Source organism: Lygodium microphyllum, chromosome 18 (assembly GCF_053477565.2).
Source record: "Lygodium microphyllum isolate KBCC chromosome 18, Lygodium_microphyllum_v1.1.10, whole genome shotgun sequence".
NCBI classification, from domain to species: domain Eukaryota; kingdom Viridiplantae; phylum Streptophyta; class Polypodiopsida; order Schizaeales; family Lygodiaceae; genus Lygodium; species Lygodium microphyllum.
In genome coordinates this window covers 117,207,144-117,495,501 of record NC_141152.1, presented here as the reverse complement: position 1 = coordinate 117,495,501, position 288,358 = coordinate 117,207,144, and the positions used below count along the sequence as shown (strand labels likewise).

General features: G+C 42.7%; 1 protein-coding gene across 6 annotated transcripts; it reads right to left on the bottom strand.

The window, feature by feature from the left end:
* Positions 1-61,118: 61,118 nt before the first annotated feature.
* On the bottom strand, positions 61,119-224,998 carry LOC148021291 (hydrolase family protein / HAD-superfamily protein). Of its 6 annotated transcripts, none has more exons than XM_087699148.1 (12): positions 224,797-224,998; positions 224,250-224,356; positions 190,388-190,423; positions 187,322-187,395; positions 160,773-160,813; positions 139,788-139,859; positions 139,495-139,669; positions 103,668-103,763; positions 80,055-80,125; positions 62,085-62,289; positions 61,773-61,856; positions 61,119-61,691 (listed from the first exon to the last, which is right to left on the bottom strand). In XM_087699148.1, exons 1-12 carry the CDS (start codon positions 224,868-224,870, stop codon positions 61,626-61,628), a joined length of 1,101 nt encoding a protein of 366 aa, XP_087555274.1. In that variant the 5' UTR covers positions 224,871-224,998; the 3' UTR covers positions 61,119-61,625. The 6 variants fall into 6 exon arrangements, with proteins under 6 accessions (XP_087555274.1, XP_087555278.1, XP_087555277.1 ...); XM_087699150.1 differs by having other exon boundaries at positions 61,120-61,691; positions 80,055-80,122; XM_087699152.1 differs by lacking the exon at positions 139,788-139,859.
* Positions 224,999-288,358: the final 63,360 nt, after the last annotated feature.

Sequence of the window (288,358 nt, the reverse complement as noted above, 5' to 3'; positions counted from 1 at the left end):
CATCACTACTCGCAGGATTAGGAGCGAACCAAGGCTCAAAGAGCCAGTCTAAAATCCCTATTGTTGCCAAGAAACTCGACAAATACCAACCCCATGACGATCCATACAGCTTTTAAAGCAGTTCGAGCAAGTCTGCGAAGCCAACGGCCTCAACGACCTGACTCAACGCTCTCAAGTGTTTGGGCTCTGCTTAGGTGACAAGGGAAGGACTTGGTATACAAGCCTAGATACCGCAGAATGAGCCAACTTCAGTGGCCTCAAGGATCTCTTCATTAAGAGATTTGCCAAGCCTGGATACTTCGATAATCTGCTAGTACGCTTGATGAACGTCAAGCAGAAAGAGAAGGATGACATTTGCGACTACGTAACCCACGTGAGGAGTCTCTTCAAGAGAATCCCTATGGGCGAGCGACCGACTGAAAGAGCAGTTTCGACTGTATTCATCAACGAAATTCGAGACGAGGATTTATATAAGGCTTTGGCAGGCAATTCAATCTTGCAGCAAGACATGCTGGCTAGAGTGTTTGAGGAAGTCATCAGAGTCGATGATCGACTGAAAGAGCGGAGCTCCAGGAGCTCAAACCTAGAAGAGACCAACTCGCGAGGCTCAAAGAGAGCATCAGCCTCTAGTGAGTGATTAGTCCCATCATCCCAAGATAAGGGGAAGGGCACCAAGATGAACCAAGACTTGGCTGATGTAAAAATGGAGTTAGCCAAGTTGCAAGACATGTTGAGACGACCAACGCACCCACACATCCAATGCGTGTACTATGGCGAAAACCACTTACCAGCCGAGTGTCAAGACCCTAGGTCAAAACCTTGTGCTAACTGCGGTAGGTTCGGTCATGACATCACGCATTGTAGATTACCAAGAAGATTTCCATACTCGCAACCCTACGGCCAGCCTTACCTAGCGAATAGGCCGCAGCCATTCTTCTAAAGGGGAGCCCCATTGGCCCTTCATGCGCCTAACGACATTAAGCCAGCTGTTCCTAGGATGGACATAAACCCTACTGGCATACCCAGACCACCTGGTCCTTACGTGACCCATCCACTGAGCGATGCTCCTGTCCACTACGTGGAAGAACCAAATGAGGAAGAAACTTACATATGCCCTTACATCTCGCATGACGATGAGGGCAACACTGTCCTCATGGATTATCGCCCCGTGCCGATGATGGCGTTAGGAAGAGGATGAGGTAGAGGCCTAGGAGGGCAGACGTAGGATCCAATCACCTGTTGGACTTGTGGTCACCTAGGTCATGTCTCATCACGTTGCGCTGAAAGGGAGCAGCAAAACAGAGACAAGGCTGACCAAAGGTGTGTTGAGTGCGGAATCACTCATCTCTTCGTCGATTGCCCAAAGCGAAAGCCGTCTTCTAGCTCAGGCAACGTACCATCTGTCCCATTGGGGCTGTTTGGTGTCGAGAACCTCGATGGGGAGGCTATACCTATCCCATTGCGGGTCATGACCCGTGCCCAGACAAAGCAGGCCGGCATATCACTGCCAGGACCTAGCAACCTTAACGCAGCTTCGATAGGGAAGAAAAGTCGCAGGCGGAAGAAGAAGAGGTCGGAAGCTAAAATCACACTAAAAACGGAGAGTGCTACAACTCTGCCTGCTAGAAAGAAGGTCTCTGACGCAAAGGCAGAGACTTCAGCCCCTAAGACGACTGAAAAGGGAAGTGCTAAGGTAGGGGAATACCCGCATCCGAAGCGACAGTTAGAGGCCATAGAAAAAGTGAAGGAATGGGTGAAGGAGGCTCAAGAGCATCTAAAAGACGCTGAGCCCATCATAGAGGACGAGATCGATGATCTCTCCAGCGTAAGCACGCCAATATCACCTCCTCAACCAAGGTCGGGAGAAGCAACTGCACCACAAGCAGTGCCGCTAAGGCCAAGCCTTGATGCTACAAGATCGCAGATCAGTCACGGCCATTGGCCAGGACAATCTAGGCTAGGAGAAAGACGAGCACCCAATGATCTCCTGACCACATTGGTAACTACCCCTATAACACTTAGCCTGGGAGATCTGCTTAGGCAGCATCCCACCCTATGGCAAGATCTTAAGCAGTGGGTTGAAGGGTCACGAGAGCAGGTCACGGCAGACCCTCATGACCATGATGCAGAGACACAAATACCGAGTTTGACACTGCACTCAATGCCTAAATCCTTACATGTCAATGCCTTCTGGGAAGGTTTCGAGATGCATGCGGTCTTACTGGTTCTAGCCCTAGGCGATACAATGAGAAAGGGAATCGTGGACACGGGAGCTGAGGTTAGTGTGCTTAGCCATGCGGTGCTTCAAACTTGGGGAAACCCACCTGTCGAAACTACTAGGTTTAATGTCACATTAGCAAACGGTATGAGAGTCAAGCCATTCGGGGTGCTTAAGAATTGACCAGTGAAGATCGTAGGTGTCCAATTCTCTGTGGACTTTATAGTCATGAAGGGAGTGGACTACGATATCCTATTAGGCCGACCCTAGATGCGCAATGCTAGAGTCATCGAAGATTGGGGTAACGGCTTGATCTTCCTTGGCAATAGAACGGATGCCGTAAGAATAGAGATGGACACTTGGAAGACCTCACCAGTCGACTTAGATGCCATCTCTGCTATGCTCAAGTGTAACACCCAGGTCAAGAAGTCCTATGGGCCCTTGACCAAGTATATCCCATGCCTAGAGGACGAGTGGGATTGGATGCACGTCCTTGCTACAATCGACCTGCCGTTCTTAGATCATGAGGCGTATGAGCAAGCCATCAAAATAATCGGCAAGTTTAACGACACACCCTCCGTACGAGTCTGTATGATGGCAGGAACCCTTTGTGGGAAACCTAAGCCTGTCAACTTCCAAGTCGCAACCAACAAAAGGGAACTCCAGGAGATATTGGAATACTTAACGGACAAGCTAGCTAGCAATCCAGCTACAAACTTCAAACCACTCCAGGATCTCTTAGATGAATCCAAGTGGCAATGGACTAGAATGCATGACTTAAACCTCATGTATAACTGGGCCCTAGTTCTTGACCAATGACAAGAGATATACCAAGCCCTAGGAGATGATAAGCAGTCTGACAAAGAGGATTCTAACGACGAATATGAAGACTGCCAATCCTTCAGTGACAAAAGTGAGGGTGAGGTAAATACCGTGGAATACGACACTGAAGGACAAGAAATAGAGCAAATACGAGCAGACTCCAAGTCGCAGAAAAAGAGTATCTTCAGGATAGAGCGAGGAGTCATGCGCATGGAATGTGATCGCCTGGTTGGAACATGTAGGAGCCATAGACCTTGAGCAAGCAGGCCTAGCCCAGCCAGGAACGACATCAGTGCTTAGGACAGAGTCGCCGTCCGAATTGCGCCCACCAGGGGAGACCACCTCTTCTAGCGAGGACGGGGAGTTTGACTCTGAGTCGGAGGTTAGTTCGGATAGTGATCTAGAAATCCCTAGGCTGCCCATGGCCAGATGCACCAAGGGGGACCTGCCCGTCCACCTGAGGCGCATACGACTAAGGTAGAAAAGGGCAAAACAACCCAGGGATACACGAACGGAAGAACAACGAAAACCACAGGACCTCCCTAAACGATTTACGAAATTCAAAAAAGGGGATAGGGTAGTAGTTCTATTAGGTGCCAAGCGTCAAGGGCAAATCAGTGAACCGATCGAGGGACTAGCCAAGGCCAAGGAGGTGAACCTAGCCCAGAAAGGGAAAACATCCCGACCAGTCTGCATTGCCGATGACTTGATTGAGGAAGAAGAAACGAGTCTTGCTGCTCTCTTGCAAGAGTACATAGACATGCTCGCCTGGTCCTTAGAAGAGCTTAAGGGGATAGATCCAAGTGTCGTGACTCACAACATACCCATGATGCCAGACGCAAGGCCGGTCAAGCAGCGAACGCACCCTATGAATCCAAAACACACTCATGCTGTCAAAGAGGATATTGATAAGCTGATGAGAGCGGGATTCATTTACGAAATTGAACACACAGACTGGGTATTGCCCATAGTCATCGTGATGAAGAAGAATGGAAAAATCCAAGTGTGCATCAATTACAAGAAGGTGAACGCTGCTACTAAGAGGGACAACTATCCATTGCCATACACCGAGCACATGCTTGAGAGAGTGGCAGGCAAGGAAGCCTATAGTTTTCTGGATGGCTTCTCAGGATACAACTAGGTGCAAGTGCATCCTGCGGGACAGGCACAAGACTGCCTTCACCACTGAGTGGGGCGTCTTTGCTTACATAGTCATGCCCTTCAGGTTGACTAATGCCCCTGCCACCTTCCAATGCCTCATGTGCACCATCTTTAAAGACATGCTTTACAATAGGCTGGGGCAAGACGAATTGCTGCGCAGATGCGTATGCGAACATGAGATGCACGATGTGCTCTCAGAGGCGCACAACGGCATCGCTGGAGGGCACTTTAGCGGAGATACGATAGCACGAAAGGTGTTGCAATATCAACTATGGTGGCCCACGATTTTTCGCAATGCAGCGCGATTCGTCAAGCATTGTGACGAGTGCCAACGGACAAAAGTCCCGATTCGCAAGGATCAGATAGAATTGACCCCAGTTATTGCACGATAACCCTTCGAAAAATGGGGAATTGACTTCATAGGACCCATCAGTCCTACGGCATAGTATTCACAAGCCAAATACATCATTGTGGCCACAGACTACCTCACAAAATGGGCAGAGGCAAGAGCGACACGAAAAAATGACGCTAAGACGACTGCCAAGTTCTTATGGGAGCAAGTGATCTCGCGATTCGGCTGCCCCATCGAATTGGTCAGTGATCAAGGCACGCACTTCATCAACGAAGTGATAGCGCATCTCCTGTCCACCTTTCTCATCATCCATCGCAAATCCTCACCATACTACCCTCATGCAAACGGTCAGGCAGAATCCACAAATAAGATTCTTGTCAATGTCCTGACCAAGGTGGTCTCAACCTCACGCAATGACTGGGACAACAAGCTGATGGCAGCTTTATGGGCTTACTGCACAGCTTATAAAATGGCTATCGGTCAAACCCCCTTCAGGCACTTCAAGAACGATGGGAAGGGAAGGAGGCATGGATGCAATGCCTGGTCAAACTCGAATGCCTCTCAGAGACTCGCCTTCTAGCCACCCATGCGCTTATATGTGAGAAGGCTTGACGCAAGAGTTGGTTTGACAAGCATGTCAAGCAGCACAACTTTGAACAGGGTGATTTAGTGCTCCTCTACTCAGTTAAGGGACATAAGAAGAAAATGAAATTTAGAGGTCTTAAACCTTTCAAAGTTCGTGCGATCAGCCGCACAGGCAATGTCGAGCTCGAGACCTTAGACGGTGAGGGCATAGGCTTCTTCAATGGCAGTCATGTCAAAAAGTACTACCCTCCCACTCATCCTTTGCACGAGCCCCCGATGCTAGAACCGCCTGTCAAGATATGAGTGGCCACAATCATTGAGATTGATGATGAGGATGAGGAAGCCGTGGAGCCCGCATACCTCCATATCACGGTCACTACAAAACAAACACGTGCTTTCAATGCTTTGATCGACGAGGGAGCAGACTTCAATGTCTTAACTCACGATCATTGGACTCAACTTGGCAGACCACCAATTCAACCCACTAATGCGAAATTAAGCCCATATGGGGCCCATTCCTATGCACTTCTTGGTAAGTGTAGAGCCGCCGTTTCTATCGAGTTTGAGACTGTCCCAATGATTTTTTACGTGTTTCCAAATGCTAAAAACGCAGGCACGGAGTCGCTGCTGGGGCGAACTTTCAAAAAGCAGAGTCATTGCAATGTTGATTATGAGTCACAGCGCATCCACCTCGCAATAGGCAACGTTCGCATTGTCACAGCTTTCAGCAAGCGCTGCGCGACCTCATCACTGTCTGCAATGCCACCGGTAGAAATATCCGTAACCAAGTCCAAGAATGGGGGTAGTGCGCAGCCGCCACCTCCAAGATTTCATGAATCATAGCCCACAACAACAAAACCTAAGGCCTAATAGCCTAGATTTCAATGGTAGCCTAAGCAGCCGCAACCGCCGCCTAGGAATCGACGCTTCTATCCTCATAAAACCATAAACTCTAAACCTAGGAGGTCAAGACGCAGTCACAGAAAGCGCCGCATGATCAAGCAAAGATGGGTCCCTAAAGCCCTCTTGCATTGCGCAAGGCTACTACGTGGGCAACACCTGGCTGTGGATCCCTAAGGCCTGCACGGCCAAAGGCACTACTCATACACCGCCCTCAAGCTTGATCAACCCAAGTCCCATAAACCCTCCAAACCATAAGCCGCAGTACTCTCCAAAACCGCAGCCATCCGACTCATCCATGTCTAAACCCAAGAGAGTCACACAAGCCTATTGGCCCAAACAACAGACTCCGTCACAAGAGTCATCACCCGACCAAGTCAATCTGACTCCCCAAATCCAACCTGAATGTAGCAGTCCGTCCGTCGTGGCTGCTCCTAATCCACCCATAATCCAAGCAGCCCAATCACAGACTTAAGAACACTCCCAACCGCAACTCTTCGTTGTCACAGGCTCTAGTTCTAGCAAACCTTGACCACCCGTCGGCCTTACGCCCTCATATGAATGCAGATCCTTTTTAGCGTTGGCCGCCGACCTCGCTGAGGACACCGGGGATGACGTGGTGGAATGCATTAAATGACTAGACACCACCTTCATGTCGCTAGCACTAAGCTACGACTGGTTGGACTTAGGACTATTGGAGGAACCCTTTGCAACAGAAGTTAAAACGATGCCATGCTCCTAGGAGACCTTTGAATTCGCATTCGCAAAAGCTTCTTGCTTCGCTGCTGAATTGCTCAACAGCGAGATCTCCAAGGAGCAAGCCGTCAAACAGCGCCTCATCACATCATACGATCAGCGAACCACTTCTGCTATCATTGATCAAGAAATCACAGTGTTATCAAAGCTCGCTGATACTAACTCCCCGTTCTTGAGGCATTGGTACACTCTTAGGCTGCAATGGGAAGTTGAAGGGTGCCGCATAATGACCAATGCTGAGCAGTGCCACGCTATCAAAATAGCGGAATACGACCCCACATATGTCGCGCCAACCTCGTATAGAGTGTTAACCACTCTTCGGGGCCGATCCATGGAAGAACACATCAAAGGACACCCCTACCTCGATCGCTTGTTGACTGAGGAAGAGTTACACATTGCTAGCCATGTCAACTCTGGTGACTTCCTAACAGATGTTCTCACATACATTACGCAAGTGGGGATTCAACCCTTTGATTTGGACTGCAAAGCTCATCTAGAATACAACCCCCAGTTCTATGATTGGCTCCTTCACAAGTAACTCCTACACCACCATGCCGAACGCCCTTGCCCTTCTGACCCTAAATCCTAGGAAGGATTCTTCTCAAGCTGGAAGGGGAGGGGGTAAGGTGAATCAAATCAGGCTAATCAAATCAAAATTAGTGAAACACATAAACATATATTATGAAAAACGGATGGGGTAGGAAAAAGGGCATGGAAACTTTGAAGTAAAGGGAAAAAAGTCAAAGTCTGAAAAGGAAAATCTACATTGGTTCTTAATGAATTCATTAAAAAAGCATAGAGTTTTTCTTTTTCAGCAATCAGCAAATTACTACGTGGAAAGCACTAATGAAAATTACGGTTTATGACAGGAATGAAAAATGTCGCAACAAGACCGTGCCCACCGGCTTCCATTCACGAAAGAGGAGAGAGCGCAGTATAGCATCACCCTGGAGAGCCGCGCCTACAACCAACTAAAATTCCAAACTATTCACAACATAGAAGGATTGGTGGCCAAGGAAGAGGTGGCTAGGAGAGTCGTTGAAAACTGCAACTTCACCAAGTACCTGGAAAGATTCGCACAAGAACCCGACCACACAAGGTGCGTGGAATTTCTTAGGTCTTACGACCCCGACAACGAATGTGGCACCGTCACAATAGGAAGGGGACAAAATGCCAAGCAAGTGTTGGTTCGCTTAACCCCCGCCTTGGTGGAAAAGGCGCTGGGACTAGAACTGAAAATAGAAAAGAAGCAGAAGAGAGATGTGTACGCCATGCTGGGGATGAGAAAGGAGGATGTACTGACAAACGACGGCATCAACATTCAAGATATCCCTGATGCAGAAACCAGATTGCAGGCAAAACTGGTACACGCGCTCTTTTCCAGCCAGCGCTACAATGCATTGATGCACCGAATCAGTGTGCTGGTACTGGAGAATGTGGCAGCTCATACCCTGCATGAAGTCGATTGGAACGGCTATCTGCGCAAAACCATCGACCAGGCGGCTAAAGCACTGGCTTTGGGAAGTACGCTAGCAGGTGGAGGGTCTCCAGCTTCCAAGGCCACAAAAAGGAAGAAGGCCTCGTCCAAGGCCTCATTTATCGGCTACGGAAGCATTTTGACTGCACTCATCCAGGAGGCAGTAAATGAGACACAGAATGCAGAAGAAGGAGAAGGAGAAACACCGGATAGGTCGCCTCCTCACCAGGACAAAGAAGGGTCCATCGCGACAGAACCGAGACCAAGGAAGAAGGGGAAGAACAGAAAAGCAAGAAGACAACCAAGAAACCCAAGAAGAAAACAGCCCAAAGGAAGAAAAAGGATGACGAAGGCCGCAAGAAGGAGAAAAAGGACTTGGAAAGGTCTAAAAAATAATCCCTTAACGAGGCCAGGGAGAGGGAGAAGAAGAAGAAAAGGAAAAGGAGGAATTACAGAAGGCAAAGAAGGCGTCAAAACAGGAGGCTGAGGAGAGAAAAAAGAAGGAAAAGGGCGAAAAAGACAAAAAGGAGGAAGAACGCTGAAAAACAGAAGCGGAAAAGCAAAGAAAAGCCGCGGAGGAAGACGAGGAACTAAGAAGAAGGGAGGAAGAAGACTTGGCTGAGGCTACACGCCGGTCTATCGAACAACAAAGCAGGGCAGATGAATTGGGAAATCTGAGCCCGCAAAGAGAAGAAGGGCCTGGTTCTAGCACACAGGCGCCGGAAATCATGCCGCCCGCTATCATTGAGAGCAAGGGCAAAGCCCCAATTCACCCGATTCCGCCCCTCATAGTGCCTCCCACCGAACCAACCACCATCACCCCCAGCATCCCGATCAGTGCCGATGTTTCAAATTTCGTGGCATGGATGCAATACTTCATCAACAAAGAAATGGGCCAGGGACAAAGCATCGAAACTACGGCCACAGGGCAAAAGAGGCCAGCCACTGACGCAGAATCAAGGCAAGACCCTAAACAATAGAAGGTGGAAGCCTTGATATCACCACCCCACACAACAATGACGCCATCAACTAACTACGACGAGTACGTCGCCAAGCTACTCTCCCAATTGGAGAAAGCTAAGGAGGAACGAAAGATAGCTGTGGTTGAGTTGGCAGCTGAAAAGGAGTCAGTAGTTGCCTTCCAACTCGACAAAACTAGAATGATAGCCATGCAGCAAAGGGAGATCTCGGATCTCAAGCAAGAAGTGAAGGCTAAGGATGATAGGGAAGAGCACTGGAGGTAGCTACTAGACAATGAAACACAGGAACTTGTGAAAATGCAGAGAGAACACAAGCTCCTGATCATGCAGTATGAGGAGCTCATTGCAAAAACCGCCAAAGTCGAAATGCTTATGGCTGAGCTCAATGCCAGGGATGAGGAAAGAAAACAGAACATGGAGCAGCAGTAGAACGAGATCGAGTCCCTGACCGATCAGTTAAACTCCCAAAAAGAAGAACAAGAGAAACTGGTCAGAGAACGGGAAGACCAAGAACAAAGGCTCACGGCCCTGGCTCTAAGGCAAGGAGAGAGCCTAGAAGAGATGAACAAGAAAGCAGAGGAGTGAGCCACACAGAATGAAAGAAGGGTGAAGACACTGGCACAATGCCTTGCTCGGGTGGAAAAAGAGAAGATCATCACAGAGAGCAAGGCAGAAGCCGCCCAGGTGGCCTTCCGTGCCCAACAAAAGGCCTTCCTCAACACAATCATGGACACCACCCGCCCAGAGGAGGGAGAATCATTGGAGGTGGCACAAAAGAAGCTTAACATTGCACGCAGGGCCCTGCATGCAGGACTATAGATGCCACCCCAACTTGCGGAGGTTAGGCTGAGCCTGGAAGAGCAAAGGAAATACCTACTGCTGGCCGGCCTCACCCCCCAGTAAATAGATGCCATAGGGTTTGAAGAGGGAGCACCATAGGGAGACCGGCAGGGGGAGGAAGCAGAACTCGAATTCGACATGGGCAGATTCAGAGAGGATGTGATCCCACAACCCCCCTTGCCACAGTCTCAAGAGCAACAACAGGAGGACCCATCTGCGGAGAGACAAGCTGCACTTAAAGAGAGACGCAGGAAGCTAGTCAAAGAAGCCAAGAAGCAGTTAAGGGCCAAGCCAGCCGTGCAGCCATCCACACCCCTCCCACCTTGCCCTAATGACATCCCAGCTGGATTCCACGCAGAGCTAGTGGTTTGGGAAAGACAAGAAAAAGAAAAGGATCCATTCACCTTTAGCTTTCTCCTGCCCAACAGCCTACGGAGGGTCTTGCTGCTTAAGGTGATGGAGGAGGTGATCGCGATTGGAGGCCGACTAGGGCAAAAGTGGCTGGAAGAGAGAGAGAAGACCCCCACCTCTTGGGGAGCTGAAGAGGTCGACTATTAGCAAAACAAAGTTTTTGAAGTTCCACATACAGTACATGGCTATAAAAGCCAACCCCTGTGAAGGAGGCGAGTATGCGATATTAGCATGCTCGCCTGGATGGCGTTTTGTAACACGCTGCCCTTCGAGAGGAACAACCCCACATACATGGCATATCCTCGAAGGGTAGGTGTGGATTTTGATGCCACCCTCCACGGGCGTTACGACTTTCCCATTACCTATAACTCCAATGTAGTATCCTTCGAACATGCCCTCCTCTTTAACCCAGAAAGCCTAGATGACTCTATGACGTGCTTCCTTGCAGATTTCTCTTCATGCCCCGACCCAGCTTTTGTAACTACATGTAACTACCTTAGATTACTTAAGCTATTACTTAAGTAGGACCCGACTCCACAAGAGTGCGGCCTGCCTCCCCTCTTCTTCGACCCTAACACCATTGACAGCTGCGTCATGGCTCATCTCATGATGAGGGCTAGTCTCCTCCCCTCCTTTTGCCTAGCTCTCCTAGAAGACATGAATGACAGCCAGTTTACTAGGTGCAATCACCCTTTCCTCTCCACCACCTCTCTCCACGTCTACATGAATCTGAAACAATACATGCAAAGCTACCAATTTTTGAGCAAATCCATCCACCCCCTTTCCCTCCTTATTCAGATGAAGAGAATTAGGCCCTGGCTGTCATTCCACTACTGTAACTTCAAAAAAAAAGAAGAAAAAGAAAAAGAAAAAAAGTAAAGTAAAGTAAAAGCGAAAAAAAGAACAGCATGAGAGGAAAAGCATGAAAAACACTCTCCACTGTGACTGGACAACATAGCCCACTTGCAGAAGCACTTACCACCACATAAAGCGCAATCATTGTACCCAGGGGTTCTCAAGTTAGGCGTGCCCGGTGGCTTCGGTCGGCCGGCTCCATTCCTAAACCCCTAGCCCTTTTGCTCCCCCACTCCACGCTTAGGGCACATCAAGGGTAGGACATACCTAGGGAGGTAACACTCGCCTATGGTTAGAACTGTCACCCTAAGCCACTTGCACTGCGCCTCCCTTGGCACAAATGGGGTCCTCAAGTGTGGGACATCACCCAGGCTTGCCTGTGGTTAGACCTACCTCTCCATTCCACTAGCACGAGCACAATGCACTGACACAATGAGGTAGGCACTCCCCTTAGAAACAGCACCGCACCTTCTCCTTTCAGGCATCACAAAAAGCAACAAACCACCAACTTCGGAGGCCCCCATCAACCACGCAATACCCATTTGGCTTCTCCGACAAAAATAATTTCACAGCTTCCACAAGCACCTGAGTCTCCAAGTGGCCCTCACCTTTACACCACTTGGCCAATTGCCTGCCTACCTAAAACAACACAAAAGTGCCATGGGACTGGCACCCATCTAGGAGGGGGGTAATGTTAACCCCAAGTCGAGATGGCGGAAAAAGGAAGGAAAAAGCAGAAAAAAAACATGGAAAAAGAGCAAAGACACATAGGCGACCTCCAAAGCTAAGCCGGGGCAAAAAGCGCAATTTTAAATGGAAGGCACCTCAAAAAACTTGGAAAACTCTTGTAAAAGAGTGCCAGGCTCCCTCCTGTGCCAATTGTAAAATATTAGACGGGTGTAGGCTAGAGACATAAGGCTAGAAGAGGGAAATGGAAAAAGGACCTTGCCACAATGGCCGGTCATGTAAAAAAGGGATGGGTGCCCATGGGATTTTAGGGTTTGTATATATAAATTTCAAAAAGTGAATGAGAGCTCATTCTTGTATGTGGCCAAAAGTAGCTCTCTTCTTATTCTTCTTCTTCTTCTTCTTCTTCTTCTTCTTCTTCTTGCTTGCTTGAGCTTGTGCTTGAGAGAGGGAGTGTGAGAGTGTGAGGGTGTGAGTGTGTGAGGGTGAGGGACCGTGGGGTGGAGAAGCTCTCCATCTTCTCCTCTCTTCTTCTCTTCTCTTCTCTTCTCTTATCTTGCTCGTGGCGATGGAGCTTGGAGCTTGGAGCGGCAGGATCGAGCTTGCTTGAAGCTTGCACTTGGATCGTGGAGCTACCGAAGTGTGCGAGAGAGGAGGCAACTCGTATCGGTATCAATGTAAGCTCACTACACTCATAGGATCGATGGCGTGTCGGCTAGGTGAGAGATAGCCATTAGAGCTCCCTTGAAACACTTGAAGCAATAAGCGGTCCGTGGGTCTTGGCAGTTGAGTGTGAGCTCCCACTACAGATGGTGACGGGCACCCGCCACCTGCAGTGTGCAATGGTGGTGACTGTCAATGTAGTAATACACGGGCGGCTAGGCAGAGGCGCCTTTACCCCCAACAAATCCTAAAGATTTTGGAAAAGGAATTGTGGGACAACCCTACCATGAATTTGAAAAACTTAGATGAACTCTTGGATCCTTTAAAATGGAAGTGGACCAATGTACAAATCTAAACCTCCTACATGTGAAAATACATGGATCTAGAGCATGGCTATGGTGGTTCAAAGATGGGAAGAAGACTCATGTAGACATAGACTTAGACACTGACTGTCACACAAGTGAATTAGGTTTCAAGATTGAGACTTGAACTCATAAACACAATCTTTTGTGTGGACAATGACACAGACACTTTACTAGAAAGAAAAGAGTACTATCATTGCATTAAGAAAAGGAAGCAAGTACAATGCTTTATAGGAAAGTAGGAAACTGCAGTAGGCACCACTGTGCATATGGGATAGGTAAGCCTGCATGTCCTTGGCCCTGAAGCTCCATACAAAGAGGCTGTCAGTGAGAGTGTGATTGCTGAATCTCAACACCCCTCCTCAATCACAACTAGAAAGGCACAAAGTGTGTAGAGGCTGTAATGAGAACCACCTGCAAAGTGTGGGCACACCACAAACATGGTAGACACCAGAGGCTGTTGCAGAAAAGGCTAAGTGTGGGCACCAAAACATGATGGACATCCAGAGGCTGTAACAGGGGCCTCACAAAGTGTACAGGGACTGTAGTACCAAGTTACATGAGGAGTTTACAAAGCTTATGGCAAGAAGTGTTAGGGCTAGGAAATACAAGGCTTTTAAAACAGTCTATCAGAGTAATGAGAGTAGAAGGACGGATGAGGCTTGTCCTTCCGATCCTGGTGGTCTTCATCTTCATCTTCATCTTCATCTTTTGGTCCATGGTCTTCTTCTTCTTTCACAGCTGCAAGATAGGGCTTTTGGGACCTCTTCCTAGCATGACAGAACTTCTTAGTGCATCCGGTCCTTTTGCAGAAGTCACAGAAGAGCGGTTCCTTTTTACCTTTGTATCTGTTGTTTACATATAACATTTGTTCATCCTTTGAAGTGCTAGGCTCTTCTTTGCTTTTAAGTTTCTTTTCTTCCTCTAGCAGAGAGGCTTTAATATCAACAAGTTGAGGATCAGGCATATTGGTTAGAGTGGTTGATACATTATCATAGGCAGGAGGCAGACTTTTTAACAAGACACCAATACAAACATCTTCATCCATTTTTAGCTTTATCCTTGCAAGCTGGGTTAGGAGACTTTCCATGTAATTTAGATGGGATACCAGGGATGTATGAGGCTTCATATCAAGTCAGAAAAATTCAATCAATAGACCATACTTAGACGACTTTGACTGTGCACCAAATAAGGTATCCAATTTGTCCCAAGTGTCATGGGACGTGTCACAGGCATCCACATGATGGATGTAGCTATCATCCAATTCCATCTTAATGATGGCTTGTGCCTTGTCATCATTCTTCTGCCAAGGAACTGCAAGGTACGCATCCCGAGATTTCTTCTCTTTGCCATTGGTAATAGCCCAAAGACCCTTCTTCATCAGAATGAGCTTGATGCAGGTTTGCCAGGTGTGAAACTCGACTCCCTTGAACCGAGCATTTGGAGAGTCTTTTCCCATGTTGGATGGCTGAAGCGGCAGCAAATCAGCACCAATTTCTCAGATTTCAGCAGCAGAAGAGTGGGTTGTGTCACAAGACACAAGTGCTAAGAGCACTAGATGAGTGTCAATGGACACTATGTTTGTATCTTCTTCCTTGAGTCTTCCAAATCTGCAAAATTCTTCAAGATCTTCAAAATCCAAATCTTCCCCTCCTTGATTTGATACTAGGAACTTCAGATTTTGTAGGCTTTAGCTTGGTTTAGTGGCAGGAGTGAGAAACTGAGAGAAAAATGAGCTTGGGAGATTTTGGCTATGGTGGATTAGGGTTTCTGAGACAGGGGCCTGGTTTTTCAGCTGCTGTGAACTCAATACTTGATTATTTTCAAAAGTTTTTTTATGAAAATGAAGCTTACTTCAAGGGCTATCAAAGTCCAATAGCAATCGACCAGATCGCGGGCAATACGGGGCGCGCAGAGAGCTTAATTAGAAACGGCGCAGATCAGGACAGGCGCAGCCAATTTCTCCAATGCCGGGGCCAGAGAGCAACAATGTGATCGATTGATGTGCCAGGGTGGAGCGCATTGAGCAGGAGAACAATCCCCTAGAAGGAAGCAGGAGCTGAAGTGGCCTGGTTGAGGAGTTATGGAAGCTCCAAGTGAGGTAGGTCATGTCTGGCTATGGCAGACATAGGGCAGAGATTGAGAATTTTCACAATCCTGAGCTCTAGACAGCCAAATGTCACGGACTGATGTGATACAAGGAAGCTTTGTGAGTTGGGGAACACTTTTCCAGAAGGAAGTTCCAAGAGATTTTACCTATGGAGAGAGATCCAGGAGCTTGAAGCAGGCTGGCTATGGCTGCCAAGGAAGGTCAAGTAGAGATGGAGGTGAGAAATGGAACCATAAACTTGACTTGAGCTGACCTGAGATGGAGAGAGAGAGTAGAGGAGAGCTAAGCCATGCTCAGCTGAGCTCTGATACCATGTGAAAATACATGGATCTAGAGCATGGCTATGGTGATTCAAAGACGGGAAGAAGACTCATGTAGACATAGACTTAGACACTGACTGTCACACAAGTGAATTAGGTTTCAAGATTGAGACTTGAACTCATAAACACAATCTTGTGTGTGGACAATGACACAGACACTTTACTAGAAAGAAAAGAGTACTATCAAAGAAAAGGAAGCAAGTACAATGCTTTATAGGAAAGTAGGAAACTGCAGTAGGCACCACTGTGCATATGGGATAGGTAAGCCTACATGTCCTTGGCCTTGAAGCTCCATACAAAGAGGCTGTCAGTGAGTGTGATTGCTGAATCTCAACACTACATAATTGGGCCCTTTTGGATGAACATGATACTCTTGACCACAATGCACTTTTTGATTATGAATATTTTGATGAAGCAAATATTGAAAGTGTTTACACCAATTGCAAATCCAAGGGAGAAGGCTTAGACAATGAAATAAACATAATCAATTACTACATTGATGTGCACATAATAGAGCAAACCATTGTGGACTCAAGCCTAGAGAAGCACCTATGATGCCCATTGATGGAATATCCAAGAGGGACTATAACCAAACTTGGCTTGAGTAACTCTACTAGCATGCTCAACATCAGTCTTGTATGTGAGCCTAAAGGGGATTTGTCACGTTGCTATCTTAAAGGTGGTTTGATAGGCTCGTAATGCTACCATGAGCTTATGATTCTAGTCTATTCTCGAGGGAAAACTAGTTTTGATCAATACATTGATGATGACTTTATTGGTTCATTCCGTTTTGCCATTAGCTTCATGATAGTAAGGAATAGATTCCTTGTGCAAGACCAAGAACATGACCAAAAGATATTCAATGATGCAAACTCACACCATCTCTTCACTAAGGTGTAAACAATACTTTTGGGTTAGTAAATATCAAGGATGATGTCATGATGCAAAAATATGTGCATAAGGTCATACATTTAACCTATGAGTACAATTTTCATAGTACACAATGTTAGAATATCAAGCTCATTTTGTGTGTGTTGACCGACATGAGCTGGACACAGCTAGTCTAGCCATAGTAGTTAGATACATTAAATAAGTCGATGCCTTTGGTGTGAATGGTCTTATGACCGTAGGTTGTATCTTTCACTATTGAGTGTGGTATGAATAATAGAGTGTGAGAGAGGAAGCTTGTTGCTTCACTCTGTCTGTCATCAATCTGCCTCTTTGAATTTGAACATGGTATCAGAGCCATGAATGGGCTCACTGATGGAATGCACTCAATAAGAAGACTTGAAGAGTGAACTGAAGAGCTAGAAAAAGAAGAGGACTGACTGTCATTTCCATCAAAGGTCACACTAGAGGTATGTACTGTGAAGCATTGGAGTCTCATGGCTTGAAGCAGGGTTGTGGCTTGCTCAAAAGTCTTCCAAGGACTGATTGAGCATCAGTGAGTGTATCATTATCATAGTAATGAGCAAGATGTGCAGCAGAACAGATCTGCCCAGCCAGCGTGTTTGCGCCTGTTTCCAGGCTGAACTCCATGGCTGAGATTCAGCACATGGACTGCTTACCAAGGCTCTATTGAGCATCACCAGGAGTGTGGCTTGTTTGGAGATTCACCAAAGCTTCTTTCAGCATCAACAAGTGGGTAAATCTGATCTGAATGTACTCTGAACAGTCTGTGTGGACTGTGCCTATGAAGAGGCTGCTCTCTTTGGCTAAGATTCAAGAAGTATAGCACTTGTCAGGTGGCATAGAGCTTGGATGCATATCAAGGAAGGTTCTTGAAGGGTATACCTTACTATTGCTCTTGTGGGAGCTCATGTGGGAGCTATAATAGAGGTGTACAGATCTGAATACATAGGCCTGAACTGTCATTGAACTTACAGTGACATTATACACTTGGGAAGTCTGCATTTTTGGATGCTCTTTGGCATGTACATTGAACTTGGATGTAGCACTTGATGCTTGGTAGAAGACATGTCATATTTCTTGGGTATTTTGACATAAACTTGGAGCTTGAAATGGCCTGATCTGAGAGCCTGTGATAGGCTGAAAACTGAAAAAAAAATAAATAAATTTGCAGACATAAAGCACAAATTGGGTATTTCTGAAGAACTAGTTGGCTGGGTTTGTTCCACAGGTACTTGAAGACTTGGTCTATGACTGTTGAATGCTTGAGCATTGGAAACGGAAGTGATGCAAATGGTTTATGGTTTTTTGGGACTGAAATTAATCCCTGTTGCCAGTGCATTGGCTGTTTGAAATCTGGGAATTTATTTACAATGTTCATATATGCTGGTTATATACTGTTTTGAGGTTCTATGCCTATGCATGGCTTGACACATGTACTAGCAGCAATCTATGGAAGTTTGGGACATATATGACATGTATACTACTCATTTTGGGTTTGAGATCACTGCTGGTCACTCACAGAAGTACAGTTTTCAGACTGCATATATGTACCCTGGCAGTGAGGTTGCAGGAGTTCAAACCGAAGTGGATACATAGTATTTGCATTGACTGCTTTACTCACAGGTTAAGCCACTTGGTTGAGCTGTTTTGGACTGTTAGTGGGCTGAAATACCCTGGTTTTTTACTGTAATTAATTGCAGAAAACTGTCATAAACAGTTCCGGGCTGAAGTTGAACTGTTAAGAAGATCTTGGTTTGCAGGTAGTCAGGCAAGGTCTGCAACATGGCAAATGCTGATAGAACTGATAATGTAACCCAGATTGTGGGAGAAAAGCTTGATAGCAACAATTATGCAATATGGAAGTTCTGCATGGAGAACTTTCTGATAGGCAAAGGATACTGGGACTTAGTGACAGGTGTTGAGGCTGAACCTGAAGTTCCAGATAGGAATCCTACAGCTGATCAAAGATGAGCACATCGAGCTTAGATGGAAAGAGCTCGCAGAGTTTTACATTGGTTGTCATTATGTATCTCGGATGCTATGGTGATGCAGATCATGAACTGTAAATCCCCAGCAGATGTATGGAATATATTGGTCAAATACTATGGCACAACTACAAGTGCAAGGAAGATACAACTGAAGCAGAAATTCAATAACATGGAGAGGAAGAATAGATCCATACAAGATTATGTCACAGAGGTTAAGACTATAGCAGATCAGCTGGCATCTGTTGGCTCACAGGTAGAAGATGAGGATATGGTTGCAGTGACCTTAAATGGCTTGGGTCCGGAGTATAAGTCTTTTGACACTTCAGTATCTGTGCGGGCTGAGATGCCTGATTTTAATGAGCTGGTTGCATTATTGATTCATGAAGAGGTAAAGCTTGGCTTAGCTACAGGGTCAAGCAGCTCAAAGAATAAGGATGCAGTTTTTTATTCGAATCAGCGTGGTCGTGGTAGCCGTGGTAGAGGCTATGGATCTGGCAGAGGAGGCCAGCAGAATGCATCCTATAGTAATAGCAATCAGCAGTCATCAAATGCAAGAGGTAGTGGCAACTTTCGAGGCAGGGGGAGATCAAACTCCCGTGGCAGAGGCTCATGGCAGCAGCAGCGTCAGTCAGACAATCCAAATAAGGACAAGGATTGTCACTACTGTGGAAAGTATGGGCATATTGCAAAGGATTGCTGGAAGAAGCAGGGAAATCAGAAGGGCAAGCAGCATGGACATTATGCTTCGTCCAGTCAGGCAGATGACTCTGGTGATAGACTGTTTGCCATGCAATATGTCAAAGATAAGGCTGCTGAAAAATCATCTGATGATGTAGTGTGGTACATTGACTCGGGGGCGTCGAATCACATGACCTCTCATGGTGATTGGTTCACGAATATGGTGGCTGAAAAGCATGGCTATGTATGCACAGGTGATGACACGCAACATAGCATTGAGCATAAAGGCAAAGTGCCTCTGGTTGTACATGATGGCAGGAAGAAGAATCTTCATGATGTTTTGCATGTTCCTTCGATTACGAAGAACCTATTGTCTGTGGGCCAAATGACAGAGCAGAACTTGCAGGTTCGCTTCAATAAGCATGGCTGCTTTATTGAAGAGTTTGGCAATGGATGCAAGTTGATCGCGAAAGGCCACAGAAATGGAAGAATGTTCACTCTTGATGCTACACTGCCAGAGCTGAATTCCGCTATGTTTGCCCAGGGTTCTGGCACTATCAAGGACTTAGAGATTTGGCACAAGAGAGTGGGGCATGTCAATTTGCAGAGGCTGCAGACCATGCAGAAGAAGCAGCTAGTAATAGGGTTACCTAGATTCCAATATTCAGATATTGGTCATGTATGCGAGGCTTGCCAGTTTGGTAAGCAGTCACGATTGCCGTTTGTCAGGCATGTAAGACAGAGTACACGACCACTGCAGTTAGTGCACTCTGATGTTTGGGGACCAGCTCATAATGCATCTATGGGGGGTTCCAGATACTATGTATCTTTCATTGATGATTACAGTCGATATACCTGGCTTTACATATTGAAAACAAAAGATGAGGTCTTTGCTGTTTTTCAGAAATTTAAGGCACAGGTTGAGAAGGAATTTGAGTGTTACATCTCTTGCTTGAGATCTGATAGCGGTGGGGAGTATGTCTCCAATGAATTTGCTGATTTTTTGGCTGAAAATGGCATTCGTATGCAGCTAACTTGCAGCTACACTCCGCAGCAAAACGGAGTAGCTGAAAGGAAGAACAGGGTTCTGATGGAAGCTGCTAGGGCCATAATGAATGAGAAGCATATGCCGCTTTACTATTGGGCAGAGGCTGTTGTGACAGCCGCATATATTCTGAACAGGACTCCCACTGCAGGCATTCATGACATGGCACCGTTTGAGAGGCTCTATGGCTATAAGCCGGATGTAAGACACATGAAGGTCTTTGGCTATCTTGCTTATGTGCACATTCCAGATGAGAAAAGGAAAAAGCTGGATCCCAAAGCGCATAAGAGTGTGTTCATTGGATACTCGCAGGAGAAGAAGGCATACAAATGTTATGATCCCTCTACCAGGGAGACTTTGGTAAGCAGGGATGTCATCTTTGATGAGCTGGGCTCTTGGTATGTCTCACCAGTTGCAGTGCCATCCGATCTGCCTTCCACTCATGTCTCTACAGTTGATATGCAGCAAAGCACTGCTATGACAGGACCTATCAATCAGACAGTATCCCCATGGACAGGGAGATTGAGGAGCTCACCGTCCACTGACACGGGTATGTCAGTGAGGGGGAGACATGATGTCTTGGACAGCAAAGGAAAAGAGAAAGTTATTGAGGATGGTATGATGACACCTGGCAGAATGACTTCGGGCTATGAGTCTAGTGATACTTTAGACAGCGAACTTGGTATTCCGACTGTCTATACGCCTGGCACGAGGCAGAACAGGTACATTCCGCCTCATGAGAGAGGTGAATCGAGTAGTGCACCACAGCCTAGACGATCGCAGAGGGTCAGATACCCTGTTGACAGGTTGACGTACTCTGGTTATTCTGCAAAGCATTATGCATACATGACAAAAGTGATGGAGATCAAAGAACCAGGTACTTATGCTGAAGTAGCAAAGGATGAAAATTGGTGCATGGCTATGGACGAAGAGATGAAAGCCTTGGCTGAAAATCAGACTTGGGATTTGGTACCACTGCCTGAAGGGAAAAAGCCTCTTGGCTGCAAATGGGTTTATAAAATCAAATGTAAGTCTGATGGCAGTGTGGAAAGGTACAAAGCAAGGCTGGTCGCTAAAGAATATGCTCAGCAGTATGGCTTGGATTATGATGAAACATTCAGCCCGATTGCAAAAATGGCAACCATACGAACTGTCATTGCCTTGGCTGCTGCAAAAGGCTGGAAATTGCAGCAGATGGATGTTAAGAATGCATTCCTCAATGGTGATTGTATCAGATAAGGATGGAAGATTCATGAGCGACATGTGGAAGGAACTTTTCAAGTCCCTGGAGACACAATTGAGATTCTCATCATCCTTCCACCCGGAGACAGATGGACAGACTGAACGAGTCAACCAAGGCATCGAAGACTATCTCCGGAGCTATGCCCGAGTGGACCAGAAAGATTGGGCCCTGTACCTTGATGTCTTGGAATTCCACTACAATAGCTCTATCCATTCGGCAACGGGGTACACCCCCTTTGAGTTAGCCACATGAAAAGAAGTCATCACACCACTAGCCTTAGCATCCGGAGCAGCCAAAGCGGAAGATCAAGATGCAGAAGAGTTCATGAAGAAATGGAGAGACCGCAGTGCAGCAACTAAGCAAAGCCTCGAGCAGAGCAAGATCACCATGACAGAGCAAGCCAACAAGAAAAGAAAGGCCGTATTATTTGCCAAAGGAGACATGGTCCTAGATAGCTCTAAGAATATGTCACTTCCCAAGAATATGACTCCCAAGTTCAATCACCGTTACTATGGACCCTACCGAATCACTCAGTGATGAACGAAGTCACCTACAAATTTGACCTGCCAGACAGTGTTTATGTTCATAATGCGTTTCATGCTCGTCTTCTACGTAGGTTCTATCCAGACAACCAATGGGGACGGCGCGTACCAATGCTCCATTCCAACGGTCCCTTCGAAGTAGAAGCATTCCTCCGATGCCGCGAACAAAGAGGCTTCCCCGAATACCTCACCAAGTGGCGCGGGCGTCCACTCAAGGAGGCCACTTGGATCTCAGAAGTGGAGGCTTGCGAACGCGGCAAAGATGACTTCGCCCTTTGGCTCGAGGAGAACCCCCTCCCCCTTCCAACGACCCTTGAGCCTCTCCAAAAAACCAAAACAAAGTGGTTCTCAATCATAGACCCCGACGTGCCTCCACTCCTCAAATGTAATTGAGTCGAGGGTGGACCCGCATGGTGATAATCATCAATAACTCCAAACACAAAGCCCCAATAATCTAGTCTAGATGGGCAGACACTGACCAGCTTGCTAGAAAATGCTATGTTAAGACCCCCAAGTCCTAGTGCGGCAGACACTGACCAGTCTGATAGTATAGACTGTGTTAAGACCCCGCGGTCCCTTAGACTGGCAGACACTGACCAGCTTGATAGGAAAAGCTGTGTTAAGACCCCGGATGAGTCAATAACAAATGCTACCCTTAGATTGCTGAGGACAGCAATCCAGTAAAAACCGGGGGTGAGTGTAAGGGCTTTGTAGCTATACCATGCCGTTGCTACCGAATGCACCTATATAGGGAGTAGTAGTGACTCAAAGCACTGCCTTATTTCCACACTATGTGTGATTCCCTATACCCAGTGGTGAACCCTCTTATGTGCGGCGTCACGAGGGTGTAGTCCTGGGATGTGTCTATGTTGTTCCGCTTTTTGGATTGAATAATACAAGAGTATACCTTGAGCCCATATATCGTGTTACCTTTCTGTGTCGTGTTGAGTGTGTAACGAGTGCAGGTTTATCACGGGGGGGTTAAGTGTGGTTAATAATTGTTATCAAATACTACAGGCATGTGCTCTATATTGTTAGCATACTAGGAATGACCCTCTTAAACAACCATTGAAGTGTGAGATAGTATAAAAAATGTTAGAAGTAATTAGGCATATTAAAAATGGTGTGGCTATCTAATGACCATTGAAGTGTGAGCTATAGTGCTTAAGAAGGCATGACTCTCTCTGAAAGTGAGAGATGATAGAAATGTTGGGGGTAAAGGTGCACGTGTCTAGTTGCTCATGTATTACTACACTAATAGTACCCACAAGCCTATACACTACAAGTGGCAAACACCTATCACTATCACTTCATTATTTATTATTTCAGCGATATTTGAACAAAGGGAAGGCTGACTGCTATTGGAGTTCCCACATCTTATGTGTGCCTCTCTTGCTCTTGCTCCTTCCACCATAGCTCTTGCTTCCGCTCGTGTGCTTCCACTCCAAGCTCACTCCCTTCAACGAGTATCAAAGCCAGCCATTCGAGGAGCTTCTTCATCCTTTATTTCAACCTAGATTCAAAGCTTCAACTCAAGCTTTCATGGTAGCCATTGTTTCTTTCTCTCGAGGTATGCATTGAGTATTTCCTTCTTTCAACTTGCTCCGCTCTTGTTGAGGAGCTTTCCAAGGCTTAGCTGAGTCGTGGTGAGTAATTATTAAGCTGAGAAGCTACCATTCTATCCATTTTGAGTGGATATAAAGCATGATGTAGAAGTCATGGATAGTTATAGCAACTTGATAGCACTATCGTATTTTGGCCATAACTTTTGCATATAGTACCGGATTGAGGCATTCTATAGCTGAAAACGAAGAGCAAGATGAGACCTACAAATATGGATACTCATAAAGTTGATTCTATGCAATTTTTTTTTCTTTGTTTCACACAGAACATGACTATTCTAGTTTGGACAGTAAACAATAAATTCCATAATGCATATTTGGTACTTTCGGGATACTATTTTGATGCCTAGATGGTATGGTTATGCTTTTTGACTGATTTGAGCACACATTTGGCTCAATTTTCTCATATGTTTCATTATTGTAATAACAAGATTGAATGTCATTTATTTGGCAAAAGCATTTGCCTCTTGTCATTTAATTCTTTTAAGGCTTGGTATTGATGCCGAATGTTAGTTTGACACTTGGCATACTCGACACATGTCTGGAAATGCTTTTGGGCTTCAATTGAGCTTGCATTAGCTTGGTTTTAGTAGAGATTTCATTGCTCTTCATAGTAGATAGTAAAACGTTGTCTGATAAAGATTATGCTCTATCCTCTGAAGCTACTTGGGTACCACATATTGGATGTACCGACTCTTCGATTGTCATATATGCCTATGGATATATTTATGACATGCTCCTAAGCTAAGATTGGAGCTTGGATGCTTCGACATTGGTTGTCATTCTTGTACTTGGATACTACTTGGACACTACAATCAGAGTCTTGTAGACTACTTGGGTTTAATGCTTCCGAATGTATACTTTATGGATCTTGGATGTCTGGATGTCATTCACATGATGTTTTGAGCTTTGCTTACTCTTTTCGCATTCAAATTTTGCTTTAGTGGAAGCTACTCGACTTTGCGTATTGAGCCACATTGGTACTTAGATGTACTGCAAAACATTTGATTTATGCAGTTGAGCTTGAGCTTATTATAGTGAGACAGTGGGACTCATTATGACATGTACATGCTCTCTCAATATTTATAAGATGTAATTATCATATCATGAGCTTATTTGATCTCTTAGCTTGGACTTTGTACTTATGTCTATCACGGTATTGTCAGTGGTATTTACATGCTTTTGGTTTATGTATCGAGCTTTGCTCAATGGATTATGCATCTAGCAGTTTTCTTCATTTACCCTTGAGACCTACCCTATGCATGATGTTTATGCCTATTACACGTATGGTTTATGACTCATTGTAGTTGTGATTATCTTTAGTGCTAGTCTTTCATGGATTCTTCCATCTTGGTTACCCACAATTGGTTGTTGGAATATGACTATAGTTTATTACAGCAGCCTGTCATTTTTATTTTATGCATTTTATTTAAGAGCTGTCACTTGGACTTGACAGTCTTTTCCTTATAGTTTGCGAAAAACTCATTACTTTGGTAGTATCTCTTATCTTTTGCTTGAGTTAGCAATGGTTTTAGGATTGATTTGCAGGGTATTATAACAACACGTCTTGCCCTTCTGTGTGCTTGCTTGGTCTCATTATGGCCAGTGGTTCTCACGATAGTGCTATCTTCAATATTGAGAAACTGGATGGGACGAATTACAATTATTGGAAGACCCAGATGTAGTATGTTTTAGTGCAAAAATTATAAGTTGGATCACTCAAAAATGGGAGTGACAAATCCAAAAATATTGCATCCGAGGATTGGGATGAAATGAATGAGCTATGCAAGTCCACAATCATTTTGTCACTCTCTAAGCAAATTCACTACATTGTTGACTAGAAATTAGATTGCATATGGCTTTGGATACATATTAAGAATCTTTATGACAAGCAAAATCATGCATCTTAAATGTATCGGTTGTAACAATTGATGGACCTTCACATGAAGGAAGGGACTTCTATGTTTGCACGCTTGAATAAGTTTCACTCCATCATCAACCATTCAACTTTGTAGGAGATTGAGTTCAAGGATACTTTACATCATTTATTTCTGGTTGGTACTCTACCCAAGTTGTGGGATACTTTTTGTACGGCTCTTTGTGCTAAGGATGGGTTGAAATTGCAAGATGTTGAGAGTACCCTCAACACATAATAGGTGAATAAAAAGAATGTGGATGCTTTCCATACGTCACATGCATTGACTATGAGAGGCCGACAATATGAAAATGGCCATGGTGGCAGAGACTCTAATAGATCTTAGTTTAAGACACATGGATAGTCTCGTAGTAAGTCCCATGGCCGTTAAGTCCAATCTTACTTGTCATTATTGTGGAAAAGTAGGTCATATTTGACCATAGTGTCATAAAGTGCATGAAGACAAGAGAAAGGAAAAGGAAAAGAGTAAAGTGTAGGACAAGAATGATGATTGCAAGATTGTGCCTAGCAAGTCTAGTAAAGTGCAAAACAAGAATGATGATTGTAGCATTGTGCTTAGCAAGTCCAGTTTCAAGACTAAGGAGATTAAAGTACTGTAGCCCGATATATTTGATGATCTTATATTGGCAACTTCTTCTTTGGATGCTTCATAGCTGACTGATGCTTTGTCAGGATATACTTAGTGTTGGTTGGTAGATTTAAGGGCTTCCTTTCATGTGACCCCTCATAGAGAGTGGTTTCACTCCTATCACAATATGATTGGATCTGTCCATTTGGGTAATAATCTGTTGGTATTAAAGATAGTTGGTATTGGTGATATCCAATTGCATTTTGGTTTAGATAGCATGTTTGTAGGACAACTTTGCTTACATTTTGGATCTAGACAAAATGATGCATATCAATCATGTGTTCCCTCAAGTCAAGCTCACTCATGGTCTCTCACCCCACAAGGTTTCCTACCATCTTGTCTCACTCTCTCAACTTGCTATGAATATAGTTTCATAGCTCATCAAGCAAGAAGACAACTCGACAATATTGGCCAGTGCAAGAGAACTCACCTTGTGTAGTCTAGAAATCTGCGTGAGCTCCCAAGCTCCGATGACTCCATCAATGCACGTTGTGATAAGCTCTGCACTTCTCGCCCTTTGTCCTTCACACACAAGGATACGACCTCTGTCACTTATTCCTCCAAGCTCTCACGAGTTCTACTTCTCTCTCTGTTTCTCTGTCTCTATATCTGTCTCTGTCTTTGTCTCTCTCTCTCTCTCTCTCTCAAACCCCCTCTAGCTCTTTGTCTCTACAACACAGTCTCTACCTTTTCACCCTACAAATTGGAAAGATCCCAAGAAGAAGAAGGGAAGCAATGGAGTAATGCAACAAAGACCGAGAGTAAGCTTACAAGCTATCTTGTCTCTTAGAACTTCTGTAAGCATGAGATGGCTACACAGAGATGGAAGCAAAGATAGTAGAGAAGAAAGAGATAAGCTTGCTTTGCATTGGTCATAGGAATGACTTACAAAAAGGTTTCCCACCATATATATGTGGCCTTTGAAGTTAAACTTGGACCTCTTATCTCAAGATGCCCACTGCCCATAATCTCTTGATGCTTGCTCTTCTAGCCTAGTGTTGCATCTAATTGTCCAAACTCACTCAGTCATGCACCACTAAATGTGCATTAATGACAATTTGCACGAAAGTGAGCCTGGCGCTTGAAAATAATTTTACAAAAATTTATTTGGCCCTCTTTCTTAATTCTTATTTTTTCTAGAGTGCCTAATGCTTTTATGTGATTTTCATTCCTTTTTTCAACTTGATGAGTGCTCTTCTTCCAGGCTATGACATTTTGGTAATTGGATGCAATCATTATTCCTTCATGCCATAACTCTTGAATGCTCCTTGACGTTTGCACCTCTTCTATTTTTAATCTTTGGGTTCCCTCGGTGTACTTTAGTAGCTTTCTATTTCTTGCTTCTTATGCCTTCTTTGCAAAAAGGTTAACATTACCCCTCTCCTAGATAAGTGCCACTCCCTTGGAAATGGTGAAGGTGCTTGGAACTTGCATCGAGAGGTAAGAGGTTACTTGCTACTGAAGGAAAGGGTGGTTGTTGATTGTGCTTCTAGGTCTTCAAGTTACCTATTGGGAAAAGTTGTGTAGTGGCGGGGTGTTAGTGGGTGGATGTGGATTGAGAGATGGGTATGTGCTAGAAAAACCAAGATTCCCTAGGTCAGTCCCACACTTGAGGACCCAATTGGTGAGAAGTTTTGATACAATGAGGTGATATTAAGAGAGGCAAGTCTACCAATTTATTGGGATGTCCTACCCTTGAGGACCCTGAATCAATATGAGGGGCGGTGGGGAGAAGTGGGGGAAGTGAAGGTTCTCTTTTGTTTTCTTTTCTTTTTTTGGGATAATAATAAATAACTATTCCCTACTCATCCTTTGATCTTGGCCTGATGGGAGTAGGGATCTCATGGAATTTTCCAGGAAAGCTTTACTCATCATGCATCCCTTAACAGATCACTAGTGTAGGTATTCACCGTTATTGAAGCAAAGAAGGGTTGGTTACAACTAGTGAATTGGCTCTCATTCATATCCTCTAGAAGATTCAAGTAGAAGGTGGGTCGCATAGTAGTTCTGAGTATGAGCCTAGCCATGACATACCCATCTATGTCCACATTTATATTAAAAAACAAGGGATATAGACCCTCTTCCTCTGCTGCTCTCTTTTGACTTAGCAACATCATCAAGAGCTTCAAATAATTACAAGTTGCCACAAAGGCTAGGCCTGGGCAATTTTAGAACTTGTCTACAAACTTTTTGAATGAGGGAGCTAGATCTCGCTCTTGGAACTTGAGGCTGTCCTCAAGGTTTATGGCTTTTACATTGAGTATCAAGGAAAAGTGGTATTTCCCATGTAGTTCAAGGTTGTAGTTAGCTCCATGTCTTCATGGGTAGGGTAGGTACACAAGATCTTGTCACTCTTTAGGCAATGCTCCATAGAAGGCCATCCAAGCCTCATCACTTTCCTCCAATATAGCCTCAAGCTGGGTGTGAATCAAAACGAAGCACTAGTCTAAATACCTTCTTCTGCCAATATTTAGCTTATTCTCCTCTAAGATAGTTTGGGTTGTCTTGCAACCTTTGGTCCAGCCATCTTTGGCCTAGAACAACCCCAATCTCAATCACTTGCCTCATGACATTCATTGGGATTATCTGCTTGAGCGTGGATGTCCTATTGAAGATGTAGATTATCGATGCATCCCAAGGCTCCAATCTTTCTAGGGATGAAAGCTCTTCCTCCTAGTGTATGCTGACCTCTTGGGGCTCCCTTAGAAAGGTCACCTCAAGCACTTGTTGTGGTTCAACCCTCAGCTTTAGTTCTACCTCAGTCAACTATTTTTGCCTTTGTTGCTTTGGGTCTCTGTGAGCACCTGAAGAGGATGATTCCTTAGGTGAGTGCTTGGGCTCTTGTTGTGTTTGGGATAGTTCAAGAATATACTTCACATCCCAATCCACTAGCAACAATGGGGGAGTAGGCTCCTCATGAATCACAAAGTCCAGTCTTACTAGTTGCTCCATTGTGAGGTCTTCCTACTCAAGTTGTTGAACCACTTTGTTCCGAGTGGGCTCGTATTTTGGTAGTTGTGGAAGTGGTGCTAAGGTGTTCTGCAGGCCTTCCCTGGTCAATTGGAGCTTTCTCTTTAGTTCCTCCATCGAGTCCTCCTTTCTTGGGTTGGTGACCTCAATGAGGGTCTTCACAAAGCTCTTATGCTGGATTTTCACCATTTTCTCAGCTAGCTAGGCTCTAACATTTGGCATATTTCTATCATGCTTTGCCTTTGCCAATTTGTGAGCAAGTTCCTACATGGGTCCTAAGCTTTTTGCCTCCTAACAATCAATATTTTTCTACAAAGCTCTTATGCTGGATTTTCATCATTTTCTTAGCTAGCTGGGCTCTATCCTTTGGCATATTTCTATCATGCTTTGCCTTTGCCAATTTGTGAGCAAGTTCCTACATGGGTCCTAAGCTTTCTGTCTCCTAACAATCAATATTTTTCCTAGCTTGCTCTAGCCCTTGCTCTTGCCACTTTGTTGGAGATTTTATAATGGAAACATGCTCTTCTTGAATTGAACTAATTGATGGCGTGTGGAGCTTCAATGGATACAATGATACAGGGAGAGAGGGAGAGAGACAATACATAGTTTGCGGGTACGAAAAAGATAGTACCACTCAGGTTTTTCCAGATAGGTATATCAATAAAGGTACAACCTCGAAGGGTGTTTAGACACTGGGCATGGGCACGGTGTCCCTTTATTCCCAACAGCCTCCCCCCTAAAGGCAATGTGCCCAAAGGTAGAAGAAAATAATCAGCTAAGTCTAAGTATGTACAAAGCTGAAAACCTATCCTATCCAATCCCACTCATCTGCGGACGACAATGGGCAAACCGCTTTATTGGAAGACCCTTCATGAGAAGGTCTGTGAGGTTATCATTAGTATGTACCTTAACTAGCTCAATGCTCTTGTTGTCAAGTACTTCCTTGACGAAATGATACTTCACTTGTATGTGCTTTGTCTTTGCATGAAATACAGGATTCCATGCTAACATGATAACACTCAGACTATCACACTAGAGGACAAGAACCTCTATAATACCAAGCTCTCCAACTAGATGTGAAAGCCATAAGGCCTCTTTGCATGCCTTAAATGGCAGCCACATACTTTGCCTCTGTAGTAGACAAGGCAACACACTTCTGCAGCCTGGATATCCAAGAGACTGATCCGCTCATGAAGGTAAATACATAACCTAAAGTAGACTTCATGCAATCCAAATGTCTAGCATAGTTTGCATCAATAAAAACAATGACAAATGCCTTCTGCTTTCCAAAGAAAATGCACAAATCCATTGTGCCCTTGAGGTATCTCATGATACCTTTCATTGCTTCCCAATGCTTCTTGCCAGGATTTGTCATGTACCACACCCACTGCAAAGGCAATGTCAGGCTGTGTAGCAACCATAGCATACATCAAGCTACCAACAACTGAAGCATACAAAATATTGGCCATTTCAACCTTCTCATCATCAAATGTAGGGTTGTCCTCTACACTAAGTTTCACATATGGAGGTAATGGAACCCCAATCACTTTCCCCCCCTCCATATTGAAACGCTACAAAACCTTGGATACATACTCCTACTGGGATAGATAGAGAAGCCCTTTTGGTCTATCCTTGAGTATCTACATCCCAAAAATATGATTTGCATCACTAAGATCCTTCATGTCAAATCTGCCATGTAGATTTTGCTTTAGAGAGTCCAATGCATGAACATCCCTATGGATTAAGTACCCTTCCTTTTGGTTTTTCTCCTCCCCTATTTTGATTGACATTTTTGGGCCTTAGTTTTTGGAGCATGAGATTGAGGAACATACATGCCACTTGAGAGTTTAGGCAGCCACACCAAGGTGTTAATTTCATAGTAACCTTGTGCTCACAATAGGGATTTTGGGGCCTAGTGCAGCATAGTCACATGTGAATTATATGAGTGCCAACTCCTCTATCTAGGTCTAGAGCATGAGGCATGAAAAACCTATGAGTTCCAATTGATTGGCATTTGTGAGATTGTGGTCTCTGCTTGGGGATCCACTTGAGTATTTGGAACTTAGCTTTGATTGTGGTCTCTAGATGTTGGTGTGACTTTAATATGGGGATACATTTGTGGTACACGAGCCCCCTTCTTAGGATTGACACTAGATTTAACTACTAGTGGCACTACAAGCTCTTGGATGGTTGTGGTGCCCTTTCTGAAAGCCTTACTATTCTAACATTATCGATGGCAAGGTGGATGTGTTGTGAGTCATGGTCAACATTACAGTGAACTTATTTTTTGAACATGCGACCCAACAATGATTCCTTAACAACACTTTACTTGTTAGGTAGCATATAAAAGATGATGGGTAGGCTCTCAATCTCGATAAAAACCATTAGTTTGCATTTCCCTAAGAGTGGATAGGACTACCCCCCAAATAGGTTGAGTTTTGCATGGGTTGGTTGCAATTGGGGTTGACCCATGGTGGTTCAATGATCATACATTAAGATGTTTGAGTCAGCTCCCTCATCAATTAGTGCATCAAAGATATATGCCTTTTGAGCAGTCAACGGTTATTCGCAAGTAGGCTGGTGCCACTGCTTCCTCGTCCTCCTCCTCTAGTTCTGTGATGGTTTCAACTCTCATATTCTTTGGTGGTCCTCTATATCTAGGTCTCTTTCTCTTTCCCTTGGATTTTGATGGAACATGGGTTGTCGTTTGTGGAGGTGGCTATGCATGCGGTTTTGACAACCAAATCCAATGACTTCCCACATAAAACCCTTAAGCACGAAGCAACACTTTGGCAACCCATCGGGACTTTGTGCTAGATCTTCATCAATGCTTTCGATTATATGCCCTACATCCCATCTTTCATCTGGATGAATTTTCCTTCCCAACAGCTAGAGAAGTTGTGTTGTTCCTACTAGCTTGGATCTTCTCTTTGATTCAAGGAAATTATCTACTTATTAGTTCCCTCTTATCCTCTTGTGCCTTGAGTTCCTTTAGAACTCTATAGCTATGGTTCTTATCTGATCTTAAAGCAAGCTACTTGCCCTTCCTAGGAGAAGAGACAAGGTTTCCTTTGCTAAAAACAATGATCAACTTGACACTTGGCAAGATCAAATGTATCTGATGTGCTACATTGTCCACTTTTGCATTGGGTTGCATGCTTGAAAAGCCTTCTAAGCAAGAATTCATTGTCCATATCCTCCCAATTTAAAAGCACATAGAACATGATGGGTACGCTCTCAGTCTCTACAATCATGAGAATCTTACATCTTTCTAAGAGAGAATATAGTGATCTTCATATGGTTTGATAGTTGCATTTGTTGGGAAGAGTTCAAGTGGTCTCTAATCCCAGTCCATACATGATAAGTTAGGATGTTGTAATATGAACCTTTGTCAATGAGAGTGCTGGTGATAAGCTCCTGGTTGGAAGTTAGTTTGACCCTAAGATGCACTATACCATGTGGCATGCAAAATGCAGAAGTGTATGACCATTGTGTGAAAACATTCTATGATTAGAAATCAGTCACGTGGTGTGCAAAACAATCCCTTGATGATTTTCAATCTACTCATTGTTGCTGCGTTGCTAGAGACTAGCACTAAGTTTCCTCGTGCTACTAGTCTCCTTAAATTTACATTTTTATCGGTCTATATGCTATACATAAACCAAATGAATCAAAATTTTATATATTTCCAGCAATCTCTCACTTTTACAATCTCTTTTTCCCCTAACCGGCTAGGTTTTGCCACGTTTCATAGGTTCAAGGTTCATTCGTATGTCATTTTTTCATATGGAAAGCAATAAGAACACACTAAAACATCAAAACAAGGATGAGTCGAGGCTTAATCCTCATGCCTCAACCTTGCTAAACATCCACAAACATTAATCATATTTATTCCTAATTATTTATCGTAAAAAATCTAAAATTTTCCATTTTTCTCTATTTATTTCTTCAATTTTTTAATGAAAAATCAAAATTGTGAACTCTCATTGATCAAAAGCAATAAGCCCCATATCTTGTTTGATAATCTTGATTTGATCATCCATTTTTTCTACATTTTTCGCGAAGCTTCCACCCTTAGAGTAGGATCGTAAAAATTAAGTGGCATATGACAATCTTGGCCATATAGTGCTTGAAATAGAGTCATCTGAATACTTTGATGATAAGAGGCATTATAAGCAAATTCCACTAAGGGTAGATATTGAATCCACCTTTTAGGTTCCTTGCTACAATATGCATGCAAAATATCCTCAACTACTTGATTAACTCGTTTTGTCTACCCATAAGTTTGTGGATGATAAGCAGTGCTAAAACAAAGTTGGGTCCCAATGGCTTCAAATAAACTCTTCTAGAAATGTGATGTGAAAAGAGAACCACGATTACTAATGATCTAATAATCTCTTTTACAAAAATTCTTGCAATATCTGAAGCTTTGTAATTAGTTTTTGTTGGAATAAGATGAGCGACCTTTGTTAGCATATCTACTATTATCATTCTTGAGTTATATCCTCCTTGTACAAAAGGTAGCCCAACTACAAAGTCCACGGTAATAAACTCCCATTTCATTTGGGGAATGTCAAGTGGTTGGAGTTTTCTTGGTAACTTGACATGTTTAGATTTTACCCTTTGGTAATTTAGGCATTCAGTGACATACTTAAGTACATCACCCTTGAGTCTTTGCCAGTAATAGCTTTTCCTGATAGCATTAAGGGTTTTTGCATACCCCAAGTGTCCTAAAAAAGGAGAGTCATGTGCTTCCCAAAGTATCCTTCTCTTGAGAGTCTGACTTAAAGGAATGCATAGTCTCATTCTAAAATAAACAAGTCCTTCATCTTCGTCTGTAGAGAATTCTTGATACTTAGTCTTGAGTTTGGGATCTTGTTCTTTATTCTAAACTTCCCAAAATAATTATTGATAGTCTGGGTCCTTATTTGCTTCATCCTTAGTCAACTCGATGATAGGATTAGTTGGCATTGATACCATTGTAGCCAGAGTTTCCACCCTAGATGGTTCTTCAACAACAATAAGAGCATTAAGGAAGGCTTTACGACTAAGGGCATTTGCTACTACATTTTCTTTACTAGGTTTGAACTTAATTTCAAAGTCATACTTCTACAGAATTTTGATCCACCGTCATTGCCTCATAGCTAACAACTCCAAGTTGTGAGTAGCATATCTCTTTTCATGGGCTTTCAATTTTCTTGAAGAGTAAGCTACAGGACAACCTTCTTGCATTAGTATACGTCCCAATGTAAGAGAGCTAGCATCTGTGACAACTTCAAATTCCTTGCTTAAGTCAAGTATAGCCTTAAAATAGGAGCAGTTATCAAACTATGCTTTAGTTTCTCAAAGCTAGATTGTTCAATTGGCGTCCAGATAATGGCAACTTGCTTTTTAAGTAGGTCTGTAAGAGGTGCTGCAATTTGAGGATAGTTTCTGATGAATATTCTATACCATCCTGTTAGACCTAGAAAACTTCTCACTTCCTTGATTGTGACTGGGGGTGGCAAATATTCAACATCTTTGGTCAATCTTGAACATCTTTGACCTTGGCAGGATCTACCGATATACCTTCAGCAGACACTATGAGTCCCAAGTACTCAATCTTCCTTTTGAAGAAGCCACACTTTTTCTTCTTGGCATACAACTTGAATATTCTCATTGTCTCTAGGACAATGCAAAGATGTGGTTCATGATGTTCTTCCTTCTTAGAATAAGTTAGGACGTCATCAAAGAATACAAGAACAAAGTCATCGAGATGAGGTCTGAAAATGTCATGCATTAACCTATTGAAGATAGCTGGGGCATTTGTCAACCCAAATGACATCATGATGAATTCAAAATGACTGTATCTTGTGTTGAAGGCGGTTTTAGGAATATCTTCGTCCTTGATTCTGATCTAATAATATCCTGACCGAATATCGATCTTAGAAAATATCCTTGCTCCTTATAGATGATCAAGAAGCTCATCTATCCTCGGGATCGGGTACTTATTCTTTACTGTTACTTGGTTTAGCCCTCGATAGTCGATATAAAGATGGAGACTTCCATCTTTCTTCTTTTGGAATAATATTGGGGCTTCCCATGGTGAACTACTTGGCCGAATATACCCTTGTTCTAGTAGTTGTTTGAGTTGCTCTTTTAGTTCTATGGCTTCAGGAATAGACATTTTGTAATGTCTTTTTGCCATTAGAATAGCTCCTGGAACAAGTTTGATCTCATGATCGACTTCTCTTTCCGAAGGTAACTCAGTTAGCTCTTCAGGAAATATGTCGGCGTACTCTCTTAACCAAGATGATTCTTCTTCTGTATGACCATCTTGATTTACCTTATTAAGCTTGATCAAGTAAATAGGTAATTCTTTCTTCAAGCCTTTCACAATTCGAGAAGCTTTTGCTAATTGAACTTTAGGTTTCCCTGTTTCACATTATGTAGTTGCTATTTCACCGTTCAAGGCTTGAAATGTGACGACCTTTTCCACAATGGATATGAGCATCATTGGAAATTAGCCAATTCATTCCCAGTAAACATTCATAAGCTCCCATAAGTTCATTACTCTAAACCTCATACTCGAAAGGTTTTCTCCTAGGTTAAACTCTATCTTGGCGGTTTGCTATGTAGAAAGTACTTCATTTCCATTTGCTAATTCCATAAGCAGTTTTGATGCATTTAGTGTATTTATTCCTAACTTCTTAGCACACTTAGGTGAAATAAATGAGTGTGTACTTCCAGAGTCAATCAAAACTTTAAATGATTTACTTCGATGACTAGGTGGTGTCTGTATTACCGAATATTGATGATTTGGACCCTTCCTGTGGAATGCAGCATGAACAATTGCTATTTCAATATCTTCTTCCATAGTAGAGTCTTCCTCATTAATCTCATTTGGGGTAATATTTGACATTCTTCCTCTTGCCATAGCTACTTGACCACAGCCTTGGGCAGCTCTGCCTTGACCTCAAAATTGGACTTAGCAGTGGGATCCACCAAGCTTTGGACAATCTCTCCTGAAATGTCCTTGCTCATTGTAGTGAAAGCACCTAAGACCATCCTTGTTTCCTTGGGTAGGAACAAAATTTCCAATTGCATTGGATTTCACCTTTTTCTTCTGACCTTGTTAAAATTGGCCTTGGGTTCTTTTTGCTTGACCTTTGAATCCTCCTTTGCTCTCGTTATTGTAGCTCTAGAACTTATTATTTCTAGGCTCTGATTGTACTTCCCACACAATAGAAGCTGCTCGAATCAAAGAATCTTGGAGGTCTATTGGGCGCATTGATTCCAAACGAGTTTTCAAAGGAGAATTTAGCCCATTGCAGAACTTGGACACTTGTTGAGCACTATCCATGGAGGGTGCATATTTAAGAAGTGAAACAAACTTGGAGTAATACGCCTCTAGGTTCAGTCCCATTTGCTTCAAATTAAAGAACTCATTCATCTTTTGGGTGCGATAAGCTAGAGGTAAATATCTTTCTCTTATAACTTCTTTCAGCAACTCCCAAGTAATGGTACTTTTGGGGACACCTTGATCTCGACACCATTGCTTCCACTAGAGTCGAGCTTTGCCAATTAATTTTAGCTTAGCTATCATGGCTTGGTTGGCTGGGACACTTCTAATAGCAGTGAAATAATATTCCATGGATTCAATCCAAATTTCTGCATCGGCTTCACATTCTCACATTTTCCGTTAAAATTTGGATGTTTGACTTGCTTCAAAAGATTCCTTTCCTCTTAGGCTTCGTCGGGAATTATTATGGGTGCAAAATTCTAGGAAAATTTCAACAATTCCCAAGTCAAACTTTAGGAAATTTATATAGCGTTAATATTAGAGTTCAATACTCAAATTATTTATTGCTTAATTTATTGAAACAATTTTCAAATAAAGCTCTTTTCCCTTTGCTAAAGTTAAACTCCAATTTCAGAGGTTCCAAGGAAAATAAGGTTCCATCATTTATCTGATTGATAAAGTATCAATCAATCTTTATTACAATAGATGTACAAGGTAATCAAATAGCTCACAAGTTTATCTTTTTTTTCTTTAGAAAAGGATTCCCTACTACAATCTAAGCATGACACTCTGATACATCCTTTATGAAGTAACTTGGATTCTGATAGTAGATATCTAGGAATCTATATTTTTGAGGGAGTTCAGGAAATTTATCCTTTTTGTAGTTGCAATGGCTAGTGACCTACGACTTTTATTCTATCTGGAAGAATCTTCGTAACTTCCTCATAGATATACTGGTTTAGTTTGACCTTCTTGCCTCTAGTATATAGGGTTGAGTTTACATTGGCCTCATAAAATAGATAGATCTCGACAACTTTAAGATCTTCCATCCCTTTTACTCTTTTCAAATTATTCTGAAGATAAGCTAGACAGCTTGCATTGATGTAGCAGTATCCTCTGCTAATCATCCACCGTCTTTCACAATATAAAGGTGAGGGGTTGTATAACTGATCTAATATTCGTATCATTTGATTTCTCTAGGCAAAACTGGATGAATGCATAGATGGCATAAATATTACTCGAAAGATCAAGAATCATTTCCAAGATTCATTATTCTGCCATAATTCAAAAACATACATTAACAAAGAGAAGAAAACATATCCTAGGTTGTATTTTTTAAATAAATATTTTTCTTAAGCTTACGTTGTATTCTATACTAATGTGCGCTCTGATACCAATTGTGGGGTGTTCGCCAGGCTCAATCCAAGGCGCACCTTTTAGTAGTCCATCAGTAGGTTTTCCAAAATGACACCGCCCGGTGCTCCCTTGGAGTATCACGGGGTTTGTCACTTAGGCCCTACTGAGTCTACATCGTAACGGAAGAGTTCCGACCGAACCCACTAGGATTGACTTGAATTTTTGAGTTCCTAAAATCCTCCTAACAACTAGTTAGCATCAGTAATTTTGAGTTCCCACTTCCTACAGGATTCCTCGAACTAAAGCGGACTTGCCATTGCACTTGGTTCAAAGAGAATGGGAGACGAAGGGGAGTGTGGTATGTCAACCCTCCCACCCATAAGGCAAAATCCTATTCTGGCCCTCTAAAACAATGCAAGTTGGTTATACCTAACTATTAGTTGGTCAATTTAACATCTTCCCGCTGATTGAGAAAAGCTCCCAGCTAACCGGGACCACCCTACCATTGGACAGACCCGTCGAGGGTTACGGCCACTCGTTTTCCTTTAATGACGGAATCATCTTTAGTTTTTTAATTACCTATAGCATATTTATTGGAACATATACAACCAGCTTCCTTAATTAGTCTGTTAAATCACAGGTTCCTTCACGTAGTTTATCTCATGGACATGTATATAATTCAAACAACCCTTGAGTAAAATAAAATTCTTTATTATATTAGAAGTTTATTACAATTTCCATCTTTTCGACCTTGCGAAAGATATACAAAATGCCACGAGGGTATTCTGCCCACCAAGGTTCCACCCTTGTTATTAGTATTTAGGATTCCAAGATCCCATCCTAGGTCATGAAGGGGCTCGTTAGATTCTAGAAGTAATGCGAAATTTATGGCCAGAGCTCCCCCTAGCACCCACATCTTCTACTGCTCGAGGCTATCCCTGTGGATAGACCTTTCGCTCTACAAAGCATGTCTAAGCCTCTCAAAGTGATAACCATGACCCCCTTGGAGTAGAGTCTTGCACAGCTAGCTTAGGGGTAGCCTAGTGCGACCTTTCCTTTTATTTTGTTTGTCAATATTTTTAACCAAAGATCTAGATTCTAGCAAACACAAATAGTCCTTTCAAATGTATATCAAATGATGTAATGACAATCACACCTTCGTACAACTCACAGCTTCCATAGCCAAGGTAGACCTTATTCTAAGGTAACCTTACATTCTAATGAGGATTCTCCTCCCCATAAAGAAGTGAGGAGTACATCTCTTACAATATGTTAAGAAATATATGAATTTTCCGTTTGGGGTTAACTTACCCAACATAAGCGAATTCCCTTTAGAAAAAATATTGCAACAATAATTTAACGAGATGATTTACAAGACCTTGAAATAGACATTCACTTTTCATAATAAGCGTTAATCAACCTTAAGCTTATTATGTTGACAATATATCGAGTTATTTTATTAATCTCAAGTGCGCATATAGTCTTTTACTCATTTCATGCAATATCCTCCTACAATTATTTCCATCATGATCTTACGAATTAATCCAACTACAAATAATAGGTAGTAGTTAACCATTTATGCGTATATTAATATGCTCTCTAGATAAAATTGTCAATTAGTGTAAGTGAAAAATATGAAAGCTAATATTTTATGTAAAAATTTGGCATAAACCTTATTATTTTATGTGGCAAAATAAAAACCTAGTAGTGAATAACCTGGTTTGGCACAACGACATTGGGAATTTTGTATTTGCTTGAACTCGTATTCATCAAACTCGATGTTCTATTGGTAGTGGCAACTTCAACAACCTTGGGCACTCCCGTATCTCTGGCAATACCCGGTTCCTTGATCGGTTGTGGTGGTTCCCACAGTCTTTCCACCTCATCGCTTTGGATCCATTGTTTGCAAGTGGATTCGAGAGATAAAGAATGAGGAATGAATTTAGGATGGGAGAGCATAAGAGAAGATGGCTTAGTCAAAGACCGAGACATAGGGGTTTGAGCTAACTCTCTCCCTTGCACCTCCTCTCTCTCTCTCTCTCTCTCTCTCTCTCTCTCTCTCTCTCTCTCTCTCTCTCTCTCTCTCTCTCTCTCTCTCTCTCTCTCTCTCTCTAGCTCTGTCTCGTAGCCTCTTAGAGGGGTATCCTTCTACCTCCCTCTCGCAGCCTCTCGGGGTCTCGTTGTGCTTGTCTAGATTGCTCCCCATGCCTCATATTTATAGCTGTAAAAAGAAGAGCTCTTTATGGAGGGGATCTTGGCAAAATCAGCAATTTGAAAATTCCAAAATGCAATTTGATGCTCAAATCACAAATCTGATGGTCTCATTAGCTCCAAAAGGGGGGGTGAAATGCTAGGACACCTAATCAGATATCTTCAAGATCACTCCTTCTTCTTCTCCCTGTTCGGAGTGCTATTTGTTGCTTGTAAACTACGATCCTGATGTGCATGATTCGCCAATCCTTGTTTTTTGTATTAAATCTCCAAAATTTACTGAAAAAACCACTTGGTTTTTTTACATGATACCCTTTTTTAGAAGTTTCCATAGCTTTTTAGGGTATTTACAATAAATAATATAAAAAATTTGCTACTTTTGTCCAAAAATCTAGTATTTTTGGACCATCCATACTATACACACTAACACTAATGACTAATATGGCTCATAACTCTCGTTCACGTGGTAACTTCCATGGTGGGTGGCTGCAGTCCTTGTCAATTCGGAAAAAATGTCCGGTTATGATTCTCATTTTTTCTTAAATTGTTAGTTAGTTAGTTATTAACATTAGTTAGTAACTTTACTAACTTACTAATTGACTAACTTTTGAACTAACCAACTAACTTTTATTGCATGGAAGTATTACAACTCTACAAAGCAGAAATTTTCAGGTTTTTATATGGGACTTCTCTATCCAAGAGGAATTGATCAAGTTTTGAAAAGATGCATTCAAGAGAATGAACAACTGTTGTTTTCGATAAGGATCATGCATGTTTGTTTTAGGAGGACACTTTTCTAGTGAGATAATGGAAAAAAAGATTCTTTAGCCAAGTTTATGGCGGCCTATAGTGCTTAAGGATGGTCATCAATATGCCAAAGAGTGTGTGGTATGTGTGCAAGAGGGGCAACCATAGCCAAGGGATAGGATGCAAGATCATCCCATGTTACCCCTAGAACTGTTCCAAAAGTGGGGCATAGATTTTGTGGGTTCCAAAGCAAGAATAAATACATATTGTTTTGAATAAATTATTATACTAAGAATGAATACATATTGGTTTGTATAGACTAATGTACTAAGTGGGTAGAGGCCAAAGCTTTGAGAGGACAACATAGCAGCTAGTGTGGCACAATTTTCCTAGTCTAATATCATGGCAAGATTTGGATGCCCAATTACATAAGAAATCTATGTTGTATTAGCCACAAGCCAATGGCCAAGCAGAATGCTCAAACAAAATCTTGATGCATATTTTGAAGAAGATTGTGAACGACAATTGTAAGGACTAGGATACCAAGTTAGATTTGGCTTTATCATCCTTTAGGACAGCTTACAAGGTCACAAAAGGCTTAACTCCAATCGAGTTGGTGTATGGTATGGAAAGATAGTACCTATGGAATTCATAGTACCCGCCTTGAGAGTTGCTATTACTCACAGATTATCTCCTAAAGAGTCAATGCATAGCAGATTATATCATTTGATGCAATTGAAAGAGGATATAATTATAACTCATTACTTTTCTGCAATAGTGCACTTAAGAAAACGTGGGTCAATCGACATGTTAAGAAAAAGATTTTCAAAGAACAAGATTTTGGTAGTGGTCTATAATTCAAAACTGCGAAAATATTTAGGTAAGCTAAAACTTTGCTACACATGACCTTATGAGATTGTTAAAGATGTTGGTCAAGGCACTTTCATTCTAGACACAATGTATGGAGATGTTATTTAACCTATAGCTAATGGCTTTAGGATTAAAAGACTAATTCAACCTGATTATGATAAGCTAAAGAAGGATATATAGGTTCAATGAGTAGTTGATTCGAGTCATGCTGCAATTCTCAAAGAGGTAGTGCAGGACTCTTTGGGCATTTATGTCATTTGCAAGTCTATTTGAAGGAATAGGCCTCAAGGCTCCTCAATATTTAATTACATTTTGATGTTGGATACATTGGTATTGGAAGTTTGGTTCACTAACTTGGAATTGTCAAACCAAATCTCTATTCAACTACTGGAAGTGTAGAATTTGTATGACTTTACCATAGTCCTATTGTTACTAGTGATATAGGTTTTCTTTATGGTATGCAAAGAAGGGTCTTTCATATAAAGTGGGGCCAAGGTCAAGGTTACTTCAAAGAAATTTTTAAAGACTTTGTGACATATTAAACATTTTATTTTATGGGTTTTTTACTCAAGGTTACTCTAAAGACTTTTTTAAAGTCTTTGTGACATATTAAACATTTTATTTTATGGGTTTTTTACCCTTTAACCAAAGTGTACTTTGTGACATGACTCATGAGAAGTGAATGTAACTATAATATCTCATGATGAGAAATTGCAATGGTTTAATTTAAACTTTTAGTTGGAGGGAAGATATTTCATACATGTGAAGTCAAATCTTCTAGGATTCCCAAGGACAAGTGCTCATCATTAGAGATAGAAATGGAAGTATCTATGTGAATCTATTGATTGTTTGAGCTAAAGTATGGTCAAAGGGAGAAAGAGAATGGTAAGTAAAGCAAAAATAAAATGGCACCCCAATTTTTGTCTTCTTCGTGTCATCATGTGCTACCATTGAATCAAATTCTTCAACCTATTGATTCTCATATCTCTTTCTCACATCCTATCATGGCCAAAATAATATCTTGTAAAGCCCATAAGCTACTTGTAAAGTGCTTACGACAATAGATTCATGATGTGGATGAGGAGGATGAAGACTAGCCTAATAGTCCATTCGATTGCACACCATGTAAGAGGGATGAATCGATACCAAAATCAACCATTGAACCTTCACTGGGGGCAAGTGAGTAGTTGACTCCATTCATGGACTCTATCTTATATTTGGACATTTCAAATGCCAACTAAAAGGTATAGCCGGAGTGGAAGCAAGAGCTATGGTAGATGGAGCAAGAGAGAAAGAGAGAGAGAGAGAGACACTGTATGTGGAAACTCCAATAGTCATAATGTGTGACCTATTCAAATGTCACTGAAAGAATAAAAAATAAAGTGACAATGATGGGCATCCACTACCTGTAGTGTATATGTGTCATTGAAAGAATAAAGAATGAAGTGACAATGATGGGTACCCATCACTTGCAATGTATATGTGACTGGCCTTCCCTTATTCAAATATCACTGAAAGAATAAAGAATAAAGTGACAATGATGGGCACTCACCACCTGCAATGTATATGTGTGCGGATATTGTTAGTGTAATGAATACACAAGCTATTAGACACAGGTGCCTTTAGCCCCAATAACCTCCCACTTAAAGGTGAATGTGTCCCAAGTGCAGAAAGCATGAGAAAAAAGTAAAAATATAAATGTACATAAAGTACAACAGGATGAGGAATAGACATCATCTCATCCTACGCCCATCATCTTCATAAGGAAGGTAAAATGTTTTGCTGAGAGACTTTTAGTGAGTAGATCTGCAGGATTTTGGTATGTTGAGATCTTGACAAGCTCAATAGACTTTTCCTCAACGACCTCTTGGATAAAGTGGTGATGCACCTCAATGTGTTGTGTCTTTGCATGGAAGACCGAATTCTTGGCCAACTGAATAGAACTCATAAAATTCGAATAAAGTGTAGGGACCACATTAGTAATACTAAGGTCTGCCACCAAGTGGCCTAACTGGAGAGCCTCCTTGCAAGCCTTAGTGGCTACAATATACTATGTCTCTATTGTAAATAGGGCTGTGCATTTTCACACCTTGGACATCCAAGAAACAACACCTCCATCAAAGGTAAAGACATAGCCTAAGGTGGACTTTCTACCGTTTTCACGTCCTACCATAATCAAAGTCAATGTACCCCATGACTCTTGTATCTTGGCCACCATAACATATGCACATATTTGCAATGCCCTTAAGGTACCTCATGATACCCTTCATGGCATCTCAATGATGCGTGCTAGGTATAGCCATATAGCATGCCACAACTCCCACTACAAATGCTATATCAAGAGATGAGTGGCTATTATGGTATGTATCAAACTACCCATTGTGAATGCATAAGGAAGCTTGGCTATCTCGGCCTTCTGGTCCTTTATTCAAACTGTCACTAAAAGAATAAAGAATAAGTGATTGTGACGGGCGCCCACCACTTGCAATATGCAGTGTGTTGGGGGTAAAGGCGCCTCCGCCTAGGCACCCGTGTATTACTATACTGACAGTACCCGCCACTACACACTGTAGGTGGAGAGCGCCTGTCACAGTTACTTATTCTTTGTTCTCTTAGTGACAGTTTGAATAAAGGAAGGCCCGGGCACACATTGTGGTTGTTGGAGTTCCCATTTCTTGTCTCTCTCTTTCTTGCTCTTGCTCTCCCGCCATAGCTCTTGCGTGCAAGCTTCGATCCTTCTCACCTTTCAACTGATATCAGAGCAGGTTCTTTGCAAGTGCTTCCCGACTTTCTTCAACATCTACACGAGGTATGAGAGCTTGCTTCTCACTCAGTTCTCAGCCATTCTTTGACATAAACAACAGGGTTTCAAGAAGAGGCAGCCATAGCTTCCATCATTGAAGCTTGTTCTCTTCACCTATTGCTTGGACTTGTCCTAGGCTTGTGTAGGCCTATTGTAGGCCTTTATTGGGCTCTTGCTTATCCCCTACCCACCTTGATTTGGCCCCTCAAGTATAGCATCATGCTCACGTTTTATTTGCGCATGTTTGCAAAAATGGCTCAAAAATCACTCTTTTTGTCATATCTCGGGCATTCGAAACCCGATTCAGGCAAGGTAAGAGTCTAAGTTGGGGTTTTGGCACGCTTCAGACGCGATGGTGATGTCAGATTTTCCAAATTCTAATGACAAAATATTTTACAATAGATTTCAGGTCTGAGACTGACACCTACTTGTGTCAAGTCTTGGTAGTGGCAGGCACACTTTGCTTTGTTGATTGGGAGGTTTGCCTACTCACTGGCATATATTTCATGACATGTTCGGGTGTTGGATTCATGCTCATCGACTGTCATATGCCTATGTTATGCCTGCATGATGCTGGTTATGGTCTTGGCAATATATGATTGACTTGGGATGCGCTTCTGGCACAGTTAGCTCTCGTTTATTGAAATCTGTCATTTATTATAACAAGCTGAAATCTGTAGATTTTGAGCACTTCTCTGGGGTTATTGCTTACTATTTGATGTTATCTTGGTCATATTTGGTGGACAGGTGCTTCTCTTGGTAAAATCCACTCTTTTAGTCAGTTTTAGCAGTGGTTTTAGCGCCATTTCTACTAATTACAGCAACATGCAATTTTACTGTTTTGCATTGATTTGGGACAATATGGCTGGTCATTTGAAAGATACAGCTCTCTTTAGCATAGCAAGTTGGATCATACCAACTATGGGTATTGGAAGTCCCAAATATGGCAGGTTTTGGTACAGAAATTGCAGATTAAACCCTTACATTTTAAGGGTGTCAAACCTGAGGATATGGATGATGATGTTTGGATGGAAGTTGATGAGCTATGTAAGTCTACCATTATTTTGTCACTCTTAGAAGAGGTCCATCATATTGTTGTTGAAGATGAGAATTAGAGTGCATGGGACTTACGGGAGAAAATTCAAGAGCTTTATGTGCCGTAGAGTCCTGTGTCACAGATGTATTGGCTGAAGCAGTTAATAGACCTTCACATGAAGGAGGGGCCATCCCTATCATCTCATTTCAGTCAATTTCATGCTATCATGAAGAATCTGTTGTCACAAGGTATTGAGTTCAATGATAACTTGCACCCGTTATTTTTGCTTGGCACCCTTCCTGAATCATGGGATGTATTCCGTATTACCATGTGCATGAACAAGCTTGATGGGCTGAAAATCAAAGATGTTGAGAGTGATTTATTGATTGAGAAAATCAATAGGAGAAACAATGATGCTTCCCGCTCTTCACATGCATTAACAATTAGAGGTGGCAGACATGGCAGGAATGATAATGATCATAAGGGTAGGGACTCTCATAAGTCCAGGTCCAAGTCACGTGGTCGTAGTAAGTCCTGTGGACAGAAGTCTAATCTTACCTGTCATTATTGTGGGAAAGTAGGACATATTAGGCGGCAGTGCCATAAAATGCGTGATGATAAGCACAAGGAAAAGAAAAAAGATAAAGTGCAGGAAAAGTCTTTTGAGCACAACATAGTACCTGCAAAGTCTAGTGTGAAGATAGAAGAGGTTAATGCCACACATGCCACTGATTCAGATGATGATTATATACTTGCAGCTTCTTCATACGATGCCTTATAGTCTTTTGAGATATATTCTATGCATGTGCAGTGCTGGCTCTTGGATTTGGGTGTGTCCTTTCATGTGACACCCTGTCGAGATTGGTTTCATACCTATCGTACCATGTCTAGTTCTGTGCGTCTTGGTGATGACAGGTCTCTTGACATTGTGGGCATTGGAGATGTTAGGCTGCAGTTTCCTTCTAGCAGCTCTTTTGTTTTGCATGATGTACGCCATGTATCTGCATTGACTGGCAGCCTTATGCTAGCTGGATAGCTTGATGATGTAGGGTATTTTGTGTCTTTTGGAGACCGCATGGAATATTACTTGTGGCAGGCTTGTGCTTGCAAGAGGTGCCAAGTCTGGTAGCCTCTATCCCTTACTTGTATCAGGACATTGGATCATGTTTTGTCCGTGGGTTCTATTCCCCATGTATCCCTTTGGCATGCTTGTTTGGGGCATATGTCTCTTAAAGGAATGAAAATGCTCCGTGCTTTGTAGTATCTTCCGCCTTTTAACTCTTCGCATTTCGATTCTTATGATCATTGTTTGTATGGCAGGCAGACCAGAAATACACATAAAAAGTCTAATAAGAAATGCATGGGTGAGCCTTTGGCTCTTGTGCACTCAGATGTATGTGGGTCCAAGCCTAGATTGAGGCGTTCTACTAGAGATAGACGATCTCTTAACCGTTTTGCACCCTCCATGGATTATGTACTGGTTACAGATGCAAGAGAGCCTCTCACTTATGATGAGGCTATGCTCCGAGGTGACTGTCACTCTTGGGAGAGGGCTATGCAGTCTGAGCTTGACTCATTGCATAAGAATCCGACTTGGGATTTGGTTTCCTTGCCTCAAGGTAAAAAGTCTTTGACATGCAAGTGGGTGTACAAGTTGAAAAGTACCCGTGGAAGATCTGGGACATGCCTCTCATATACTTGGTATGCGTATCATGCGCAAGAGATATCAGGGACTCCTCTATTTGTCAGAGAGGGAGTACATACATAAAGTCCTTGAGCACTTCCACATGTAGGATGCTAAGCCTATTGGTTGTCCATTACCTTCTCATATGAAGGTTTCACAAGCCGATTGTCCGTAGACAGTTGATCAGAGGGCTGAGATGGCCAAGATTCCCTATGCATCAGCCATGGGCAGTCTTATGTATGCCATGATAGCCACTCGTCCAGATATTACTTTTGTAGTTGGGGTTGTGGCATGTTATATGGCTACACCTGGCAAGAAACATTGGGATGCCGTGAAGAGTATCATGAGGTACTTGAAAGGCACAACAGATATGTGTCTTTGTTATGGCAGCGAGGATACAGGAGTCATGGGGTACACTGACTCTGATTATGCAAGACATATAGATAGTAGGAAGTCCACTTTTGGCTATGTGTTCACTTATGCTAGAGGGGCTATCTCTTGGATGTCCAGGGCACAAAAGTGTACGGCCCTTTCTACTATAGAGGCCGAGTATATTGCAGCCACAGAGGCTTGCAAAGAGGCTTTCTGGTTAGGTCATTTGATTGCATGCCTTGATATGACAGATGCTATGCCTACACTACATTCAGATTCTATGAGTGCCATTCAGTTGGCCAAGAATCCGGTCTTCCATAAAAGAAGACGAAACATATTGAGGTGAGGTATCACTTTATTCGTGAGGTCATTGAGGATAGGTCTGTTGACCTTGTCAAGATTCCGACTGAGGAGAATCCTGCAGACTTGCTCACGAAGAGCCTCACTATTGAGCGTTTTGCCTTCCTCTGGAGATTGATAGACATTGGATGAGATGACGTCTTTTTTCTCATCCTGCTTTACATGTGTACATGTTGTACTGTCTTTCCTTTTTTCTCTCTCTCACTGGGGCAGATTTGCCTTTAAGTGGGAGGTTGTTGGGGGTAAAGGCGCCTCCGCCTAGCCTTTCGTGTATTACTACACTGGCAGTACCTGCCTCTGCATACTGCAGGTGGCGGGCGCCCATCACAGTCACTTATTCTTTATTCTTTTAGTGATAGTTTGAATAAAGGAAGGCCCGGCCATACATTGTGGTTGTTGGAGTTCCCATTTCTTGTTTCTCTCTTTCTTGCTCTTGCTCTCCCGCCATAGCTCTCACGTGCAAGCTTCGATCCTTCTGACATTTCACAGTGGCGGGTACTGTCAGTGTAGTAATACACATGCGGTTAGACGGAGGCACCTTTACCCCCAAGACTATGTATCCTAAGATCCATGAAAAACCAAAAGCCAAGTCTATGTATCCTAAGATCAATGCCATGTATGTCAAAGAAAGCCTAACAAGACAAGGCCATGTACCCATCAGTGTATCCATTTGTAAAAGCATGAAGCAGAAATAATGTGTTAAGAAGACTGGAGTAAAAAGCAAATACCACACATTGACAAAAGGGATAAGGAGCACAACAAAAGCCAAGGAGCATGAAGATAAAGAAGTTTAAGAAGACAAAGAAGATCAAAGATTGGAGCAAAAGACCAAGAAGAAGATCAAAGGTTGCCAAAGAAGCAACAAAAATATGATGAAAATATTTTTCGCTACTACAAACCAACAAAATGACTTCCCATAGCGGATCTTGTCTTCCCTTAGTGGATCCTTATTCCCATAGTGGGTGTAAAAACCCTTACCAAGATGTAAATTTTCAAGCCTTAACTTGACTAAGCTGTCAAAGAGCTAGTCTCCCAGTCCATGTTTACATGCAGAGGGGGCAAAAGCCAGCAAGGATAGATACGCGTCATTTGAGGAGGGGTGTTGAGAAATCAAATAATGTATGCCCATAGAGGCTGGCCCATAAGTGGCTTTGTATTGAAGATATGAGAAAAGATGTATGCTCTAGAAGCTCTATGAGAGTTGCCCAGAATCCCACAAGCACAGTAAGGAAGAGTGGTACTATCCAAAAAGCTATATAAGCATGTACTTGACACTCATTTCAATAAGCAATAGAACTATCAGTTTGTGTTATTATCCATGTCATCATGAATAGTGTTTTCATCTTTCATCCACCATAGCCAACTAGCTATAGATCCGTGTTTATCAACACATATGAAATTGCTCAAGGACCTTTTGGATGTACTCCTTCTCTGATAAGTAAAGGAGCCCCTTAGATCAATTACGCGTGATGCACATCCCAAGAAGATGCAAGGCTTATCCCATATCCTTCATCTCAAAGCTCTTCTTGAGATGACCTTTCAAGGCATCCAACTCATCATGAGCTCTCCCAACAATTAGCATATTATCCATATAGAGTACCAAAAACATAAGGTTGCCATCCATTCTTCATGTATAAACATGGATCCATATCACTACGAGTATATTCCTATGAGTGCATGAAGGTATCAAACTTATGGTATCATTTCCTAGGTGTATGCTTAAGGTCATAAAGAATCTTTCTCAACTTGCATACTAGGTGTTCCCTATCTTTTCCCTCAAAGCCCTTACACTGTTGTATATAAATCTCATCATGCAAGTCCCCATGTAAGAAAGTTGTCTTGATATCCTTTTGATAGAGGTCCAGATCGAGCTATGTAACCAAAGCAAAAACCAAGTGTAGGATAGTCATTTTGATGACAAGAGAAAAGACTTCATCGAAGTCAATACCATGTTTTTGATTAAAATCCTTAGCAATTAATCAGGCCTTATAGGCTAGCTTGGGGCATCCAGGGGTACTCTTCAACTTGTACACCCACTTACATGGCAAAGCACATTTTTCAATAAGAAAAGGAACCAAATTCCACGTTTGTTTTTTTCACAGTGAGGCATACTCTGATTTTGTGGCCCTCTCCCAAGAGTGATTATCATCTCTATGCATGGCCTCATCATAGGTAAGAGGCTCACCAATATTTGTCACCATAACATAATCCATAGAGGGCGCAAATCGATTTATCTCTAGTAGACCATCGCAAAATAAGCTCTGTGACATGTACCTCCTACCTAGCATTATGGTCTTAGGCCACTAGAGCATCAGTTGCTACAAATTGTCTAGCTGGTTGTATAGTAACAAGAGCCTCCTCTTGAAAGATTACCTTGCATACCTCCAACAACCTGCTCAACAAGGTGCTTATGCATTTTCTCCTCATGGAAAACAACATTATGGTTGCAGATGACCTTCTGAGCCTGTGGATCCCATAGGTGATAGCCCATCTCACCTACATCCCCATAACCAAGAAAGATGCATTTCACAGACTTAGGATCTAACTTATTGCACTTGTCCTTGGGAACATGGCAAAAGGCCTCATAACCAAAGACACGCAAATGAGCAAATGATCGAGGTTTTCTAGACCATGCCTCCTCTCCAACCTAATAATCAAGAGCAGTGCATGGGGATTGATTAATCAAATGTACAGTTGTACTAAGAACCACCTCAGTCCAAAAGTGTTGTAGTAAGCCTGCCTAGCTAATCATACTACGAACTTGCTCCTGAATTGTCATATTCATGTGCTCAACCATGCCATTTTGGGAGTTGGGGTGTATGGGGCAGTGAATTGATGCTTAATACTCCTCTCATCACAAAACTGATCAAAGGCTTTAGAGACATTCTCTCCCCCATGGTCAAAACATAGGCATTTCAACCTACACCTAGAGTGGTTCTCAACGAAAGCAAGCCAATGTTGAAAGGTAGCCCACACTTTTGATTTCTACTTTATGGGATATGTCCAAATCTTATGTGAGTAATCATCAATGAAAGTAACAAAGTACTTTGCACCACCTAATGATATGCGGGCACAGGTCCACAAATATTAGAACGAACAAGAGCCAGAGGCTCGCCCATGCATATAATGTCAAACTTCTTATGCAAACTATGGGTCTACCTGCCATAAAGACAATTATCACAAGAATCAAAACACTTATAGTCAAGGAGCAAAAGATATTGTAAACGAGTAATCATTTTCATTCCCTTTAATGATATATACGATCTTGCTACAATGATACATGTGATACTACAGTTGCTACTGCCAAAACATAGTCGATAGACCCATATACAAGTAAGGGGTAAAGAGTGCTAGACTTGGAATCTCGTGCCAGGATAATATTTTCACATATAAGCTTCCATAAAGAATCATAAAAAATAGACAGCATAGCCTATATCATCCAATTGTCAAGTAGACTTTTGGTCAAAGTTTGAACATGGTGTACATCATGCAAAGTGAACATACTATCCGAAGAAAACTACCGCTAGACATCTCAAGTACCAACAATATCTAATGCCAAGTCATTACCCAATCAAACAGATCCTATCATGCTGCAATATGAGTGGAACCATTCTCGATGAGGGATGGCATAAAATGAAGCCCTTGAATCAAGTAATCAACATTGAGCATAGGTAGACAAGGTATTAGTCAACTACAAAACATCAAGAGAAGAAGCTCAAGTATGTAGTCATCATCAAAATCAGTCAGCATGACATTAATCTTGCCAATCTTGACATTAGACTTGCTAAGAACAATGCTGCAATCATTCTTATTTTCCTACACTTTATTCTTTCCCTTTTCTTTGTGCTTATCAATCATTACACATTTTATGGCACTATGGCTGAATATGACCCTAATTTCCACAATACTAACAAATCAATGTGGAATTATAGCCATGGAACTTACTGCACAATTGTCCATGTGACTGAGAATGAGACTTCTGAGAGTCTCTCCCACAGTGGTGATTATCGCTCCTACCATTGTTGCCTCTGACCTTCAAAGCATGAGAGGTACAAGAAGCATCTACATTTTTTCGATTAACCTCTTCATTCAAGAGAGCACCCTCTACATCATGTAATTTATGCCCATTAGTAGGCATATTTGTACGCACATAACTATACAGAATGTGTCCCATGACTTAAGTAATGTAACCAACAAGAACAAGGAAGGAAGATCATTCTTAAATTCAATTCCTTGCGAAGACAAGTGGTTAAAAATAGAATGAAAGTCATTTAAGTGGCTAGACATGGAAATCCCCTCCTTCATACAAAGGTCCATGAGTTTCTTCAACCAATACATGTGAGAGGCAGGGCTCCACTTGTCATAAACATTGTGAATCTTATCCCATAACTCCCATGCAATTTGCCCATCAGATACAACATTATAGTAGATTTACTTAGAAAGTGATAAAATGATTGTAGATTTATATAGCTCATCATTTCAACCTAATCCTCTGCATCAAAGCATTCAGGTTTTATATCCTCATATGCCAATGGCTTAATCTGTAATTTTTGCACTAGAACCTCTTAGATTTGTCCCTTCCAATAGTTGTAATTTGTGTCATCCAACTTCTTAATGTTAAAGAGTATTCTCATTCGATCTGCCAGCCATAATGCAAGAGATGAAAGCACAACCCAAGACCAATAGGATACTATAAATGATAGCAAAGCATCCCCAAAATCACAACCAAATCAAAGGCTAAGTAAGAGAAACCACCAAAATAGTGAGCTATCCAATCAAGCAACTATCAAATCCAAGTGACTGCCATATAGAATGTATAAAATTGTAATGATAGGCTATTGTAATAAACTGTGGCAGTATGTTAACAACCAACTATGAGCAAACAAGAAAGAAGACCAAGAATAGCTAGCATTGAAAGCTGTCACAACTACAGGTGTCAGTATAACTACACATGCGATAGGCATAGATATCATGCACATAGAAGATCTCAAGGTAAAGAGAAGAGATCTGCCAAATGCATAACCAACTAAGTAAAGCTCAATACATAACCTAGAAGCATATAAATATCTTGAAAAAGGGTTTTTCCCGAACTAGTGCTTGAGGTAGATAAGTAGGAAGCGAGGGAGTTTGGAGAGGTATTCGATCTCCTTAGCAAGTAGGTTTTTGGTTTTTGGACTTGGAAAAGCATGTTGGAGTAGTGTAGGTATTTCCCTTATGATTTTTTCTTGCATTTAGGAAGGATAGGAGCAAAACATTGGAGCATGCAGTAGGGCTTTCTGTTGTTGTATAATAGGCTGAAACATGGAAAAGAAGGGCAAAAAATCAATTTTTGGGTTAAATATTGGTGAGGGGAGTAAGACTAAGGTGAGTACAGGCATGGGCAGGGTGATAAGAGGCTAGGAGTGGTAAGGAAGACCATATTTTGCATTGCAAGGTTTCAGGAGAGCTAGAGAGAGGGAGAGAAAGCTTCATTGTGTGGACTTGCTTTGATCTTGCCATCGAGGAGTTCTTTGCCCACCATAGGTAATTCCACACCTTCCCCTGCATGAGTAGCTTGGATTTGGAGGTGCTCGACCAGTAGGAAGGCCTTGATTGCTTGGCGCGATGAATTTTGTGGACTCCGACGAAAAATGCATCGTACTCGACTTGGCCGTTTGAGTGACGACGATTCTAGGTCGAGTCCCAGAATCGGCCCTTGGCCCCATCCTGTATTCGGCCCTTGACCCACTCGACTCAGACACCCACCGCTCGGCCTATCTGAATCAACCACTCGGACGAACTTAATATTTGGCCCAACTTGGCACTTGGCCCTTGGCCCTTAACCCACTTGGCTCTCAGACCATTCGGTCCACTTGGTCCTCAAATCGATCGAATTCACCCTTCGAACAGCTTGCATTTGGCCCACCTAACTCGACCCTCGAACGGGCCGAATCAGGCATTGGGCCCTTGCAATTCAGATTTTGTCAAATTTTTAACTTGTATACCTTGAAACCAACCTAGAGACCACATCAAGCAGAAAGCACATCATAGATCTATCATTGGGCTGAAATCTAGAGCAAGTAGTTCAAAATTTGGCTACAAACGGTCCTTGAAATTGCGTATGGTATTCAGCCTAACGGCCCTGTGGGCCGGAGGGGACTATCCCCCCTAGACCCCTGTAGAGGGGGCTCTGCCCCCTTTACACCTCCCCCAAGTAGGTTGGAGAGAAAACACGCACCGTGACATGTTCTCCAAATTAGAACCTAGTGTAGTGATGGCTCTACACAAGCATGGATTCTCACTTGCAAAATAGCAACCAAAAGCCCATACCGAAATAAAGACAAACAGAGACTCTAGGATCTCAATGGGCTAATCTAGCCAACAAGGGCAAAAAGGCCATACCACAAAAACATGTATAGATTGCATCCGGACTATATCTAGTCAAAGAGGAATGCAATAATCTCAAGCTACAACTGTGAGGATGACTAGACATGACAGTCATGAAGATAGATGCACCTTGAACGGCATTGCACAAATGACCCAAGATATCAGTAGAGAAACCAAATCTAATTGTGTAGTTGGGGACTCAAGAGTGTGTATCAGGAGGCTTAAATTTATTAGCCAAGACTTGGAAGAGGAAGACATAGTGCCACCAGCTTATCTCACTGCAAAAAGAGAGCATATTGTCGATGCTCTCATCGATGAAGGGGTAGATTTTAATATCTTGACCTATGAAGCATGGACTCTGCTAGGCCAACCAAAGCTCACACTGACTAATGCAATATTACTCCATACGGGGGACACCCACAAGCACTCATAGGAAAGTGTAAAATCCTTGTAACTATTGAAACTAAAAGCTTGCATATCATATTCCATGTTCCTTCAAATAGTGCTAGTTGTGGAAAGGAAACCCTCCTTGGACGACCCTTCAAAAGGGCGACCAAGTGTGAGGCCGACTATGTAGCACAGAGGATACACTTGACACTACCAGGTGTGAGGATAATCACAACCTTTAGTAAGCGTGACCTCATTAAACCTCGAGGGAAAGATAAGGAACATTCTGACATACCAGACAAGCCTAGTAACAAGAGCACGGACCTGTTGAAAGAGTTGAAACAAGCATAGGTTGAACAACGAGAACCAATGAGTGAGGTCATGCTTGAAACAAGAAGGTCAGGAGACAATGCCAAGGACGGGCTTTGGACTTACAAATATCATTGAAGACCCCAAAAGAAGCACAAGCCTTATAGATGAAGTTATCGATGGAGAGCCAGCACAACGCCGAGATGGATATCCAAAGCGTTGCTACGTGCTTAAGAGTATTATACAGGTAACTGATGGATTTGGATACCAAAACCCCTTGCTAAACCTCCTTTATCAACTAAAGGCCGGATTACATCAAAAGCAAAGAAGCGCAGGAGGAAATCTAAACGAAAATCCAAGTCTCAAGGCAAGAAACCAAACATGACTATTCGAAAGGTAAATCCTCAGCCTAGCATGCTTAATAAGCAGACATCAGATATAACCGTTGACTGTGCACAAAAGCCACTAGTATCCAAGGAGCCTTTGATTTTCCAAGAGGATAATGAGCATCATAGGCACAATATTGCTCATGGTAAGGCTAATTGCTCAACAAAGCAAATGGCAAAATCATCTAACAGTCACGAGAAAGTCGTCCAGCTAGTGTCAAAGCCACTTTTCACATATCTAATCAATATAACTATTTTATCTAAATTACATAGTATGCAAAAAAATCCTTTATTGTTATGTGCAAAAAGGAGTAGCAACATTTTCTATTTTTATTGGTTGCAAATTGTAATTTTAAATATGCTTTGTAGTTACTTAATAGATTATAATTACAGTAATGCCCTCTAATGTGATCTCACTTATCATTTGCTTGTTCACTCCATAATTTTTGCTCACCATTTGGTAACCCTTGATTACAATGATTCCTACTTTTTTTGGAATTTGGTTTCTCCATATTCATGTGAAAGGAAAAGTAACATTTTATGGTCAATCATATGTCACACATAACAAGTGGCAAGAAGGTTGATGATAATCTTCCTAATGTCCACAACTTTAGCATAGAAGGTTTAACTTTTTAAGTGTTTGATGCCTTACTAAGAAAATAACATAGGATATATCTTAGAAAATATGTTACAATATGATCTATTGAAAAAGCATGGCTCATCGATCTTCTAAGTAAGACACAACCATATCAATCAAGAAGTTAATGTGAGCAAAAGATAGAGAAAGTGCTACAAGAAGCACAAAGGGGACTACATGTTGTCACTTTGACACAAATGCTACACTCTCATCTCTAGTGACCAAAATTATTTAAATATGTGGTAGTCTTTGTCAAACACTACAATGAGTGCCAATGAAAAAAATTAACAATTAAAAAGAGCAAGGTAGAATTCTCTCTAATGACTATATGTTAGTCCTTTAAAAAGTGGAGAATAGATTTCATGAAACTCATTAGCCCCATTGCTAGTGCTCACAAGTACACGGTATCATTATAGCCATAAACTACATTACAAAATTGTAGAGGCTATAGAAATTTGCAAGAAGAACACCTAAATAACATCAAAGTTCTTATGGAAGTAATTCATTTATCTATTTGGTTACTCCATCTAGATAGTGAGTAACCAAGGGACTTATTTCATAAATGAAATGAGACAAAATGTAGTGGCTAAGAGATTCAATTTAGCAAAATAATAGGAGTACTTCTATATAGCTTTTTTACTACTTTTTTATTACTTTTAAGAGTTCTTAAAAAGTGCTTGAACAATGCCTTTACAGTGCTTGAATAGGGCTAGTTGATGCTCCATTAAGTGAGAAACAAATCTTCACACTCTAACATGAGATCATGGTTGTAACTCTAGATATTCAACTCACCAAGTAGACCTGTAGGTGCAGTCTTGAAGTTGGTAGTTAATAACCCCTACTATGTAGTTAGGTGCAATCTTGAATTTTTGTAGTTAGGTAAGCATCCAATTTTGTGGCTACATAAAATGATCAAAAGATCAAATTTGGAAAATCCTAACATTCAAGTTGTAGTATGCAAAAGATGAATAATCTTTTTACTCCTCCAAAAAGATGATAGCTTGATTTAGACATATCAACTCTCCAAAAGTGATTTCTACGAAAGTGGTAAACCAAAATTTTCTCCTTGATTGAATGAGACTTTATTACTATCCATGAAATCTAAATACCTACGTAATGGTAGGAAGACTTTGATGCCTTCCATGATAAGCATTCCCTTACTCCTCAAATTCCTTCCCTTAAGGGAAGCTTCATCATGCTAAGTCTTGCTCTATGTCTATAGAAGAGCTCTTTGCCTAGAGCTTTAGTAAAGATGTCAGCCACATTCTCCTTAGTATTGGAATGATGCAATACTACACAACTATTAGGCACTTTTTCCCTCCTAATGTGCCCTGTAACTTCAATATGCTTGGTCCTTTGATGCATGACTATATTCTTTGCTAAAGATTTAGCTAAGATGTTATCCCAAATGATAGAAGTTGAATCAAATGATCCATAGAATCTTGCAAGAATCTCTTTAACCATATAGCTTCACAAGCTACTATAGTTAAGGCCTTGTATTCAACCTCTATAGATGAGAGACTAAAATATTTTGCTTCTAGAGTACGAAGAGATTGCTCCACTTCCAAGGACGAAAGCATTACCACTAATGTTTTTTCTATTAAATAGATATATTTCATAGTTAGAGTCATTGAATCCCGTGTCCAAAAAACAACATGAGCATTAAGCATGAATATCATTAATATATAAACAAGGGGTGGGTAAACCGGGGGGTTAATTATTTTCTTTAAACAAAAGAGAGTAACCAGGAGATCAAAGTTAGTATTGATAATAATAATGTTTGTATGTTTCTGTTGAGAAATAAGTCATAGGTTTTTAAAGTGACCTTAAGTCAAAGGAGTATCTATCCGCTTTATGAGTTATTGTAGAGAACATGAAAAATGGAAGAAGAGAATAAAGAAAGATGGATTGAGCCTCTGTATTTAATGTCTATTTGCCTTTCATTGAGCATCTATCTCTTTCAATTGATATCAGAGTTGGGAGAATCAATTTAAGGAACACATCAAGTAAGGTCTACATCAATATGCCAGCTTGCTCTCGTAACTAAATTAGATACAAATCATCCTCTAATCGACTTATAATAGGTGTACGAATTGAAAGAGCCATTGTAGCTCAAATTTAGGGTTCTATTGCCTACTTTAAATGCATTTGGGAATCCATTGAGAGTTATAAATTATGTATGACACCAATGTTTCTCTTTGTTTTTTGATATGAATCAAGTCATGTATGGATTTCGAAAGCAAGGGGATTGCTTAAGCTCAAGGCCTGCTCGAGCTAGGGGACTTGGTTGGGCTAAGCATAGAGGCAACTGGTGGAAGAAGCATAAGGCTTGCTTGAAAAAAAGAAGCAAGGTTCTATTGAATAGAGATAAAGAAAAGAGCTTGAAGTTTTTGGCTAGTCTTAGAGCTTGAAGCTTTGGTTATCACAATCAAGTAGGACAAGAGAATGTTGACATTTGATTCAACCATGGCAACTACACCTTAAAACTCCACGTGCTAGGCTCCATTGAAAAACAATGTAGATTGATGTAATTAGCATTGCTAAAAGGTTTATAATTAAACATTAGCTTAAAACGCTCCCCTAATTAACCCCTTTTCACAATACATGAGATGAATTGTATTATATACTATGCTCACATTGAAATTTTCTAAATTGATTGTGAAACTTCACTCATAGCTTGAACTAGTTAGATCTAAATTGGTTCATACATTTGAGTGTTCACACTATAGAAAAAGAGAACTAGTTCTTAAGAGAAAATAACCAATTTCTATGCAATTTCGGAGTGCCATTTTGAAAAGGCAAAAATTGTACTTTTTTTCCAAAAAAACTAGTGTAAGAACTTTGTATAGGCTTCATTTTTAGCACGAAAATTTTACAAAAACACATGAAAATTTATGAAGTTTAGATTTATATTTTGATGCATTTGGGATTGTAAAGGGCACCATTTAAGCTCCATATTCAATATTTCTTGTTGGATAATAGATATACACCATCTAGATATTTTGTATTAATACTTTTTACTACAATTAAACACGTGTGATAACCTACTTCATTGAATTTTGATTTACATGTAATTTTTTGGGCCAATTTAATGGGTTTTTACCTTGAAACTTATGCAAATGATGCTTGGTTAATATACTCTTCTTGACCATTGATTTGACACATCGTTAACTTTCTAAAATTGCAATAGTCATAATGTCAAAGACCACATAAATAATACAGATTATTGGAAACAAGCTAACAAAAGACAACTATAGTATTTGGTCCTATTGTATGAAGAATATTCTTATGAGAAGAGCTATTTGGGATCTCATTACAAGTGGGGACGCATGTCTTGAGCTTCTTAAGAAACCAATAAAGAAAGAAAAGAAGGCTTATAAAGATTAAATAGGTGAAAACATGAAGATACTGCATTAGATATCTATATGCGTTTTAAAAACTTTTATTTCACATATAAAAAAGCACGTATATGTAAAGATGGATGCATGGGAGATAATTAAAAAGATGTACGACATTATATAGAGGTAAGAAAGACATGTCATGGCATGAAATGACTATTGTAGAGATCAAGTAAATTGCAAAAAAATCTTGCTTTGATTAATGCACTTGATATCTATTTTTTGAGAGGTGATTCTATACTTGACTTGGTAAAAAAACACTAGCAATAATAGTGTGTTTTATAATCAAAGAGGATGTCGTTGTCCTTTGATGGACAAAGGATCTTATGGTTGTAGCTCCTTCGGATGTAAAGATTTCATACCTAGAGATAAGGAAATATTCTTCTCTAGAGATAAGAGGACTATCTAGTCAACATAAAGATGGTGCATGCCATGATTTTGGACAGTTTGGTAATTAGGAGAAAGAATGCTATCATAAGCAAAATGCTATATCTAGAGGTCGTTCAAGAGCTCAATATGGTCATTATGCAAGTGGTTATAGAGGTACAAGTTGTCTCTAGAGGTGGATAAGCTAAATAACATTTGTGTAATGATGGTTGAGAGGAGAGAGAATGAGCAAAAGAAAGAAAATAAGAGACTAGCAGAAGAGAGGAAGACAAGAAAAAGAGAGAGAATGCCAAGAGGAGGAAAGAGAAGGTAGGGGAAGTTGTGAAAGCTAAATGAGAGGAAGATTAAAAAGGGATTTGCATTATAAAAAGCGGGCTGAATGAGAAAGCCCCCATAAATTGAGGGAACCTTGATAGTCCAAGGAAGGAAGTGTATACAATCTATGGGTTCTATCAATGAATTGTTATGTGGAACTTCCGAGAGTGCATTGACAAAAGTCCTATGCCTCTGTATGATAGGGCCGAAAGCACTTCCAATCTAGAGAAGGCATGGTGTGAAGTACTCATTAAGGCCAAGAAAAGAGATGATGATGGCAATGCCATCTCCAAGCGACTAGTATCATCTATTAAAGCATGCCAAAGTGGTCTTGCGTGAAGTGGGTTGGTAGCAAGCGTTGCCTCCATATGCTCGAGTGAGCTAAATTGGGGTATGAAGCACCCCTTTCCCAAGGGCACTACTCGCATGATCCAGGTCTCGGGCTGGGGTGGCCGAGGGTGAGGTGGAGGTTGTAGTGGCGGACGACGTGGCACTGAGGTGCACAGGGAAGTGGCAGGGCGGGGACAGGGCTGCGGTGGTGGCAGGGCAGGCTAGGCTATGATGGCAAAGTGCAGACTATCGACATGCGTGCGGGCAAGGCTGTGTTGGCGCGGGTAGTAGTGTTGATTGTTAACATATGTCATGATCAATTGAGTTCAGTTGGCAGTTGATCGTTGAAGACTTGACTGATGCACTTGCCCGTATTATTTGCTTCACAAACGGCTTTTGCTATATCGGGATGTTTGCAATACTCTATCCATCTCAGAAATGTTTTCAAAGGCGAGCAACTCTCACTAGGTAAGCTTGTTCTGATGATATAATATTTACTAACTGCAAAAGATGGAATCTGAATATGTATGAACTTGGAAATGCAAAGGAAAAGGAAAATTTTAAGCGAAGCATTACAAGCCGTGTCTTATGCACACACCCCCCCCCCCCCCCCCCCCACCACCACCACCACCACATGCCCCTGGTGGCGTGTTGAAGCGTTCAAGGAGACTTTAGAACTGGAGAAATGATGAATGCACCGGTTCTTAGTTAAGCTTAGCTTCTGATTAGCATACAATTGAGGATAGAGGCATGTCAATGACCAGTATATGGAGCTCTTGACCAGTTTGGAATATTAAGAACAGCTCTACAGGTCTGCAATGTAACTTTAGATGCAAAATGATATATTAATTAAGAAGTAATTATTGCGTACATTAGTGTGGCATTTGCCAGTTCAAAAGCGAAGTCAACTTAGCCAAGCCCTATCATTTCTAGCTACCATACTAGCAATACACCAATAATTCCATCCTCTGTACTTGATTCCCCCATGACTTTACATAAAATAAGAAGAGGTTTTCCTATAACGACCATTTTCTTATATTTTTATTTTCTCTTACGCAGTGTGTCTATTGAGCTTGTGATATAATTAATCAACAGTGAAGTTTCTACTGAGTCACGACTTTGGGATCCTTAATGCCAATAAAGTTGGTTCATAATTTTTTTGAGAGATCCCCTCAAAGAATTGGTGTTGTTTCAGCAATTTCACGAAGAATAAATGCCTTGTTTAAAGACATTCTTTTCTGGGTAATAGTACTTAAAAGAATGAAGCACGAACTTCACTTCTTACCCACACAATGTGGGTGAAGTAGAATGTGAATGAAGCTTTCCTTAGTACACCTCCAGGCTGTGTTTTGTCATGATATACTGTACCGCATCTTGAACACTATCCACAACCTACATACAAGAATCAGAAAATGTCATCCATTTTGCAAAAATCACTGATCCCAAAGATTAGATAAGATTATTTAAAAATACCAGATCTGCTGGGTGTTCTTTATGATTGCCCTTATCTTTGAAGCAACCTGTTCTTGTGAGAATGCTAAACCAGGGTTTACCAGCCTATCAAGTCAATAAGCAAACTAGTAAGCTGGGCAGTAAAGAAATGAGAATTGCTCAGTTGAGTATTACACATTCGCAGTAATTTCAAAAAGAAAATGTGCTGATAAACCTTTTAGTCTGAGTCTAATTGTGATTAGCTCCTGATTAAAAGGTTTTACCACTTATATGCAATGTCAAGAACAAAAAGCACAATGAGTGGCAGTGATCAATCACAATATTAGTGCAAACCTGTCTAGCTCCTTGAATATCTGTAGCTGGATTATCCCCTATCATGTAAATAGTTTCAAACTCCACAAAATCGGAGAGAGGGGGCTGCGATTCATGGTCTGTGTCCATTGCTGCCGCAATTCTCTGCAACTGCAGTTCTGCTGCTCTAAAAACAGCCACTTTTGGTTTTCCAAAGGATGTATATGCTAAACAGTGCTCTCCAATCCTGTATTTTTAATCGATATCAACCGTTGAACAACAAAACACCTTCATAGTTGGAAAAGGAGCAGAAATCTAACAGCAAAGATTGTGCGGTCAAACTTGTACATACTCTTTAAAATACCATAATCAGTTTTTATTTCATGCCAATGACACCTCAAATTGAAATTGTACCTAAAATCTTGAGGTATGTTTTTGGTCCCTATGCACTGTAAAGGCTTTAGTGGTAGGCATTGTGTTTTCTTTAGGGTGGGAGCATTGTAGGGGGGGGTGGGAGAGAGAGAGAGAGAGAGAGAGAGAGAGAATGGCAAACGTGGAGCGAGCGATGGCGGTTCAGCTTCCTTCTGACGCGCGGACGTGTTTTCCTGCCCTGCACCCTGCCTGACTTCGCCCCGCAGACTTGTGCTGGATCCGTTCTGCCCCCGCGTTTCACTGCTCCCCGCTCCTGCCTACCTGTACATACCCTGTCCACCCCTGGTGCTTGCTGGTCGTGACCCTCCGTCCATGGGCGCCCTGTTTCGTGCGAGAGACAATCACCTTCACCTGGACGTCTCACCTGCTGCGCCTACTGACGGGACATCACGTCACGACGTCAGCCAATCGCCTGCTGAGTCGCGCTGCGGACGCCCACTGCTTTCGCCCGCCCTGTTGGTCTGGGGTTCACCTGCTCGCGTCCGTTCTGTTCTGCACAGGCGCCCTGTTGCTGTCCTGTGGCTGCAGCCCTGCAGTCACCTGGTTTTGCAGGTCTGCGGAATCTGCGGAGAGAGAGAGAGAGAGAGAGAGAGAGAGAGAGAGAGAGACGCCCAGCTGCTCCAATCATGGTAACCTTTTTAGTGCATTAGTACGGGGATTTCCCACACGTTGGCCTAGGGCCCTCGTGTCTCTTGTAATCATGTAATCATGTAATCTTGTACCTTTTTTCCGTAATTAATACAATTACCTTTTACGGAAAAAAAAAAAAAGACGCCCAGCTGCTGTAAACCCTAAGTCCGACGGTGGTCAGAGAGGCAGCGTCTTGACTCGCCTGCCCACGGATCTGTACAGAAAGAGAGAGAGAGAGAGAGCGAGCGAGAGAGAGAGACAGGCGAGAAGCATGGCTGGTCTGGATATGGCTTTTATCGACCAAACGGTGGCAGCCCTTGGTCCGGATTCTGATACAGAGGAACCAGAGGATATGGTTCCTTGCACAGAGGAGATGCCTCCTGGTCCTGACTTTCAACCTGTGGGCAAACGCTCCAAGCATACTTCAGAAGAGACAATGGGTTATTAGGAACGTTCTTATGCTCAGGTTGCCTCTGATACTGTGGATTCTCAGGATATTGACCGGGAGCATTTGCTGGAGTTTGCCAACACTCTGCTTGGCGATTATGTCCAACATAATCACGAAGCTTTTTCTGACTCTGGAGCTGAAGATGTTCTGGAAGCCACGGTGGACCCGAAAAATGTCTTGCGCTCTTTTTCGGTGTTTTATGACCGTGCTGTTATACTCTTCTTCATTGGCAGGATTCTAGTGCTTTCCCATATTCGCCTGTGGCTGCACCATTTACTACAGGGGGAGTGTGTTGAGGAGATTTTTGTTGGGCCCCGAGGCTTCTATGAGGTGCTGTTGAAATCGGAGAAGCATCAGGCTGATCTCCTGTCTAAGCTGCCATTGTTCTTTGAACGCCGTTTGGTCCATGTTGTGCCATGGCGCCCTATGGCAGACTTTCAGCGCTTGCTTCAACGTGAATGCCCGGTGTGGGTTGAAGTGGAAAATTGCCCAGCTGTATATTGGCCTTTGTTAAAGGATGCCATGGCCGTTGTGGGAACTGTTCTGGTCCCCCCGAGCCTAAGGGCCATGAATCGTAACCGTTTGTGTATGTTATGGGATACTGCTAGGAAAAGGCCTGCATGGCTTCGTATTAATTGCTCTGGCATGCATCCTTTGCACTTTCGTTTGAAGAGGGGCAACTTTGTAGGACACTGCTTTTCGTGTGGAAAATTGGGGTATTTTATGGCCGAATGCCCAGAGAAGCAACCGTCTTTAGATGATGAGCATGTTGTGCTGCCTATGGAAGACATGGTGCTTGATGCTCCGTCACAGGATGCAACCCAGCCACCTAAAGTTCTGGATAAAGGTAAACAACCTGTTTTGGGTTTGGATTCCCGTGGCAATGACTGGGTAGAGGCACGTCCAAAAAAAGGTAAAAAGGTTGATGCTGGCCTGGCAGCTTCTGGGCCTAATGTTTACAAGATTCCATGCGCACGTATATGCGCAGGACAGAAATGTTGTCTTCAGAGCATGCTGCGCGTACTATGGTTCCTTCTGCTCCCCGTAATCAGTCTACTAGGAAAGTATATACAAACGGTCCAAAGGGCCCACCTGCTAAGTTGGCTTTTGATACTCGAGGAAATGTGATTACACCATGGGATCGTTGCTATCCCCGTTCCATCCCCAAGACAGTGGATATTCTGTCTACCTCTAAAGCTGGCCGTCAGAACTCTTTTGCTGTGTTAGCTGATTTTTTGGACAAGGTTGTCCTTGATATTCTAGCAGAAAAGGTTAAATCGAGGCAAGCGGTGCCTCGTTCCTGATTTTCTTTTTTGAAAACACATGAAGATAGCCACGTGGAATGTGCGAGACATTTGTTCTCGCCATAAGCAACATGCCATGTGGACTGTATTGCATGAGAATCAGTTGGATGTCTTGTGTGCGGTAGAGCACAAGAGTCACGGTGAAGCAGGAAAAGTTGTGGATTGCCATGGGTTTCGCTTGTTTTATGCAGGGACACACACCGGCCATTATTTTGGTGTGCTTATGATTGTACATGAGAAATATCAGCCGGTTCTTATTAAAAATGATGTACATGGCCGCTTTGTGGTAGCGGAAGTTTTATTTGAAGGAGAGATCTTATGGTTGCTAGGCCTATATGCTCCGAATGACCCTTTATCCCACCGGGATCTTTGGAACACCTTGAAGACCTCCTTGTCACTTAGCAGACGGGGTTTTTTGATGGGGGATTTTAATATGTGTGTTGATTCTTCACAGTCCACTTCAGGGCATTTGGTGATGGACGCTCCGGAAAGTTAGGTGTGGAATGCGTTTGCTCTTGTTGTACTTAAGCAAGATCTATGGTCTTGGCTACACCCTTCTTCTACAGGGTTTACTTTCCATTCGGCGCAGTATGTAGCTACATGGTCGCAGCTGAAGTAAACCTCTAATCAAGTCCCACTAGTTGGATGCAATGCTCATACTGAGCTTTGCTTAGACTTTTAGTGAGAACATCTGCAGGGTTGTCCTGTGTTTTGATCTTGGTCAATGTGATTTGACCATCTTCCAGAATCTGTCTGATGAAGTGATATTGCACATCTATATACTTTGTGCGTGAATGATACATGGCATTCTTAGCCAAATACACAGCACTCTAGCTATCGCATCCCAAAACTGCAGTACCCATAGACATGCCGAGATCCTCCGCAAGTTTGCTCAACCATATAGCTTCCTTAGAAGCTTCAATAGCTGATATGTATTCAACTTCAGTGGTACTGAGTGCAACAATGTTCTGTAGCGTGGAACACCAAGAAATAGCCCCACCAGCCAACTGTGAAGACATACCTGTTGGTGGACCTACGAGTGTCCAAGTCACCCGCCATGTCTGCATCACAATAACCCTGCAAACTAAGTGCGCCCTGCCCATAGCAAATACACTTTCTTTGTGTACCCTTCAAGTATCGAAGAATACACTTGATAGCCTCCCAATGTGTTTTTCCAGGATTTGACATAAACCTACTAACAACTCCCACTGCACAAGCAATTGTCTGGGGACGAGTAGCAATCATAGCAATACGTAAGAGAGCCACAAGCTGACGCATAAGCGACTCCCTACATAGCATTTGCTTCCATGTCATCTATTGGGCTGTTGGCTTTAGTAAGCTCTAGGTAAGGAGGTAAGGGTACCCCAAAAGGCTTAGCTTCAGCCATGTTAAATCTGTCCGGTATCTTTTCAATGTACTTTTCGTGAGATAAAAACAACAATTTTTGCATTCTATCTCTGCGAATCCTCATGCCCAAAATATGCTCTGCATTCCCCAAATCTTTCATGGAGAAAACTGATTTCAGCTGCTTTTTGAGAGCATCCAAGCTAGTCTTCCTTTTCCTAGCTAGCAACATATCATCCACATATAAAACAAGTATGATGGGACTGCCATCTGTATCCTTTTTCATGTACAAGCAATGATCTGCATGGCTGCGTGTAAACCCATGAGATAGCATAAAAGTGTCAAACTTTTTGTACCACTGCCGTGGTGCTTGCTTCAGCCCATACAGGCTGCGTTTTAGCTTACACACCATCTGCTCTTTTCCAGGAACTACAAAGCCCTTAGATTTCCTCATCAATGTCACCATGCAAGAAAGCTGTTTTTACATCCATTTGATACAGCTCTAAGTCCAATACAACAGTGAGAGCAAAAAGCACATGTAGAGTGGTTATCTTCACAACAGGTGAGAAGACCTCTTGGAAGTCAATCCCTTCTTTTGTGCATATCCTTTGGCAACTAGTTTTGCCTTGTACTTGGGTTTCCCATCAACTGTCTTTACTTTGTACACCAATTTTTTTGGAAGTGGCTTCCTTCCCTTGGGCAATGACACAAGATCCCAAGTATCATTTGCATATAGAGATTTAATCTCTTCCTGCATAGCTAGCTCCCACTTACTGTTGAACTCACATGACTTGGTCTCTTTGTATGTAAGAGACTCACCCTCATCTGTAAGCATCACATAATGCAAGGAGGGGTCAAACCTATGTGGTTGCCTTCTTACGCGTGTAGACCTGCGTACCCAATGATCAACATTTTCAGGAATTGGGTCTACATTTGGAGGTATATTATTTTCAGCATTTATTGGTTGCTGTAAGCCATTTTCAGCATGCTGTTCATGCTGTACAACACCTTCATTTTCATTACCAGCACCTGCATTTTCATAATCAGCAAGCCTATCTTGCTGTCCATGACCTCCTTGTGCTTCTATTTGCTGTCCATCATCATCTGGCTCAAAAATAATCAGCTGATCATCAGTTTCAACCTGTGGTACAACACCATGAGGCTCATTTTCTGAAGTAATAGGTGGCTGCAAACTCTGAAATTTCACATTTTTCATATCTTCATTAGAGGCTAAATTACCTTTCAACAATTTTGCCTCATTAAACACAACATTACGGCTACGAATAATTTTCTTGGACTGAGGTAACCACACTCTATAGCCAAATTTACCCTCATCATCATAGCCAATGAAAATGCCTTCGGTGGATTTTGGGTCAAGTTTGTTCCTTAGCTCATCTCTAACATGCACGGAAGTATCACAGTCAAATATGCGTAAATGGTCATATGAGGCCGATTTGCTAGACCAAACCTCCTCAGGAATGCCATTATGTAAGGATCTGTTTGGAGAGTGGTTGCAAATGTGAACCGCGGTTTTGAGTGCCTCTCCCCAAAATTCATGAGGGAGATTAGCAATGGACAGCATCCACCGCACTCTTTCACATAAAGTCCTATTATATCTTTCAACCATCCCATTTGGAGAAGGGCTGTAAGGAGCTATAAGCTCCCTCTTAATTCCATGCAAGTCACAAAAGGACTTGAATTCAGTTGATGTGAACTCACCCCCATTATCAGTTCTCAAGCATTTCAGCTTTCTACCTGTCTAAGTGGTCACAAATGCATGAAAAGTTTTAAAAACAACACACTTCACTTTTATTTTTCAACAGGTAAACCCAAATCTTTTTGGAACAATCATCTATAAAGGAGATAAAATATGCAGCACCACCCAATGATTTCACGGGCATACTACATACATCAAAATGCACTAAGTCCAAGACATTGGACTTACGAGAGACACCAGAGTAAAATGAATTTCTTATTTGCTTTCCAAACTGACACTCATTACAAAAGTCAAGTTTAGAGCCTTTTCCATCAACCCTCTTTAGAGAGGTAAGGACATCAAGTCCTTTCTGGCTCGTATGGCCTAGTCTCTTATGCCATAACTCCAAGTGACTGCAAATTTCAGCAACTGCAAGAAACTTGCCATTCAAGGCTTTACAGTGCAAACAATACAAAGTGCCCTTCTTGGTTCCTTTTGCAATCAGCATGGAACCCTTTTTCACTTTCCACAAACCACCACCAAACAGTGTAGTATAACCATGCAAGTCAAGCTGACCAACACATAGTAAACTGTTTTTAATGCCAGCCACATATTTGACATCTTTCAACACAAGCTCTTGCCCATTGTCTAAAGACAAGTGTGTAGTGCCAATCCCATCAATGCTGCAAGCATGGTTATTTCCAAGATACACCTTTCCATAACTGCCTGTATTGAACATAGCAAAACACTCCAAGCAAGGAGTTACATGAAAAGAGGCACCAGAGTCTACAATCCAAGTTTGAGTGACACCATCATCCACTGACAAAAGTGCATCAATCACATTAGCCTTGGTAATTTGCATATCCTGCATGTGGCATACAAAGGCATCATAATCAACTGCACATAATACGTCAGCCTCTGTATCTGAAAGCTCCTCTATGACCACACTAGAGGCCACATTGGTCTTTTCCTTGCCTTTGACTGCCTCAAATCCATCTATCTTATTCTCCTTTTTATCTCTTGCATTTTTCTTTCTCTCTTGTTTCTTCTTGTAATACTTGCAATCAGGTTTCTTGTGGCCCTTCCAACCACAATGATAGCAAGTAATGTCACTCTTTTCCTTTTCTTTGCTCTTGCTCATGTTTCTCTGTTCTGCATTTGCATTTTTCTTTTCAGCCCTGCCTCTTACATTATAAGCTGAGTTGCTACCTTCTCCACTAGGCATACGTCTAATTTCTTCATTCAAGATTGAGCCCCTCACCCCATCATACGAGAGATTGGGTTTATTGCTGAGAGAAACCACCAAGGTTTCCCAAGAATCAGGCAGTGGCATGATAAAAAAGATTGCCCTCAACTTATCATCAAAGTCCAAATTTGCATCCTTGAGCTGATTTAAAATGCCTGTAAATGCACTCAAGTGCTCAGCTGCAGGCTTTGACTCATCCAATCGCATTAAATGCACCTGATTAATAGGTGTGGTGATCTCATAGGTAGTTTTCAGCTTCTCCCATATTGCATAACCTGTATAATGTCTATCAAGATGTCATCAGTGACACCCATCCTAATGTAACCCATAGCCTTTTTGTTGACTTTGGCCCAATCTGCATCAGACATTAGTACAGGTTTATCTTCCTGCAAAGCATCCTCACAATCCTTTAGGACCAAAATGCCCCGCATATGGTCTTTCCAAAGGTCAAAGCCATAACCATCAAACCCTTTGATTTCCATCAAACTCTTGATGTCTGAACTGGAAGAATTTGCAGCCAATTTATCACGAACACGAGAGTAAATGCTCCTGAAATGCAAAAGCACAAGCTGAACCAGCAAACACCATGCTATTCTTCCTCAACCAAAAATAAGTCTCTGCTGTTTGTACATGAACTAGCCACCATACGGGTAAAAAAGCAGAAATTTACCAACTCAAATTCTATCCTTTGGTAATTTGAAGTGGCATACATGGTTAATTTTCCTACCCAAGTGGATTGTGCCAAGGCGGCTCCGCCGACAAGCCCATAGGTGGACGCTGATGGCTTTACACGGGTCCAGGAACGACGACAGAGAGGGAGATGGTAGGGGGGGCCTCAGTCATCCCCTTAGTCACAACCACGGCAGCAGAGAGCAAGAGGGCGAGCGAAGACCCCCGTCAGAGCACCTCGTAGCCCTCCCCAACTCGTCTCACTCGGTAGGATCACAGACCTCCATCTCCACCACCCACAGAGGCATCACAAGCTACCTCACCTGAGATCCCACACCTACTGGGAGTACTCCATCAGTGCCCACGGCAAGAGTAAAGGCGTATGCACCTCTATTGGCCCGAGCCTCGCCGCCTATGGAGTACTCCTAGAGGTGGATCCTAGATTGTTGGAGGAGACTTCAACAACATGGAGGCCTTAGAGGACCATAGGGCAGAGGCAAAGATTACCAGGGTATGGTAGGGGAGAAGCAGGAGGCATGGGAGGTCTTCCTCCTTGCAATAGGAGCACCGGATGCTTAGCGAGACCTAGCTTTCCACAGGAGGGAGAGGTTGCTGGACTTTGTTTGGGGATACAGGCGGCTAGGCGGAGCTCTTCTAGAGCGGCTGGACACGTTCTATGTGGGAGAGTGGGGAGCTCTCACGGAGGCCAGGTAGGGCAATTGGCTGGCACCTTGTTTGATCACTGCCCAGTTCTCCTTACCCTTGATGCTCTAGTTTGAACCCTTGACACACGATCTTGTCAGATCCCTGAGACTCGATCTACAGGAGGGAGGAGGTAGATTGAGCAGCTTTGGACTAGGGAGTGGGACAGGAGAGACCAGATCGTAGAGGAGGTTGCAAAGGTTCTAGCCAAGTCGAGCAGCATTTGCCAGGAGGCAGCCCTATAGGTCAGGCAGCATAGTTGAAAGGAGGAGAGAGCACTCCGGCAAGACCTAGCAGCCACACAGAGACTACTCCAGGAGGCACCAGGGGATCCCACTCTCCACGCACAGGAGGTACATACACGGGCAGCCCTCGCCGGTCTTGTGGACAGGTGCTCGGAGTTTTCCTTCCGTACTTCAACAGCCTTTTGGGCGTGGAAGGGGGACACGACGTGCAGGGAGTTTTTTCAAGTGCATCAGCCTTGCACCTCAGGAGATCAGATTCGCAGCCTCTATGATCAGTATGGGAGGATTCACTCTAGCCCAAATGAGATCATGGAGATTGCTACTGACTACTACTGACACCTTTTTCAGCAGGAGGCAATCTCAGCCAGAGGATAGCACTGTAGACAGTAGGTCTCGGAACACATTCCGTCCCTCCTCATAGAGGAGATGTAACGCTCCCTCCTAGACTCCTTCACAGAAAGGAATTAGAGGAGGCTTTTCATGCACAAGACGGGCAGAAATGCCCAGAAGGATGGCATTTCTAAGGCCTTCTTCACTACCTACTAGGAGGTGGTGAAGGACCTCCTACTGTTGGCCTTTCAAGAGACCTTCAGCTCCTCAGGATGGATGCCAAGGAGTCTATTGGTAGGTCTTATAAGTCTCCTCCCCAAAGGGGAAGATACGTTGGAGCTATCCCAGTGGAGATCGATCACCCTGTTGTTAGTGGCCTATAAGGCATTGACCAAGATGATTGGTAGGCGACTCCGCCCTGTGCTTCCTCCTAGACTCCTTCACAGAAAGGAATTAGAGGAGATGTAATGCTCCCTCCTAGACTCCTTCACAGAAAGGAATTAGAGGAGGCTTTTCATGCACAGGACGGGCAAAAATGCCCGGAAGAATGGCATTTCTAAGGCCTTCTTCACTACCTACTAGGAGGTGGTGAAGGACCTCCTACTGTTGGCCTTTCAAGAGATCTTCAGCTCCTCAGGACGGATGCCAAGGAGTCTATTGGTAGGTCTTATAAGTCTCCTCCCCAAAGGGGAAGATGTGTTGGAGCTATCCCAGTGGAGATCGATCACCCTGTTGTCAGTGGCCTGTAAGGCACCGGCCAAGATGATTGGTAGGCGACTCCGCCCTGTGCTTCCAGACATCATTCATGACACAAATACATGTTTTGTCCAGGATAGAAGCATCCTACACAATGTCTTCACCTTCTTTGAGGCAACTGAGTGGGCCCAGCACAGTGTTGGGTGTAAAGTCCCTTCGTCTCCGTGTAAATAGACTTATGGGTGTGAACACACCCTTAATGTACCCTAACATATAAATACATTCTTTTTATTCTTTGTGTATCATCACAAACGGTACACCTATCTTTGCGTTCACTGTCTCGAACTCTTAACTTTGCTCCTCATGCCTCTATCTCGCACTTCATTGCGCACTCTCTCCCCTTCAAATTGGTATCAGAGCACAGAGTGCACGCTTCTCGAGGTTAGAGGAAGGTCCAACGTGACCAGCGTGGACCAACAAGAGTAGGCAGACAGTCGATGGTACTGTTGACTGATGGGTGCCAGGTATAACTGACCAACGCACAGAAACTGCACGCGACGAAGACCAGGGAGATGGGCACTGTGGTGCTCCAGGTCGAGCGAGCAGCTGACAACCAGCGCGGGATAGAACACGCAATCGACGAGATTGAATTGATAGGCGATTGGACAGGTCACAGGCGACAGGCACAGTCGACAGACGGGCGACAGGCAGGTATCCACGAACGCGACTGACGGGTCGCACGTTGGGCACGTGGAGCTGGACGGCGAACTGACGTCGTCTGATGGGCAGGTCAACGAACCTGGTCACTCCTCTTTTTTTTCTAGTCACAAAAATTCGTTTTTTTTCCCTCCAAAAGTCTCCTTGAATTTTCCCTTGGCTTGACGGGGGTTCGCGCGCATAAGCACAAAATTTAGATTTGTGCATATTTATGCCCAGAAATTTGGGGCTTTTCAGATTGAGTGCTGCTCATGCAAAATTGAGGCATTTGCGTCAGATTGACTGACATTGGTGCACATTTGGACTCGAGAAATTTGGAGCTTTTGCAAAATTTTGTGAAATTTTACTAATTTTGCCCATTTTATGCTTTCGGGAACATGTATTAATGCAATCGGGGCAGATTGGTCAGTGAAATTTCAAGGCTTTTGCTGAAATCTGTGGATTTTGGCAAAGTTAATGCGTGAAATGCACTTTGGGAATTTTGTTGAAGCAATCTTGTGGTTATAAGCAGAGTGATTTGAGCATTTTTATCTCCCGCTTGTGCGATTTTGGAGAAATTGCATAGAATTCTTGGTGTTTTGGGGTATCACAAGTTGATACGAGCACATATGTATGCAGTACACATGTTGGCCAGCTCCCATTGAGTTGATGCATTGCTGATTATTCATGTTGCAGCAGTCTTAGTGATCATTTGCATATCTGGGATTGGTGCAGATGTATTTATGGTGATATTGCTGAAGTGGGAGTTATCTAGCAGTGATGCATGCCTTTATTATATGCTGAAATTGCAGTCATACTGCTGAAAGTCATTCATTCTACTGCTGTACATGTACTTGGACTGAATCTTGCTATTATTTGCTGAAAAATTGAGCTGAAATCAGCTGAATATTCAGCTCATTTTTGCTGTCATAAATTGCAGCATTGAATTTCTGGTGTATTACCAAACACATAGATATTCGGTATCACTTTATTCGACAGGTCTTGGATGATGGTCTTGTCACACTGACTAAGATCAAAACCCAAGATAACCCTGCAAATGTTCTCACTAAGTCTCTTGCAAAGGCTCAGCACGAGCATGGCATTCGTTTAGTGGGAGTTGGTTAGCTTAAAGGTACCTCTTCGGGCCTTTAAGTGGGAGGTTGTTGGGTGTAAAGTCCCTTCGTCTCCATGTAAATAGACTTACGGGTGTGAACACACCCTTAATGTACCCTAACATATAAATACATTCTTTTTATTCTTTGTGTACCATCACAAACAGTACACCTATCTTTGCGTTCACTATCTCGAACTCTCAACTCTACTCCTCACGCCTCTGTCTCGCACTTCATTGCGCACACTCTCCCCTTCACACAGTGGTCAGGGATTGGCTGTACTTCTCCTGGACTTCGAGAAAGCCTATGACAGGGTTGACCGGGACTTCTTAGAGGGCACCATGGTGAGGTTGGGCTTCCCCCAGGCATGGATCCATGGGGTTTTTGCACTTTACAAATCGGCTACCAGCAGGGTTCTCATAGGCGGCAAGAGGGGGGAGGAGTTTCGATTGGAGAGATTGATCCGACGGCGCTGCCCGCTTGCCCCGTATCTGTTCTTACTCTTTGCAAAGGCGATGTCCTACTTCCTCTGGTCACATGTGAGCGGGCTATGTGGCCTTTGACTTTCGGTGAGTGAAGAGACGAAGCTGTTAGATTTAGAGTATGCAAATGATACTGTCCTTTATATAGAAGATGATGAGTTGATGATGGAGAAAGTGAGACTAGTTCTGGAGGTGTTTTCCACTATAGCTGGAGTGAAAATCAACTGGCAAAAGTCGGTTGGTTATCTTATGGACCTGAACTCTAGCACAAAGTGGTGGGGCGTCCACTTGGAATTCAAATGGGTGCGCCGAGGGCAAATTGTCCTATCCTTAGGGTTCTAGGTGGGACTCAATATCACTCTTGCCTAGTAGTTCCTTTTAGTTCTCGACTCTATCAGGCGGAAGCTGACCTATTAGAGTACTGCCCACCTTTCCTTAGCGGGTCGAAGCCTTGGTGGTCAACTAGGTCCTCCTAGCGATGGCTTGGTACATTGCCTCATGTTGATGCTTCTCCTCGTCTTGTGTAGTTTAGCTTTGCCACCTAGTGTAGAATTTTCTCTGGGCCGGCTCAGACAGCTCCAGTGATTCTCCGGCCAAGGTGGCACAGGCGACCATCATCCGACATCAGTCTGAGGGAGGGCTTGGGATCATAGACCCAGAGTACCAAAGCCTGGCTCTTATGGGCAACCTAGTTGTCCGTGGGCTCACACCAGGAGGGCAGACCTGGAAGGTCCTTCTGCAGGAAGGTATCTAGGAGTGCAGACCGAGGCATGGTGGTGATTGGAGGCCATCCTTGAGATGGATCTTCACGATGGCCCAGATCACGCCACCCAGATCCTCCTTCCTCCGCAGCCTACTTCGCGTGTGGCAGGGCCTCCGCAAGGCCCTAATTCAGAGCCCCCTAAGATGCCGGGACGAGATAGACTGCTAGCCCATGGTCTGGAATCCCAAGGTTAGAGATCGGGACAGGATACAGATTTGCGAACGCCCACATCCAATGGGCTGGATGGGAGGCTAGCCCTACTCACACTATCAGGACATGGCGGGAGGTGTACAAGATGGTGGATCAAGAGGTGTTGCAGTAGGCATCAAGCTATCAGCAAGAGGAGCTGAGTTCAGGAGAAGGGAGATTGACGCAATGATCCCTCAGGAGTGGCTTGTGTTAGAGTGCAGCGATGCCGAAGCATAGGACAAAGACTGAGAGAGAGTGAACACAGAGAGAAGAGAAAGAGAGAGAGAGAGAAGACGGTGTAAACGCAGAAAATCTGCGGTGTAGTATGTTGTATAAGAGTGGTCCCCTGATCCAAGAGCCAGTGGAGCCTTGGGCGAGGTATGGGCCGCTAGGTTCTCACCAGCAAGTATCCCCCTACAGGTGACAGGTAGAGAGTGCGGCACTCCCTATGGGATTTTCTTTACTGTGCACGATGGGGGGCGTTTGGTCCTTAACAGAGAGCAGTAGGATGAGGAGATCATTGTCCTTCCTTGGAGGGGGATTCGTGTGATTGGTCTCCAGGGGAAGACCTGGTGTCTGGACTCTTATGTGTTCTGGGAAGAGTTCTGTGAGTGGCACCTTTGGATATGGGAGAGCAGGCCACTTGATGAGTTGGAGTGGGACCTTGGAGAGTGGCTATGGCTGGCCACTGCGGTCGCCAAGAAGCCACTGAGGTTCTTGGAGTACATAGCCAGGATTGGTAGACACGTAGTGATGCAGGAGGATATGGACTGGGTGCCTTCGCGTAGCAGATACTGGGCGGAGCATAGCATCACAAATGCCTTCCGTCAGACTTTCTGGCGCGGCCTGTGGGACAGCTGGAGGCCGAGGAGGGTGTCGTATTTCAAATGGCTTTTGGCACATGGAGGTCTAGTGGTTGGGAGATAGCTAGCCCAGATGCAGCAGGATGGAGGGTGTAAATGCTACCCACAGCAGCTTTTGGAAACTCCAAAGCATTGCCTTTAGTCTTGCGAGGCAACATAGCTCGTATGGAGAGAAGCCTGCCGTATTCTCCGTCGTGTGGCACCAAGCCTTGGATGTATCTTGTGGGGAGCTTTCTGCTGGTAGGCGGTCAGCCAGGGCCGTCACCTTTTGTATGAGGCCGGAATACAGGACGCGATTTTCATCGTTGAGACTGGGTCTTGCGCAGTGGTCAGCTTGGAGGCTTTATCCAACCACCAAGTACTGGATCCCACAATAGACCACTCTAATGTATGAGAGGCCGTAGGGAGTCTTACAAGGTGGCACATCTGGAAGGCACGCTGTCAGGAGGTTTTTGGCGGGAAGTGGCTTTCAGTACATGCGACCTTGGCAGAGCTTTGGACTTCCATCATCCACTCCCTCCACAGCCGGTGGAACCAGATGTAGGGAGATTCTTAAGCTCATCATGAGCTCCGTTTTCACTTTCTATGCACCTGGGGTAGCCAGGACCTGTTCTTCACGATGCAAACAGGCAGCCCCAAATGACGATACACCTCTCTCTATGGCTTCTTTCCCCCATCCCCCCAGACCGCCTTGAGAGGCTTTTATACATGATGTATTTGTGATTTTGCATCAGCTCCAGCTAGTCTGTTGAGCATGAGCACTCCGTTGTAATTAGTCTTTTGACCAATATAATAAGTCACATTTTACTTGAAAAAAAAAATGGTCATTCGAGGGTCTTGATCACTGACAATTGACTATGGCATACGATGATACTTAAAATAAAATCCATTGCAATGCTGTGCCAAGGCCTATCTAGAATAGGCAAGGGCTGCAACAAACTCGGCATCTTTTACCTATCATACTTTACCTTCTGATATATGACAAATGTCCTAACAAACTACTCTGCATCATTTCTCAAAGCTAGCCAATAAAAGAAATGCTCCATTGCCTTGACTATGGCATCAATATCTCTGTGTTCTGTATACAAAGGAGTATGAATTTCAGTGATAAATCTACGCCCTAACTACTTTGTGGCACACAGTTATCTATGCATCATAGAAAATCCATCTCTAAGCGTAAAATGCTCATGCCTTTGGCCATTGCAAAGTTGATCATAAACATTCGCAAAGTTTGAATCAATAGCATATTGCGCTTTCATGGCATCCAACTCAATGTGATAAACCATGTTGATGGTTGAAATTTGTGGCTTATGTGATAGTGCATCAACCACCACATTCTTTTTACCATCAATATGTACAATTTGAAAATGAAATATAGAGAGAAAATTCGCCCATGTTATATGTTTCTTTGACAACTTTGTTTGCTCAGAAAGTACCTCAAAGTCTGATGATCTATTTAAATTGTAAAATAAGCCCCTAAAAAATAATGTTTTTACGTAGACAATGCATGAATTACGACAAAGAGCTCTTTCTCATAGACTTGCAAATTCTTCTCTACACCATGGAGAATTCGGCTCTCATAAGCCACAACACGACCATCCTACATAAGAACATCCCCAATATTGTTACCACATACATCACACTGAATGACAAATGACTTTCTTAGATTAAGCAACATAAGCATAAGAACTGAAGTCATTTTTTTAAAAAAAATTTCAAATACTGAAATTTTCACTATCCATCTAAACGACACATTCTGGTTTTATAAAGCATGCAATGAAGATGTAATTTTAACAAACACGCATACATACTTTTAATAAATCCAAGAAGTTATGATTCACAAATCTCATGTACATTTCTAAAAGGTGGCCATAATCGTATCGCCTCAACCTTTGCAAGATCCATGCGAATACCATCACCTAATACAATATGCCCCAAAAAGTGGAGTTTATGCAAAAAGAATTCTTTTTTTTTTGTAATTGATAACCAACCTATGCTTATACAGCTCATTGAACACAATGTCCAAGTGTCTTCTATGACTTGTCTCATTCTTTGAGTAGATAATCATGTCATCAAAGAAAGTGTCCACAAATCCTTTATGTGGCCTGAAAATGTGATCCACCATCTAATTGAAAGTGATAGGAGCATTTGAAAGCCCAAAAGGCATGACAAGAAACTCATATAATCCAAAAGATGTCCTGAAAGTTATCTTCGGTGCATTCTCCGGTCTAATGTGTATTTGATGATACCTACTTTTCAAATCTATACGGCTGAATTGGTTGCCCCTTGCAATCTATCCATAGCATCATCCATTCGAGGAATTAGAAAGTGATTCTTTATTGCGATCTTGTTCAGAGTATGATAATCAATGCGCATATGCCATGAACCATCCTTTTTTTGCACCAAAAGCACTGAAGAACAAAAAGGAGATGAGCTGGGATGAATCAATCCTTTTTCTAATAGCTCATTCTCTTGATCCATAATCTCCTGCTATCGGGCTGCACTGACTCTGTAGGGTAGCTTATTAGGTGGGTTACTTCCAGGGATAAGATCTATGCCATGATCTTCAAGCCGTTTAGGCTATATATGCTCGAGAAGTGACTGAAAGAAGCAATCAACATACATTTTCACAAATGACATGTAATCTTTATCTAACTTAGACATATTCCGAATATTCTCACTATCATCTTTATCATTAGTAAAAACCAAATACGTTGAAAGATGATTTTTTATTACTTTGGAAATGACAACTGTAAATATAATAGGGATAGAGTTCCCTTTTAACTTTATACCAAGTGTGAGTGTCTTTTCCTTATGCTCAATAGTGATCTCTTTTGCACGAGAATCAAGCACCGCATGTAGACAGTGATACTATGACATTTCAAGCAATACATCTCAACCCTCAAGTGGAGCAATAAAGAACTTTTCACTGTCCACATATTAATAAAATTTCAATCACCATACACAATTCTTTACAAGGACTAGCTGAAATTTCTCATGAACAATCATGACTACATTAGAGTAGCATTGACAAACCCTTTGGCATAAAACAAGTGAAACCCACGGCAATCCATAATTTTCCTTGCTTTACCATGACTTTTATGCTTAAGAGCACACAGTACATTCCATCAATTCTCATGCAAAATCTACCACATGTCATGCTACTTGCTATGAGAGCAAATTCATCGAACATTCCAAGTGGCGATCTTCATATGCATCAGGAGAATAAAATCAAGTTCAAGGCTGATTTTGCCTCGATTTAACTTTTTCGATCTAAAATATCATGGACTCCCTCACCAAGGAAATCAATCAATATTGCAAATGAATTTAGACCTTGGTATTCACATTTAGATGTGGAAAGCATATCCCCCATCTTTGAAATAGATCCTTGATAACAACGATCCCAGGGCACAATTTTAGGAACCCCACACCAAGATGTGGCTCTTTGATACACTGGTCATGTCCGCATTACTGTATGGAGTACAAGTATGGGGCCCTAGTATTGATCACAATAGCTTATCAAGTCGCACATATGATGGATGGAGGTTGATCCAACTTTCCCTTCCAAGAAAGTAGACGAGACACAGCTAGAATCTCCATTTGCAATGAATTGGCCGCTTGTCTGTCCTCCGCCACATGCCATTGGGTCTTAGAAAGCACCATTTTCCATGAGCACACCAAATGATTAAGAAAAACCAAGGCAAATGTAGAAAAGTGAACCTCAGCGTTAAGTACATGCCACCACGAACCCTACTGCATCTACAGAATTGGATCTGCCTTTCAGTGCATGTTCCTATTTTGTGTTCCTCTAGTCAAGATGGCATGTAGATTGTACATTTATTTGGTTTCAAGAGTTACAAAATTGGTCCCTTTCAAAGGCATTGAACTGTTTCGCACAAAATCTCAGTTACAAAATTACAAGACACCTTGAGTACTTTATTTTTTTCTATGGAACATGTTTAAAGCTCTGAATTTACAGCCATGCAACTTCAATATGTGAAAATAATACACCCATATATCTTTACTGTGGGAAAGTAAGCCCATACTATAAAAAAGTTGTTAATGATCTAATTCAGCATACAGCCAAATAGCTTCAATGTGTGAAAATAACTCACTCTTGCGCTCACAGTGGGATTGATAATATAGGATGAAACAAGCTACATGCCTGTTGTAGATAGTTTCAAGTGCCATGCGAAATGCACCCATGCCAAGCCGCTCCACAGGAAATGCTGCCTGCTTCACAATCAGAAAACGTAAAAGTGTAATAATCTTCCCATTCTAGTGCAGGAGACTGTCCTTAGATATTGAAACTTGCATATCTTATAAATCGGAATGCTTGCTGAGAAATAAGCATAATTCTATTAAGGAATGCTCTATATCTCTGGAATTTATACCATCTTTGTAGGGGCGTCAATAGTTTGAGACAGTGTAATGGACAGTTTAGGACAGTCAAATTATGCTAACTCAAATATATATATATATATATATATATAGTGAAATGCAGCTTCCTTGAAATGCTTTTAAGAGATCCAAATATATCTACAACAGGAGGAATATAAAAAACTCAAACCATCAAAGATGTTTTTCCCATGCTGCGGATGCAGATTTGGTTGTTACACGCTAGAATTGACCTCAGAAATCAAGACGTTTTGACACTTTCATAAAGCAACCACCCTTTTATTTAATGATTTAGCTGCATTGATCAGGAACTGTTTCAAGAAGAAGAATGATAATCAAGCTGATAAGTTACAACATGGCACCTATGATACTTCCAGCAGAGGCAGTAGCATGCCCTGACAGAGAACCTATATGTGGATACAAGGACTTTCAGTGGAGCATATTCTACAAGATATTAGATCAGCAGCAGAGGGCTCTTCCTAACCTTTCTCAGGCAACATGGACAGGAGGCCATTCCACAAATGGGAGATCATTGGCAGCATCATTGCTTGGTACCTCTAACAACAAGATGTAGGTGTACCACAGCTATAGTTTGGAGAAGCTCTTTCATATTTAGACAAGGATTATTTGTGAGATGGACGGATCGAAGCTCAACTAAGAGTACAGTTGACAGTGATGAGTGTAATAGCATGACACCAATGCAATAATCTGAAGTGTAAGGTGCAAGTACAAAGTACAACCCTTAAACCTTAGGGTTGTATGAGGGTGTTCACACCCGAAGAGTGTAAAACATGATAAGTGCCCAAACTATGTAATTCCGTTTTCCTTCTCATCCTCGTTTCTTGCAAAGGCACATAAAATAAAATAGATAAATATGGGGGAAAAAACCTCTTGTACGAAGAGTAAAAAATGCCCCAGTGTCTTACTAAAGATCACTGACACTCCTCTGTGAGCGTAGGCATGGGTCAAACCCAACAAACCCCCCCTTGAGTGAAGAGTGATCAAGATACAAGGGTCATCCACCAAAGGAGATCAAATTTAAAGCATTGTGAAATGCTTCAAATTTGCCATGAGAAAGAGCTTTGGTGAAGATGTTGAGTATCTTTCCCTTATGCTGAATAGTAATCTTTTTTGCACGAGAATCAATCACTACATGCATATGGTAACACCATGGCATACCAAGCAATACATCACAACCCTCAAGTGGGGAAATGAAGAACTCTTCGTTGTCCACATATCCTTGTATACACAACAAAAGCTTTCCAGTGAGTGGTGTGACGGACTCTGCATAGCCTTTACATGCCATTCCAACTTCCCCCATGGGTCCCATCTCATCCTCTCTGATGCCTAGACGGGCGGCCATGTCAACAGAGATCAAGTTGGCTTGTGCACCATTATCAAAGAAAATCAATGCATACTGATCCCTAATTTTTCCCCATGCTTGGCACAACTCAGTAGTATCATCATTGGGCCATAGTTGTCAGGTACGAAAGGTACACTACGAATATTAGTACGAAAAAAAAAAAACTTGATTATTTTGGACTAAAGATAATAGAACAGATATTTCAAGTCTAAATAGCAATGCTATTAGAGTATATAAGATGAATACTTGAGGGGAGAGAAATAAGAAAGAAAGAAGAAAAAAAAATGAGAAAGAAAAAAAGAAAGCTGTAGGCTTGAAGGAGAGTGCCCAAAAGGTGCCTATTTTTTCGTACTAAATCGTACGGATATCTACCGTACTGTATGGATCAGTTTGTACTACATACAAAGACAACCCTGCATTGGGCTGATCACTAATGACATTGGGTACCAATCCCACTGATGTTTTGGGCTTCTTTCCTTTAGAATCTCCCTGATTTTTTGATTTTTCAGCTTGCTGCCTATTGGAACAGTCCCTTGCAATGTGACCCTCCTGTTCACAAATAAAACATTTATTTGCAGCCATCAATTCCCTACGTTGTGCCAATGTTTTCGAGCCCTTTCTTTGTTGTTTCGGTCTCTTTCCAAGCTGATTTTCAGATCTGCCCCTTTTCTCAGCCTTAAAACAACTTTTTATTCAGCTTCTCCCCACTCTCTAAGAAGCCCGAATTCTTCCCGTGCACCAAACAATGCATTCCAAAACTTCTTATTATATTCCTCCAAGTTCTTACATTCCTTAGAGCCTTTTTCAGCTTGCACACCAAGTGTTCAAATCCCACAACTGCAAAACTAATGGTTTGCTATACATACACTTCTTCTTGAAGTTCCCCATGTAAAAATGCAGTCTTTATATCAAATTGATACACAATCCATCCATAATGGGCAGCCAAAGCAACCATAGACCTAATAGTAGTCATGTGGGATGTAGGAGCAAGTGTCTCCTCATAGTCAATGCCTTTCTTCTATGTGTAGCCCTTGGCCTGTTACTTGATCTGCCAAAAACTCAGCTCCTTCAAATAAGAGATGCCTTGGCACTTTTTCTCTTAGAGATATGAGGATTGAGAGAGACTATTCTTAGAGGTAAAGCACTAATACATCGAGGGCCCATCCAGAGACAGCTGATTGATTTCTTTTATCAAGAGTGCCGATGAGTTCCCTACACAATCTCAGCCTACATCTATCCAAGAGACATTGACTAATTGAGCAGTTGACTATAGTTGTCCTAGATCTCAACAGATACGCTAACAACACACGTCTAGGAGGATATAATAGATTATTACCCGAGTAAGAGGCAAGCCCCCAAATTTCTTCTCTACATAGATTCACATTAAGGCTATCTGTCACAACTGATGGAAGATTTCTTGAGATGATATGTGCCCTCATGGCCTTCATGGGTCCACTTCATATTAATTTGATCTTGATCTAGTGTGTGGAGAGGCAACTAGCACACACAAGACATGGGAACTCATGGCATGCATAGGTCGAGTAGTGGCTCACAAGTTATGGGATTGACATGGACTGCCCTTGAGGCCAAAACCCTGCCCCCTCCTTCCAATATGACCCTGACTCCCATCCATACACCTCTTTCGCACTAAAAGGAACTTAGCCATGTGACAGGATCTCTACTAACTACACATAGAACACACATGGATCTTACCCCAATAGCTCCTTTAATAAAGATGGCATACTATAGGGACCACTTTATAAGGACCACAACACATGATTTCATTGAGAGACTCAGATACCTATGCACATACATATGCCACATCAGATGGGAGCAACCATTGGCCAGCTCAGAGTCTTCTCACATCAACTCCAAATTGAGACAAGGAGAGCAACCTGTGTTCCTAGAGCCAAGAGAATTTGCAAACTATGCCAAGAGGAGGTGGATCGTGACAGTCCACATTGATCAAAGCTTGTTTTCTCTATTTCCACCAAGGTACATCCATGGTGAAGGAAACATTTTTGACGCCACACAGGCATGTCATATGGAGGTAGTAGTGACTCAAAGTGGTGGGAAGGCAACCACTGCCATGTCATATACATAGGGAGCATTACACAAGTAAAGGATTATCTTGCTCATGTTAGGGGTAAGGACATTAATAATTGCCCTATTAGTGTTTTTATGCACATCATTACTCTAGGCAAGAACTCTATAGAGTGGGGATAGACAGTCACAGTTCAATTTTTCCATGCAGTGACCACGCATACTGCACCTACACAAAGAGGAGCGGTAGTCCAAAAGTTTGAGAAGATTAGAGCCGCACGTACATCGAGGGTACAAGGGTGTTAGAATTTGCCAATTCTATGGGTAGTGCTGAATGTTCTATCACTTAGTTTACAGTGTGAACACAACTAAGTTAATAAGTCATGTCACTATATTTAGAGTTAGTACTTTTTTTTTGTTTTGCAAATAAAATGTGGCTAATTATATTACTTCAAAAAAAGCCTGAATACAAAGAAGTGCTCAAGCTCAACAGACCAAGCTGGGGCTGGTGAAAGTCACAGCTACATCATATATACAAGCCTCTCAAGGCGGTCTGGGGGGATAGGGGCAAGAAGCCATTGGGGGGGGAGGAGAGGTGGTGGTTGTATCGCCATCTAGGGCTCCCTGCCTGCATCACGAAGAACAGGTCCTAGCCACCCCAAGTGCGCATGAAATGACCACGGAGCTCCTGACGAGCCCTGGACTCGCCCTGCACTTGATCCCATTGGCCTCGAAGGGAGTGGATGATGGAGGTCCAGAGCTCCATTAGGGTCGCCTGTACTGAAGGTCTCTCTCTGCCGAAAGCCACCTGACACCGCGCCTTCCAGATATGCCAACCAGTAAGACTCCCTATGATTTCCCATACCTCAAAGCAGTCTGTTGTGGGCTCCAGTACCTGGCGGATGGATAGGGCCTCTAAACCCACCACTGCACACGACCCTGCCTCAATCATGAATATCGTGTCCTGCATCCCGGCCTCATACAGAAGGTGACAGCCCTGGCTGACCGCCTGCCAACAGAAAGCACCCCAAGAGATACATCCAAGGCTGGGTGCTATGCGGCGCAGGATGCGGCATACTCCTCTCCACACGAGCTGTGGTGCCTCACATGACCAAAGGCAGTGCTTTGGGGTTTCCATCGACTGCTATGTGCAACACTTACAAACTCCCTCCTTCTACATCTGGGCAAGCCAGCTTCCCACTGCCAAGCCTCCATGTGCCACTAGCCATAAAAAGTACGACACCCTCCTCGGTCTCCAGCTGTCCCATAGGCGGCGCCAAAAGGTCAAAGGGCCGTCGGAATGGCTCCGTGATGCTGTGCTCCGCCCAGTGCCTGCTACGTGACGGCGCCCAATCCATGCCCTCCTGCATCAGTACGTGTTTGCCAATCTTGGCGTTGTACTCCAAGAACCTCGGTGGCTTCTTGGCGACCACAGTGGCCGGCCAAAGCCACTCTCCCGGATTCCACTCCAGCTCATCAAGTGGCCTTTCTTCCCAAGTCCGGAGGTGCCACTCCTTGAGCTCCTGCCAAAAGACCAAAGGGTTCAGCCGCCATATCTTCCCCTAAAGGCCAACCACCCGGATCCTCTTCCATGAGAGGACAGCTATTTCCTCATCTTGCTGCCCTCTGTCAAAAGCCAGACGCCCCCCCTCCTGCACTGTGAAAAATGTCCCAGGTGGAGCGCCACCCACTCTTCCTACCACTTGTAAGGGGATGCCTGCTGGTGAAAACCTGGCGGCCCATACCTCTCGGGGCTCTATCGGCTCTTGGATCGGGGGAGCAAGCCACTCTTGAGGTATCGCTGCGTCTATTTCCCTTCTCCTCAGCTCCACTCCTCGTGCTGGCAGCCTGATGCTTGCTTCAGCACCTCCTCGTCCGCCATCCTATACACCTCCCGCCATGTCTTGATTGTGCGAGTCGGGCCAGCCTCCCAACCAGCCCATTGGATATGGAGGCGCTCGCCGCTCTGTGCCCCTTCCCGGTCCCTGACCTGGGGGTTCCAAATCACTGGCTGACGGTCTATCTCCTCCTGGCAGCTTGGGGGGCTCTGGATAAGGACCTTACGGAGACTTTGCCACACACGGAGCAAGCTGCGTAGGAAGTGTGATCTGGGTGGGGGGGAGGGGGGGGTGGTGATCTGGGCTGTCGTGAAGATCCATCTCAGGGACGGCCTCCACTCACCGCCAAGCCTCGGTCTACAATCCTGAAGACCCTCCTACAATAGGACCTTCCAGGTCTGCCCTCCCGATATGAGGCCGCGGACAACTAGCTTACCCATGAGGGCCATACTCTGATACTCTGGGTCTATGATCCCAAGCCCTCCCTCTGACCAATGTTGTATAATGGTCGCCCACGCCACCTTGGCCCTGGAATCCTTGGAGCCGTTTGACCCGGACCAAAGGAAATTCTGCACTAGGCGGCGAAGTTGTATTACGCAGAGAGAGGCCATGCTCTCCCTAGCATTTCTGCCCGTCCTGTGTATGGAAAGCCTCCTCTAATTCCTTCTCTGTGAAAGGGGCTAGGAGGGAGCATCCCATCTCCTGTGTGATGAGGGACGGGATATTATCCCAGACCTGCTCTCTACATCGTTGTCCTCTAGCTAAGGCTGTCTCCTGCTGGAAGAGGCGACTATAGTAATCGGTAGCAATCTCCATCACCTCGTCTAGGCTAGAACGGGTCCTCCCATACTGATCTTGGAGACTACGTATCTGATCTCCAGAGGTGCGAGGCTGGTGCACCTGAAAAAACTCCCTGCATATCATGTCCCCCTTCCGCGCCCAGAAAGCTGCTGGGGTGCGGAAAGAGAACTCAGAGCACCTATCCTCTAGGCCAGCAATGGCTGCTCGCACACGCACCTCCTGTGCGTGGAGAGTGGGATCCCCTGGTGCCACCTGTAATAATCTCTGCATGGCTACAAGGTCCCGCCAGAGTGCTCTCTCCTCCTCCCAGCCCTGTTGCCTGGCCTGTATGGCTACCTCTTGGGAAATCCTACTTGACTCATCTAGGGCCTCTACAACCTTCTCTGCGATCTGGCCCCTCCTGCCCCACTCTCTGGTCCAAATCTGCTCTATCTGTCTCGTCACCTCCTCCCTCTTGTAGATCTTCTCAGGCATCCGACAAGATCATGAGTCTAGAGCAGATGGTGGGGGATCTAGTGTCAGGAGAACCGAGCAATGATCTGACAATGTGGTGCCGACCAACAGCCCAATCTGGCCTCCTCGAGAGCCACCCCACTCTCCCACATAAAACTTGTCCAACCGCTCCAGCAGGACTCCACCTAGCCGCTTGTACCCCCAAGAGAAGTCCAGCGACCTCTCCCTCCTGTGGAAGGCAGGGTCTCTCTAGGCATCACATGCTCCTACTGCCAGTAGAAACACCTCCCATGCCTCCTGCTCCTCCCCGACCATGCCGTGGTAGTTTCTCCCTCTGCCCTGCTAGTCCTTCAAAGCCTCCAGGTTGTTGAAGTCTCCTCCAACAATCCAGGAGCCCACCTCTGGGAGTCCTTCCGCGGTCTCCACTCAGAACCTGCTGCGTGCCCTAACCTCCGTAGGGGCATAGATATTAAGGACTCCAAGGCACGAGTCCCCAATATCCAATCTGATCCATAGCACCCTCCCTGCCACTATCATCCCGTGGTCTCAAACACAAGCGGTAAGACTCGGATCAATAGAGGTACATACGTCTCCACTCCTACCGTGGGCACCTATGGCGTGCTCCTAGTAAGTGTGCAAGCTGCCTGGGAGTACCTTCCCTCCCCGCTCAGCCTGGGTGGGGGTGAGCTTGTGCTCTTGTAGAAGAAAGAGTCGATCCGTCCGGCAAGGGTAGGCTGCAACTCCTGCTGAACAATCAATTTCCTAGAACCACGTGCCGCATTGTAGTGGAGGCTATTCACATTCCAGGATGCAAGATGTAAGCTCATGGGGAAACCTGTGATTGCCCAAACAGGCATCTATTTGGTGTGGAGGCTACTGATGACGAGGAGGAGCTATGAGGCATGCAAGTACGCTTTGCCGCCCGTCTGGACGGCGAGCTCCATTCCCCCATGGTGGCCCTCGGCCGGACCAACGAGGTGATAGAAGTTCCAGGTGATACTATCAATGCATCTATCAACCATGCTAAGAGTCGAGCCTCTGTGCAATGTTAGTACTAGAGTTAGTTGACTTGAATTGAGTTAGGGGTTAGGTTAGTACTAGAGTTAGTTGACTTCAATTGAGTTAGGGGTTAGGTCTGACCTTAGATCTACGGCTCTACTTTCATTTAATCACTTTCAGTTCAACAAGTATACTCAATCGTTTTCAGCTCACACACACACACACACTCTCTCTCTCTTTCTTTCTTTTTTCGTAAAAGATAATTGTATTAATTACGAAAAAAAGTACAAGTTTACTTGATTACAAGATACACGATGACACTAATCCATCATGTGTAAAGGCTCCAGTACTAAACTACAAAAGTGTTACAAAAGTCATGGCAAAGACGCAGAGGAAATTGCCCGATGCCAGGGAAGTAAGTCCTCCCGAGGGAGTAAGCCCGAGTGCCGAATGAGAACTATCTGCCAATGCAAGAGACCTTTAAGCCTCACAATATGTGCCGGGACATTAGAGGCCGAATCAAAAAGAAAGGCATTTTGAGTGGTCCAATTGTGCCAGCATCCCCAGTATCTAAGAAAGTGAAACAAGATCTTCATATGCGGCTGTGCCGGTGTGGGGTATTTTGGTCGTACAAAAACCCAATCCAAAGGGTTTAGCGAGAAGCCAACCACTATGAGCCAAACCGCTGACAAGAGCGACCAAATATTCTGAGCAAGAGGGCATGAAATAAATCGATGACAGGCCGATTCCACAGTAGTGGTGCAAAAGAAACAATGGCCGTTAGAGATTCGACGCTTGGAAAGGGCTGAAGCAAGCGAAAGACTACCAATCATCACCCTCCAAAGAAAGACCTTGCATTTGAAAGGTGTCTTGTTCAACCAACCCTCCATTACAATTGTCTTCCACCATGCCCGCGATTTCCGCAATCCCCATACAATATTAGCTTTAGTAGCCAGCCATTGATGATCTTTAATCAGAAGATGATACACCTGGTTAGCTGAGGCCTTTCCCAAATTCAACCAACCCGCAAGGTCCCAGTCCTGCCACGGACAATCCAAAGCAAGGGCAGGAAAGGGTTGCCTACTCTGGAGCACTGACAAAAGTTGTTCCCACAAATCACGATATCCACGAGGGATTCTAAAAAGCCTCCTGGCTGTTCGGAAGGATATGAAGACGTTGCGACTGGCAAAGGTGGCATCTGCACAACTGAAGTCAAGCCCAAACGTGCCATCCGGTTAAATTTTGGTCAGAGCTCATGTTTGCCTTCCCAAGAAAGTAATCGCGAAACTGCCAACAATTCCAGTTGAAAAAAGTTAGTATGTAAGCGGTCCTCTGCTAGATGCCAACGCGCCTTCTGGAGAACCAATTTCCAAGAGCAGACTAAATGAACAAGCAAGGATGAGGAAGGGCTAGAAAACCACGAGTCTGCATTAAGAACATGCCACCAGGAGCTCCGAATTTGTGTATTACCATGCAGAAGCCCATGATCCTTAAGAAAATAACGGGCTATAAGGACCCACGGGTGCTGATCCACGCACATGGCACGAAAAAGAGACCAACGAAGTGCCAGCATATGAGTTCAGCATCCAAAATAGCCCCACCACCCATACGTTTGGGGGTACATGTATGCGACCAAGAAATCCATGAAATGCCTGCCTGCAAGGAATCCTTCTTCCATAACATGAAACGAATGTGCCGAGTGAGAGCATTCAAAAAAGTAGTAGTAGTCCAAGGCAGCAATGGCAAGAAATATGTGAACATCGGCAACATAATTGTCTGAGCCACTTTGAGGCGAACATGAAAAGGCCAAGCCTGCGACTTCCAATACAGAAACTTAGCTGCCAGTTTCTATGAAATCCACTCGAGAAGTTGTTTTGACCGAACATCAACACCCAAAGGGTACCCAAGATGCCGTACAATGGAACTACGGGGAACAACCTGTCCCTGCCAACCCAACGACTGTAAATCGGACTCCGTGCAACTAAGAATGGCCGATTTGAAAGCATTGATATGAAGACCAGAAGCATGATCAAAGAGCGTCCAAACATCTAATGCTTTGCGAAGATTATCCCTGTCGGCACGCAGAATCATAAAGCTGTCATTAGCCAAAGATTGAGTAATGAAGTGGTGTCCAAAAGGAAGGGACAATCCAGGCAACTGAGTAGAAGCTGCCATGGAAGATAACATGGAAAGAACCGGATGAGTCGCAAGGACAAAGAAAAGAGAACTCAAAGGGCAACCTTGTCTCACAGAGCGTGCAAGGACAAATGGCTCGGTAACACCACCATTTAGCATAACTCGCGAGGAAGCCGCCGTACTAATGGTGTAGATCAAGCAGGACATCCGAGTACCAAAGCCCATAGTAGACATGAGTTGCGCAATAAAAGACCAGTCCAAATAATCAAAGGCCTTCTCCAGATCCAATTGAATCAAAACCACTTGCTGATTCGAGTGCCTTGCGTAGTCGATAGCCATTTGCACATTTAAGATATTGTGCAGAATGTTTCGGCCCTTAATGAAACCATATTGAAGCGGATGCACAATGGCCGGAAGATGCTTGTGGAGCCGGTTCGCCATCACTTTGGAAAAGATTTTATACATCGAACCAATCAAAGAAATTGGTCTCCAATGTTTCAACATTGACGGCGAAGGGACTTTAGGAAGCAGTTTAATAAGACCTTTCCATGAGGAAGGCATGAACCCCGTTTCCCAAACCCGCTAAAACATAGTCGTTAATGGTTATACCAGTTGGGTAGCAGAAGTCTCAAAGAATTCATTGGTGAGACCATCCCAACCGGGACTTTTATCCTTAGGCAGGTGTAACAGAACATCCATAACCTCTGCCTCACAAATATCTGTCTCCAAAGTAGTTTGTATATCAAGTGGAACTTGATTGCGGATCAACTCATAGAAAACTGAACGTGCATGAGTAACTTGGTCAGAAGGCGAGGGAAAAGAACCAAGAATGTCAAATAAAATAATTCCTGCACATATTTACAATTGTCTGGGGATCTATGACCATTCGACCGTCTGGATCCTGTAGTCTGGTCATATTTTCTCGAGCAGGAGATGCATGGAGAGCTCGAAAGAACTTATGCTTCTGACAAGCACTGTCTTGCAAGTTATCGGTTAAATTTTGCAATTTGGCCCGTTGATAAGATTTCAACTGAAACTCTTTAATAAGATCAGCCAAACGCATCGCCAATGACAACAAGAATACATCATTTGGAGTGTCCCCCAGCAGAGAACGAACCAAAGCTAGTAAGGCCTCCGCTGCATCCCGACGCCGTCCACAAAGAGAGGCATGATGGATCCCATACTGCCAAGCAACCTGCTACACATTAGAGAGCAATCGTTCAAAAGAAGCATTGCCGTCAGCGGCGAAGTCCAATAAAAATCTGTCAATCAATTGCTGCATATAGCCTTGAAAGATTGGATGCTTCAAATAAGAGGAGTTGAAGCGCAAAGGGAGTCTATCTAGGAATTGCTTAAAAGGTGCAATGGGTTGTGCAAGTATCTCAAGCTGTAGAGGGAAATGGTCCGACAAGGCATAGTGCTGCAACACTTTCATTTCCAGCATCTCAAGAAGAAAATCATCATCCTGCATGATGTATATGCGGTCCAACTGCGACCATGTAGTTGCATACTGCGCAGAATGGAAAGTAAACCCTATAGAAGAGGGGTGGAGACAAGACCAGAGATCTTGCTTACGTACAGCAAGAGCAAAAACATTCCACACACGACTTTCCGAAGTGTCCATCACCGAATGTTCTGATGTGGACTGTGAAGAATCAATACACATATTGAAATCCCCCGTCAAAAAACCCCGTCCGCCAAGTGACAAGGAGGTCTGCAACGTATTCCAAAGATCCCGGAGGGATAACGGGTCATTCGGAGCATAGAGGCCCAGCAACCATAAGATCTCTTCTTCAAATAAAACTTCAATCACCACAAAACGGCCATGTACATCATTTTTAATGAGAACAGGCTGATATTTCTCATGTACAATCATAAGCACACCAAAATAATGCATGGCATGTGTCCCTGCGTAAAACAAGCGAAACCCATGGCAATCTACAACTTTTCCTGCTTCACCGTGACTCTTGTGCTCAACAGCACACAAGACATCCCACTGATTCTCATGCAATACAGTCCACATGGCATGTTGCTTATGGCGAGAACAAATGCCTCGCACGTTCCACGTGGCTATCTTCATGTGTAATCAAAAGGGAATCAAGAACGAGGGACAGCTTGCCTCGATTTAACCTTTTCTGCCAGAATGTCAAGGACTCCCTCATCCAAAAAATCAGCTAACATGGCAAAAGAGTTCGGACGGCCTGCTTTAGATTGTTGGGTATCTCACACGCCTTACTTACGCCTACGCTCATATGGGAGTGTGCGGGTGATCACTAGGACACTGGGGCACTTTTTACTCTCGGTAGGAGAGGTTTTTTCCCCCAGATTATGTGTACTATTTTGTATGTGCTTGTGGTGCACACTTACGGGCACTTACTGTGTTCGGGTGTGAACAGCCCCTTATAACTCTAAGGTATAAGGGTTATCATTTGTACTTTCAGCTTACACTCTATTCAGTACTATTGCATTGGGTGTCGTGCTCAACTCTGTCTCTCACTCTCACACTGTCTACTGCACTTCAGCTGCACCTCGATCCTCTCCCATCTGACATTTGGTATCAGAGCTCAGCTCAGAGCAGTCTTCAGTCTGCAGTCTGCAGCCACCGCCAATTCTGCCCCAGCCGCCTGTTCCTGCCCAGTCCTGCCTGCGCCTGTCAGTCCGTCAGCGCGCAGCACCAGACGACTCCTCTGCCCAGCGTGCAGCTCCAACAATCAGAGCGCCACCTGTACCTGCGTGCTGCCACCTCTGCCCAGCGCGCGCCTCCTGTACCTGCGTGCTGCCACCCCTGCCCAGCGAGTCCTCTGCCCTGTGTCTGCCCAGAGTGCCCCTTCGCCTGTCAGTCTGCCTGCGCAGCCTCCCTGCGCTGAGCTAGCCTGTGACGTCAACTCCAGCTGCCAGCGCGCCACCTGTCTCCACCAGCCAGTCCTGGGTGCCGCCTCCTCAGCCCAGCGCGCGCCCAGTCCTGCCTGCGCGTGTCACTGGACCTGCACGCCTGTACCTGTGCGTCAGTCCGACTGTACCCAGCAGTCATTACCTCGGGAATCCTGCCCGTCGTCAACACGCAGAGGTAACATTCTGCACTTTTCTTTTACACAGGAGTTCGTGCAACAGGTTCAGGTTCAGCATTGGGAAACGTGCTGAACAGCAGGTTCAGTTTTCAGCATTGGGAAACGTGCTGTGTCTGTCTGTGACACATTGAATGCACATTTTGGGGCTTTTGTAACAGACATTTGTGACAGAAATTTTGGGCAGAAAATTTTGGGGCTTTTGATGTTTTAGTGCTGCTGAGCACTAATTGCACCTTGGGAAGCGTGCATCAGTGACAGTTTTTTTTGACAGAGTACCCTTTGCACATTAATTGCAGACTTGTGTTTGCTGCAATTTCTGGAAATTTGCAGATTTCCAGCCCGTACTGCATTGACATTGCTCTATTACCTTTTGGGAAATAATGGCAAATCAGGGAGGAGATGTATTCACCTATGTGTCCAAGGAAGACCGATTGGATGGGAACAATTATTCCCTTTGGTCTTTCATGATGAAGAATGTATTAGTGGCCAAAAATTTGTGGGATTATGTCAGTGGAGAGGAAGCACGACCGGGAGTTGTGGCTCCCGCTACTCCTCCTCCAGGAGGACGTGCAAGAGGGCAACCTCAGCCCCCTCCACCTCACCCCGCTCAGCCACTTCCCCCAAGAACTGCAGCTCAGAAAACTTGGGATACACGGGATGCACAAACTATGTCGCTGATTGCATTGGCAGTTCAGCGTTCTATCATTCCTCATATTCGTTCAGCAGCTTCTTCACAAGAAGCTTGGTTGATATTGGAGCAGATGTTTGCAGGAAAGAATGAGACTCGCATCTCTTTCTTGAAGAAAGAGCTAGAGACTCTAAAGATGAATGAGGGTGATTCTATGCAGGATCATCTCAACAAAATTCAGGACTTGCGGGAGCAACTCATGAATGTGGATGAGTACTACTCAGATGCGCAGCTGATTTCTACAACATTGAATTCACTGCCTCCCTCTTACTTGGCTTTTCATACTGCCTTGAACCTCACTATGAGGATTTCGAAAGAGCCCATCACTTTCATTCAGCTTGTCAGTTTGCTTCTAGAGGAGGAACAAACTAGACGGAACAGTGGTGTGGATGGTATAGCCTCTGAGCAGGCTTTTATGTCAAGGCAGAAGGGTAAAAACAGCCAAGGGAAAAATGCTTCGCAGAGTTCTGGTAATAGTAACACTTCACAGACAAGTCAGAAACAGGGGGGCACGCAAGCCAAGAAAGGAAAATGCCATTACTGCAAGAAGCCTGGCCACTACATCACTGAGTGCAAGAAGCGCATCGCCAAAGAGAAGAAGAAGGAGTCAGGGATGTCTGTTTCTGCAGCTCCTTCCACTGCTAGTGAGTCCGCGTCCTTTGTTGCAGACAGGGACTATTGTTTTTACACTTGCAGTTATGATGTCTCTTGGGCTGATAGAGCATTTAGCTCTACAGAAGATGCTGACACTTGGTTCTTTGACAGTGGTGCTTCACGGCATATCACATCTCGTAGAGATTTGTTTGCTTCTCTTGGTGCACCTCCCGTTGGGAAGTCTGTTCAGTGTGCTAATAATGCATCATACCCTGTTCGTGGTATTGGGGAGATTCAGCTTACAGCCATTGATGGCTCTATTCTCCGGCTACAGGATGCTTTGTATGTGCCTGGCATTAAGAAGAATCTGCTTTCCATTTCTTCTATGGCACGTTGTGGTTTGCAGGTCACCTTTGATGATGACCGTTGCATGGTCCGTGACAAGGAACACATGACATTGGTCTTGACAGGTTCTTTGTGTCATGGGTTATATGAGTTGGATGCTCTTTCGGTAGATCAGTCTGCATATTTGACATCCACTCTTACTCCTGCTATGTTAGAGGCAGAGTTATGGCATGCTCGTTTGGGGCATGTAAACTATGGCAGCTTGATGCTATTACAGCGTACTCAGATGTTGGATGGATTACCTCTCTTGGAGAGACCTCCTGAGCATTTATGCGAGGGTTGCATTTTGGGGAAAATGCATCGTTTCTCTTTTCCCCGTGATGTTGCTTTTAGAGCAACAGCCAGATTACAGCTTGTGCATTCGGATGTTTGTGGGCCCATGCAGACACAGTCATTGGGTGGTTGTTACTATTTTGTAACATTTATTGATGACTTTACACGTTTGTGCTGGGTCTACTGCTTGAAAAAGAAGTCAGAAGTGTATGATGCATTTTTGGCTTTCAGTGCACTTGTGGAAACTCAGTCTGGTTGCAAGATTAAGACTCTCCGTTCGGACCGAGGGGGGGAATACATGTCCTCTATGCTGAATTCTTATTTGCAGCAGAAGGGCATTATCCATCAGTACACTACTGCATATACTCCACAGCAGAATGGGGTAGCAGAGAGGAAAAATCGGTCACTCATGGAGATGGCCAGATGTATGCTGAAGGCAAAGAGTTTGCCTCATAGTTTTTGGATGGAAGCCGTCATGTGCGCTTGCCACATTTTGAACAGATGCCCTACCAAGGCCTTGAAAACCGTCACACCTTTTGAGGCTTGGCACAGCCGCAAACCTTCTGTTGGCCACTTCCGTACTTTTGGGTGTCTTGCATATGCCCATATTCCACAGGTACTTCGAAAGAAGTTGGACAACAAGGCTGTAAAATGCATCTTTATGGGATATAGCAGCGAAAGCAAAGGCTACAGACTCTATGATCCCGTGACCAAGAAGGTTTTTGTCAGCAGGGATGTTGTATTTGATGAAAAATCAGAATTATCCTTGGCTGGTTTTGATACATATCAGGCTGCCCGTGATGTCTTTGAAGGGCTGCTGCCCATCACATTTGGTGATTCAGTTGGTACTTCAGCAAATGAACCTAATGTTCAGCCAGCTGCTCCTATGGAACATGCAGTAAATCAGCACATTGCTGAAACTGAAATTCAGCAGGAACTTGTACACAGTCAGGAAGCAAGACAGGTGCCTAGATGGTACACGCATACTATGAGAGATAGTCATTTGGAAACACCCTTGGCTGGTCGTACTCGAAGGCAAACTCGACTGCATGATTCAGCACATTCCATGGAGTTTGTTATGGCAGCATGTACTCATGATAATGAGGAGCCTGAATGTTTTGAGGATGCACGACATAGTGTGCATTGGATGGCAGCCATGCAAGCTGAATTGGATTCTATTCATAAGAATCATACTTGGGATTTGGTGTCTTTGCCAGTTGGCAAGCGTGCCATTGGTACGAAATGGGTCTACAAATTGAAAAGGAATGCAGATGGATCCATAGATAAGTACAAGGCACGGCTGGTAGCTAAAGGCTACGCACAGAAAAAGGGCATTGACTATGAGGAGACCTTTGCTCCTACCTCCCGTATGACGACCATTCGGTCTATGATTGCCTTGGCTGCACATTTTGGTTGGAAAGTGCATCAGCTGGATATAAAGACTGCATTCTTACATGGGGAACTTCAGGAAGAAGTGTATGTACAGCAGCCCATTGGTTTTGCAGTTGAAGGCTCAGAAAATTTAGTATGCAAGCTGAAAAAAGCTCTATATGGTTTGAAACAAGCTCCACGAGCTTGGTACGCAAAGATAGATGCTTTCTTGCTTAGTCAGGGGTTTGTAAACAGCCCATCTGAGTCTACCCTTTATGTACATAAAGAGGGGGGATCCATGCTGATTTTGTGTCTATATGTAGATGACCTTTTGCTCACTGGAACACATGCTGATCAGATTTCAGCATTCAAAAATAATTTACAGCAAACTTTTGACATGTCTGACTTGGGTATTTTGCACTATTACTTGGGCATCCAGTTTGTACATGATGCTAGAGGCATTGGATTATGTCAGTCAAGGTACATTGGGCAACTTCTTGAGAAGTTTGGCTTACAGGATTGCAAGCCAGTTTGTACACCCATGGAACCTGGGCTCAAACTGTCATTACATGATGACAGTGATTTGTTTGATATCCATACTTATGCTCCAGCAGTGGGATGTCTCATCTATCTATGCCACACTCGGCCAGACATACAGTTTGCCGTTTCAGTTTTGAGCAGGTACATGCATCAGCCTCGTATGTCGCATTGGCAAGCTGTGAAGCGTGTGTTTCGTTACTTGCAGGGTACTAGAGCTCTTGGATTGCTTTATGCCAAGGGGGGACCACTGCAGTTACATGCTTACAGTGACTCTGATTGGGCTGGTGATTTTGATACTCGTCACTCCACTAGTGGCAATTGTTTCTTTCTTGGCTCGTCATGCATTTCTTGGCTTAGCAAGAAACAATCCACTGTTGCCACGTCGTCATGTGAAGCTGAGTACAAGGCAGCCTTCACTACTGCAGTTGAGTGCGTATGGCTTAGACGTTTACTTGCTGATTTGGATGTATCTGTTACGGAGCCTACTCCTTTATATACTGACAGTCAGAGTGCCATTGCAGTGGCACGGAACCCTGTGTTTCATGCTCGCACGAAACACATAGAGATTCACTACCACTTTGTCAGAGAGAGGCTACATGCAGGTGATATCAGCCTTGTCTACTGTCCTACCACCAGCAATGTGGCAGACATCTTCACCAAAGCTCTTCCACGAGACAAATTTGAAGCATTTCGCGATGCTTTGAATTTGACGCCCTTTAATGGCGGATGATCCTTGTACACTTGATCACTCTTCACTCCAGGGGGGTTTGTTGGGTATCTCACACGCCTTACTTACGCCTACGCTCATATGGGAGTGTGCGGGTGATCACTAGGACACTGGGGCACTTTTTACTCTCGGTAGGAGAGGTTTTTTCCCCCAGATTATGTGTACTATTTTGTATGTGCTTGTGGTGCACACTTACGGGCACTTACTGTGTTCGGGTGTGAACAGCCCCTTATAACTCTAAGGTATAAGGGTTATCATTTGTACTTTCAGCTTACACTCTATTCAGTACTATTGCATTGGGTGTCGTGCTCAACTCTGTCTCTCACTCTCACACTGTCTACTGCACTTCAGCTGCACCTCGATCCTCTCCCATCTGACATAGATATAGAGGGAATATCCACTGCCTTGGGGGTGGAGCGGGGATAACGACGATCCCATGGGGTAATCACATTACCTTTATTATCAAAAGCCAACTTAGCAAGTGGGCCCTTTGGACCGTCCGAATATACTTTCCTAGTAGACTGATGACGGGGTGCAAAAGAAACCATAGGATGAGCAGGATGCTCTGAAGACAACATCTCTTTCCGGCGCATATAAGTGCGCATGGAATCCTGTGAAGCATTAGGCCCAGTATCCGCCAGGCCAGCATCAAACCTTTTACCTTTTTTTGCACGTACATCCACCCAATCATTGCCGCGGGAATCCAAGCCCGAAGCATACTGTTTACCTTTATCCAGAACTTTAGGTGGCTGGGTGGCATCTTGCGATGGAACATCGCACACCATATCTTCCATGGGCAGCGCAACATACTCAGCATCGGAAGTCTGTTGCTTCTCTGGGCATTCGGCCATAAAATGCCCCAATTTTCCACACGAAAAGCAATGTCCTGCAAAGTTGCCCCATTTCAAACGAAAGTGCAAAGGTTCCATGCCAGAGCAATTGAGACGTAACCACGCAGGCCTTTGCCTAGCAGTGTCCCATAACATACACAAATGGTTGCGATTCATGGCCCTTAGGCTCGGGGGGACCAGCACAGTGCCCACAACGGCCATGGCATCCTTTAACAGTCGCCAATAAAACAATTTTCCACTTCAACCCACACGGGGCATTCACGTTGAAGCAAGCACTGAAAATCTACCATTGGGCGCCATAGCACAACATGGACCAAGTGGCGATCAAAGAACAATGGCAGTTTAGACAAGAGATCAGCACGGTGCTTCTCAGATTTCAACGGCACCTCATAGAAACCTCGAGGCCCAACAAAAATCTCCTCAACACAGTCCCCTTGTAGTAGATTGTGCAGCCACTGGCGAATATGGGAAAGCACTGGGATCCTGCCAGTGAAGAAGAGGATAACAGCCCGGTCATAAAATACCGAAAATGAGCGCAAGACATGTTTCGGGTCCACCGTGGCTTCCAACACATCTTCAGATCCAGAGTCAGAAAAAGCTTCATGATTATGTTGGACATAATCGCCAAGCAGAGTGTTGGCAAATTCCAGCAAATGCTCCCAGTCAACATCCTGAGAATCCCCAGAGTCAGAGGCAACCTGAGCATAAGAACATTCCTGATGATCCATTGTCGCGTCTGAAGTATGCTTGGTGCATTTGCCCGCAGGCTGGAAATCAGGACCAAGGGGCATCTCCTCTGTGCAAGGAACCATCTCCTCTGGTTTCTCCGTATCAGAATCCGGACCAAGGCCTGCCACCGTTTGGTCGATAAAAGCCATATCCAAGCCAGCCATGTTGTATCACCTCTTGTGCAGGTAAGATGCAGAACCAGGAGCACACGGGAGGTAGAAGTGAACACAGTCCACTCACAGGAGGTCACCGCAGGCTAGACGAAACCAGGAAGGCCGGGTGTGGCTGTTAAGGGAGACCGTTTGTCTGCAGGGCAGACAAGCATCGCCAAGCAGAGGCAGACTACTGGCTGTCCGAGTGGCATTGGTCCTCTGTCGATCTCTGCACTTTAGTGCAGAAGCACAGGAGCAACAAGGTAGGTTTACTCTTCAGCGAGTAACACGTCTGGGTGTCAGACAGGGGAGCGGGCTCTCTCTCTCTCTCTCTCTCTCTCTCTCTCTCTGTGAAGCGGCAGAAGACTGGTTACAACCAGGTGTGCAGGTATGGCGAGCGAGACATTAGGCCAGAAACAGTTGCGCGTAGGTGGAACAGGCGAGGGTCTCTCTCTCTCTCTCTCTCTCTCTCTCTCTCTCTCTCTCTCTCTCTCTCTCTCTTTCTGAAGCAGCAGAAGACTGGTTACAACCAGGCGGGCGGGTATCGTGAGTGAGACGTGAGGCCAGAAACAGATGCGCATAGGTGGAACAGGCGAGGGTCTGTGTCACGGCTGCCAGTGGCGACAAGTCACCATCAAACCTGCAGATCGCTCGCCCTTCTCTCTCTCGGCACATTGACACAGCGTAGGACACCGCAGGCTGCAGGCGTTGATGGGTACCACGGAAGGTCAGGTCACCATCGCTCCGTCCTGACGCATCGTTTCTCTCTCTCTCTATTTCCAATAGTTGGTATCAGAGCTAGACATTTGTATTCCATATCGCCACCACTCAGCTACCGCCCATGCCACCCACACAATAGTTGGTATCAGAGCTAGACCTTTGTATTCCATCTCTCTCTCTCTCTCTCTCTCTCTCTCTCTCTCTCTCTCTCTCTATTTCCAATAGTTGGTATCAGAGCTAGACATTTGTATTCCATCTCGCCACCACTCAGCTACCGCCCATGCCACCCACACAAAGTCCACTCAAATGACAAAGAAAAAGGAGTTGTTTTGGATGGAGGAGCTACTGTTTTGGAAGAGAAGTTCTTGTTTCGAAGTTGCTACTGTTTCTTGCTTGCAAATAGTCCTGTACGCAATCTTGGACGCAACCCTATACATGTAGCCTCTCTCAGCCCTACTCATGATATTTTAAGCCTTGCCAACCATTTCTCAGCTCAGTCCCCCCACCATTTTCTCAACCATGCCCACTATTCTCTGCAGATCTGAAAAAAAACTGTAAAGACCCTAATTTGTGAATTTGGGGTTTTCCAAAATTTATACAATTTCTCATCTATCTTGCTCATCTCATCCCCAATTTCAAAGAAACTTTCAATTTCTCACACTTATTGCCAATAAGTTTGGGAGATTTGACTGACATGTCCAATTTTTGAAATTTCTTGGAGGAAATTTGAGGCTTATGCCTTATTCAAGCTCCTATGTGTGAATCTCCACAGAAGTTGACAACATTGCATAATTTCTTCGACATTGGTACAAGAAATTTGGGGCTTTTCTCATTTTTGGGTCCAGGATGTGTCCAAGGTGAAGTTCAATTGCTGATTGCTATCTGCATGCATCGTGAGGTAATGATAACTGAATTCTAAGGCTAGAAGTATAAAATCTGTTCTATTTCTCAAAATTTTGGGGCTTTTGCTTGCTATGCATCCTGAACCAATGAACAGGTGCTGCAACAGCATTATCCTATTGTTCATGTCAGATTGGGCAGAGAAATCTATACAAACTCAATTGATTGGGATTTTCAGCATTAAGTTGCAGAATTTAATATTCGGCATGCATTTCAAGGCACATGTAGTGGTACATCATTGAATTGCTGTAAATTGCAGATTGGGTGCTATTTGTGCAGTGTAGGCACGTTTTTTGAGGAGATTGACAGTTTTGATAAATTTGTACTTGCATTAGCATGTGGTGTTAGGATTTTGACACTTGGAAGAGTACATATCACACTTCAAGCTTGGAAATGTTTGGATACTGAATTTGTGCATTAATTTACACTAATGTCAAATTAGGACACCAGGGATCACAACAACATTTTGGGAGTCCTTACTCAAGAGGATAAGCTAGATGGCACCAACAACCCCTTGTGGAGTTTCATGGTGCACAATCTACTTGTTGCGAAGGATTGTGCATTGGATATAGGCCACACAAGAAGAATTGGATTCTATTGCCATCAATAATACTTGGGATCTTGTTAAGTTGCCACTTGGCAAGAAAGCCATTGGTACCAAATGGGTCTTAAAAAGAGGCATAAGGCTGATTGTACTATAGACAAGTACAAGGCACATTTGGTAGCCAAAGGCTATGCACAAGAGAAGGGCATAGATTATGAGGAGACATTTGCTCCTACATCCTGTATGAGTACAATTAGATGTGTCATTGCTACAGCTACAAATTATGGTTGGAAAGTACATCAGTTGGATATCAAGATAGCATTCTTGAATGGTGACCTACATGAGGATGTTTATGTATCACAACCTCTAGGGTTGGTGGTGAAAGGCAAAGAGCACATGGTCTGCAAATTGTATAGAGCTCCTTAAGGATTAAAACAAGCTCCTCGTGCATGGTATGTTGAGATTAATGCTTATTTGGCAACCACTGGCTTCACAAATCGTCCAAGTGCATCCACTCTCTACATTAAGAATGGAGAGAACAGCTGGTTATCATTCTATATGTAGATGATATGCTGTTCACCGGACCAAAGAACATAAAATTACAAATTTCAAGGCTGAATTCAAGCATGCTTTCGCTATGTTAGATATGGGCTATTTACACTACTATTTGGGGGTTCATTTCACCCAAAATTAACATGGCATCATCATGTCACAATCTTAGTATATGGATGAGCTTTTGCATAGGTTTAATATGCAAGATTGCAAACCTATGTGCACTCCTATAGAACCAAGGTTCAAGCTGTCCATGTATGATAGCGAAGAGATGTCTAATGTTGCAATTTAAAACCACATTGTTGGTTGTCTTATTCACCTTTGCAATACACGTCCTGACATATAGTTTGCAGTATCCTAGGTGAGCAAGTTTAAGCACAACCCACAGACAGTACATTAGCAAGCTGTCAAGCAGATCTCAGATATCTACAAGATACTCAGTCATATGCTTTATTATTTCCCTAGTGGACACTATTTCTTTATACTTAATCATATGCTTTTTACTCACTCAAACATTAGGCAGTCTACTAGTGGACACTTTCTTTTTGGGCTGTTCATGCATTTCATGGCTAAGTAAGAAACAACCTATAGTGGCTACCTCTCCTTGTGAGGTTGAATACAAGGCAGCCTTTATAGCAACAATGTAATCTATATGGCTACCTAGACTGTTGGTTGATCTACAGATTTCATTGGAGGGTCCCACACCCATTCTTTCTCACAGTCAAAGTACTATCGCAGTGGCATGGAATCTTGTGTTTAATGACATTGAGGTACATTAAGTTTAAGGCTTTTCAAAAGTCCTTGAACTTACTACCCTTTGATAATTGATCTTTCTATTCTTCTATCACATTGGCACTACAAGGGGGTGTTAGAATTTGCCAATTCTATAGCCAGTGCTCAATGTTCTAGTCAATCAGTTTTAGTGTCAACTCAATTAAGTTAATAAGTTGTGTCATTAGATTCAGAGTTAGTACTAGAGTTAGTTGACTTTAGTTGAGTTAGTTGTTAGGTCTACCTTAGACCTAAGGTTTTACTTTCATTCTACCACTTTCACTTCAATAGCTCACATTAATTTTTCTACACCTTCCACCTAATCCTTGCTTTTCAACGACTCTTTTACGGAGGATGTAAAAATACTAAGTCTCACTCTTCATTTATGGCCATCAAAAGAAAAGAAAAGAAAATAGTACCACACATTCAATTGGGCTACTTGAAAGAAGATATCCATTGCCTCTACGATCAAGGTAGGTTCTTGTGTAGCCATCAGGTACTCTTCATCAAGACAACATATCAGATTGTATGACATGTTTTTGGCCAAATTTTATTAGCTTTAAAAACTTGTTAAGTGTTGTTCATCTCGTGCATAGTTCAAATGGCACACATTCAATTTTCCCAGGTATCATTAAAAGCAATTTCAATTGGACAAGATTAATATGATTCATACTTTAAATAGTTATAGTGAATGGCATAATATATTGCATCATAAATTATGGATAACAACTGTATTTACTGGCAGGTTTCTATTTATGGCAGCTTTCTTCAAGGATGTTGACGGGACTATACACCCTGCTAAACTTCAAAAAAAATCACTGGATTGACACAAATATATGAAGAAGAATGAAGCTTGCCTCACCTGATATTCAAAGTCATCTGCTGCAAAGAAGAGTGGAGGCTGATTCCCTGTCCTCCTTCCAGGATAACCACCAGAACGCAACACATCACATATCACCTATGATTCCCCCAAGCACAGAAATCAGAATTTAGCTTCAATGGCATTTCAGGGCACAATATTAATCATTATAGATTTATAATCTACAATATCATTCCAATGCAAGACATACAATATCAAGGTAAAAATAATACTATATTTTCCAAATACTGCTAATTAAAAAGACTCCAGATCATCACTTCAAGATCAAAATCCAAGTCTCCAAATCTCATTCAATCACCCCAAATGTTCAAAGTGGCCCTTCTGCTTTGAATGAAACAACTATTTAGAATAGAAATTACAAGGGAACCCTCTACAAAGAAGAATGGGATTTAACCAAATGAGGACAATCTCATGCCAAACTTTCTCCTTAGAGCGATAAGAGAAAAGGTCTTCACACCTAAACACGTGGCAGAAGAGAGAGTTAATGCTAGGTGGTGTATAAGGTCTTCACACCTAAACAAGGATTCTTGCACACAATAATTTGAGTTCATACATGGGGACAGTACAATAACTAACACTCCATGCCAATTGACACCTCAATAGTGAATTTCAACAATGAATTGACTGACTATAGAGCCGATTTCAAGAAAAATTAAGATTTGCATTGCTGTCTTGGAATGTGTGCCAGCAGTGAATTTCAACAATGATTTGACTGACTAATGATTTGCATAGCTTTCTTGGAATGCATGCCAGAAAATCTCAACCATGCGTGAAGGATTGTTGCTACGAATCTGAAGATTAGCAAAAGATTTGAAGAATTCAATTTGGCTCCTTGAGCATTTGGAAACACAAGGGGAAATTGAGGATTAATGATGTTGGTCACTATTTTAGGCTGAAAACAGATTACGATCAATGTTTTCAGGCTGAAAATCAGAGATCTCTCTCCTTCTCACTGTTTCTCTTTCTTCAATGTCAGATGCATTTGCAATCTGCTGAAGGAAATTGGTTATTCCAGCCTCAATTTTGGACCTGAAGTGTTGCTCATTGGGAATTTGCTGATTCAAGTCTGTACAAGTAAGGACTAGGGTTTGCATGGCTGCAATGGGATGCATGCCCCAGAAATTCAGTCAGGGACTGCAGAGTCAGTGAGATCTAGTGGTCTGCATCAGGGTTGATTTGTTTCCAACTAGAGAAGATTCAATTTGGGCTCTCAAGGACGTGGAATCAAAGGGCAAATTGAATTCTAGGGTTGCTGGTTAAAGAGAACAATGGGTGGTTTTAGAATTTTGTGGGATTGTGCTTTGCTGTGGCTTTGGAGCTCGCACATATTCCTAGAGTTCATGTTGTGGCCTACCAATTTCTTGGGAATTCAGCCTATTCCACATGTAACAATTGCTGATTTTAATGTGAAAAGAAATACCACAAGAATTGCCAACATTTTTGGGGCCAATTGATGTTAGCTCGTGTCAAATTGCTTGAGAGCAATATAGGCTAAAGTGCTTGATTCTCAATTTATCATTTATTTTATGTATTAATTGCTCATTGTAATCAGTGTATTTAAGGGTTCCACCGGTTTTTCTTCAAATGAAGGCTGGTTATATGGTTCCATTGCTAGGATACATCAACTCTCTTGAGTAGATGGCTTGCTAATTTGAAGTAGTTAAGAATCTTGTTATGATGATGAGAATCTGAACACAATGAAAATAATGCATTGCCCAATCTTGTAATGGGCTTTCAACATGGGCAACTCTTCAAATTTGTCAATTTTGGGTAGTGCCTAATGTATTTCATGTGATGTGGACACTTATTAAGGTATCAATGTAGGGTGTGTACACCTAGTGTTTTAGAAACTTAAAGTAGTGACACTAAGCTCTAGGGTAAATAAACGTAACTCTAGTTAGTTGGTGGAAGGCTCGTTAGGTCAAGCTATGACCTAAACTAGAGTTGTATTTTCACTCTTTCCAATTCAGCAAGTACACTCTACTCTCTTGCTTCAGCTCACTCACTGTCATTGTCTCTTGTTTCTCTCTCCTCCATAGCTGCCATTTCTCACATTTGGTATCAGATCAGCTTCTATGTGTGAGTTCCGCTCCACCACTGTTAGCCGGTGCCGCTCCATTCTAGGTCCTGCTGCCACTAGGTTCCTTTCATGTGAGGAAGAGGAGCTGTGAGCATTGCATAGCTCAGCTCAGCTGAGTTTCTACTGCTGCCATTGCCTCCATCACCCGTTGCACCACTTGTGTAAAGCGACGCCTTGAGGCTCCTCCACCACAGCAGCACCGCTGCTGTCTGACACCAGCAGCGGCACTACCCAGTCCGCCAAATCCAGCAACTGCTGGTAGTGCCAGTTCCTCCATCTGTTCCAACTCCTAACCCCCCATCTCCCCACTGTTCTATGCACTACACCTCCTACAAGCGCGAGAAGCAGTGCCTTCAACAATCCCTACTAATGCCAATTCCTCTATCTATTCTAGCTCCCTCGGCCCCATCCGCCCTCTATTCTGTGCATTGCACCTCCTATCGGTGCCAGAAGCGCCACTTACACTTGTCCTTGCCCGCCACTCTGCAGGCATTACCACCAAGGCTGTTGCCATCTCTTGTGCCTACCTGAAAAAGTAGCACTGGTCTCTACACTTGCACATGCGCCGCCTCCTATGTGGCCACCTTCCCTTGCTCCTCTTTCAACTGCCTGATCTGCTGACGCCACTGTTTGCAATGCCTCTTGCACTTGCTCCGCCACCTGACGCCACCTCCTATACCCTGCTCAATGTCATCTGAAATCTTCAATGCCTCCTCTACCGCCAACATCTTTGACTGCAACGCCACCTACGTTGCCTGAGCTCCAGCAACCTTTGCCGCCACCCAACTGCCCGCCACCAAGTCTGACTTGCCACATCGAGTCTTTGGCCAACTCCGCTACCTACCTAAAGGTCTCGAACTCTATGCACACATCCTGAGACACCTGGCATTTGGGACTTTTGACCAAATCGGATTTTTGTGCATGGTTCGACACTGTGAACACTGACATTGCACAATTTCCTTAAGATTTGTGCAAGAAATTTAAAGCTTTATGGTCTCAAGACTCTAACATGCATTAGAGGTGGATTACCGCCGTTGCTGGTTCTTGTTGGCACATAGCCTGATGCAATATTTTGATAGAAATTCAAATTGTAAGGTATAAAATTTTTCAATTTCTTTAAAATGTTGGGAAGAAATTAGGGTCTTTGCCTAATAAGCATTCTAGAATAGACAACGAGTCTTACAACAGCATTATCTTTCTACGTCAATCAAATTTGGCAATGAATTTTGGGGATCTAAAATTTGGGAAAATTTAGTATTAAACTGTTGTGAATTGTCTTTTAGGGCACGCATTTCGAGGCAAGTGTGGTATAGTAGTGTATTGTTGTAAATTGCAAGGTAAGTGCTGATTTGAGCAACCTTGGGTGCATCTGTCAAGAATTGTGACAATTGTTACTTTCATTAATCCATGTAGCGATTTTTGGTACTTAGTAGATTACATTCTATACTTCAGCCTGAAGTATTTGACTGCTAATTGTTGTGCATCAATGGCACGTCAGGGGCATAAGGGCCAGAGCAGCATCCTTGGTGTTCTCAATCAAGAGGACAAGCTTAATGAAACCAACTACCCTTTGTGGAGTTTCATGATGCGCAATCTTCTTGTGGCAAAGGATTTGCGGGATTGTGTCACTAGTGATCTACAATGACCAAGAGGCCTTGCACCTCAAACACTTCACCGTAATGCTAGAGGACAAGTTGTTGCTGCTGCTGCACCCCCTCCCCCTACTAAAGAGGATATGTGGAGGTGGAACTTGAAGGATGCACAAGCCCTATCTTTGATTGCCTTTTCAGTAAAGAGAGCTACTATTCTGCATATTTAATCTTGTAGGATCTCAACAGCAACTTGGGATGTACTAGAACATATGTTTGCAACATGTAATGAAGCCAATATATCTTACCTAGGCATAGAGCTAGCTAACGTAAATATGGATGAGCGTGACAATATGAAAAATCACCTCACATACATACACGATTTGTGTGAGCAACTGCTTGGCGTTGATAAGGTTATTCAGGATACAAAAATGGCAAATATCACACTGAACTCACTTCCTAAGTTGTATCTTGGACTCCATACATTGTTGATGTTGTCTTTAAAAAGGGGGTAGCAGCCCCTTACATTTGTGGAATTGGAAAGCCTCTTGCTACAGGAGAAACAAATTTGAAAGAATGTTGCATCACGTTCGGATGATGTAGCCATGCTTTAAAAGTACAGAGACGAGGAAAGTCAAGCGGAATGTGAAATTTTGACAAAAGGCTGATGTGGGATAGCCATCAAATAAGGTTGCCCAAGACACAAAAATTCCAAGAAAAAGGGAAAATGTCATTACTGCAAAAAGCCTGGTCATTATATTGATGAATGCAAAAAACAATTTGCCAAAGAAAATAAGAAATACTCCCGATTGGCTGTCCAGGAGACATCACCCAACAGATCTTTTGATGGTGATACTACAGCCAACTTTGTGGAGGAGGACTATGCAGTTTTGATTCTATGATGGCTGATTCAACATTTAACGTTGCTGAAACACAATGATATTTTGACAATGGGGTGTCCAGGCATATCACTTCTAGAAAGTCTCTTTACATCTTCGTCTTTAACCCTTGTAGGGAAGTGTGTTACATATGCGACCATCAACAGTTATAATATATGTGGCATTGGTTCACTCATGATTACTACTACAGATGGTAGCCATTTCATGCTTCTAGATGTTTTTTTGTGCCTTGCATCACAAAAAATATGTTGTCTATATCTGGTTTCAATAAGCATGGATTTGTTAGAGATCACAGCCTGATCAGGGGCAGCAGGGCAGGTACAGCCAGTGCAGTGGGCAGGTGTGCAGCCGGACAGGCAGTCGGACTGCACAGTCGGCGACAGGATATTTTTCTGCGCCCTATTTTGTCTAGATTCTGGCTATAAATAGCCGACATCCCCAGCAGTCTCCTACACTTCTCTGCTCGCAGATTACAGACCGGTGACACGCGCAGATTCCGTCTCTGTTCGCAGATTTCAGACAGGAGACAGTGCAGACTGCAGCAGACTTCGAGGTGAACAGCAGGTTGCATCGTCGAGGTGGAGACACGCAGTCCAGCGCACTGCGCCCGTGTATATATCTGCATATCTTTGTATTCAGCACACTTTATACAGCAGATCTTCATCTTCCACTGTCTCTTTCTCTCTCTTCTCTCTGCGTTCTCTCTCTCTCAGTCCTACGCTTCCGCACCGCTGCACTCTAACATGGTATCAGAGCAGTGTTAGAGGGCTGACTGAGCGCAGAATCAACCTGAAGAGGAGTTTCTATCGCGACACAAATTTGCGTTTTTTGCGTTTGAGGGCAGACAGAAGGGCTGCGCCTTGAAACAAGGCTGAAGCAAGTGTGGGCGCACAGGAAAGGAGTTCAGGTGGTGGATTTGCTGCTGTTTACTGCTGTTTAACGCGGAGGAAGTTTGAGTTTTCAGCCTACAAGCGCAGGTTTTGCTTTTTCATCGCCTCCGGCGGGTGAAGAAGGTTCAGGACGCGGAAGAGCCTTAGCAGGCTGAGTTTTCCCAGTCAGAGGGGGCTGCTTTTGCATTTGTGAAGGCATTACAGGTGAAGATGTCTACAGAGATTGACTTGGAGTTCCAGGCGATTATGGACCGGAAGGTGCCTGTCTTACCGGCTCTTCCTACAGATCAGAAGCTCGACGGCGACAACTACCGCATTTGGCGCGTCATGATGTTGGCCATCCTTGAGTCCTATGATTTGGCGGAGCTTGTACAGGAGGAGATCGACCGGCCCTCGGTAAGAGATGAGTCCAAACTCTCTTCCGATGCTCGTGCGGAGTTGGCCAAGGCTCAGTCTCATTGGAACAAACTGAATGCCAGGATCCGTTCCTTTCTCTTTCTATCATGTACTACAGCCATGATCGCTCACATCGAGCACTTGACGGTGGCTCAAGAGATATGGCTGGAGCTTGATCAGATGTACAATCGGATGACCCTTATGAAGCGGGTTTCTTTGGAGGTACAGATGCGGACTTTGTCCGTAAACAAGTCTTCTTCGCTGCAGGAGCACATTAACAAGCTAAGGCAGCTTCAGATGCAGGTTCAGAATGCAGGGAAGCCGATTTCCTCCGAAGACATGGCGATCACACTATTGTCCCAGTTGCCGCCACGATTCGGTACACTTTACTCTGCCCTTATTGCTTCGGGGCGAGAGTCTACTCTTCGGTGGGAAGAGTTGGTTCCTATGGTCTTGGACCAAGAGGAACAGTTAAAGGGACAGAATGCTTCCAAGTCGGAGGCGCTGACAGGTCAAGCCTCTCAGAAGAAGGGGAAGGACCAAAAGAAGAAGAAGGGGGATAACAAGTCCAAGAAGGACAAGGACAAGGACAAGGACAAAGAATCCACATGCCATATTTGTGGAAAGACTGGCCATTGGAAGAAGGATTGCCCTGACAAAGACAAGAAGGACACCAAGGATTCTGGAGCAGTGGCTGCACCCTCATCAACTGCATTTCTTCATCTAGCTGTCATTGAGGACGCTTCACCGAATGCTTCTGATGCTGCGATGACGGCTCCCCAGGCTCGAGAGTGGATCGTTGATAGTGGTGCCTCCCGGCACATGACTCCTTCATCAGATGGTATTGCCCAGTTGCGACCCTCGCGTGGGCAGATTCTCATTGGAGACAGCTCTTCAGTATCTATTGCAGGTCGGGGTAAGATGCAGCTTATTCCAGATGGACGAGGTGGTACCCATACCTCAGAGGTTTTGCATGTACCCGGCTTAGGGTACCATCTCCTGTCCGTTCATAAGATTTGCTCCCTTGGCCTTTTGGTGGAGTTTGACAGTACTATGGTGCGAGTCCTCGATCGTGGATCGAGGAAGGTTCTATCATCCGGATATGAGGAGAACGGCATTTATAAATTGAAGTCTTCCACCGCCCTCTCTACTCTTCTTCTTACCTCTCAGTCACAGTCAGAGTTATGGCATGCTCGGTTTGGTCACCTCAACTATGATTATCTTCGGAGGGCGTCACGTGGACAGCTTGTTCGAGGGTTGCCGGATATAGTGGTGAGTCAGCAGCCATGTGTCTCTTGCATTCGGGGGAAGCAGCATAGGGATGCCATTCCCCACACAGCTTCGCGGCGGTCTACTTCACCGATGGAGCTTGTATCTACGGATCTATGTGGCCCTATGAGGAATGAGTCCTTGCGTGGGAGCTCGTACTTCATGCTGATCGTAGATGACTACAGCAGAATGAGATGGGCCTATTTTTTGGCATTAAAGTCAGAAGCTTTCTCACACTTCAAGGATTGGCTTCTCTTTGAGGAGAACCGATCGGGCCGGAAGTTGAAGACCTTGCGCTCCGACAAGGGCGGTGAATTTGTTTCTAATGAGTTTGCTCGGTTTTGTGCAGATAAAGGAATTCACCAGGAGTTTGCCAATACCAACACTCCTCAAGAAAATGGCATTCTTGAACGGAAGAACCGCATTGTGATCGAGATGGCGCGCACCATGATGGAGCACCGACAGACCCCTCAGGTTCTGTGGGCCGAGGCTGTGGCTACTGCAGTCCACATCCTTAATTGATCCCCTACTTCGGCCGTGGAAGGGATGATCCCGTTTGAGGCTTATTTTGGGACGAAGCCAGATGTTTCTTACTTCCGGGTCTTTGGGTGTGATGCCTATATTCACATTCCCAAGGCTCACCGTGATAAATTTGAAGCAGCTTCCCAAAGACAGATATTTGTTGGCTACAGCTCCCAGTCCCAAGGCTATCGATTGTATGATCCCGTCAAGCGGGATGTGTACACTAGCCGCGATGTGCGGTTTGTGGAGGTTCCGGCCATATCAACGGGTGAGGAGCATCCTGTTCTTGGAGATCCAGGGGAGAGTTGGGCTCCTTCTACAGTTCCACTGGAGCCCGTGCCTTTTGATTATGATTCTGTTTCTGACACAGAGTCTACCGTTCCACCGGTCACCCCTGAGGAGTTACCAACGGTGGATATTCCAGAGTCTTCTGCTGATGGAGAAAGATGAGGGGAGGTTCGGCCTCCTCCTCGATGGGCCCGTGACACACTCCGTGATTCAGGGATCGAGGGGGTTCCTGAGGAGTGGGGACCGCAGGTTGGTCCGCGGCGGTCACGGCGGCACCTAAGTCCTTATGATCTTACCAAGGGACGAATCACGTATCGCCTCAAGAATAAGCAAATAAACGATACTTAAATGAAATTTTGACTATTCAATGTTTATTGAGTTTTCAATTAATAGATTTTCTTTTCTGATCGTGAGGAAGCAAAGGGAAGGGTTAGGGCATCCATCAAGGAAGAGAGGCTTGCCTGGTTCATAACACGAACTTACTAAATCAACCTGGAGTTACAGATATGAAAATTCGCGCCTCTATTCGAAAAATGTGTGAAAAGTGTCGATTGATCCGTAGACGGAGACAAATTATGGTGATATGTTTTAATCCGAGACACAAACAGAGGCAGGGGTGACGGTGCACCAGACAAAAATTAGAATAAGCTAGGATAATCAATTCATCATGAATAACCAACTAAATATGACGAAACAGGCACATTCTACGGAGCTTGTTTGCTCTAACTATTGTTTGATGACCCGTGTTATGCAGGATCGAGAACCCACCTCCGTGAAGGAGGCTTTACAGTCCACACCATGGAAGAAAGCTATGGAAGCCGAGTTGGAGGCTATTGAGAGGAATGGCACTTGGTCACTCGTGCCCCGCCCCCCGAATAAGAAGGTGATTGGCGTCAAGTGGGTCTTCAAGACCAAATACCTTAGCGATGGTTCTTTGAATAAGCACAAGGCTCGCCTTGTTGCTAAAGGTTTTGCACAGCGCCCTGGGATTGACATTCATGATACTTTTGCCCCCACAGCTCGTATGGCGACCATTAGAGCTGTTCTTGCCTTGGCTGGCCATAGGAGATGGCCTGTTTACCAGTTGGATGTGAAGTCGGCCTTCCTCAATGGTGATTTGAAGGAGGAGATCTATGTTGAGCAGCCTCCTGGCTTTGGATCTTCAGATGGGAAAGTCTACAGGTTGAAGAAGGCCTTGTATGGCCTCAAGCAGGCTCCGCGTGCATGGAACGAGAAGATTGATTCGTTCCTCCAGTCTCAGCTGGGATATCGGCGTTCTAAGGCCGATCCGCAGCTTTATGTTCACACTTCCGAGGCTGGTTGTGTGCTTTTTGTATTATATGTTGATGATTTGATTGTCACAGGTGATGATGCACAGCAGGTCCAAGAGACGAAGTCAGCTTTACATCGGACGTCGGAGATGACGGACTTGGGTCTACTCCATTTCTTTTTGGGCCATGAGATTTATCAGTCTCAGAGGGGGATCTTCATCTCTCAACAGAGATATATACAGGAGCTCTTGGTGTCTTTTGAGATGGAGGATTGTCGGGCCCTTTCTACTCCTATGGATCCGAACTGGAAGGCCACTTCCCATTCAGTTTCTCCTATGGCGGATGCTTCCCGCTATCGTCAGTTGATTGGGTCCTTGATTTGGCTTCTCAACACTAGGGTCGATCTCTGTTTTGCTGTTGGGCTCTTGGCAGGGTTCATGAGTGAACCTAAGACGGTGCATTGGCAGGCTGCTCAGAGGATACTTCGGTATTTGAGGGGGACGTCTGATTTAGGGATTCATTACCCCGCAGGGACAGATGGTTCAGATCTTGTCCTTGCAGGTTGGAGCGACTCGGATTGGGCCGGTGATGTGGACCACAAGCGGTCTACTACAGGTTACTGTTTTACCTTGGGTGCAGGTGTTATCTCATGGAGTAGCAAGAAGCAGCCCATGGTAGCCCTTTCGTCTATAGAGGCAGAGTATCGGGCCGTGTCTTCCACCACATGTGAGGCTGTGTGGCTTCGGAGATTATTGGAGGAGCTTGGGTGCCCCCAGACTCGTCCTACTTTGCGGATTTGTTTACGAAGGCACTTCCCCAGGCTCTACTTCGGAGACATTCCAGATCCCTCAGGCTTTTACCCTGCCCAGGCTCTGGGAGGGGGTGTTAGAGATCACAGCCTGATCAGGGGCAGCAGGGCAGGTACAGCCAGTGCAGTGGCAGGTGTGCAGTCGGACTGCACAATCGGACTGCCACGTGGCAGTCCGACCAGTGCAGTCAGTAGGCTGCATTTAATGTAGCCGACATGATATTTTTCTGTGCCCTATTTTGTCCAGATTCTGGCTATAAATAGCCGACATCCCTAGCAGTCTCCTACACTTCTCTGCTCGCAGATTACAGACCAGTGACATGCGCAGATTTCGTCTCTGTTCGCAGATTTCAGACAGGAGATAGTGCATACTGCAGCGGACTTCGAGGTGAATAGCAGGTTGCATCGTCGAGGTGGAGACACGCAGTCCAGCGCACTGCGCCCGTGTATATATCTGCATATCTTTGTATTCAGCACACTTTATACAGCAGATTTTCATCTTCCACTGTCTCTTTCTCTCTCTTCTCTCTCTGCGTTCTCTCTCTCTCAGTCCTACGCTTCCGCACCGCTGCACTCTGACAGGATTTCATGTCATCTTTGAAGATGACAAATGCACTATCATAGACAAAGAGATTGATTATGCCTTTGGTTATCTGGCACCCTATATAAGGGCCTCTTCTTGTTGGATACGTATGATAGACGGTCTCATGATACTCTAGTAGTTAGTACTCTTTTGCCTACAATGCAGAATGTGAAGCTATGGCATGCCCACTATGGACATACAAGTTTTGGCAGTCTGATGACCCTTCAGTGGTATTAGATGGTAGATGCATTGCCTTCACTAGAGAACCCACCTCCCCATGCATGTGAGGGATGTATTTTGGACAAAATGCACAAGTTTTCTTTCGTGAAGGATAGTGCAGTGCATGCTATCTGAAAAATGCAACTTATCCACTTCGATGTTTGCGGTCCCATGAGGACACCTGCACTTGGGGGTCATCTTTATTTTGTCACTTTTATTGATGACTACTCTCAATATACATGGGTATATGGGCTGAAAGAAAAATCTGATGTGTTTATGCATTTTAAACATCTTGTAGCAAAGATTGAGGACTGAAACTAGCATAAAAATGCAGACATTTTGTATGGGTAGAGGGGGGGAATACATGTCTCATGCGTTTGAGACATTTTTACTTGACAATGGCATCATGCATCAAGCCATTGTTAGGATGGCACCTCAGCAAAATGGTGTTGTTGAAAGGAAAAAGTAAACATTTATGAAAATAACTCATTGTATGCTTAAAAGCAAGAGGTTGCCACGCAAGTTTTGGCTTGAGGGTCTTCAATGTGCGAATCATGTCTTAAATCATACTCCCACCAAAGTTCTAAAGACGATCACGCTATTTGAAGCTTGGCATGGCAAGAAACCCAAGGTTGTTTACTTTTGGGCGTTTGGATGCACAGCGTATGCACATGTTCTGAAAGAGCTTTGTTGAAAGCTCAATGACAAAGTAGTAAAGTGCATTATTATTGGCTATAGCTCGAAAAGCAAGGGCTATCATTTGTATGATCCACCCACAAAAAGTATCTGTGAGTCAGGATGTTATCTTGGCTGAAAATGTTGCATTTTCACATGATCAATTTGAGATGCCAGCAACCCATGACATTGGTGATGTCTTTGAGGGTATTTTGCCACTTTCTTTGGAGTCCAGACCTGCTGTAAATGGCTGGACAGACATATTACAGCAAGTTGTTGCTGCACCACATCCTGAACAGCAAGCACTTGATCTTGGATTGCCTCGTGCAATGGAAGATGCAGTACATCATGAAAGGGCTATTGTAAATGCAACTAAAACAGTCCCTAGATGGCTATTACAAACTCTCCAGGAATGGATGCTCCCTTACCTTAGTGCACTACAAGGGTTGCTAGACATGTAGCACATAAAGCAAGGGGGGCACATTTAGTTGATTTATGGAAGTAGATGATGTTTGTGATGAGCATGTGTTCATGAGCTCACTGTTAATGATGATGAGCCATAGTAACATGGAACGGGGAGCGGGAAGAGAGATGGGGACGGGGTCAAGGATGGGGGACGGCTAAAAGCAAGGAATGGGGACCAAGGGTGGGACACGGGAGGGAACGGCATATATAAATAGCATTTGAAAATGTATGCATGTGATGTGGTGGATGGATGTGTGGGCATAGTAATAGGGGATGCCCATTTTGTAGCTTCTTGTCCTAGTCCCATCCCCATGTTAGAGCCCCCTCTCATGGTAACAAGGGATGGCAATTTATTATTCTTGTCCCCATGGGCCCGTCCCTATTCCCATCCCTATCCCCAAAATCGGTCCCATGTTACTGTGTGGGTGAATGTATACTACCAAAGAACATACTAAAAAACCACCCCCTAAAAGACACCCACTCCCCCCTCCCAAAAAAAAAAACTGTCAAAAATGTCCCCTAACAAGGGACATGATAAGGGGACGGGGTAGGGGACGGCTGTTGGGGACGGGACAAGGGGACGTCCCCGTCCCATTTTGGCGTCCCCATTCAGCCCATCCGTTCGGGACAACGTTCCCGCGTTCTGAGGCCTTGGGACGGCCATTCCCTGTTACTATGTGATGAGCCTACCTCCTTGGAGGAAGCTCAACAAGATGTACATTGAATGCAAGCCATGCAGGAAGAGTTAGACTCTATTGCCACTAACTCCACATGGGATCTTGTGGAATTACCACCTGGTAAAAGGGCTATTGGGACAAAATGGGTTTTTTAACTCAAACACAAGGCTGATGGCACTATTGACAGGTATAAGATACAATTGATAGCAAAAAGCCATGCACAGAAGTAGGGCATAGATTATGAGGAAACCTTTAGTACAGTGAGATGTGTCATCGCTATAGCTGCAAATTATGGCTTGAAAATACATCAATTGGACATTAAGACAACATTTTTGAATGGGGATCTATATGAGGATATTTATTTTCAAAATCTCAAGGGTTTGTTGTTAATGGAAAAAGAGCATATGATCTACAAATTTCATAAGTCTCTTTATGGTATCAAACAGGATCCTCGTGCATGACACTCAAAAATTGATGCTTATTTGGCCCTTACCCCCTCCTAGTGGAGTGCCAGTCCCATGGCACTTGTGGGCTTTGTTGATGAGGGCCCGCGTGGTTGAAGGGTTGCCATGGAGGTCGATGATGGGACCTTGCAGGGATTGGACGTGGAGATGAAGCATATCAAAATGGTTGAGGTTGTGGAGGGAGAGAGTGGATTGAGTGGGTGATGGGGCCTTCGAAGTCGATGGGTTGTCGAGATTGGTCGAATTCACCTGAAAAGCACTTCTAGCTAAGTAAGAAATAGTGAAATGTGTATGGCTATATAGATTGTTGGCTGTTCTATATATATCATTGGAAGATCCCACGCCCATTCTTTTTGACAACTAGCGTGCTATTGCAATGGCGCGAAATCCTGTGTTTCATGCTCGCACGAAACACATTAAGGTGCATTACCATTATGTCAGAGAGAGATACTATGCAAGAGAGATCAACTTGATGTATGTATCCACACATGAAAATATTGCTGACATTTTCACCAAAGCATTACCACGTGAGAAGTTTGAGGCTTTTCGAAAGTCCTTGAACTTATTATCCTTTGGTGATTGATTATCCTTGTACTTCATCACATTGGCACTACATTGGGGTATTAGAATTTGTCAATTCTGGCAATGCCCAATGTATTTAGTGTGGTGTGGACACTTAATGTAATGTGTGTATACCTAATGTCTTAGAAACTTAAAGTAGCGACACTAGGCTCTAGAGCAAATTAACTTAACTCTAGTTGGTGGAAGGCTAGTTAGGTCAACTTATGACCTAAACAAGAGTCGTACTTTCACTCAAATCTTTTAGTTCAACAAGTACATTCTACTCTCTCGCTTCAACTCACTCACTATCACTGTCTCTCATTTCTCTCTCCACCATAGCTGGTGTCATTTCTCATAGCAACATGGTGTAAATGTTGATATTGGTCATGAACTTGAAACTTCAATGCATCAAGATGCTCACAATCAATAAGTAGAAGACAATTCGGATACACAACTCAAGGCACAACAATTAGGAGCAATACTTTATCACAACTTATTAAAGATCCACATTCCACTAAATTTAATGCAGTCCCCAAAGAAGGCAGCAAGGGTAAAAAGGAAAGGAAGCTTCTAATGCTTTGAGACACCTTGAATCACCCAAGTGGATCCAGCACTGCTTCTAAATCCATCCAATGCATTGAATGAACAAATGCAAATGTTTGCTTTAGGACAAGGACAATAAATGCATGGGAATCTTAGAGGCAAATACTATGCCTTTTGGACAGCAAGATATGCATCCAAATGTGGGACAATCATGGCAAAGGTTTTTTTAAAAATAAATTGTACTAATATAATACCATACCATACCTTATGAGATCTTAGGGTATCATTTACTGTATTGTATCTCTTGTTCCTAACAACAATGCGTGGTACTTTGATGGTGGATTGATGTCATGCTATGGCTCATCATGGCACTACTTATTTTGGTTTGGATGGCACGACCGTATTTGGTACACATCCAAGAATGCATGTAGTAAATATATCTTGAAGCAGCTGCACTTCTCCCACCAAGACACAAGCTAAAGCTATGTTTCACACAACTCTATAGTGTGGTGTGCAAATGAGAGAGTATGATTATGAAACTTGAGGAGATCATCTCAAGAGGCATAATGATGAAAATATCTCCATTAGACCACTTATTGAATAATCTTACAATCCCTCTTCAAGCTCATTTACATACAGAACCTCACTATACCAAAAGGGGATGCAAGCAATGTGCAACACGGATTGGCTTGTGAACCCAAACCCTCTCTTGTTCCATGCAGCATGTATGTTCTACACCCTACAGCATTTATGAAAGGTAACCCACATATTGATATAATTATCACAAGCCATAGGAGTTCTACCATTGATGATGGGGCATCCTAAGACTATGAATTGGTCATAGGCAAAGTATGAGTTCCAGTTGGATGTTTAATATAGTCCAAAGTACCATTGATGTGATGCAAGGTTGCCCCCTCACCCACACTCTCTGACCTCTACATTGATGAGATTGCTGATTTGAAGGAGGAGAAGAACGACTTCCAAGATTTCTAACCCTAACTTACCATATCCAGATAATGTAGTGGAGATCAATGATGGATATTGGATAATGAGAGTGGGAGGGTAGGCCGCCTATATATAGGCAAACAATGTAAAAACCCTAAATATGGTTAAACACTAAAAAATAGCCAAAAGTGCACAAAAAGAAATGCACTAACGTGCCCTCCATCTAAAGTGTCTAAAATACATAAAATGACAGTCAAATACAATGTTAGAGCTTCTAATGTCCTCGTCTAACTTAGACTGAGGCTCACAGGCAGGAGATGACCACACACGATACGACTGCTAACACCCCCTCTTAGATCCTGGATATGGTAGAAAGCCAAAGGAGATGCAGATCGGAGGTTGGCAAGAAGAGTACCAGTGTTGATGAGGTCCATTAATGAAGAAAGTCAACAAAGGATGAAGACCCTCTCTCCATAGAAAAATCCAATCAAATGGAAGGCCACCAAAGAGCAAGGGAAACAGAGAGGCCTTAAACGGATTACTCTTGAAAACTCTAGTTGGGGATATGTGAGACAAGCCTCTAACCCAACTATGAGACGATAGCAAGGACCTAGCGAAGGCGCTATAAGCTGCATAGAAACAACAGGAACCAAGGGCCAAGTGGCAGGTTTCCAAGGCTGTTTAAGCAGGGAAACAATAGCTTTTCAACGTTTCTCGTGATGAAACTCTGAAATTTCTTTTTTAACAACATTTTCTCTCATCTCCTAGTCATCTCTCAAGTTATCTTAGCATTTTCCAACGATTTGAGCCATTAGAGGAAGAGATTTCAATCAATCTCTGTTGTAAACTCTAATTTTTTGTTTGGAAGCATGCTGGTCAATTTTGACAGCGAGGCACTTGAATTAGCAAAGGAGATCAAAGGATCTCAGTTGTACTCCTTCCATTTGCAATATAAGAAAAAGAAATACTACAAGGAGCACCAATTTCGGTGCCAACCAGGTGTCCAATGTCCAACATTAAAGTGGTAAAGTATGTTTTTTAGTTTGTGTGAATTCTATGCTTGTTGTAATTAGTGCTTAATCATATTATTTACCACCCTATCCGAGGAGGAATGCTAATTTCATAGTTCCATCATGGGGATACTATCAATTCCCTTGACTTGGTGGGTCTAGGCACCTAATAGGTCAGAAAATTTACTCTAGTGATAAAATTATATTCAGTTGAGTATTACAACAAAAATATCTTCAAATAATGAGATAGCAAGAATGCAGTGCTTGATCTTGAACAAGGCACGGAGCATGGATAGCAAGCTGAGAATGAGAAAATCAGACCAAAATGTGAATCTTTCTACTCCTTTCAAAGTTGATGAGCAGCAAGAGAAAGAGGAATTGATAACCAATTTAAAGATCAACTAAGGATAGCATCTGAAATGTTCATGCAGTTGGCAAATGATCCTCAGTTCAAACGCTTTTTGAACCCCTTAAAAGAAGGGCAGCAAAGGCAAGAAGAGGAGATTATCTTTAAGAGCCAATAGAACAACATAATGTTCAAAATGTGGATAGTGAATGTAAGAAAATGATGCATATGCAAGGCCATCTTGGTAGTGCCAATTCAATGCTTTTTGGACAACGCAGCAAGCAACAATTATAGGGTAGCCACATTACTTTCGTGATGGTTCTAGTTTTACTGCTATGGTGGGTTAGGGATCGCATACGAGGATGTATGATGCAACTTCTTATGATATATAGCAACCCATGCATAGTGTGCTGATAGATGACGAAGAGTCAGAAAACTCAAAAAATGATGAAAGCACGAGTATCCTTCACCTCCCAGCCACGCCTAGATAAGTGCTGGCCCTCTAACCTGATCCCTTTGCCAGCCGTCAACTTCCTGGAGTCCTACTATTCCTGGACTCTCTTACTCTCTAGGCTCCCCTTAACCCCGTTCGGGCGCCCAAGAGCCCGGACGGTCATTCTCGTGCATGTTCCCCTAGATTTACCTTAATGTGACATTAAATATCACATTTAATGTCACATTCCACATTTATGACCTTAATGTGACATTAAATATCACTTTTAATGTCACATTTCCTTCCCCTTAAGAATCAGTTTCGTCCTCGAAAACGATACTTGGAAGGTCTAACTGTAAATTGGGAAACCTTTTCTTTAAAGTACTTACTCGCTCCCATGTTGAGCTTTCTTCTGAACAATCTTTCCATTTAACCAAACATTCTTGATAAATAGTATTCCTCGTTCGTCTATTACGAACATTTAATATTTTTTCTGGTTCATGTGGATTAGATTGGTCATAGAATAACTCCTCAATATCATCATTTAAGATTATATTATCCAAATCACCCAGCTTCTTCCTTAATTTGCTTACATGAAAAACTGGATGTATTTTACTACCAGCAGGTAGTTGGAGCTTGTAAGCCAATTCTCCCACCCTTTTAAGTATTATGAAAGGACCACAATACCTTGGTGAAAGCTTTGGACAATGTCCCTTTTTCATAGTTTTAGTTTGTTCAGGCACCTTAAGATAGACCAATTCTCCTTCTTCAAAGGAGATGTCTCTTCGGTGAGGATCTGCATATGCTCTAGCTCGATTTTGAGCTTTTTTAATATTTTCTTGAGCAAATTTTAACATATTATTCATATCCTCCAAAAAATCTTTAGCTGCCTGAACCTTTTCCTTATGCAGTCCTACTGCAAAAGGAGCTTTGGGCTGAAACCCATACATTAACATGAATGGACTATATCCAGTGGAAGAGTGCTTGGCACTGTTATATGCAAACTCTGCTATCGGTAAATACTCTTCCCAATTAGTTTGCCTTTTACTTACATATGCCCTAAGCATATCTTCAAGAATTTGGTTAACCCTTTCAGTTTGCCCATCTGTTTGCGGGTGATCCGCCGTACTCATGCTAAGTTTAGTATCCAATTTCCTAAATACCGCACGCTAAAAATGGCTATCAAATTTTCTATCCTGATCAGAAACTATATTTGCCGGAAGGCCATACAATCGGTATATGTTCTCTAGGAACAATCTAGCCAATTCTGGTGTTTTAACATCAGTTGAAGTTGGAATAAACCTAGCCATTTTGGTTAACCTATCCACAATCACCCACACAGAGTCGCGGATCAACCTGGCATTTCCCTTTTAAAGATTCAAGCAAGTTGGAAGTGAACTGAGTAAAACTCAATTCATTAATGATGGGCATTCTGCTGAGTGCATCAGCTACTATATTATACTTTCCTTTTCTATATATTATCTCATAGTCGAACTCTTGGAGGAGTTCGGCCCATCTGGCTTTACGCCCGTGTAAATCTGGTTGATCATTAAGCCACTTAATGCTTTCATGATCCGATAAAATCAAAAGTTTGGCACCATACAAATAGTGCCTCCATTTCTTCATTGCATGTACTATTGCATACAGCTCCCTCTCATAAACAGAGTAATTCTGTTTTGCACGATCTAATTTCTTGCTTTCAAAAGCAACTGGTCGACCTTCTTGTAATAAGACCGCGCCTATTGCCTTATCACTGGCATCAGTTTCAACCACAAATGGTTTATTGGGATCCACTATTAATAATACTGGAGCTGTAGCAATAGCTACCTTAAGTTTTTGAAAACTTTCATTTTGGTCTGTTCCCCAATTAAAACTTTTCCCTTTCCCTTTAAGTTGGTCTGTCATTGGAACAGCTATTTTGGCATAATCTCGAATGAATCTACGATAAAATCCAGATAAACCTAGAAAGATCTGCAGCTCTTCCAGGTTCCTTGGAGGTGGCCATTCAATAATTGCCCTTACTTTTTCTGGATCCATGTTGATTCCCTCTTTCGAGATTATATGCCCTAAATATTTGACCTCTTGTGCAAAGAATTCACATTTAGTTTTCTTCGCATAAAGGGAATGTGTTCTTAACAGTTGGAATACTAATTGTAAGTGTTCCAAATGTTCTTCTCTTGATTTACTAAAGATCAAGATATCATCCAAGAAGACTACTACAAAATGTCCTAGATAGGGCCGTAAAACACTATTCATCAGCTTCATAAAGGTAGCTGGTGCATTAGTGAGACCAAAAGGCATCACCAAAAAATCATAATGCCCATATCTAGTACAAAATGCCGTCTTGGAAACATCTTGTGCCTTAATTCTTATTTGGTGATAGCCTGATCTTAAGTCTATCTTTGTGAAGAATTTTGCCCCTTGCAATTGATCAAAAAGATCTTCCATTCTGGGCATAGGAAATTTATTCTTCACCGTTATTTTATTAAGTGCTCTATAGTCAACACAAAGTCGCATAGAACCATCTTTTTTCTTTACCACTAAAATTGGTGAAGCCCAAGGTGAATTACTGGGTTGAATAAACCCTTTATCCAGGTAATCCTTAATTTGTTTTTCAACTTCTTGATGCTGTGTTTCACTTAACCTATACGGTGGTTTTGAAATTGGGTGTGTATCCTTATTTATATCAATTGGGTGATTTATATCATCCCTATCTGGTGGAAGGCCACTTGGTAAATCAGAAGGAAACACATCTTTAAAATCATCTAACAAACTATTCAATTCATTATTAACATTCAATTCACAAACATAAGAAAATTGTTGCTTTATATTACAGAAAGTAAAAGTATTCTGTACAGGAAGAGACCATAGCATATATACCTCACAAACTTCTTTCTTTATCAGCTTCTGAACTTCAGTAGAACACAGCAAAGGATTATCAGATACTTCATGTTCACCTTCAATGACAAAAATCTTACCATCCCTTTCAAATTCCAGTGTATTATGGTGATAGCTGCGTTTTAAGGATGGTTCCAATCCCCATAGCCACTCCCTCCCTAGAGCAATATCAGCTCTTTCCATGTTCATTATTTGGAAATCAAGCTTATCTTTATATCCTTGAATCTCGATTTCCAAATTGGATACCATTGTATCCCATATTTTATTGTCTTGGCCTTGCATCATACGAACAACATATTGATGCTCACTGTTTTGTTGGGAAAGTTTCAATTTTTTGACAAGTGCATAATTTATAAAATTATGTGTGGCAGAGTCATCAATCATGACTCTAACCCCTTTTCCAGCTATCAATCCATGTACTCTAAGTAAATCATGTGGCCCAAAAGTAGGCTGCCACATAGAAGTTGACATACAACACTTATGTTGTACATCCATGTGCAAGACCTTTAAAGATTTATACTTTTCATGGCCCTTTAATTCTAAGGTCTGCACTACATGGATTTGTTTTTCTTTTCCCTTGCCCTTGTCCTTTCCTTTGTCTTCCCCCTTTTTCTTTTGAGGGCAATTCCAAGCAGCATGGTTAGGGGATAGGCAATTAAAACACAATTTTTCTTTTTTGGCCTTATCAAAGTCATCAGGACTTAACTTTGGCCTCATATATGGTTTCTTTTCAAAAGGTTGTTTTTTACCCTTGAAAAATTGCATTTTTCTTTTAAATTTGCCCACAAATTTTGAGGTTTCCAATTCCTTAGACTTGGGCTCCGTATCAGTGAGACTAGTGAGTGTACCTAAACGCGTACTATCTTCATAAATTAATACAAATTTAATTGCCTCTTCAAGCGTCTTAGGTAAACTCCGTTTTACTTCCTTTTTACAGGCTTTATCCAGTCCCCTAATGAATCCTCTTGTTTTTTGGAATTCATCAATTCCTTCCAGTTTGAGGATTATCTCACGATATTCCTCCAGGTATGTCAGTAGGGGTCGTCCCTTTTGTCTGACATAATCCCAATCTTCCCAATTTCTTTCCATTTCATTTTCAGGAAGAAATTCTTTTAAAAAGACAAATTCAAATTGAGCCCAAGTTTCAGGTATTTTATTCGCCTCCTTTAAGGTTCGCCACCACTTATATGCTTTAGGCCCCAAAGTTAAACTAGCCTCCAGTGCTTGGAGATGTGGTGGGGTATTTTTCAATTTATGTAAATCTTCCCATTTTTGGAGGAAATTAAAGATTGTATCTTTATTCCTATCTTTTTCCTCCCCGTAAAATTGAGGTGGTTTCATATCCTTTAAAACCAGACTATCCCTCAATTTATGATAAGTTTGGGGTTCTTTAGGATCTCGCATAGTCACATCTAAATCTTTCGATGAAGATGAGACATCTGAGATTTCTATCTTATTTTTATCTTTTTCCAACAATAAAGTTAACTGAGATTTTATTTCAGTAAGTGTTTGAGTTAAAAATTCCATTTGAACACCCTGAGTTTGCACACGAGCAGAAAGATCATCAAATTGCTCTCGCGTGGCAAAAAATTCTTCCCATTGTTCTTCTTGTATGTCTGGTTCATGGGGATCTACCATAGGTTGATCCCCGGAACTAGAACTTTCCATTACCCTTTCTTTCCCTTTTTCTGCCATTAATACACTGGAATTGGAAAGCAAAAATAAGAAATTTGCATACAAGATAAAGTACTTCCCTGATTTTTAATGGCAGACAGTGGCTTCAGTTGTATATGACATTCTTCTGTCCCTCTCACAGCAGTCGCAGTCCTATCCGTCTCGGGAGCAGTCGGATTTACCCGTCAACAGTAATCATGACAGAATCACGTTTTTTCATGACCCACGTCTGATGCTGGCGGCTCCACGCCTGATCTGGTCCTCGCGACCCTGGTCCTCACGTCCTTGCCTGGTCTGGTCCTCGCGACCCTGGTCCTCGCGACCTACGTTTTTTTTTCTTTTTTCTTTGCCCGTTACGTTTCTGCCCGTAACGTTAGATGTCACTTACGTGAGTGCCCGTTACGTTTCTGCCCGTAACGTTAGATGTCACTTACGTGACGTGGCGCTGCACTTCTTTTTGTTTTCCTTCACGGCGCGTTCCGACGGCCCGTCCCGTCTCGTTTTCAACGATGTGACGTGGCGCTTCTCCTCCTCGTTTTCCTTCACGGCCCGTCGCCTGGTGCTCACGCGACGTTACAAAGACTGACGACTGACAACCTGACAGATTTCTGACAGTTTAACGGATCTAATCGTTGAACCATAGGCTCTGATACCAATGATAGATGACGGAGAGTCAGAAAACTCAAAAAATGATGAAAGCACGAGTATCCTTCACCTTCCAGCCACGCCTAGATAAGTGCTGGCCCTCTAACCTGATCCCTTTGCCAGCCGTCAACAACCTGGAGTCCTACTATTCCTGGACTCCCTTACTCTCTAGGCACCCCTTAACCCCGTTCGGGCGCCCAAGAGCCCGGACGGTCATTCTCGTGCATGTTCCCCTAGATTTACCTTAATGTGACATTAAATATCACATTTAATGTCACATTCCACATTTATGACCTTAATGTGACATTAAATATCACTTTTAATGTCACATTAATGTCACATGTGCAAAGCCCAATGTATTCGACTATGGTTGGTTGGTAATATGCATAACCCCAGGTATAGCAATATTGGCATGATGTTGCGGCACAAAGTGTCATGAGGACATGTATTTTTGAAACTTGACCTAACATGTAGAATTATTTTTTAATCACATGGTCAAGTAAATGTTGCACATGTGAGATGTAATCGGGTTTAAGGTAAATTTACGACTTAAGAGCTTGAGAAAATCAAGGTATATCAAAGACAAAAGTTGCTATAAGTTATGTTGCACAAATAGTTGGTGGTATCTAGTGCCACTTCTTGGCCTAGGGAATTCATTTGGCCATAAGTGTCAGTTGGTGATACTAGAGAAGTGGCGTTTAATGGTACCTAACGCCAATCTAATGGTCAAAGGCGCAAACACACTCAGGAATGGAAGTTCTCATGAGGACATGTATTTTTGAAACCTCACTTAACATGTGAATTAATTTTTAATCACATGATTAAGTAAATGTTGTACATGTGAGGTGCAACTGGGATTAAAGTAAATTTACGAGCCGGGGACCCAAGAAAATCATGGAATGTCAAAGGCAAAAGTTGCTATAAGTTATGTTGCATAAGTACTTTGAGGTATTTGGTAACAATTGTTGGCCTAGGTAATTTATTTGGCCATAAGTATCAATTGTTTGGTGACACTAGAGAAGTGGTGTTTAATGGTACCTACCACCAATCTGATAGTCAAAGATTGCGCAAAGACACTCAGGAATGGAAGTCGCCTAGCCAATTTAATTATTGGCCGGTCATATTATTTTTCAGGGCAACGAAATAATTATTAATAGTATTTAAAGAATGAAAATTAATATTTAATTAGGGATAATGCTGAAAAAACCATTTGGGAAGGCTGCCACTTGTCAAAAATGCCCATGCAAGACTAAAAAACGTCTTTAGAGGCTACAGAGAGGCATTTTTAGTGTATTTAGCTTACAAGAGAGAGAGAGGAGATGCTGCTAGTCTAATTTGCAGCCATTGGAGGACCTTTTGAGGCAGCCAAGGGCAAGAGAAGACCAATCAACAGCAAGTGACAGCATCTACATGCTATTGAGATAGGGTAGCAGCAGTAAATGACTGATTTTCTTCAGTTCTTTGCATCTACAAGCTATAAGGAAGGGCAACAGCTGCATTTGACTGATTTTCAGTCATTCTTTGTGATAAAACTCTGAATTTTCTCTCTTTACACCTTTCTCTCTCATTTCTCAGCCATTTCACAGCCTTGCTCTGAAGATCTCAACATTTGGACCATCGGAGGCTAAGAAATTGCAATTTTCTCTGCTGTAAACCCTAATTTACAGCAGAAATTAGAGTTTAGCAACAATCTCGAGAAGCGTGCTAGAAATTGGAAGCTCCAAGACTTGGATTTTTCAGGGCTGAAGGTGGATTTCAGCTAAATCCAGGTGGAGGACTAACCGACCATTGAATTTGGGGTATTTCCATCATCTATGAAGTAGATGAAGGCCAATTAAGTGCCCAAATTAAGGGGCAAAACAGATTGAAGACTTGCTGGTCACTTTGGACAGCAAGGGAAGCTTGGATTGCGAAGGGGATCGAGAGAATTCCATTGTAAGTCAACTTCTTCTTCAATAAAGCTTAAAAAATACCGAAAGGGGCGCCAATTTTGGGGCCAATCAAGTGTGCATTGTCCAAGATCAGTAGGTAAATTTGTATTTTCAGATTTGCATTTATTGTTTGTTGCTGTAATTAGATTGTAATCAGGGATTTACCACCCATCCACGGAAGGAAAGCTAGTTACACGGTTCCATTGCCAGGATACCATCAAATCCTTTGAATTGGTGGGCCCGTGGTACTTGATTGCAACTTGGGACTATTGAATTATTGCTGAAATTGTTCTCAGCAGTGAATTACAACAAGCATGTCTTCACATGGTCATACGGGATCAAGTGGAGAGGATGCATCACTCCTTGGTCAATCACGTGGTGAAGGGGAAAATGCAATGACTGATGTTGGGCATGGTTCCCAGCATGGACAGCATGTTGAAAATGTGGGAAATGACCCAAATGTTGGCACTTCAATGCATAAAGAGGCTGATGACCAGAAGGGGCTGAAGAATTTGAGGATAGCTTCAAGGATCGAATGCGTACAGTAGCAAATCTTTTTGCTGAATTGGCAAAGGATCCCCAATTTACTCGATTCTTGAATGCCCCAAAGAAGGACAACAAAGGCAAAGAGAAGAAGACACCTTCTACAGCTTTGGGACATCCACAAGAACCGAAGGAAATGCCCAAGCCTTCTTTAGAAGAGCCCAAAATGCCTGATGAGCACAAACAATTGGTATTCGTGGGGTAGCAGGTGCAAATGCATGGCTGACTTGGTAGTGCCAATCCATGGGAACATGGGCAGCAAGGCAATTATGCACATGCAAGCATGGGACATCAAGGATACTTTGGTGGTGGTACCATTTTTCATGCTATGGTTGGACACGCACGATATACAGGAATGTATGGCATAGATCCCTATGGTATGCAGCAGCCAATGCATGGCACACAACACCTAATGTATCCGGGTAATGCAAGTGGAATGACTAATCCCATGTATGGCAGCATAAGCATAATGCTTGGGGCACAAAGTGGGCCATATGGATATGTATCGGCACCCCCCACAGACTGTTGGAGCACAAGGATTCGGTACTGGTCATGTAGGTGCTTCAAATAGCCAATGCACCCTTTTTGCAGCAGCCCATTTATGATAACTTGACTCCCATAGGTCCGCGGAAGGACTATGATGAAGGTGGCAAAAGCATGAAGTTTGAGCCTTTCAATGGTGCACAATATAGGCTGAAAGCACTTGTTTTTATTCAACAGTTTGATGCAGCCTATTCTGGAGGCAACTTCACAGAGGCATCTAAGATACGCAAGGGAGCCACATTTTTTAAGGGAAATGCATTGCAGTGGTGGTCTACACTTCTTATTTAAGGGAAGTCACCTACCACTTGGGTCCAGTTCAAGCAAATGTTTGCTTCAAATCGGTTGACAAGTACCTTTGAAGTAGACATTATGACAACTTAGAATCGGTTGAATTTCAAAGATTGCAAGAACTTGGATCAGTATAATAAGAAGTTTTGGGATGCTTTGCTGCCAGTTACTTCTTATCACACAGTACCCCTCCATGAGCAAGTGGAGAAGTAAATTTTGTGGTTTGCCAAAGGGGTATTTGGATTTTTGCATTAAGTCCACTGTTTCCAACATGTCTCAGCTTATAGAAGCTGCTACTATAGCCGACACATTGCTCCATGGAGAGGATGCAGGATTCCACGATGATGATGCCAAGTCACATGTCAAAGAGGCAAAGACTGAGAAAAAGGGTAAATCTGAAAATAAAGCTGAAAATCAGGGCAGATCTGAAAATAGGGCTGGAAAGAGGAACAGATCGCAGAGAAAGAGTGGGAAAAGTGATGCACGACGTAAAGAGCTGATGGCTGAAAATAAATGCTATATTTGTGAACAGGAAGGGCATATGGCACGCAACTGTCCTAATAAACACCAAGCTGAAAAGGATAATAATAAGGGGAAAAAAGGCAAAACCACTATTGGTTTAGTGCTTGATGTAGCGGCAGATCAGCCTGATCAAGATAGAACTGAACTTTGCAGTACATGGGGCAAAATTAGAGATCAGAATGCATTGATTTTTCTTGATCTAAGGGCACAGTCAAATTTTCTCTCTTGATATGGTAGCTTGTTTAGGCATCAAAGAGGATGAGATGGGGCCCATGGGTGAGATTGGTATGGCATGCAAGGGACATGCAGAGTTGGTCACTCCTATCATTGGAAAGCTTCATTTGCACAATCAAAGTTATGTGGACAGTGAAGAGTTCTTTATTGCTCCATTGGAAGGATGTGATGTCTTGCTTGGTATGCCTTGGTATCATCGTGTGCATACACTGATTGATTCTCATGATAAGATTGTGACCCTCTTCCATAGAGGCAAAGTTCATACTTTGGATGTAAAATTGAAAGGGGAATCTGTCCTGCTTTTGCCATTTTCAAAGTAATGAAAAATCATATTTCAGCTTACTAAGAGAGCAGTTGATCGTCATAGCCGTGCTTTGCACTTTACAAGGGCGATTATGTATCGCTGCGATTTGAAAAGGCATGGCTGAAAAAGGTGAAGGGCAAAGAGCGATTGTATCCAGAGCTGTCTATGAGATACTATGGGCCATTTCAAGTGTTGGAGAGGATCAATGATGCATGCTATAGGCTGAAATTTCCTCCACACTGGTGGATACACAATGCCTTTCATGTGAGCTTGCTTAGACCTTTTCATGGAGATGTGCCAAAGGATGTCTCTGCTGAAATTCAGCTGGAGGTTAAAGAGCTCGATGAAATATTGGTATCATAGCAGATTTTGGCACACAAAGAGCGGAAGATCAAGGGTAAGAGTTCTAGAAGGTACTTGGTGAAGTTTCAGAATTATTCACCAATGGATGCCAAATGGATGGAGGAGGATGACTTGGCAAACCATTCTCAATTGTTGCAAGTTTACCTTGATGCTTTCCAGTTAGAGCCGACTTTAGTTTGGGCTCAATCAGGTCCAACAGAGTAGAGGTCCAGAGTATTACCTGATGCTTGTGAGGGAGCTAGCACCTCCGCTCCTCAGTAATAGAAAGCTCTCGTATGTAGTGGATCTCGAATGTATTCAACATGCATCCAAGGTACTACGCTGACAGTATGTTTGTCATGAGGCCACTACTTAGTATACTAGTCACTGTTAGATGTATGCATATGAGTATGAGTTTCACCCAGGCACTGAAACTATAATTTGCATCAGCTTATGATCAAATTGGCATGAATTTTGCCTCAATTTTGAGACAAAAATTCTTACAAGTTTCAGCTCAGTTTTTGATCCATCTTGAGAACCGTTTATGGTCACTTTTTGAATCAGTTTTTGCATTGATTGCTGGTCAATTTTTGCAATGAGTTTGTGATCAGTTTGAGGTCACATTTGCAGCAGTATGTGATCAGTTCTCAAATCAGCAAGTGATCAGTTTATAATCAGATTATGCTCAGTTTTCAATGGTTTACATCTAGTTCCATGGAAAACAGCATATGTTATGATGCCATTGATGTTTTAGCCATGGTTTATGCTTGATTATGCTATGCTATGGTTTGGTTTTGCCGAATGAGTTAAGCTTATGAGAAATGGACATGTCACATGATAATCTGGCAATGTTTTTGAGATTCTTTGTGAACCTTATGTTATGTTATGTTGGCTGGTAATTTTCAGCATATGTTGGGCATATGGAATGGTTGAACAGCAGTGCGCAATGTTGTGTTGACTATGATGGCCTATGGAAATTCCAGTATAGTATTTTGCTTTTGATGCATTTGGCAATGCAATAGAAGACGATTGCAAAGATTTTAAGGGGGAGGGCTATCATGAGGACATGTATTTTTACAACCTAAACCTCACTTAACATGTGGATTAATTTTTAATCACATGATTAAGTAAATGTTCCACATGTGAGGCGCAATTGGGGTTAAAGTAAATTTACGAGTTCGGACCCAAGAAAATCATGGGATGTCAAAGGCAAAAGTTGTTATAAGTTATGTTGCACAGGTACTTGGAGATATCTGGTGTCAATTGTTGGCCTAGGTCATTCATTTGGCCATAAGTATCAGTTGTTTGGTGACACTAGAGAAGTCGTGTTTAATGATATCTAATGTCAAACTGATGGTAAAAAATAACGCAGAGACACTTGGAATGGAAGTTGCTTAGCCAATTTAGTTACTGGCCAGTCAGATTATTTTTCAAGGCACCGAAATAATTATTAGATTAATTTTCAGTATTTAAAGATTGAAGATTAATATTTAATTAGGGATAATGCTAGAAAAACCATTTGGAAAGGCTGCCACTTGTCAAAAATGCCCATGCAAGTCTAAAAAACGTCTTTAGAGACTGGAGAGGGGCATTTTTAGTGTATTCAACCTGCAAGAGAAAGGAAGGAGATGTTGTTGGTCTAATTTGCAACCATTGAAGGACCTTATGAGGCAGCCAGGGACAGGAGAAGACCAATCAACAACAAGTGATAGCATCTACAGGCTCTTGAGATAGGGCAGCGGCAGTAAATGATTGATTTTCTTCAATTCTTAGCATCTACAATCTAGTGGCAAGGCAACAACTACGTTTGACTGATTTTCAGTTATTCTTCACGATAAAACTCTGAATTTTCTCTCTCTATAGCTTTCTCTCTTATCTCTCAGTCATTTCACACCTGGCTTTGAAGATCTCAGCATTTGGACCCTTGGAGGTTGAGAAATTGCAAATTTCTCTATTGTAAATCCTAATTTATAGCGGAAATTAGGACTTAGCAACAGCCTTGGAAAGCGTGCCAAAAATTGAAAGCTCCAAGACTTAGATTTTTCAAGGCTGAAGATGAATTTCAGCTAAATCCAAGTGGAGGACTAGCCAACCATTGAATTTGGGGCATTTCCATCGTCTATGAAGTGGGTGAGGGCCAATTAAGTGTCCGAATCAAGGGGCAAAACAAATTGAAGACTTGCTGGTCACTTTGGACAGCAAGGGGAGTTTGAATTGCGAAGGAGATCGGGAGAATTCCATTGTAAATCAACTTTTTCTTCAATAAAGCTAAAGAAATACCGAAAGGGGCGCCAATTTTGGGACCAATCGGCTGAGCATTGTCCAAGATCAATAGGTAAATTTGTATTTTTAGATTTACATTTATTATTTGTTGCTGTAATTAGGTTGTAATCAAGGATTTACCACCCATCCACGGAAGGAAGGCTTGTTACAAAAGTTACCTAGCCAATTTTAATTATTGGCCAGTTAGATTATTTTTCTAGGCACCAAAATAATTATTAGATTAAATTTTAATAATTAAAGATTGAAATTTAATATTGAATTATGGATAATGCTGAAAAAAACCATTTGGGAAGGCTGCCACTTGTCAAAAATGCCCATGCAAGATTGAAAAACGTCTTTACAGATTGGAGAGAGGCATTTTGATGCCTGCAAGAGAGAGAGAGGAGATATTACTGGTCCGGTTTGCAACCATTGGAGGACCTTCTAAGGCAGCTAGGGGCAAGAAAAGACCAATTAACAATAGGCAACAGTATCTACAAGCTATTGAGACAAGGCAACAACAATAAATGACCTATTTTCTTTAGTTCTTTGCGAAGAAAGTCTAAATTTTCTCTCTCCTCATCATTCTCTCTCATCTTCCAACCTTTCTATAGCCTTGCTCCGAAGATAACAACATTGAGATCACCAGAGACGGAGAAATTCCAGATTTCTTTGCTGTAAACCCCTAATCTGCAGCAGCAGAAATTAGGGTTTAGTAGCAACCTTGGGAAGCATGCGAAAAATGGTTCGAGCTCAGTCAAGTTGAGCCATAATTAGTTCGGGCTTAGTCAAGTTCAATAGAGCACAGGTCCGAAGCATTGCCTAATGCTCAAGGGGGAGATAGCACTTCCACTCCACCAGTTGTGGACAACTCTCATATGTAGTGGATCTCCAATGTATTCAGCATGCATCCAAGGTATTGTGCTGACAGTATATCTGCCATGGGTTTACCACTCAATGTACTAGTCATTGTGAGATGTATGTAGATGACTATGGTTGTTACCACAACTCTGAGACTATACTTTTGCATCAATTTGGGATCAATTCATGATCACTTGGGCATGAGCTTTTGCCTTAGTTTTGAGATCAAATTTTGATCAATTTCAGATCAGTTTATTATCTGTTTGAGAACCGCTTACGATCACTTTTGGGATCAATTTTGCATCAGTTTTTGCATTAGTTATTCATCAATTTGTGCAGTCAATTTGTAATCAATTTGGGATCATATTTGTCGCAGTTTGTCCTTAGTTCATAAATCACCACGTGATCAGTTCATTATCAAGTTACGCTCAATTTTAAATGGTTTACAGCTAGTTCCATGGACAGCAGCATTTCAATAAATGTCATCAATAGTTTCAGCCATGATTTATGCTGAGGTTATGCTTACTATGGTTGCTAAGTTAGAATAGTTGAGAGACAGGAACTATGGATGCATCCAATGGGTTTCTAGCAAAAGTTTTGGACTGACTGTCAGTTTTACGTTATGTGTATGCTGGTTGGAAATTCTCAGCAGGTTTGGGGCATGTGGCATGGTTAGACAACAATGGCCAATGTTGTGACTGTGATACCTTTTGGAAATTCCAATGCAACATGCTTGTCCTTTGGCACAATGCAATGCAATCGAAGACGATTGCACAGATTTCAAAGGGGAAGAATCTGTCACGAGGACGTGAATTTTTAAGATGCTCTAATCTTACTGATAACATTTGATTAAGATATTTATTAAATGTCCCAAGGTTGTTGAGCACATGTGAAGCATATGGCAATTATTTCATGATAACAAGCTAACAACCCTAAGGATGCAGTGGGTGTCAAAGACACAAATTGTAATAAGTTACGTTAGGTGGTAACTGGTGTCAAATTTTGGCCTAGCCTAATTTATTGGTCACTAATAGCAATGGTGACATTAGAGACCAAGCATTAATTAATTAATTAATTCTAATCTAAGGATCAATAACTAGTTAGGAATACCTAGAAGACAAATCCTCCTAGCCAATTGAATTAGTGGCTGGTGAAATTAATTTTCTAAGTACTAGAATAATTATTAAATCGATTTTCAAAATTAATATTTTCAAAATTAATTCAATTGGATAATGTTGGAAAATGGAATTAGAAGGTTGCCAGTTGGCAAAATTTGCCTTACAAGTGGAAAAACGTTTTTAGGGTTGATGGAGATCTATTCCAGCCATTGTGGAAGAGAAGAAGGCTATTAGAGAGCAAGGAGAGGCTACTAATGTGATTCACAACCACTATGGATCAGTCCTACAGCATGTGACAGTAGTTTGGAGCCCTCCAAGAGCAAGTGACAGCAGTCCAAGGTCCCTCCAGTACAGATGGCAGCATACAAGAAGGGACATCAGTCTTTCTAGTGGTCCTAAGCTGTAGGTGACACCTTCCCCATGGAGGGGGGGTGTATCGCCATCTGGGGTTGCCTGCCTGCATCACTTCCATGGCTGTTTAAGTAGGAAGTAGTAGCTTTTTAGCGTTTCTCGTTATGAAACTCTAAAATTTCTCTCTACAACATTCTCTCTCATCTCCCATCCATCTCTCAAGTTATCTCAACATTTTTCAATAGTTTGAGCCATTAGAGGAAGAGATTTTAGTTAATCTTTATTGTAAACCCTAATTTACACAGAAATTAAGATTTGACAAACACCTCAGGATGCATGCTTGGAATTGACGGCCTAGGACTTGAATTTCAACAACTAAAATTGAGAAATTTCAAGGAGATTCAAAAGGCCAACCAACCAATATTAGATTTGAGGCTGAATTTGTCTTTCAAGGAGGAAAGGCTAATCCCCAAGCAAACCAAGGGGCAAATTGGTTTGGAGACTTGCTAATTAATTTTGACAGCAAGAGGCATTTGGATTTGTGGAGGAGATCAGAGAATCTTAATTGTACTCCTTCCATTAGCAATACAAGATAAAGAAATACCACAAGGGACGCTAATTTTGGGGCCAACCGGGTGTTCAATAACAAGATTAAAGTGGTAAAGTGAGCATATTCAGTTTACATGAATTTTATGCTTATTGTAGTTAGTGCTTAATCAAGTTATTTACCACCCTATCCGAGGAGGAAGGCTGGTTTCACCTATACTTATAGAGAGAGAGAGAGTGTGTGTGTGTGTGTGTCTGTGTGTGTGTGTGTATTAACGTCTCTAAAAGGCCAATGTGGCCTATGAGACCAAAGCAATACATACAATGATGGTGTGTTTCTCATCTGGAACGAGAAAAAGATGAAAAACACATGCCTATAAGACTGAAAAAAATGAAATAGTGTCCTATAAAAGAGAAACATGTCAGTGATCTGAAAGTGAGAGTACCTGTGGCGCTCAATGATGGCTTTAATTTGTCTGTGGTGTGGATGTCTAGGTCTTCGTCCGGATGGACATGGACGCCTAGACCGGCTAAGTGCCACTGCTCTATCCAAAGGGACACCTACAGGAGATGAGGTCCAATGATGATGTACTACTGTAGGTTGTGTGGCAGTAGTAGTGGTATCTGTAATACTCTGTCGTGTATCAGTGAAAAAGTCAGTGACTGCTCTCTGTCTATGTGAGCCGAGCTGTGGGGGCCTCCTACTCCGTAGAATTGTTCCTCTGCGCCTCTGGAGCTCCAAGAGGAAGAATCCCAAGCATCTCTGATCCTCAAACTGCATGATCCGTCTCAGGGGTCCAAAACCCTCTCGAAACAGACAATGGTATCTATCTCGTATGTCATAATATACAGTGCATCGGCAGATGTAGTGTTCCTCTGTCTCTCGCTCTCTGTCGCATAGTGGGCATATGTGTTCTTCCATCTGTATACCCTCCCATTTGCCTGTCTCAATCCTCAGGTGGTGGGATGAGGTGCGAATCTGACCAATAACTGTGCGTAGTCCATGAGGCAGTTGTGTGTCCATGTAATTGGGTCGGGTGATGAAACCATCCTCAGATACCTGAAGTAAGTGGGTCTGGTAGTGTGCCATCCTCGTGCCATGGGGGGAGGGGGGTCGGATCCAAGTCTTCTCCGTATCTAACTTCAGTATGTCTGCTCTGATCACATGGTTTAGCTCTGATCGGCTTAGGTCAAGTGTAGGGCAATCCAAGCTATAGTCAAAGAGGGGTAGTCTGTCAATCTGCAGTCCATGTAGACTCATCCATGTACTCATCTGAGCATACCAACAGTGTCTGTCACCGTCTGCTGCTAGTTGTCTAGAAGAGGCCAGGGCTAGCCGTGGGTATCTATCTTGGGGGAGCTTCCATAGTCTATGTATGAAAGTCACTGCCTGGACCAAGGCCTCAGCCACCATGGGTGATGCTCCCAACTCAGATCTGATAATCTCATGTGGGGTTGAGCTCTTCGCTCGTATCATACATGAGATCATCATGACCAGTGGTTTTTCCATATGCTCCCATCCGTCATAGTATTCCTTCTCTGGTCCATCCTAGTCTCCCAAAGGTTGTCTCCTCGTGTGAAAGAGACTCGGACCCCAAATAGCTGCCCCATATAAGAGTGTGGGTGTAACCAGGGTATCAAAAAGCCACAGTTTGGTGCGCGGATCATGAAATTGTATGTGAGCACATTGCCTCTCCAATGCACCTAAAGCTGCATATGCTTTTGCGAAACAAGCCTCTGATGTCTCTCTCCAAGAGAACTGTGGTCCCTTCAATGTGACCCCCAAGTAGACATACTGCCTAACCATCTCCACTGGCTCTCCATCAAAAGTAAACTGGTGCTCAGCTCTTATCGCCCAAGCAGCTGAAGTGTTAAATACCATAACTTTAGTTTTCCCAAGGTTCACCTTAAGATCTCTATCTCTGCAAAAAGCTGATAATGCATCCAAGTGTCTATTTAGTCCCTCAGGTGAGTCAGATATAAGTACAATATCATCGGCATAAAGCAATAATGGTATCTATCTGAGATGCCCTCAGGTGTTCGTACTCTGCCTGTCACTGTCTCATACAAGGCATAGATACTCCACTGTATCTCTACAGGCACATCAATGTTTTGCATTCTTCTCATGAGTCTAGCACGTGGAACTGTGTCAAAGGCCTTGCGAAAGTCCACAAAACAGCAATAGATCTTTTTCTTGAATGCCTTGCCTTCTTCGATGATTGTCCTCAATGTAAAGATATGGTCTAGAGTTGTATATCCCCTCCTGAAGCCAGCCTGGCCTTTTGATCTCAGGCCATGCATCTCGGCCCATTCACTCAATGCGTGTTCCACGATAGAGCCATATATCTTGGCCAGCATGTGTCCAATCATGATAGTTCGGTAGTTACTAGGTAGCGCGGGGTCTCCATTCTTAAAGAGCGGCACAATAATATGGTCTGACCAACAGGTTAGAAATCCCTCACAAACTGCCCTATTAAAGATGTGAGCCAGCGTTGGTGCCAAAATATCATAGGCATGCATGAAGTGTTCAGCCACTAAACCATCATGATCTTGGGCTCTTCCATTTTTCAGTTTCCATATGGCATTCCTCACTTTTTTTTCTGTGAAAAATCTGCAATTTGTTGGTCTTGAGGTTGAGAAAGCCACATAAGCACGGCCATGTGCATGAGCTCCATAAGAAAATCTCTCATTGTGATGTGCATCCTACTCGAGTAGCAATGAGACTAGCTCCTCCCAAGTGAGAGTCTCCGAGCTATGAGAAGTGAGAAAATTTGTGTAAAACACATTATATGTCGATGACGGAAGATGTGAGAGAAGTGTCACACCTAGGTCCTCCAAATAAATGTTCATACCAAGGGATGAAAGCTCATCCCAAATCTCTTCCATCTTGTGGATGTGATCCCTCATCGCAGAGGAATGTGCAACAAGAAGTTGCAATAGCTTCAACTCAAGAGATAATCAATGCCGAAATGCTTGGATCCAAAAGAGATGCCAATCTCCTACAAACCTCTACATCAGTGTAGATACGTCTAACATGCGTAAGCACAAAAAAGAGCGAGCTCTGGCATTCAAGCAATCCCATAAAGCTGCCAAATCTGCAATTACATCATCATGAGGATCCAAGATAGGTCGTGGTGTAGAGACGGTAACAAAATCCCACAAGTCACAATCGTCAAGGAGACACTCCATGCGGCACAACCATAGAGGGTAGTTCATCCCATCCAACTCGTCAAATGTGGAGAGAGAGTAGGACACGCACATGCTCAAGAGATGCCATCAATGCCAATCAGAGACTAGAAGCCCAAGAAGAATATAATGGGAAAGAGAGTGTGATCCAAGTTGGAGCAATGGGCTGCAGATCCTTCACTACTTTCATTGGAGATGTCTCTCCTACTACCTCTCCTCATTTTCATCTTGTTTATTCTCTTTGTCACTCACACTCCACTTGCAAGGCTATCTCCATCCTCCACCAGGCACCCTCATCCTAGTAGTCCTCTCCCATACTTGTGTTTAGGCATAAAATATGTTCATATAGACATTAACGGGTGTCTACACATAAAAATATGGCCATAGCTATGAGATACTGATGGCTGTCTTTGTACAGAAGTATGTTAAGATTCCAGGTATCATTCTTAACACACATGCACAATTACTGTTACAAGCACACAAAAATGCAACAAAGAAACAACCATAAGTGACCAGTTGGAAGACATGTTCAATTTCTTTGAAGAATGAAGCTAGATGTCCTTGTGAGATACCATATTTAATATTATTGACTACTCATAACAGAACAAGGCAAGATGATGAGGCAAACCTGGATATCCCTTCCCCAGTCTACTGGATCACTAACAATAAAAACTGCATCGATATGATCTACTTTTTCCAGCTTCTTGGGCTCTTCTCCTTGATCGCAAGTCCATTGCTTGTAGTTGGCTAAAGGATCAATACCTTTGAGCCCTGACACATAATTTTCCATAGAAATGACATTCCTGCATAAATCAGCTTAAAACTGTTGGTGGTTGAAGACCTAAGGACTAGATAGCTGCAGCTAGTGAGACTAGCTTAATCCAACAATAATACAAGCTTCTGACTAATGCAAACAATTACCGATATCCATAATCAACCATTACAGTTGCAGGTTCTCCCTTTCCAGTTGCTAAAACATTCAGATTCCGGAAACTGGAGATAAGAGATTGAGCTCAGGCATAGATGCACTCCCCCAACATTGAAACTTGCACACACATTAACAACTAGCTGAAACAACCAACAGAGGAAAATGAAAGGTAATGCTTGTAGAGAAATTTATTTTCCTTTTCTTTTAGCCACCCAGGTGCAAGTCAAAACAAAGCAATCGATTACTCCAATATTGCAAGTCTGCTACTACTAATTCAACATAAGTCAATGCCAATCATTCCAAGTGTTCCAAGATTGCAAGTCTACACTACTAGTTCTGATGTCAGTCATTGCCAACCTCTTGGAAGCAGAGTGAAGATCGGGCAAGCTTGATTCTTTATACAGACTTATAAGCATTAGTTGAAAACCCCACACAGCTCCACAATGATGAACCCTATCAAGCAACCCAACATTTGCCAAACCTCATGCTTTGGAGATTCATGTCTCCCAAGTTACACTATCTGACTCTGACTACAGCTGTAATCCCCAAGGCTTCTCAGCATTGGAATGCTTTTCTAACTTTGCTCCTGAAGACCCACTCTGAGTACATGGGGATTTCTACTCTGTCCTTGTACCAAAAGGATGACAACTTATCACAAAAGCTATGGAACCGTCATCTTGAAAGATACCCTGCAGTCTCTACACCTAACTCAGTCCAAGCGTTATTCCATACTCTCAGTTGGTTGACCCTCAACCTCTGAAAGAAAGAATAGCACACATCTAAAGGAAGAACCCAACCTTGAGGGATCTACCCCCTCTTTATGTCATCAAGTGAAACACATGCAGCTTGACTAAGAGAAGGGCCAAGTCCAAAGATCCTGAAACTCTTCACGGTAAATCCTAACCCTCTTGGAAAAAGATGTCCTCTCCATCATAAACTGATTTGAGTTCAATGATGGATAATCATTTCTCAAAGGCAATGCCAAACTATTTATGCTTAGGTATAGCTCTGCAAAAGTATACTGTTAGAATAAAATTAACCTATTCTATTTCTGTGTCTTGCTTACTCTTTGAGAACAAAACAGAGTCACATAGAAACATATCAGTTCCCTTGAGGGGGCCACATCCAGTCCTACATGAGTTGTTCCAAAGAAAATAACATTGTGTTAATAATATCCCCTCAGAACAAACTATCTTGAGGCAAAGTAAAAGATTAGCCCTGCAAAGGACTTCATGAATTAAAAAGGGCCCATCAAGCTACAAAAGAAAAGGAGCAGAGCACAACAAGAATTTCTCAATATGGGTAGAGATAACAATGGGCAAAAGTATGCTCCTATGTTGGCAGCTCTTAAGGGTGACTTTGTACCACCATGCAATCTCTCTACTTTTTAACAGAAAAGGGGCTGGCTTCCAAAATCGCAGAAATTCCTGGTCTCTCCCTCTACATCACCTTGGACCTTGCATTGGTAGCCTCTCTATGAATGAATGATATCAAGCAAAAGTTTCTGCCAGAGTCTTATGTTGTTCAATCACATGTCCACACCTAGCGTAATCACATGTCCACACCTAGCACAATCACATGTCTACATCTAGCCTCTACATATCACATGTGCCACACTACTATGCTGCTATCCATCTCCCAAATCTTTGCCTCATCTACCACTCAGTCCCAAACAGCGAAGGATCTCTGAGAAACCCTGATGTCATTGCTGCATCTGTACCTGAGGGCTGGCCTAGAAGTGAATGGCCAAGCAACTATTCAATATACTCCAAGTCACTATCGTTTAGTCTTCTGCAGGCTGTCATCCATAAAACCAAAGTTCACTGCCAGGGCCTGAAACTATCTCGAGACTCTTTGAAAATCTTCAAAGAAAGTCTGAAGAGAGTTCATGTCACCTCCACTGCTAAGCAACAGGTGTGCCTTTGCAAGAGGACCTAGGAAGTAGTATGGACATGCTTCATTAAAGAGTTCGCATAAACACACATATACTACCCTTTATGATACACAAAGGGTAGCTGTTTTCTGGTCTGATCTACAATTATTGATACTGCAGTGAAATGGAGTGAAGAGAGAGAGAGAGAAGATGTGTGTAAGCTAGCAATTCACCTCCCAGCCGTGGCACAACCTTCTTAACACATTAATCCTTAGTGTGTACTTGTTTGCCACCTCACCCACTTCCTTTGCTCAAGCCCCTGGTCACGTGCACTGATTGGCATTGGGACCCCATACTTTAGTTAGCCATAACCCCTTGTCACATGTATTACTTATGTGTGCAATTAGTCATACCCCCTTGAACCCCATACATGTATATTATATAATACACACACGGTCAGAGCTGCTAAAGGTGTTTAACCCACAAATGCCACAATTGATTATCACTATACTTCATTTCCTTAAGAACTTTATGCATCCTTGAAAACAGAATTCAGAAGGTTTACCTGCAAATTGGGAAACCTTTTCTAAATGGTGCTTACATGTTCCCATGTTGAACTTTCTTCTGAACATGCCTTCCAAAAATTGATCAAGTATTCCAGGTAAATTCCTTTCAGGCTTATGTGAAAGCGATCGTTTATCAAAGAGCTCAACTATCTCATCCCCTGAAACAAGTTTGTCAGCTTCATCCAACTTTTTCTTTACCTTCCTTACATGAAAAACGAAATGTATCTTACTCATGGTAGAAATTTGGTGGTTGTAAGCCATTTGTAGGGTACATACGCACGGTGTGGGTGGGTTCCTCAAAGGAGGAAGAAGGCCCAAAGAAGGTGGAGAGAAGTATGAAGGAAAGTCTGAGGTAAGTTCTAGAGAGAGAAGTTTGGAGGAAAAGTTTGAGATCCTAGGTCCAAAGAGAGTCTGAGTCTAAGTTCTAGAGAGACAGAGGGAGGTCTGAGTTCCAAAGAGAAGCCCAAGGTCTGAGGTCCAAGGTCCAAGAGAAGTTCAAGCTCTAAGGTCCAAAGAGAAGCCAACAGAAGAGAGAACAAAGAAAGAGAAAGATTGAACAATATGTTGACTTCTACAAAAGGTCAATGTGGCTTATGAGATGCAATCCAGGATACATCCATATCTAATGTCGTCTTGTCAGTAAATTCAAGATAGCAGTCAAAGTATTAGTAAATAAGTGGCCTATGAAACAATGCTGAAAATAAATGTACAATGAGACAATGCTAGAGTAACAATCATGCCTAGTGTCCTCCCATCCATAGAATGAAAAAGACGTCCTAAATTGACACTAGAGACTATAAGTTGTAGCCGATCTCAAGATCTATGCATGATGTCAACTAGCATGCACTCCCTAGCCATAGTATGGGAGAGTTTCAGAAACAGGGGAAACGGAAACGAGAAAAACCAGAGTTCCGGAGTTTTGGAAACAAGGAAATGATGTTTCGGATTGTACATTAAAATAAATACAATATTATGTGGGTATGTAAATATAGCAATGCCTACGACAACATGAACCCAAATTTCATACAAAACTTTGAGTCTTCATGTCATATGATTGAAATCATGATTCATTACACATGTAACGACTCATGAGTGAAGATTCAGGAGTCAAGACTCAATGGTTGAAACTTAAGACAGCTTAACACAATTAAGACTCAAATTTCAAAACTTAAGGCAACAAAATGAATTATAATTTATGACTCATGAATCATCTATGATCTAAAGAGTAGTGAAGACTGACATCAAGAACAATAGAACAAGAATCAAGATGCATAATAAGTAAAATAAAGATACAATGATACATGTAACAATATCATGTGAATAATCTATCAAAACTCCAAAGTCCAGTGAGCATTGAGCACTATATACTAGTCTCTAGACTCTAGTAACTACTGAGTAATAAGTATGAACATCAATTAACATTTAGTAACTGTAGTCTCCAATGCTAAACTCACTCCTATATATCACAAGTCGTGACTCATCCAGACTCTGAGAATCTATGCACCATCTCTTCATCTGATTCCAAGGACCCTGATCGAGAAGTTGATGAAGCAGCCTCAATCTCAGTTTCAAACTCTGGCTCTAGTGGCTCTAACCCTCCTCTGTGCATAAGTCTCATCCAGCACTGGTGCCGATAGCTCCTCGTAGAACATGAAATAAATATCTCGCTACTCCTGTGGTATCTCCGGGATGTCATGCACCTTCTCTATATCAATCTTGTCAACATTCATCTGTAAAGATGAATGAGACAAATATCACATGAGAGAAGATTCAACATATTCGAGGTTTATACATATCACAATTTACAATTCAACTTCCAAGCAATGTCAAGTATCAAGGTTAAAAAGTTAATTATACATAATACTAATCATTACCAATTTACTTGTGAAGGCTTAGGGAACAGAGTAGTTATCTCAAGGAGCTGGAGATTGCAATGGCAAAACACTAAACGCTCCGGTTGGGCATTTGTGAGCTTGTTTCTCTTTTTGGTATGGAAGAGGGTCCATGTGTTTCAGTTTTTCTCAATAGGTCCTGAACTAGAATCTTGCAAAAGGACACAAATAGCAATGCGTTTCTATTCAAATTTAAGAGATTGAGGTTAAGTAATTGGCAATTGCTAATAGACAAGCCGCAAAATCAACATTTAAGTGGCCAATAGATTATAGAACCTGTTACCTAGGTTGCATAATACATTAGATTATCAAGATTCAAAATATAAAAGTCACTAGTAACATACCAAAGTAGGAGCACAATTGCTATATTTCTCCCACCAAGAGACAAAGGCTGAAGCTGTGTCTCTCGAAGCCTAGTTGTGGGTTGGTCAAAATGAAAAGAATGATTGTGAAATGCTAGCAAATCATCCTTTACTCTCCTCATCATATCTATATCATCCCTTGTGAGGTGCCTCATGTACTCCATAAAGCCCTCCTCTAACTCCTCGCTAGTATACTGCTCCTCGTTGCACCAAAAGGGATGCAAGATATATAGGACAACATGAATTGGTTTATGGAACCAATCCCATCGTAGATAAAATAAGTTAAAAACTTAGAAGTTAAAATAATGATCAATCATCAAGAAGTCGTTAAGACTTAATAATTACATGTATAAAAGTTAAACAAGCTGTTGGGAAGCAAGGCCTCTCCAATTTTATCCATATACTCATATAGAAGGCCCAAAGTACTCGCCTCCATATTATTGATGCGTAATATAGTGTAAATAGGAGTGTGACTTTTCACCAATGGCTCCGCCGTCTCAACCCACCAACTCTCATTTAAAATATTGCGCCTAAAAGCAACAGCCTTTACAAACTCTCTTTCACTCCATGTGGGTCATTCTTGGCATGCAATGATTTGTATCAAATTTTTTTTAGACTCATATTAACCTCTCCAATACAATAAATATATAAGCAAATCTAGTGGCAAATGACTTCAATAGCTTAAGTGTGCTATTGGCTTGAAACATGCTTGTGGCAAATAGTCTCTTCTTCACAAATCTTACCATACTTGTTGTCGTCTGCAAAATGTCATCCACCCAAGATATTTGCCTAACATCTTCAATAAGCAAGTCAAGGCAATGGGATCCACATGGAGTCCATACTATACTAGGAAACTCCTCCTCAAGCATACGTCCCATAGACACAAAATTGCTTTCATTATCTGTCACCACCTGCACCACATTTTGGACTCCTACATCCATGATTACTTGTCGCATGTGCTCCCAAATTAAAGCTCCTGTGATGGTAAGAATCCATGGCATAATATTGTGCATTCATATTTCGTCTATGTCTCCTTTAAGAGCCCCAATTGAGCCTCTATGGATGCTTCCTTCTTTCGAAGCTCTCGTGTGCGTGATGCATCGACAAATAGGCCTTTCCACTTACACCCTATGCGGCTCACTGTCCTAATTGTCTTCTTCCATTGATGTATAGTGGCCACATTGAAAGGGATAGCACATTGAATAAATAAGCGTGTGAGTTTCCTAGTTGCCTCCACAATTGCCTACCTCTAAAGTCTTGCATGGACACTAGCACCATGCAAGGAGCCCTTTTTCCCACCACCACTAGAAGATGGCAACAAGGTCCTTTTTGCACTTGGATCCAATCGGATATGGATGCACTTCTTTTTTATGGGTCACCGGCACCTCCAATTTGGCTAGCGCCACTAGACCCACTAGCCTCTCCTTGCCCCACTTGTGCTTCATTAGCCCGATGTGATATGGGATGAGAGGATTCATCCTCTTCTAGCTCAATATCCATATGCTTTCAGCGCCAAAGATGGAGACTTACCATTACTTCTACCAGCACATTTGCACAAGGCCCGATGTCTTTGTTATGAACACATGCCAAGTGGTCTTTTACACGCGTTACACTCCACGATTTCTCCAATTGACAATAGTTACACCGCCACTTCTTTGGTCTGCCGGAGCCCTCATATCCCTTGATTGGAGTGATGTGCCTCCAACATGGATCCGACGCCATGATTAGGTAATGGGAAGAAGAGGAAGAGGAAGAGAAAAAGTAATAATAATAATAATAATAATAAAGAATGAAGATGATGATAAAGAAGAAGAAGAAGAGGACGAGGACGAGGAAACTCGAGAGCTAGAGTGCAACTTGTAGGAGAGTCAAGACGATCGCGCCGAGCGAAGAATGCCAAGCACATTTTCTCCTGGGATAACCCGCGGGCCGCTGCTTATTTCGGAACACAAGGCGCCAAAACGTCAGTTTGTCATTTCTGTTTCCGTGCGAAACGTCCAGTCCATTTCAGCAGCCCCGAAACACCATTTCAGGGTACTATGTCCCTAGCCACACAACTGATGTGCCTAGTGCTGAGTTTGCCATGTCTCATAATGATAGCTTTGATCCCACTATAGTATAGCCTCCTTGGTTGTGGTCCTGGTAAACAAAGAAGTCATGCTCAGTAAAGTGAAATGGCTCTATAAAGTGTGACTCTGCAGCATGGAATGGAATGTGCCTGGCGGGGTGCATCTATCTGTACTAGGCTTATAGTGTCTATAGTATATCTGATATATGAAAAAGTCTATTAGAGCTCTCTGTATGGATCCCTCTAGGTGAGCTGGCCTCCTATCTCACAATGGTGCTATGCAAGGCTTCTAGAGCTCCAAGAGGAAGAGACCTAGGTATCTCTAGTTCCCGTACTCTACAACATGCCAAAGAGGTCCAAAGCATGGTTTTTTTCATAGTCCGCAAGGGACGCAAAGAACACATGCCCAGAATGCAGGGATCCCATCCCAAAACGAGGGACCCGTCTCCAATGTGTCCCAAAAAGGGTGACTTTCCATACAGTGATCCATCACAAGGGGACGTGTCCGAGACGGGGGGACAAGGGGAGACGTGTGGGACAGAATGCAAGGGATGCCACATGTCATAGGGTTTGTACTATTCACACTATTTCTTATAGACTTCAATCTACTAGTTTTATTCTTTCTCAGCTTGTACTATTTCTTGTAGTCTTTAGTCCAAAGACTCATTATTTAGTGGTTACTATTAGACTTTAGTCTTTATGTCATGTGGCATTTATTATTCCTCAATTTATTAACTTTTACTATATTTCTAAGTTTGTACCATTTCTTGTTCATTCAATGTTTAGTATTGGACTTAAGTCTTTAAGTCATAAAACATTTCTCGATCACCATTTGGCATTGACAATTATTGCTTTGTTGTTCAAACAACATGGGTGAAAGCAGGCATGTCTATTTCACTCCTATGGTATTTTCAATCCTCTCCGATAACCCCCAAGGTGCTCATACACAGCCTATCTTTGTCTCATTTTGTGCATCAATATCCCATTCTATACCTCTCATAATTCCACTCATTGAGTTCATGCTCCAATATAGAACCATGTATCTTGGTCAATGTATGGCTGATCATGATGGTCCTATAATTGCTAGAGGTTGAAGGATCACCACTTAAAAGAGTGAAATCATAGTATTATCTGAGAAACAGCTCATAGGGAACCCCTCACACATTGATGTACTGAATATGTGAGCTAGTAATAGTGTCGGTATATCATCAACACATGAGAAATGTTCTACCACTGGGCCAACCTGCTCCTATGCCCTCCCATTCTATAATCTATAAATTTCATTTCTAACCATTTTCCAGGTGAAGAAAGACCATTGTGGCCTATAGCCTTGTGGGGGCTCCATGGGTGAATGTCTTTGCACATCATCTAGCTATCTCCCATAATCAAGCAAAGCATCTAGTAATATAACCTATATTTGGAAATGTCCCATGAAACTGTAAAGATATGCTAGGGTTTGTATTGAGGAAATACAGAAAGCGCGACCATGACTAAAACACAAAGACAATGACGTGCAAAACTCAAACCCTAAATGCAAAACTCAAAACTGAAACACAGAAACAAACACACAAACAGAGAAAGACAAAGAAAAAGAACGTTGAAGTGAATGAATGCCGTAAATGAATTTAAGAGTGTATAGAATGCTCACGAACAAAGCTAAAGAGTGTCACAGTGTGACATCTACCAAAGATCGATCCCGAGTGTTGTAATCACCAATCGAAGATGTCAGAGAGTGAAAACTTGCAAGATGCTGATCATCAAGGTAGTAGGAGACCCAAGCAACAGCAAAGGAGGTGGAGGATGATGCAAGTGGCTACACCAACCGCAAAAACAAGGGCAAATGCAACCGCAGGTGGAGATCGGTCTGTCATCAAGTATGGAGCTATAAACACTGGTTGATTCACATATCGATGATGAGAAAACTGAAGATGATAGCTAGCAGCTAAAAACGCAGCAGTATGAGGCCTCCAGGCAGCAAGGCAGCAACAAGGATTGAGTTGCGCAGTACTAGAGAGAATGGTGATGACATGGCAACATTCACATGGGCTGGACAGTCACGAAGTGGAAGGCTGATGCAGAAATCTGCACATAGGAGTGAGAAGCCTACACACAAGGATTGGGCTAAATGGTGGGTAATAGGATTGGGCTAAATGGTGGGCAGCCTATCTATTTATAGATGAAGAAGGATCCTCCCAAATTAGGGTTTTGCATGAAGAACAAATAAACTCTCCACAACCGCACCCCATTTAATGAAACTTTTTGTTACTATTTTGGGGTTGTTTTAAAAACCTAATCAATGGGTAATGAATTTTTAGCTCAACAACCCCTCCCACGACCAAAATTCGAACCAAGAAGAGACTGTAAAAAAAGCTCAAAGCTAATTTTACCCGAAGACATCCCACACCAAAGCGACCGAGGCATTGAACAAAGGGTGCACATCAATTGCCCAAAGGCCTACCAAGACTACAAAGGTAATGGCTATCCTACCAAGGGAGCCCAAGTGATCACCCAGAGAGAGATAGGCATCGGACAAAGGGTGATGGTCGGCCGCCCAATGGCCTTCAAAGACCTACAAAGACGGATGAAACCACATTGAAACTTTTTTCTTTTTTCGAAGAATAGATAAGGATTGCGACCTATCAAGTAACTATGCCCCATGGGGAGAAGGAAAAGAAATGGTTAGATCCAACACATCACAAAACAAACAAGCAAGCCCAACTGCTCAAGAATGGTGGTGACACCGAAAATCGTGATGAAGGATAGTGAGGTGATAGTAAGGTAGTGAAGAACCGCCAATGGAGACAACTCAAGATCCACCCAAGTGTGCCCTACACAATGAGATGCAAGGTAGTATGCTACATAATGAGAAGACGCGTGCAACAAATTCCACTTGGACAGTGTCCCTTGTGGGAAAATTGTTCACTTGTCCAAGTGCCCTTTTCCAAAATGAAAATGATCATGCAATGCAAAGGGGAGGTACAATAAGGAAGGGAGGTCAATGTTAAAAACAAATGCCGAATCATGTAGAATACTAAGAAAGGGTAGGAACCCCCTATCAACCCTAAATGTCGAGGCCGAAGAAGAAAGAGGAGCCCAATGTCAATCTTCGTATAGTGCCGAGAACCATGATGATGAATGAAGATGAGGATGAAGCACCCCGATTGGAAGAGTAAGATAGAAGGCACTACTATGATAACATCAAGAGAGATGCTGCAAGATCCACTTGGGAGGAGAATATAGTCCCAGAAATGTTTCGTCCTACTTCGTGTTTCAAGGTTTTGCATTTTGTTTCACTAGCTACCTTGAGGTTTTCAAGTTTCAAAAAATATTTTTTATAGTAATTAGAACTATTATATATTAGTAATATTAGAGGAATAAAAATAGATTCATATATAGTATTATTAGAGGAAGAAAACATATCCATAAAATGAAAATGTTCATTCCACCTAGATCCGAGAGTCTAAAGTCTAAAGTCTAAAACCAAACATCCATTTCACCTACTGATTTAAAAATTAGCATTCATGACTCATGACTCACAAATCAATATGTATAGAAGAGGAATTTTTGTTTGAGGTGAGAGGCCCAAGATAGAGGGGAAGGTGCAACAATCTGTGGAAGAGGTGGAGGATAAAGCGGAGGAAGAGATGAGGTGGAGATGGAGATGGAGATGGAGATGGAGATGGAGATGGAGATGGATGAGAATGAAGTTGAGTAGGAAGAGATGGAGGAGAAGGAGGAAACGCACGAGGAGGAGGACATAGAAAAAGTGTGGGTTGTAATAGAAAAACAGCCCGCATATTCTTTTCATAAGCTTGTTTCGCAAAACAAAACAATGTATTAAAAGATGGAGGAGGTAATTGGGCATACAAGGAGGGTGGAAAAAATGCTAATTGTAAAAGAAAAACAACCCCTGTGTTCATTTTAATAAACCGAAAAATAAATAAAAATTTTCATTTCACAATTTTTTTTTCTATTTCATGACCTTTCGCAAATTGAAACGAAGCGTTTTATGTGTTTCGAAGTCTCACATTTTGCCAAGAGGAAACGCGTATTTTGGTTACTATGGAGGGAAGCCTCCATGCTGGTAGAAGAGCAAATCTCCTAGGATGAGCAAGCCATGAAAGTCACAATGCACACCCCATGTCTCCAACCCAAGAAGGACCATTGCAAACCTACATGTAAGCCCTACCCTGACATACAAAATCTTGCAAAGAGAGATCAGAATCTATACAACTAAGATCAATAATGAGATGCTCCAAACGAAAACAAAACATAAAAGTAAAGGTAAATGAAATATGTGCAATGTGTGTGTGTGTGTGTGCGCGCGCGCGCGCAACAAAAGACTAAAGAAGGAAAAAGTAAGGATGTAGTCACCATTGTGTGCTTCCATCAATAGGTCTTTGCCAAGGAAAAACTAAGGATGTGTGTGTATGAGTAAATGCAGCAGAAGACTAAGGATATTTGTATATGAGTAAATGCAACAGAAGACTAAAGAAGGAAAAACTAAGGATGTGGCTACCATCGCATGCTTCCATCAACAGGCCTCTCCCAAGGAAATACATGACGAGATGGAAAAGTGGTCCAAGATGGAGGTACAAAGGAAGACCTAGGAATGGATGCAGAGAGTGCAATATATAAGGAGCTAGCAATCCAATCAGCTACTCCTTCAGGAGTACTGAAAGATATAATTGTTGAGGTTGTCTACGTGCCACATGTCAATGGCCACTAGGGCAAAAGGAGCAGATGAAGCAGCAACTGGAGGCAGAGCCCAACTACACTATCTAGTAGGAGTGGAGGCAATTGCAACAGTTCGCTAAGGTTTCTTAGGAAGAAGACCCTGGCCTTGGTACGACACTCCTCATCTACATGGCCTAGTCTCTGGCAATGTGTGCAAAACCTATTTTTCTTAGGGAGTTGTTGCCAGATGGGTTTTGTCTCTTTGTTTCTATCTAAGGAAGAGCCATCACCGTTGCTTTGGCTTGCCTTCACATCTTGTGAATTCTTGCCACCGTTGGTTTTCCCTTGCAAAGAAGAGGCAATCTGACCCATCTCTAAATAAGAACATGGAGGACTTCTTGTAGACTTGATCATCTAGCCTTGCGCAATGCAACAACTGACACTAGAACTCATAGAAGGTCGGAAATCCGGCATCAATATAAAATACTGAATGAAATGGAAGTATTTTTCAAGAAACTTATTCAAAACAAATGTAACCTAGTCGTCATCTGACTTCGGTGGGCTAGTGGTGGAAAACTTAGCTAATAACCGCCGATATTCAACCAACTTTTAGATTGTCCCTTTCTTAATGGAAAATTCTTGAAGCTCAAAGTCAAATATCTCAAGTGTGATCCCACACCGCATAGGAGTCGATGAGATCACTCCAACGCTTTGATACGAGGGAAAAATATTGTGACTGAAACTGGAACTGAGAAAGCAACCCCTACATAAGCTCAACATTAGTTGTGGCATTGCACGCTCTCCATTGATGAATGTAAGGTGAGCCCAACATAGACTCCAGACCAACTACTAGGTCCCAAAGTGCCTAAGATTCAAACACTTGTTGCATGAAGTTTAACCAAGTGGTAAAATTTGACCCATTAAAACGAGTCTTATTTGTGAAGGTATTCTTAGTTGTTGCAACAGGAGTGGTAGTGCTAGGAGATGGGTAAGGTGTGTAATGAGAGTAGGATGGATAGGGTGGGAGAGTGAAGTACACTTCCGAATAAACCCCGGAGTGCCTACCATGCATGCGAGAAGTGTGCACAAATGCTTATACAATGTACACAAATGCTAGATGGCTTACCTCTCTTAGAGAGACCTCCTAAGCATATATGTGAGGGATGCATTTTGGGGAAAATACATCGATCCTCATTTCCTCGTGATGTTGCTTTTAAGGTAACTGCCAGATTACAGATTGTGCATTTAGGATGTATGTGGACCTATGCAAACAAAGTCATTGGGTGGTTGTTATTATTTTGTCACCTTCATTGATGACTTTACTCGTTTTTGTTGGATCTACTCATTGGTGAAAAAATCAGATGTGTATGATGCATTTTTGGCTTTTGTTGCACTTGCTGAAAATCAATCTAGTTGCAGGATTAAGACTCTCCATTCGGACCAAGGGGGGGAATATACGTCTTCCATGCTGAATAATCTTTTGAAGCAAAAAGGCATTGTCCATCAATGTACTACTGCATATCCTCCACAACAGAATAAGGTTGCAAAGAGAAAGAATCGGTCACTCATGGAGATGGTCAAATCTATGCAGAAAGCAAAGAGTTTGTCACACGGTTTTTGGATGGAAGCAGTTATGTGTGCTTGCCATGTTTTGAACAAGTGCCCTACCAAGGAATTAAAGAATGTTATGCCTTTTGAGGCTTGGAACAGCCCGAAGCCTTTAGTTGGCCATTTTCATACTTTTGGGTGTCTTGTGTATGCTCATATTCCCAAGGTACTAAGAAAGAAGTGGGACAACAAGGCTATTAAATGCATTTTTGTAGGGTACAACAGTGAGCAAAGGATATAGATTGTATGATCCTGTTTCCAAGAAAGTATTTGTCAATAGGGATGTGATTTTTGTGAAAACTTAGAATTATCCCTTATTAGTTTTGATACCTATCAGGCTGCCAATGACGTCTTTGAAGGGCTGTTGTTTATTTCTTTTGGTGATACAACTGGAGCTTCAACAAATGAACATAATGTTCATCCAACTACTCCATTGAGCAATGCAAAAATTCAACCTATGGCTAATCTGAATATTCAGCAAGATACTGGATTTGACATTCAACAGGAGCTTGTACACAATCAAGAAGCTAGGCAGATGCCTAGATGGTACTTGCAGACTATGAAAGATAGTCAATTGGATGCTCCTATTGCTGATCGTACTAGAAAACAAGCTCACCTACATGATCATGTTAATACAATGGAGTTTGATATGGCAACACATACACTTAATGATCAGGAGGTGCACACTGCAGTGGAAATTGTTTCTTTCTTGGCTCGTCTTGCATCTCTTGGCTTAGCAAGAAACAATCTACTATTGCCACATCATCTTGTGAAGCTAAATACAAGGCAGCTTTCACTACCGCAGCTGAGACCTTTGTTGGCTGATCTTGATGTATCTATCACAGAGTCTACTTTTTTGTTTACTGACAGTCAAAGTGCCATTGCAATGGTACAAAACCCAGTGTTTTCTGCACACATGAAACACATAGAGATACACTATCACTTTGTCTCTTCAATTCTTGACTCATGTTCTTTTCATGCTTAAATTTGATGTATTGTATATGTTATGAGCATCTTATGTTATGAATTTTAAGCATAGAAGAAGTTTACTCGATCATCATTTAGATTGAAAATATGTTGAATTATAGATATGCCTTACTTGGAAACCCTAAAAGTTTCTATTTGGAAAACTCTTAAGGAAATGTCTTTTTCAAGAAAACCAGTTTTGTGATGTGCTAAGACTCACAAGCTTTCTTCCTAGCAAATCCATGCTCAATTTGGAGTTCTGTATCAAAAGTTATATCAGTTCAGGTAAACTAGACTAGAAACATGAAAATAAATAGCACAACTACTTTTCGTACAAACTTCTACGACATAGGTTTCGTCACCAGGCTACATGCAGGAGATATCAATCTTGTCTACTATCCTACCACCAGTAATGTGGCCGACATCTTCACCAAAGCTCTTCCTTGTGATAAATTTGAAGCATTCCGCAATGCTTTAAATTTAATCTCCTTTGGTGAATAATCCTTGTATTTTGATCATTCTTCACTCTAGGGGGTTTTGTTGGGTTTGACCCACACCTACGCTTGCAGAGGAGTGTCGGTGATCCTCGGTACGACACTAGGGCACTTTTTACTCTCCTTATGTAGTTTTTCCCCTAGTTTTATTCTCCTTTATTTTATGTGTTTATGTTACACAGTTCGGACACTTGTCATGTTTTACACCTTTTAAGTGTGAATACACATTAATAGCCCTAAGGTTTAAGGGTTGTACTTTGTACTTACATATTACACTCTTTGATTATCGTATTGGGAGTCGTGTCTTCACTCTCACACTCTCTTCACTCTCAACTATGTACTCTCAGTTGAGCTTCGATCTATCCTCTCTCTCTCTCTCTCTGGGTGGAAGGAGCAAGAGCAAGCGAGCGAGAAAGAGAGAGAGAGAGAGAGAGAGAGAGAGAGAGAGTTTCTTTGATGGGTTCGATGTATAAAATCTTTTCCAAAGTACTGGCGAATCGGCTCCACAAGCACCTTCCAACTATTGTGCATCCTCTTCAATATGGTTTCATTAAGGGCCGCAACATTCTGCATAATATCTTAAATGTACAAATGGCTATTGACTATGCAAGCACTCTAGTCAGAAAGTGGTATTGATTCAATTGGATTTGGAAAAGGCTTTTGACTATTTAGACTGGTCCTTCATTGCAGAACTTATGTTTGCTATGGGTTTTGGTACTCGGATGTCCCGATTGATCTACACCATTAGTGCTGCAGTTTCTTCGCGCATTATGCTCAATGGTGGTGTTACAGAGCCATTTGTCCTTGCACGCTCAATGAGACAAGGTTGCCCTTTGAGTCCTGTCTTCTTTGCCTTGGCGACCCACCCGGTTCTTTCAATGTTATCTTCAATGGCAGCTTCTACTCAGTTGGCCGGATTGTCTCTTCCTCTGGGACAGCACTACATTAGCCAATCTTTGGCTGATGATAGCTTTATGATTTTGCATGCGGACAAGGACAACATTCGCAAGGCATTAGATGTTTGGACGCTCTTTGGTCATGCTTCTGGTCTTCGTATCAATGCCTTCAAATCCGCCATTCTCAGTTGCGCGGAGTCTGATTTATAGTCATTGGGCTGGCAGGGTCAGGTTGTTCCCCGTGGCTCCATTGTCAGGCATCTTGGGTATCCGTTGGGTGTTGATGTTCGGCCAAAGCAACTCCTGGAGTGGATTTCACAAAAACTGGCAGCTAAGTTTATGTATTGGAAGTTGCAAGCATGGCCCTTCCATGTCCATCTCAAAGTGGCTCAGACAATTATGCTGCCAATGCTCACATATTTCTTGCCATTGCTACCGTGGACTCCTACTACTTTGAAGGCTCTCACTCGCTCCATTCGTTTCATGTTATGGAAAAAGAATTCATTGCACGCAGGTATTTCGTGGATTTCGTGGTCACATGCATGTACCCTCAAACGCCTGGATGGTGGAGCTATTTTGGATGCCGAAACTCATATGCTCGCACTTCGTTGGTCTCTTTTTCGCGCCATGTGTGTGGACCATCACCCGTGGGCCATTATAGCCCGTTATTTTCTTGAGGAACGCGGGCTTCGGTATGGTAATACACAACTTCGGGGCTCTTGGCGGCATGTCCTTAATGCAAACTCTCGGTTTTCCAGTCCGTCCTCCTCTCTGTTACTGTATTTGGTCAAATCCTGGAAAGTAGTGCTCCAAAAGGCGCGTTGGCATCCAGCGGAGGACCACTTGCATACTAACTCCTTTCAACTGGAATTGTTGGCAGTCTTGAGATTACTTTCATGGGAAGACAAACATGAGCTCAGACCAAAATTTAACCGTATGGCCCGTTTGGGTGTGACTTCAGTTGCGGATGCCACCCTTGCCAGTCGTAATGTCTTCACATCATTTCGTACTGCCAGGAGACTTTTCGAAATCCCGCGTGGATACCGTGATTTATGGGGACAGCTCTTGTTAGTGCTTCAGAGCAAGCAACCCTTTCCTGCCCTTGCTGTGGATCGTCCTTGGCAGGACTGGGGACCTTGCTGGCCGGTTGAGTCTGGAAAAGGCCACTACTAATCAAGAATATCATCTTCTGATTAAGGATCATCAATGGCTAGGGGTTAAAGCTAATACTGTATGGGGATTGCGGAAATCTCAGTCATGGTGGAAGGCAACTGTGATGGAGGGCTGGTTGAATAAGACACCTTTCAAATGTAAGGTCTTTCTTTGGCGGGTGATAATTGGTGGTCTTCCTCTTGCCTCGGCCCTTTCCAAGCGTCGAATCTCGAACGGCAATTGTTTCTTCTGCACCACTACTGTGGAATCGCCCCGACATCGATTTATTTCTTGCCCGCTCGCCAAGAATATCTGGTCGCTCTTGTCACAGATTTGGCGCGCGGTGGTGGGGTTCTCACCAACCCCTTTTGATTGGGTTTTTGCGCGCCCAAAATACCCCACACCGCCACAGTTGTATATGAAGATCTTATTCCACTTTTTGAGATACTGGGGATGCTGGCACAATTGGACCACTCGGAATGCCTTTTTGATTCGGCCTCTAATGTACCGAGACACATTGCCTGGCTTAAAGGTCTCTTGCATTGGCAAATAGATCTCATTCGGCACTTGGACTTGCTCCGCCCTCACCCGTCTGAGCTGTGACCTCTGCGCCTGCTTCTCGCCCCCTTCGCCTTGTCAGTTAGGGTTTCGCTGCCGACGGATCCCTGCCTTGCGCCCCAGCCTGTCCCGCTCTGCCGTTGAGACCGCCAGGCCTTTGTTTCGCCCTTCTGCCCCTGCACGGTGACAGGTAAAGCTCCGCTTTCATTAGCTGTCCTTGCAGAGTACACCCCTGGACAGCGCCTCTGTATAGAAAAGAGGGAGAGAGCGAGAGCGGGCGAGAGAGAGGGTCAGTCCTCCTTCGTGATCAGATCGTGATATACGATGGCTGGTTTGGATCTGGATTTCATAGACCAAACGGTGGCAGCACTTGGCCCGGATTCTGATGCTGAGAAACCTGAGGATATGGTTTCGTGCACCGAAGAGATGCCCCCTGGTCCTGACATCCAGCCTGCGGGTAAACGTACCAAGCATACTTCGGAAGAGATAGGTGTTCATCAAGATCGTTCCTATGCTCAGGTTGCTTCGGATTCTGTGGACTCTCAGAATGTTGACTGGGAGCATTTGCTGGAATTTGCCAACACTTTGCTTGGCGATTATGTTCAACATAATCAGGAAGTCTTTTCTGACTCTGCACCTGACGATGTTCTGGAAGCCACCGTGGACCCAAAAACTGTCCTACGCTCCTTTTCGGTGTTTTATGATCGCGCTATGATACTCTTCTTCACTGGTCGAATCCCGTTGCTTTCCCGTATTCGCCAGTGGCTGCACAGTCTGCTACAAGGGGAATGTGTTGAAGAGATTTTTGTTGGGTCCCGAGGTTTTTTTGAGGTCCTATTGAAATCGGAGACGCACCGTGCTGCACTCCTGTCTAAACTGCCTTTGTTTTTTGATCGCCGGTTGGTTCATGTGGTTCCATGGCGCCCAATGGCAGATTTTCAGCATCTGCTGCAACGTGAATGCCCTGTGTGGGTAGAAGTGGAAAATTGTCCGGCTGTTTATTGGCCACTATTGAAGGATGCTATGGCCGCTGTGGGCACTGTTCTGGTCCCTCCCAGTCTCAGGGCTGTGAATCGCAACCGCTTGTGTATGTTATGGGACACTGCAAGAAAAAGGCCTGCTTGGTTACGCCTCAATTGCTCTGGCATGCATCCGTTACACTTTCGTTTGAAATGGGGCAATTTTGCAGGACATTGCTTTTCCTGTGGACAGTTGGGGCATTTTATGGCCGAATGCCCGGAACAGCAACACACTTCAGATGTTGGCCATGTTGCGCCGCCCATGGAAGATATGGTGTGTGATGCTCCGTCGCTGGATATTATCCACCAGCCCCAAGTTCTGACCAAAGGCAAACAACAGGTTTCGGGTCTGGATTCCCGTGCCACTGATTGGGTTGAAGTACGTGCAAAAAAAGGCAACAGGGTTGTTGTTGGCATGGAGAATACTGTGCCTACTACCTCACAAGATTCCATGCGTACATATATGCGCAGGAAGGAAATGTTGTCTTCCGAGCGCTCCTTGCCAATCGCAATGTGCTTATATCGTTTCGTACAGCTAGGAGGCTTTTCAGGATCCCTCGTGGATATAGACCTTTATGGGAACAGCTTTTGAGGGTGCTCCAGAGCAGACAACCCTTTCCTGCCCTTGCTTCAGATCATCCCTGGCAGGATTGGGACCTACAAGGCCGGCTGAATTTAAGCAAAGCTTCTGCTAACCAAGTGTATCATCTTCTGATTAAAGATCATCAATGGCTAGTTACTAAAGCGAATGCTTTATGGGGATTGCGTAAATCCCGGTCATGGTGGAGGGCAACTGTGATGGAGGGCTGGTTGAACAAGACACCCTTCAAATATAAAGTCTTTCTTTGGAGAGTGATGATTGGTGGTCTTCCGCTTGCTTCAGCTCTTTCCAAGCGACGAATCTCCAATGGCAACTGTTTCTTTTGCACCACTACTGTGGAATCCGCCCGCCACCGATTTATTTCTTGCCCCATCGCTAAGAAAGTCTGGTTATTTTTGTCGGCTGTTTGGCAAGGGGTGGTTGGTTTCACCCTGCGCCCCTTTGATTGGGTTTTTGGGCAGCCCAAATACCCCACTCCGGCACAGCCACATATGAAGCTCATGTATCATTTTCTTCGATATTGGGGCTGTTGGCATAACTGGACCATTCGGAATGCTTTTCTTTTTGACTCCGCCTATAATGTTCAGCGGCATATTGCGAGGCTTAAGGGCCTCTTGTATTGGCAGTTAGATCTTCTCCAGCATTCTGATTTGCTCTCTAGGGAGGACTTACGTCCCTGGCATATGGCAATTTCCTCTGCGTCTTTGCCATGACGTTGTAACTTGTAGTACTTGGAACCTCTTCACATGATAGCTTAGATTGTCGTCATGTATCTTGTAATCAAGTAATCTTGTATTTTTTTCGTAATTAATACAATTACCTTTTACGGAAAAAAAAAAGATTACACGCGATGGCTTAGAGCCATCGTGTATCTTGTAACCATGTAAACCTGTACCTTTTTTTCGTAATTAATACAATTACCTTTTACGAAAAAAAAGAGAGAGAGGAGACTCGAGGTATTGTTTCGCGGGCTGTCCCAGGGTCCATGAGGTGTGGAGAGACTCTTGATGATGGCCTTGGCACAGCTGTAGAGAAACTCCTGATGATGGCCTTCCTTGGCACACCATACAAGAGATGAGAGAGACTGTAGAGTAACTCTGAGCGAATAAGAAGCAAAGCTGCTTTTATGCAAGCCTGGGATTCTAGCACCTTCTTTCACTTAGAGCCACATAGGATCTGGCATTACAGCCCACCACAATCATTGTTTCAACCAATCATTGTGTTTATGCTGTCTAAATAGTCCCTTACAGGACCCTTTTTGTATTTGCTATTCTAGTTTATGGATTCCTTTGAGATGCTATTAACAGAATTCTCTTTTCTTGAGGAAAACTATACCAAAAACCAAGAGAACATTGTTCACTCCTCAGTTCTGTGCACACAGGAAGTTGCTTCGCCTCCATTGGGTGAAGCTGAAGTGAGAAAGTTCATTTTCATATTTGTCCTCCCTCATATGAGTTGGTCTTCCGTCAGGCCACAAAAGAACTGAGATTAGCACAAAAGAACTGAGTTGGTCTTCCGTCAAGGCTACAAAAGAACATAGTGCACTATTCCTGATATAAACAAGTTTTCCTCTCTGTTGTGGTGTCCATCACCATTGTGTTAAAGCATAAATCATGGGTCCTGTTCACTATTGCTAGTATGGTGGGTACCACCACCATTCATTTTGCTGCAGTTTTGATCATTAGGTAGGTATTGTCTTCAAGCTCTAAATAAAGTAACAACATAAATTAATACCAACTCGATTTAAAATATGAGGCATCAGCCTCAAAACATCCTTCATCAGTCAGATTTGGGGATAGAAATATCCAGTTGTCAGCCATATCCCCTTGAGGGAGACTGTTCTAAATTAGAAAGGCTTTGACCATCTACGAAGGACTTGTCAGTGCCCCCCACTCCCTACTAATGGCTCTGTTTAGACACCATCCATGTCCTCCTCAATATCCCCTGGCTGTACCATGGCCATATTGTTGGAATTTTGTAATTCTGGGCATATTAGTCCAGCTGGTCAATTGCATTGATCATGCTCTCTTACCTGGAAAACTTGTACAAATGACTAGGATTATAATGTTACCAAACAATTTGTTACGATTAAATCAAACCAATTGTCTATGACTAATAACCATAGAAATCAAATGTGCATTCATATTCAACATCATTTATTTGATTGACATTAAATAATGGCAGAACTATGCCAATAATGTTTTGAGAAAGTATCATCACTCTCATTCATAATGCACTGCACGTACCGCTCCACTAAGCCTTTGAATGGTGTGTGTCCCAAAAAAACCTACAAGACCACCATTGCACAGTTTGGCAACCTACATTCTTCGGGTTACAAGCAACCACAAATCCCACTCTAACATAGCATATTTAACAATTCTCAATTCCAATATAACTATAAGAGTAAGAGACTAGAGTTTTTAGCTATGTGCATTGAACACTGCAGTTGGATTGAAATAGAACCAGAAAGTATCAAAACAATCCAAAAATAGAGACTAGACAGATCCAAATCTTTCATTTGAAGCAAATGTCCAATGTTCTAGGATATGATGGTGATGCTAAGACAGCCAAAATGAGTCAACAAATGATCATACTACAACCTTGCATGTTTTAGGGGTGCTTTGTTCCAATATCAATAAAACAAAAGCAATATAATCCATTGCACTTACATCAAACAGTTTCTCAAATAGCTAGTCAAAGAAAAGTGTTAGTGGTAGTCTTTGAAAGCCCTTGACAATCAAAAATACCTTATTCTCTCCTAGTGAGCTACACCTAGTCATGCCTGCCTAATCATCCACCTCACAATGGGGGCACAAAGTAGATAGAGCCTCAAACATCAAGGTGTGAGAGTGCATGATGGAAGAGACACAAGAACATGGAGAAATGATATGATATGATATATTAACATCTACAAAAGGCCAATATGACCTATGAGACCATGAGTTACAAACATGTGTATGATGGTACAACTGTTTGAGCAAAATATATAGCATAAAGCAAAAAAGAAGGAAACCAACTAAAGCTATGTGTAACATAGAACTCTATCTAGTGACAATGAGCTCACGATGGTACAATCTCATGTGGATATGGAGGGCCTAGCTCTAGCTCATGCAATAATCTCTTGTATCCGCTTGTGAAGGTGTCATCAGCATCTGTGTTGAGGCCTAGGACATCTAGATTGGCTCAGCTCAACAGCTCAATCAATTAGTACTCCCTGTGTGTGTATAGGCTATGAGAGAGTCTCCTATGTAGGCTGGGGCTGTAACTGTACTAAGGTCTCCTGAGTCTCCCTCGCAAAGAAGCCTATGAGCTGCCTCTATGAAGTGCCTCAGCATCCTGGAGCAGCTATACCTTTGAGGAGGAGCATGTCATGGAGCTGTCGTATCTCAAGGAGGAAGAGGCCAAGGCATTGTTGGTAGGTAAAATCCATGACTCTGAATAGTGGTCCAAATGCATCTCTAAACAAATAGTGGAAACGAACACAGACCTCATAATAAGCTAGGCAACAGCAAACATAATGTTCCTTGTAGTGACAGGTTAGGCACGAAGATCCAGACAGTCAATCTATACATGCAATGAGAGACAGAGAGAGTGAGAGAGACAACAGAGTAGAGAGTGAGCACGTTTTTTAGGTACAATGACAAGAGAGTGCCTTTAGGTTTTTAGATAGATATATATGTGTAAGTACAAGTGCTAAGGGTGTGTTCACACCCAAGCACATTTAAAAGGCACGAGGCCTTTATTCCCAACAACCTCCCACCTAAAGGCAATGTGCCTTAAGAGGAGAAAAGAATCAGCTAAGTCTAGGTATGTACAAAGCTGAAATACATATATCTATCCAACTCCCATCATCTGTCGGCAATGAGCAAACCGCTCTACTAGAAGACCCTTCGTGAGAAGGTCTGCAGGGTTATCATCTGTATGCACTTTGACAAGCTCAATGCTCTTGCTATCAAGTACATCTCTAATGAAGTGGTACTTTACCTGTATGTGCTTTGTCTTTGCATGAAAGACAGGATTCCGTGCTAGCATGATAGCACTCTGACTATCACAATGGAGAACAAGTAACTCTGAGATGCCAAGCCCTCCCACCAGACGTGAAAGCCATAAAGCCTCCTTGCATGCCTCAGTGGTGGCAGCCACATACTCTACCTCTGTAGTAGACAATGCAACACACTTTTGTAGCCTAGAGATCCAAGAGACTGCTCCTCCTGTGAAAGTAAACACATACCCAGAAGTGGACTTCCTACAATCCGCATGACCAGCATAGTCTGCATTCGTAAACCCAACAGCAGATGCCTTCTGCTTTCCAAAGCAGATACACAACTCTTTTGTGCCTTTGAGGTATCTCATAATACCTTTCACTACATCCCAATGCTTCTTGTCAGGGGTTGCCATGTATCTGCTAACCACTCCCACTGCAAAGGCAATGTCAGGACGTGTAGCAACCATAGCATACATCAAACTGCCAACAGCTGAAGCATATGGTATCTTGGCCATTTCAACCTTCTCATCATCAGATGTAGGGTTGTCCTCTGCACTAAGTTTCACATATGGAGGCAATGGAACCCCAATTGTTTTTCCCCCCTCCATATTGAAACGCTGCAAAACTTTGGAGATATACTCCTGCTAAGATAGATAGAGTAAGCCTGTCGACCTATCTCTGAGTATTCGCATGCCAAGAATGTGATTTGCATCACCAAGATCGTTCATGTCAAAGCTGCCATGAAGACTTTGCTTCAATGAATCCAAGGCATGAGTATCCCTGCCAGCAATCAGCATGTCATCAACATACAAAACCAAGATAAGTGTACAAGCAGTGATCCACTTGACTTCTATGAGAGCCTTGCGACTGCATGGATGTATCAAACTTACGATACCATTCTCTTGGTGCTTGTTTCAGCCCGTACAAACTCCTTTTGAGTTTATATACCATTTTTTTTTCCCTTGTTCAACAAACCCTTCAAGCTGCTGCATATATATGTCTTCATGCAGATCACCATGTAAAAACGCAGTCTTTACATCCATCTGTATAAGCTCCATATCCTCAACTGCAACCAAGCCCAAAATGGTTCTCGATGTAGTCATCTTGACTACATGAGAGAAAATCTCATCAAAGTCAATTCCATGCTCCTGCTCGTACCCCTTTGTAACCAATCTTGCTTTGTACTTTAGTGAGGAACCAGAAGTGACCTTAATCTTATAAACCCATTTGCATGGAAGGGTTTTTTGCCCTTTAGGCAATTGCACCAAGTCCCAAGTGCCATTTTTTTCAAGAGATTCCATCTCTAACAACATGGCTTTATACCATTTCTTACTGTCCTATCTGTCCATTTCTTCCTTGAAGCAAGACGGTTCACCACAGTTCGTCAACATGACATAATCAGCCACATTATTTGCACCAGGAACAAATCTGTCAGGTTGTCTAGTAGCCCTAGACGATCTCCTAACCCAATGGTCATTGTTTGCTAACTGTTCCTGCAAATTTCCATTTTCAGCACGCTGTCCTGGCATTTCACCTTGCAAATCAGCATTAACAGCTTGCTGTCCTGGCTGTTCCTGGACATGTAGTGGCTCATTTTCATGGGCAATAGCTGGCTGATCATTTCCAGCATCATTTTCTGCATTTACAGGTTCATTTACAGCAGGTATTTGTTGCTGTACAACGGGCACATTTTGCTGTCCAAAAGGTATTTCTTCCCGGAATATAACGCTACGGACCTCCTCAGTCTTTTCGGGCTGTTTGTGCATGCGATCTTCCCGGAAGATAACGTCATTGCTGTGTACTACTTTCCTTTTCTTAGGATTCCATAATCTATACCCCATTTCACCCTCGTCACCATATCCTAGGAAAATGCATTTACAGGACTTTGGCTCAAGTTTGCTGCGTTTTTCTTTACGAATGTGCACAAAAGCCTCAAAACCAAACACTTTCAGATGAGCATATGAAGGTGGCTTGCTCAACCACGCTTCTTAGGGAACTCTCCCCCTCCAAAGACCTGTTTGGTGACCGATTAATTAAGTGAACGGCTGTCATAACAGCCTCTACCCAAAAACCAGGGGGTAATGCAGCATGAGACACCATCATATGGACTTTATCCTGTATGGTCCGATTCATACGCTCTGCAACTCCATTTTGGGGCGGATTATGAGGGGCAGTGAGCTCCCAATGCCTAAAAGGTCTTGGACACATATTCCCCACCATTGTCAGAGCGAAGACACTTAAGTGTCTTATCTGTCTGATTTTCAGCCAATGCCAAGAAGTTTTTAAACTTGTCAAGCACTTCATCCTTGCTACGAATAGGGTAAACCCATACCTTCCGTGTAGCATCATCAACAAAGGTGACAAAACATTTCTTTCCCCCTAAAGATAATCCTGGCATTTGACATACATCCAAATGTACTAACTCAAGAGGAGAAGAAAGAGACTTTTTATGAGACGTCTGTGGATGTTTGCCATAAATACAATGATCACAACAAAATCAACATAACGAAGACAAGGCAAGTAACCCAAACGAGAAAGCACTTTCATTCCAGTTTGACTCATGTGTCCCAACCGGCCATGCCACAAAGAAACGCTTGGCTACTCTGTCACGGCAACAACATGGTCACGCACACTAGATACATGAAGTGGATACAAAGTATTACTCTTGCAACCTCTGGCAATAACCCTAGATTCCTTACAAATCTTCCATTTTCCATCACCAAAGGTGGTATGAAAGCCATCATCATCTAGCTGCCCTATGCTAATCAAGCTCTTCTTAAGTTGAGGTACATGTCGTACATGCTGAAGTGTAAGACAGAGCCATGTTGAAACTGTAACTACGCACTGCCAATACCTGCAATCTCACATGCATAGTTGTCCCCAAGATGGACAACACCATGTCAACCCCCTATATAGGCGGAGAACCACTCACGATGAGGGGTGACATGAAAGGAAGCACTTGAATCGAGAATCCAGGTATGCAAGTCATCATCTGTATCTGCAAGTAAAGCATGTGCACCAAAGTATGAAAAGACAAAGAGTACGTCACTCCCACTGTCACTGTTATGAGTGACTACATTCACCTCTTCAACTTTTACACTGCTCTTCTTAGGCTCCCTGTCTTTCTTCTCTTCCTTGCTATCATCTATCTTCTTGCCTTTTCCTTTCTCTTTCTTCAATTTGTAGCAGTCACGTTTAAAGTGACCCTTCTTGCCACAATGATGGCATTCAACATCTTTGCCACGTGATTTACTGCGTCCCTTGCCATCATATTTGCCCTTTTGCTGTGATCTCCCCCTAGTATGCAAAGCACTGGAAGACTTACTGGATGCATTGTTCTGCCGATTCATCTCTTCCATAAGTAGAGCACTCTCTACATGAGCATACAAAAGGACTACATTAGAATTGCTTATAACAGTCCTGAATGTATCCCAACTCTCTAGTAGAGTGCAAAGCAAGAAAGTAGCCTTAAATTCCTCATCCATCACGAACTCCAAGGCAACTAGCTGGCTGAAAATGGAGTTAAACTCACTCAAGTGAGTAGACATTGCTGTGTCAGAAGTGGTGCAGCAATGGAAGCGTAAAGAATATGCTGAAATAAATGCTGAAACACAAGACAGAAGAAAGAATGAACACAGTAGACAGATGAGAACTCAGATGTATGCTCGGGAAATGGAATCCATATCGAACACGAGACAGCAGTATACAACGGTGAGTCACTGGCTGCGTGGGCTCCTCAGCACCGGCTCCTCTCTCCCAGAAGGATCTCCACTGATGGCTGAAGCACCAAAGACTGTGGAGGAGGAGCCCTATAAATAGCCACAAAAGTGGGGAGCATAAAATGCAGGTCGGCCAGCATTTAATGCTGGTCGGCCAGCAATAAATGCTAAAAGTACATCATAAATGGCCACAAAAATGCGCCATAAAATACTGCATAAAATGCTACATAAAATGCCCAGCCTCTGCACACAGACTCACACCATGAGCTGACTAATATCTGCTAACACCCTCTCTCAGATCATGTGTGATCTGATACAATAAAATAGTACAATGATGGAGAATCATAAACTACACAACAAAGAAACACCAGAAGGACCATGGATGTCCAAGCGGTGAGTGGCCAGCCCACCACCAAGATGCCTCGGAGAGTATCTGATGTCGATGTCGATCGTACCAACAACACCTGAAAATAGAGAAGACTCATAGCAGCTCTCTGTGTAATGTCACCTATGTCACTCAGGACATACAAAGCCAATCTGCCAAACATGTCTCTGAATATGTGACCATGGATTCCCCGCCTTTGGCCAAACCACCAAAGTGTCCCCTCATGTGAGCTCCAGACGAAAGCCTCTCGCTCTCTGTCAAGAAGAACAGCTCATCATGAACCCAGAAATCAACTCCAGTCTCTAGGATTTCACTGCCAGATACCGTCGATGCGTCAGGGACATCCCTCTCTGGATCCTGTGCATCTATATCAAAATATAGATGAGGCACTGCAGCCCCACCAACACACCCTCTCACATTCCCTCTCTGGCACCGAGGAGGCGTGAGGGATGACATCACGCCATCATTAGAAAGCAGCTGTGGAAGGGGCCATCAATCCCTTCCCACGATCTGTCGAAGACGATCCCTTCCGCGTCTTGGACTTCTCCTTGGATGGAGGATCGGAGTCGGAGTCGGATGAAGGAGAGGACTCATCGGTAGAGTCAGCATCCCGCTTCGTCTTCTGCTCCTTCTTCCTGGAAGCCGCTAACTTCTTGCAGTCCTTCCGCAAATGTCCCTTCTTGCCACAGTGGTAACACTGGGCCTTCGACTTCTTCTGCCCGTCACCCCTCTCTGAAGCTACATAAGCCTCACCTCCATAATGTGCCGGAAGCCGCCCCTGTAATCTCAAGGATGCCTCATGCTCAAGAAGCATCGAGGTCATATGTGTAAAACTGACAGGAGTTGATGATGTCTGCGCCCGCAAAGCATTGGCCACTCCATTAAACTCCGGGGGGAGCTTGTAGAGGACCGTCCCAACAAGATGCACCTCGGGAAGAGCAGATTGCATGTGCCGAAGCTAGTCCTGTACCTGCGTAACACGAAGAAGAAAAGACTGAATAGTATCTTTCGGCTCAAACTTCATCTGCTGGAGCTGGCCATAAAGTGTGACGGCCCGCATGGTGGAAGGTGCCTCGTACATCTGCTGCAACTTCTGCCATACTTCAGGAGATGTCCTACAGGAGGTAACCGCCGGTAAGACCGCTTTAGAAATACACCGAAGCAACGCCGAGTAAGCACGGGCATCGTCCGAGTCCCATGTGAGCACCGCTTCCTCATGGTTGTCCTCATCAAAGTCTTCAGGAAGAGGAAAAGGACGGAGAGGTCGAGCAAGAGCTCCACAGACGATGTACCATAGCCGCTTCTGCACAAACCAAGCTTTCATGACAGCACTCCATGTGAGATAATCAGGTCCATGTAACTTATCTTCACTTGAGGTGCACGGAGGGGCCATCTGGAGGAGGTAGAAAAGAGAAGTAGAAGAAAAGAGGGTCGTTGGGAGAGTGAGCACAGCCAAAACGCAACCAAAAACACCAAAAAATAGTGAGTTCACATGCAATATAACCCAAAGGCTGACCAAAATAAGCCAAAAGCTGCTGCACAAAGTGAAAAAATCAGTCAAAAACTGCCAAAAACAGCAAAAACGGCCTGAATAATCAGAAAAACAGGCAAAAATAATGCTGTAAACAGCAAAACACAGGCTGCAAACTGAAGAAACAGGGGCTAAAGACTGTTGCCAGCAGTTTGATGAAGGAAACACGGGCAGCAAAGAGTGGAACAGCAGTAAACGCAAATCTGTCCAGAAAAACGCAAAACGCAAATGCTGAAACACTGTCGCCAGCAGCAAATCAGCAGTCGCCAGCAGGAAGGACAGCTGGCTGATCAGCAAGAAGGGTGTAGATCCTAAAATCAGCAAGAAAACACAGCACAAATAGGTTGCAGCCTGAAATCTGATACCATGTCAGAAGTGGTGCAACAATGGAAGCGTAAAGAATATGCTGAAATAAATGCTATCCATATCGAACACGAGACAGCAGCATACAACGGTGAGTCACTGGCTGCGTGGGCTCCTCAGCACCGGCTCCTCTCTCCCAGAAGGATCTCCACTGATGGCTGAAGCACCAAAGACTGTGGAGGAGGAGCCCTATAAATAGCCACAAAAGTGGGGAGCATAAAATGCAGGTCGGCCAGCAATAAATGCTAAAAGTACATCATAAATAGCCACAAAAATGCGCCATAAAATACTGCATAAAATGCTACATAAAATGCCCAGCCTCTGCACACAGACTCACACCATGAGCTGACTAATATCTGCTAACATGCTGTACCCTCTTTCATACGCAAATCCATAAGCTTTTTCAGCCAATACACTTTGCTTGCAGCACTCTTTTGTGCATACAATTCTTCTAGTCTAGTCCATATAGAATCTGCTTCTTTTGCAACAGGATATTGTAGCACTACTTTTGCCAAACTGCAAAGTTATGTGCACCTTCAAGCTTCTTTATGTGCATCAAATTACTGCTGTCATTGCTGCCAGCCATGATTTTCAGCCCAAATGTAACCAAAAAAAAAAACCAGCAAATGCAAGCGCAAACTGTCACCCAAGTGACCAAGGTACAAACAAGTATCAATCAGCAATAAATGACCACGCAGAAGCACAGATTTCAGATCTGTAATTAAATTTTCAAAAGCACCGAACCATGTGCTACAACATTATCCAACTGATTACAGCTATTCCAAGGGCATATGCATCACATTACATGAAAAATCCCAAAATTTCAGCTGCAATTTCTGTTGTACATGTACCCATGGGCATAAAATTTGACACGAACGGTCAAAAGCCCCAAAATTTTTGTGCTCAAAGCATCAGCCGCACATCTGCATTTTCTCTGTCATGCATAGAACGGGCCAATTTTGCCAAAATAGAGCAATTTCAGCAAAACCCCCAAATTTTACCAAGTGTTGATGTCCAAATTGCATGGAATTCAACCTACATGTACATAAACTGACCAAATGCTGCACAAATTTTGCACAAACTGCAAAATCCAAAAATTGCACGAGGTCCGATGTGCCTCAATGTCAAGAAATTGGGTAAATTTCAGCCCAATTTGTGCATGTACATGAAAAACCCCAAATGTCGGAGACAAAATGTCACAAATTCCTGCAATTTCTGAGACAGATTTGCTTGTCCTACACCAAATTCCCCAAATTTGGGAAAAGCCCCAAATTTTATGGGCCAAAATTGCACAAATCTAACCTTTTGTGCTTGCGCACACGAACCCCGGTTAGAGGAAGGAGTTTTTTTTTTTAAAAGATTTTTGAAGAGAAAAAAAAATTGGATGACGGGTCCATTGACCCGTCAGGCCTCTCCTCGCCCCGCTGGTCCCGTCAAAAGCTGGATTGTCACGCGCCGACGACTGATGTCCGCTGTCCGCTTTTGACGTGAGCGCTGCAGTCGTCCGTCACTCGTCACGCCCTGGCTGCCATCCCATCCACTGTTCGTTAGATGCCACGCTGCAACGCTTGGTTCCTGCGAGTCGCCCGCTGATCATTCGTCAGCTGCAATCGCCATCAGCTGCTGCACCAGTCGACTGCCTCAGGCCTGCACTTGTCAACTGTCTCTCCAACACACAAGCCTGCCTGCAACTCTCCTACTCGCCTTTGAGCTATCTCGTCACCACGCTGGTCTTCTGTCTCAACCTGACGTTCGTCTGCAGCACCTTACGCTCTAATACCAGTTTGTAGTGACAGGTTAGGCACGAAGATCAAGACAACCAGTCTATACATGCAGTGAGAGACAAAGAGAGTGAGAGAGACAACAAAGTAGAGAGTGAGCACGTTTTTTAGGTACAATGACAAGAGAGTACCTTTAGGTTTTTAGATAGATATATATGTGTAAGTACAAGTCCTAAGGGTGTGTTCACACCCGAGCACATTTAAAAGGCATGAGGCCTTTATTCCCAACACTCCTCTCTCTCTTGCTCTAACTTGCATATTTGGCATACGCACTCCTCTAGTGGGATGGATCTATATTTACCAATCTCAATCTCTAATTGATGTGAGCAAGTGCGTAGATAACCAATAGTACATCTGATCCCATATGAAAGGTCAATGTCCATGTATCTCAGGCGAACAATCAATCTGTCATCTGTGGTATGAAAGATTTTGTTCGAGATAGAAAGTCGTCTTTGTCCTCAACTCCTACACTCACATCAACCATGTCCACTTGATACCCAACTAGGTAAGATCCATCCTGATGATCCTGTGATTCTCTGACCTCCTCAAATCAAGAGATGGTGCATCAAGGGAGTATTGGAAGGGGGTAAAACCGTAATCTATCCATACTAAAGCCTTGTAACTTAACCAAGCCGATATCTGTGCATACCAACATTAAGTATCCCCCTTTAAAGCAAGCTGCCCGGAGGACTCAAGAGCCAACCGTACATATCTCTGTCTAGGTAGGCCCCATAGGCTATGTATGTGTGATTGGGCCTCCACCACAATCGATGTAGCCACTGGCTCAGCCTTGATGATCTCATGTGGAAACAAGGCCTTACATCTAATCATCTTGGATATCATGGACACCAGGAGTCTCTCCATCAACCTCCATCCATCATAAGTGCGCCCTGATCTGCTGCGGTGGTCAAGATTGGGGCCCCATATCCGTATGGATGTGACCAGTGTATCAAAGAGCCACAACTTGGTATGGGTTCCTTAAACTGTACCTGTGAGGAAACGTCCTCTCCAAACCACCTAGTGCTATCTATCAACGAGTCAATCTAGTGCCTATTGCCTCTCACATAGAAAAGGTGGGCCCCGTGAATAAGACTTCGAGGTATGTATAAGAATCCACATACTCAAAAAACTCCTATCCATATGTGAGTTTAGGTGCTGATATCCTAAACCATTGTGGTATAGTATTAAATACCATCATCTTGGTTTACCAAGGTTCACAAAAAGGCCTCTGTCCAATGCATAGGAGTGTAATACATCCAAGTGTCCATGTAGTCCCTCTAGAGAATCAGCTATCAATACAATGTCATCTGCATATAGTAGGAGAGGTATCCAGGTGCCAACCAATGGAGCTCCTTTATCTCCTCCCTGTGAGATATAATCAATGATCCCATCAATATACAAGTCAAATAATGTTGGAGATAGGGGGAATCCTTGTTTCACCTCAATGGTGGAGTGAATAGTTGCCAAAAGTTCCTCACGTGTCTGAACCCACAACCCTCTCATACAACACCAAAATACTCCAACTGAGCTCTTTCAATACTCCTGGCATGCAATCTGTGTATTCACCTACCTCTCGGCACTATGTCAAAGGTTATGCGCAATTCCATAAAGCAATAGTAAGTCTATCGGCCATGGGTCCTTCCCTCCTCAATGATCGCTCTAAGTGTGAGGATATAATCCAATGTGGATAAGCCTCTCCTAAAGCCAACCTATCCCTGTATACTAAGAGCCCACATATCTGCCCACCTGCTCAACTCATACTCAAGGATGAAAGCATATAACTTGGCCAATGTATGCCCAACCATGATCCTCTAATAGTTACTAGGTAAAGTAGGATCCCTTGACTTGAGGATAGGCACACTAGTGTTTGTGCTCCAGCTCTCTAAGAGGCCTTCACACGTAGCTCTATTAAACATATAAGGTGGGAATCCTACCACCAAATCTCTAGCATGAATCAAGTGCTCAACTACTAATTTGTCATGATACTGTGCCTTTTCTTTGTTGAGTCTTTCAATGGTCTCTTGGACCCTACTCTCTGTAAAGAAAGTGGTGGTCTCTTGACAAGGCTCAAGTGGATCAGGAAGTGATGGTTGACCCTCTACAGTATAAAGACTAGTTGCATGCTCCTCCCATGTAGTAGTGGACGCAATAGGTGTGGCCGAGCAGTGCTCTCTGAAAAGCCTCCAAGCCTCTCTAGAATCCTAGCTCAAAAACAATTGATACAGGTCTCATTCCAACTAGGCCAACAATGCTCTCTTCTTCCGCCATGTGAGGCATCTAAAGAGTATCTGTGCCTACGTGTGGGTAATGGACCCAAGTGCCATCTCTCTTTACAGTCATGCTTTGGTTTCACAAAACTCACCACCATACCAACTGTTGTGAGGTGTCACCCCGATGGAGGCTCTCTCTGTGTGTCTTGAGTGTGGGAAGGCTACACCTGCAACAATGTGTAGAGCCTCACTAAACTGTTGAGTCAGCTCTTGTGATGGAACGTTGGGGTCTACGTCATGTAACTCTCTAAGGATCTCTAGCTCGTAAATATCCTTTGTTTCTTTGGAAAAAAAGTATATGGATTGTCGATGAGCTACATGATAGGTTTGCATAGCAGTGAACTAGAGGTCAATGGTGAATGAGAGGTAGGCATGACCTATTGCAACTCCAACGAGGCATGGTGATACTAAGAGGCCCCGAATGTGAGATATCAAAATCAGTGGACCAAGTACATAGTCTACTGTGCTGGCACCGTGTCAATGAGGATAGCATGTGAAGGCGCTAGATAAGGGGTATCTAGTCAGGCCATAGTCCCATCGTAAAGTTATTTCTTAGCATTGTTTCATAAATATTTTAATGTTATCATTACCCTACTAATAACATGGCATTAGACATGGATATACTTTGGATTTTGTCTCATAGGCCACATTGGCCTTATGTAGACGTTAATATATATGTGGTGGGGACTATAGGATGTAGCTAATCTTAAGGTTTGCACATGATCTCAGTTATGATGCAATCCCTAACTGCTCCACTGATATGCCTAGTAGTGAGTTGCTAGTAGTCTTAGTAGCATTGGATCTGTGAAAAAAAATTGTCATTGCTCTCTATGGGTCCCTCTGGGTAAGCAAGTCTCCTATCGCAGTAGTGCTGTGCGGCACCTGAGTTCCAAGAGGAAAAGACCTAGGGAGTTGGTTAGCCCAGATGCAGAAGGATGGAGGTTGTAAACAGTGCAAACAGTAGCTTCTAGAAACTCCAAAGCACTGCCTTTGGTCGTGTGAGGCGACACAGCTCGTATGGAGAGGAGCATGCTGCATTCTCCACCGTACAGCACCCAGTCTTAGATGTATCTCATGGGGGGCTTTTTGCTAGCAGCCAGTCAACCAAGGACGTCACCTACTATATGAGGTTGGGATGCAGGACACGATATTCATGATTGAGGCTGGGTCGTGCGCAGTGGTCGTCTTGGAGACTCTACCCATCCGCCAAGTACCTGAGCCCATAGCAGACCGCTCTGAGGTATGGGAAATCATAGGGAGTCTTACTGGATGGCAAATCTGGAAGGCGCTGTGTCAGGAGGTTTTGGCCAGGGAGAGACTTTCAGTACAAGCAACTTTGGCAGAGCTCTGGAACTCCACCATCCACTCCCTCCGCAGCCGATGGAACCAGGTGTAGGGCGAGTCTCGAGCTTGTCAAGAGCTCCGCTTTCATTTCATGCGCACTTGGGGCGGCCAGGACCTGTTTTTCGTGATGCAGGCAAGCAGTCCCACATGGTGATACACCCCCCCTCTATGGCTTCTAGCCCCCGTCCCCCTAGACTGCCCTGAGAGGCTTGTATACTTGACATATCTGTGACTCTGCATCAGCTCTAGCTAGTCTGTTGAGCATGAGCACTTCTCTGTATTCAGGTTTTTCCGAAGTAATATAATTAGCCACACTTTATTTGCAAAAAAAAGAGGAAAAGACCTAGGCATCTCTCGTCCTCGTACTCCATGGCATGACGAAGAGGTCTAGAACCATCACGAAAGAGGCATTGGTACCATCCTCATATGTCATAGTATACTATAAGTAATGCTCCTCTGTCTCAGCTCTCGGCTACAAAGTTGGCAAGTCCTATCCTCTACTGGTATCTATCCATTTACCCATCTCCATCTATAGCCTATGAGAGGAGGTAAAAATCTGTTTGATAGCAACCCGTATGTTATGGGAGACATGGGTGTCCATGTATGCTGGCGGAATAGTGCATCCACCATTAGAGAGAGAGAAGAAGTGACTCCGCCGATAGAACTCCATCCTTGATCCCAAAAAGAGTGGTGGGTGGATCCATGTCCTTGCTATCTAAATCCTCAAGATATGAGCTCTGACCAGATAAAAGGAAATTTAGGGCAGTCGAGAGTACATGGGCACTATTTTGTGGTATCCCTACATAGGCACTATTTTGTCGTGTACATCACTTTAGGTTCTTTTCACAATATACCACTAATCATCTTTTAGTATGTCTTGATGTCTAGTGACAATCAACATTGTACATGGTTTTGTCTCATAGGCCGATTTTGGCCTCAAAAGATATTAATCTCTCTCTTTTTTCGTAAACAATATGTATACTAGTCAAAACAAAGGTACAAAAGGCAAGGCAGGATCACTAAAGAGACCACTTGATGCCTGTGCATGCGTGCGTGCGTGCGTGCGTGCGTGCGTTTGTGTGTGTGTGTGTGTATGTGTGTGTGTGTGTGTGTGTGGAAATGTAAGGCTGAAACGGAAGGGCAATTCTATGCACAGTTCGTGTAATGGAAAGAGAACATTTGAATAGGGTATGCATGAAAGAAACATGGTCGTCCAAAGTTAAGAGAAGAACCCACAAAATGTAGAAGACAATTAGAGTAGTAAAAAAAGACATATCTGAAATCATGTTGTGGAAAAACTTCAAGAAGGGCTCAAAGAATGTAAAAGGCATATGGAATTATATGTATCAAAGAAGGGGGAGATCATCCCAAAGGTATAAAATGAGATTAAAGAGATCCGTGTCCATGTGGAAAAGAAATTAATTCATGTGTCGATGTCACAGGGACATGAAATTTTGAGATGCTTTAATCTTGCTAATAACATTTGATTAAGTTATTAATCAAATGTGCAAGGTTATTTAGAACATGTGATGCACATGGCAATTATTTCACAGTAACAGGCCAAGGACCCCGAGGATGCAGTGGGTATCAAAGGCAAAAGTTATAATAAGTTATGCTAGTTGGGCTTTAGGGGCTCAAATGATGTTAGTTTTGACCCTAGGACAGTTATTTGGCCAATAAGTGTTTGTGGTGACACTAGGGACTAGCATTAATTAATTAATTAATGCAAACCTATGGGTCAACAAAGGTTAGGGACCATTCCAGGTTGCAAATGGCCTAGCCAATTTAATTATGGATGGGTGCATTTAACTTTAAGCAAGGTCAGAAAGGCTGAAATTAATTTTCAAGATTATTTCATTCTGAAAATTAATTAAATGGCTAGATAATACTAATAAATGGGTCTACAAAGGCAGCCACCAAGCAAGAATGCCCATGCAAACTAAGAAAACGTTTCTGGAAGCTCGTTCTCAACCATTCAGTTAGTCTACAACTTGGAGGAGAGAGAGAGAGAGAGAGAGAGAGAGAGAGCTATTGGTTCATTTTCTAATAAGAGAACAACAATTTGTTGTAGAAGACAACCATCTAGGGGTCTCAATAGGCAGCAAACAGCAAGGAGTTACCTTCCAAGGGCTGGCAATAGCATTACTGATCAAGTGACAGCATTTTGGAGGTGTCTAGCCCCAGGTGACTGCATTAAATGCACGTTGGAGCACGCAACAAGCAAAATTTAGGGTTTTCTCTCAAAGAAAATTAGATTTCTCTCTCATCTTGGCTTTCTCTCACCTTCTCCAATCCATTCTCAAGAGATCTCAACATTTCTCTGTCATTTTGAGTAAATCTTAGCCAAATTTGGTTGATAGCAAAGAGATCTTTGCTGTAAACCCTAAATTTCTGCAAAAATCAGGGTTTAGCAGCCACCTTGGGACCGATGCCAACAGGAGAAGGCATCGTTCATTGAAATCAGCACCTGAATTTTGTGAAATTGACAAGGATTTCAAATGCCAAACCATCCATTGTGAATTGGGGCAACATTTGGCTAGTTACTGGTTCCATTTATGCAATTCCTAGGTGAAAATCAAGGGGCAATTGGCCCAAATTGCTTGTTGATTGTATGTACAAGAAGCGGCTTTGGGATCAACAAAGGAGATCGTGGAATCTAAACTTATACTCAATCCATTAGCAATTAAAGTTAAAGAAATACCGAAAGGGGCGCCAGTTTTGGGGCCAACTAAGTGTCTATTGTTCAAGATTATTAAGGTAAATTGTGCATTTCAATTTATGTTTATTTATTGATTGATGTAATTAAGTGCTTAATCAGGGAATTACTGTTAGCAGTCATGTTTGTCATGCCTTGTCATCTCCTGCCTGTGAGCCTCAGTCTGAGTCAGATGAGGACATTAGGAGCTCTGACATGTCTATCACTTGTTTTGACGGAGGAGGTAGCTCATTCTAGAGCACTCAGATGTGCATTTCCCGGGGCAGTTTCTGCATTCATCAGCTTGCCTCACCTGCCGGACATTGTCCACCCTTTCCGGGATTTTCCTGAGCATTCCTGGCATTTTTACCAGCATTAAATGCTGGTCAGATCAGCATTAAATGCTGGTCGGACATATTTATGGCCTCAAATTTCAGGTCGGCCAGTTTGTCGGTTTTTTGGCTATTTATAGCCATTTCCCACTTGGCAGTCAGTTGTATTATCAACTTCCCTCCTTCCTTGGCAGGTGCACACTCCGACTCCGTCATCTTCCTCCGTCTTTGGTGCTGCCATCGTCATCAGCCTGATCTGATTCCCTTACTGACGCTTCGGGCTGCGTGCAGGGACTGATCAGTCCATTTCAGTGTATTCAGCATTCATTTCAGTCAGTGCAGATTTTCTTCCTTCATTCTCTGCTTTCTCTCCTCTCCTCCGTGTTCGTATTTCCTCTTCCGTTGCGCACTCTCACATGGTATCATCGCCAAACTGAGAGTACATGGAGCTGAGTTTTACGTGGGAGAACACCCACAACTCTGCGTTTGCTGGTCAAGACGTCTCCAACAGCTGAGGCGTCATCCTCTGCACCATCTCCTTGATCAGGGCGGCCTGTTTTGGTGTCAACAAATTTGCGTTTGCTGCTGGCGTCTTCTCCAGTGGCTGCCACGTCATCACCACCCTCATCCTGCCTGCGTTTTCAGCCTCGGCGGCCTTCCTCCAGCTGGGCGACACCCTTCCAGCCTGCGCCTTGCTGTTCTGGCTGTTGTTCCTTCGTCCGGCGGCTCTTTTCCTGCTGGCGACTTCTTCCCAGGCTGCGTTTTCAGGCAGGCGGCTGTTTTTCTGTGGTGATTGCATCGTCAACATTTGCGTTTGACATCATCCTTGCGTTCTGTGCAAGGCGGCCAGCTCAGGAGCTTCTGGTGTTTGTGTTTCGGCACCGGCAACCTTCCCTTGTTGTGTTTTGGTGTTTGCAGATTGGAAGATGTCTTCTCATCAGTCTACAGGTTTTGATGGCTCAGATGATGAGCTTTTGTCTCGACATTCATCTGAACGGAGGCGTGATTTCTATCACGAGGACCGTCGTCCGGAGTCTATTCCTCTTTCCCGTCCCCCTTCTATTCATGTATCTCGGCGATCCCCTTCCAGTGGGCCGAAGATGCAGCCTTTGGTACCCCCTGTACAAGTACCCGTACTTCCTCAGCTGCCCAAAGAGGACCGGTTGGATGGCTCCAACTTTTCTCTATGGTCCTGCAAGGTGGAGTGTATCTTGGACTCCTTCGATCTTTGGGAGCTTGTTTCTATTTCTATTCCCCGGCCTATGGTGGATCCCGCAGATGGGACATCTATGGATCGTGCAGCCTTATGGGATCGGCTTAATTCTAGAGCCAGATCTTTCCTCTTTCTGAGTTTGCAGGATTCTGTCCTTGTTCATGTTCACAAGTTGAAGACTGCAGCGGACGTGTGGCAGAAGCTAGCGTCTCTCTATCAGCAGAAGACGTTTGCCCACCGGATATCTCTCGAAAAGAAGTTGCGGATGCTCGCTATTGATGATAGTCCTTCCATGAAGGACCACATCAACAGATTACAGGATATGAGGGATGAGCTTGCATCCCTCGGTCGGATGATATCTTCTGAAGACATGGCTATGATTCTTTTGACTCAGCTGCCATCGCCTCGGTTTGATGTCTTCTACACCAGCCTTCTTACATCGAGGACCCGTGAGAAGCAGCTATCCCCGCTTGTCTTGGAGCATGACGAGCGACTCAGAGAGGTCAGTGCTAGTGGATCCGACTCCACTAGAGCTTTTGTTGCAGGTTCGGGAGGACAGAAGAAGAAGAAGAAGTCAAAGGCTAAGAAGAAGGACAGTTCTTCAGGCTCTGACTCAGATTCAGAGAGACCAAAGTGCCCACACTGTGGGAAAGGGACACATCTAGAGGAGAAATGCTGGAAGAAGTACCCTCACCTTCGTCCGGGAGCGAAGGGTGGATCTACATCGGAGCCTTCTTCTACCTCTACACCAGCTGTTACCCATGAGTCAGTGTTCCTTCATATCCATGCTTTGGAGGAGGATCCTTCTTCCGTGGCTGCAGTGTCTTCTGTGCAGCCTTGGTTAGTGGACAGTGGTGCTTCGAATATGACTCCCCGAGGTGATTTGTTACAGGATCTCCGTCCATCAGAGGGTTCAGTCACTGTTGGTGACATTTTATCGGTGCCTATTAGTGGTGTTGGCACATTGCCTTTGTTTACAGACCGACCTACGAGCTTCCTTTCACAGGCCCTACATGTTCCGGACTTGGGCCTTCCCCTCCTCTCAGTTTATGGCCTTACGAGGCTTGGCACACGAGTGATCTTCACCGAGCATGCCGTTGTTATTGAGGATTCTTTTACAGGAGCTGTCTTATCTACAGGTTGGCTGGAGAGCGGGCTTTACAGGCTCCATTCCCCTTCTTTGATGCAGGGTCCTCCGAGGCAGTCTATTGCTACACCCGTTCCCGCTTGTGCACCTTCTATTCCACAGGTTCCTTCCCATCCCCCACCTTCTCCTCCGGTGGTTCCCTCGTACCCTCCATCCCTTTCAGAGGGGGACGATCGCGGTGATGCGGCTGTGGATTCCCTGGCCCCTAGTGTTTTAGAGGGGGCTTTCCAGGATCGTGAGGAGCTCCTTCAGCGGCAGTCTACTTCGACGGACTTCATCGACATTGGCATTCCTCTTGCCATCCCCGGATCCATTTCTTCTTCGGCCTTCAGCCACATCCCGGATCTGAGAGGGGGTGTTAGCAGTCATGTTTGTCATGCCTTGTCATCTCCTGCCTGTGAGCCTCAGTCTGAGTCAGATGAGGACATTAGGAGCTCTGACATGTCTATCACTTGTTTTGACGGAGGAGGTAGCTCATTCTAGAGCACTCAGATGTGCATTTCCCGGGGCAGTTTCTGCATTCATCAGCTTGCCTCACCTGCCGGACATTGTCCACCCTTTCCGGGATTTTCCTGAGCATTCCTGGCATTTTTACCAGCATTAAATGCTGGTCGGACATATTTATGGCCTCAAATTTCAGGATTACCACCCTCTCCAAGAAGGAAGGCTAGTTGCAACCGAAGTGACAAAACAAACACAAGCGCAAGTGAAGGAAACAACACAATGGATTGACGTGGTTAAGAAACAAAAAATATCACCCATCCACAATTTGGATGTCATGAACACCACTCTTGAGGAAGAGGCAAATCATAGAGTGCACACTTTACAGGTATGTGTAGTGGGGTGGGCCGAGAAGGGCACCCCCAAAGACAACGCAAAAGCACTTGAGTAAAAAATAGGTGCAAATAGTATGCCAATTATTGATGCATTGCATGTGGGTACAATGAAGGTCTTGATTCTTAGGTTTGAGGACATGGAAAAAAAGAGGCTTTCTTGTCCAAGAGAAACCTTAAAAGGGGAGAAGATATACTTGGATGAAGATCTTACTCCAGCCCAAGTGGCACATAGGAAAGAGCACATGCCTCAAGTCCTCAAAAGCTCATAAGGAGGGGAAATTTGTAGTGTATCATGATGGATGGCTGATTATCACCAATTGTCGATCCAAATGACAGTGCACTACCCTATGAGACATGGAGATTTATAAATGTATAGTATGGAATTGTAATGGAGCTCTCCAAAGGGATGTTGGTTATTTTGAGGACGCTTTCAGAAATGTAGATACTCCCATGTATATTGTGACACACCAATGCGATAGTAGGCATTTACCAAAGGTATGGGGATATAGATGGGAGTCGGTTTTTCATCCCCAGTCACCCACAACAAGGGGGGATGAGAGGATTTTTTGGAATAGCTGTACTATTCAAGGAGGAGCTCCATGATTGAGTACATGTCATACATAAAGATATTGAGGCACAATACCTATGGATCCAAGTATGTAGAGATGGACTCAAAGAGTTATACATAGCAGTTTCCTACTTTCCGCCAGCCGATTCTAGGTATGCGCCATCAAGAGATCTAGCAAATGAGTCCCTTACATGCCACTACATGAGGATATTTTACAATTTACCAACATGGGAGACACATTGCTAGCTGCAGATTTTAATGCATGCATAGGTACTGCACAGACAGTGATGTATGAAAGGAGCGCCAATTTTAGGGCCAATAGGCTACCCATTGTCCAAGATTAAGTGGTAACATTTGCATTTTCAGTTTATTGAATTTTATGCTTGCTGTAATTGTTGATAAATCAGGTCATTACCACCCTCGTGGAGAAGGAAGGCTAGTTGCATGGTTCCATTGCTAGCGGGATACCATTAACTCCCTTGGATCGGTGGGCCCAAGGCACTTGTGTGCAAGTTAGTGAAGTTGCATATTGTTGAAATTGTGATCAGTGAAGTGCATTTGCAGCAAGCATGTCATCATACAATGATTTGGGTTTAAATCATAATGATGCTTCATCATCAAAAGATACACAAAGCAATAGAAAAAATGCAATTCATAATCTTGGAACGGCCATGAGGCTGGGCATCAAGTAGAAAATGTGGATTTAGAGCAAGAAGCAAGTCCCTCTAGACCACTAAATGCTGATGATCAGCAAGAAGATGAAGAATTCGATGACCAGTTTAAAGATCATTTGACAAGAGCAGCTGATATGTTTGCACAACTAGCAAAGGATCCTCAATTTACTTGGTTTTTAAATTCTTCCAAGAAGAAAGCGAAGGACAGAGAAAGTCGTCCTCTAGAGTTTCGGGACAGCAAGATGTACCGAAAGAAATGCCACATTGTCTCAAGATGCTCCCAATGTTGTCAATCAGCAAAAGCAACTAGTGCTAGTGGGGCAAGACACCCAAATGCAAGGCCATCTTGGTAGTGCCAATGCAATGGATTTTGGACAGCAAAACATGCATGCATGGGCCAGCCAAGATACTTTGGTGGTAGTACTATGGTAGTACTATATTTCATGTTGTAGTGAGTCAAGGACCGCATATGGGGATACATGGTACAACTCCTTATGGTATGCAATAACCAATGCATGGAATGCAAGGCCCAATGTATTCAAGTATGGCAAGTTGAATATAAAACCCCGTGTATGGTAATATCGGCATGATGCTTGGGGCACCAAGTGGCATGTATGGTAATGCATCTAAACCCCTTCATATGTATGGGGCTCAAGGAATGAATGTTGGTCATGTAAATGCTTGAAATGGTGTTGATTATGATGCAAAGTTAGCAAGCGCACCGTTTTTGCACTAGACTGTAGTTAGTTTATGATAATTTGACTCCCAAGGAGGCAGCAAAGGACTATGATGATAGTGGAAAATGGGTGAAGTTTGAGGCCTTTAATAGTGCACAAGATAGGCTGAAAGCTTCAACTTTCATTTAGCAGTTTAACGCAACCTATTCATGAGACAATTTCACCGAGTTCTCTAAGATTAGAAAGGCAGCCATTTTCTTGAAGGAAAATGCATTGTAATGGTGGTCCGCACTTCTAATGCAAGATAGAGCACCATCGCGATGGGTAAAATTTAAGCAAATGTTTGCTTCTAATTGGTTGATGAGCAGCTTTGAAGTGGCTATTATGACTACTTGGAGTAAGCTGGATGCATCACTTGAGGACCCTAAACTCACCCACCCTCCTTTTCTCAACCTAGGGTTTTGAGTGGATGAATATCTTGAAAGAGAATGTAGAAACTATGCACAAGGAAGGTGCATCCTCAAGTACACATGCAACTAAAGCTGCATATAGCTGCAAAAAACCTCGTGTCATGCTCAAGTTCATTGAAGATGCAACACATACGTCTTCTTATTGCCTCGCATGCTTGTTGTTGGAGCTTTAGGGAGAGGATCCTCATGTGTAGTACATAGAACAAAGGTGTAGTGATGTGCTCATGTACCAATAAGAGGAATTATAGGTGAAGTCCACCAAGGATAGATACTCAATCCATCTCTTAGGTTCTTTGCTACAATAGGCCCTCAATATGTCCTCAATCACTTGGTTCACCCTTTCAGTTTACCCAGCAGTTTATGGATGATAAGCCATGCTAAGACCTACATGTGTTCCAATGGCTTGGAATAGAATGAGCTTTGGTCTTATGCAATAGCGATAGTTGAGAAAGGGAAGATTACTAGGGGTGAGTTGAATAAAGTGAGAAACTTCATTTGAAAAAGGATTGCTGGAATGATCCTCTAGATTCTTTTTCCATGTATGCTTACATTGCTAAAAATCAAAACACTAAAGTTGTTATTGATGAGAAGCATAAATAGGATGATGTTACAAAAAAAGGAACTTTGAAAAGGACAGCCAAAGGAAGTGGAAAGCTTGAATCTAAACAGTGTATATCTCATGAAAGCCCTCCTCGCATATGGACACGAGGAGTTGTAGTAGTCTTATTCATCACAGGGCCCACCTTTTCTATGCAAGAGGCAACAAACACTAGAGTGACCCGTGGATACACAGCACTCGGTGGTTTGGAGAAGATGTCCTCACATGTACAATTTCAAATCTTGACCACCGCAGCGGATCAAGGAGCACTATGATGGATGGAGATCGATGGAGAAACCCCAGTGTCCATGATATCCAAGATGATCAAATGTAAGGCCTCAGTTCCACATGAGATTATCAAAGCTAAGCTAGCAGCTACACCGATTGTGATACAGACCCTCACCCAATCGGTTACATACATACATAGACTATGGGACTTACCTTGACGCAAATATGCATGGTTGGCTCTTTAGTCCTCCAGATAGCTTGCCAAAGAGGATGATACTTCATGTTGGTATGCAAAGATGTTAACCTGGTTTGAGCCACATGGCTTTAGCATAGACAAGTTACCCCCCTTCAAGTCCTCCCTTGATGCACCATCTTTTGATTTAAGCAAGTCAAAGATTCATAAGATCATCAAGATGGATCTTATCCAATAGGACATCATGCAGATATGGCTGATGCTAGTACAGGAGTTGGGAACAAAGATGGCTTTTTACTGCCAGCATTTTCTATATACTATAGATGATAGATTTATTGTTTGCCCGAGATACATGGACGCCCACTTTTCACATGGGATCAAATGTACTATTGCCCACCTACCCACCTCTTCACATGAGCTACAAATTAAGACTGTGGCAAATACATATCCATCCCAGTAGAGGAGCACATATGCCACATATGTCAGTTAGAGCCAAAGACAGAGGAGCATTATATTTGTTGTCGTTGCCCAGCTTATTATGAGGTCCAAGGCCGTTTCCACGATCTATTTAAAGGTGAATTTGGACCGCTATCTTAAGTCATGGATTTTACCAACCAACGAAGCCTTGGCCTCTTCCTCCTTGGGATACGACGGCTTCATGACATGCTCCTCAAGAGTATAGCTACTCCAGGATGATGAGGCCCTTCCCAAGGGCAACTCATAGACTTCTTTGTGAGGGAGACTCAAGAGACCTCAATGCAATTATAGCCCCAATCCACACAAGAGATTCTCTCACCACCAGAGTTTTCACACAAATAGGAAATATTGATTGATCAAGCCGTTCATCTTAGCCAATCCAGACGGACTAGGCCTTAACAAGGCAGACATTGACATCATCTTCATAGGCAAATACATGAGATTATAGCTTGAGCCAGAGCTAGGCCCTCCATATCCACATGAGATTGTACCATCTAGAGCTCATTGTTACTAGATAGAGTTCTATGTTTTACACATAGCATTGGTTTGTTTCCTTCTTATTTGCTTTGTGCTACATGTTTAGTTAGTTTCCTTCTTATTTGCTTTGTCGTACATGTTTTACTTAGACAATTGTACCATCATATACATGATGGTAACTCATGGCCTCATAGGTCATTTTGGCATGTTACAAACGCTAACATATCATTTCATTTCATTTCTCTCTCTCTCTCTCTTTTCTTTCATAATGGGTTGCTTATATTAATTACAAAAAAAGTACAGGATAACAAGATTACAAAGTTTAGGATGGCTTTAGGCCAGCATACATAAACCAGATACAATGGATTCAACAAACAGAAACTGGCGAGTGTGCAAGACGCACCATGGGACTCAATAGACACATAAGATCAAGAGAGTTGACAATATTTTGCCACATGGGATTAAGCCTTTGCTGCCAATGTCTCCAGTACTCCCACCCTAGGTACTTGCGATCCGACGGAGTGATGACTTGACCATCAACATCAAAAGCCAACATAGCTAGTGGATCACAAGTGCCATGTTGTTGTTGCCACTCTTTGGGAGGCTACAGATCCTTGGGAATAGTAGAAACTCAAGCAATTGCTGCATCTCAGCGACACGAATAGTGCGAAGAAGGTCCGGTGATGAAGAAGGGCAAGTAGGTACTGCAAGCACCAAAGTCTCCTTGGCTTTTCCTTTAGTATGGTCAAGTGCTTAGTAGGACACAAGTGCTTCCATTCATCCTTGTGTCCCCAAATCTAGAGGACGATATGTGGTTTAGGTTTAGAGTGGCTGGGCTCAATAATCAAGTGCTTAGTAGGACACAAGCGCATTTTGGTCTTTATCCATAGGCTGGTCCACCAAGGTAGTCTTTATATCTGGACATGAGGGTGTCCAATGAAAGTACCCCATGTGAGGCAAGACCAAAGAGGCCGCATACCATTGCAATTGAGGCGCAATTGATTGGGCCTCTTTCTAGTTGTATTCCATAGCATGCACAACCTATTTCTATTGGCTGCCTTTAGACTATGGGGCACCAACACATGACCCACTACAACCATAGGATCCTTGAGGAGGGCCCAATAAACAGCAGGGCAATGCTCTACTTCCACCCATACCGCACATGCCTGCTTGAGCAAACATTGGAAAACTGCCATTGGACACCAAGAAACAATATGCACCAACTGTTTATCAAAAAAGAGGGGTTGTTGATAAAGAAGAAAGTCCCCTGCCGAGGGAGAGCGAAGCATGACCTCATAGAAACCATGGGACCAGCAAAAATCTCCTCCGCACCATCATTTTGGAGAAGAGATACCAACCACTAGTGGATCATGGTGAGGACGGCATGAGTCTGTTGGCCAATGAAGAAAATAATAATACCTCGCTCATGAAAGGCAAAAAAGGAGTGGAGAACCTCCTAAGTGTTCACCTATGCGTACCATTATTTTGGAGAAGGGATACCAACCACTAGTGGATCATGGTGAGGACGGCATGAGTCTGTCGGCCAATGAAGAAAATAATAGTACCTCGCTCATGAAAGGCAAAAAAGGAGTGGAGAACCTCTTGAGTGTTCACCTATGCGTCCAAGATCTCTTCCTCCGCACAGGCACAAATATCTCAATGATTATGCTCAACATACTCCTCTAAAAGAATATCTCAATGATTATGCTCAACATACTCCTCTAAAAGAAAGTTAACAAACTCAAACAACTGTTCCCAATTCGGCTCTTGCAAATCCTACAAGGGAGGAGAGGCCACCTGTGCATACGAGCATAGCGGAGAATCACCTGGACCAAGGGCCTCAATGGCAACTAAAAATTATTCATGCTTGCTGCATCTGATAGAAGGCTCAACGTCACGGGGTGATGAAGCCATCTCATCAGTGCAACAGACCATATCTTCTTCTACTGCATCATCTTCGACATCCATAGCTGGGTCTCTGATTGCGGGAGGTAAGTCAACGCAGTCCATGAATAGGCATCAGCTGTGAACAGAAAAGGCATAGTAGGGCCCTTCAAAAGGAAAGGCCACAGGGTGCAGTAGAGGTTGGAGGCTGCAGGCAGAAGGACAGGCATAGGGTGGGGTGGCAAACTGGGTGTCGTAGTAGAGCAACACGCCTATAGGACAAGCCACATTCAGGACTGTTCCTTGCGTAGAGCAGGCTCTTCAACGCAGGCAGGCACACATGCAAGCACCCAGGGCGGCAAAAGACAGTAGAAGGACCGCAGGTCAGCACTGCAGAAAGCTCACACAACAGCACAAGCCAAACGTGCAGGCAATAGGAGGCCATACCAGTCGCAGAAATCCACGCAGAGGCTACAGGGATGCTGCACAGGTAGACAGGCTCACCGCCTCTCTTCCCTCCCCCCCCCCCCCCCCCGCCCCCGCACACACACACACACACACTCTCTCTCTCTCTCTCTCTCTCTCTCTCTCTCTCTCTCTCTCTCTCACATGCGAATATGACACCATGAAGGGAAGAGAGTGCTGAAAGTTAACATAGCTACTTCAAAGTACGAGATGATCGATGATCATGATCATGATTACAATGATTAGGAGAAGAAGGGCAGCATAGTCATGATTGATGGTGATGGTTGAGGGGGTTTATATAAGTTTTACAAGTGTGTGCATGCATGTGAGATCCTTTTTTTTTCCCTTGTCCTCTTTCACTCGCTCTTTTCAAATTGTATTTCACTTCACACCTTAGTGGAACATTGATAAACACAATACATTATACATGTGAAGGAGAAAGAAACAATGTAACTCTAAAGAGTTGGATGGATCAAAAGAAACCTGTTCTGGCAAAATCTTAACACCTAACAAACAGCTAAATTCTGATGCTTTTACTGACTCTCGTGCTCCTCCACCTGATTCAACAAGAAGTCATAGCAAGCTTTATGATCACTGCACTAAGAGACAGGTTTAAATTGTACATTTAAATACTTCTAACATCGGAATGGATAGAACTTATGGAAAACCAAGTCTGTAAACTAAAAAAGGCAAGAAACACCACCTAAAGCACCTAAAAATTTTCAGGTTATCAGTTAATCTAGGGAAGTCAACTTGTGATGATCTTCCAACCAGCACTATTCTCTTCCAACATCTAGAAGGAGCTCATTCCACTATCGTTGGCCTTTCTTCTAAACAAACACAGTATCAATCACACAAAGTTAGCAAAATTGGAAACTTAGATTCTGTTTTAACAGGGCTATTCGCATTCAGATTGGACCATCCACATCAACACCAGGTTATCACACAGAGGTTACTGTTACACCCTTGCCTCAGGATTCATTTAGTATTTGAAAACAACATGAACCTTTGCCAAATTCAACAGCCAGGACCAGTCCAATATCTTCAATAGCCAGTGTCATTGCCCTACTCGAAACCCAGTCTTTTATTTCAGGACCAAATACTTGGGAGCTCATTATGATCTTACTAATCAGCACCTTGAACTAGCGATGCTCAAATCAGAGTACACCCCTACATAGGACAATAAAGCATGTGTTAACAAAGGCATTACCTCTGAGCAGCCTTAGAGATCTTTTGTACCACATTTGAGTTGGACCACTATGATTGAACTTTTCTTTGGATGAGAGGGCACTTTCATTTTATCTGTCAATCTACAGGAACCTTGCAAACACTGTTCTGTATTCCTCATCTTCAGTGTCTTTTGCGTAGGACCACAGCCTGGGTTCATTCTGCCTCACCTTCATCATGTTGATTATGTTTTTACTATCCACTCTTTTTACACCTCTGTCTCCATCAATGCCCATACATTCACTCGTTAAGAGCTTGTACCCAAATATTAAAATAACGTACAAAACATCTCTTTGAAAAATGTTTATTCTTATGGACACATGATTATAAGCTTGCTTGCACAGCTGCAAGGAGAATCAAGTCTAGAAATTGTAGCATAGACCACCACACTGTCAATTCACAGACCACCTCAACATTTTGGCCTAGGGCTAGCTCATGAAATGAGGCATAGGGTTAAGCACATAGGACAATCATCCAGTCATGACAATCATGATTATCCCATAGAGGTATATTATTCCAGAGCCTCTAGAAGTGTGTAGCTTGGTGTCTAGGGTGTGATCAAAGAATAGATTCACCACTTGTACTGAAAGGCAAGATTCTCCTAAGGGATTGCAACATCATTCTCCCATTTATGAGTCCCCCACTCATCTCCTCTCCACACTATCTACTCCAAAACCCTCTCCTTTTCCATCATCATCAAGATATACCAAATTATATCGATGATTAGATATCTCAACAATGCACTGTATTTTGAATTATGTTGAATATACTGACTATCGCACAATATCTAAATGCTACCTAATAGCTGACGTAACCTGCATTGCTGTGTAAATGTCCCTACAAACTCTCATGGAATGGGCCAGGCACGGCTAGACTCCCATGCTAGCCTGATTTCGCTTGCATTGTCCAAGCTGCGAGCCATCCCCTGTCCCTAGCTGGCCCATTCTAAATGACTAGTTGTGTATCAATGTCCTCTTGGCATCTCAAGGGTGTTTCTCCAACACCTTACAAAAGTTTCACAAACAGAAGGCTGAGCAAAAAGAAGGAACGGGGGCAGGTGGTTGGCATTGCAGAAAATCCATCACAAACACCACCTCCAGTCTCCCCCCACACATGGTTGGAATCCTACAGAAAATTTATAGGTCTCTCCACTTAGGTTTCATTTATAGAGCCATATTATTAAGAATATGTTTTATATGTTCAATACCCTCATATAATCTGTATAGTACCCTAGTTATCATATAATCACTAATCTTTTGTACAAAATACCATTAATAATTAAAACAAAACATTATTGGTGTTAATTAATAACAATTATCTAAAATTAGGTAATGTTGGTAAATTCAAGTGTGTTTTTGTTTTTTACTTTTTACTTCTTGATAATCATTTAGAATTTAATTGTTTTTAAACTTATTAATAATTATTCCAAATGAAAAAGTATTAAAAGATATACCTTTGGATTATAAATTAGTTATTATTCTCAATAATTATTAATGCATATTAATTATTAAGCTTAAATTATTAATCATTAATTACATAATAATTATTTGTTATTTATTACTTATCAACTAATTGATTATTATTAATTATTAATTCAAGTTATCAATTATTATTAATCATTAATTATTCATTATTATTAATACTTATTTATATTTAATTTACTAATTTTCCACTTGGATTTTTCAATTTAGTAACTCAAATCTCTTCAACTTCTGCCAAGAGACAATCCACATTTTGTTTGTGCTAGGCTTTATCTAAAGTATTTATATAGTACAATTCTTTCATACTAAAGAATTCTTTCGTACAAAAGATTCCTTCATAAGAAATAATTTTCCCACTAATCTTTTCCTCAATCCAATACAATATTCTATGTATTTGCTGGCGTATCCCCATATTCTACCTTGTATTTTTGGGGGTCATCCTATAGTAGTCCAATATTTTCCATATTATACAAATCGAATAATGTAACCTATTGCTTCACCTCACCTAAAGTGCCATACGACTAGCTCTACAAGGACCTTGTTCACAACATTTGTCATCAACATAGGGAGACATTCCCTATGTTCGTAGCAAATGTTTGCCTATGCTGGTGACAAACATTGTGAACATTGTTAGCCAAGACAAAGTCACATTGACCACCTTGTTCACAACATTTGTCACCAGCATAAGGAGACATAGTCACTCAAATTTCACATCCATTTGTCATTGTTTCAACTAGTTGCAATGTACAATAATAAGATCAACATTACTTAGTGTCGACACTATGTATGGTGAAGAATAAGCACTGTTAAAATTGACACTTGAACCTTGGAAATGAATTACCATTTGTAAGGAGAATAAATGGAACTCGCAAATTGTCTGCATACAAGACAAAACAAATATAGATCAGTTTACCTCACAAGTCCATGTCAATACTACAGAATTGATTATTATACCAGCGTTAGGTTGTTTGCAAGCCTCTTGCGTTTTCTAATACAAACATCAAGCACATATTGTTTTCTCACAATTGATGTGGCAAGAATGAGTGAAGTTTAGCAGTACACATTTTGATTATGCAACCTATCAAATCCATGTCAAATGGTAAGCACGTTGAGTTTGACGCACATATTCACCAAGTTTTGTGTGTGTGTGTGTGTGTGTGTGTGTGTGTGTAAACTTATAAATATTATATTATATTATATTATACTAATATAAAACACACACACGTGTACATACACACACACAAAGATTTACTAAACAAAGTTATCATAAGATGTAATAAAGATGGAATAAAGTTAATATTGAATGTTTTGAAAATCAATAAACATACCTTCTTGGCACCCATGTTATTTTCAAATAAGATCTCTTGATTCTCCTTCTTCATGTTCTATCCTCTTTCTTAGCCGAAACCTCCAAAAGTTTGACATGTTTTGGTAGCCCCAATGGTTCTATTTGCTAAAAAAAAGCTATCAAAGGATGTGATAAAGATGGGAATGATGAAACCAACCTTCCTTCCCAAATAGGGTACTAAACCTAATCAAGTGCTTAATTATAGCAATTAATTAAAGAGCATTAACTGAAATGCACACTTTACCTTAACAATCTTGGACATTGGACACCCTATTGGCCCCAAAACTTGTGCCCTTTGCAACATTTCTTTAACTTGAACTTCTAATGGATTTATTAAAAGCTCAGATTCCACAATCTCTTTTGCTAATCTAAAAGCCCCTTGCTGCACAAATAATCAATAAGCAATTCGAGTCAATTGCCCCTTAATTTTCACCTAGGACTTGCACTTATGGAACCACCAACTAACCGAATGCTACCCCAATTCACAACAGATGAGCTGGTATCTAAAATCCCTAACAATTCCTTGCATTTTAGGTGTTGATTTCAATGTACGATGCCCTTGATTGATGATGTGGGTCCCAAGGTGGGTGCTAAACCCTAATTCTACATAAATTTAGGGTTTGCAGCAAAATTCTCCTTGCTGTCCACCAAATTTGGCTGAGATCTGCTCCAAATGGCTGAGAGATGCCGAGTATTCAAAGAATAAGCTAGAGAACGTCAGAGAATGCTGAGAGGAGAGAGAAATTTCAGGTTCTTCACAAGAAATGCCTTCAATCTGATTGCTGCCCTGATCAAACTGCATTAAATGCAGTCGCCTGCTATCCCAAGCCTCATAAATGTTGTCACCCGATCAGTGTTGCCAACCCCTACAAAGAGTTCTACTGATGTCACCTACCTCTTGTAGGCCCCACATGGTTATCACCTGCTGAATGGCTGATTTCTGCATAGGAAAATGGACCAGCAGCCCCCCCCCCCTCTCTTTTTTTTTTCGTAAAAGGTAATTGTATTAATTACGGAAAAAAGGTACAAGTTTACATGATTACAAGATACACGAGGGCTCTAAGCCAACGTGTGTAAAATCCCAATACTAAGCCACAAAAAAGTTACACAAGTCATTGCAAAGACCCAGAGGACCAGCAGCCCCCCCCCCTCTCTCTCTCTCTCTCTCTCTCTCTCTCAGCTTGCCAACACTAAGTGGTTCTCCACCAGCCCCAAAAACGTTTTTCTCAATTGCATAGGTATTTGTGCCAAGTGGCAACTTTCTGATCCCATTTTCCAACAATTTTCAGCCATTGAGTTAATTTTCAAAATTAATTAATTCTCAAAACTAATATCATGCCCTTTTGACCCTGCCAAAAATTAAATGTGCCAATCCATAAATAAATTAGCTAGGCCATTTGCAACCTGAAGTGGTCCCCAACCTCAATTGATCCTAGTACTGACATCAATTAATTGATTAATGCTAGTCCATAGTGTCACCACTTACACTTGATGAACAAATAATTGTCTTAGGGTCAAAACTAACACCAACTGACAACCAAAACCCACTTGGCATAACTTGTTCCAACTTTTTGCCTTTGACATCCACTAACTCCTCAGGGTCCTTGTCCATTAACCATGAAATAACTACCATGTGCACCACATGTGCTTTAAAACCTTGCACATTTGATTTTTTTACTAATCAAATGTGACTAGCAAGATTAAAGCATTTCAAAAATGTCATGTCCCTATGATAGACATCCCTCGTGAAATCTAATCGTCTTCAATTTCACTGCATTGTGCCAAAGCGAAGGCATACTACACTAGAACTTCCATAAGGCATCACAATCACACATTGGCCATTGCTGTCTAACCATGCCATGTGCCCAAAACTTGCTAAGAATTTCCAACCAACAAAAACATGACAAAAATTTAAAAAACAATCCAAAACTATTGCTAGAAACCCATTGGATGCATCCATAACTCATGCCTCTCAATTGTTCTGACTTCACAACCATAGTAAAGCATAAACTCAGCATAAACCATGGATGAAACTATCAATGGCATTCACCAACATGCTACTGTCCATGGAACCAACTATAAACCATTGAAAACTGAGCATAATTTGATCATAAACTGATCTGAAGATTGCTCATTAACTACTGCAAATGTGATCCCAAATTGATCACAAAGTGAATGCAAAAACTGATGCAAAAACTAATCCAAAAGTGACCGTAATCTAATGTCTGGCTGAGCAAAACTGAGCTGAAATTGATCAAAAATTGATTCCCAAACTGATGCAAAACTCAATGCAAACTAATGCAAATGTATAGTTTCAATGCCCGTGTGAAACTCATACTCATCTGTATATATCTCACACTCTCTAGTACACTGAGTAGTGACCTCGTGGTAGACATACTGTCAGTACAGTACCTTGGATGCAAACTGAATACATCCAAGATTCACTACTTGCAAGAGCTTTCCATAACTGGAAGAGTGGAAGTGCTACCTTCCCCCTAAGCACCAAGCATTGCTCTGGACCCCTGCTCTGAACCTAACTAAGTCCCAGCTGAAAGGCATCTAGGTAAAGCAAAAACAATTGCGGATGGTCTCCCAAGTCATCCCCTTCCATCCACTTTGCATCCATTGGTGAATAATACTAAAACTTCACCAAATATCTCCTAGAAACTTTACCTCTGACTTTCTTTCCTTATGTGTCAAATTCTACTCGGTTACCAAGATCTCATCCCACTCCTCAACCTCAACCTGACTTTCAATGGATACATCCTCTGGCACATCACCATGAAGAGGCCTCAACAAACTGATATGAAAGACATTGTGTATCCGCCAATGTGGAGGTAATTTCTGCCGATATGCCACATCGTTGATCTTCTCCAACACTCGAAAGATTCACAGTATCTCATACTCAACTTCAGATACAACCTCTCTCTTTCTTTCATCTTTTTCAACCTTACATTTTCAAAATGCAACAATACATAATCACACTCTACAAATTGCAAAACACATCTATGGCAATCAGCTACCTACATTTTCTTTTTCTATGATCTTTGAAGTGCATACTTTATCTTTGCATATGCTACATTCAAGCTTTCCACATAGCAATCAACCTCAAAGACCTTATCTTTAGTCTGCAAAATAGGTGGTACTTTCTTGCTACCCTCAACCACTTCAAATAGAGCTTTGCCAATGGAACTATGCATCGTATTATCATTTGTAAATTCAACCAATGGTAAATACTGCTCCCACTGTGTCTTGTGGTCTAATACATAGCACCTCAAAAGATCCAACACTATGGAATTAGCCTCTTTGGACTAGCCATATATCTGCAAATGGAAGAATGATGAGAATTTCAGCATGGTACCTATATTCTCAAACAATTACTTCCAAAATAAACTAGTCATCCAAGGATCTCGATCACTAATAATCGATTGTGACATACCATGTTGCCTATCATGCTTAACCTTCTGACATATGATGCATGTCCTAACAAACTGCTCTACATTATGTCTCAAAGCTGGCCAATAAAAGAAATGTTTCACTACCTTGATTGTGGCATCAATACCTCTACGTCTTACATACGCCTCATTCTTTGAGTAGACAATCATATCATCAAAGAAAGTGCCCATAAATCCTCTATGTGGCTTGAAGATGCAATCCATTATCTGTCTTAGGCACATCCTCCAATCTAACGCATATCTGATGATACCCACTTTTCAAATCTATACGTCTAAATATGGTTGTCTCCTGTAATCTATCCATAATATCATGGATCCGAGGGATTGAAAACTGATTCTTTACCTGATTTTGTTCAAGGCACGATAGTCAATACACATACACCATAAACCGTCCTTTTTCTGCACCAAAAGCACTTAAAAGCAAAACGGTGGAAGAGCTCGGCTGAATCAGCCCTTTTTCTAAGGGCTCATTCACCTAACTCACAATCTCCTCCTACTAGGCTACACGGACTCTATATTAGAATTTGCCAATAATATGGGCAGTGCCCAATTTTTTAGTCTTTAGTTCTTAGTGTGAACACAACTAAAGTTATAAGTTGTGTCACCACCCTTAGAGTTAGAGTTAGAGTCAATTAACTCTAGTTGAGTTAGGGCTAGGTCTATCTTAGACCTATCTTGTACCTTTCATTCTCATTCTTTCCATTCAGCAAGTACAGGTGACTTGATAACTCTAGAAATGGGCCCCCTATTGTCATTGTCTTAGGATGTAACTAGCTGAAGCAATTAGGCAAGATCACATTGCAGTTCTCTCAGTTGTACATGGAGCTTATGAGTGATAGACTAGTGCATCTAGAGGGAGTTCAACGTAAATCAGATTTTTAGCTTATCACCACTAAGCAATTCAAGAAAGAGAACAAGAAGCAATCTCAAATCTTTGTACTACATCTCAATAAGGAAACCACAAATCAGCCCAAGAATTCAGTAAGGGATACAACCCTAAAAGCTCTATTGAAGGAATACAAAGCCTTGTTTCAAGTATCCACAACTCTTCCTCCAAAAAAAGCAATAAATCATTCCTATTGATTGAAAGCCCAGTTCAAAGGTTGTCAACAATCCTCCTTAGAGGCTTTGGAAGTGTGAAAGAAAAGAAGTGGCCAGGCATATTAAAGACTTGTTGGAGATGGGATTCATAGAGCCTAGTTCTTTACCATACGCCTCTAGTGTTATAGTTAAGAAGAAAAATAGTACTTTCTACATGTGAATAGATTACAAGGATTTAAATTGCATTACCATCAAGAACAGGTACCCTATCCCATGAGTCGATAATCTATTGGATGAGCTTAAGGGTGCTAAGTTCTTCACAAACATAAACTTGAGATCGGGCTATCATCAAATCAAGATGAGAGGGGGTGAGATTAAGACAGCTTTTTGGACTAATAGAGAGGGCTCTATCACGTCCTTGTTATGCCATTTAGGTTGACAAATGCTCCAACCACCTTTCAGAGTCTTGTGAACAAGAAACTTCGGCCATTCCTTTTCAAGTTTATGTTAGTCTTCTCCGATGATATCTTCATTTATAGTAAATCGTTGGAGAATCATCTATCCCACATAAGAAAGATGTTTGATGTTTTCACAAAGCATAGACTCTTTGCCAAGGAGACCAAATGTGCACTTATCCAATGTAAAGTGGAGTACTTGGGACACATTATAAGTGAAGAAGGAATTAAGATTGACCCAAACAAAATACAATGTGTTCGAGATTGGCCAGCACCTGCCAATACCACTTGCCTTCATGGATTTCTTGGTCTATCTTCTTTTTATCGAAGATTTATTAGGCACACTATGACTATTGCAACACCTCTAACAAACCGGCTAAAGAAGAAAGCATTTTTTTGGAATACCACAACTAGTTGCAGTTTCAATTAGTTGAAGAAATTACTCACTTCAACCCCTCTTTTGATCTGCCCTAATTTCTCAAGAATTTATTATTCAGTGTGACAACAGTGGACATGACATAGGTGCAATTATACTTCAAGGCAAATGGAGTCATTGCTTTTTGAAAGTCACTGAGTTGGGTAACAAAGAAATGAAAATGAATATATATGACTAGGAGATGTTGGCTATCCTTCATGCAATAAAGAAATTGCACCGATATCTTTATGGCAACCAATTCAAAGTGAAGAGCGACCATAAAGTTCTCGAGTACTTCCTTGCACTGTCCAACCTTAATCCAAAGCAAAAAAGATGGGTGGTTACTCTATAGAATTATGATTTTGATATTATAGACAGACAAAGATAACACTAGCTAATTCTCTCTCAAGAATGTGGGCTTCTAAAGTGTCTTCCATAAGTGAACTTCATAATTATAGTAGGGTCTAATGGAGAAAAATTCCCATTTTCAGCTTAAGAATGGTCTCGTATGGTTTCATGGCAAGATTACTATTCTCTGTAGTTCCTCATTCAAGTAAAAGATCATGGAGAAAATGCATTCCTCACCAATACTTAGTCACTTAGGCATTTTCAAAACCTATGATAAAGTTTCTAAAAGCTTTCATTGGATGGGCTTATGGAGGGATGTAAAAGACTTTGTATCACCATGTATTCCACGCCAACAAAACAAAGATAGCACTCATAAGCCAGTAGGTCGACTATGGCCATTGCCTATTCCTAAGGGTAAATGGACACATACAAATTGACTTGCCTCCAACCAAGAAAGTGTAAAATAGTATCTATGTGGTGGTAAATAGATTGACAAAAGCAGCTCACTTTATCCCTGTAAATAGATGTTCAAATTGTTGAGGCTACCTCAAGTCATCATTCATGATCGTGACTCCAAGTTCATGAGTAACTTTTGGCAAGTAGTTTTCAATTCTATGGGGACTAAATTGGCTCTTTCCATAACATATTATCCCTAAATTGATGGCCAAACCAAGTGTGTCAACAAATGACCTAAGACTTATCTTCATCACTACTATCAAAATATGCAACATGCATAGGATGCTTGGCTTCATCTAGCTGAGTTTTCTTACAATAATATCACACATGCGAGTACTAGAGTTTTCCTTTTTGAGACTCAGCATGGTTACAAGGTGCTCCTTCCAACAATCATATGAAATTACTATTAAAGAAACATCTGAGGGACATGAAGTCATTGATGTTGTACCCCCGGACCCGAACCTATTGTTTTAGCATCTGATGTGACGGTCAAGGACAACACCGAAGAAAACCATGTTGAGACACTTTTTTGAAAAAATGGATGTTCACAAGATATTTGTTTGTCAAATACATGTGAAAAACATCTCCTAAGTTATCCATAACATTTAGTAACATTGTATTCAACAAAAAGATCAACCTTCAAGAAAAGAAGGAGTTGGAAAGAATGTAGGCCCTACTTCACTAATGTAAAGTGAACCTTAGGAAGGCTATCACCACAATGGGAAATGAACTTGATGATTAAATTAAACTTTACAAAGATTTTAATCTAAAATAAACTTTAATTTTGGTACCTCTGGCTCTTGCCATGGTGACCATTGCACTGGCAATGAAGGATTTGGTACTAGGGGATGCAATGGACAAGTATATGGCCATGTGGTACATGGCTAAGGCTAAAGGAACAAGGAGCAATGTGAAACTTTCATTAAATTGAAAGTTTGCACCTTAGAATTGAGTTACATTGAAAGTACTGCCTAGTACATTATCGTGTTGTTGCTAGTCCACCCTATGAAACGTCTTTACTTACCTTCGAGATGAAGGAACCGAATAAAATTTAGGCTAGTTGCGTAGAAAAATAAAGTCTTCATTGCGGAAGCTATGTACAGAAAGGAAATGTCCTTCTAGACCAAGTGTTTATGCTTACGCTTGAAGCACACATTGTACCATGAGCATGAGATTGATGGTGGTTTGTGCACTTTGAGGCACAAAAACAGCTTGGAGTGGAGGCACTCTTATGTGTGTAAAAGTAATATGCAAAGTATCCAATTGCTTAACTCTACTTGAGAGCTTTATTTTTAAGTTACTTACTCCCTAAGAATAACTTTTGCTTGAGAGCCGCTTATTTCCAAGTGCTTATTGGAGGTGATTAAAAAAAGAAAAGGAAGGTAAAAAGCATGGTAAAGGGAAAGGCAAACTTTACGAGCCTACATGGAGGGAAAGAAAAGTGTTGATTGCAGGAGGTGCTGATTACGGAGGGTGTAGAACCTATTTGAGAGGCGGCATGTCATCATCTTTGCCATCATGAGCAATATATGCTACTACTAGAAGAAGCACCATGGTTGTATGTGCAAAGAACCCAGAGGCAAGTTGTGACATTAATGTGACATTAAAAGTGATATTTAATGTAACGTTAAGGTCACAAATATTGAATGTGACATTAATGTGACATTTATATTTGTGACCTTAACGTTACATTAAATATCACTTTTAATGTCACATTAATGTCACACAAGTACCATGTGCTATTGACTATAGGTCGAATGGACCGGTTGAATAGGCAGCGTGTTTAATGGTGATATATCGATTACTTCAAATGATGATGCAAGACTATTAATCATGATTGGAGTTTGTGACATACTTGCGTGTCAAGGAGTGCGTCTACAACCGATCAGAGAAGAGGAAGCAAGAGCATACAGACGCTCATCCAATGTAAAGATAGCTCCTCAGTATTCAAGCTTTCCAACTGCTTTAGCAATTCAATCTAGTTCATAAATATGGGAGCATGAGTCCAAGAATCAAAGCTTGGCAGAAAGTTCCCTAATTAGCACACACAGCTCCTTCCATTGTGTTTTCCTACAATTTCTCACCCGTACACAAGTTGGCCTTGGCGCTCTGAGTTCCAAGCAAGCCAACGGTCATGATTTGCTAGAGTTAAAGACAAGAGGAGGAAACAAACAAGAAGAAGTGAAGATGATGGCGGCCTAGCTGACAATGCTAGTAGTACTGATGGGAGTAGAGTCTAGCATGAAATGTGTTGAAACAAGGACGATTGCAATACTATCAAAGCTACAGTCTCTACCAGCATTGGAGGTGCTAGAAGCACAAAGCTATTCAAGTGCATAATTGAAAGAGGATGTGGATGGTTCTTCTTCTATAGCATCATCATCAAATGATAGGCAAAACCAAAGGATTCCTCATACCCAACATTTTGTAGCTATCTTGAAGCCAAGCTTTGTCACAGTATCTGACATCATCATTGAGCTCACACAATTTGATCCACTTTAATGTGCCATAGTCATATGGTTTAGGGTGGTCTTGAAGATGTTATCATGATTTGAGATGTTGTCCATGAGAGAATATCCAAAGTCTTATATTCGACACTCTCTACTACCTTATCAAATTCCATGTCCTCTTATGATCTAACTCTTAAGTTCCTTCAATCTCCACACCTTTAAGTCCTCCAAAAGCTATTGTGATTCCTAAAGGCTCAATTCAAGCTTCACAGCTTCTCCTTTGCATCATGTACTTAAAGCTTTGTGGATTTTTCGCATTTGTGCTATGCTGTTGTAAGGGATCCACCTTTGAGATAGAAAATAAGGTTTCTTCCAGCTTGTGACGGCGGTCCTGATCCTTTGCGGATTTGTGACTTTGACCCAAAAGCACTTCGACATCGAAGAAAAGCATTGATTGCCGGAGGTGCTGATTATAGAGGGTGTAGAACCGATTTGAGGGGTGGTACATCATCATCTTTGCCATCATGGGCAGTATATGCTACTACTAGAAGAAGCGCCATGGTTCTATGTGCAAAGAACCTAGAGGCAAGTACCATGTGCTATTGACTATAAGTCAAATGGACTAGTTGAATAGGCAGCATGTTTGATGGTAATGTATCGATTACTTCAGAGGATGGTACAGGATTGTTAATCGTGATTGGATTTTGTGACATGCATGCGTGTCTAGGAGTGCGTCTGCAACCAATTGGGGAAGAGGAAGCGCGAGCATACTGAGGGTCATCAAGTATAAAGATAGCTCCTCAAATATTCAAGCTTTCCAACTGCTTCAGCAATTCAATCTAGCTCATAAATATGGGAGCATGAGTCCAAGAATCAAAGCTTGGGAGAAAGTTCCCTAATCAGCACACAGAGCCGCTTCCATTGTGTTTTCCTCGAATTTCTCACACGTACACAAGTTGGCGATGGAGTCTAAGTTTCAGGGAAGCCAAGGGTCATGATTCGTTGCGGTTGAAGACAAGAGGAGGAGACATACAAGAAGAAGTGAAGATGATGGCCGAAGGTGCAGCTGACAATGCTAGTAGTACTGATGGGAGTAGAGTCTAGCATGAAATACATTGAAACAAGAACGACTACAGTACTATCAAAGCTATAGTCTCTGACAATGTTGGAGGTGGCAGAAGCGTGAAGCTATCGAGTGCATAATCGAAAGAGGATGTGAATGGTTCTTCTTCTATAGCATCATCATCATATAATAGGCAAAACCAAAGGATTCCTCATACCCAACATTTTGTAACTATCTTGAAGCCAAGCTTTGTCACAGTATCTGACATCATCATTGAGGTCACACAATTTGATCCACTTTAATGTGCAAGAGTCATATGGTTTAGGGTGGTCTTAAAGATGTTATCATGATTTGAGTTGCTGTCCATGAGAAAATATTCCCAAAGTCTTGTATTCGACACGCTCTACTACCTCATCAAATTCCATGTCCTCTTATGATCTAACTCTTAAGTTCCTTCAAGCTCCACGTCTTTAAGCCCACCAAAAGCTATTGTAATTCCTAAAGGCTCAATTCATGTGCTCCTCTAGCAAGCATAACTTCTTCTACATGTTCTCAGCTTCTCCTTCGTATCATGTACTTAAAGCTTTGTCGATTTTTCACATTTGTGCTATGCTATTGTTGTTAGCCTAGCCTATTTAGTATGTAAATTTGTCATCTCCTAGATGTAAGCTCCTGTCAAAGTCTAATGGAGACATTGGAGCTCGAACAAATTAATGTGCATTTCTATACATTTACTCCATTCTAGGCATATTTCCTGTGCATTTCCTCTGTCTATGAATTGGATTCCACCCCTTGACAGTGCCTACCTACTCCATGACTGCCTCAGATATTTTGTCATTATTTTTCCAATTTTTAATGTGTAGTCGGACTACATTTATTGCAATCATATCACCTATTTTAGCAGGTCGGCCAAATTTAGAGGCCTTTTTAGCAATCGGCCAGTTTTAGAGGTGTTTGCCTATGTATAGCCACAGCTATCATGAGGACATGTATTTTTGAAACCTCACTTAACATGTGGATTAATTTCTAATCCCATGATTAAGTAAATGTTGCACGTGTGAGGTGCAACTGTGGTGAAAGTAAATTTACGAGCCCAAAGAAATCATGGGATGTCAAAGGTAAAAGGTACTTAGTGGTATCTGGTGCCAGTTGTTGGCCTAGGTCATCCATTTGGCCATAAGTGTCAATTAGTCATACTAGAGAAGTGGTGTTTAATGGTACCTAACATTAGAGAAGTGGTGTTTAATGGTACCTAACACCAATCTGATGGTCAAAGATGGTGCAGAGACACTCGAGAATGGAACTTGCCTACCCAATTTAATTATTGGCCAGTCAGATTATTTTTCAAGGCACCAAAATCATTATTAGATTAATTTTCAGTATTTTAAAGGCTGAAAACTAATATTTAATTATGAAAAATGCTGGAAAAACCATTTTGAAGGTTGCCACTTGTGAAAATACCCATGCAAGATTGAAAAACGTCTTTAGAGGCTGGAGAGAGGCATTTTTAGTGTATTCAGCTTGCAAGAGAGAGGGAGGAGATGCTGTTGGTCTGATTTGCAGCCATTGGGGGACCTTCTAAGGCAACCAGGGGCAGGAGAAGACCAATCAACAACAAGTGACAGCATCTTTCTTAGCATCTACAAGCTGGTGGCAAAGCAGCAACTGCACTTGACTGATTTTCAATCATTCCTCACGACAAAACTCTGAATTTTCTCTCTCTACAGCTTTCCCTCTCATCTCCCAACCATTTCACAGCCTTGCTCTGAAGATCTCAGCATTTGGACCCTTGGAGGCTGAGAAATTGCAAATTTCTCTGCTGTAAACCCTAATTTACAGCAAAAATTAGGGTTTAGCAACAGCCTTGGGAAGCGTGCCAAAAATTGGAAGCTCCAAGGCTTGGATTCAACAAGGCTGAAGGTGAATTTCAGCTGAATTCAGGTGGAGGACTAGCCAACCATTGAATTTGGGGCATTTCCATCATCCATGAAGTGGGTGAAGGCCAATTAAGTGCCCGAATCAAGGGGCAAAATAGATTAAAGACTTGCTGGTCACTTTGGACAGCAAGGGGAGTTGAAATACCGGCGATAGTTATCTTACCAAGGGAGCCCAAGTGATCACCCCACAGAGACCAAGGCATCGAACCAAGGGTGCTCGTTGGTTTCCTAAGGGCCTACCAAGTCCTACAAAGGCAGATAGAGACAACAATGGACTTTTTTTTTTTTAAGTGTGTTGAAAATACATAAGTAATATAGGGACAGTGGCTGATTAAGTGACAGATAGAAAAAAATAAAGAGTTTTAAACCCAAGTCATTCACAAAACTAGCAAGCCAATCCCTCACACTGACTAGGATAAGTGCCTAAGGATGATAAAAGTGTGTGTGTACCAATCATGTGGTGAATATGTGGAGAGGTAAAAAAGATGATGGTAGGCTTAGCAAGACAAGCAAAGCAAGCAAGCAAGCAAGGGTAGGGAAACTGCCTTTAGGAGAACTGCCATATGTTATGCCACGAATATGATGGATCCTAAAGTCGACCACTCCAAAAGACCGAAGAGGAATAAATGCGCACAAATGCATATTTACATGAACAGAATGCCAATGCATGGAGTAATGCAAAAGGGAGATGCAAGATGGCATGCTCATGCAATATGCTATGCAAGGGTGCCACTTAGACAGTGTTCTCGCAGAAGAATTGTTCACTTGTCCAAGTGCCCTTTTACAATCATGTCATCCTGACACTGCGGATGAAGTTACAAATATCCATAATACAATACAAAAGAATAAATAAATGTAATGTCTAAAAACTATAAGCATCATCACTGTCACTATCAAGAGTAGAAGCCGCCCCCTCTCAAACTGGAAGGGAAAGCAAGAGGAAAGCAACCTCTCTCTATCAAGTGGAAGAAGTAGGGGAGGGTGTACCAAAGCCGATCCTGGGCAGCAAATATTGAAGAACCGGCCAGTTGACCACTTTGGTCAAAATGTCTACAAAATTATCTGATGAAGGCACAAACTCCAGGCGAATAGTGCCTAGCTCAACCTGCTCTCTGGAAAAGTAAAAATGGACTCCCACATGCCGCATCAATGGTGTGATGATCGGATTGCACTCTGGTTGTCTTAGTAGATAACTGTGGGAGAGACACAAGAAAAATGAAGTGCCACCAGTAAACTCCTCACATAGATAGCCTCGGTGGTGCCATCGAAGAGAGCCCGATACTCAGCCTCGGTCGTAGAAGCCGCCACCGTCTCTTGCTTATGGCTGGACCAAGAAATGGGAGCCGTGCCCAAGGTAAAGAGGTAATCGCCATGGGAACGCCGAGTATCAGGATCTCCTGCCCAATCAGAATCACTGTATCCCTGCAAACATAAACCAGAACTAGATGTCAAGCCATAAGAATAAGTACACTGCAAATAACGCAACACACGAAGACATGCAATCCAATGTGACATCCTAGTTGCTGTGAAATATTGACTAAGTATGCTAACTGAGTAAGCTAAATCTGGCCTAGTGTGAATTAACCAAAGAAGTTTTCCTACAACTGAGCGATAGGTATGGTCATCGAAGGGCTATCCTAGGGTATTGTTCGACAAGTGGACAGTAGGATCAAGAGGCATGGCCAATGGCTGTGTCTGATCCGTAGTGTACTGTTCCACTAGCTGAAATGTGTATTTCTGTTGTGACACAATAATACGACCCCCAGAACGAACTACCTCCATCCCCAAAAAATAGGACAACAAACCAAGGTCTGTCCTTTCAAATGTAGCTTTAAACTTAGCCTTAATTTCCGTTATGGCAACAGAATCTAAACCTGTGATAAGTAAGTCATCAACGTATAGTAGGATATAGCTAATCCCCTCTGCAATAGATCGAACATATAAGTTCGGGTCATAAGGGGTAGAATGGTATCCATGAGTCTATAAGAACTCATCCATCCTATGGAACCAAGACCATAGCGCTTGCTTCAGCCCATAAAGAGCTTTATGCAAGCGGAATACCTTATGCCTCGGGTTTCGAGAAGGAAAGCCTGGTGGCTGCTCCACATAGACCTCCTCCTCGAGAAAACCATTTAGGAAGGCACTCTTGACATCCATGTGATATATCGGCCAACCATGGTGAGTGACTAGCGCAAGTAGCAACCGAAAGGAAGTCAACCATGCAGTAGGAGCAAAGGTCTCTTCATAATCAATGACATACTTCTATCAAAACCCTTGCACCACAAGGCGACCCTTGTACTTATCTAAAGTCCCATCAACTTTTAGCTTAGTCCTAAAAATCCACTTTGTCCCTATGACTTTCTTGTAGCTCGGATGATCCTCCAATGTCCAAGTCTCATTTCAGTCAATACTCTCGAGCTCCTTCTCCATGGCCGCTCACCATTGAGAGTGCTGAAGAGCCTCCTGTCATGTATCCGACTCAGAATGTGCTATGTAATCAGTTGTAAACAGCGACGCAAATGATGCCTAAGGAGCAAGCCGGGCAGATCTTCTAGGTCCCTCCAGAGTGGAATCTGGTAGTAAGATCCCCGAATCCCGCATGGTCTGCTGGTATCAGCGAGGTAACGGGTCTCGCAAAGGGGGCCCGGAAACTGAAGAATCTGCGGGAAGGTCACGAGCCGAAAGCAGACTAGGCTCAGTAGGTAAAATCTCCGATGAGGTGGAATAAGGAATCGGATCGGAATCGGGTGCAAAAGACTACACAATATCCCTCTCGTCAAAGACAACATCCCGCCTACAATCACCTTGTTTGTTCGTGGATCGAACAAACGATAGGCTTTCGCCTCAGAGGAATATCCCACAAAAATAAGGAGATCAGCTCGAGAAGTGAGCTTTCCTATCTTGTCATCAGGCGTGTGTGTGTACGCACAACACCCGAAGACTCTGAAGTAGAAAATAACAGGCCGAGAGCCAAAGAATGCCTCATACAGGGTCTTCTGAGGAAGAGCCGCAATCAGGCACCGGTTAAGAATGTACACCAAAGTGTTAATAGCCTTGACCCAAAGGTGCTCATGAAGCTCTGCTGCGAACAGCATAGAGCGTGTCATTTCCATGACTATCCGGTTCCTATGCTCTCTACGACTCCATTTTGAGAAGGGGAGTTGGTAGAGGTGAGCTGGCGAGAAATGCCGTGCTGGTGTAGAAACTCAGAGAACTCGTGGAAGATAAACTCACCACCGCTATCACTCCTCATGCAACCAACACGACGACCAGTCTAGTTATGAACCAACAGCACCCAAGTAGAAAAGTATGTGAAAGCATCGGACTTATACTTGAGAAAGCACACCTATATGTATCTAGAATGATCATTCATTATCAAAAAAAAGTACAATGCGCCATTCAAGGCAGTAGTGGATGTCGGCCCACAAAGATCAACATGAATCAATCTAAGAGGCACCTCAGCTCTATGTGAGGTCTGCTGAGGAAATGGGATATGGTGCTGCTCCCCAAGCTCACAAGCTTTACAGACATCTCGAGCGAGCTTTAGGCGCGAAAGGCCCTCAACCAACTCACAGTGTGACAACTCATAAAGTGAGTCATAACCAAGATGCCCTAAGCGAAAATGCCAAAGACGCTCATTGTTCGTAGGCTTCCGAGATATGGCTAAGGCCTGGAAGCTATGGAGCACGTAGCTCTCGGCTGTCAACTCGGTCAGAAAGTATGTCATGTGGTATAGGCCATTAGCCTCACCGCGAGCTATCACTAAACCAGTCAAAGAGTCAAGCATCTCAACTGTGGTCGCTGTAAAGAAAACCGCTCACCCCAACCGGCAAAGCTGTTGAACAGATAACAAATTCACCCCAAGCTGAGAGACATGATATACATTGTCCAACGTAGCCAGATTCGGACCCTTGTCAGTGGCAAAACTAACGCAACCTTGTGCCTAAATCTTGACCGAGGAGTTGTTTCCTACGCGGACTCGCCCGGCTGGCAGGGGCTTGAGTACGGAAGATGTCCTCTATAGGAGTCATGTGATGTGTAGCTCCATTGTCCACAATCCAAACAGGAGCTGAAGTACTTGGATGTGTCGAGCGGGCCTCTGCGGTAACCTTGCCGGGAGGCAACTCACAGATATGGATGAGACTCGTATTTGATGTCTCTATGGAGACGATGTGGGCCTCTGCAGACCAGTCAGACAAGCCCTCAGGAGTTGAGAACGTTGTCGACTGAGATGACTTTGCAGTGGCAATGTGAGTCTGACCTTTAAACTGCCCCTTGCCATCACCCCGCCTTCCTAACTGGGGGTTGCCCGACTGAGGGGTGAGACTTAGGTTTTGGTGTTGTGCCTCTTGCCTTTAATCAACACTCGTCGTCAAAATGGCCAGCCTTTTGGCAATGTTAACAATACCTATTCTTTTTAGGTACATTTTGCCACCCAAGTTTGAGGGATTGGGATGTTCCTTGTGAGTCCCCGGATTGATTTTTCTTTTGAGTTTGATTTTGATTTTGAGAAGAGATTGGTTTTGTTTGCCCTTCTTGTGTTACCCTTTCTAAGAATGAGCAACAAGAGCCCCCTCTAAAGAGGAATTTGAATGAAATTGATCGAACAACCGTGTGTAACACAACACTTGACACTCGAATTCATAGAATGTAGGCATGGTAGGTTTGAAACTATGCCTTCCACAAAATTGAAGTATTTCCTCAGGAGTTTGTTTAGGAACAATGTGACCTGATAGTCAGAAGACTTAGAAGTCCCCGTAGTGGAGCATTCAATGAGGAGACGCCGATACTCAGCCAACTTGAATTTTAAGTCATCCCAATCATTGATTTTGAAAAGCTGAAGCTCATGGTCAAGTTTAATACAATGTGTCCTAACCCGAGCCGCATAGCAGTCAACCAAGTGTGCCCATCGCTCTGACGCCAAGTCAAAATGCTAAAACTGAGAATGAAACTCAGGCATTAAGCCCTGCATCATCTCAACAATAGCGAAGGCATTCCTAGCCTTCCATGAGCGGACAACCTCGCATGGAACAAGTGCGGGATCGGGTTAGGATTCCAACCCTTGCACAAGATCCCATAGGTTCTAGGAGTCAAGGGCATGTCTCATCAAGTTCGACCAAGTAGTAAAGTTTGACCCGTTAAAACGAGTCTTGTCATTAAATGCATGCTTGGCAAAAGATGAGCTAGAACCATGAGGTGTCGGATAGGTAAAGTAAGATGGATGTGGGGGATAGGATTGTGAAGGGTAAGATAGTGGAGGTGGATGTGTCTGATAAGGAGGAGGGAAGAAAGATGGGTAGGCAGAAGTAGGCTGTGAGTGTCCAATGAGTGCCAATTGAGGCGCAGACATTGGAACATGAATGTTTCCATAAGGTGCCCGTATAGGTAGAGGCATTGGGACATGGAAACCCGGTCCAAAATGAGGCTGGGGCACAGCAGTATGACTAGAAGGTCCACTAGGTAAAACCATGGAGGCAAACTGTGGAGTCAACTGATCTACACTCGGGAGAGACTGGGAGGGATACCTAGACTGCAATGATCCCGAAAGTATGTGTGAAGTAGATGGAACACCACCCGACAGAGATAAAGATGAGGTCCTAAAGGATATGCCTATGTTTCCATAACCCCCCGGTGTGATGTGTGGTGCGACATGGGGTGTCTGAAATGAAAATGTAAATGGTGTGAATGAAAGTGGAGAAGCAACGGAAGAATGTGGTGGGATGGGTGGGTTCTGAAAATGTGGTGTGTGAGGTGGAGATGCATTTTGTTCATTTTTAACATTTGATGATTGGAAATGAAAGTGTGAAGATGATGATGCACCATGCAATGAAGAAAAAGGAACACCAAATTCATTCTGATTTTGTGAAGTAGACTAAAAAGAAGGAAGGTTAGAAAAAGAGGTACGTGGCTTTGTGTTATAATCCCCACAACATGTGTTAACATATAAGAATTGGTTCTCAAGAGAGGACCGTTTTTGTAGTCAACAGACTGGACTCTTTCTTCCACAGGATCTCTACCAGAATATTGCAAAGCAGAAGAGGTTAAAAAAAAGGAACAAAAGACAAATCTAAAGTACCTTGCACTGGAGTGAACGGAAGAGGATAAAAGAAAGGAACATACTCCGAGTCTTGTTCTCCAAGAGAAGGGCCCGTCCCTAATGGAGGTCTCGACGGCCCTGCAACATCATCAAATTTATGCGCAACATCTGAAGAGAGAAATTTAAACATACCTTCATTTAGAAGCTTTTCTTTAAGGGCAATTCTTAGATCGAGCTCCTCAATCTTCTTTCGTCGATAAGCTATGATCAGTTTGTATTCTTCAGAGGTCAACTTGCCTAGCTTTTCTTCCATGTAATCAAAAGTGTCTTCCACCATGTCGGAACTTTGTGAAGCAAGCTGAGCGGCCTACTCTCACTCGGTTCTCGGCATAGTTGATTCTGGAGACTGAATCGATGTTGTTGTATTCGAAGTCATTTGAACCTATTGTTGTTCTTACTTCTTGTGTAGAGCTTTCAGATCAAAGGCCTAGATTTCTCAAAGAGTACCAAGCTCTAATACCATGTAAAGAAATACCCTCATACATAAATATAAATAGAAACCGTACGACAAAGCACAGACTGATAAAAGAACACAGTTAGGGTTAGGGTAACTCAGAGACAGTGAACACTGTGAATAAATGAAGTGATATAACTACTGAATAATACAATGCTCAAACAGCAAACACACTATGCAATGAATGAATACTGAACCTCGAACTCTTGTATCTCAAAGATCAGCACAGGGATAATGAGTGGAGAGTGTGTCGTACTCCGAACGGATCTCGAATCGTAACAAGGCAGCCTTCGAATGTCGAACACTAGCAAACGCAGCAGTAAGAAGCTGGATTTTATGCAAACAACAATGAGGAGAGAGAAAGACTAAAAACGCACACAACAGGTGAGAGAAAGACAAAACGTAGACAAGACATCTTGCAGGAGAGAGAGACTAAAGATATAGACATGACAGACTATAGGAGAGAGAAAGACTAAAAATGCAGGCAACATGACTGTGATAACGCGGCAAGTTGTACGGCAACACGTCTGCACAGGAACAGCAGTCGCCTGACTAGAATCAACTCCAAATTGCGTGAAGAGAACTAGAAATCAAACAATTGATGGAGACAGCAATGGATTGGCCCTGAAGACTGGCGTTCCTCTCGGTATTTCTTTATCAATTAAAAGATAGAAATTTACAAAAATGATAATATTCCAAAATACGCAACCTGTGAACAGTTGGTTTTCATCTCTTCTGAGTAAATCCCAGCTGCATAAGAACAGTACAGCATGTCCAAATCAACATCCCTTTTAGGAAAGCATTTTTTGTGACCAAAACTCAATGATTCCTGTGCAGAATTGCAGTCTGCAGATCTCTGAATTCTCTGTTCTTACTGTCCAACATGTGACCAAAACTCAATGATTCATGTGCAGAATTTCAGAGAAAACACAGAATTGTACCTTCAATGGAATCAGCCCATCATGCTAAGCATTTCCTCTAAGAATAGAGAGAGAGTTGATCAAAGGAAGCAAACTCTACCTCTGTACTTGAGTCAGAGACATATAAGTACTCTCCATGGCTGATTTTCTTGCAGCAATCTGCCCTCAACTCCTCAAAACTTCATTCTTCCATTTGCCCCTTATGCCTATTACGTTTTTTTTTATGCTCTCTCTCTCTCTTTTGGGAATTTGCATCACATGGCATACATGTAACAATTTTCCCGTTTAAACCTTCTGGTCTAAAATTCTCCATGATCGGTGCAAAACTTGACCTCGGCACAGACTAGAGAATTAATCCTCGTGCAAAAACGAAGATAATGACGCGAACAGATTCTGGGGTCCAAAAATAGTAACTCCCTAAATTTTAGGGATGGTGACCCCTACATTCCTCAAGTTGTTCTGAGCAACTGTTATCATTGTGACCACGTCAAAAAGTATAATGTGGCTCAGTTACGGTGACTTTTATTCCGTGAGTATTCTCACATGTGCATCTTCAGTCTTGGCAAGACTCATTGTCCTGCACCATCTCTAGTGGCTAAGCACGCAGTCCCAAACCACTGGCATTCTATTCTTCAATGCCCATTCAATATGGAACCGGTCCTAAGGCTCAGACAAACCATTAGTCCAATTTGTCTCAATGGATGCCTCTTCTGGCCATGCAAAGATCCCGGCTTACTCCAAGAGAACTCTAGGGGTAAAAAGCAACAGCAACTAAAGAAAAGAAAAAAAAAATATTTATTTAAGTAAATAAGGAAAGCAACTGCAAAAAGTATCACCACCTGGTGACACTACAACCTCTGTACACTTTGTAAGGCCCCTATTACAGCCTCTAGATGACCATCATGTTTGTGGTTCCCACACTTAGCCTTTTCTGCGACAGGCTCTGTTGTTTTGCCATGTTTATGGTGTGCCCATACTTTACAAGTGTTGCTTTCACTAAAGCCTCTATATGTTTTATACTTCTGGTTGTGATTGAGGAGGGGTGTTAAGATGTTTGCAATCACACCTACTTCAGTCTCTTTGTAAGGAGTAGTGAGGACTCATGACTAGAATCCCGTATGCACAGTAGGAGAAGTGCTACCATCCAGTTTCCTATAAAGCATTGTACTTGCTCTCTTTTCTAATACAATGTCATGGTACTTTTGTCCTTCAGTAAAGTCTCTGTATCATTGTCAGTCTTATACACAAGATTGTGTTTATGAGTCCAAGTCTCAATCTTGGAACCTAATTCACTTGTGTAACAGTCAATCGTGTCAGTGTCTTCATGAAGACACTATTTCTTTTCCAACCTCCATAGCTTCACATCTCCCATGCTCTAGATCCCGCGTCTTTTCACAATTTCTTGCCTCATGGACCCTGAGTCCAAGCGTCTGGCAATAGGAGATCCCCTTCCCAATGCTACCCATTACAAGTGCCTTGTTGGCTCTCTTATCTTGCTCATTCGCACTCGGCCCAATATTTCTTTTGTGGTGGCTTTGTTGTCTTCTTTTATATAGACTCCTAGACATGATCACTAGAGTGCAACCTTACGTATTCTTCAATATTGACAAGACTCGATCCTACGAGATCATGTATGGAGAGGGGTTACTCAATCTGGATGGAGTGACTCTGATTGGGTAGATGATGTGGATTCAAGACTGTCCACTACAAGTTATGCCTTCTCCCTTGGATCAAGAGCTATCTCTTGGAGTAACAAGAAGCAACCTACTGTGGCCCTTTCTTCTATAGAGACTAAGTATCATGCGTTATGTTCGACCGCTATGGAGGTAATTTGGCTCCGTTGTATGTTGGCGGAAATTGGCTTTCCACAGACAAGACCTATGGAGCTTCGCGTAGACAACTAGAGTACCCTTGCTTTGGCGAAGAACCCAATGCTCACACAAAGCACATTGAGGTTCAATATCACTATGTTCGTGAGTGGATCATGGATTTCGAGTTAGCGGTGGCCTATTGTCCCATGGAGAACAATGCAGTACATCTCTTCATGAAGCCTTTGCCCAAGGATTCTATGCTTCATCACATGAGGTTGTTGGGTCTTCAAACACTCCCAACATCTGAGAGGGGATGTTCACCTACCTATTTTAGTCATGTCAATCTGTCATCTCCTGGTTGTGAGCTCTTGTCAAAGTCTAATGGAGACATGAGAGCTCTGGCATTCTAGAGTGCACTTCTTTTGTTTTAGGCATATTTATTGTACATTTCCATGGTCTGTCAGTTGGTTGACACTTCATGTAAATTGGTTGACACTTATGTCACTGTCTTTTTGGTCCACAATTGCCTGAGAGAGATTGTCATCATTTTTTCATTTTTCCTATATAGTCGTACCTTAATCTACTGCAATTGGCCACTTGGAATATCACTCTTTTACAGATTCAGCACATTCCATCTCACAAACACTCTCCGACATTGGTGCTACCATCATCTCAGCCTAATTTGGTGCCCTCACCGATGCCTTGGCCTGCATGCAGGGATGATTAGTCCTTATCATTGTATTCAGCATTCATCTTCAATCAGTGCAATATTTCTTCCTTCATCTTCTACTTTCTCTCTCTATGTTGGTGTTCCTTCTTCCATTGCACTCTCTCACAAATTCTTCATGTCAAAGATTCAGTCTTACGGCATATTGTCTTAAAAGATGGTGTTAGAATGGATCTTGCAAAAGTTGGAAGCAATACGCAACCGGTCTCATTTAAGAACCTTCCATGATGTACGCAGCTTTTTGGGGCTATGTTCACATTATAGAAGGTTCATGCACCACTTTGCTGAAATTGCTTCACCCCTTCATGCATTGAAAAAGAAAGGAGTTCCATTTACATGGGCTGATAAGGAAATTGCAGCATTCAATAAGCTGAAAGAAAGCTTACTTCAAATCCAATGTTAATCTTGCCAGATTTCCAAAAAGCTTTCGTTCTTCAGTGTGATGCATGTGGGAACAGCATTGGTGTAGTTCTAATGACACAATATCTACATGGTCAATTATGTCTTACAAAGCAGTTAAGGACCAATGTTATCGTTAAACATCATGCACCTCCATATGCAGGGCATTGTGGCATTGATGCTACAATGAAAGCAATTGAGACTTTCTGTTATTGGTTAGTTTTGAGATGTGATGTAGATCACTTTATGTGCATATGCATTGTATGTCAAAAGGTCAAGTTCGACCGGTCTTGGCAGGACGTAGATCTGGAGCATTGCATGATGCTCAAGAGAGGGGTGGTGCTTCTACTTCCTTAGTACATATATGCTCACATATCTAGAGGCTGTATGGAGATCTTTCAAATTCCATACAAGTACCTCTATGATCAACCTATTAGACACTTGTGTTTCTATAATTATGTTTGGTTATTTACTAGTGCAGTGCCATTTTCATAGCTGTGGATTTGTACAATTCCGATTGATTGTATACTACTGCAGTAACTACCATCTTTTTTCTTTAAAGTACATTGCCAGAACATGGTGTGATAACAATGTGCTTGGTTACATTGAAACATGTATGGATAATTATACGTTGGCACTACATGGAGTAACAGCTGCGTGCTTTGTTACCTAGAAACATGTATAAACAATTGTATATTGACAATACATGCAATAATGGCACTATGCTTGGTTGTTGGAAAACATGGTTAGTTAGTATGCCATATTGGATCTTAAATGTGTGCAATGGGAGTCGCTTGTGATGTTTCAAGAGGGGGATATGTCACAACTCTATAGAAACAGAATTTGTATCCTTTTTCATTAATTTGTCTATATAATGATTTATTAAATTTGTTTTCTTTGCACTAATTAGATATAAAGAAAAGTGCATTGGAGCTGGTTACTGATGAGTGGTCACAGGTTATGGTAGACCCACGCGGTGGGTTAGAGAAAAGATAGTTCACACTTCCACCTATATGGCCCGATTGGGCGCCTGTGACCAGAACTCACGCATATCAGGGTTAGACTCGCACACAGAAAGGATTGATGCCTTGAAGTGTGGGCTAGATCCGCCAGAATAGACAGCTACAATCAACAAGATGGCATGATCATGAAATGCTTGTACAATGTGCATGTGTGGGCTGAAAGCTTGAAATGCACATTTCTTTGCATAGGAAAGTCACATGAAGATTCTGATACCGTTTTTGCGATGTACACGGAAAAAGCTTTCATATGACACCCATATTGAGGGGTCCCTAAATTTTAGGAGCCTCGAATTAGCCTAAAAATACTAGTCCTAAAAAATAGAGATGTCATTCTAAAAATAGTAAATTCTATACTCTGACTATGCTTACTAAATTTGGTTGTTTCTATTCTTGACAGTATTCAGCCCAAAAAGGAAGGCCATAGAGAAGAGACAAGTGTCAAGACACTTGTCACACAAGTTTCCAAGTGTCCCACCACTTGTCACATCTCATGACATGTGGCTGGACACTTGTCTTGTGCTACTCCACTTTCCCCTTTTGTGCTAGCTCTTCCCTCTCCTATAAATAAGAGCTCGTTTTTTTTCATTCAGCATCATTTTTCTTTGCTGTAAACTCATGTACAGCACCCACAGATAGCCAGAAACTGGCCCCATCCATCCCCATCATCATCCCCCACTTTTCCATTATCAAATTCCTCCATATTTCCTCTTCTATCACTGCTGTTTTACAGGACAGCAAGCTTGTAAATTCATTACAGCACCTCCTTCTCGAGCTCTTTCTTCCATTTTAACAACAAGAAGCAAGCCCTATCCATGCACTGCTGTTCAACGATGGAGAAAGGCTGATTTCCCCTCTTTCTTCTCTCATACTGTAAAGAAATCAGTTCTTATCATTGCATAATAGATAATGCATGTGTGTTTGTACATCTTTGCATGATCTTGTGAGAGTGAGAATTACTTCTCCTCACTCTCAGGTTGATAGCTCTTCCCTAAGGGACTTGGGTTGAGCAGAAATACATTCCTTCGGGGGGGGTTTGCCCATCTTCAACCCTCAATCTTGTCTCCATTCCTTTTACATTTTCGTGGCTGTAATTTTGTGAGTAATTTTCATTTTTAGCTTTAAGTGTTCATTCTCTTTTATATTAAATCTCAAAAACAAGTAAATATCATAATTGCTAAGCATACAACGTTGTTCGGGGCGTTTACAGTGGTATCAGAGCTTTGGCTCGGTCCTCACCCCAACACTGGTAGTGCTTACAATTATAAGTTTGGTTGTTTTCATCCCTTGCATTGAGTGCTTGAGCATATTTTTCTTAGAGTCTCAATGGATCAGTCGAGTGCTATCCTTTAAGCCATTCAAAGTCTTAGAGAGGAGAATCAGCAAATTTGTGAGCAACTTCTTAAACTAGAAAAAGTTGAGAATCCCAAAGAATTCAAGGAAAGAGCCCATCTGCTTCAAGGAGACAAAGCCATATCAATGAAAGGAGCCGATCAAGAAGTCCAACTACTTCTAAGAGGCAGTCCCATTCTACTTCAAGACAAAGAAAGAGATCGCGTTGAAGCTCATCCTCTTCTTCAAAGTCATCTAGCGCCTACTCTGATGGACCCTCTTCTAGTGACGAAGAGTCACACCCTTCTCGTGGAAGACCTCATCATCGTCAAAGGCGTTGACATTCTTCACCCTCGTCTCCATCTTCATCCCCATCAAGCACTTCATCATCTTCAACCTCAAAATCCGGGCATGGACGAAGCCATAAGAAGAAGAAGAAGACTAAGTCACTATCTCAACTTGAAAAGAAGATCAAGTTCAGTATGTATGATGGTTCCCGAAATCCTGATCTTCTTCTGAAGTTTATTCGTCAATTTCAAATTTTGTATGGTCATGACCAGTATAAAGAAAAATAAAAGATTAAATTTGCAGCTTTACATTTGACCGACTTAGCCCATACTTGGCGGACGGGGTTGGAATATGATCATGCTGCCCCAAAATCATGGCGGTTCTTTGTTCGCATGATACAAAGCCAATTTCTTCCTGTTCATTTCAAAAGAGATGTAAAAATGAAATGGGATCGGCTTTGGCAAAGGAAAAATGAGTCACTTGGTGACTATACCAAGAGATTTTGGGAGCAACAGTTCGGAAAAGCTTAGGAAGTTTCAAGGAGGTTTGCATTTTAAACTTCGTACTGCTCTTAATCATTATCATTGTTCTAGTCTCAGGGAACTCATTGACCATGCTGAGACATGGGAAATGGAGCACAATGGCAACAAATCATTCCAAAAGAATGATAAGAAGAGAGTAGCTGATAATGAGGAGTATTCAGCTCCAAATGAAGGACAAAAATAGCGGCAAAAGCAGCCATCAAATCAAAAGAAGATGAAGCCCTATGCACCTCCTAATGCTCCTCAATTTCGCTCCAATCTATACCCACAAGCAAAGCAACTTTCCGAAGAAGAAAAGCAGCGCTTCATGAAAGAAGGGAAGTGCTTTAAATGTGGACAAACAAGCCACATAGCGAAGCAATGTCCAAACAAAGGACAAAGCAAGGTTTCTGACAACAAGCCTAAGTCGCCAGTGAAAATCAATGCTATCAGTGATATAGTTGCAAACACAACTCACACTCCAGAGATGCGCAAATTATTAAAAGCTTGGGGACAGTTGCAAGGTAAGCAAGCACTATTCTTGATAGATCTTGGGGCGAACGAAAATGTCATTTCCTTGCAATTAGCTAAAGAGCTTGGATTAAAGAATGAAGAGATGGACACTCTGGCAGAAGTTCGCCAAGCTTTAAATGCCGATGAAGGTGACACAGTGAAGACTGTGACACCCTACATTGGCAAGCTCAAGTTTCAAATTCAAGGCTACATTGACGAAGATACCTTCTGTATCGGAGACCTTGATGGTTGCTGTGATTCTTGGCATGCCCTGGAATCATAGAGTAGATTCAACCATCTTCTCTCAGAAAAAGAAGGTAGAACTCACCAACAAAGGCAAGAAGTACGAGATCCAAGCTGGAGTTTCTGGAGACACCATACCTATGGTAAGCCATATGCAAGTCTCTAGAGCAATTAAGGATTATGTTCAATGTTGTTTGCTTTATGTCACTGATATAAAAGATAATATGAATGCTGAAAACCAAGAGCGACTTCAGCTCTTGGAAAAGTATAAAGATTGTTTTTCGGAAGATCTTCCTTATCAGCTTCCCCCAGAAAGGCCAGAAGACCATCATATTGATATTATTCCGGGCAGTTCTCCTCCTAATATAGCACCATACCGTGTGAGCCGTCCTCAACAAGAAAAAATCAGAAAGCAAGTCGAAGACCTACTCAACCGTGGGTTAATTAGGCCAAGTAGCTCACCATTTTGTTCACCGATTCTTCTTGTTCAAAAGAAAGATGGCACATTCAGGATGTGCATTGATTATCGAGCCCTCAACAAAATCACTGTGAAGAATCGGTTTCCTATTTCCAGAATTGACGACATTTTGGATCGTCTAGGAGGCTCAAAGGTTTTTAGCCACATTGATCTAAAGAGTGGTTATCATCAAATTAGGGTAATACCACAAGATGTACACAAAACTGCTTTCCGCACTTCATACGGTCTTTATGAATTCTTGGTGGTTCCTTTCGGATTAACCAATGCACCACCCACCTTTAATCGAATTATGGAGCGCATCTTTAGAGAGCATCGACAATATGTCGGTACTTTCTTTGATGATATTCTTGTCTTTAGCAAGAATGAAGAGGAGCATCATCAGCACTTGGAGATTGTTCTACAATTACTTTAACAAAATCAACTCTTGGTAAATGGTAAAAAGAGTGAATTTGTCATGCATAAAATAAATTACCTTGGGCATGTCATCTCTTCTAAAGGGATTCAGATGGATCCTGAAAAGATCAAGATAATCCAAGAATGGCCTCATCTTCATAATGTACATAAGGTGCGATCGTTTCTTGGCTTATGCTCTTATTACCACCGCTTCATCAAGCATTTTGCACATATGGCTTCTCCACTTCATGACCTTACAAAGAAGAAGACCTCTTTCCAATGGAAGGAAAAAGAGAAGGCAGCCTTCACAAGGCTGAAAACAGCTCTTACTTCTGGACCTGTTCTTATCATTCCAGATTTGGTAAAACCATTTGTGGTGGAAGCAGATGCTTGCGGTGATTGTATTGGTGCAGTGCTAAATCAAGAAGGCTATGCCGTAGCCTTTGAAAGCCACCGTCTAAATGAAGTGGAGAAAAGATATGACATTTATGAAAAGGAGATCTTAGCAGTGGTTCATGCTTTGAAGATATGGAAACATTATCTTTTAGGCAATGAATTCCTTATTAAAACTGATCATCAGAGCTTGAAGTATTTCAAGACTCAAAAGCATTTACAGGAGAAACATGCAAGATGGGAAAATTTCTTGTCTATGTTTCATTTTCAAATTATGTACACTCCAGGGAAACAAAATGTAGTTGATGATACACTTTCTAGAGTGCCTCGCATTGCAACTATTACAGTGGCTCATCATGAAGATTTTCAAACGATGAAGAATACTTATGATGAAGATACTGATTTTGCAGCAACTTGGTCAAATTTACAGCAAGGAGTTTCTCATCCAGATTATTCCATTAAAGACGGTTACCTTCTCATGAACAATTGCCTTTGTGTCACTCTTTATGTTCGACAAAAGGTGCTTAAAGAAAGTCATGAACCCCCTTATGCAGGGCATAGAGGGAGGGCAGCCACTCTAAGTGCAATTGAGCGCTACTTTTATTGGCCAACATTACGAAGAGATACACATAACTTCATTGAGGCTTGTCTAGTATGCCAAAAATCCAAGTATGATAGGCAGAAGACTCCAGGATTGTTGCAACCTCTTCCAGTGCCCAAAGATCCATGGGAATCTATCACAATGGATTTCATCTCAGGTATTCCAAGAACACCTCAAGGTCATGATATGATTTGGATCATAATTGATCGATTCAACAAGCAATCACATTTTATTCCATGTCATAAAACATTGAAATCCGCACAAGCTGCAAGATTTTTCATTCAACATATCTTCAGATTACATGGTATGCCTTCTGAGATCATTTCAGATAGAGACTCCAAATTCACAAGTAACTTTTGGCGTGCTTTATTTGAGAATTTGGAAACCACTTTAAAGTTCTCCTCAGCTTTTCATCCTCAAACTGACGGCCAAACAGAGGTGATGAATCTCACTCTTTTGGATATGTTCAAAGCTTATGTTAGTGAACATAAGTCACAATGGAAGAAATATCTTCCATTATTGGAGTTTGCTTACAACAATACAGTGCACTCATCCACAGGGAAAGCTCCAAATGAAATAGTACAGGGTAAAGTGATTCCTCCTCCAATTATTCGTACTAAAGATAAGATTTTTGCTGCTGATGAGTTTGCTTCAGATTTAAAAACAGCAATGGATCAAGTTCGAGCCACTATCAAAGTTGCCCAAGAGCGACAAAAGAAGCAAGCAGATAAACGAAGAAGACCTTTGGCCTTTGAAAAAGGTCAATATATCTTGCTAAAGTTTGATAAAAGCAGGCTCAAACAAGGTTCCGATCAAAATTCATTTTTTCCAAAGCTCTCCAGTAGATACTTTGGACCCTTCAAAGTGATTGAGAAAATAAATGAAGTTTCTTATCGACTTGAGCTTCCTGCTCATTGGAAAATATACAATGTTTTTCATGTAAGTTTGCTAAAACCTTACATAGGACCAGAACCAAAGGAACCCATTACTGAAGATCCCCCAGAAGTTGAAGAAACAGAGCAACTCTTGGAACCTGAATAGATTTTGTTTCACAAGGATCAAACCACGAGAAGTGGCCTTGTGACACGAAAATTCTTACTAAAATTCAAGAATCTACCCACAACACATGCACAGTAGATGAAAAATTCATGAAGGATTACCCAGACATTCTTCAGCCATATCAAGAAGCTTTTCAGCTGAGGACAGCTGAATAAAAGCCCGAGGGCTGTCACAACTCTATGGAAACAGAATTTGTATCCTTTTTCATTAATTTATCTATATAATGATTTATTAAATTTATTTTCTTTGCACTAATTAGATATAAAGAAAAGTGCATTGGAGTTGGCCGCTGATGAGTGGTCACAGGTTATAGTGGACCCACGCGGTGGGTTAGAGAAAAGATAGTTCACACTTCCATCTATATGGCCCGATTGGGCGCCTGTGACCAGAACTCACGCATATCAGGGTTAAACTCGCACACAGAAAGGATTGATGCCTTGAAGTGTGGGCTAGATCCGCCAGAACAGACAGTTACAATTAACAAGATGGCATGATCATGAAATGCTTGTACAATGTGCATGTGTGGGCTAAAAGCTTGAAATGCACATTTCTTTGCATAGGAAAGTCACATAAAGATTCTGATACCGTTTTTGCGATGTACACGGAAAAAGCTTTCATATGACACCCATATTGGGGAGTCCCTAAATTTTAGGAGGTCCCTAAATTTTAGAAGCCTCGAATTAGCCTAAAAATACTAGTCCTAAAAAATAGAGATGTCATTCTAAAAATAGTAAATTCTATACTCTGACTATGCTTACTAAATTTGGTTGTTTCTATTCTTGACAGTATTCAGCCCAAAAAGGAAGGCCATAGAGAAGAGACAAGTGTCAAGACACTTGTCACACAAGTTTTCAAGTGTCCCACCACTTGTCACATCTCATGACATGTGGCTGGACACTTGTCTTGTGCTACTCCACTTTCCCCTTTTGTACTAGCTCTTCCCTCTCCTATAAATAAGAGCTCGTTTTTTTTCATTCAGCATCATTTTTCTTTGCTATAAACTCATGTACAGCACCCACAGATAGCCAAAAACTGGCCCCATCCATCCCCATCATCATCCCCCACTTTTCCATTATCAAATTCCTCCATATTTCCTCTTCTATCACTGCTGTTTTACAGGACAGCAAGCTTGTAAATTCATTACAGCACCTCCTTCTCGAGCTCTTTCTTCCATTTTAGCAACAAGAAGCAAGCCCTATCCATGCACTGCTGTTCAACGATGGAGAAAGACTGATTTCCCCTCTTTCTTCTCTCATACTGTAAAGAAATCAGTTCTTATCATTGCATAATAGATAATGCATGTGTGTTTGTACATCTTTGCATGATCTTGTGAGAGTGAGAATTACTTCTCCTCACTCTTAGGTTGATAGCTCTTCCCTAAGAGACTTGGATTGAGCAGAAATACATTCCTTCGGGGGGGGGTTGCCCATCTTCAACCCTCAATCTTGTCTCCATTACTTTACATTTTCATGGTTGTAATTTTGTGAGTAATTTTTATTTCTAGCTTTAAGTGTTCATTCTCTTTTATATTAAATCTCGAAAACAAGCGAATATCATAATTGTTAAGCATACTACGTTGTTCGGGGCGTTTACAGGATATATCACCAGAATGAGAAATGAACTTATGAACTTAATGATTCAATTAAAGTTCATGAAGATTTCTATTTAAAATGAACTTTAATTCTAATACCCCTAGCTCTTGGCATGGTGTCTATTGCATCAACAATGAAGGATTTGATACTAGGGCATACGATAGACCAGTGTGCAAGCCATTTAGTATATAGCCAAGGCTAAAGAAATAAGATACAGTATAAAACTTTCATTAAATTGAAAGTTTGCATCTTAGAATTGAGTTACATTGAAAGTTTCACCCAGTAAGCAACTCACTTAGGGTACTTAGATTAGCCATTATTAAGCAAGCCCTGAGCTTAAGTTTCGGTCACTGAGCAACTCACTTATAATTAATAACTAAGTCATTAATTAGCTCTTAATCAAAAACGTGATATAATTAAGGAGCAGTTGGTTACTCGTCTGGAAAGCTTATCTTGGTTATTTGGGGCTTCTTCTATCTCATTTAGAGAAACCAAGTTTGAAGGCAGTCACTCTTTTAGCTATGGAATGGACTTACCACATAGATAGAGTGTGGACAGCAGCCAATTTTTCGTCTCTTGGCATAGAGATTCCATTAGGTAGTCTCGTAAATCCATATACAACAAGGTATACTGTTGTTTTTTAGCTAAATATCAGAAGAACAGGTTATGGCAGCACTACGGACTAAGATCCTTTCTTCTTCTTTGAGATCCCAAGCCTAGTGCACTTTCTAGGCAATTTTGTCGCAAAGAAAGTGACATTCTCACAATTTCATCGTGAGAAACCTCCCCTATTTGTGAGAAAAACAACATGGGATTGCATGGGGACTATGCAAGAGAGTTATCTCAACAAATGCTCCGTGAAATTGGATTTAAATGCTTGCTTTCATTTTTTCGATTTGGCAAGCTGAAGTGTTCATTCACAATTTTGAACAATCTACAGCTGGTTAAAGGCCAACAGTGAAGGTATCAAGGCCATTGTGCATCCATGGATTGGTTATATTGTGAGAAAATCACTAAAATACAGCCATTTGTAACCAATTTCGAGCATATTTCAATAATCGTAAGAAATATCGAGAGGGGCGCTAAGCTTTGGGGCCAATAATTGTCAATCAATGGTACAAGAGCACTCTAGCTCTAGTCATGTGTGGAGTTTTCTTGCTGAATTTAAGCTGAATTAAGTATTTGCTAAAATGTAGTTTACTATCCTTTGGGCTACCAAAGGCCGATTTCAAAGACACAAGACCAAATAAAACTCTACGCTAATGAAAGAGAGAGGCCCATAGAGTTTCAAGAAGGAAAGCTACTACTTTATCTAAGTCTACACATACTACTCTTAAGGATGGCTTAAGTGATAAATTGACACACTGCTACTATAGGCCATATAAGATTCTTAAATAAGTTGGTGACTTAGCATATAGATTGCAACTAAGATCCACAATGTCTTCCATGTGAGTCAACTTAAACCCTTTATTCGCCAATATAAGTCCCTGAGGATGTCATAGCCAATATGAAAGAAAGCTTAGGACCACATCCATAGTGAAATATTTAATTAAGTGAAAAGGCTTACGCTTCGAAGAAGCTTCTTGGAGACCAACATCCATCTTGAAGGATTTTCCTATCTCAAAGAAGTTCTTTTGGCTGAAAATTAGTAGTTTTAGCCCCTATTTCACTACAAATAGCTTATTGTATGGCACACTCAATTTGGACCAACTATCAAAAGTTATCTTAGCTTTATTAGAACAAGGACTATTATAAACAATATGCTATCCACTATTTGCTAAAGGTTCTTCATGAAGTTATTGTGACCAAGTTCTCATCTTTATAGCCTACAACAAATGTATATATGGCCTACTTGGTTCTCTGCTTTAAACCTAATCCAATTCATAAAAACTTTTCTAGATTTCTCCACTCTTGTAATCATTGTAATAGAGTAGTACTCTACTATCTCCATTGTGGAATCATTTGTAATAAGCCCAATTTTTAGTGCAAAAGCCTTTGGGTGGGGATGAATTGTAATGAAGTGAAAAAGGCACTTATTTTAGAGAGAATGTATGAAAAATACTCTGGCTACATTAGCATGAGTATATAAGATGTATAAGAATTATTTTTTTCATAATTCATTGAGTAATAACAATCTTCTTCATCTTCTATCTCCTTGTTCATAGCTTCAATAGCTTCTTCTTCTTTCTCTCTCTTCTTCTTGTCTTTCTCTCTCTATTTCTAGTCTTTCTCTCTCCTCATTCAAACTTTCTCTCTCCTCTTAGTTCCCTTCATTACACGTGTGGCATTGCTAGGTGAATTTGTTGATATGGCATTGCATGTCTTGACGAGGAGATCAACCTTCCCTTTTGGCCTTACATCAAATTCCAAAAGGACATGTGAGAAGTTTAAGAGCATGTGGCACTTTTCACCCACTTCGCATATATGAAAAGCCAAAAGGGCATTTTGCCCTCTTTAACCTATAAAAAGGCCACATTGAGAGTCTCTCTACACATTGTTTGCAGCTCTACTTGACCAAGATACTTATTGCAACAAAATGGAAGCTGTTGCTGCTGTTTTGAGGTAATTTCTGCAGGTTTGCAGCTATTACCCTTGAGTCGATACTGAAGCAGCCTATGTTACATACAGCACTTATCTCTTGAATTTTCAGCATATAATCAAGTTTTTACACCCTGAATTGCATACATCTTGTGCATGATTCTCTCCTTGATTTGTGATGCATTTGTCTATCCTTGTGTGAGTATTCTGAAGTTTGTTTCTTGTTCCAAAAATCTTCTATCAATTTATCAAAGGGCTTGTTGTAAAGCAAGCCAATCTTTTGCAACTTTGCTGTCATGCACAATGCATTCTCTATACTGGCGTAGTATATTAAGTTATTAGGTAGAGCTAACTTACTTGATGTGCCTTTGTAAAGCTTTTGAAGTGCTTGTGTGGCCCTTTCAATTGGTTGGCCACCCCTCACAAGAACTCCATCAATGTCAAAAGCAATACCAAAAGGAAACCTGACAATAACCCACCTTATTTACACGATTATTGATCAACGTAGGACATCATGTCAAAGCATGCAAAGACTCGCCAATAGTTATGCACTTGTTTATGCAACTCCCCTAATCTGCATGACAAATCATATGGAAGGCCACCACATCACATCTATATTTCTGATAGAATAGATTATGTAACTTCTGACTGGTATGACCTTTCAAGGATTAGATATCATAGTCAAGGCCACTGTGCTAGACCTATTTTCCTGATAGAATCTATGATAGAACCGTGACCTTTTATATATGTTGTGTTCAAGGCCACCAGGCCACATCTATTATTCTGACAGAATCCATGAATTGCTATGATCCGAATGAACTGTGGTCAGCTTGAAATCATGTTGTGAGTGATGGCCCGAGAAGTTTCAAGAGAACAAAAGTGGCTAATCACTTGAGATGGGTACCTTGATTTTCTAGAAGTAAAATGAGAGAAGAGGCGAGCTTGCTGCTGCCAGGGCCTCAGTCTCGAGGAAGGCATGTGTGTCCTCACGTGTAACTTCAAGACTTCACGCGCGACCACTGTCTACCAGAACTGCTTTGTTTTCTGAATGCGAGAAGGCCTTTTACGACGTAGTATGGTGCATGCGAAGGCGACGAGGCACCAATTTTAAGATGTGAAAACATGTGAAGGCTTCCAAAGGATCCTCGATATCTATTTTCAATCAATCATTAATTTTTTAAAAGCATATCATCTAAATCGTTTGCAACCATGAATGAAAGGAAAAGTAGATGTGGAAGACTTTCAACTTGGCATTATTGTGTCTAGAGTCTATTAATTAGCATTAATCTAACTACAATCAACATGGTGTTCTCGACACTTTGAGGCTTGTCCCTTTCACATGCAACTTGCTACATGGTGTCAATACCCAACCAATCGTCACCAAAAGGACTCGAGAGGATGAGAGCATCAACAACTACGAAGTGCTAATCGAAAGCTAGGAAACTTTTGATTGATTGCATGGGAGAAAAAGAGGTGAGGAAGAGGTGGAGGCTAATAGCAAAAGAGGCTTCTGTCAAAACACTAAAGAAAATAATAAACTCATGCTTAAAGCTAATTCACGTTTGGCCTCAAAAGCAAAGTCCATTTGAAAAGAAGAGGGCCAGCGAATGGTTGAGCAATAGCAAGGAAAGCGTTTCACTTCAAGTTAGAAACACACGGTACCAAATAGTAACTTGGTCAAGCTGCCACAATTAGGAAATTTTGGAGCAAAGCATTCATGTTGAAAATAGAAAAGGTAAAGATAACACATTGATAAAGCTTAATAAAGTGCCATTAGATCAATTGAGCACAGAGTATTGTGGCATGGATGCAAATATTCAAATGGCTTTTGATTCTCGTGAAGTTGGTCTATCTGGAGTCAAAAACGAGGGATGGTTCACTACTCAAATTAATGCAGAGGTTGGGGAAGCATTGGTTAATACATGATTTAATGAACAAGGAGCACTAGACAATGGGATAAGGGTTTTGAAAGAATGCAAAATCTAAAACAACATAAGAAGAACAATGCAATATCAAAATTACTTAGTTGCTTTCAATATCAAGGGGTCATAAGAAGAATGATGCAAGATCAATTTTAATTGGTTGCTTTCAATGTCAAGGGGCTGAACGGAAACATTAGAAATGCCATTTTTTGGACATGGATATTGAAGGTTTGGATTGTTGAGATGACAAGCTCAACACATGCGGACATTAATGATGGACCGCCTAGTTAGATGGGTCCACACGTCTACACTTAGCATGTCAGTGGTCATTATGACTCTCACATGGCCACTGACTCATTACTTATTATATTCAGGTTGTTACACCTATTTACAACTGGCATAGTTATAGCGCCAGTCGACTAGTGTAGTCGGTTATGCATTGTTTAACTTAGTAGGCCACTTTCCTTTATGTTGTATCTTATCTATACTTTGTGTACATTGAAAAGTGTGTGGAAGAAGAAGAAGAAACCAGCAAGAAAACGTTTTGGCCTCCATCTCTCTTCTTGTCTCTTGAGTGAGCTTCTCCTTGTGCATTCTGTGTGTGTTCGGCGCAGCATCTTGAGCAAGTCCCCCCACCACGCGATTCTTGACATGGATGTCATTTTGGTTCAAGAATACACATGCATTGTAGTTCAAGAACACAAAAATGCATGAGTGGAGTGGTTTAGAGTACATGTATAGAGACTATAGCTTTGTGGTAGGAGGAGAGAGAGGTCACGAATTTGGCTATTTAACCATGATCAAAACTTGTAGAGAATCCACATGCAGATACATCATGTAAAACGATCGGCTATTGGTATTCTTACTTAAATGGGAGGAGCAATGGATTGACTTGATTAGCATCTACGGTACAATGATGGTAGATCAAGGAGAGATGATGGTATGTACTATGACCTAAGGAGTGCCCCCTCTCTAAGAACTAATAAGAGGAGACTTTAGTGTGGTTTTGAATCATGTGGATCGCCCCTTCTTCATCATCCCAATCATAGAGTAGCAGTAGGAAGCCTTATCAGCGATTGGAGCTATGGACATGGAGTTTTTATAGTTAATGACACGAAAGTCACCTTCAACTCTATGAGTCACCCTAAATATTGGGCTCAACTCAATGGGGTACTACATTAAGTGAAGGAGACTAAATCCCTTTTGTAACCGTATTATAAGTGGACTTCAAATGTTTGATATCAAACCATGCCCTAATCATTCTTTGCTTAAAATTTCTTAAAGCATGCAAGGTTGAAGGGACACATTAATGGCTCATAGCCAATGCTTGGCACTTCAACTAAATTGCATGTGCTTACATGGCGAGGGAAGCACTATGACATCAACGAGAATGAACAAGCCATGGGGATTCCACACATATGTAACAATAATGCATTTACCTACAATGTCTAGATTTATGTGATGGTAGCATGCAAATAATGAATCCAATCAAGAGCTTGATAGTTGAGGGAGTGTATTTCCTTACTTATGAGAGTACTCTTGAAGAAGACATTGTTACAACCTTTGTACTAGACTAAACCACTGACCAACATACATTCTCCTAAAAGAACAATGCTAATCTCATTGAGGATGTGCTCCACCTCATGTGGGTGGTTGCATAGCTTGGAGAACAACCAAGAAAAGGCAAGAGTTGTTGTGACTTTGTTTGCTATGATACAATTGATGACCACATATTTGATTTTCTTATCTGTGTAGGGCTATCCAAGCTCATTCGTTAAGGTCATGAAGCAAGACAGGAGGACTAATACTTGCATTATCCATGCAAACGTTGAGGAAATGCTTACTATTACCCATTTTTCATGAGGTTGATGCTTGTTTCATTTACCATAGAGTGTGAACAAATTACAACCTTCTCTCTTTTATGCAAGTTGATATGGCAACTAGTCTAAGTTTTATGGGGGCAACAAAGATACCTTATACATCAAGCTAGTCATGTTTATGAACATATCAGTGCATATTGTATAAGAGAAGAATAATACCATGTATCAATCCTAAGTTTATCAGAGACTTAAAACTCAAAAGGCTTATTGTTTCAACTGCCAAGACCCACGGACCGCTTATTGTTTCAAGCATTCTAAGCCAAGCACTAATGGCTACCTCTCACATAGCCCACGCACTATTTATCTACGGGTGTAGTGAGCTTACCTCCATGCTCGATCGAGTTGCCTCCTCTCCCAAGCACTCCGGTAGCTTCACGATCCAAGTGCAAGCTTCAAGTAAGCTCGATCCTCAAGCTCCACGCTCCAAGCTCCATTGTCGTAAGCAAGACAAGAGAAGAGAAAAGAAGAGAAGAAGGAATGAGAAGAAGGAATGAGAAGAAGGAGAGCTTCTCCTCCCCGGTCCCTCACCCTCACACACTCACTCCCTCACACTCTCACACTCCCTCTCTCAAGCACAAGCTCAAGCAAGTAAGAAGAAGAAGAGGAAGGAGAAAAGGAGAGCCACTTTTGGCCACACACAAGAACGAGCTTCTCATTCACTTTTCAACTTTACATACAAAACCCTAAATCCCTTTTGGGTGGTCATTCCCTTATTCCCTTTTTTACACGGTCGGTCGTAGCCTAAGGCCCTTTTTCCCATTGTCCTCCTATTTTCCTAGCTTCCTTCCTACCGCCCATCTACCTTACAAATTGCACGGGTGAGAGCTCGTTACTCTTAAAATAAATCATAGTGCGCCTTACACCTTTTTTACAAAAGTATTGACTTGCGCACCTTGTCTTCTAGTTTAGATTTTCTGGCTTTTCCACCTTCCTCGTTTAAGGGCTAACATTACCTCCCTCCTAGTGAAGTGCCAATCCCATGGCACTCATCGTCGTAGGTAGCAGGCTTTGGCAAGCACCAAAGACATGGGTGGAAGGGACAGCTGTGGTTTGCCGTGGAGGAGTTTTGGTGGTGGTGCGGATGAAGGTCGTTGGGGGCATGTGGTTGGTGATAGGCCTGGGAGTTGCACTCATGGGTTGGCACAGGTGTTGATGTTCTGAGGATTTTGCGATCGACGATTCTCGGTGGGCTTACATGATGATAAAGGATAAGAATTCAGAGTTGAGTGTTAATGAAGGGCGAATGACACTTTCGTTGGAGTCTTCAATACGTGCAATTGAAAACCTCTCATATATGCTCTCTCCCTTAGGATAGTACTAGTCTTTTTATCGTGCACAAGACGTAGTTGAATTAGTTTGGGAGACAGGTCAAACTCAAAGCAAGCTGAGAGTATAGTTCTACACTTGAGGACCCAAACTGTGTATATATTTTGGTGTAGATATGATGTGAGTGCTCGTGCATACTTAGATATTACGTAGTTAGAAGACAGTGGGTTTGGTTCCTTGTAACAATGTGTGGATGAAGCAAAGTTGTCCTTGTTGAGGAGAAGTACACATGAAGGTGTATGAGACATCCTTTGTGTTGTGACAACACGATATAGCATAATTGAACATATTGACACTGAACTTCGGTAGCGGGTAGCTACTGGGCTTGCTTGATGAGTATGGTATACTTTTCATGGTCATTCGTGCGGTGCTTATCACGATCAATTGCAATGGTATTAAGGCAGAGTGCAAATGGGTCATGGTGACAAGTCTAACCATAGGCGAGACAAGCTCCCTAGGTATGTCCTACCCTTGACGTGCCCTGAACAATTGTGGGGGATGTGTAGAGGGCTAGGGGACTAGGGACGGAGCAAGCCGTACCTAATTTAAGGACCCCTAGGTGTCTTCTGCTTTAACTCATTTCGGGGCTATGATTGTGAGTGTTTTTTTTATAAAAAGAATAACACGAGTACAACCATTGCAATACATTGAGGCTATCAACCTTTCAATTGGATTGGGAAATGTCGAGATTGAACAGCTGTGGAAATGGATATTGTAGCGATGATTGTGTCCTAGCCTCGTTGCTAGAGGAACAGTTATTGAGATAGGGAGATACACTGGAGATTTTGCAAGACCTCTTTGTAACATGCGATGTTGGTACAATTGAGGTAACAACTGCCATGAGTGCCAGGTGTAGATTTTGACCTAGAAAGAGAGAGTGGCCCCCACTGATCATGCTTTGGGCCATGCGATGTGGATGATCAACAGGGGTGATTTTCGATTTCAGCGATGAGGCTTCGTTATGGCTCTTTGTGAGGTTGGTGGTGTTGTGGTGACTTGGACATTGAACGCTTCGTACAAAGACCTATGTCGTCCTGCATCCACTTGACACTTCGTGAGAGTATATGGAAGCCACATGTATCAATTATAATGAACATATGCAACACAAAAAGATATTACTTTATCAAAAACCTATGGTGCTAACTGCAATGCATATCATTGGTGCTTGTTAAAGATATGACATGTATTAGTAGTAGGTAAGGGAGGTTTGTACAGTTAGGGAGCCTGCCCCTTTAACCACTTAAGGACAAAAAGTTATGGCAAGATGGCATTTGTTAAGCAGCTTATACAACATAGGGGCTATTCTATTTGTATAAGGTGGGGTGAGTTTGGGTGGTTAGGTGATTAGGGCTGTGCCAGTGAGGGGCTCCCATCAGGCTGGGCAGTGAAGATATCGGCTGGGAACCAAATGGTGTAGTCCCTGGCTATACCTGTTTCAAGAATGCTTTAAATAATTCATCAAATTCCCTCTTGTTTCTAGCTGTCTTCTCCTCTTTCGAGCACATGGTGCCCCAACATTTGGTGAGGGCCTACACGGCCAAGGTTGCCACCCCCTGGGCATTCCCTTGAGCCTTCATTTTCATGGACTGGGAAGTTTTTGGCCTGCTTTCAGGGCAGTGTCGCTCAAGGCCTCTTTTCGATGCGTACCTCTTAAGGGTATGCACATAGTGCTCTGGCAGAGGAGCTTGTGCCGTATGCTCCCTCCGATCGCGGATAGCTTCCTCTTCTAGGCCAGCTACACTGGGTGCTCCATGACAGCTACTATGGGGGAACTTGCAAAATGTGAACCAAGGGTTAGGCCCTAAGACAAGATAGAATTATTCGCATTGAAGGGATTCAATAATGGATTATCAAGTGCATATGACAAAGGGTGCGGTGAGACATGTAGTGGTTGTTGTAGAGGGACGACCCTCGTGATAATATTCGTCTTGCTTCAACCACAGGGTGTATTCCAGCCAATAGTAGATCCTTGCTCACCCCAAATCACATGGACTGGTTGTAATGAACTGGGGCAGGACTTGTTTCCGGAAGGGGAGATCGAAAGCGGAGGGAGAGCTCGTAAAAAGGGACGGTACCTCGTATATACCCTCAAGGTGTTGGTCAGGGCTTTCCATGGTGGCAATGAGGGTTGCATGCCTTACACATGGAGGTAGGAACGGTCACACAACTTCTAGACGTGTCGTGAGAGGAGGACCCTAGGAGCTCAGCTTGTCAAACCCCCAAACTTTTCTCTCTGCTCTTGACTATCATTGCTTGTGTATGTGCTCGCTTGGGTATTATTTAGTCACAGTCACAAAACATATTGTTCATTTATATTCAAATCATGCATCCATGTTGCTTCGTGAGAATAAAAACCAGTTGTAGAACTCAGGATTATACTGGAATGTGGCAATCGCATCCAGTACTCGTGGCAACTTACTCAACAACAATAGATATTTTGCAACATCGAGTAGCATGGTACCTTGTCTGAGCCTACTCGCAACATGTAGCTCCTCCTCAGTGAGAACCTTATCAATTAGAGAGTTTTCTTGACTAGTTTCGGCTAAGTCCATACCCTGAATGGTAGTCAGCACTCGAAAGGAAGTTGGCGCCACATAGGTTGGGTCTCTTTGAGATCGCCATTTGGCTAATTGCTCCTTTGAGACTGTCATAATCTAGGCTCCTATTTCGGCCATTGTAACACGGTTTTCAAACTAACGTTTTCCGAATTGACTTCAACCCTCTGATTGTCACTTTAGTTGCTCTATCTCTAAGAGATTTAGTTGGCGGAGCACATCATTGAATGTCACAGTTAAGCATAGTTCGTCAGCTTCCTCGTCAGAGATGAGTTGCATGCATTTATGCAGGAGCCTGTCATAGTGTTCGTCAAGATGTTCTTGCTCTTCCTAAGATAGGGAAAATGGCAAGTGATCTTCAAGCTGCTCCCTAGGGAATGCGCCCATGTCTCCAAGGACATAGACACGTGAGAATACTTTGAGCTTAATATCCAACTCAATTAAGCATTCTGCAACACTTCTATGTTCAATGAGGGCTTGTTCGGTTGCTATCTCATGCTAGGTTCTAGGAGTTTCCCTAGGCTTTAGCATAGCTGGGGGCTCAGACCTAGATGAGCAAGCGTGGGAGCTTTTGCTCAATCGCAAAGACCCATGGACCGCTTATTATTTCAAGTGTTCCAAGTGAGCTCTAATGGCTGCCTCTCACATAGCCGACGCGCCGTCGATCCTACGAGTGTAGTGAGCTTACCTTGATGCCGATATGAGTTGCCTTTTCTCTTGCACACACTGGTAGCTCCACAATCCTAGATGCTAGCTCAAGCATCCTTAAGCCTCCTCCATCTCCAAGCTCCATCCACCATAGCCGCACATGCAAGAGAAGAGAAGAGAAGAGGAGAGGATGAAGAGCCTCACTCTCTTCATCCCTCACTCCCACACACTCACTCTCTCACACTCTCACACTCCCTCTCTCAAGAGCACACACAAGAAAGGAGAAGAGAAGAAGAGAAGAAGAAAAAGAGAGCTCTTGTTAGCCACACACCAAAGAATGAGCTACCATTCACTTTTTGAACTTTATATATACAAACCCTAAAACCCCCATGGGCGCCCATCCCTTTTTACATGACCGGCCATTGTGGCAAGGTCCCTTTTTTCTAATTCCCTCTTCTTGCTTCATGCCCTAAGCCTATACCCGTCTATTCTTTTACAAGTGGCACAAGAGGGAGCCTCGCGCTCTTTTACAAGAGTTTTTAGAGTTTTTGAGGTGCCTTTCCTTAAAATTGCTCTTTTTGCCTCAGTTTAGTTTTAGAGGCCGCCTCTACGCCTTTGCTCTTTGTCCATTCTTTTTGAGATTTTTTATTCATTCTTCGGCCTTCTTGACTTGGGGTTAACATTATCCCCCTCCGAGAAGACGGGTGCCAGTCCCATGGCACTCTTGCGCTACTGTTGAGGTTTAAGAGGCCGTTGGCGAAGTAGTCGTGTGAGGGTAGGGCCACGTGTAAACTCGGGTGCTCATGGAAGCTTGGTAATAAGGTTTGTTGGAGAAGCCAAATGGATAGCAAAGTGGATGAAGGGGGCCTCCGAAGTCAGTGGCTTGTCGCCTTTGTGATGCCTGAAAGGAAAAGGTGCAGTGCTCTACCTAAGGGGGTGTCGATCTTATTGTGTAGTGTATTGTGTACATGTTGGTGGAATGGGGATTTGGGTCTAGCCACAGGCTAGCCTGGGTGATGTCCCACACTTGAGGACCCCATTTGTGCAAAGGGAGGTGTGGTGCAAGGAGCCTAGGGTGACAGGTCTAACCATAGGCGAATGGTACCCCCTTAGGTATGGCATGTCCTTGATGGGCCCTAAGTGTGAAGTGGGGGAGCAAAAAAGGGCTAGGGGGTTAGGAGCTGGGCCAGTCAACCAAAGCTGTCGGGCATGCCTAACTTGGGGACCCCTAGATGCAATGATCGTGCTTTATGTGGTGCTAAGTGCTTCTGTAAGCGAGTTGTTTTGTCCATTTTGTACGTAATGTTCCTCTTGCTTTTCTTTGTATGTTTGTTCCCCCTTTTTTTTAAAAAAAGTATTACGCTAGTAGAACGATAGCTTGTGCATAATTCTCCTCGTCTGATTTAGGCAGAGAAGGAGGTCGGATGGATTTGCTCAAAAATTGATGGCTTTGCATGTATCCTTTGAGATTCATGCGAACGTGGAGGGAGGTGGCGGAGAGGAAAGGATGGTTGCATCTAGTGAACTAGCTGTCGTTCATATCCTCTAGGAGAGCTAGGCAAAAAGAGGGGAGAAGGCTAGCCCTCATCATTAGATGTGCCATGGCACAACTATTGATGGCATTAGGGTCAAAAAAGAGGGGAGGCAGGCCACGTTCTTATGGGGTCGGGTCCTGCTTGAGTAGTAACTTAAGTAACCTAAGATAATTACAGGTAGTGACAAAGGCTGGATCGGGGCATGAAGAGAAATCCGCGAGGAAACGCGTCGTGGAATCATTTAGGCTTCCCAAGTCAAAGAGGAGGGCATGTTCAAAGGAGGCAGCATTGGAGTTGTAGATAATAGGAAAATCATAACGCCCATGTAGGTTGGCAACAAAATCCACGCTTACCCTACGAGAGTACGCCATGAACGTGGGGTCGTTCCTCTCGTAGGACAAGGTGTTGTAAAAAGCCATCCAGGCGAGCATGCTGATGCTGCACACTCGTCTCCTCCATAGGGGTTGGCAGTTGTATCCCTCTACAATATGTGGCACTTCAAACACCTTGTTTTGCCAAAACTCTACTTCTTCATTTCCCCATAGGGGTCCTCTCCCTTTCTTCTAGCCACTTCTGTTCCAGTCGGCTGCCACTCGCAATCACCTTCTCCATCACCTTGAGTGGCAGGACCCTCCGTAGGCTATTGGGCATGAGGAAGCTGAAGGTGAATGGGTCTTTTTCTCTTTTTTGCCACTCCCAAATCACCAGCTCCATGTGGAATCCAGCAGGGAGGTCATCGCGGCACGGTGGGAGGGGTGCAGATGGCTACACGACCGGTTTGGCTCTTAGTTGCTTCTTGGTTTCTTCAACTAACTTTCTAAATCTCTCCCTTAGTGTGGCTTGTCTCTCCGCGAATGGATCAACCTGCTGTTCTTGGACACGCGGCGAGGGAGGTTGTGGGATCACCTCTTCTCTGAATCTCCCCATAATGAATTCAAGCTCAGCCTCCTCCCCCTACCGGTCTTCTTGTTGCGCTCCTTCTTCAAAGCCCATTGCGTCAATTTCCTAGGGGGTTAGGCCGGCTAGTAGCAAGTATTTTCGTTGCTCTTCTAGGCTCAGCCTAACCTCCGTAGGTTGAGGTGGCATTTGCAACCCTGCATGCAAAGCTTTATGTGCGATGCTCAGTTTTTTATGTACCACCTTGAATGATTCCTTTTCCTTTGGGCGGGTCGTGTCCATTAATATATTAATGAAGGTCTTTTGCTGGGCACTGAAGGCTGTCTGGGCAGCTTCTGCTTCACTCTCTGCGAGGATTTTTTCTTTCTCCACCAAAGCGAGGCGCCTTGCCAGTGTCTTCACCCTTTTTTCCTTCTGCACTGCCCATTCCTCTGCTCTCTTGTTCATTTCTTCCATGCTTTCTCACTACTTCTGTACTAGGGTTACAAGCTTCTGCTCTTGGGCTTTGAGTTCCCTGCTCATGTTCTCTTGCTCTTTCCTTCCCAAGTGTAGCTGATCGGTTATTGACTCGATCTCCTTTTACTGCTGCTCCCTCTCCTGCTTTCTCTCCTCTTCTTTGGCATTCAATTCCTCCATCATTTGCTCAATGTTGGCAGTTTTTGCCTCCAATTCCCCATGTTGCATCAGGAGGAGCTTATACTCTCTCTGCATCTGCACCAATTCCTGATTCTCATCCTCGAGCCGCTGCTTGTAGCTCTCCTCCATGTCCTCCTTGACCTTTAATTCCTATTTGATGTCAAAGATTTGTCGTTGCTGCGTGGCTATTGTGCAGGTTTATTCAAGGTGAAAAGCGGCTACCGACTCCTTTTTCGCCACCAACTCAACCACCACAGCCATCTTATTTTCCTCCTTAGTCTTCTCCAATTGGGAGAGCAACTCAGCGATGTACTCGTCGTAATTGATTGGTGGCGTCACTGTTGTGTGGATTGGAGTGGTCGAGGCTTCCACTCTCTGACGCTTCTAGTCCTGTCTCGACTCAGCATCTGCGGCTTGTCTCTTTTTTCCTATGGCCGTGGTCTTGGTGCTCTTTTGCTGGGCCATTTCTTTATTGATAAAATATTGCATCCATGCCACGAAGTTGGAGACCTCTACGCTGGTGGGGATGCGAGGGGTGATGGTGGTTCGGTGGGGGACCATCAGGGTGGGGATAGAATGGAGAAGGGCCTTGCCTTTGCCTTCAAGGACAACGGGCAGCGTGACTTCTGGTATCTACGTGCTTGAACAAGGCCCTTCTTCCCTCAGTGGGCTCCAAGCTCCCAGATCGTCAGCCCTGCTTTGCTACTCAATGGACCATCATGTGGCTTCGGCCAAGTCCTCCTCCTCCTTCCTTCTTAGTTCCTCTTCTTCCTCAGTAGCTCTTCTTTGCCTTTCTTCTTAAGTTTTCATGTACTCTTCCTCCAGTTTCTGTTTTTCTTCATGTTCTTTCCTTTTTCTCTTCTCGGCCGCCTGTTTTGACATCTTTTTAGCCCCGTTGACTTCTTCCTTTGCTTTTTCTTATTCCTATTCCTTCTTCTTCTCCCTCTCCTCGACCTCCTTGAGGGATTCTCTTTTTGCCTTTTCCAAATCCTCTTTCTCCTTCTTGCGGCCTTCATCCGGCTTCTTTTTCTTTTGTGTCGTCTTCTTTGTGGGTTTCTTAGCCTGCTTTTTGCCTGATTGTTCTTCTTGTTCCTACACTTCCTTATCACGCTCAGTCCTATCGCTAGACCTCTCTTGGTCCTGGTGAGGGGGTGACCTGTCAGGCGTTTCTCCTTCCCCTTCTTTTGCATCTTGTGTCTCCTTCACTGCCTCCTGGATAAGCGCAGTCAAAATGCTTCCATAGGCAATAAACAAGGCCTTGGACGAGGCCTTCTTTCTTTCCATGGCCTTGGAAGCTGGGGACTCCCCTCCTGCTAGTGTGCTTCCTAAAGCTAGTGCTTTAGCCGCCTGGTCAATGGTTTTGCGTACATATCCATTCCAATCAACTGCATGCAAGGTGTGAGCCGCTACGTTCTCCAGCACATGCACGTTGATTCGATGCATTAAGGCATTGTAGCGCTGGCTGGAGAAGAGCGCGTGTACTAGCTTTGCTTGCAGTCTGGCTTTCACATCATGAATGTCCTGGATGCTAATGCCGTCATTAGTTAGCACATCCTCTTTTTTCATTTTCAACATGGCATACACATCCCTCTTCTACTTCTTCTCTATCTTTGGCTCCAGTCCCAAGGCCTTCTCCACTAAGGCTAGATTTAAGTGAACATGTACATGTTTAGTATTTTCTTCCCTTCCTACCGTGACGGTGCCGCACTCATCGTCAGGGTTGTATGTCCTGAGAAACTCCACACACTCCGTGTGGTTAGGTTCTTGCGCAAATTTCTCGAGGTACTTGGTGAGGTTGCATTGCTCGATGACTCTCTTGGCTGCTTCCTCCTTGGCCACCACACCCTCTACGTTGTGAATGGTTCGAAACTTGAGCTGGTTGTAGGCGCGGCTTTCAAGAGTGATGCATTATTGCGCTCTTTCCTCCTCCATGAACGGAAGTCGGTGGGCGCGGTCTTGCTGCAACATCTTTTCTTCATGTCATAATTCCGAGCTTCCATTAGTGCTTCCAAATTAACAATTCGCTGGAAAAGTCATAATTAAAAAGAAAGACTCTATATGTTGAAAGCATTAAAATCCCATCAAATGTAGAATCTTCCCTTCCGACTTTAACTTTTTGCCCTTTATTTCAAAGTTCTCTTGCCATTTTCCTACCCCACTCATTGTTTACGTGTTTATGCATTTTTGCTTGATTCACCTCACCCCCTCCCCTCCTAGCTCGAGAAGAATCCTTCCTAGGATCAAAGGTTTTGGAGATCGAGGACATTCTGCAATGGGTCTACCAAGTTTAGAAATCAGGGTTGTACTCTAACTGAGCTTCGCGGTCTAGATCAAAAGGTCGAGTGCCCACGTGTGTGATGTAAGTGAGAACATTTGTTAGAAAGTCACCGAAAGCAACGTGACTAGCAACATGTAGCTCTTCCTCAGTTAGTAGGCAATCAAGGTAAGGGTGTCCTTTGATGTGCTCTTCCAGGGGTCGGCCACGAAGAGTGGTTAACGCTCTATATGAGGTTGGCACGACATAAGTGGGATCGTACTCTGCTATTTTGATTGCACGGCGCTGCTTAGCATTTGTCATGACTTGGCATCCTTCTACTTCCCATTGCAATCTAAGAGTGTACCAATGTCTCAAGAATGAACGGGGATTCAATCTTAGCAAGTTTGATAATTCTGCAATTTCTTGGTTGGTGATGGCAGAAGTGGTTCGCTGATCATATGACGTGACGAGGCGCTGTTTGAGGGCTTACTCTTTAGAGATCTCGCTATTGAGTAATTCAGCAACGGAGTTAGCTGCTTTTGTGAAGGCAACTTCAAATGTCTCCCAAGAACAAGGCATCGTACGAACTTTGGTTGCAAAAGGCTCGGGCAACAAGCCTAAGTCTAAGCGGTCGTAGCTCAAATCTAGCTCTCTGAAAGTGGCATCTAGCCGTCTAATGCAATAAACCACGTCATCCCCCGTATCTTCGGCTAGATTTGAGGCCAGTGTCAAAAGTAATTTCCACTCATAGGAGGGTTTAAGACGTGCTGGTGGTTGGGGTTTGATAGCACTAGAGCCTTTGACAATGAATAATTGTGGTTGCGGGTGTTCTTGAGGTTGCGGTTGGACTTCCTGGCTTAGGGCTAGGGAAATAGCAGCTACTTCTGATGGACTACTGCCTTCAGAATGGATCATTGTAGTTCGATGGGCTCTAGCGGGTGATGGCTCATGTGATGATGTCTATTGTTTGGGCCGATAGGCTTGTTCGACTCTCTTGGGCATGTATGTGGATAAGCTTGATGGATGTAGGCCTGGGGAGCACTGCGTTTTATGGTTTTGAGATTCTATGGGGCTTGGGGTGATCAAGCTTGGGGACGGCGTACGAGTGGTGCCCTTGGTCGTGTGGGCTTTAGGGATCCATATCCAGGAATTTCCCTCATAGTAGCCTTGCGTGTGAGGAGGGCCTTAGGGACCCACCTTTGCTTGATCATGCGCTGATTTCTGTAACTGCACCTTGGTTTTCTAGTTTTAGAGCTTTGGGTCTTATGAGGTTGTGTGCGTCGGCTCGTAGGCGATGGTTGCGGCTGTTTAGGCCTCCATTGAAACCTAGGGTGTTGGGCCTTAGCTCTTGCTGCCATGAGCAGTGATTCTTGGGAGGTGGTTGGTGGTGGCCGAGCACTATCCTTCTCCTTAAATTTGGCTGCTAATATTTCTATCGGTGGCCGTGCGGACTGGGGTGAGGTCGCGTAGCCCTTGCTGAAAGCTATAACAATGTGGACGTTGTCTATGGCAAGGTGGATGCACTGCAACTCATAATCCACGTTGCAACGAGTTTTCTTTTTGAAGGTTCACCCTAGCAGCGACTCCGTGCCTGCGTCTTTGGCGTCTGGCAACACGTAGAACATCATTGGTATAGTCTCAGACTCGATAGAAATAGTAGCCCTGCACTTGGTGAGAAGTGCGTATGAGCGGCCCCCATATGGGTTTAATTTGGCATTAGTGGGTTGTAGTGGTGGTTTGCTAAGTTGGGTCCAATGATTGTGAGTCAAGTCATTGAAGTCTACTCCCTCGTCAATCAAATCATTGAAGACACACGTTTGCTTGTCAGTGACCGTGATGTGCAGGTATGCGGGCTCCACGGTTTCCTCATTTTCATCATCGATTTTGGTGATGGTGGCTACTCGTACTTCGACAGGCGGTTCCAACATTGGTGGCTCATGCAGAGGATGCGTGGGAGGATAGTACTTCTTGACACGACTGCCATTAAAGAAGCCTATTCCCTCACTATCTAGAGTCTCGAGCTCAACGTTGCCCATTCGGCTGATTGCATGGACTTTGAAAGGTCCAAGATCCCTAAACTTCATTTTTTGCTTATGCCCCTTAACTGAGTATAGGAGCACTAAGTCGCCCTATTCGAAGTCGCGTTGCTTGACGTGCTTGTCAAACCAGCTCTTGCATCATGCCTTCTCACATACAAGTGCATGAGTGGCTAGAAGGCGAGTCTCTGAGAGGCGTTCGAGTTCAATTAGGCATTGCATCCATGCCTTCTTTCCTTTCCACCGCTCCTGAAGTGCAATTCGTAGGCTAGGCACGAAGAATTCTATAGGAAGAATTGCTTCAGTTCCATAGGTCAACCTAAAGGGGGTCTGTCCGACAGCCGTTTTATAAGCCGTGCGGTAAGCCCACAAGGCTGCCATCAGCTTGTTATCCCAGTCGTTGTGCGAGGCAGAGACTATCTTGGTTAGGACATTGACAAGAATCTTATTCATGGATTCTGCCTGGCCATTTGCTTGAGGGTAGTATGGCGAGGATTTTTGATAGATAATTAGGAAGGTGGGATGCGTTATCACTTCATTGATGAAGCATGTGCCCTGGTCACTGACTAGTTCGATGGGGCAGCTGAATCGTGAGATCACCTGCTCCCACAATAACTTGGCAGTCGTTTGAGCATTGTTCTTTCGTGTTGCTCTTGCCTCTGCCCACTTCGTTAGGTAGTCTGTGGCCGCAATAATGTATTTGGCGTGCGATACTGTGCAACGGGGCTGATGGGTCCCATGAAGTCGATTCTCCATTTTTCAAAGGGTTGTCGTGCAATGATTGGGGTCAACTCCATTTGATCCTTGTGAATCGGGACCTTCATCCGTGACACTCCTCACAATGCTTAACAAATTGTGCTACATCACGGAATAGCGTTGGCCACCTTAGTTGAGACTGCAGCACCTTGTGGGCCATCGTGTCTCTGCTAAAGTGTCCACCAGCAATTCCGTTGTGTGCCTCTGAGAGCACGTCATGCATCTCATGCTCGCACACGCATTTGCGTAGCAATCCATCTTGCCCTAGGCAATACAACTGGCCTACTATCAACTGGTAGGGTTGAATCTTAAGAATGAGTCGCCTCAGTCTTGCCTTCTCTATCGGTCACTCAGGCAGTCTGTGCTCAAGCACTTGGACTATGTCATCTGCCCAATATGGCATTAGATTGGCCTTGAATAAATCTCTCTCACTAGAGAGGTTAAAGAGGTAGGCATCTAGTAATTCATCGGCAATGCCTTCTCTAGCGGCTTCTCCTGTGGGGATGCGTGACATACGATTAGCCATGTAGTGTTGTTTTCCCTTCCGTACAATAACGGAGAAGTTAAACTCCAAAAGCAGAAGGAGCCACTGAGCTATGCGTCTTGTGGCGCAAGGTTTATTCACTAGATATAGCAAGGCTTGATGGTCCACAAAAAATGTAAAGGATGTAGCCAATAGATAATGCCGGAACTTATTCACAGCAAACACCATGGCCAAGCCCTCTCTTCTTGTCGTCGAGTAGTTCATTTCCATCTCAGTGAGTTGTCTGCTAGCAAAGCTCACTAGATAGTCTAGGTTGTGCTTGCCAGGTTGGCGCAACAGTGTCCCCACAACAAATTTAGAAGCATCGATACACACGTGGAAGGTAATGATCCGATCTGGGGCTCGTAGAATTGGTGCTATTGTTAGAGCCTTCTTCAATTCTTCATATGCTCGTTGGCATGCTTCAGTCCATTCAAAGATAATCAGCAGCTTGTATAAAGGTCTGGCTATCAATGCATAATTCAGCACAAACCACCGATAGTATCCCGTATGGCCTAAGAAGCATTGGACTCCCTTATAGTTAATTGGGGGTGGAAGGTCGACAATGACCTTGACTTTCGAGGAGTCATTAGCAATTCCGTTCTTCGACACCACGCGGCCTAGGATGCATCCATGCTTCACCCAAAACTGGCATTTCAAGGGGTTCAAGGAGAGACGATATAGGTGACACCACTCAAAGATTGTTTGGAGTTTGGTAAGTGTTCCATCCAAGTCGAGTGAATGCAGAGGTCATCGACAAAGACTTCCAACTCTTTGCAAAGCATGTATTTAAATATGGTGCACATGAGACGTTGGAAGGTGGTAGGGGCATTAGTCAACCCGAAAGGCATGACTATGTAAGCAAAGATGCCCCACTTAGTGGCGAAGGCAGTCTTATCCCTGTCAGCAGGATGCACAAAATTGTAGGCCTCCTTCCCCGCCACTCTTTCAAGCATGTGCTCGATGTATGGCAATGGATAATTGTCCCTTTTAGTAGAAGCGTTTACCTTCTTGTAATTGATGCACACTCTAGTTTTTCTGTTTTTCTCCATCTCACGATGACTATGGGTGATACCCAGTCCGTGTGCTCAATTTCGTAAATGAATCTCACTCTCATCAGCTTATCAATCTCTTCCTTGACAGCATGAGCGTGCTTTGGATTCATTGGGTATGGTCGCTACTTCACCGGTGTTGCGTCTAGTGTCATGGGTATATTATGAGTCACCACACTTGGATCCACCCCTTTAAGCTCTTCCAAGGACCAAGCAAATACGTCTACATACTCTCGCAAGAGAGCAACAAGACTCGTTTCCTCTTCCTCATTCAAGTCATCGGCAATGAAGGCTGGTCGGGGTGTCTCCCCCTTCTAGGCTAGGTTCACCTCCTTGACCTTGACTGGTCCCTCGATTGGTTCGCTCGTTTGCCCTTGCCTTTTTGGCACCCAATAGGATCACTACCCCATCTCCTTTCTTGAATTTCGTAAAACTTTTAGGGAGATCCTGCGGTTTTTGTTGTTTGTTTGTTCATGTGTCCCTAGGTTGTTTCGCCCTTTCCTTCTTCAATCGTCTGTGCCTCAGGTGGATGGGTAGGTCCCCATTGGTGCATTGCGTCTTGAGCGGCCTAGGTATTTCTGGGTCGCTGTCCGAGCTTACCTCCGACTCAGAGTCAAACTCGCCATTTTTGCTAGAAGAGGTGGTCGCAATTCAGATGGTGATTCTGTCCTAAGCACTGGTGTCGCTCCCGGTTGGGCTAGGCTTGCTTGCTCAAGGTCTATGGCTCCTACGTGTTCTAACCAAGCGCGATCACAATCGATGTGCATGACCCCTCCCTCTATCCTATAGACACTCCTTTTTTGTGGCTTGGGGTCCGCCCATATTTGTTCTATCTCATGTCGCTCGGTGTCGTATACTACCGTGTCTATCTCACCCTCACTTTCATCACTGAAGGATTGGCAGTCTTCGTACTCATTATCAGAGTCCTCCGCGTCAGACTACTCATCGTCTCCTAGGGCTTGGTATATCTCTTGTCGTGGATCAGGGACTAGGGCCCAGTTGTAAGTAAGGTTTAAGTCATGCACCCTGGTCCATTGCCACTTGGATTTGCCTAAGAGATCCTGGAGTGGTTTGAAGTTTGCTGCTGGGTTGTCAGCTAGTTTGTCCGTTAAGTATTCTGGAATCTCTTGGAGCTCCCTTTTGTTGTTTGGTACTTGAAAGGTGACGGGCTTAGGTCTCCCACGAAGGGTTCATGCCATCATGCAAACTGGTGCAGCGGCCATGCCATCAGGCCTGCCCCTCATCTTGATGGCTTGCTCATATGCCTCATGATCCGAGAACAGCAGGTTGATTGTAGCAAGGACATAAATGCAATCCCTCTCATCCTCTGGGCATGGGATACAGTTGGTCAAGGCCCCATAAGCCTTCTTGACTTGAGCATCACCCTTGAGCATCGCGGAGATGGTGTCCAAATCGACTTGTGAGGTCTTCCAAGTGTCCATCTCTACCCTCACAGCTTCCAATCTGTTGCCTAGGAAGATCAAGCCATTACCCCAATCTTCGATAACTCTAGCATTGCGCATCCAGGGTCGGCCTAATAGGATATCATAGTCCACCCCCTTCATGACTATAAAGTCGACAGAGAACTGGACACCTACGATTTTCACTGGCTAGTTTTTAAGTACCCCGAATGGCTTCACTCTCATGCCGTTTGCTAATGTGACATTAAACCATAGGTTTTTTATCCAAACCCATCAGTTACCTGCGTAATACCCTTAAGCACGTAGCAACGCTTTGGATATCCATCTTGACGTTGTGCTAGCTCTCCATCGATAACTTCATCTATAAGGCTTGTGCTTCTTTTGGGGTCTTCAATGATATTTGTAAGTCCAAAGCCCGTCCTTGGCATTGTCTCCTGACCTTCTTGTTTCAAGCATGACCTCACTCACTGGTTCTCGTTGTTCAACCTGTGCTTGTATCAACTCTTTCAACAGGTCCGTGCTCTCGTTACTAGGCTTGCCTGGTATGTCAGAATGTTCCTTATCTTTCCCTCGAGGTTTAATGAGGTCACCCTTACTAAAGGTTGTGATTATCCTCACACCTAGTAGTGTCAAGTGTATCCTCTATGCTACATAGTCGGCCTCACACTTGGTCGCCCTTTTGAAGGGTCGTCCAAGGAGGGTTTCCTTTCCACAACTAGCACTATTTGGAGGAACATGGAATAGGATAGGCAAGCTTTCAATTTCAATAGTTACAAGGATTTTGCACTTTCTTATGAGTGCTTGTGGGTGTCCCCTGTATGGACTAATAGTTGCATTAGTTAGTGTGAGCTCTGGTTGGCCTAGCAGAGTCCATGCTTCATAGGTCAAGATATTAAAATCTGCCCCTTCATCAATGAGAGCATTGATAATATGCTCTCTTTTTGTGATGAGTTTGACCCTAAGATAAGCCGGCGGCACTGTGTCTTCCTCTTCTGGGTCTTGACTTGTAAATTTAAGCCTTCTAATGCATGTCCTTGAGTCCCCAACTACACAGCTAGATTTGGTTTCTCTACTGATATCTTGGGTTATTTGTGCAGTGCCGTTCAAGGTGCATCTATCTTCATGACTGTCATGTCTAGTCATCCTCGCAGTTGTAGCTTGAGGTTGTTGCATTCCGCTTTGACTAGATACAATCCGGATGCAATCTATACATGTTTTTGTGGTATGGCTTTTTTGCCCTTGTTGGCTAGTTAGCCCATTGAGGTTCTAGGGTCTCTGTTTGTCTTTATTTGGGTAAGGGCTTTTGGTTGCTCTTTTGCAAGTGAGAATCCATGCTTGTGTAGAGCCATCACTACACTAGGATCTAATTTGGAGGACATGTCACGGTGGGCATTTTCTCTCCAACCTACTTGGGGGAGGTGCGAAGGGGGCAGAGCCCCCTCTACGGGGGTCCAAGGGGGACAGTCCCCCCCGGCCCATAGGGCCATTACGCTAAATACCATACGCAATTTCAAGGACCGTTTGTAGCCAAATTTTGAACTACTTACTTTAGATTTCAGCCCAATTATAGATCTATGATATGCTTTCTTCTTGATGTGGTCTCTAGGTTGGTTTCAAGGTATACAAGTTAAAAATTTGACCAAATCTGATTTCAGCCCAACAAGTCTGAATTGTAAGGGCCCAATGCCCGATTCGGCCAGTTCGAGGGCCAACTTAGGTGGGCCAAATGCAAGCGGTCCAAAGGGTGAATTCCAACCGGTCTGAGGACCAAGTGGGCCGAGTGCCAAGTTGGGCCGAATATTAATTTCGTCCGAGTGGTTGATTCAGACGGGCCGAGCGGTAGGTGTCTGAGTCGAGTGGGTCGAGGGTTGAATACAGGACGGGGCCAAGGGCCAATTCTGGGACATGGCCTAGAATCGTCATCACTCAGACGGCCAGGCTGAGCACGATGCATTTTTCATCGGAGTCCACAGAATTCGTCGCGCCGAGCAATCGAGGCCTTTCTACTGGTCGAGCACCTCCAGATCCAAGCTACTCATGCAGGGGAAGGTGTGAAATTACTTGTGGTGGGCAAAGAACACCTCGATGGCAAGATCAAAGCAAGTCCACACAATGCAGCTTTCTCCCCCTCTCTCCAGCTCTCCTGAAAACTTGCAATGCAAAATGTGGTCTTCCTTGCCACTCATGGCCCCTTATCACCCTGCCCATGCCTATACTCACCTTAGTCTTACTCCTCTCACCAATATTTAACCCAAATTTTCATTTTTTGCCCTTCTTTCCCATGTTTCAGCCTATTATACAGCAACAGAAAGCCTTACTGCATGCTCTAATGTTTTGCTCCTATCCTTCCTAAATGCAATAAAAAATCATAAGGGAAATATCTACACTACTCCAACATGCTTTTCTAAGTCCAAAAACCAAAAACCTACTTGCTAAGGAGATCGAATACCTCTTCAAACTCCCTCGCTTCCTACTTATCTATCTCAAGCACCAGTTCAGGAAAAATCCTACTTTAATGCTCGATTCGAAGAGCGCAAGTGCTCAAGGCTTGAATCCGTTGGTCCCGGCAATGGAACCAAAATGTAGAGGTGATCAACCGCCAAGACCCACGGACCGCTTATTTTTTCAAGCGTTCCAAGTTGAGCACTAATTGTTACCTCTTACATAGCCGACACGCTATCTATCTATAGGTGTAGTGAGCTTACCTCCATGCTCGATCGAGTTGCCTCCTCTCCCAAGCACTCTGGTAGCTCCACGATCCAAGTGCAAGCTTCAAGCAAGCTCGATCCTCAAGCTCCACGCTCCAACCTCCATTGCGCAAGCAAGACAAGAGAATAGAAAGGAAGAGAAGAAGGGAGGAGAAGAAGGAGAGCTTCTCCTTCCCGGTCCCTCACCCTCACACACTCACTCCTTCACACTCTCACACTCCCTCTCTCAAGCACAAGCTCAAGCAAGCAAGAAGAAGAAGAAGAAGAAGGAGAAGAGGAGAGCCACTTTTAACCACACACAAGAATGAGCTTCTCATTCACTTTTCAACTTTATATACAAAACCCTAAATCCCTTTTGGGTGGTCATTCCATTATCCCCTTTTTTACATGGTCGGTCGTGGCCTAGGGCCCTTTTTCCCATTGTCCTCCTATCTTCCTAGCTTCCTTCCTACTGCCCATCTACCTTTACAAATTCCACGGGTGAGAGTCCGGCACTCTTAAAATAAATCATGGTGCACCATGTGCCTTTTTTACAAAAGTATTGACTTGTGCTTTTTCTCATTGTGTCTTTCTCCTTGATTTAGTACTTTTCTGCACTTCTTAGTTTCCAAATTCTTCTTGGCGCGCCTTCGTCTTCTGTTTTACTTTTGCCTTGGCTATGTCTTCTAGTTTAGATTTTCTAGCTTTTCCACCTTGTTCATTTAAGGATTAAGAGAACCATTATGCATAACCTTGTTTGATCCATCCCACAATGAGCTATTTAAATTTGGGCATATATGCAAAAAGTGAGCATAGCGAGTTGCCAACGTCGGACCAATCCTGCTTTTCTATTACATCCTAGATTGTAGGCATATATATCTCCTGGATGAACTTGTCATGAAGGTTCCCTGCCCATTTAGGGAGTGTATTATTCTTAGCATACCGCATGATTTTATAAGTGTCAGAGTAATAGAATCCATCTCTATGAAGATAAAAAATCTTTCCATAAACCATTTTTATGTGGTGTCTCTAGAGCTGCATGACTACATCCCTAAGCATATATTGATTGTGTTCTAGTGGGATTTCTAAATTCATCTCACATGGCCTCTTCTATGCACCTCCAATGCCTAATATTATCATTACAAACAAGAGAGAATACATCAAAAAGACGAGAAGGTGTGAATTCAAGTCTATCTTTGACCTTTCTAGTCTTCCTTCTTATGAGCACAATTCGCAGTATAGCATAGCATTATTTGCCCATGCACTCTGAGGCAATTCAACAAACTTTAACAATCCAATTCATAAGAGTCATGCTCTTGTGTTGGTATTGGGGGTAAAGGTGTATGTGCCTAACTGCTCATGTATTCATTACATTGATAGTACCTATACACTTGTACACTGCACGTGATGGGCACCCATCATTGTCACTTCATTCTTTATTCTTTTAGTGACATTTGAATAAGGGAAAGTCAGTCACACATTGTGAGCATTCGAGTTCCCACATACAGTGTCTCTCTCTCTCTCTCTTGCTCCCTTGCTCCATCCGCTATAGCACTTGCTTTAGCTTGTGTGCTTCTACTTAGGCTCTACCCTTTAATTGGTATCAAAGCCAACCATTCAAGGAGCTTCTTCATCCTTTGCTTTAGCCTGATTCAAAGCTTCAACTCAAGGTTTCATGGTAGCCATTGTTTTTTCATTTTGAGGTATGCATTGAGTCTTTCCTTCTTCTGGCTTGTTTTAGCTTGCTCCATGCTTGTTGAGGAGCTTCCCAAGGCTTAGTTGAGCCTTGTTGAGTGCTTATTGAGTTGAGGAGTAGCCATTTTATCCATTTTTAATGGATATAGAGCATGTTGTAGAAGTTGTGGACAGTTATGGCACCTTGACAATACTATCATATTTTGGCCATAACTTTTGCATATAGTATCAGATTTAGGCATTCTCTAGCTAGAAACAAAGAGCACAATGAGAGCTAAAGATTTGAATACTGCATAGTTTATTATATGTAGTTTCTAATTCTTTATTTCATACATAATAGAATAGTCCTAATTTGGATAGTGAACATTAAATTCCATTGTCATTTGAGTGATGTAATAACAAGATAGCAAGCATTTATCAGTGAAAAGCTTATGCGTCTAATGCTTATTGATGCTTTACAGGATACTCAATCGATGTACTACTACTTCGGTTGTTATGTATACTTCCCAATATGCTATGTTTACTTTTCAGTAGCAGAGATTTGCATTCCATTATATTGATCCTTGTTGTGGTTAAATACATTGGTTACTTTAGTGGCTTATGCAATTACAAGCTCAAAGAATTTATTGGGGTTTATGCTCTTGGATTATACTTCATGTATCTTGGATACTTGAATGTCATGTACTTGATGTTTTGAGCTTGCATTACTCATTTGGCATTCGATTTTGTTCCAATGGGAGTTACCTACACTTCTTTGGATTTATGCAGTTGATCTTGAACTTACTTTCACTGAGATCGTGGGACACTTACTTCATGTACATGGTTTTTTTATATGTATTGGATGTAGTTACCCTACAGTGGCCTGATTTAATCACTTACTTTGGACCTCATAGTTATGTCAGTTAGTGTGTTGTTAGTGATATTTATATGCTTCTAGGTTATGTATTGAGCTTTACTTAGTTGGTTATGCATTTGGCAGTTCTCTTCTCTTTACCTTGAGATCTTCTATGTGCATGATATCTATGCCTATCGCATGTGTAGTTATATTGACACCTGTAGTTGTGACAACTTTCAATGCTAGCTGTTCTTGGTCTTCTTTCTTGTTTCCTCATAGTTGGTTGTTGACATACCGCCATAGTTTATTACAATAGCATGTCATTACAATTTTATACATTCTATCTTATGGCAGTCACTTGGATTCAATAGTTGCTTGATTGGATAGCTCACTATTTTGGTGGTTTCTCTAACTTAGCCTTTGATCTGGTTGTGATTTTGGGGATGCTTTGCTATCATTTACAATATCCTATTTGTCTTGGGTTGTGCTTTCATCTCTTGCAATATGGCTGGCAAATCGAATGAGAATACTATCTTTAACATTGAGAAGTTGGATGACACAAATTATAGCTATTGGAAGGGACAAATCTAGGAGGTTCTAGTGTAAAAATTGTAGATTAAGCCATTGGCATATGTGGATATAAAACCTAAATGCTTTGATGCAGAGGATTAGGTTGAAATGATGAGTTATATAAATCTACAATCATTTTATCACTCTCTAAGTAAATCTACTATAATGTTGTATCGGATGGGCAAATTGCATGGGAGTTATGGGATAAGATTCACAATGTCTATAACCAGTGGAGCCCTGCCTCTCACATGTATTGGCTGAAGCAACTCATGGACCTTTGTATGAAGGAGGGGATTTCCATGTCTCGCCACTTAAATGACTTTTATTCTATTTTTAACCACTTGTCTTCGCAAGGAATTGAATTTAAGAACAATATTCCTTCCTTGTTCTTGTTGGTTACATTACTTAAGTCATGGGACACATTCTGTACAGTTATGTGAGTACAAATATGCCTACTAATGGGCATAAATTACATTATGTAGAGGGTGCTCTCTTGAATGAAGAGGTTAATCAAAGAAATGTAGATGCTTCTTGTACCTCTCATGCTTTGAAGGTCAGAGGCAACAATGGTAGGAGCGATAATGACCACTGTGGGAGAGACTCTCAGAAGTCTCATTCTCAGTCACATGGACAGTCTTGCAGTAAGTTCCATGGCTATAATTCCACATTGATTTGTTAGTATTGTGGAAACTAGGGTCATATTCAGCCATAGTGCCATAAAATGTGTAATGATTGATAAGCACAAAGAAAAGGGAAAGATAAAGTGCAGGAAAATAAGAATGATTGCAGCATTGTTCCTAGCAAGTCTAATGCCAAGATTGACAAGATTAATGTCATGCTGACTGATTTTGATGATGACTACATACTTGAGCTTCTTCTCTTGATGTTTCGTAGTTGACTAATACCTTGTCTACCTATGCTCAATGTTGATTACTTCAAGGGCTTCATTTTATGCCATCCCTCATCGATAGTGGTTCCACTCATATTGCGACATGATAGGATCTGTTAGATTGGGTAATGACTCGACATTAGATATTGTTGGTACTTGAGATGTCTAGCAGTAGTTTTCTTCGGATAGTATGTTCACTTTGCATGATGTACACCATGTTGAAACTTTGACCAAAATCTACTTGACAATTGGATGATGTAGGCTATGCTGTCTATTTTTGGTGATTCTTCATGGAAGCTTATATGTGAAAATATTATCTTGGCACAAGATTCCAAGTCTAGCACTCTTTACCCCTTACTTGTATATGGGTATATCGATTATGTTTTGGCAATACCAGCTGTAGTATCACATGTATCATTATAGCAAGATCATATATATCATTAAAGGGAATGTAAATGATTACTCCTTTACAATATCTTTTGCTCCTTGACTATAAGTGTTTTGATTCTTGTGATAATTGTCTTTATGGCAGGTAGACCCGTAGTTTGCATAAGAAAGTTTGACATTATATGCATGGGCGAGCCTCTGGCTCTTGTTCATTCTAATATTTGTGGACCTATGCCTGCAAATCATTAGGTGGTGCAAATTATTTTAGTACTTTCATTGATGATTACTCACATAAGATTTGGACATATCCCATAAATTAGAAATCAAAAGTGTGGGCTACCTTTCAACATTGGCTTGCTTTTATTGAGAACCACTCTAGGTGTAGGTTGAAATGCCTATGTTTTGACAATGGGGGAGAGAACGTCTCTAAAGCCTTTGATCAGTTTTGTGATGAGAGGTGTATTAAGCATCAATTCACTACCCCGTACACCCCATCTCCCAAAATGGTATGGTTGAGCACATGAATATGACAATTCAGGAGTATGTTCGTAGTATGATTAGCTACGCAGGCTTACTACAACACTTTTGGACTGAGGTGGTTCTTAGTACAACTGTACATTTGATTAATCAATCCCCATGCACTGCTCTTGATTATTAGGTTGGAGAGGAGGCATGGTCTAGAAAACCTCGATCATTTGCTCATTTGCGTGTCTTTGGTTATGAGGCCTTTTGCCATGTTCCCAAGGACAAGTGCAATAAGTTAGATCCTAAGTCTGTGAAATGCATCTTTCTTGGTTATGGGAATGTAGGTGAGATGGGCTATCACCTATGGGATCCACAGGCTCAGAAGGTCATCTGCAGCCATAATGTTGTTTTCCATGAGGAGAAAATGCATAAGCACCTTGTTGAGCAAGTCGTTGGAGGTATGCAAGGTAATCTTTCAAGAGGAGGCTCTTGTTACTATACAACCAGCTAGACAATTTGTAGCAACTAATGCTCCAGTGACCTAAGACCATAATGCTAGGCAGGAGCTACATGTCACAGAGCTTATTTTGCGATGGTCTACTAGAGATAGATCGGTTTGCACCCTCTATGGATTATGTTATGGTGACAAATATTGGTGAGCCTCGTACCTATAATGAGGCCATGCATAGAGATGATAATCACTCTTGGGAGAGGGCCATGAAATCAGAGTATGCCTCACTGTGAAAAAAACAAACGTGGGATTTGGTTCCTTTTCTTATTGAAAAATGTGATTTGCCATGTAAGTGGGTGTACAAGTCGAAGAGTACCCTTGGATGCCCAAGCTAGTTTATAAGGCCTGATTAATTGCTAAGGATTTTAAGCAAAAGCGTGGTATTGACTTCAATGAAGTATTTTCTCTTGTCATCAAAATGACTATCCTACACTTGGTTTTGGCTTTGGTTACATAGCTCGATCTGGACCTCTATCAAAAGGATATCAAGACAACTTTCTTACATGGGGACTTGCATGATGAGATTTATATACATCAGTGTAAGGGCTTTGAGGGAAAAGATAGGGAACACCTAGTATGCAAGTTGAGAAAGATTCTTTATGACCTTAAGCATACACCTAGGAAATGGTGCCATAGTTTTGATACCTTCATACACTCATAGGGATATACTCGTAGTGATATGGATCCATGTTTATACATGAAGAATGGATGGAAACCTTATGTTTTTGGTACTCTATATGGATGATATGCTAATTGTTGGGAGAGCTCGTGATGAGTTGGATGCCTTGAAAGGTCATCTCAAGAAGAGCTTTGAGATGAAGGATATGGGATAAGCCTTGCATCTTATTGGGATGTGCATCACACATAATTGCTCTAAGGGGCTCCTTTACTTATCAAATAAGGAGTACATCCAAAAGGTCCTTAAGTAGTTTCATATGTGTTGATAAACACGGATCTATAGCTAGTTGGCTATGGTGGATGAAAGATGAAAATACTATTCATGATGATATGGATAATAACACAAATTGATAGTTCTATTGCTTATTGAAATGAGTGTCAAGTACATGCTTATATAGCTTTTGGATAGTACCACTCTTCCTTACTATGCTTGTGGGATTTTGGGCAACTCTCATAGAGCTTCTAAAGCATGCATCTTTTCTCATATCTTCCATACAAAGCCACCTATGAGCCAGCCTCTAAAGGTATACATCATTTGATTTCTCAACACCCCCCTCAAATGATGAGTCTCTACCCTTGCTAGCTTTTGCCCCCTCTACATGTAAACATGGACCAGGAGACTAGCTCTTTGATAGCTTAGTCAAGTTAAGGCTTGAAACTTTACATCTTGGTAAGGGTTTTTACTCCCACTATGGGAATAAGGATGGGAATAAGGATCCACTAAGGGAAGACAAGATTCGCTATGGGAAGTCATTTTGTTGGTTTGCAGTAGTGAAAAATATTTTCATAATCTTTTTGCTGCTTCTTTGGCAACCTTTCATCTTCTTCTTGGTCTTTTGCTCCAATCTTTGATCTTCTTTATCTTCTTGGACTTCTTTATCTTCACACTCCTTGGCTTTTGTTGTGCTCCTTACCCCTTTTGTTAATGTCTGGTATGTGCTTTTTACTCCAGTCTTCTTGACACATTCTTTCTGCTTCATGCTTTTACAAATGGATACATTGATGGGTACATGGCCTTGTCTTATTTGGCTTTCTTTGACATAAATTGCATTGATCTTAGGATACATAGACTTGGATTTTGGTTTTTCATGGATATTAGGATACATAGTCTTGGGGGTAAAGGTGCCTCCGCCTAGCCGCCCGTGTATTACTACACTGACAGTACTCGCCACTGTGAAATGTGAGAAGAATCGAAGCTTGCACGCAAGAGCTATGGCGAGAGAGCAAGAGAAAGAAAGAGAGAAACAAGAAATGGAAACTCCAACAACCACAATGTGTGATTGGGCCCTCCTTTATTCAAACTGTCACTAAAAGAATAAAGAATAAGTGACTGTGATAGGCACCCACCACCTACAGTATGTAGTGGCAGATACTATCAGTGTAGTAATACACGGGCTGCTAGGCGGAGGCGCCTTTACCCCCAACAACCTCCCACTTAAAGGCGAATTTTCCCGAGTGAGAGAGAGAAAAAAGAAAAGACAGTGCAACGTGTACACATGTACAACAGGAGGAGGAAAAAGACATCATCCCATCTAATGTCTATCAATCTCCTAAGGAAGGCAAAGCACTCAGTAGTGAGACTCTTCGTGAGCAAGTCTGCAGGATTATGCTCAGTCGAAATCTTGACAAGGTCAATAGACCTGTCCTCAATGACCTCGCTAATAAAGTGATACCTCCCCTCAATATGTTTCGTCTTCACATGGAAGACCGGATTCTTGGCCAATTGAATGGCACTCATAGAATCTGAATGCAGTGTAGGCATAGCATCTGTCATACCAAGGTCTGCAATCATAGGACCTAACGAGATAGCCTCTTTGCAAGCCTCTGTGGCTGCAATATACTCGGTCTCTATAGTAGAAAGGGCCGTACACTTCTGCTCCCTAGACATCCAAGAGATAGCCCCTCCAGCATAAGTGAACACATAGCCAAAAGTGTACTTCCTACTATCTACATGTCCTACATAATCAGAGTTAGTCTGCCCCGTGACTCCTGTATCGTGGCTGCAATCACAAAGACACATATCTACTGTGCCTTTCAGGTACCTCATGATACCCTTCATGGCATCCCAATGTTTCTTACCAGGTGTAGCCATATAACGTCCCACAACCCCAACTACAAAAGTAATATCTGGACGAGTGGCTATCATGGCATACATAAGACTGCCCACGGCTGATGTATAGGGAATCTTAGCCATCTCGGCCCTCTACTCATCTGTCTGTGGACAATTGGTCTGTGAAACCTTCACATGAGAAGATAATGGACAGCCAATAGGCTTAACATCCTACATGCAGAAGTGCTCCATGACTTTATGTATGTACTCCCTCTGTGATAGATAGAGGAGTCCCTAAGATCTATTGCGCATGATGCGCATACCAAGTATATGAGAGGCATGCCCCAGATCTTTCATCTCAAAGCTCTTCTTGAGCTGAGCCTTAAGAGCATAGAGCTCCTGATGAGTTGTCCCTACTAAAAGGATGTCATCCACATAGAGTATAAAAATCAGTAAAGAACCGTCACTGACTTTCTTCGTGTACAAGCATGGATCCATAGCACTGCGACTGTAGCCCTGTGACTACATGAATGCATCAAACTTATGGGACCATTCCCTAGGTGCCTCCTTCAAGCCATATAGACTCTTCTTTAGCTTGCACATTAGGTGTTTTCTGCCAAGGTCTACAAAGCCCTTAGGCCGCTCCATGTAAAACTCATCATGTAAGTCCCCATGTAGAAAAGTCGTCTTGACATCCATCTGGTACAAGTCCAGGTCAAGTTGTGCAACCAAGGCCAAGACTAAGCGTAGGGTAGTCATCTTGACCACAAGAGAAAAGACTTCATCAAAGTCAACTCCATGCTCTTGCTTAACACCCTTAGCAACCAATCAAGCCTTATATGCCAGCTTGGGGTATCTAGGGGTACTTCTCAGCTTGTACACCCACTTGCATGGCAAAGCCTTCTTAACTTGAGGCAAGGAAACCAAATCCCAAGTCTGATTCTTATGCAATGAGTCAAGCTCAGACTACATAGCCCTCTCTCAAGAGTGACAATCACCTCGACGCATAGCCTCATCATAAGTGAGAGGCTATCCTACATCTGGAACCAGTACATAATCCATAGAGGGTGAAAAACGGTCAGGAGGTCGTCTATCTCTAGTAGAATGCCTCAATCTAGGCTCTACTACCTAATGGACATCTTGTCTAGCATCAGCATGCCTAGCATTTGGGACATGAGCATCAGGTGATGCTGCGCACTGTCTAGTTGGCCGTGGGTCAGGCTAAACGGGAGCAAGTGGCTCCTCTTGAAAGATAACTTTGCGTACCTCAATCACTTTCTTAGGCTGCATATGCATTTTGTCCTCATGAAAGATGACATCATTGCTGCGGATCACTTTCCACACCTGCAGATCCCATAGACGGTAACCCATCTCTCCTGCATCTCCATAGCCAATGAAAATGCATTTGACACTCTTAGGATCCAACTTATTGCATTTGTCCTTGGGTATATGGCAGAAGGCCTCATATCCTTAGACACGAAAATGATCATAAGAGGGAGGCTTGCCTGTCCATACCTTCTCTGCAACCTAAAAGTCTATGCCACTGCTAGGCGACTTGTTAATGGGATGCATTACAATAGTAACTGCATCAGCCCAAAAGTGCTACGGTAAGCCAGCCTGGCTAAGCATGCTATGGACCCTTTCCTTAATGGTCCTATTCATGCGTTTAGCCATACCATTCTGGGTTGGGGTGTAAGTGGCGGTCAACTGATGCTTAATACCCCGCTCAGCACAAAACTGCTCAAAAGCACGTGATACATACTCACCCCCATTATTTGATCTTAGGCACTTTAGCCTTTTGCTAGACTGGTTTTCTGCCAATGCAAGCCAACGATAAAATGTGTTTAGAACATTAGATTTTCTCTTTATGGGATAAGCCCAAACCTTACATGAGTAATCATCTATGAAAGTAACAAAGTACTTTGCCCCACCAAGTGACGAACAGGGCATGGACCCACATACATCTGAGTGCACAAGAGCCAAGGGCTCACCCATGCATTTCTTACCAGACTTTTTATGCGTATTTCTGGTCTACCTGCCATACAAACAATGATCACAAGAATCAAAATGCGAAGAGTCAAAAGGCGGAAGATACTGCAAAGCACGGAGCATTTTCATTTCTTTAAGAGACATATGCCCCAAACAAGCATGCCAAAGGGATACATGGGGAATAGAACCCACGGACAAAACATGATCCAATGTAGCTCCTGATACAAGTAAGGGATAGAGGCTGCCAGACTTGGCACCTCTTGCAAGCACAAGCCTGCCAAGTAATCTTCCATGCAGAGTCTCCAAAAGACACAAAATACCCTGCATCATCAAGCTGTCCAACTGGCATAAGGCTACGAGTGAATGCAAATACATGGCGTACATCATGCAAAACAAAAGAGCTACCAGAAGGAAAATGCATCCTAACGTCTCCAATGCCCACAATGTCAAGAGACCTATCATCACCAAGACGCACAGAACTAGACATGGTATGATAGGTATGAAACCAATCTCGATAGGGCGTCACATAAAAGGACACACCCGAATCCAAGAGCCAGCACTGCACATGCATAGAATATGTCTCAGAAGTCTGTAAGGCATCGCAGGAAGAAGCTGCAAGTATGTAATCATCATCTGAATTAGTGGCATGTGTGACATTAACCTCTTCCATCTTTACACTAGACTTTGCAGGTACTATGTTGTGCTCACAAGACATTTCCTGCACTTTATCTTTTTCCTTTTCCTTGTGCTTATCATCACACATTTTATGGCACTGCGGCCTAATATGTCCTGCTTTCCTACAATAATGACAGGTAAGATCAGACTTCCGTCCACGGGACTTACTGCGACCATGTGACTTGGACCTAGACTTATGAGAGTCCCTACCCTTATGATCATTATCATTTCTACCATGTCTGCCACCTCTAATTGTCAATGCATGTGAAGAGCGGGAAGCATCATTGTTTCTCCTATTGATTTCCTCAGTCAATAAATCACTCTCAACATCTTTGATTTTCAACCCATCAAGCTTGTTCATGCACATGGTAGTACGGAATACATCCCATGATTCAGGAAGGGTGCCAAGCAGAAATAACGGGTGCAAGTTATCGTTGAACTCAATACCTTGTGACAACAGATTCTTCATGATAGCATAAAACTCACTGAAATGAGATGATAGGGATGATCCCTCCTTCAAGCGAAGGTCCATTAACTGCTTCAGCCATCCAATACATCTATGACGCAGGACTTTGTTGCACATAAAGCTCCTGAATTTTCTCCCATAAGTCCTATGCACTCTGATTCTCATCTTCAACAACATTATGATGGACCTTTTCTAAGAGTGACAAATAATGGTAGACTTGCATAGCTCATCAACTTCCATCCAAACATCATCATCCATATCCTCAGGTTTGACACCCTTGAAATGCAAGAGTTTAATCTGCAATTTTTGCACCAAAACCTACCATATTTGGGACTTCCAATACCCATAGTTGGTACAATCCAACTTGGCTATGTTAAAGAGAGCTGTATCTTTCAAATGACCAGCCATACTATCCCAAATCAATGCAAAACAGTATAATTGCATGTTGCTGTAAATAGTAGAAAATGCACTAAAGCCATTGCTAAAACTGGCTGAAAGAGTGGATTTTACCAAGAGAAGCACTTGTTCACCAAATATGACCAAGAGAAACTGGCTGAAAGAGTGGATTTTACTAAGAGAAGCACCTGTTCACCAAATATGACCAAGATAACATCAAATAGTAAGCATTACCCTCATAGAAGTACTCAAAATCTGCAGATTTCAGCTTGCTATAATAAATGACAGATTTCAATAAACGAGAGCTAACTATGCTAGAAGTGTATCCCAAGTCAATCATATATTGCCAAGACCATAACCAACATCATGCGGGTATAACATAGCCATATGGTAGTCGATGAGCATGAATCCAACATCCGAACATGTCATGAAATATATGCCAGTGAGTAGACAAACCCCCCAATCAACAAAGCAAAGTGTGCCTGTCACTAACAAGACTTGACACAAGTAGGTGTCAGCTCACAAGGAAAGGGACCCAAGTCAAAGAGTCATCTCCTCATAAGCATCGGAAGGAACCGAGACATATGAACCATGCATCATCCCAAAGGCTAAGAAATCCCAAATAGTCTCAAAAGCTCAAATAGCATAGACTACCTGCTCAATATCTGTCAAGCATCCAAAGACGCTCCCACTGGCACAAGGCCGTAAATATGAAGCAACAAAGCTCGAACAAAGCATGTTCAAGCACCAATGACAAGTGTCCAAGATCAAACATCAATGAGACATCTTGGACATGGAGGCAGTGTGACATCCATATGTAGCATCCATAGACATCAAGTATATCGCAAAATAAACTCTGGCAAGCCAATAAATCTCCAAAATATGCTCTAGACAATCGAATGTCAAGCCCAAGTAGAGCTCCAATAGCATCCAAGCTCAAACAATGTAACTGACATAGGTAGGTGACATGAGCATAAGTGCTTGTCCAAAGCGATCAAGCATAGACCGATAAGTGCCAAGATACATCCAAGATAAATATCCAAATGCTATGGAAAGCAGAGCTCAAGCTCAACCAATTATTAAGAAGCAATGTCGAACTCTTTTCCAATCCCCGATGGTCAATACATCAATGTACATCTCCAATACATGACCCGAATAGCGTAGGCATAAGCATACATGAGTAGAATAGCTTCATCCCAACTATTTATAGTAGACATTCACTGCTCTAGACTGAGTATTTCATTCCTCAAATCAGTACTAAAGTGATGGAAATCCATTAACATAGCATCTCCATACATGTAGACATCATCCGGGCATCAATATGCATTAAGTGATCAATCCCGGTAAGCATAGACTTCAAGAGATAAGTGCTGCCCTATTTTGGCCAGATCTAGGAGTATTCAAAACAATCAATGGTTGAGCTAAATTAGCTCCAAATGCATCTCACATAAAAGGCATAACATCCACAAGTGATCCGGTATCAATAGACATCAGTAGAAGCGTCACATAAGCCATAGGCATACAAATACATGTTGTCTCAAACCTGAAATCTGTTGCAGAATATCTCCTCATTAGAATTTGGCAAATCTGACATCACCATTGCATCTGAAGCATGCCAAAATCCCAACTTGGACTCTTACCTTGCCTGAATCGGGTTTCGAATGCCCGATATATGACAAAAAGAGTGATTTTTGAGCCATTTTTGCAAACAGGCGCAAATAAAACGTGAGCATGATGTTGTACTTGAGGAGCCAAATCAAGGTGGATAGGGGACAAGCAAGAGCCCAATAAAGGCCTACAATAGACCTACACAAGCCTAGGACAAGTCCACCAAGCAAGAGGTGAAGAGAACAAGCTTCAATGATGGAAGCTATGGCTGCCTCTTCATGAAACCCTGTTGTTCATGTCAAAGAATGGCTAAGAACTAAGTGAGAAGCAAGCTCTCATACCTCGTGTAGATGCTGAGGAAGGCTGGGAAACACTCGCAAAGAACCTTCTCTGATACCAGTTGAAAGGTGAGAAGGATCGAAGCTTGCACGCAAGAGCTATGGCGGGAGAGCAAGAGCAAGAAAGAGAGAGATAAGAAATGGGAACTCCAATAACCACAATGTGTACCCGGGCCTTCCTTTATTCAAACTGTCACTAAAAAAATAAAGAATAAGTGACTGTGATGGGCGCTCTCCACCTACAATGTGCAATGGCAGGTACTGTCAGAATAGTAATACACGGGCGCCTGGGCAGAGGCGCCTTTACCTCCAACACACTGCACATTCCAGGTGGCGAGCGCCCGTCACAGTCACTTATTCTTTATTCTTTTAGTGACATTTTGAATAAAGGAAGGCCCGACCACATATTGTGGTTGTTGGAGTTCCCATTTTTGAGTCTCTCTCTCTCTCTCTGTTGGCTCTTGCTCACCACTTGCCATAACTCTCACCGCCAAGTTACCTCCTCATGGGTTTCACTTCCCTTTCAACTGGTATCAGAGCAACCTCTTGGCTTCCCAGCATTCTTGAAAACCTTCTCGAGAATTCCTTGACTCCCTCACATTAGTGCTTGACTCTTGATGATCGATTCGAGTGCTTCCCCCTTCATCCCTTTACTGTATACACAGTTCCAGGACTGTCAAAACAGGGCAGCACTTGACATTTACTGTTTGATGCTTCTTGGCATTGCCCATTTGATGCCTATTGATGCCCGGATATTATGGGATGCTATGTCTATGCTTTGAGACTGATTTGGAGTAGATTTGAGCACCGTTTGAGCTTCATTTAACAATAAATTTCTTGTTGTAATACAGTGGGCTGAAGCTCATTTACTTGGTGTATGCATTGGTTCATGGATACAGGTGCTTATTGGAGGTTTGAATGATCATACCGATGTATTTGGAGGTTTTCAAATGCTTATTCTTGGTTGCAGAATGCTTTTGAGCTTGGATTAGGCTCTGAATTAGTCATCATCACTGGCATTTGACCTTAATTGGCATGCTTTGGACCAGTTTATGCCTATTGTCATTGCTTGACCTTTAGGCTTCTTGCTTTTACACTTTGGTCAAATATGGATGCCACTTGGTTTGCCCATGCTTGACAGTTACTTGGAGCTTCATCTTCAGATATATTTGAGCATTTTGGATCTAATGGGCATTACATTTGGTTGTTAGTTACATGCTCTTTGAATGCTTTCAGGATTATGCTTTACGAGTCTTAGATAGCTTGGGATTTATGCTTTGAATGTACCCTATTGGGATTTGGCATGTCTAATGCTATGTATTTGATGTATTAGAGCATTGCTTGCTCTCTTTGCATCTAACTTCACTTCCAATGGGAGCCTCTTGGTATATTCCAATGTACACATAGTCTTATTTACAAATGAGCTTGAGCTTGTGGGACAATTACATGCATTTGCTCTCTTGAGAGCTTTATGTCTGCAATTTGTCTATAATGGACTGATTTGATATGCCTATTGGGGCAAGCACCTATTTTTTGTCACAGGTTTATCAGTTTTGTATGCATCTTGGATGGTTATGTATTGAGCTTCTAGCTCTATCAATTGTGCTTGTGCTTGGCCTCTTCTCTTACCTCAAGACCCATTACATGCATGACTTTTGGACCTATGAGATGTCTCTTGCATGACAGGTTATTGGATTGACAGTTCTTGGTACCTTCTTGCCCCTGGAAACTCACTGTTGGATGTATTTTGTTACCTGGCAGTTACAGTGATATATGTATCAGCGATTGCTTCATTTTCGGATAGTTTTACATACTACTGTCATTTATTACAGTAAGCTGAACTCTACAGATTTTAAGCCCTTCTATGAGGGTAATGCTTACTATTTGATGTTATGTTGGTCATATTTGGTGGACACTGGCTTCTCTTGGTGAAACCCACCCTTTCAGCCACTTTTAGGAGTGGTTTTAGTGCATTTTCTACTAATTACAGCAACTTGTAATTTTACCTTTTTGCTTTGATTTGGGACAGTATGGCTGGTCATTTGAAAGATACAGCTCTCTTTAACATTGCTAAGTAGGATGGTAGCAACTATGGGTATTGGAAATTCCAAATATGGCAGGTTTTGGTGCAAAAGTTGTAGATTAAACCCTTACGTTTCAAGGGTATTAAACCCGAGCATATGGATGATGATGTTTTTATGGAAGTTGATGAGCTATGCAAGTCTACCATTATTTTGTCACTCTCAGAAGAGGTCCATCATAATGTTGTTGAAGATGAGAATCAGAGTGTATGGGATTTATGGGAGAAGATTTAGGAGCTCGATGCGCAGCAGAGTCCTGCGTCACAGATGTATTGGCTGAAGCAGTTAATGGACCTTTGCATGAAAAAGGGGGCCTCCCTTTCATCTCATTTTAGTCAATTTCATGCTATCATGAAGAGTTTATTATCACAGGGTATTGAGTTCAAAGACAACTTGCACCCGTTGTTTCTACTCGGCACCTTGCCTGAATCATGGGATGTCTTCCGTTTCTGTGAGTCTTGGTGATGAAAGGTCTCTTGATATTGTGGGCATTGGAGATGTTAGGCTACAATTTCCTTCTGGCAGTTCTTTTGTTTTGCATGATGTATGCCATGTACCTGCGTTGACTCGTAGCCTTATGCTAGCTAGATAGCTTGATGATGCATGGTACTTTGTGTCTTTTGGAGACTTTGCATGGAAGATTACTCGTGGCATGCTTGTGCTTGCAAGAGGTGCCAAGTCTGGCAGCTTCTATCCCTTACTTGTATCAGGAGCTACATTGGATCATGTTTTGTCTCTGGGTTCTATTTCCCATGTATCCCTTTGGCATGCTCGTTTGGGGCATATGTCTCTTAAAGAAATGAAAATGCTCCGTGCTTTGCAGTATCTACCGCCTTTTGACTCTTCGCATTTTGATTCTTGTGATCATTGTTTGTATGGTAGGCAGACTAGAAATACGCATAAAAAGTATGGTAAGAAATGCATGGGTGAGCCCTTGGCTCTTGTGCACTCATATATATGTGGGTCCATGCCCTGTCCGTCACTTGGTGGGGCAAAGTACTTTGTTACTTTCATAGATGATTACTCACGTAAGGTTTGGGCTTATCCCATAAAGAGAAAATCCGATGTCTTAGACACATTTCAGCGTTGGCTTGCATTGGCAGAGAACCAGTCTGGGAAAAGGCTCAAATTCTTAAGGTCAGATAATGGGGGTGAGTATGTATCACGTGCTTTTGAGCAGTTTTGTGATGAGCATGGGTATTAAGCATCAGTTGACCACCCTTTACACCCCACCCCAGAATGGTATGTCTCAATGCATGAATAGGACCATTCAGGAAAGGGTCCGTAGCATGCTTAGCCATGCTGGCTTACCGCAGTACTTTTGGGCTGCGACAGTTATTACTGCAGTGCATCTCATTAACAGGTCGCCTAGCAATGGCATAGACTTTCAGGTTGCATAGGAGATATGGGCATGCAAGCCTCCCTCTTATGATCATTTGCGTGTCTAAGGATGTGAGGCCTTTTGCCATATACCCAAGGACAAACGCAATAAGATGGATCCTAAGAGTGTCAAATGTATTTTCATTGGCTATAGAGATGTTGGAGAGATGGGTTACTGTCTATGGGATCCGCAGGCACGGAAAGTGATCTGCAGCCATGATGTTATCTTTAATGAGGACAAAATGCATATGCAGCCTGAAAAAGTGGTTGAGGTACACAGAGTTATCTTTCAAGAGGAGCCACCTCCTCTCGTTCAACCCACTCCACGGCCAACTAGACAGTGTGCAGCATCACCTGATGCTAATGGCCCAGATGTTAGACATGCAGATGTTAGGCAGGATGTTAGTTAGGCAGCAGAGCCTCGGTTGAGTCCTTCTACTAGAGATAGACGACCTCCTGACCTGTTTTGCACCCTCTATGGATTATGTACTGGTTACAGATGTAGGAGAGCCTCTCACTTATGATGAGGCTATGCACCAAGGTGATTGTCACTCTTGGGAGAGGGCTATGCAGTCTGAGCTTGACTCATTGCATAAGAATCAGACTTGGGATTTGGTTTCCTTGCCTCAAGGTAAGAAGGTTTTGCCATGCAAGTGGGTGTACAAGCTGAAAAGTACCCCTGGACACCCCAAGCTGGTATAAAGGCTCGATTGCTTGCTAAGGGTGTTAAGCAGCAACATGGTGTTGACTTTGATGAAGTATTTTCTCATGTGGCCAATATGACTACCCTACACTTAGTCTTGGCCTTTGTTGCATAGCTTGACCTAGACTTGTACTAGATGGATGTCAAGACAGCTTTTCTACATGGGGACTTACATGATGAGATTTACATGGAGCAGCCTGAGGGCTTTGCAGACCCTGGTAGGGAACACCTAGTGTGCAAGCTAAAGAAGAGTCTATATGGCTTGAAGGAGGCACCTAGGGCATGGTACCATAAGTTTGATGTGTTCATGCAGTCACAAGGTTACAACCGCAGTGCTATGGATCCGTGCTTGTACATGAAGAAAGCTAATGACAGTTCTTTACTGATTTTAGTACTCTATGTGGACGATATGCTTTTAGCAGGGACAGCTCATGAGGAGCTCAATGCTCTTAAGGCTCAACTCAAGAAGAGATTTGAGATGAAAGATCTAGGACATGCCTCTCATATACTTGGTATGCTTGTCACGTGCGATAGATCTTAGGGACTCCTCTATTTGTCATAAAGGGAATACATACATAAAGTCCTTGAGCACTTTCTGCATGCAGGATGTTAAGCCTATTGGCTGTCCATTACCTTCTCATGTGAAGGTTTGACTGGCCAGACAAAGGAGTAGAGGGTTGAGATGGCCAAGATTCCCTATGCATCAGCCATGGGCAGTCTTATGTATGCCATGATAGCCACCTATCTAGATATTGCTTTTGTAGTTGGGGCTGTGGCACATTATTTGGCTACACCTGGCAAGAAACATTGGGATGCCATAAAAGGTATCATGAGGTACCTGAAGGGCATAGTAGATATGTGCCTTTGCTATGGCAGCTAGGATATAGAGTTGTGGGATACATTGACTCTGATTATGCAGGACATGCAAATAGTAGGAAGTCCACTTCTGGCTATGTGTTCACTTATGCTGGAGGTGCTATCTCTTGGATGTCTAGGGCACAAAAGTGTATGGCCCTTTCTATTACAGAGGCTGAGTATATTGCAGCCACAGAGGCTTGTAAGAAGACTATCTGGTTAGGCCGTTTGATTGCAGACCTTGGTATGACAGTTGTTATGCCTAACCTGCATTCGGGTTCTATGAGTGTCATTCAGTTGGCCAAGAATCCAGTCTTCCATGCGAAGACGAAACATATTGAGGTGAGGTATCACTTCATTCGCGAGGTTGTTGAGGACAGGTCTATTGACCTTGTCAAGATTCCGACTGAGCATAATCATGCAGACTTGCTCACGAAAAGCCTCACTACCGAGCACTTTGCCTTCCTCAGGAGATTGATGGGCATTGGATGAGATGACGTATTTTTCCATATCCAGTTGTACTTGTGTACATGTTATACTATCTTTTCTTTTTCTCTCTCACTAGGGCAGATTTGCCTTTAAGTGGGAGGTTGTTGGGGGTAAATGTGCCTCCGCCTAGTCGCCCATGTATTACTATACTAAAGTACGTGCCACTGTACACTGTAGGTGGTGAGTGCCCATCACAGTCACTTATTCTTTATTCTTTTAGTGATAGTTTGAATAAAGAAGGGCCTGGCCACACATTGTGGTTGTTGGAGTTCCCACGTTTGAGTCTCTCTCACTCTTGGCTCTTGCTCTCCATCAGCCATAGCTCTCACCGCCAAGCTTCCTCCTCTTGGGTTCTACTTCCCTTTCACATAGCTTTTGAGTCATCATGGGTATTGCAGTGCTTTAGGTATACAAGATGAATACATTTCCTTTTGAATAGCTCTCAAGCTTGGAATACGTGGCTTGATAGCACATTAACATTGGATGTTTTTCCAAGGTTTGATATGTGTGCATGGTGCAAATAGATCATCTCTTCTTTAGAAAGGTCTACCATTAATGCACGAAGGTCTTACCACGAGTAAATCGGGTAGTGTCTATCCTTTCTACAATGTAAGAAAGGTTTTATGGACAAGACAATGTGAACAAGGATTTAGGTTTTTATTTGAATTGGTTTGGAGGAGACCGCATGAAGAAGGGTTTGTAAGAGGTGGCTTTACTTCAAATCTTCCGGCCTTTCATCGTCTGAATTGATGCGAACACTTTTAATCTTCTTCACCTTCTCCTTCAGCAAGACGAACCAATAGCACAGGTAGTCACTGCATCAAGTCGGTGTAGGCGGCCTTGTTTACTCTCACCTGGGAGTTCCAGTCCGGTCGACTTTATTAAGCTTAGAAGGTTCTCCGATAGTGTGGCGTGCCACAACAACGCTGAGATAGAATAATCGCCTAGTCAAATTAAATTGCCAGGTCACTAAAGCTCCTTATGGCTCTTTTTTGCCTGGTCTGCATTTATGATTAGCTATATGTATGCAACAGCCAAACAAGTACAAGATCCGGACTTGATGGTCATTTGGAAGTTGTTAATGATGAGGTCCAGACTTAAAGAAGAGGCAAAGGTTTTGAGTAGGGCAGAGTATAAGGCATAGGCCTCCTCCAATGCAAAAACAAATCTTCTCTTCTTTATCGCTTTCTCTTGACAATGAAATGAGATTGAAAATGGTAACACTCACACTGAAGAGCTACACTTCAAAGATGATGACCCTTTGTAATAAGCTTTGATCTCTTATCCACTATTTCTTGGACTACAGCACTTCCAAAAACTTGGAAAAGCCACAATACTTGAACCTCCTCATCTTGAAATGAAGAGAAAACATTGGGTGACTTTGAGAGATGGAGAGAATGAGAGAATGGGAGAGAGGAAGATTGAGAAAATACACATATACTAGTCAACTAGCTCGGCCATGGCTCTAATACCATGTTGATATACACAGATTTAGAGCTAGCTGGCTATGGTGGATGAAAGATGAAAACACTATTCATGATGACATGGATAATAACACAAACTAATAGTTCTATTTGTTATTGAAATGAGTGTCAAGTACATGCTTATATAGCTTTTTGGATAGTACCACTCTTCTTTACTGTGTTTATGGGATTCTTGGTAACTCTCATAGAGCTTCTAGAGCATACATCTTTTCTCATATCTTCCATACAAAGCCACTTATGGGCCAGCCTCTATGGGCATACATCATTTGATTTCTCAACAATATGCAGGATGTTAAGCCTATGGATCATCCTTTACCTTCTCATGTGAAGGTTAGTGAGGTGGATTGTCCGTAGTTTGATGACCAGAAGGCTAAGATAGCCAAGATTCCTTATGCATCCGTAATGGGCAATTTGATGTATGCCGTGATAGCCACTCGTCTCTTGATATAGCATTTGTAGTGGGAGTTGTGGCATGCTATATGGCTATACCTAGTACGCATCATTGAGATGCCATGAAGGGTATCATGAGGTACCTTAAGGGCACTACAAATATGTGCATATGCTATGGTGGCCAAGATACAGGAGTCATCGGGTACATTGACTCTGATTATGGTAGGACATGAAAACGGTAGGAAGTCCACCTTAGGCTGTGTCTTTACCTTTGATGGAGGTGTTGTTTCTTGGATGTCCAAGGTGTGAAAATGCACAGCCCTATTTACAATAGAGACATAGTATATTGCAGCCACTAAGGCTTGCAAGGAGGCTCTCTGGTTAGGCCATTTGGTGGCAGACCTTAGTATTACTAATGTGGTCCCTACACTTTATTTGAATTTTATGAGTGTTATTCAGTTGGGCCAAGAATCCGGTCTTCCATGCAAAGACACAACATATTGAGGTGCATTACCACTTTATCCAAGAGGTCGTTGAGGAAAAGTCTATTGAGCTTGTCAAGATCTCAACATACCAAAATCATGCATATCTACTCACTAAAAGTCTCTCAGCATAACATTTTACCTTCCTTATGAAGATGATGGTCGTAGGATGCGATGATGTCTATTCCTCATCCTGTTGTACTTTATGTACATTTATACTTTCACTTTTTTCTCATGCTTTCTGCACTTGGGACACATTCACCTTTAAGTGGGAGGTTGTTGGGGCTAAAGGCACCTGTGACTAATAGCTTGTGTATTCATTACACTAACAATATATGCACACATATACACTGCAGGTGGTGGGTGCCCATCATTGTTACTTTATTATTTATTCTTTCAGTGACATTTGAATAAGGGGAGGCCAGTCACATATACATTGCAAGTGATGGGTACCCATCATTTTCACTTCATTCTTTATTCTTTCAATGACACATATACACTGCAGGTGGTGGGTGCCCATCATTGTCACTTTATTCTTTATTCTTTCAGTGGCATTTGAATAAGCAAAGGTTGGTCACACATTATGACTATTGGAGTTTCCACATACTCTCTCTCTCTCTCTCTCTCTCTCTCTCTCTCTCTCTCTCTCTCTCTCTCTCTCTCTCTCTCTCTCTCTCTCTCTCTCTCTCTCTCTCTCTCTCTCTCTCTCTCTCTCTCTGTTCTCCATCTACCATAGCTCTTGCTTCCACTCCGGCTATACCTTTTAGTTGGCATTTGAAATGTCCAAATATAAGATAGAGTCCATGAATGGAGTCAACTACTCACTTGCCCCCCAATGAAGGCTAAATGGTTGGTGTGCAATCGAATGGACTATTAGGCCAGTCTTCATCCTCCTCATCCTGATCATGAATCTATTGTCATAGGCACTTTACAAGTAGCTTCTGGGCTTTACAAGATATTATTTTGGCCATGATAGGATGTGAGAAAGAGATATGAGAATCAATAGGTTTAAGAATTTGATTCAATGGTAGCACATGATGACACGAAGAAGACAAAAATTGGGGTGCCATTTTATTTTTGGTTTACTTACCATTCTCTTTATCCTTTGACCATACTTTAGCTCAAACAATCAATAGATTCACATAGATACTTCCATTTCTATCTCCACTGATGAGCACTTGTCCTTGGGAATCCTAGAAGATTTGACTTCACATCTGTGAACTATCTTCCCTCCAACTAAAAGTTTTAATTAAACCATTGCAATTTCTCATCATGAGATATTATAGTTGCATTCACTTCTCATGAGTCATGTCACAAAGTACACTTTGGTTAAAGGGTAAAAAACCCATAAAAGAAAACATTTAATATGTCATACCACAAAGTACACTTTGGTTAAAGGGTAAAAAAACCCATAAAATAAAATGTTTAATATGTCACAAAGACTTTAAAAAAGTATTTGAAGTAACCTTGACCTTGGCCCCACTTTATATGAAAGACTCTTCCTTACATACCATAGAGAAAACCTATATCACCAGTAACAATAGGACTATGGTAAAGTCATACAAATTCTACACTTCTAGTAGTTGAATAGAGATTTGGTTTGACAATTCCAAGTTAGTGAACCAAACTTCCAATGCCAATATATCACCAGTAACAATAGGACTATGGTAAAGTCATACAAATTCTACACTTCCAGTAGTTGAATAGAGATTTGGTTTGACAATTCCAAGTTAGTGAACCAAACTTCCAATACCAATGTATCCAGCATCAAAATGTAATTAAACATTGAGAAGCCTTGAGGCCTATTCCTTCAAATAAACTTGCAAATGACATAAATGCCCAGAGATTCTTGCACTACCTCTTTGAGAATCGCAGCATGACTTGAATCAACTTGATTCCCACTAGTCATTGAACCTATATATCCTTCTTTAGCTTATCAATATCAGGTTGAATTAGTCTTTTAATCCTAAAGCCATTAGCTATAGGTTAAATAACATCTCCATACATTGTGTCTAGAATGAAAGTGCCTTGACCAACACCTTTAACAATCTCATACGGACATGTGTAGCAAAGTTTTAGCTTACCTAAATATTTTCGCAGTTTTGAATTATAGACCACTACCAAAATCTTGTTCTTTGAAAATATTTTTCTTAACATCCCATCCTAAATTCATTCCTCATTCTTTATCTCTCGAATCCACTTGCAAACAATGGCTCCAAAGCAACGAGGTGAAAAGACCATGGGAACCACCACAACCGGTCAAGGAACCGGGTATTGCCAGAGATACGGGAGTGCCCAAGGTTGATGAAGTTGCCACTACCAATAGAGCATCGGGTACTCCTAGAATCTGACGAGCCCCTTTGTGACCTAGGATGGGATCTTGGAACCCTAAATACTAGTTACAAGGGTGGAACCTTGGTGGGCAGAATACCCTGGTGGCATTTTGTATATCTTTCACAGGGTCGAAAAGATAGAAATTGTAATAAAATTCTAATATAATAAAGAATTTTATTTTACTCAAGGGATGTTTGAATTATATGCATGTCCGTGAGATAAACTACGTGAAGGAACCTGTGATTTAACGGACTAATTAAGGAAGCTGGTTGTATATGTTCCAATAAATATGCTATAGGTAATTAGAAAACTAAAGATGATTCCATCATTAAAGGAAAGCGAGTGGCTGTAACCCTTGACGGGTCTGTCCAATGGTAGGGTAGTCCCGTTTAGCTGGGAGCTTTTCTCAATCAGCGATAGAAATAGGAAGATGATAAATTGACCAACTAGTCGTTAGGTATAACTGACTTGCATTGTTTTAAAGGGCCAGAATAGGATTTTGCCTGATGGGCAGGAGGGTTGACGTACTGCACTCCCCTCCATCTCCCATTCTCTTTGAACCAAGTGTAATGGCAAGTCCGCTTTAGTTCGAGGAATCCTATAGGAAGTGGGAACTTGAAATTACTGATGCTAACTAGTTGTTAGGAGGATTTTAGGAGCTCGAAAATTCAAGTCAATCCTAGTGGGTTCGGTCGGAACTCTTCCGTTACGATGTAGACTTTGCAGGGCCTAAGTGACAAACCCCGTGATACTCCAAGGGAGCACCGGGCGGTGTCATTTTGGAAAACCTACTGATGGACTACTAAAAGGTGCGCCTTGGATTGAGCCTGGCGAACACCCCACAGTTGGTATCAGAGCGCACATTAGTATAGAATACAACGTAAGCTTAAGAAAAATATTCATTAAAAAAACACAACCTAGGATATGTTTTCTTCTCTTTGTTAATGTATGTTTTTGAAATATGGCAGAGTAACGAATCTTGGAAACGATTCTTGATCTTTCGAGTAATATTTATGTCATTTATGCATTCATCCAATTTTGCCTAGAGAAATCAAATGATGTGGATATTAGATCAGTTATACAACCCCTCACCTTTATATTGTGAAAGATGGTGGATGATTAGCAAAGGATACTGCTACATCAATGCAAGTTGTCTAGCTTATCTTTAGAATAATCTGAAAAGAGTAAAAGGGATGGAAGATCTTAAAGTTGTTGAGATCTATCTATTTTATGAGGCCAATGTAAACTCAACCATGTATACTAGAGGCAAGAAGGTCAAACTAAACTAGTATATCTATGAGAAAGTTACGAAGATCCTTCCAGATAGAATAAAAGTCGTAGGTCGCTCCAACCATTGCAACTACAAAAAGGACAAATTTCCTAAACTCGCTCAAAAATATAGATTCCTAGATATCTACTATCAAAATCCAAGTTACTTCATAAAGGATGTATCAGAGTGTCATGCTTAAATTATAGTAGGGAATCCTTTTCTGAAGAAAAAAAGGGATAAACTTGTGAGCTATTTGATTACCTTGTACATATGTTGTAATAAAGATTGATTGATACTTTATCAATCAGATAAATAATGGAACCTTATTTTCCCTTAGAACCTCTGAAATTGGAGTTTAACTTTAGCAAAGGGAAAAGAGTTTTATTTGAAAATTGTTTCAATAAATTAAGCGATAAATAATTTGAGTATCGAACTCTAATATTAATGATATATAAATTTCCTAAAGTTTGACTTGGGAATTGCTGAAATTTTCCTAGAATTTTACACCCACAATAATTCTCGACGAAGGCCAAGAGGAAAGGAATCTTTTGAAGCAAGTCAAACATCCAAATTTTAACGGAAAAGGTGAGAATGTGGAAGCCGATGTAGAAATTTGGATTGAATCCATGGAATATTATTTCACTACTGTTGGAAGTGTCCTAACCAACCAAGCCATGATAGCTAAGCTAAAATTAGTTGGCGAAGCTCGACTCTAGTGGAAGCAGTGGTATCGAGATCAAGGTGTCCCTAAAAGTACCATTACTTGGGAGTTACTGAAAGAAGTTATAAGAGAAAGATATTTACCTCTAGCTTATCGCACCCAAAAGATGAATGAGTTCTTTAATTTGAAGCAAATGAGACTGAACGTAGAGGCATATTACTCCAAGTTTGTTTTACTTCTTAAATATGCACCCTCCATGGATAGTGCTCAACAAGTGTCCAAGTTCTGCAATGGGCTAAATTCTCCTCTGAACACTGATTTGGAATCAATGCGCACAATAGACCTCCAAGATTCTTTGATTCGAGCAGCTTCTATTGTGCGGAAGTACAATCAAAGCCTAGAAATAATAAGTTCTGGAGCTACAATAACGAGAGCAGAGGAGGATTCAAAGGTCAAGCAAAAAGAGCCCAAGGCCAATTTTAACAAGGTCAGAAGAAAAAGGCGAAATCCAATGCAATTGGAAATTTTGTTCCTACCCAGGGAAACAGGGATGGTCTTAGGTGCTTCACTATAATGAGCAAGGACATTTTAGGAGAGATTGTCCAAAGCTTGGTGGAAACCACTGCTAAGTCTAATTTTGAGGTCAAGGCATAGTTGCCCAAGGCTGTGGTCAAGTAGCTATGGCAAGAGGAAGAATGTCAAATGTTACCCCAAAAGAGATTAATAAGGAGGAAGACCCTACTATGGAAGAAGATATTGAAATAGCAATTGTTCATGCTGCATTCCATAGGAAGGGTCCAAATCATCAATATTCGGTAATATAGACACCACCTAGTCATCGAAGTAAATCATTTAAAGTACACACTCATTTATTTCACCTAAGTGTGCTAAGAAGTTAGGAATAAATACAGTAAATGCATCAAAACTACTTATGGAATTAGCAAATGGAAAGGAAGTACTTTCTACACAGCAAACTGCCAATATAGAGTTTAACCTAGGAGAAAACCTTTCAAGTATGAGGTTTAGAGTAATGAACTTATGGGAGCTTATGAATGTTTACTGGGAATGAATTGGCTAATTTCCAATGATGCTCATATCCATTGTGGAAAAGATCGTCACATTTCAAGCCTTGAACGGTGAAATAGCAACTACATAATGTGAAACAAGGAAACCTAAAGTTCAACTAGCAAAAGCTTCTTGAATTGTGAAAGGCCTGAAGAAAGAATTACCTATTTACTTGATCAAGCTTAATAAGGTAAATCAAGATGGTCAAACAGAAGAAGAATCATCTTGGTTAAAAGAGTACGCCGACATATTTCGTGAAGATCTAACTGAGTTACCTTCGAAAAGAGAAGTCGATCATGAGATCAAACTTGTTCCAGGAGCCATTCCAATGGCAAAAGGACCTTGCAAAATGTCTATTCCTGAAGCCATAGAACTAAATGAGCAACTCAAACAACCGCTAGAACAAGGGTATATTCAGCCAAGTAGTTCACCATGGGAAGCCCCATTATTATTCCAAAAGAAGAAAAATGGAAGTCTCCATCTTTATATCGACTATCGAGGGCTAAACCAGGTAACAGTAAAGAATAAGTACCCGATCCCGAGGATAGATGAGCTTCTTGATCATCTATAAGGAGCAAGGATATTTTCTAAGATCGATCTTTGGTCAGGATATTATTAGATCAAAATCAAGGATGAAGATATTCCTAAAACCGCCTTCATCACAAGATACGGTCATTTTGAATTCATCATGATGTCATTTGGGTTGACAAATTCCCCAGCTACCTTCAATAGGTTAATGCATGACGCTTTCAAACCTCATCTTGATGACTTTGTTCTTGTATTCTTTGATGACATCCTAACTTATTCTAAGGAGGAAGAAGATCATGAACCACATCTTTGCATTGTCTTGGAGATAATGAGAATATTCAAGTTGGATGCCAAGAAGAAGAAGTGTGGCTCCTTCAAAAGGAAGATTGAGTACTTGGGACCCATTGTGTCTGCTGAAGGTATATCGGTAGATCCTGCCAAGGTCAAAGATGTTCAAGATTGACCAAAGATGTTGAATATTGGCCACCCCTAGCCACAATCAAGGAAGTGAGAAGTTTTCTAGGTCTAACAAGATAGTATAGGATATTCATCAGAAACTATTCCCAAATTGCAGCATCTCTTACAGACCTACTCAAAAAGCAAGTTGCCATTATTTGGACGCCAATTGAACAATCTAGCTTTGAGCAACTAAAGCATAGTTTGATAACTGCTCCTATTTTAAGGCTATACTTGACTTAAGCAAGGAATTTAAAGTTGTCATCACAGATGCGAGCTCTCTTGCATTGGGATGTATACTAATGCAAGAAGGTCGTCCTGTAGCTTACTCTTCGAGAAAATTGAAAGCCCATGAAAAGAGATATGCTAAACACAACTTGGAGTTGTTAGCTATGAGGCAACGACGGTGGATCGAAATTCTGTAGAAGTATGACTTTGAAATTAAGTTCAAACCTAGTAAAGAAAATGTAGTAGTAGATGCCCTTAGTCGTAAAGCCTTCCTTAATGCTCTTATTGTTGCTGAAGAGCCATCTAGGGTAGAAACTCTAGCTACAATAATATCAATGCCAACTAATCCTATCATCGAATTGACTAAGGATGAAGCAAATAAGGACCCAGACTATCAACAATTATTTTGGGAAGTTCAGAATAAAGAACAATATCTCAAACTCAAGACTAAGTATCAAGAATTCTCTACAGACGAAGATGAAGGACTTGTTTATTTTAGAATGAGACTATCCATTCCTTCAAGTCAGACTCTCAAGAGAAGGATACTTTGGGAAGCACATGACTCTCCTTTTTCAGGACACTCGGGGTATGCAAAAAACCTTAATGCTATCAGGAAAAGCTATTATTGGCAAAGACTTAAGGGTGATGTACTTAAGTATATCATTGAATGCCTAAATTACCAAAGGGTAAAATCTGAACATGTCAAGTTACTAGGAAAACTCCAACCACTTGACATTCCCCAGATGAAATGGGAGTTTATTAGCATGGACTTTGTAGTTGGGTTACCTTTTGTACAAGGAGGATATAACTCAATAATGATAATAGTAGACATGCTAACAAAGGTCGCTCATCTTATTCCAACAAAAACTAAGTACAAAGCTTTAGATATTGCAAGAATTTTTGTAAAAGAGATTATTAGGTTACATGGGTTACCTAAAAGGATCATTAGTAATCGTGATTCTCTTTTCACATCACATTTCTAGAAGAGTTTATTTGAAGCCATTGGGACCCAACTTTGTTTTAGCATTGCTTATCATCCACAAACTTATGGGTAGACAGAACAAGTTAATCAAGTAGTTGAGGATATTTTGCACGCATATTGTAGCAAGGAACCTAAAAGGTGGATTCAATATCTATCCTTAGTGGAATTTGCTTATAATGCCTCTTATCATCGAAGTATTCAGATGACTCCATTTCAAGCACTATATGACCAAGATTGTCGTATGCCACTTAATTTTTACGATCCTACTCTAAGGGTAGAAGCTTCAAGAAAAATGCAGAAGAAATGGATGATCAAATCAAGATTATCAAACAAGATATGGGGCTTATTGCTTTTGATCAGTGAGAGTTCACAATTTTGATTTTTCATTAAAAAATTTAAAGAAATAAATAGTGAAAAATGGAAAATTTTAGATTTTCTACGATAAATAATTAGGAAAAAATACGATTAATGTTTGTGGATGTTTAGCAAGGTTGAGGCATGAGGTTTAAGCCTCAACTCATCCTTGTTTTGATGTTTTAGTGTGTTTTTATTGCTTTCCATATGAAAAAATGACATATGAATGAACCTTGAACCTATGCAATGTGGAAAAAGAGATTGTAAAAGTGAGGGATTGCTGGAAATATATGAAATTTTGATTCATTTGGTTTATGTATGGCATATAGACCGATAAAAATTTAAATTTAAGGAGACTAGTAGCACGAGGAAACTCAGTTCAACGCAGCAACAATGAGTAGATCAAAAATCATCAAGGGATTGTTTTGCACACCACGTGACTGATTTCTAATCATAGAATGTTTTCGCACAATGGTCATACAATTCTGCATTTTACATGCCACATGGTATAGTGCATCTTAGGGTCAAACTAACTTCCAACCAAGAGCTTATCACCAACACTCTCATTGACAAAGGTTCATATTACAACACCCTAACTTATCATGTATGGACTGGGATTAGAGACCACTTGAACTCTTCCCAATAAATGCAACTATCAAACCATATGGAGGATCACCATATTCTCTCTTAGAAAGATGTAAGATTCTCATGATTGTAGAGACTGATAGCATATCCATCATGTTCTATGTACTTTCAAATTGGGAGGATATGGACAATGAATTCTTGCTTAGAAGGCTTTTCAAGCATGCAACCCAATGCAAAAGTGGACAATGTAGCACATCAGATACATTTGATCTTGCCAAATGTCAAGTTGATCATTGTTTTTAGCAAAGGAAACCTTGTCTCTTCTCCTAGGAAGGGCAAGTAGCTTGCTTTAAAATCAGATAAGAACAATGGCTATAGAGTTCTAAAGGAACTCAAGGCACAAGAGGATCTAGACAACCATGAAAGCTCTCTCCACCTATGGAACACACAAAATATAATGTTGTTTGGCTGAAACAGCTCTCAAAATATTGTCACCTACTGTTGTAGTCTCTTCAGGGGGTGTCACCTGCTCTTGGAGGGTCTCTTGCTGGTTGCAAATCTAAAATGGCTATCAACTGTTGTAGAAGCTATGGCAACCTTCTCTCTTTGTCTTGGACCCCCTCTCTCTCTCTCTCTCTCTCTCTCTCTCTCTCTCTCTCTCTCTCTCTCTCTCTCTCTCTCTCTCTCTCTCTCTCTCTCTCTCTCTCTCTCTCTCTCTCTCTCTCTCTCTCTCTCTCTCTCTCTCTCTCTCTCTCTCTCTCTCTCTCTCTCTCTCTCTCTCTCTCTCTCTCTCTCTCTCTCTCTCTCTCTCTCTCTCTTTTTCGTAATGGATGTTATATTTATAAAGTACTAAACGACAAAAGAGATACAAAAGTCATGGCAAAGACGCAAAGGAGATTGCCATATGCCAAGGAAGTAAGTCCTCGCAAGGGAGTAAGTCAGAGTGCCAAATGAGATCTATCTCCCAATGCAAGAGACCTTTAAGCCTAGCAATATGTCCCTGAACATTAGCGGCTGAATCAAAAAGAAAAGCATTACGAATGGTCCAATTGTGCCAACACCCCCAGTATCTAAGAAAGTGAAACAAGATCTTCATATGCGACTGTGCCGGTGTGGGATATTTGCGCTGCACAAAAATCGAATCAAAAGGGCTTTGCAAGAAACCAACCACTGCTCGCCAAACCACTGACAAAAGTGACCAGATTTTCTTAGCGAGAGGGCAAGAAATAAATCGATGACGAACCGATTCCACACTGGTGGTGCAAAAGAAACAATTGTCGTAAGAGGGAACTAATAAGTAGATAACTTCCTTGAATCAAAGAGAAGATCCAACCTGGTAGGAACAACACAACTTCTCCAGTCATTGGGAAGGAAAATTCATCCAGATGAAAGATGGGACCTAGGGCATATAATCGAAAGCATTGATGAGGATCTAGCACAAAGTCCCGATGGGTTCCCAAAGTGTCGCTTCGTGCTTAAGGGTTTTATGTGGGAAGTCATTAGATTTGGTTGTCAAAACTGCATGTATAGCCACCTCCACAAACGACAACCCATGTTCCATCAAAATCCAAGGGAAAGAGAAAGAGATCTAGATATAGAGGACCACCAAAGAATGTGAGAGCTGAAACCATCACAGAACTAGAGGAGGAGGACGAGGAAGCAGTGGCACCAGCCTACTTGTGAATAACTATGACTGCTCAAAAGGCATATACCTTTGATGCACTAATTGATGAGGGAGCTGACTCAAACATCTTAATGTATGATCATTGAACCACCATGGGTCAACCCCAGTTGCAACCAACCCATGCAAAACTCAACCTATTTGGGGGGTAGTCCTATCCACTCTTAGGGAAATGCAAACTAATGGTTTCTATCAAGATTGAGAGCCTACCCATCATCTTTTATATGCTACCTAACAAGAAAAGTGTTGTTAAGGAATCATTGTTGGGTCGCATGTTCAAAAAATAAGTTCATTGTAATGTTGACTATGACTCGCAATACATACACCTTGCCATCGATAATGTTAGAATAGTAAGGCTTTCAGAAAGGGCACCACAACCATCCAAGAGCTTGTAGTGCCACTGGTAGTTAAATCTAGTGTCAATCCTAAGAAGGGGGCTCGTGTACCACAAATGTATCCCCATATTAAAGTCACACCAACATCTAGAGACCACAATCAAAGCTAAGTTCCAAATACTCAAGTGGATCCCCAAGTAGAGACCACAGTCTCACAAATGCCAATCAATTGGAACTCGTAGTTTTTTCATGCCTCATGCTCTAGACCTAGATAGAGGAGTTGGCACTCATATAATTCACATGTGACTATGCTGCACTAGGCCCCAAAATCCCTATTATGAGCACAAGGTTACTTTGAAATTAACACCTTGGTGTGGCTGCCTAAACTCTCAAGTGGCATGTATGATCCTCAATCTCATGCTCCAAAAACTAAGGCCCAAAAATGTCAATCAAAATAGGGGAGGAGAAAAACCAAAAGGAAGGGTACTTAATCCATGAGTGCTCCAATGGCCCATTGATCCAAAGCTCAACCAAGAACCCATGAGCAACCACTCATGAATGAGCTCCCACCTAATGACTTTGAGGTGATCACCACTACAAAATCCAATGACAAAGTGTCAAGAAAACTCCAAACTTCTCAAACCAAGCTTACCACACCCAATGAGAATCCCAAGGTGGGAATACCACATATCAACTTATCATATACAACTAAACCAAAGCCACAAGTAGCAAGCCTTAAGCTGTCGCAGCAACAATAATCCATTCTTGAAGTAGCTTCCAACATGGCCATGGATATAGGGGATGACTTAGTAACATGCATCTGATGGTTGGACTCAACTTTCACATTGTTTGCTAGAAGTTATGAATGTTTGGACATAAGCCTGCTTAACAAACCCATAGCAAATGAGGTATGTTCCTTGCCATGTTCTTGAAAAGAATACAAATTCATCTTCATTAAGACCTGCACTATTGCAAATGAGATGATTGCCGATGAAATCTCACGAGAAAAGGCCTTAAGTCAAAAATTAATCACATCCTTCAAGAAAAGTAAAATTCCCATGCCACCACAGCAACTTGTGAAGTTCTAATGATTAGTTGAGTCTGAGTTCACTTTCTTACATAGGTGGTATACTTTCTGCATTTCATGGGCTCAAGAGGATTATCAAATAATAACCAATGTGGAGCAATGATGTGTCATTAAGACTTCCGAGTACGACCCAATGTATGTGGCCCCAACATCATCTAGAGTGTTAGCCATGATAAGAAATCAAGCATTAGATGACAATATCATGCTACATCCATACTTAGATAGAATTCTAACTAAGGAGGACCTCCACATTATAAGGTGAATCAACTCAAGTGACCTCTTGATCAACGTGCTGACTTACATCACACAAGTGGACATTCATCCACAAGGTATGGATTGTCATGTGACAGTAGAGTATAACTCGAAGTTTTATGACTAGCTCTTGAAAAAGTAAGGCACACTATAAATGCACTGCATGCCCTTACACCTTGATTTCCACAATTCTAGGAAGGATTTTCATTCTTTCCTTTAGGCAGCTACACCAAGTTCCAAGTACCATTCTTATCAAGTGATTCCATTTCCGATAGCATGGCCTTGAACCACTTCTTGTTGTCCAGTCTAGTCATTGCTTCCTTGAAGCATGACTGCTCACCGTAGTCAGTAACCATGACATAATAGGTAGCATACTACACACCAAGAATAAATCTATTTGGTTGCCTTGAAGGTTAGGTTGACCTATGCCAGCAAAGGTTCTGCACTTGTTGGCTACTGGGCCTGCATATCTGCATTAACAAGTTGTTGTCCTAAAATACGGGCCTAAAATTATGCATATATAAGTTGTTGTCCTGAAATACGAGCCTCCAATTCTCCATGCACACATTGTTGTCCTAAAGTTCCAGGATGCTGTCCTGACAGTTCACGTTGTCCTAACTGCATGTTTTCAAGCTAAAACTATGGTGTATCATGGAAATACCTTACTGGCCATTTCCAGTACCATTTCCTACATTTTCAGAAGTATTTACAATAGGTAGTTGATGTTGTCCACTAGGCACAAATGGCTATCTAAAAGGTATATTCTCCCTTAAAGTGACCCTCTTGACTTCCTCAGTCTTCTTAGACTACTTATGCATGCGATCTTCACAGAAGATGACGTCATAGCTGTGTACTATCTTTCTTTTCTCGAGATCCCAAAGTCTATACCCCATCTCACCCTCGTCACCATATCCTAGGAATATGCATTTACAAGACTTTGGTTCCAGTTTGTTGCGTTCTTCTTTCCATATGTGCACAAAAGCCTCGCAGCCAAACACTCCCAAATGAGCATAAAAAGGTGGCTTTCCCGACCACTCTTCTTGAGGGACTATCCCCCCCCCCCCCCCCAAAGACCTATTCGGTGACCTATTAATCAAATGAACAACTGTCATAATAGCCTCTACCCAAAAGCCATGGGGTAACACAACATGAGATAGCATCACACGGGTCTTATCCTCTATTCATGTGCTCTACAACTCCATTTTGGGGTGGATTATGAAGGGCAGTGCGCTCCCTCTTTATCCCCTTGCTATCACAAAATGCTTGAAAGGCTTTGGATACATTTTGGGGTGGATTATGAGGGGAAATGAGCTCCCTCTTTATCCCCTTGCTATCACAAAATGCATGAAAGGCTTTGGACACATACTCCCTACCATTGTCAAAGCGAAGACACTTAAGTGTCTTATCAGCCTGGTTCTCAATCAATGCCAATAATTTTTGAAACTTGACAAGCACTTCGTCCTTGCTATGAATAGGGTAAATGTGACAAAGTATTTATTTATTTCCTATAGATAACCCTAGCATTTGACATACATCAGAATGTACTAACTCTAGAGGCAAGGATTTCAGTGAAAGAGACTTTTTATGAGGTGTCTGCTCATGCTTACCATAAACACAGTGATCACAGTGCTCAAAATCAACATAACAAAGACAAGGCAAGTAACCCAAATGAGAAACTACTTCATTCCTATTTGATTCATATGCCCTAACCGGCCATGCCACAAGGAAACACTTGGCTGCTCGGTCACGACAACAACATGGTCACGCACACTAGATACATGGAGAGGATACAAAGTATCGCTCTTTGAGCCTCTGGCAATAACCCTAAATCATTTACAGATCTTCCATTTTCCATCACCAAAGGTGGTATGAAAACCATCATTTGTCTTCACCCTTCTTGAGCTGCGGTACATGCCTTGCATTCTGAAGGGTGAAGATAGATCCATGCTGAAACTGCAATTGCACACTGCCAATGCCTGCAATGTCACATGCATAATTATCCCCAAGATGGACAACACCATGTCAACATCCTGTATAGTCTGTAAACCACTCACGGTGAGGGGTGACATGAAAAGAGACACCTGAATCCAAAATCCAAGTGTGCATGTTATCATCTATACCGGCTATCAAAGCATGTGCACTGAAACATGAAGAGACAAAGAGTACATAATTCCCACTATCACTCTCATGGCTAACTACATTCACCTCTTCGATCTTTACACTGCTCTTCTTAGGAGGCTGACTATCTTTCTTCTCTTTCTTGCTCTCATCCATCTTCTTGCCCTTCCCTTTCTCTTTCTTCCATTTATAGGAGTCACATTTGAAGTGACCCTTCTTACCACAATGTGGCACTCAATATCCTTATTACGTGATTTACTGCGTCCCTTGCTATCAAATTTTCATTTTCGTTGTGATTTGCCTCTACTATGCAAAGCACTGGAAAACTTATTGGATGCATTGTTATGCCGATTCATTTATTCCATGAGTAAATCACTCTCTACATCAGCATACAAAAGCATAATATTAGAATTGCTCTGGAGGGGAGCTACAAGCTCTACCCTGAGACCTACGGACTACTTATTGCTCAAGTGTTTCGAACCGAGCAGCCATGGCTACCTCTCACATAGCCGACGCGCAATGCCTACCTTACGGGTGTAGTGAGCTTACCTTGATGCTCGATTGAGTACCCTCCTCTTTCTTGCACACCGGTAGCTCCACAATCCTTGAGGCAAGCTCAAGCAACCTTAATCCCTCTCCCATGAGCTTCATCCTCCATAGCCACGCGCGAGACAAGAGAAGAGAAGAGAAGAGGGGGAGATGAAGAGAGAAGATGGAGAGATTCTTCTCCAAGTTCCCTCACTCTCACACAATCACTCCCTCACACTCTCTCAATCCCTCTCTCAAGCACAAGCAAGAAGGCAAGAAACAAGAGAAGAAGAAGAAGAAGCTTTGGCCACACAAAAGAATGAGCTTCTCATTCACTTTTCAACTTTATATACAAAATCCTAAATCCCTTTTGGGCGGTCATCCCCTTTTCCCCTTTTTTACATGGCTGGCCATTAGCCTAGGCCCATTTCTCATTTCCCACCGTTATAGTCTATCCTATTCCTAACTAATGCATACAATTTGCACAGGAGTGAGCCTGGCACTCTCTTACAAGGATCCGGGAACACTTTCACACTTAATGGTGCGCTTTTTACTCTTTTACTTTCCTTGGGCGACTCTAAGACTTCCTGAGGGTTGTGCCCGTGCTTTTAATTTTTTCAGGGTCTGGTTATCGGTTAAGGTGCCTTTTTCTTCCTTTTGTCCTGCGCCTTTTGCTATTTCCTTTTTTCCATTTCCCGCTCCTCTGTGCTGCAGTAAACATTACCCCCCTCCTAGCCAAGTGCCAGTCCCATGGCACTGTGGTGGGAAGTAGTGGGATAGATGATGATGTTGCTAGGTGGAACTGGTGGGTAGATGACACTGATGCTTGTGAATGAGAAGTGATGGAGTTTGATGACGATGACCAGGAGAGATTCTGGCATGCTTTAGGCTCCATGAAGATACTCGGCATCTTTCACACTGTTGTGGTGCCCCTTATGTAGCCGGTCATCTTTTGAGTATCCGAAATGCTTGAAGCAATAAGCAATCCCTTAGGAGGATGGTATTGGAGGGATTTATTCTGGAGAAACCCCCCGAACGTTGTTTGCCTTGAAAATCCATGGCCTTGGTTGAAGATCCTTGTCTTTGAGTAGAAGGTCTTCAGTTTTGAGTTGAAGGTCTTCAGGCTTGTGGAATCAATAAGCGATCCGTAGATCTTGAGGCGTTGGGCATGGATCATTGGAGGATGAGGTTCCAAGATCTATGCCAATGGCAGATCCATCACTGGGTTTTTCTTCTGCTTGATTTGGTTCAGTCATGGCAGCCATCAGTATAGACGGATGATTGGCAACATGAAATCTGTTGAGCCATTTAAACCTTCACAGCGAAGCTCCTAAAGTTGCAGTAATGGAGTCATGTCCGACTCATGGAAAAATTCCTTGTCATTGGAGGATGTAGTGGATGATCTTCTTCAGCCAAGCAGCCAATTCTTGAAACACGAACATAACCTGCAAGAAAAGTTGTGCACTTCCTAGGGGGTGTATCTGTCTCACTGTGTAGTGCATGGTGCCCGTGCTAGTGGAACTGGGAGATGGGTCTAACCTTGGGCAAGCCCTTGGTAATGTCCCACACTTGAGGACCCAGTTCGTGCGTCGTTGGAGGTGCAGTGCAAAACTTAGGGTGACAGGTCTGAAAGTCCTGCCCTTGATGTGCCCTAAGTGTGAAGTGGGGAAGGGGCTAGGGAGAACCCTAGATGCAATGAGTGTGGTGCACAATAACAATGAAGGGAGACTGCAAGCACATGTGAAGTGTTCTCCTTGTTTAGTAGTAGATTCATCTTTCAGCTTTGCTATTTTTTGCTCTTGTCTTTCTCTCCAGTCACCTTGTCTTTGTTTCCTTGTGGCTTTTTCTCTCTCTCTCTCTTTTTTTTTTAAAGAATGTGAGAGGGAGTACAATTGGCAAGGCATATCACACCCATTTAATCACGAGGCGGTCGCAGGCATTGAGATAAGAATGCGCGACTTTGTAGGTATTCTTTAATATCGGCCTTAGCTCTCAGAGGAGTGGTTGACAAGAAAGGGTGATTACACCTTGTGAAGCGGGTGTCACTCATATTTTCTAAGAGCTCTAGACAGAAGGAAGGAAGGAGAGTAGCCCGCATCATTAACCTAGTCATAGCTCTACTATCTATTCCTAGGTTGATATCAAAGAAGAGTGGGGGGAGATGGGCTTCCTCTGCTGTGGGTTTTTGGAGTAGCAAGAATTTGATAAGTCGGAGGTAACTACAAGTGGTCAAAAACACTGGATTTGGGCAGGAAGAGAAGTCTACAAGGAAACAATTTATAGAAGGAAGTATATTCTCTAACCTAAACACTAAGCATTCCTCAGGGCTCCTAGCATTTACATTATATATTTTTGGGAAGTCGTAATCCCCATGCAAGTCTCTATCATAGTCCACTCCATGCCTACGGGGGTAGGGCATGTAGATAGGATCATTGCACTCTTCGGGGAGTGAACTGCAAAAGGTGGTCCATGCATCAAAATTGGTGTCCCAAATCCTCCTCCACCATTTCGGCTGTGACTCATAGCCTTGGACGGTTTTGGGAACCAGATTGACCTTATCTTCCCAGTAATCCTGTGGCTCTTGTTGCCACCTAGTCATTATCATGCTCCTCTCTTCTATCCACCCGTTTACAAGTTCATTAGCCAGATCCTTGATCTTGGCTAAGACTCCTAGAGGCAAGGCCCGGTCCAGAGAGCGTGGGAAAGCAAATGAAAGCTCAAACGGCCTTTTATGGAACTCTCGCTAACGCCAGATGACCAACTCTTGGGGCCAGTCTACAGGATGTGTATCATTTCTCAGTGGCATGGGCTCTTCAGGAAGTTGTCTTGGAATTGTGCGTACTCGGCGTTGGGCCTCCTCAGCTAATTCTTGTCTTCTTCTCCTTGCTGCAACTATGTGCTCAGGCAGATGGGCATCTGCAGGTTCTTCCTGTGGGAGATCGGGTTGAGGCGGACTCGGCATTCTTTGTTGCTCTTCTTCACCGCCTTGCTCGAAATCTGGACCCTCTTCGACATGTCGCTCAACCACAGATGGGATGACTAGCGGTGGTGGTGGTGGCTGTTCATGCTCCTCAAAACCTAGCTCCTTGAGCTCAGCAATGGAAAGGCACGTACAGCGTAAGTAGCGGAATTGTTGCTCCTTAGTGATCCCTGTACTCGTTGGGAGCTCCTGCTCTTGAAGACCATATCTTAGAGCTCGGGTGGTTAGCTCCAACTTTCTTTTCACCTTTGCCACTGGATCATCGCCCTCAACTTGCGTGACATGGAGTACCGTGTTGAGGAAGGCCTACCGCTGTGTTTTAGTAGTTATTTCAGCAGCTTCAACCCTAGCTTTTGCAAGCATTCTTTCGCATTCTGCCACTGCCAAGCATTCGGTCAAGTCCCTCATCCTGTCAAAATTGTTCCTTTCCCAATCCATAGCTCTTTCCTCCATCCTTTTTCTCTCTTCCTCTAGTTGGCTCGCCAGGGTAGTCACTACTTGTTGCTACTCATTTGTTAAAAACCACAACTGGTTCCTTTCTCTTAACTTCTGAGCCAGCTGCTCTTCAGCAATCCCTTTGGCTTGATCTACAATGCTGAGCCTTTGGTACACCTCGGCCAGTACTTTTGTTTTTTCCTGCACCAGCTGCTCTTGGCTTTGGATCTCAGCAAGGAATAGCCTTTTTTGATTGAAAGCCATGGCCATGAGGGCCTCTACATCTTCCTGGGAGGTCTCCAGCGCATCTTGTAATCTTTGCACTTCATCTTGTAGCCATTTTGCTTCTGCTGCTGAGACTCCTGGCCCTTCACTCGTCAGAAACTCGATTTCACTTATTAATATGTTTTGTTCTTCTAGCTCCTGCCACAACCGGAGCTCCGTGGTATGTTCTTGTGGTATACTGGCTTCGCCTTCCTGAACCTCCTGTTTTAGCATTTCCACTTGAGCGACCTTTTGCTGTAGATCATTGTATTGCTACACTAGTAGCTTTAGACTCCTTTGCTCTGCCACCAGGTTCTGCTCTTCGTCTTCCAGCCTTTGTCTAAGGCGGCTTTCGTTGTCCTGGGCTTCCTTTGTTTTTGCTACTAGCTGGTACTGCAGGGCCTTTATTTCTCTTCGTTGGTCGGCTCCCTGCCTTGAGACTTCTAGCCGAAGGGCAGCTGACGTTTCTTTTTTTTTTTAAAGCTCCATCAAGGCCACTTTCTTCTCTTCTTTCGCCTTGTCCAGTTGTGCCAGTAGCTCAGCCACATATGCGTCATAGTCAGTGTCGGTAGGCATGGGAGTATGGGGTGTGGTGGTTGATGCCTCCAGCCTTTGTCTTTTAGGGTCTTGCCTTGACTCTGCATCTACGGTAGCGTGCCTTTTCAATCTGGTTTCTGGCACGATCTCGGCCACTTTGCTCACTAGCATTTGCATCATGTTCATTAGCTATGCCGTGTTGAGGGGAGGTGTGGGCTGTGTGGTGGTTGCAGTCGTGGTTTCAGTCGTTGCAGGCACAAAAGAGGAAGGAAGTGGATGTAGTAGGGACTTGCCCTTGCCTACAGCCACTGGAGCTGCTTCCACACTTGCACTAGCTTCGGCTTTATGATGGGGGCTCACGGGTTCGAGCTCTCCACCCCCGTGGGTCTCTTCCACAGATCTTCGTGTAGCCTCTGCCAACTCGGCCAGCTCCTTCAATCTCTGCTCTTTAGCTTCTTCTTCCGCCCTTCTTTTCCTGTCCTCTTCTGCCTTCTTTGACTCTTCTCTTATCTTTGCAAGCTCTTCCTCCTCTTTCCTCCTTCTTTCTTCCTCAGCCCTCCTAGACTCTCTTTGAGCCCTCTTGATTTCAGCTCGTTCTTTGCTTAATTTCTCTTTTCTTTCCTTCTGTCTCCTGTCCCCTTTCTTTTGTTCTTCTGGTTTGCTTGCTTATGTAGGCGGCACCTCCTGTTCTCCCTTGTCACTTATCGTTCTTTCGCTTAATTCTTCTCCTTCGTGGTGAGGTGGGCTTTGATGCGGTGGGCTTTGATGTGCAGCTTGCTCTTCCCTGACTCCAACATTCATTGCTTTATCTATGATGGCTGTCAAAACACCACCATATCTAATTGTGGCTGCCTTTGAGGCAGGTTTCTTCCTTGTGGAGTGTGCGGTTGAGGCAGGGGATTCTCCTCCTGTTGGTGCTTCCGCTGGAGTGAGAAGGGTAGCTGAGCTTTGAATGGTTTTCTGCATGAACCCATTCCAGTCTACCTCCTCAGGGACTCCTGCTGCGATGCTTTCTAACAACGGGACCCCGATCCTGTTCATCAATGCATTCTACCTTTGGCCCGAGAAGAGTGTGTGGATCATCTTCGCTTGCAATTTCACTGCTGGATCCAGGATGTCAGCCAAGCTGATTCCATCCATGGTGTGCACCTCTTCTTTCTTTACCCCCAGCATGGCGTAAACATCCCTTCTCGGCCGCCTCTCTTTCTTGGGTACGAGCCCCAAGGCCTTCTCTACGATTGCCACATTGAGGGGCACTTTAATTCTTCTTTGCTCCCCTGTCCTCATTGTGACAGTGCCACAGTTCCTACCCTTGTCAAAGTTCCTCAGAAATTCAGCACACATGCCGTAATCCACGGCCTGCCCCACCTTTTCCACATACTTGTGGAGGTGGCATCTATCCACCAATTCTTTGACTGCAGGTTCCTCCAAGATGGCCTCATCCAGGTTCAGCGTGTGCTTGAAGGTGAATTGACTGAATCCTCGTGTCTTGACACGCTGATGCCGAACTTGGTCATCTCTTCTTCAGAAAATGGGAGTTTACCCCCTTTGTCTTGTCCTGCCATGGTGGTTACCTGTCAACACACCATGCCAACATTAATGCTTAAAAATCGGCTTATTTCTAACAAAACTCAATTTTGAGAGAAAAATGTATGTGTCAAAAATTGGTATACTTGCTTAGAGCTTGAATTTTAGAGATAGGCTCATAGTAGCAATTGCTATCGTTTTCCCTTTGCATTATCTTCCATTGAGACTCAATTAATCATAACATTCTGCTAGATAGCATGACTCTCATTTTGCTGACTCTCATTTTGCTCTGCTCTTGCTCCCATTGCTCCCCCCTGTCTTGGATCTTTCAAGGAATCCTTCCTAGGATTAGCACATGAAGTACGAGGCAAATGCTGTTTTTCGTGGATTGACTTACTTAGCCAATAACCAATCATAGAAGCTTGGATTGTATTCGAGTTGGGCATGACAATCAAGAGCAGATGGTTGGATGGAGACTTGGGAGATGTAGGTCAAGACATCGTGAAAGAGATCTCCAGTATTAAGGCAGCTTGCAACATGTAATTCCTCCTCCGTAAGGAATTGGTCAATGTAAGGGTGAGCGAGTACATGGTCGTCTAAATGCTAGTTGCGGGTGATGGCCAAAACCCTAAATGAAATAGGTGCCACATAAGTAGGGTCATATTCGACGGTTTTAATTGCCCTGCGTTGCTCAGCATTGGTCATTATCCGG

What these genes read in the sequence shown, in the direction of transcription:
- LOC148021291 (XM_087699148.1), bottom strand. Translation starts at nt 224,870, where the DNA reads ATGCCTTCCTCGAGACTGAGGCCCTGGCAGCAGCAAGCTCGCCTCTTC. An exon ending in ATTTATTCTCCTTACAAATG is followed by an intron (nt 187,396 to 190,387) that starts GTAATTCATTTC and finishes TTGTTGAATCAG; the next exon opens with GTGGAGGAGCACGAGAGTCA. An exon ending in CAGATGACTTTGAATATCAG is followed by an intron (nt 80,126 to 103,667) that starts GTGAGGCAAGCT and finishes CTGATTGTGAAG; the next exon opens with CAGGCAGCATTTCCTGTGGA.